Source organism: Denticeps clupeoides, chromosome 2 (genome assembly GCF_900700375.1).
Source record: "Denticeps clupeoides chromosome 2, fDenClu1.1, whole genome shotgun sequence".
NCBI lineage: Eukaryota > Metazoa > Chordata > Actinopteri > Clupeiformes > Denticipitidae > Denticeps > Denticeps clupeoides.
This window is the reverse complement of record NC_041708.1, coordinates 27,453,844-27,694,854: the sequence shown is the minus strand read 5'-3', so window position 1 is coordinate 27,694,854 and position 241,011 is coordinate 27,453,844. Positions and strand designations below refer to the sequence as shown.

General features: G+C 43.2%; 12 protein-coding genes across 28 annotated transcripts; 7 read left to right on the top strand and 5 right to left on the bottom strand.

Moving 5' to 3' along the window:
- The first annotated feature begins 13,642 nt into the window (after nt 1–13,642).
- On the top strand, nt 13,643–58,860 carry epb41l3a (erythrocyte membrane protein band 4.1-like 3a). 8 transcript variants are annotated; one of them, XM_028964627.1, is made up of 27 exons: nt 13,643–13,862; nt 32,623–32,780; nt 33,051–33,242; nt 35,629–35,733; nt 36,075–36,117; nt 36,229–36,304; nt 36,992–37,210; nt 38,457–38,544; nt 39,435–39,479; nt 40,386–40,538; nt 40,643–40,740; nt 41,181–41,356; nt 42,701–42,787; nt 44,723–44,910; nt 45,500–45,547; nt 45,896–45,931; nt 46,067–46,132; nt 48,631–48,819; nt 49,447–49,539; nt 50,427–51,074; nt 52,508–52,624; nt 53,032–53,139; nt 55,100–55,231; nt 56,382–56,480; nt 56,587–56,667; nt 56,767–56,883; nt 57,894–58,860. In XM_028964627.1, the coding sequence occupies exons 2-26, from the start codon at nt 32,634–32,636 to the stop codon at nt 56,875–56,877; spliced, it is 3,345 nt and encodes a 1,114-aa protein (XP_028820460.1). In that variant the 5' UTR covers nt 13,643–13,862; nt 32,623–32,633; the 3' UTR covers nt 56,878–56,883; nt 57,894–58,860. The 8 variants fall into 8 exon arrangements, with proteins under 8 accessions (XP_028820460.1, XP_028820467.1, XP_028820473.1 ...); XM_028964634.1 differs by lacking the exon at nt 46,067–46,132 and having other exon boundaries at nt 50,427–51,077; XM_028964660.1 differs by lacking the exon at nt 50,427–51,074 and having other exon boundaries at nt 13,644–13,862.
- Nucleotides 58,861–61,045: 2,185 nt separating this feature from the next.
- Nucleotides 61,046–64,197, top strand: zbtb14 (zinc finger and BTB domain containing 14). Of its 3 annotated transcripts, none has more exons than XM_028969643.1 (2): nt 61,046–61,185; nt 62,318–64,197. In XM_028969643.1, the coding sequence occupies exon 2, from the start codon at nt 62,332–62,334 to the stop codon at nt 63,652–63,654; it is 1,323 nt and encodes a 440-aa protein (XP_028825476.1). In that variant the 5' UTR covers nt 61,046–61,185; nt 62,318–62,331; the 3' UTR covers nt 63,655–64,197. The 3 variants fall into 3 exon arrangements, with proteins under 3 accessions (XP_028825476.1, XP_028825475.1, XP_028825474.1); XM_028969642.1 differs by lacking the exon at nt 61,046–61,185 and adding an exon at nt 61,279–61,365; XM_028969641.1 differs by lacking the exon at nt 61,046–61,185 and adding an exon at nt 61,372–62,215.
- Nucleotides 64,198–67,697: 3,500 nt separating this feature from the next.
- Nucleotides 67,698–74,985, top strand: top1mt (DNA topoisomerase I mitochondrial). 2 transcript variants are annotated; one of them, XM_028965606.1, is made up of 14 exons: nt 67,698–67,771; nt 70,448–70,563; nt 70,639–70,760; nt 70,852–70,974; nt 71,056–71,243; nt 71,525–71,669; nt 72,132–72,275; nt 72,430–72,612; nt 72,745–72,813; nt 72,900–73,014; nt 73,146–73,273; nt 73,363–73,457; nt 73,546–73,695; nt 74,835–74,985. In XM_028965606.1, the coding sequence occupies exons 3-14, from the start codon at nt 70,695–70,697 to the stop codon at nt 74,935–74,937; spliced, it is 1,509 nt and encodes a 502-aa protein (XP_028821439.1). In that variant the 5' UTR covers nt 67,698–67,771; nt 70,448–70,563; nt 70,639–70,694; the 3' UTR covers nt 74,938–74,985. The 2 variants fall into 2 exon arrangements, with proteins under 2 accessions (XP_028821439.1, XP_028821438.1); XM_028965605.1 differs by lacking the exon at nt 67,698–67,771 and adding an exon at nt 68,024–68,185.
- A 6,515-nt stretch (nt 74,986–81,500) lies between these two features.
- Nucleotides 81,501–88,058, top strand: LOC114769886 (protein APCDD1-like). Its single transcript, XM_028963219.1, has 5 exons — nt 81,501–81,969; nt 82,061–82,172; nt 83,582–84,101; nt 85,489–85,810; nt 86,224–88,058. The coding sequence occupies exons 1-5, from the start codon at nt 81,909–81,911 to the stop codon at nt 86,664–86,666; spliced, it is 1,458 nt and encodes a 485-aa protein (XP_028819052.1). The 5' UTR covers nt 81,501–81,908; the 3' UTR covers nt 86,667–88,058.
- vapa (VAMP (vesicle-associated membrane protein)-associated protein A) lies at nt 87,681–93,537 on the bottom strand. The gene is made up of 6 exons (XM_028963233.1): nt 93,330–93,537; nt 91,531–91,683; nt 91,294–91,397; nt 90,813–90,893; nt 89,533–89,712; nt 87,681–88,639 (listed from the first exon to the last, which is right to left on the bottom strand). The coding sequence occupies exons 1-6, from the start codon at nt 93,385–93,387 to the stop codon at nt 88,475–88,477; spliced, it is 741 nt and encodes a 246-aa protein (XP_028819066.1). The 5' UTR covers nt 93,388–93,537; the 3' UTR covers nt 87,681–88,474.
- On the top strand, nt 92,609–109,510 carry ppp4r1 (protein phosphatase 4, regulatory subunit 1). 4 transcript variants are annotated; one of them, XM_028963199.1, is made up of 20 exons: nt 92,609–94,140; nt 94,372–94,480; nt 94,653–94,697; nt 95,840–95,975; nt 96,368–96,474; nt 97,007–97,149; nt 97,272–97,418; nt 98,457–98,564; nt 98,649–98,714; nt 98,984–99,142; nt 100,941–101,074; nt 101,229–101,938; nt 103,000–103,142; nt 103,639–103,824; nt 104,666–104,827; nt 105,808–105,908; nt 106,022–106,142; nt 106,238–106,366; nt 106,741–106,882; nt 108,543–109,510. In XM_028963199.1, exons 2-20 carry the CDS (start codon nt 94,474–94,476, stop codon nt 108,704–108,706), a joined length of 2,910 nt encoding a protein of 969 aa, XP_028819032.1. In that variant the 5' UTR covers nt 92,609–94,140; nt 94,372–94,473; the 3' UTR covers nt 108,707–109,510. The 4 variants fall into 4 exon arrangements, with proteins under 4 accessions (XP_028819032.1, XP_028819022.1, XP_028819014.1 ...); XM_028963189.1 differs by lacking the exon at nt 92,609–94,140 and adding an exon at nt 103,341–103,433 and having other exon boundaries at nt 95,891–95,975; nt 108,543–109,509; XM_028963181.1 differs by lacking the exon at nt 92,609–94,140 and adding an exon at nt 103,341–103,433 and having other exon boundaries at nt 108,543–109,509.
- Nucleotides 109,511–110,013: 503 nt separating this feature from the next.
- On the bottom strand, nt 110,014–115,176 carry twsg1b (twisted gastrulation BMP signaling modulator 1b). Its single transcript, XM_028960564.1, has 5 exons — nt 114,933–115,176; nt 114,122–114,274; nt 113,192–113,291; nt 112,476–112,739; nt 110,014–111,395 (listed from the first exon to the last, which is right to left on the bottom strand). The coding sequence occupies exons 2-5, from the start codon at nt 114,245–114,247 to the stop codon at nt 111,211–111,213; spliced, it is 675 nt and encodes a 224-aa protein (XP_028816397.1). The 5' UTR covers nt 114,248–114,274; nt 114,933–115,176; the 3' UTR covers nt 110,014–111,210.
- Nucleotides 114,778–120,366, top strand: napga (N-ethylmaleimide-sensitive factor attachment protein, gamma a). Of its 2 annotated transcripts, XM_028960544.1 has the most exons (12): nt 115,628–115,853; nt 116,153–116,220; nt 116,675–116,759; nt 116,942–116,959; nt 117,044–117,074; nt 117,165–117,274; nt 117,673–117,739; nt 117,830–117,900; nt 118,010–118,088; nt 118,187–118,266; nt 118,843–118,972; nt 119,224–120,364. In XM_028960544.1, the coding sequence occupies exons 1-12, from the start codon at nt 115,801–115,803 to the stop codon at nt 119,356–119,358; spliced, it is 927 nt and encodes a 308-aa protein (XP_028816377.1). In that variant the 5' UTR covers nt 115,628–115,800; the 3' UTR covers nt 119,359–120,364. The 2 variants fall into 2 exon arrangements, with proteins under 2 accessions (XP_028816385.1, XP_028816377.1); XM_028960552.1 differs by lacking the exon at nt 115,628–115,853 and adding an exon at nt 114,778–115,110 and having other exon boundaries at nt 116,942–117,074; nt 119,224–120,366.
- A 6-nt stretch (nt 120,367–120,372) lies between these two features.
- piezo2a (piezo-type mechanosensitive ion channel component 2a) lies at nt 120,373–197,358 on the bottom strand. 3 transcript variants are annotated; one of them, XM_028960514.1, is made up of 53 exons: nt 196,773–197,358; nt 185,792–185,887; nt 175,736–175,861; nt 168,357–168,399; nt 159,395–159,560; nt 153,726–153,972; nt 153,301–153,514; nt 148,628–148,796; nt 148,409–148,528; nt 148,284–148,319; nt 148,006–148,126; nt 147,649–147,824; nt 146,804–147,034; nt 146,382–146,496; nt 146,097–146,296; nt 145,801–145,949; nt 145,527–145,700; nt 145,200–145,414; nt 143,522–143,682; nt 142,805–142,981; nt 142,454–142,576; nt 141,367–141,567; nt 140,956–141,160; nt 140,772–140,873; nt 140,504–140,669; nt 139,317–139,560; nt 139,114–139,210; nt 138,780–138,945; nt 138,353–138,442; nt 137,731–137,846; nt 136,827–136,898; nt 136,634–136,737; nt 135,531–135,654; nt 134,887–134,955; nt 134,635–134,801; nt 134,319–134,515; nt 133,319–133,486; nt 132,194–132,550; nt 131,435–131,693; nt 131,072–131,254; nt 130,346–130,595; nt 130,033–130,165; nt 129,468–129,615; nt 129,109–129,323; nt 128,802–128,960; nt 128,559–128,706; nt 125,121–125,309; nt 124,947–125,039; nt 124,672–124,841; nt 121,935–122,051; nt 121,748–121,827; nt 121,433–121,646; nt 120,373–121,341 (listed from the first exon to the last, which is right to left on the bottom strand). In XM_028960514.1, exons 1-53 carry the CDS (start codon nt 196,834–196,836, stop codon nt 121,089–121,091), a joined length of 8,379 nt encoding a protein of 2,792 aa, XP_028816347.1. In that variant the 5' UTR covers nt 196,837–197,358; the 3' UTR covers nt 120,373–121,088. The 3 variants fall into 3 exon arrangements, with proteins under 3 accessions (XP_028816347.1, XP_028816356.1, XP_028816364.1); XM_028960523.1 differs by having other exon boundaries at nt 133,322–133,486; XM_028960531.1 differs by lacking the exons at nt 159,395–159,560; nt 168,357–168,399; nt 175,736–175,861; nt 185,792–185,887; nt 196,773–197,358 and adding an exon at nt 157,253–157,387.
- Nucleotides 197,359–200,577: 3,219 nt separating this feature from the next.
- On the bottom strand, nt 200,578–204,802 carry impa2 (inositol monophosphatase 2). Its single transcript, XM_028967792.1, has 8 exons — nt 204,375–204,802; nt 203,542–203,675; nt 203,201–203,305; nt 202,604–202,649; nt 202,403–202,511; nt 202,207–202,315; nt 201,956–202,107; nt 200,578–201,412 (listed from the first exon to the last, which is right to left on the bottom strand). The coding sequence occupies exons 1-8, from the start codon at nt 204,453–204,455 to the stop codon at nt 201,282–201,284; spliced, it is 867 nt and encodes a 288-aa protein (XP_028823625.1). The 5' UTR covers nt 204,456–204,802; the 3' UTR covers nt 200,578–201,281.
- Nucleotides 204,803–207,010: 2,208 nt separating this feature from the next.
- Nucleotides 207,011–214,276, top strand: mppe1 (metallophosphoesterase 1). Its single transcript, XM_028964376.1, has 9 exons — nt 207,011–207,404; nt 208,285–208,393; nt 209,364–209,467; nt 209,729–209,809; nt 209,896–210,004; nt 210,221–210,298; nt 210,997–211,119; nt 212,037–212,177; nt 213,765–214,276. Exons 1-9 carry the CDS (start codon nt 207,016–207,018, stop codon nt 213,942–213,944), a joined length of 1,314 nt encoding a protein of 437 aa, XP_028820209.1. The 5' UTR covers nt 207,011–207,015; the 3' UTR covers nt 213,945–214,276.
- A 606-nt stretch (nt 214,277–214,882) lies between these two features.
- gnal (guanine nucleotide binding protein (G protein), alpha activating activity polypeptide, olfactory type) lies at nt 214,883–238,646 on the bottom strand. The gene is made up of 12 exons (XM_028964389.1): nt 238,092–238,646; nt 237,869–237,941; nt 237,528–237,582; nt 237,259–237,378; nt 230,963–231,060; nt 218,848–218,902; nt 218,595–218,668; nt 218,065–218,123; nt 217,786–217,906; nt 217,550–217,680; nt 217,096–217,163; nt 214,883–216,965 (listed from the first exon to the last, which is right to left on the bottom strand). Exons 1-12 carry the CDS (start codon nt 238,228–238,230, stop codon nt 216,819–216,821), a joined length of 1,140 nt encoding a protein of 379 aa, XP_028820222.1. The 5' UTR covers nt 238,231–238,646; the 3' UTR covers nt 214,883–216,818.
- Nucleotides 238,647–241,011: the final 2,365 nt, after the last annotated feature.

The following is a 241,011-nucleotide window of genomic DNA, read 5'->3' as shown; positions in this document are numbered from 1 at the left end:
GAAGTTGAAAATCTGAACATACATTTCTCTAGTTGCTGTATTCTTAGCACAGTTTGCACAGATTTTTTATTTTTTTTTTGTTGCATAGATTGCAAAACAAAAAAACTGCTATTAACCTATAAAGACTACCAGTGTAGCTTACTTCCAGTGGACTGGCCTACAGACCTATAAGACATTGTCGGATGGTATTCCTGCATTCCAGACAGTTAAATTCCACTTGAAAGATGGAGGTTCGGGCAAAAAATCCCCAAATTCACATTGGCTGCTAGTGAGCTGCGCATTTTTATCGAGTTTTCTCGAGTTCCTCCGGAACGTGGGCAGGCAAAGACAGCCCAAAGAAGTCTTTGAGAAGAAGTCACCAGACCACCGCCTGGATGGTCCGACCACACAAAAAATGGACTATTGGCTACTAATGAACATCCCAGCCATGGGACAGACAACAGCTTGTTCCATAATCAGCCGTTTAGCAGCAACCCTGCGGTGATTCCTGCTGCAGGCGCGACCTACCTGATGGGGCGGGGCTCCCTCTTCCCATTTCTCTCCTCCTTTTCTTCAGAAAGGGTCTATGTTTCCCTTGTTTTTTTTTTTTTATAAAAAGCCTGTTGAGATGCGCCGTGGCTTCATCGCTATGCAAATGTCCTGCATTCAGGAAACCACATGGGTGGTTTTTATGGGTAATTAATAGGAGCATCTTCAGTGCCCGGACGGAGGAAGGAAGCTGCATGTGTTATGGAGAAACAGCAAGTGCAGGTTTGGCCTGGGGAACAATGGGAAATAAAAATATGGAATCAACATCTCATCTGAGACAGGAGGGTGTAATAACGGATTCTGATTGCATTACGTAATGACAGAGGCTGTTTACATAATGGCACAGAAACACAGTTTTCCCTCTGGTTCCTTTTGTGGTTCTTCATAATAACAGCATGCAGCCCGTACGCAGATCTCTTTTCCTCACAAAAAGAAAACAAAACGGGAGGATTTATGGCAATATATTTCTATAATATCTGGTTGTATTATTCATGCATTTCATATTGGAATGGATCACCTGCGGAAAACTGTGAGTCACGGGGATTAGGGGGAAGGAAGGCGAGAAATCAGAGCCCTTCAGGCTGCTCCGGGTGGAGAGAGTGTGGGATGGATGTTAAATGGCTGCTTTCCATAAATACTCCCAGAGAACAAATCGTCTCTCGGCGCCATCTGCAGGCCACGGGCATGCCTGAAAAGCTGGAGATGCTGTACATGGATGGATCCATAAGCCAGTCTTCAACATATTACATTCTTTACATAAAGGTATTACACATCATAATATTTTCACGTTTTTTGTAATTTGCACAAAAACCAGAACTCCTCACTTGGGTTTTACGGTCATTTCCACCACACAGAATAAAAAAGTATGGAATCAGTGTTTTATGAATACTCGAACTTCCAATTTCATTTCATTGGTGCTCTTTCAATGTTTCAGAACTGAAAAAAATAAAAGTTTGTATTTAGAAAGGAGAAACTGTCTCACCCTCCCATGATGTCGGGGGCAAGAAAAAGGGCAGAGCGGTTCAGCAGACAGTCTCCAGCAGCACCCTGGAACTGTCAGTCAGGCTCCACACGAGTGAACAAACACCATCAGAGCGACTGGCAGAACATTTCAGAAGATGGAAATCATGCATTTAGACTCATATTTGGCCCAGACTGGATTCTGTCTATTTTTATTATTATTTGTTTTTGATGCCTCTGGTTATTCTCTGCACAAAAGAACAAAGCGTTGTGGTTCTTCCACAGACCTAGACTTTGCAAAGCACACAGAAACCAAGCAAGGTGAGACCCATTCACGTCCCCTTTTTTGGGAACACGTTTTACACTAATAATCTGTCCGAAGGACACTTATGAGCCTATTTCTGTGTGCAGCAAAGTCTTCCTAAACGAGCGGTAATTTAAATCATGCCTGTACTGTAATTAAACGCATCAATACCAGTGTTACTATGTATCTATCGACATATCTAAAATGTAATGTACACTAACTATCTGCATTGCAATAAAAAAAGGGAAAAACAATCGAATGTTGATCAGAGGTAAATGTGTCCTGAATTAATTCCCTAAATTATACAAAAATAAATTGCAGCACAGATGGAGAACGTATTGGTAATGCGGTCAAAATCGACACAATGTATAAATCCATGAATGAATATATATATATATATACCTTTAAATCCATACATGAATTAAAGATTCCATCAGGCACGATATCTCAGCTAGAACGCAATGAATACAACAATGAATGCCGTTGCTCACTCCTGAGGATATTCAGCTATTTATTTTTACCTGGTTTGTCATGTGAAGCATGTGCTGACCTTTTTGGCCACTATGTGGCAGGATTGCAACACTTCTAGTGAAACAAAAATATTCCTCTTCTATAAAATAAGCATTTGTCTTACCAAACAATGAGATGCAGCATCTTCTGTGAAACTGTTTTGGTCTGATATCAGGAAAGTTAGATCAAATCTATTTAATTTAGAACTTCTCTTTAAATGTCATACGGTGCTTTAAAAAGAGAAATATGGACAGAAAAAAAAAAACAATGTCATATTTCATAAGTTCACCCTGTTGTATCTGTAAAAAAAATTAAATAAAATTGCATTAGGCAGACTAATCTGCAGCCTGTTTTCAATTTGCTACCCCAACTCCTCCAGCTAATCCAGTTAGGCCCAGGTATCCCTGGAGATTTGTCCCGGTTCATATTTAGCAGGGGTTTTATTTTTCTGGCATCCGTTCTCTCTCCCCTGCTCCCCAAACCTCTCGTACAGGCTCAACAAGATGAGAATTAGATGGGAAAACACACACACACACACACACACACACACACACACAAGTTTAGCTGCATTTTAAAACCAACACTGTAGTTACACTTGTACTGCATTTGGAAAGTGTTCAGGATCTCTCCCTGGAATGGGGTTTTTGTCCAGTTACATGGATCATTAAGGCATTCCCTGACGTCCTGCGGGGCGGGCGGAGCTCACGGGGCCAACGTCTTCAAATTCCCCACAATGCCTTTCGACTGGGTGAGTCGCTGCCATTATTTTTCCCGTGGAGGTTTATTGAGGGTTTTTTAAGGTGAACCAGAAGACCACAAAATCAAATGTTCAATTCCCCACCCCCACGTATCTTCATTTAATTCATCGTGTCCGTAAAGCTCTGGTGAATATTTTGTCCATGAAGTGCACTGGACGGGAATGATTGGATGCTAGTTTCACATCATTATTCTCATTTACAGGGTTTCCTTTCTTTGAAATAGAGAAATTGCAAGTTGAAAGCAAGTCGAACCACACAACAATGGGTGTTCAAAATGAGATTAATATGGAAATAATGAGTGACGCTGTACAGACCCCCAATCCAGAAGTCACGCAAATCAAATCATCTCAGCTCCAAATTACCACCAATCAGAATATTCATTTTGTAATCATCATTTCTGAGGACTTAAACGGTGCAAATAAAACAGTGCAGTGGGAGGAAGAGGCAATGTCACTGTACTCCAGGTGACAGATAATGTAAATGAGACCAGACATCTCACTGGCACATCAAAAGGACAACTGTGTCGGCTGAGCTTTGTTTAGGTGTGTGTGTGTATGTGTGTGTTTCCTATTCATAGCTTTGGTGAAGCAAAGTCTCCAGATCTGACCAAATCTGCTAAGCCACAGGGGAGCCGCCACTCCGCATACCAAATAAAGCCCAACAGCAGGATTTTTTTCCTCTCGTAACTGTGCAAAGAAGCAATGATATACAAGCATCTATTATATATGAAAAACAATGAACTGTTTAGGGATCCAAAAGGCAACTGGCCTTCCAGTTCACTTATTTATACATTTAAAAAAAAATAGATCATTGTCATTGTGATGCACTGCAGCACACCACATGTTGACACAATGAAATGTGTCCTCAGCTTTTAACCAGCACCTTTGGTGAGCAGTGGGCAGCCATGACAGGCACCCAGGGAGCAGTGTGTGGGGACAGTGCTATGGCCGTTCGGGATTTGAACACACGACCTTCCGATTGCGGGTCCGCTTCCTTACCCGCCAGGCAACCACTGCGCCGTCTGGCAGGTTCTGATTCACCCCAGTCTCTCTTATCGATTATTCAACATTGATCAATGATATTACTGTCTATGTTTGCTTGTGTCTGTCACGACTGGGTCACAGCCACTGGAAACTAGGAAAGACCTCCAAAAAAATTATGAAGGGTTAGGGTTGTGTTTGGGGTATGTTACCTTAGAACCTAAAGCAGTGGACACATTTCGTTCTGTGCACCGTGTGCTGTGCTGCAGTGTATTTTCTTTTCGGGGTCTGTGGTGGCCTAGCGGTTAAGGAAGCGCCCCGTAATCAGAAGGATGCTGGTTCCAATCCCGAACCGCCAAGGTGCCACTGAGGTGCCACACACTGCTCCCGGGCGCCTTCACTTCACCTTCTTCTTCTTTCCTTACACGCTGTACCAGTTTCTGCAATAAACGGCTTGTAGCGTGTGTTCTATTCGTCCCACACTGAACTGACTCTGTACGACGATGAAGGGATCGTTACCCTCAGATGTGCATAACGTCCCAGATTAAAACATGCTCGGTTCCCACGTGTTCCGTGAAGATTCAATTGAAAGGCCACCGGGCGATCGCGCGTAACCAGACCAATGGGAGTCGTCCGTCTGCCCCTGGGCGGGGCGGGGGGCGTGGCCTGGCGCACGCCGCGTTCGGTTGTGGCTCTCGGCGCTGCGCCGTCCGGCAGGTGCGGAGTTCCGCTTCGCCCCGCTCTCTCCTGTCGGCTCTCGGACCGGCGGCGCGTAAGACGGAGCCCGCGCAGGTAAAGTTGCTTTAAATGTGAATATCTGTGTACGCGCGCATGGTGTACAGAAGCGATGTCGGGTTGTGTTGTACGCGGGTGTGACGGTCTGGGTAAAACCGACTTGGATGTTGGATATAAAACCTGGATATTCTCTTTTCATCAATAAACTATAAATAAAAATAATTAAAACAAACCCAATAATTTCCTTTTTTGTACTGCTGCTGATAGTTGCTATAAAACACACACACACACACACTTAATGATTTGATGTTATTTATCTATCGATTTATCGCCGACGCGTTTGTGTAACAGCGGTCGGCTGGAGCGTCAACTACGGAGGAGGAGGAGAAGAAGAAAGAAGAGAAAAGGTTCGGTCGGGAGCCGCGGTCTCTGGGCTCTAATGATCCTCCACCCAAACGCGTCGCTTTGTGATATTAATGCGTAATACGTCATGAGTGCATGTTAATGTCCGTGTGGCGCCATGATGTCGGTTTTTTCCCTATAAATAAAGGACGTTGCTGTTTTTCATGTAAGTGTTGTCGGTTACGTAAGCCGCATTAATGCTTTTTCTCTCTCTTCTTGCCCTGGCGCGCCGGCTGTGGTGGACGTGGCACGGGATGTGACCTCCACTGGTGAGTTGAGCCGGGATTATTTGACCTCTGACCTGCGAGCTGGGCCGATCTCTGGCCATCGCGGCCCGTGGTGGATTTGGCAAGCGGGCGTCCTCGCGTAATGATGGGCGCAGCCCGGTCTGGGTGTGAGTGCACGGCGTCTCGGGTACTCGGCCACGGCCTTCGCTTGAAGCCATTTAGACGGAGGAACAGCGGCGGGGGCTTCAGCCAAGGTTGTCTTTGGGACGGACTGTCCTGGCTGGGCTCAAACCGACCTGCACCCTTTTTAAATCTCCTGAAACACCACCGTGCTGGATTAACCACAGTGAAATGTCAGCAGAGCTTTTTTTTTAAATTGCTGTTGCCCTCTTGCCCTGGTTATTTATTTGGTTCCTTGTTTTAAAGGGATGACGTTCTGCCATTTTCCCCCACTGGTCCTAAGTATTTGCCTGCACCATGAGCCCTGTAAAAGTGAAAGAATCGTTATTGATCGGCCGTCCACATCAGACTGGCCTTTCTTCCATCCATTACAAGGATGACTCATGAGAACGGGCCCTTTTTTTGGAGTGCATAAATGACGAACGGATTATGAACCTGAGTGTGGGGTGAGACTGTAAAATCGGCAACAAGGAAGACTGTAAATAATTAACGGGCCGACTGTCCCGTCTGGGATTAAAAAAAGTTTCATAGCACTGTGAAGTAAAGCCACATCACCTGCATTGACATTTATCAGACGCCCTTATCCAGAGCGACTTACAATCAGTAGTGACAGGGACAGTCCCCCCCTGGAGCAATTTAGGGTTAAGTGTCTTGCTCAGGGACACAATGGTAGTAAGTGGGATTTGAACCTGGGTCTTCTGGTTCATAGGCGAGTGTGTTACCCACTAGGCTACTACCACCCTAACCAATATCGCATGTATGTCATTCCATGGTTGCTTGGAGTCATGAAGGGTCAGAAAACACAAGGTCAATTTGCGGCCAACTTGTAACTTAGACAGAGTGGTCAGCATGACCTGAGGGTTGGGGCGTTCCAAAGCCGCCAAGGGTTCTGTCTGTTTCGTTATAATTTACGTCGCCTGGCACCCTTGTGCAGTTTGGCTCTCGACTTCAACAGAGCAGAGCGGCGCGGCTGCTTCTAAACCTGGACCAGGAAGCCGAGTATCGCTTTCCCGGGCTCCAGCCGCGGTGCATGGAGTTATAAACGTATTGACGATTTGGTTCATTCACTGCTGTCCACTGTCTGAGGCCACAAGGCCACTTTCCTTCCTTTTCTCTACACTTAGTCAGCTTTAGTTTACCGTGGCTCAAGAAGAATGATGTGTGTGTGTGTGTGTGTGTGAGTTTTCCTCAACTCCTACCAATTATTGAGGAACAGCTAATATGTGCTAACATCTCTCCGATGATCCTCTCGCGCCGTGCGATTTGTCCTCGTTATTTATTGCTGAACCGGAACCCGAAGAAGGTTCATTAGAGTAATGAGACCAGAGCGAAGCCCTCACAGAAAGACAGGCCATTCATCATGGTGTCAGTGGAAGCAAAGACCGGTGCGGCGCTTGCCGCCAGTAATAATGTTTGACTATAAACTTGTGGCCTTGTAGTGAGCAGGACACAGGTTCTTCATGAAATCTTCAGTCCCTTTATCTGCTCTGCTTTTTTTTTTTTTCTTCGAATAAACGTGGAACTTTGAATCCTTCAGCTCGTCGGGACGCCCAGGGTAGCTTTTCAGCAAGTCCCTACCGGGATTTCACGCTTCATATTCTCTGTGTAGAATTACAGGCCCGCACGTTTTCTTGCCCCATGAATGCAAATTTCAACTTTCAAATGAATGGACTCGCCTTAAGCTACACACGAAAGAGATTCTTCCAGATAGTCCAGATATTTGCCCTCAGGACTGAAGGGAAGGTTTTATTTGCCTTGGTTGTGGAATAGCATGGAAACGGGCTGTTCTGTCGGACGGACATACCAGCTGAAGGCAGACCTGTATTCGCTTTCCAAAGAACACACGAGGGACGTGCTGGAGTACCTTTGTTTCCCACAGCGGATTTGCTTTGGAAGGGGCTGATATTTGCCGGAGCTATTCAGGGCGGAAGCCGATATGGACGAGTGCGAGGTTGTGGCATTCGGAGTATCCTCTGCGAGTCTGAGTCTGACTCGCGTCCTAAACTGCACTTTGTCCTTTGGGGCAGTGGTGGCCTAGCGGTTAAGGAAGCGGCCCCGTAATCAGAAGGTTTCCGGTTCGAATCCCGAGGTGCCACTGAGCAAACCACACACTTGTCCCCGGGCGCCTGTCATGGCTGCCCACTGCTCTCCAAGGGTGCTGGTTAAAAGCAGAGGACACGTTTCCTTGTGTCACCATGTGCTGTGCTATGTATCCCAATGACAATCACTTCACTTTCACTATTTGAAAGGCCCTCAGCTGTGGCGGAAATGGCGCTGGTGGATGCCGGGACATCGCAGCGCTGCAGATTTATTTTAATGTTGGTCGGGAGGCTGGTGTAGAGTCAGTTTTATCAGCTCTGAGACCCGGATTATGTTTAAAAAGTCAGTGAATGTGTAAATGTACATTCATCTGCATTCCCCTGGTTTTCCCAGGTTTTAAATTTGGCCGGATAGCGGAGTGAAACCAGCAAACCATCAGCTCCTACTTAAGAAGAACTTCATCAACAAAAAACTGCCAAAGGGGCATAAATCACTCATTTCTTTTTTATAATGTAAGCTTTGAATTTGATGTTCAAAGGGGAGTTCCTCCCACTCCCTGCGAAAAAAAAGAAAACTGCGGCCTTTCAGGACACCCAAGGCAAGTGAAGGCGGCGATACACTAAATATACATACAGCGATCCGCCGGCAGTGAACAAGTTACACTCATGTGCATATTCCAGAAGAACTTTTGATGCGGAAGAACAGGGCGGTGGAAAATAGATCAAAGAGATGTCGTTTCATTCCTCTTGAGTTTTTGTGCACTGCAATCTGAGGACACGGGAAAAAAAATGCATCAGTGAAATCATTTGTGTAGATGTCTGTGCAATCTATAAAAAGATCGTTCATCTGTCGGCCCTTCTGGGGTTCCACACATCACTTCCATCTTCCGCGTAGTTACCGTATTAATAAAATGTAGTTAGTTCCATGAAGGGCTGCCGGTGGGCCTAATATTTATTATATGAAACATTGATACCAGTTAATTAAGTCTTAATCTGTATGTGCTGTTAAGGAACTAAAACCGGGAAATCCCCTATCTGTGATTTGACAAGACCAGGGTAATTTGGTACCAGGAAGTATTTGGGGTGCCTCTAAGTGGAACCAAGGAAGGTTCGGGTCTCCTGGACTCTGAAGCATCTCTGTAATTTGTGCACTTCTGCATGGTGAGACCTCTGCCGACTCGAGCTGGACTGTACCTCAACTTTTTAGCCCCCTCAGATGCATACATCACTCTTTGCACCCGAGAAGATATTTTAAATGTGAAAATAAAAGCTAACGTGCCATATTTTCTATGCAAATGTAATTTAGCACCTCTTGCTCTAATAAAAATGTATGAAACGTCTTTGTGTTCAGTGGATGCATGCGTTTGTGAAGGGATTAAGCGCAATCACAATTCAGGTAAGACCAGTGTGCCCTTGATAGTGACAAAAAAATAATAGGTCTGGAGTGCCTGCAATCATCCAGTTTCTCGCTGCATGGATGATTCATGGGCTTGTATCATTTTTTTCCCATCCTCAGAGGTGCCTGTCCTCTGCCTGGCTCCTCAACATGAGGGAATAACATCTCCATGTGTAATAACACATATGATCCTGCACAGTCATCCAACATTATACATTGTTATGCGCTGAACCTTTTTGGATCTGTTCATTTTGGGGCATTTGAAGGGCTTAAAAAGATTTGGTCAGTTTTGGTCAGACTGTTCATGTGGCGCCACTGGGTAGGAATCTGGACAAACGATGTGTCACTGGCGTTGGCAGAAGGTCCCTGTATCTGTGACGGCTAAACAACTCACACAACAGCTTGTCTACACAGCAGCACACTGTGTTGTAACTGTTAATGACTTACATTCACGTTGCTTTCCAAGATGTAATATAATGGACCAGAGCCTTGCCTTCTCTGTTATGAGGCATGGACTAAAATGATGCAGATTTGCTTTAATCCTGGCTAAATCACACATTGACATAATTCAGTGCGGGGCAAGGAGGAGCTCTGCTGATGAGAATATGGGTTGTGACGATGTTGCATTACATTGAAACAGGCAAAAAATAATGTGGTAGAACAGTAGCAAAATACAATGCTCTTCAAAAGTTGAATTTGTGAAATTACCGTACCATATCATATTTTCAACCAAACCTCACATTTGAAGTGAAGTGACTGTCATTGTGTTACACAGCAGCACAGCACACGGTGACACAACGAAATGTGTCCTCTGCTTTTATCCATCACCCTGAGTGAGCAGTGGGCAGCCATGACAGGCGCCAGGGGAGCAGTGTATGGGGACGGTGCTTTGCTCAGTAGCACCTCAGTGGCTCCTTGGCAGCTTGGGATTCGAACCGGCAACCTTCCTTAACTGCTAGGCCCCATTCACCTTCAAAACAAAAAAATGTTTTGCTATATTTTTTAGCAAATCAAAGACATAAGTCATGAGCCCAAGCATGAGCAAGATCATTAATATATTTATTAATCGGAATGACGTGATTATATTGGGGTGGTATATTGGCTGCATCTGACTGGTTTGGGGGGTCATGACCCCCCGTAACATTGTGCAAATTACACGCTTGCACTAGGCAGAAACCTGCAGAAATGAACAAATACACAGTACATAACTGCACAGCTGCCGTTACATACCCTCGCGATTCGTTAAATTGCCTGTCAGGATGGCCCCATAAAGTGATTCAGGGCTCGGTTTGTCTGTGCTTTCATTCCATCCTCTTTACGGCCATAATTGTACTACTGACCGGTGCATGTCCCATGCGGTGAGCACAATGCAACAAGGCAGAGAAACAAAATACTCCTGCTGCCATCATTATAGCAGGAACTGCCCACGCCGAAAAACGAAAACACTGGCTAAACTTAAAAAAATGATAAGATAAAAATGTTTGTCCTAAAAGCATGCCATACCGAAGTTTAGACAGTATTGTCCTTTTTCAGTTCACATTGTAAGCAATTCTTTCTCTTTTTTCCCCAGCTCACCTCAGGTTTCGCTGGATTGGTTGATTTACACATTAAAATCCCAAATAAATATTGCATGCACATTGATTTTTATTACAGTGTTGTAATGATCATCCAGCATCAGCTGGCCGTGATTACCGGCAGGCGTGGCCGCGGGGCAGACCCTGCACCAGACAAGGAAAAACTAGACAGTAACAGACATTACAGATTTACAGACACATTTACTGTTCAAATGAAGTAGTGGTGGCCACTGAGCAAAGCACTGTCCCCACACACTGCTCCCCGGGCGCCTGTCATGGCTGCCCACCGCTCAGTAAGGGTGATGGTTAAAATCCGAGGACACATTTCGTTGTGCTTGCTGTGTGACTCAATGACATTCACTTCACTTTCACTAAAATTTGAAAAAAAAAAAAAAGAGTATGTGGTTGTCCATCAAATTAATCATAGCAGTCAATGTTGTTTCAAGTGAATCTACATAAAAGGTGTAGTTTAAAGAAATATATTGGAAATACATGATACATTGCTGGTCCTTGTTAATATTGAATAGTGCACATAAAAAAAGTCAGAACTGTTAAATGTCAAGTCAGTCTGACTGGATTTTAATTAACACCATAATATATCGTACTCTACTGGGCAAAATATTCACAAAACACATCTGTGATTCTAATTGAATCTTCTTCTGAAGATCAGGAAAATATTCTTTATTCTTCCATGCTTGGAACATGGCAACACGTCCTTTGCGTGTTGAAATGCAGTGTTTGCATTTGAAAGGTGCTGCAATTGCAAAGAATTTTACACAGCTATTACACTAAGCCTGTAATGCAATTTAGCTGAAAGATGAGAGACGTCACACGGGATTTACAAAACACCGATCAGAAGGATCTATTAAAACCGGACCCCTTTGTTCAACTGTCACGCCACGGAGCTGCTCCATAATAAGATGTGTGTGGGGTTTTCTTTCGCCGAACAGAAATCCAGCCCCGCTTGAATTCACTTGACCACGGTTTTCCTCGGGTTCTTTAGCGAATTCCAGAGAATACTCGAGTTAAAGTGAGTGCCTTTTAATTGCAGTCTATTGGGGTTGGGCTTTTAACATATTAATTAATGTTAATTTATTTTTCCAATAAGATGTTCAGTGTTGGGCTTTGTGGATATTATGGTGCTGGTAAATTCATGAAGTTTCTGATTAAAGCTTGATTGACCTGTTTGGCAGACAGGGACTAGCGGAGCATTAAATGGATTTGCTCAATCCGACTTCTTTGCCCCCTTTCAACCAGAGATAATTATGCGGCTATGCTAATGAAGGCAGTCTAAAGAGCTGCGAACGAGGGGGGTCCATCAGAGCGACGCTCAAGCTTTGCTTGGCGCATCCCTCCCCCTCGCATCCACGCGAACCCTCCTCGCTCCTGCCGCCTGTTGGTGTTCGTTACACGTCGGTGGAGCAGCCCGGCAGTGTCCCGGTTCAGACTCTTACAGAGCGATCACTTACCGAACGCGGTTTCCTGGAGACTGCGTGGCGGCCCGCCCTCGGTGCTGGCATATGGGCTATTAAGGAAATGGCCGACTGTCACCAGTCGCTGGCTGCTATTGTCATTCAGTGGCCTTTTGCTCGGGAGAATGGAAAACAGCTAAAACCTTCATTAAAAACAGTTCTTTATCATTCTGATTCAGCATCTCGATTTAATTTTTGCAGCATTGTCCTGTACTGTGCCATGTTAAAAATGTGTTGCCCAGCCTTTTTATATTGCTTTTTTTTTTCTTAGGCCTAATTTATTTCTAAACTTCTTCATTTATTTATGTTGAGTGAACCGAATGTAAGTGATATAAATCACGCTCACCACGGTATTTCCCTGCAGCAAAGTTTGTTTGTCCTTTGAATGCTTATCGAATCCATGTAAACGATGGAATTTAGCATCATTTACCAAATTTGTGCCGTACGAAAGGGAATTTGCAGATTTGTGTCTTGCTGATGTTTTTTGGTATTGCCCAGATGTTTGGGGGTCGTATAGATCTGCAGTGTGTGCACATTCTGAGAGACATTCAATTAGAGAAAAACTATGTAGTGGAAAAAAACATGAAGGCTAGTGAGTGTACTGTACACTGAGCACATGACCATAATCACCACTCCTGTAGCCACTGACCAGGCCACTGATGAACTGTATAGTGGGACAGTGCACAGGATCAAATGGGATGCATTCCGTCCCCTTGAAAGTGTTTTTTGAATGTTTTTGTGGACTGTAGGTACAAGAAATGCATTTCTATTAAAGTGGCCAGACAGAGTCTGTATTCAAGGGATTCGAGGGTTCATTGATTGTAGCCCCGGTCCTGGGCATCTGAAACCCTGGTGGCCCTGCAGGTGTGAAGTTGTGTTTGGGGGGGGGTGTCAGGCCTCAGCCAGGAAAGCAGCTCTCGTGCAAGGCTGAGGGAGGAGTTGCACTGGGGGTGGGATTTATTTTGAGACCATCTCACATGAGATTTGCTTGTGACTCTTCGATGGGATAATTGTGCGGGCTGTTGAAACATTTTGATAAACATGACGCACACACATGAACATTCATACGGTACAGGCCAAAATCAGGAAATCAGGACAGAGTTGTGGCATGATCATTATCGCCATGTTTGCCACGAATGCTACAGCTATTAATACCGTCTGGTATTTAGATGTGGAAATTGCATTTTGACTGTTAAATCTTTATTTGTCTGAAATCGGCCACTGGACTGTTGAACAAAGCTGAAGTGAGATAACGGGAAAGCTCGTACATATATTGCATTACGACTAGAAACAACATTTCTACTCTTCTCATGTTACTCAGTCTGGTGTATGTATTGAGATGGATGGATAGATAGATAGATAGATAGATAGATAGATAGATAGATAGATAGATAGATAGATAGATAGATAGATAGATAGATAGATAGAAACAGGTTCGGACCCCACTGAGGGGGGGGGGGGTTCTGTCCCTGGAGATAAACGCTGTAAATATAGATATACCTTTAAAATACACGAAGTTTGTACCTGCTGATGTCATTACGGGCGTTACAAGCGCCAATAACGCGATTGTCGGCTGGATCTGGTGAAGGTTATGAAAGCACGTCCAGGTTCCACGCCGGTGTTTCAAGGTGGTCCCTCCCGCTATTTCCCAGAATGCCGCGCTGCCCCCGTGTCCTGTAGCCAGGGAGCTGGCGGGCTGCGGCAGCGCAGTACGGGGGAGACTTTTACCGGCGTCAGCAGCTGCTGCAGCGGGGGGACCGCAGGACGTCGGCCGGGGCCACGGACGCCGCGCACTCGGCAAGTATCCCGAGTCGGGAGCCGGCGGTGGAAACGACGCGGTCCGCGGTGGGACCGACGTCACCTTCCCGGACGCGGCGGTTCGCGCTATTGGTTTTTTACATTTTTTATTATTAGTATTGTCATTTTTATAATTGTATTTTCCCCGCACGTCTCTCTCGCCGAAAGTTGCGCGGTTATTTGAACGGCGTGACGTTGCGGTCGCCAGGTCGCCCGCGTCCGCGTCAACTTGGCGGGCGCGACGGCCATGACTCGGGAAGTTCGCCGGCTCCTGCAATGCGGTGGGTGTGGCCGCGTCCCCGTGTGATGCTGCGCCTTTTCGGGTCACGCGTCACGCGTGGGGCAGACGTTCCGAACCGTCCCGCCGCTTCGGGCTCCAGGGAGCGAGTGGCTGCTGGTCATTATTTCGGATTTTTGTCATGCACGACCTTTTACTCTGCAGCGTTCGGCCGTCGCTGTGCAGATTTCGGAATGTCGTCTTGAGGGAGGGCGGCCTTGCAAGTCGTCGTCAGGCCATTTTGCATCACAACTTTTTTTTTTTTTTTTTAATTATCATTGTATTGCGCCAGGTTTGCTGCCAAATAAATGGTCTTAAACAGATGCTAGAAGTAATAAAATGGGAAAAGGCTTTATTACTTGATGGGGGGTGGTAGTCTGATGACACCCCAGGATATTCCTCCTGAAATTAGAAGTGTGCTGTGACGGACACGCCCGGAGGGCTGAATTTTGTGGGTCAGCAGCCCGTAGGCAGCGTGTCGCGTGTTCCCTGCCATTTACAGCCACGCGCCGAAGCGGCGAGGCTCCACCCCACCCGAGGGGACGCCATCCTTCACCCGTCGGCCTTTCGGAGCTGGTGCTGTGGTTCTCGCCCGTGTGCCACCACTCGCAGCACCATGGACAGCGCCCTCGTCTCCTCCGTGCATCATTTAGAGGCCGCTAGAAGATGCCAGGGTTTGATTTGTGAGCGTTAACATCTTTACAGAAGATGATTTTTGATTCGAGGGTACTCTCTGTAGGCCCCTGAAGGTCACCCCCCAGACACAGACACATGCTACCGGCACGGCAATGAAATCAGCGTGGTCAGCAGAACGCCACTCACGTTACCGGCCTGAAAGGGAGACCTTTTTCATGATAGTTACGTGCAGTGGGCTATTTGGGGGGGGCGGGGGCTTTATTTTATCTCGGTTTGACCTAGATATCCGGGGCGGCTTGCTTCAAATATCTTTTTCAAATTCAGAGCCTGGTGAACATTACATGGGGTGAGGCATGTATGTATCGTGTCTAGATAATAACATGTATGCTCTGTTAACTTTGAAGTGGATTTAATTTTAGGTTGTGGAGGAGTAATGTTTGCATAATAGTGGGATTTGGTTGAAAATGAATGGATGATTTTGAAAATGAGGAGAGTTTTTACGTATGTCTGCATTCATCACAGGTTTATCACTAATGTATGAAGTCATCAATATTGCAGCTCATGCTTTATTCCTAGTGAAGCACTGAGTGGCAGTGCACACTTGATGATTCCTTTGATGGGAATTCCGTTCATATTGAAGCCCATTGCATTTGGTTGGCAATTATTCTGTCGTTTTCTTCATGCAGAAGTAAAAAAAAAACAATGGCACGATACCAGATTACTTTAATTTTTATTCATGGCCTGGCACAGTTTGGATCATTAGTTATGTACCAGGTCCCTCAGTCTCCAGAAAATATGGTTTACATTGGGGTGTGAACCAAGGCACTTGTGTTGGATGTGAATCCATAATATCCTCCAGGTCAATATGATATTGCATTATTTTGTTAGAGTTGTCCAATTTAAAATGTAGGATTCATAATTTGTTAATAACATGTTATCAATGTGTTGTTCTTAATAACAGGATGCATTTGTATGCCACTGCTTTATGTGTTAATAGATTTAGCCCTTGAACCCACTCACTCAATATCCACAACCGCTGAATCCAGATCATGGGTCTCACCCAGGACGGGGCACCAGCCCAACCCAGACACCCACTCTGTTAAATCAACATGCGTACAAATGTGTTCCAAACTTCTATGGGTATTTAGAACCGAAAATATTCTTATGATGATGATGGTAATAATAGTGGTACTAAACTCTCAAACTTTAACAATGACAAGTCTAAGAAAGTGTAACAAGTAATGTAAATACTTTTAAATCTTTTTAGGAAATACTAAAAAAAAGAGCTCGTTCTTAAATAAAAAGGGGTTAAAAACAATTTTTTAACTAGAATATAAGATGTATGCTATGTTAATAAGAAGCACGTATGTAATATGTATAGAAATAATTATCGCAGGCCGGCCGCTCAGTAGCGTTGTCTGTTGCTATGATTGGCTCCCTCTGTGTTGTTCATCACATCCGACTGCTTTGAATGTTGCTTGATGACTCCCGTCCCGCCTGGACCTCCTGAGTGCACCTACAGCTCTCAGAAGGGGTCAGGAAATGTGTTGTTTCAGGTGGCCGTGCTGTTGCTTTCTTTCTCTCCCTCCTCTGGCAGCACAGTCAATGGGCGCAGTGCTGTGTGCCAGGCGGATATCGAAGCTTTTCTGGTGAAAAAGCCCAGCTGCGTCCGTGCGCTTGGTAAATGGCCACAGCACCACCGGATAGGCCCAGATGCAGACAGTAGTCTGGGTGAACGAGAAGATGCTGTCCAGGAATGATTGTCCCGCCCCATGGTAAAAGACAGATACGGTCGCAGAGTGATATACAGACGTGTCAGAGGGCGGAGTGAAAGATGTGGCAACAGAGCATGCGATGGAGCTTTGTTGCTGCTCTGTGGGGTGTCTGGAGAAGACTGACGCGGTGAGGATTTGGGATATGTTTGTGGCGGAGATCCACGGTCTCCAGCTGTGAGATGGAAGCCACGGCGAGTGGAGTATGTGGGCCATGCACGAATCAGCGTATTACGGACCCAGTCGAGGTCTGCGCACAGCTGTCCTGAGCTGCTTAGCCTCCATTGCAGACGCTCTAATTATAGCTCTGGGCCCACATTTGTGCGTCACTAGCCGTAGAGCAAGCCATTTTTTGCTTCTTCATGCCGACATGCGAAACCTGTGCATCAGCGTCCACTGCAGATAGATGCCATGCATTAATCATACATGACATTTCTCGCTGAACCAGTTTGTCAGTTTATGCTGCACACAAGCTATTGACTCTCTAGCAAAGTGAGAGACATTTAAATGAGATTTGAAAAAGATAAAGATTTCAAATAATGAAATCCCTGTAGGGTTTGGATTTGGTTGGAATCAGAAATTATGCATATAGCAGTGCAAGACTCTTAGCAATGCAATTTAAGAGAAAATTGAAAAACAGGCAAACCATTTTATTGAAATGAAAAATGATTGATTTAAATAAATAAAATAAATAGAGATATAAATCAACAGAATGGTGTGATGAAGATTTATTAAATGTGCTTAAAGATTTTGACACCCTCAGGTCCTGTGGTGGCCTCTCCATATTTCATTGTGCCGTAGGAATAATTAGGATGCCAGTGTCTGGTATGTACTGAAGTGTAATGTCCATTACTTGGAAATTGTGGCAAACAGGTGAAAAAAGACATGGATGTAAATATAACAGGGATATAAATATTTGGACACTACCAGTCAAAAGTTTGGATGACATTTTGAAGAATCCAATAAAAAATATATATTTAGCATTTTTGTAGCAGTAGCAGTGTTTGATGAATCTATATTTTCAGAGCTACCTCTTTTTACCTTCTGAAATTACCTTTTAATTCTTCTGAATTCTTAATTCTTAATTTTATTCTTAATTCAGATATGTAATCTAGAATGTATAAATTGCTATAATAGTCAATTAATGTGGAAATAATTGCAAATCAAAGTGATTTCAAAGTGAAAAAAATAATAGTAGATTAAAAATTGTTTTGCCCAGCCCTAGTGTCCAAACATTTTTCTGGCAGTTGATGTCACCAGGGTGGATTTCCATGAAGCAGGAGAAAAAAAGTGCAGACTTTCACCTTTAATTCAAGCCCCTTAAAAGATATATTGAATGAATTGAAATACAGTCATACCTATTTGTAATACAGTCAAGATGTCTAAAGTAACCGATTGATCGGACTTTGTTGCTGCTTGTTTGGGGTTTGTTGTGTTACTTCAGTAAGTGATCAAAGTTTTTAGATTGGTTTCACAGTGTATTTTTTCAGTCTTTTCCCAGCTGTACTGAAAAGTGCCAAGTGGGTAAGGACACGTGACTGAAAGTTTGCGGGTTCAAGGTGCCACTGAGGCGTGCACCATGTGCTGTGCTGCAGTGTTTCATAATGATAAAACACTATCACCTGGAATATCTGGAATGCAGAATTGTCTTCAATGCCTCTATCAGCCATCAAATCATTAATGGTCATTATTGGCCCAGTTCCACTGGCAGCATATATGTGCACACTAAACCTCTGTCTAACGCCACAGTTCGCAGTTGAGCTGCTGCATTCATGAACTTATATGGCCACCCTCTAGACAGCATTCCTGACTTGCTTACATGCTGTTGAGAGAGGAAAAACTCTGCAGCCATCAGTGCATTCTGTATTTTTTCGAAGTGTACCAAATAGTTGCCATGAATGTATGATTTGTTTCTGGTTAATGAAGACCTCCTGAACTTTGGAAGCGTTTTAGAGGTCACAATGACACAGCAATGCTTGATTGTTGAAGAAATAATGATGATACAGCCCATAGTTGGCAATGAAACAGTCAGTCAGTTGTCCAGAATCGTGTCACTTAGGGCAGTGTTGGGTTTTAGGAGTGTTGAGAAGATGTTGAGTGCTGAATTTGAAGCTCTCTCGCCTAGTCAGACCTATTGCCAGCAATGTGACAGGGCATTGGGATTCTACAGAGAATGTTCATCTTCATCTTAATTTAAAAAAAGAAAAGAAAAAAGGGGGAGCCGTTTTAAATAAATTAATATTTTACCAGCCCCGTCAGCTTTGATCTGTCAGAATTGTTTAACGCTGTCTGGCCCTAAACTCACATACAGGGTCACGACCATTCTTCTTTCATTATGGAAATAGCATCATAAGACTGCAATTATTGCCAAACCTCTTTTGCTTGCTTTGGATATAACTTCATCACACTTTAAAGCTCATTTTTGTAAATGCAACCTTCAGCTGCTTTGGGATTGTGCATGTTGTCTGGAAGACACCTTGGAGATTTTCTCTGATTAAGCTTTCGAAACGGTTTCCTGCTGAGAATGTTCAGTGCAACGGGTCACACAACATAATACTATTTGACATTAGCTTGGCCTCAGAGCAGCTCTTCGTCTAGACTCAAAATCCGAAAGAAAGCCAACAGAAAAGCCATGGGGTTTTAATTCTGAAGGCCATGCTGCAGCACTACTACAGAAACCGTGTCACTTTGCAATCTGAGTCCCAGGCCAAACAGTTTGAAAATAAAATTTTATTTGAAAAATTCTGCTTTTTTGGGTGGACCTTTGGCAAACAATCATGAAGGACAGGTTGCTTTCAACTTTAAAAAGATTTGTCCCTATTAAAAGTTAGCCTATTTAAAATGTAATAGTAGAGTAACTGTTTCAATTACTTTATGAAAGTAATGTAACTAATTACTTTTGTAATTAATTAATGAATTTTTGTAACTGTTAACTATTTCATTTCTTTAACCTGACAGTGTTTACCTTTCATCAGTACTAAACATTGACAACTATCAAATTCCTTTCAATAACATTATTATAATTGATTAATTTAATAAAGACCACAAGGCCTGGCTTCATGCCTTGTTTTTACAAATTTACACAGTTATAAACCACTGCTAAGTCAAATAATTAACATTCAAGAGCATTGAATAATGTGAAGAACTTTATGGCTGGTTGGAGGTCCTATGCCCTTTGTTAACTTCACGGAATACCAACAGCTGCTCACTGTCAATACACACCTGGCAGGTGTGTATTGCATCCGACTATTTTCTCCAACAGACCGCGGTCCTTGCAGTACAGCATTAAGATGATACGGTTGATACTAAATAGCTATAATTAACTTATAATCATTGCTCTATTCAACCTCTTTTCCATCTTGTATTCCAAGCCCACTTCATTGCTTTTTTTCTGTTGGTGGTGCACAAATGTATCTTTGACCATAGTGTTCGCAGAATCTTTATATGCCATTTTAATTACAGACAGGGTTGATGCCATGACCAGTGACATTCAACTACTTCATCACAATTTCAACAGAACTGTGCACTGATTGAGTGACATAACTACCACTCCCATGATTCCCGTTATTAAACATATTTTGTATACAATATTAAAATGTAAGAACATTGTAATCATGAATTTTTCAATAACAAACTGTAATTTAATTACACTTTTTCCTCCAGTAATTGTAACGGATTACAATTTTTGCAATTAATCCACATTACACCAATACATGTATCTCTTTACTCCCCAACCTCATATATAGGGGCAAACAGGTTGACTCAATCGGGTGGTCTGTGGGTATAAAAGTATGAACAAGGCTTGAGGGAATTTTGGGTGGGAGTGGCACCCCAATGGAGCATGGCCAGACACGCCATTTTACTGGTCTGACTGCCCACCATTGCACTTCACTTTGTGTAGATAGTGTATGCAGTGTGATGCTAAATTATGCCAACACTGAAGGAAAGTTAGTAATTAGAGTATACAGTAATTACACTATATATAAACATTTGTTCAATGTATTAGCCAGCCTTTACAGCTAATTATTTTTATGTTATTCCAAAAGGACTAATCTGCTACATAACAGCACATTGGTTAACAGTGGTCACTCAAGCCGTGCTGGACTGTCTGCAGCAAAAATGTTTGTGTGTTACCTAAGGACATCCAAATGTCTCTTAATCCTTCTCCTGCTGTTTCCCCTCTGGCGGTTGTCTGCCTTTCAGATGATAGTTATTGGATTTTTTTCTTGTTTGTTCCTATCACCTTCATCCTCTGCATTGATTCATGTGACCCAGTCGTATGCTTTGGAAAAACGTACGAAAAACGTGTCCCTTAAAAAGTTACCACAAGTTTCTTGGAATGGGGCTGTCAGCTTAAACAAATAATAATGAAAGCATAAAAAAATTGCTCCTGAAAAAAACGGCAGGATTTCCATCACTCTGTTACAAATTGGTGGAACAGCCTGGCATCTGCCACTAGTCCTGTGAGCCAGTCACCACTTGCAGGAAACAGCTAAAATTGACCCAATGTTTTCAAGCCTGCATCACCTCTTGTTTGACTGGCGACCCCTTTTTTTCTCTGTCTTGATGGATGCAGCAGCTCTTTGATGTTCCATTTTGAGCACTTTACCATATCTGCTTCTTTTATAGGTTATGGGAAAAAGTACCTGAGAACAAAGGCAGCCTGCAGTTTGGATGAACATATCATGCCAAATATAAAAATATATTGCATTGAGAATTGTTTTTCTGCTATTTATATATATGTGTGTGTGTGGATCTGTGTGCTGTTGATTGGATGATTAGATGTTTGTGGCAAGATCTTAACTCCTGTCTGTATTTGATGTTGGTGTCCCTTTGAGCTCAGAATCTTTTTTTTGCCCATCAACAAGGTATTTTAAACCTTTGATATGGTTGCTGATACTCAACCTCTATATCTATAACAAGCAGTTTTTATTTATATGCATGGTGTATCTAAAGGAATACATATAACAACAGAACAGGCATGCCATAAGATCAGACAGAATACTGCAAGTGATCGTAATATTACTCTTTACATGAATTCTGTATGTATCTGTGAGGACAGAGACTTGACTTTGTAGATGTTCATGGTACGGTGTTAGACAACCAAAAAGCACTTTTTAGGGCATTTTCTTTGTCGCATTAAGCTTCACTGGTGCCAGGGTATAATTTGGTGAACAGTGTTTATTTTGCATTGATTGAGCTTTTTGGGTGGCTTTTAAAGCTGTTATTTTTAAAGCATCATAATTACATGCCATACGCTTTGGAAATATGCTTTACATGCAGTACACATTGTCACAATATCCTCTGTATTATTCAATGTATGTATTGGCAGTGGGTAAGTCCGTCTGATAAATGCCATAAATGTAAAATGTACGTTTTCAAGGAAAAACATAATTATTATGAATATAATATGGATTGCATTTAGCCTTGATTGCAGCATCACGTTCACTGCTCCATCAGGAGATGAAACAATCAATTCAAGGAAAATGCTGTTAGTCAGTATATTTAGGTGGTCAGATGGTAATGTTTTTGTAACAGACCTGACTAGTTAAAGCAATCTGCCTTCATATGCTTTTTCAGCGTGGAATTTGTATGATGGGTGCATCTTTGTCTTTTCATTGGTTTGATTAGCTTGATGCAGGACATTAACATTGATGGCATTTATCAGACACCCTTATGCAGAGCGACTTACAATCAGTAGTTACAGGGACAGTCCCCCTGGAGACACTTCGTTTAGTCTTGTCTTTGCGTCCAACTGTCATTTTAGTCTTTATTAGTCTAAGTCACGTCCATACTCATTTTAGTCTAGTCAAGTTTTAGACTACTAAAAGTCTGAGCATTTTAGTCATATTTAAGTAGGAATTAACCATGACTATTTTAGTCTAGTTTTAGTCAACAAAAACTGATGACATGTTAGTATAATTTTAGTCAGTATAAATTGTATTTTAGTCTATTTTGTGTAGTGATTCAATTTCATAATTAATAATTAATAATTCACTATTTCATAATTAAAATAAGGTTGTCTTATTATTATATTAGTATATTATTTAAGGCTGCAACAACGAATCCATTAAATCGATAGAAATCGATTACTAAAAGAGTTGGCAATTAATTTCCTAATCGATTCGTTATGTCGTGCGACGCGAAGATGTTTGATTATTAAAAAAAAACTTTATTTGAGCACGGAGCGGAGTGAACACTCTCGGTCTCTCTAGCACACAGATGCTAGCAGAGTTTGGCGCCTCATAGACAGCGCGGAGCAAAAAAAAAAAAAAAAAACGAGCAGAGGTAGAGGACAGATACATGGCGGAGGCAGAGAAATCTGTGCAAAAAATATGCAAAAGCGACATGGCACGGCACGGGAGCACCACGGCAATGATCCCGCACCTGAAACGCAAACATGTTGGAGTGTTTGAGGAGGAAGAAGGGGGTTCAGCAGCAGGGTAAGTCGCTACAGAATCCTACTTTTGTTCCATTTTGAAGTGAGGAATGTAATGTCCCTGGTGCTGGTGTTTAACTCGCCGCAGAGGAGAACTAGACGGGGACTTACAGCGCCACCTACAGGTGTGGAGGGGGGATGAAACAGCATTCGGACTGTTCTCTGCGTCTCCGTGTGGACGACGGAGGGTGGAAGTAGCCTAGTGGGTAACACACTCGCCTATTGTGTCCCTGAGCAAGACACTTAACCCTAAGTTGCTACTGTTTGTCGCTCTGGATAAGGGCGTCTGATAAATGCTGTAAATGTAAATGTTTACCCGTCATCCAGCTTGACAGGCATGACAAGTTAGCGTTAGCGCGTTAATAACAGTAGTAAAGCAGGGGTGCTATAGTTACTTTGCATTAAAAGACTAAAGACATGTTTTTATTCACTAGCCTTTTTTGGACCATACCTTTTTCAATCTGTTGTCATGTATAGCTAACCTGCAAAAAAGCTTTTCTTTCCTAGTAATTTTGTCTCGTTTCCAGTCCAAATATCTAAAAAATCTTAAATCAAGTTTACTAGACAAGAAAAATGGCATGAGAAAATTAAGTGATGCTTAAAACTTCTGTTTGAGATTATATCTCATTAAGATTAGTTTTCTTACCCCATTGGCAGATAATTTTGCTTGTTCTAAGCAAACAATCACTTAATTTTGAGATGTTTTTTTAGAAAACAAGACAATTTCATATGCTATTTCATGTGTCTAGTAAATGTATCTTGATTTAAGATTTTTTAGAGATTTGGACTGAAATCAGGACAAAACTACTAAGTTAGAAAAGCATTTTTTGCAGTGTGTGTGTGTGTCAGTGTGAGAGTTTGTAAGTGTGTGCATCTGCAGTGTAGTGTAGAGAACAAGTTCTGACATTCAAACAAATTTTCTGATTTGTATTGTTCTTTATTTTTTTTAGAAATTATTTATTGTTCTGGCATCTCAGGTGGCACTTTATTTTTGCAGATGTAAAGCATACATGTGTGTTTTTTGTGTTAGTCCATTTTTATTTTATTATTATTATAACAGCTCAAGGAGCAACATGTTTGTGCACTTTCAAAAGATTTGGGTTCTGTTTTTGAATAAAGGGTTGGAAATGAATGCTTTTCTTGTTTTTTGTTGTTTATACGATTCTACGATTAATACAAAAAATAATCAACAGGTTAATCGATTATTAAAATAATCGTTAGTTGCAGCCCTAATGTTATTGTTGTATTCAAAGATTGCTTCGTTATTCTTTCCCAACCACCTGCTAAACCATGACAAATATCCTGAAATCTAATTAATTCAGCAATTGTGTCTTGCCAAAGTTATGTCATCTGTGCGACCAGATGGGAGATACAGGAAACAGAAACTGCAATATAATAACATGATCAAACAAGGAAATAATATAATTTAGTCTTATTCTTATTTGTGAACAATATTACATGATATATTATGTTGTATTGTATTGTGTTACCAGCTCGTCTTCATCATGTCATAAAGGTTTGTTGACAAAGATATCTCATCAGACTTTATGTTAACAAAAACAATACTATTGCCGGCTGTCCATCCTTGAGAACTAAGGGCGTCACTCGCCATTCACTCATCACCCGCACTGAACATTGTTTTTATTCCCCAGTCATTCCAGTAAACACCTGTCAGTCAGTCTACATTGTTTATTCCACCTTGATACTCATAGTCTCATATATGTCCATACATTTTTTTATGATGTTTATTAAACAGACTGTCTAGTCTGTTGTTATTATTATGACATTATCATGATATTATGAAAGTTATTGCCCTCTCTGAATTTTTTCTGCTCTTGAGTAGTTTGTGCTCTCAAGAAGATTAGTCTGTCTTGAGATGAAGGCTTTGTTTTGAGTCTGAACAATGCAGCATGATATCTGAAGCTCATTTTCCAATCTCACAATCAGGTCACAATCAGCTGCTAATCTTTATAATTAGTCAGACGAGCGTGTCAATCTAGGCCCCACTGAGGATCTAAATGAGATGGCTAATTTGCCATCTAAAAGATGGCTAATTTGGTGTGGCTCTATTGAGACAGTGAATCTTTGTAACTGGTATACTCTGGTATATATAACGTCTGTGGTGCTTTGGCTACATTTACCAAATATGTATAGCAGTAGATGTATGAAAGTGTGTTTATAAATGTGTCTAATGAAGTGGCCAAGGAGATGTGTGAAGCATAAGATGTGTGCTTCTGATGAATTGGTCTGTGAATGTAATGATGGACACTGCAGCTCCCCCACTTTCCCGCCCCTCCCTTCATCGAAACATTTGACTTGTAGATGTGCCCTTCAGAGAATACACTCTATCCGAGAACGAACTCTCCTTCTTCAGACTTTGCCGCCGCTTGTTGTTAATTCCGCCTGCGCTGATTTATGAATGAGCTCCACCACTCAAGTGTATTAATGGGCCTGTTTGGAAGCGTGCTGAAGTGCTCCCCTGATGGAGATGCGCTCCTCGAGATGCGCTCCTGATGACTTCCTTCATCTGTGCTGTCGAACTCTGCTTCCAATTCCTTTTTTTCATTTATGTATACATTTATTTTTTTATTTGCCTCCTCCGAATTCCTCTGCTCTGCAGGGAGAAAAGCCTATCAGGCCCAGGATGGCGCTGCCTGCTATTTTTAGCCCTCCTGCAGAAAATGAAAGGCAGAATGCTAATAGGGGAAGGGGAAGCGCAGCTGTTGCCTTCCTGTTTGCGGCATTTGATGTGGCGTCAAAAATGCGATTGAGAGATTGTCTTCGCCGCTCTCGCGCTTTCATCTACTCTTTCACATGTGTGCCCCACTCTCCCGCCCTACACCCTCAGTCCTATTGGATCTAATTATCTTCAAACTTTGGGACTGCTTGTCCACGTCTGCACTGACCCATGTCATCTGTGAGGATTTAATGAGTACAGGAGGGTCTGTACTTGAGGATCAAAACCAAAGTGAGTAAGCACACATTTAAAATGACCTAAAACTGCCGTCTTCAATTTTTCAAAAAATACTCATAAAATGAAGTTTATGGTTTAGCAGTTTTTTTGCCATTGAGCATTCGTCCACGGTCACTGTTAGACAGTCTGCTGTATCGGTAGAGGACAGTGTAGTTGGAAGGTGACCATTCCACCTGTGGCCAAACAACATATGAGGAGATGCTGATTCCCTCCATTTCAGCCCATTACTGACAGGAGCAGCAGTGAAAGAACGTCGCTTCTCCCAAGAAACCAACCAGTAAAGAACATAGGGGCTCTTCAACCAGGTGCAACCTCGCTGTTTAATACAATTTCTTTTCATAATTTCCTACTTTGTTGCCTTTCCAGTCAGGCTTGAGTGCATAAAACTCAAAAATTATTACTCGTGGAGGTTTACAAGTGTAAACAACACAGACAACAGAATGATGCTGTAGTTCAATACTGACGCTGAATTGTTTTGCACCCATACCTGGTTGAATCTCTATTTTTTGTACCATACTGTGTACTGTGCAGATGTAGAAAATGGGTTTACTGTTACTTTCATATTTTTATTTTTTATATGTAAAAACGTCAAATCTTGGCTTTCTGCGGGAGCACGGCACTGCAGTGTGACTGTTAGCGCCGGTGCAGAGTACTTTCTCCTTCTGTCCAGGATGACCACAGGGTCTTGCGTCTCTAAAACGGCATGTGCATCACACATCAGGTTGGCAACCTTTGCTTAGTATTATCTCTCTCATGTTCACTACGCCCTGTGAACAAAGGACTGTTCACCGCAACCGGCTGCCATTTTTATCTCTTACTGTTATCTAAGATCGGCGTAATGCTGCTGAGTCTTCATGGGTCTCCGGCTTACTCGGATTGTAGCTGTCAGATTAGCGCTGTTTGACGCGACAGGCCCGATTGATGGTCTTTACCGAGAGGCTGATCAAATGAATGACATAAAAAGAAACTTTGGAAAGGCAGAATTTAAATAATTATTGTCCACGTGTGTAGTTCAGATGAACTGCATCAATATTCAATGGCTGTTTGTCTCTTGCTACGTAATATTCCTGGGAAAGTCTCCAGCTACTGGATGAATGGATGGAAATGATTAGATCTAGATTACGCCTTTTAATTGTTCAGTTGTCCGTGTTGCTCATTTATGCGCCATCTTGTTTATAACACCCTGGACCATCTTGTACAAAATTATAGCTCAGTTCTGGTTTGATTGACGAATAAAATACTAGTTAGTACCAATCATTCTGCCAAGGTGCAAATCACGGTGGTGCCTGTCAGAAACGGCGCTTGAGAAGCCTTCTCGTTTTGGAGTTTTATGGGAAGGGGCTGACAGATTTCTTATTCCGCGGTACCAAGCAGATAAACGTTTTTGGGGTTTAGATATTTAACAACCTGTATATCACAAAGACGAGTTTCACCAGCATTCGTCCAACCTATTCTGTTCTCGTTCTGTTCTGTTCTCTCTGATTACCAATACATACACATCTAACTTTTTCACTCACTTTTTTATTAAAAATTCTTCTTTACTACCTTTTTAATGTAAAATAAACACAGGCAATAAAGCTGTGTTTAATTATTCATTTCATGTGTTTGCTGAAGTTCTTGTTTGCTCTTTATATTACATTGTTGCGTTGAATCAAGTATGAAATTGAATTACTGTATTAAAACCTTATATGCCACCGTGCGGTGCATCAACTTTGATGAACTATAAAACAGTGATGTTCCGTGATGAAATAGCTTCTGTGCATCTCCATCCGAGGTGTTGTAGAGCATCTCTAGGGGAAAGTGCCTCTGTTACTCGACAGTCTTTGGAATGATTGTGCTCGACTACGTGTTGCTACGATAATAGAAATGCTGGACCTCCTCGTTGAGATGAAGCATTCGTGGAATTGCGCTTGATGAAAGATCCAGTTACGCAGAAGTATGAGTGAGCATGCAGGGCTCACACAAAGGCCATGGGGTTGCTCTCGATTCATCTGCTCGCCACTGATCTTCTTAATGGGCAACACTTGGCAGGAGCAGCCATCATCCCTAATCATGGAACTTACTTCATACCCGAAGGTAACATTTGCCGAGCTCATATCTCGCCATGGTTTCAGTGTCAAGCACTCGGCAGGATACATGGAGGTGACAGGGAGGATTAGAGAGAGCCCTTCCTGACGCAGAGGCCGAGCGTGGGATTTTGTCATGGAATAGGAAACCTCTCCGACGGGAATTTATCGTCCCTGCAGCTGGTTCAGGTCCAGCTACTTATTCTGAGTCGCACTGACTCAGGGCTGTGTTTTAAAATATCTGCATGGCGCTTAACGAAAAACAAATAAACGGCAGTGCTGTGGGCAAATTGTGTGGCAAATACTAATACGATAACCAAAATCCAAGAGTTCAAGATTAACATTTTTTTTTTAAAATCTGCTTCAGAATATGCTATAACGGCAGAATGGAAATACCTGTCATGAAGACATCATGTTGTGATTTTCAAGGTGACAGCACACAGCCAGTAGACGTTTCCTGTTCCCTTTTTTGCCATGCATTTTATCTCAAAGACCTGTGTGCTGCTTCTTATTCCTCTAACCGCCCTGCACATTTTTCCCGACTTTCCCCAAACGGCTTCTTAAACGCACTGTCAGTGTTTAGTTTCTGCCTATGCAGGTTTACTTTCATTCTATGCTTGTATAGTTTTGTCTTCAGGTCACACAGAATGACAGGAGTGAAGCTGCTGAAGCTAATTACACGTAGAATGATCAAATTTCTTGCAATTACAGCTCTGTTACAACCTCATGGTAAATTATTCCATCTATATTATACATCATTGTGTATAAATGAATTATTATATTCTACTCATACTACCCTCTGTTTGGTAAATACTGTACACAGTACTGTAGTATAACTTGTTTCACTTCTCTGACTTTTCCTCATCTATACTTAGAGTTTTCAGCTGAGTAAGACAAGACAAGAAAGAAGAAAAACCTTAGGAAAGGACTTGTCCAATCTGGACAACGTTATTCAGAGCATCTGGTATTTATAAGAAAACAGAGCAATTGACAATGTGCAGTATTCTGCATTTGCAGGAAGCAATCAAAGATGATCCTATCATTAGGGTAGTCAAAAAAACAATGGTCATATTACTGTGTTTCTCAAAATGAATCATTTCAAGTATCTTACGCACACAGCTTTAGCTGTTTCAGTATTTGTTAAATTAAAAAAAAAAGTGTTCGTTTCAGTTTCATGGATTCTGCCTAGTCCTTTTTGCCTAAGACTAGGCTTGATCCAGGAACAGGAAACTGTGAAACATTATTTCAATACATGGTATACTGGGTACAATAAACCAATCTTGAATTTTGAATTGTCATACTGTTGTACTGTTCTGCAGCTGTCATTTCGCAACTGGGGTTGGTAGAAATGGAATCAGTTCTAATATAATATGAAAACCTTTCACTTTGCTTTCCAGCTGGGGTTTTCATTCCACCAGCTTCCTCGGTTTGTGAAAAACACCACAACAGCAATAGGAAACATCCGCTTCTGGCATTCCCTTCTTCACTAGTGCTCAGTTCCCATCATGACACTTGATATTCATAAGAAAGAAGGAGCCCACACATCTTACAGGATTGCACGTGGTAGCCCTTGGCCTCCTGGGTAAATGCCAATTTGGGCCACGGCAGCCATCTCAGAATGTTTAATTCAGTTAAACAAGTGAGTATGTTGTTGAACCGAACCCCTGCATCATTCTTCACATACCATTTTTTATGCATGGTTATCATAGTTAACCGTGGCTCCTTTTAAATCGGGTGAGATCTAACAGCTCAATCTGATCTGGGCAATGGCTGAGATGGATATTGACGATTTTATTGGCCACATGTGGTTTCCATGGAAACCAGGACCCATTAGTTTCCTTTAGCACCTGAGTTGTGGTGGTAACTGCAGGCATGGCTAAGTAATGTGTTGTTTCCAGCCAACCGCGCTGCAGTGTGACCTACATTGTATAAGATTAAAGCTAGCGAAAGGGGCACCAGCTTATGCCCCCTCTGGTCCTATTCAGCTCAGCAAGACGCGGCAAGGAAAAGCTTCAGAAAATGAGAGAATTTTCACTCCCAAATCCATGTCACCTTAGGAATGGCAAAGTTAAAAGTCTTGGATATTTCTCCTGGTCCAGTACAAAAGGCCCAGATTTACCTCTTTTGGCAGGGGAAATAACTACTGTTGTGATTTGCTAAAGACATGCATGATGTGGACAATGTATTTTTGCCTCTGTTCTTATTGCATATGTTGTTAGGGAGAGGACCGTATTTAATGAATTTTGCATATTGTTCTAATTTTTTCATTTTAATTAAAAAAATTGTATGTATTTTTTTTCAAATTTTTCCCTTCATTCCCATTTCCCCATCATTGCCTCTAATTAGAATTTCTATAGTTCTTCTCAAACTATGTCTGTCATGTGTCCCCAGACTTTTTGGGAAGTGTGGGGGCACACTGGAATCTTGTGTCATGGAATCTTTTGCCACCCTACCCCCTGAAAAGCCTCCAGGTTCCTCGCCTCTCACATTTAACACATTTTGGCATATAGTTTGTGATATGTTGATTGTGCATTTTGACAACAAAATTGGAATGTACAAAACTCATTTTGAGAAAGATTTCAGAAAATGGTCAATCCCAGCAACAGCATTGTTTTTCCTCAACACCGTGCCTTTAAGAAGGTGATTTGATCACAGATCAAATCACAGATCAAATCAATTTGCTTTTCATTTTAGAAAACATAAAGGATTTATGCAGAGTTATGAAGACCATGTCATACTCTGCGGGTATCCTATGGGTGCGGCAGAATTTTTGATGCATGCCTGGGCTGCTGTTGGCATGTGGGGTGTAATCCTTGATCCCATTGGCCGAGAGGGTGACTCTGCAGGCCTCAGGCAGCAGTGACATTCAGAACCCAAAATAGTTGACTTTGATTGATGTGTCATCCCAAGCACCCAACCCCAGAATTTTGAAGGGTGTTAAGGCATTTGTTGTATATTTTGTGGGTAAAGTGAAGTGATTGTCACTTGTGATACACAGCAGCAGAGCACATGGTGCACACAGTGAAATTTGTCCTCTGCATTTAACCCATCACCCTGAGTGAGCAGTGGGCAGCCATGAAAGGCACCCAGGGAGCAGTGTGTGGGGACTGTGCTTTGCTCAGTGGCACCTCAGTGGCACCTTGGCAGATCGGGATTCGAACTGGTAACCTTCTGATTACAGGGCCGCTTCCTTAACTGCTAGGCCACCACTGCCACTGGTGGTAATAGCCTAGTGGGTAACACACTCCCCTATGAACCAGAAGACCCAGGTTCAAATCCCACTTACTACCATTGTGTCCATGAGCAAGACACTTAACCCTGATTGTCTCCAGGGGGGGACTGTCCCTGTAACTACTGATTGTAAGTTGCTCTGGATAAGGCCGTCTGATAAATGCCATAAATGTAAATTTGAAGAAATCCTGATGTGTATTTTGATATATTAAATATTAATTTGTTAAACCTGAAAAGAACAATGAGTGAGTAGCATCAGAAGACTCACAGAAGACCAGGTTCTATGAATTGGTGGACTGGTGATTGTAAAATGGCCAAAGCTATGAGTGTGTGAGTGAATGGTGTGCGTGGCTTATGATGGGCTCCGGGAGTTGTGATCCTGCTTACGATTCAGCGGTTATGGATAGTGGATGAGTGAGTGAGATAAATACATGCTTTCTGCCATGTTTATATATAAAACACTGTCAGAGGAGCATAAATATAATAACATGGTTCACATTTCTGTTATTTTGCTAGATGCTAGTAGCAGCAGCTGAAGATTTTGGCAGCAGTGCATTTTCAGCTCACGTGCACTCCGCCGACTGGCAACATCAGTCGAAACACAGAATGCATGCTGGGAAGGGCTATTAGCCAATCCTCACTGTGCATCCTGCCTCCAGTCCAGTCTCTTAGCTGAGTTGTGATGTGTTTGCAGGTTCCCAATTTTATGTTAATTCGGTCAAATTGCTGAATGACTGCATACTTTAGTGTCTGTTACCACAGGGCAACTCATTAGAGCTGTTGCTATACATTAATGTGCTTCATTACTGTTGTAAATGACTATGTAAATATTAGTGCTAATCTCAACTCCTGAATGGTTGGTGCTGAACAGGTTTTACATTAATGCTAAGGAAGATGGGCTCCACTCTCACCGCAACCTTGAGAGCGCATCTCATTTATTAAAATCCCTATGAATGTTGAATTGGTTAAAATGAGCGCAGTGACGTGGTTATATTTAATATATGGCAGTCAAGTAAATGGTTTGAAGCCAAGTGAATCTATTTTCCTCCTGAAGAAGAGTTGGGAGAGAACCTTTTATGTTTTGCAGGGACAAACATATTATTTAATATTTTCAGCCACATTTTGTGTCTTATTAAGATCTTTGTGGGTGCAGGTGTTGTATTTAAATGTATGTAAATATTCTGCTTTATCCTTTATTCTTGAATCGCATTTTAAGCCATTCTTTGACCAGTTTTATTGACCTTGTTATTTCTATATGATATAAATAATAAAGCCATTCATTACTCAGCATGAAATCCACTTAATCATAATTAATATATGACTGTTGTGGAAAGAGGCTGACCAAGTGGATTTCTTTGTCTTCAGTCTGACCTGCCATGACGACAGAGCCGGGCTTAGAGTTGGAGTCGAAGGCGGAGGCCAGTGCTCCGCCTCCTCAGACAGCCCCGCCCACGCAAGCTGGCCAGGAGAGTGACCAGTTTCCTCCCGCCGCAGCTCACAGCACCCCTGTCAGGAAGGAGCAGGTAGCGCGGCTTCTTTCTGCTGTGCTTTTCGATACTAATCTGGCCTTTAATCAGTAATGGAGGTCGTTACAGCCTATTGGATTTTCTTCCCTTGGAATCTCCTCGAGATCCCAGTCCCCATAAATCATGTGCCATATAGCTCATGCGGTTCCCATATTTTGACCCTTATCTTGTCTCATGTCAGAGCAGAAACTGATGTTATATATTGCAGTATGAACAGAGCCGTAAGAGTCAATCCTTCTGTCTCTCTGCCCCTCCGTCCGGGACCAGAACGGAGAGAGGGAGGCGGGAGTCATCCCAGAGGGGAAGGCCGATCAGCAGCAGGGGGAGGAGGACAGAGCCTCGCACAGGTCATCCTCCAGCAAGCTTTCCAGGTCCCCGGGGAAGACGGCGAAGAAGCCCAAGAACATGCAGTGCAAGGTCACTCTGTTAGACGGCTCCGACTACAGCTGCGTAGTGGAGGTAAGGATGCACCTTCATTTACATTCTGCTTCTCTACACATGTCGGCAAAGAACACTATGGGAGACCAAATATATTTTCCTACCATTGAGCACGCTTCCACTAGAACAGGGGTGGGAACCGAGTCATTATGTGAAGCTCGGTGAGTATGAAGGATTGTCTAGTGCAGGGGTCGGCAACCCACGGCTCTGGATGCGGCACTTTCATTCTTACACTGTGGTTCCCTGTGGCTTTGGAACATAAATCATAATTTAAGTGTGTTTTATTTTTATTTATAGTTTTTTTATTGTAGTTCGAAATTTGAAGAGTATTTTGATCTTGTAACATTAAAATGCAATGTGTTTGTAATTTTTTTGTCGCTCGATATATGCAGTGAATGGCCGCCACCTGACCACCCCCACCAGAGCTGTTCATCAATTTGTTGAGCTGTTTTTTGCAATATTCAGTGTTTAATGATTTGCAAATGTTGAAACTGGGTCCAGATGGCTCTTTGAGTGTTAAAGGTTGCCGGCCCCTGGACTAGTGACAGCTCAACCGTCAGCAGTGGCCCTACAGTTGTAGCCCCATCCCTTAAATCACCATGATGTCTTCAAAGAAAGTTTAGCAAAATAAACGTGCCTCCAGTCCTGTCTGTTTTTTCTGATCAACACATTTAACCCAAGGGGACTTAATTAATTTTTTTTTTACGTTTGCATTAACTGCATCAGTTGCTTCAAAATACGTAAATTGTTAAACGAAGCATATAGCGAGGTGGCTTTTCAGATTTTCTCAAGAATTATAGAAAAATGGAAAGTCTCATTTTTCTACCCTCTCATATCAAATAAAATTTGGCCGATTTGTTTAGTGGTGATGAGTTCATTCAGGGGGCGAAGAAAACAACTTTCATCAAGTCCTTATTCCTCTCGCCACGTTTGCCTGATTTCTGATTGCACTTTTGGCTCAGAAAATGGAAGCGGTTGCCTTCCGTTCACGCACTCGACAGTAAATGTCCTTCCGTCCATCGCGCCGCATAAATCTGTCCTGCACGACACATTTACAGGCCAGCTGTCTGGGCAGGACAATGACGAGTTCACAGCGACTGGAAACCAATCTACTTAGTGCAGTTTTAGCCCCTAGCGTGGATTTGACCAGATTAGTCTTTACATCAAGTGGAACGATAATAAAGCGACCGCCATCGCTATTTGTGCATAAACGCTGTGCGTGTGTTGATGTATGTCTTTATATGTGTGTGTGTGTTTGTGTTTTTTTTCGGCACACGCATGCAGATTTAATACTCTGCAGTGATTATTGGTCTGTGCTGACCCAAAGGTCATCCTCTGAATCCGGGGTAAACCAAGCTGTCAAAGCAGCGGCATTGGCTGTGATGTCATGAAGCATCATGGGAAAATGTGAACAGGGAGGCCGAAAATAAGCTTTCAAAATATTCACCCCATTCTCAAGGGCAACGGCGCATCGTAGCCATTCCTTCACTCACCAGGTAGATTTTTAATGAGTGCATCTACAGAGCGGGGAAGCGTTACAAATCCATTGTAGGGTACCGGTTGAAATTAGGATGTAATTAAGTGTGGAAATCTGCCTGTTTTCCCATCAGCCCGGGGCTTTTTTTTTTCCTTGTTATGTTTTTGCCTTGTGTTGCGGCTCCAATAATCTCAAGATTATATTTTTACCTTTTGCTCATTGAAAGTCATAGTGCCATCGGGGCTCTGTGATCATTTTACTAATGAGAGCTAGACGGGGCTTGTATCCAGACTGCTAATTTTCAACCATGGTCTGATTTAAGTTTTGAAAGTTTGGGCTGCATTTTCATGCCGTTATGTAACCCTGTCTCATAAAATGCCTTGAGCGTTTGGTTATCAACGTTATTCACCTTCCAGCCTAGAGAAAGTACCATGATCTTGTTCACTTCTGAGAATCCAGAAGAAGTCATGTGTGCAGCCACGCTGGAAGTGAAGAAGAGAGCTGCATCCTAATTTGGTGATCACTGGCCTGTCAGGCTGCACTTGAGAGTAGTTACTGCTGGACCGGAGGGATGAGAGGCGAGAACAGCACTCCTCCTCTCCAGCTGCCCTCTGACCAGGCTCAGGGGATGGAGAGACCCTTCCGAGGGCTCCCAGCATGTCCAAGGCCTTGCTCACACTCTTCTTCAGCCAGATGTGGTCAAAATAAGCACACATCTTCAGCCTTATCACTGACAAAATCACTTCTGTTGATTTCATTCTAAGGCATAATACACAAGAAGGTACTGGAATATATTGTAAATGTTAGTGTATGGTCATACAGTACTGCAGCGCTTAAACACTGTTATTGCAATAATACCACAGTTAAGCGTTTAATATTTATTCATGGCCTTTGCGACAGTAAAGATAATGCTGAAATGTTCATTCACAGAAACGGGATAAAGGGCATGTGTTATTCGAGAAAGTATGTGAGCACCTCAACCTGCTGGAGAAGGACTACTTTGGCATCACATTCCGAGACATTGAAAATCAAAAGGTACGTCCAGTTCAACTATAGCATCAAAATGAAAACAATCATTTGTGTTACAGATGTTTTGAAAAAGTGACTTCTCAGATATTAATGTGTCTTGGGAGAATCGTAACTTGAATAGGGGTTTAACATAAATAGAAGAATATCTCCTCATGACCTGGCAGGTATAAGGGTCTGAAGAGACTCCAATAAACATTTTATTATAGTAAAAAAGGAACCTGTACATGTACAAAAGGACAAATGGATTGTTTTTTGTAACAATATTGTTTAAACAAATTACATAACAAAGGGAAACAGGGTGGCTTTATACTTTTATACTTCACTGACAGAAACATTGCCATTTGCAGAACTGGCTGGACCCGTCCAAGGAAATGAAGAAACAGATCAGAGGTTGGTCATTGGTCTTTTGTGTCGTTGTATAGTGCCTGCGTGGTCTCTGCCTCGGTGATTCCATCTGTGAAATCGTCCTTGGGTTGTCCTCAACACTTCTTGTTCTTTCAGGAGTGGCGTGGCACTTCTCATTCAATGTCAAGTTCTACCCTCCAGACCCGGCACAATTGTCTGAGGATATCACAAGGTCAGTTCACAGCATGCTATTCATCAGTTTATACACAAAACACTTTGCATTCAACAACATGAACTGTGGTACTTTGGGTTGTAGATGTTCTTTTTCCACCTGTCCTTAGCAATAAGTTCAACAAAGTGTTTTAATTTGATCTGTTTTTTATATACCTGTGTTCTGGGTTTACCATAGTGTTACTAGATGCGTCCCTAAGTACTTGTTGGGTGTGGATTGTAACAAAGCTGAACAGGTACTAATTGGAACAAATGTTGTAACCTTTGGTAATAGAAGAGCCATTAATTCCAAAATTGAAAATGATTTGAGGGGTGAGGACATTTTGTGTGAAATGCTGATCAAAATAAAGCACTTAATCAGCTCTTTCTAGTCGCAAAACATTATGAAATAATTCTTAATAACTTTAAGCATATTAAACTAAACCAAACGACAACACTGAACAAACACAGTTGATGCCAAAAAGGTGCTTATGACTATTTTGGAAATATTTCTTTTTTTTTCTAATGGAAATCAAGAAACCAAATTTGTTCAAAATATTGTAATGTTTTTGTTTTTGCTCTCCTGTAAAATGCTGTACTTTACAAGGGACATGTCTTTATTCACAAAATCTCCCATAGTGATACAGTTGTTTATTGCAGTTGTAGTTCAGATGTTAGAATTCATTCCCCCCCCCCTCTCTTTTGTCAGGTATTATCTGTGTTTACAGCTGAGAGATGATGTGGTGTCAGGGCGCCTGCCTTGTTCCTTCGCCACACACACCCTACTGGCCTCGTACACGGTGCAGTCCGAACTGGGCGACTACGACCTCGACGAGTACGGCACCGACTACGTCAGCGAATTCCGCTTCGCTCCCAACCAAACTAAGGAGATGGAAGAGAAAGTTATTGACCTCCATAAGAACTACAAGTGCGTGTTTATTGTTTGACCTTGGGCATCTTGCACCGGCATTATTATTATCTTATTTTCAGTTCTGATTCCAGTGGGGGTTTTTTTCAGAATTTTTTTCCCACGTACAGATTGGCAGTGGCAGTATGTTGAGAGTATGTTGCATACAGACAACCGTATGTTCTCTTTCATGCAAAATCTGCTGTGTCCTACAGTGTGTCCTACAAAATGAATTTTTAAAAAATTCACTCCAATAAAGAGAAACTGCAGCTCTGATGTTTTTAATATTCTGAACCTTTTCCAGTCATTTTGTGAAAGTAGGGGTGATGGATCAGGTATTTCGGGGTATTTCCCTGTATGTCGACCCTCAGTTGGGAAGCTAGAATGGAAATTAGTTGAAAACACAGGTCACTGTAGAACTGATGCCTTTTTGCCAAAGCCTCAGGTAGCGAGAACACATAATTAAAGCACATAGGTAATAATTTTTGTTCTTTAATAATAGGGTAATAGACTTTTTTACTTCTGAATTGATTGTTATGAGCTTTAACTCCCCCCAAATCCACAGTGTGCAGCTACAGTACATTTATCAATATGTGTTGACTGCACATATTACGTGGCTAATCGTCTTTGGTGCTGGTAAATATAGCTCTACGTGACACCGTTCAATATAGTAAAAATAATAGAATAGAAATAATAGTCATCAATAACACTCATCATCGGTATTAAGCACTGACTTGGGTGTTCGGCCTTTTTTAATACGGAAGACAGTAGTGGATAAAACAACTGCCTATGAACCAGAAGGGTTGAGAAGGAGGTGCAAACCCTCAACGTCAGGAAAACGTATCTCTTTTTTTAATAAATGAAATGAAAATCACCGAAGCAAAACTTGTAGTGCACAGTGGCCCATCAAAGGTAACATGCACACCTCAACACTCTTAAATTGTCCCAATAATCAGGTAATCCCAGTGGCACCTGAGCACCACAAAGTCACAGGTTCAAACCCCACTTACTCCCAATGTGTCCCAGAGCAAGATGCTTAACCCTGAGTGTCTCCATGGGTACTGTCCCTGTAACTGCTGATTGTAAGTTGCTCTGGGTAAAAGCGTCTGATAAATGCTTTAATTGTAAATATAAATGATGAATATCATCTGAGACCAAGCAATTTCTTTATGCTTCTCACAATATGATTTTATAGTGCGGTTCAATGATGCATGAGGACCTTACAGGAACATTATTGTTATTTTTTAATGCATTTTGTTTCCCGCAGAGGTATGACACCAGCTGAGGCTGAATTGCACTTCCTGGAAAACGTAAAGAAGCTGTCCATGTACGGCGTGGACCTTCATCACGCCAAGGTAAAGCAGCAGTGCTGCTTATCTGATGCTTTATCTGGTGCTTAAAGCAGTTTTAAAGCATGGTGTGGTTCTGATACTTGCATGACATTTCTGTCCTTGTTTGTTTAACCTTGAGCAGCCATATTGGTCTTCGGCAAATCACAAGATCTCAGTGCTAACCGAAAATCATCGGCATGCACTATATTTCATTAAAACTCCACAATTGAATCATGAAATTAAGAATCCAACAAGGTCCACTGACCAATGGCTAATTTGTGTTTTGTGTTCAGTGTTGTTTACCGTTATGTTGGTTTCTAAGTTCCTGCTTCTGTCGCTGGTTGCAGTGTCAGCTGTGTTGTACAGTAGATCACTGTCGGCGAGGTGCCTAGAGGCATTACAGTCCGTGTACAAATAAGGCGTAATTACTTTCGCACAGCACACAGAAGCACTGGCTCAATTCCATAGTGTGGATTTATAAAGACGTGGAACAACGCCATAACGAGGATTCGCCAAAGCCTTCATTAGCATAAAATGGCAGGCATCGTGTGTGACACACTGCTCATTGCTGTCTTAGCATTTTGGTTTCTACCATTATATTCAAAGTGTTTATATGCCAAACTTTATATACCTGGGTACCTCAGCAGATATGAAGTTTTTTGTTAAACGTTGTCATAGACCATCTGGATATTGTTTCCATTTTAATTTTTTTACTGGTGCCATCCATCAGAACACTTGTCAGTTAGAGCACAGGGAGCTTAAATCCTAATGAGTTTACCACTGTTCCATAATTGGTCATTGGGCAGTGTCACATGACATGGCAGAGGACATGAGCCAATGACTGGCACATTTTCTTCAGTTTGGTTAGATCAGCATATGTTCTGTTTTTTCCTTTTCTTACTTGATTGGCCTAGTTGGTAGGAAACCTCTTTGAGTGCTTGTCTCCGGCTAAGGAGGAGGTAAGGCTGCATTTGTGTGTCCAGATGTGTCTCTGTGTGTGCTTCCCCTGTCCGATCAAGTCCTTGTGCATGACCATGGTCTGTAGAGCCTGTAGTCTGCAGAACCAGTGTTATTGTGTCTGTCGTAGTCTGCCAGGTTGTTTCTGAACTGAGGATGGGTCCACCATTGCTTTCCTGTACAAGCTTGTGTATTCATTTCAGCTCCATGTCTTTTGTGACTCACCAACGTCATCAGAACCTCTGCAGGAAAGTTGTCCCTTGACGTGATTTTCACCTCTTATGGCTGGGTAGAGTAGACACCTTTAATAATAACCCATTAGGATAACCTACATAACTGTCATCATGTCTTGTATTATGCCCTTAAATGGTTGCCAAAAACACTAACAAATATTAACCAAAGTAATGTGCTCTATGCAGGGATGCACTGAGTTTTGAATTTTGTAAACCTGCTGGATATTTAAGGGGTTTGAGGAATGGAGCTGCGTGAAACGAGAGGTTTGAGAAAATACCCAATTATTAGAAACTTGAAAGGCATTTAAACAACTAATTTATATTATTTTGTGGATAAAAAAAATTATAAAATGGAATAGGCTTCTTTTTAGCAGCAGTGAGAGAGACGGGCATATCTTCAAATGATGCATAATAATAAGACTGAAGGATAGGATTTCTGCATAGAAATATGTCATGGTGCACTTTTTACTTGCACTGGCCATTTGTGCATCGTTCTTTTATCTGACGGGGACCAGTCAGTGTGTCCAGTCGCTGATTCTTCTACTCTAGTTCCATTTAAGTTTTGCCATCATAAATCACGTTGTCTGTCAACCAAAATATCTGAATGATTATTTCATTTCTGGAATTTCCAAAATGCTGGTAACCAATGGTTGTACATGTGCCTTATTTTTCCAGGATTCCGAGGGCGTTGAGATCATGTTGGGAGTCTGTTCCTCTGGTCTCTTGATTTACCGCGATAGATTGCGCATCAATAGGTTTGCGTGGCCTAAGGTCCTCAAGATCTCCTACAAGAGGAACAATTTCTACATCAAAATCCGTCCCGGGGAGGTCAGACTCTATCTTCACACCTGATCACACTATGGTCCTCTTCAGGGTGCTCCTGCATAGAAATCTGGATGAGTTTAAGCATTTGTTTTCTCGTTTTTGTCCAGTTTGAGCAGTTTGAAAGCACAATTGGTTTCAAACTACCCAACCACAGGGCAGCAAAGAGACTGTGGAAGGTTTGTGTGGAGCACCATACCTTTTTCAGGTGAGCATATTTGCCAATACAAGACTTGTCACTTGGAAATTGATAATAACATTTTGACAACACAATTGTTGAATTTGCACTGTGTATGTGTCTGCATGATTTGCTGATCTTCAGTTGGCTTCAGTAGCAGCAGTAACGATGCAAACGGTGTTATTTCAGCAGTAACTTTTTAAATGTTACTCTAATGATGTTGTTTACTGTAATAAAAACACATGGAATCGTATCGAAACTTCACAACTGTTAACTTTGACATTTAAAAAATAAATGATTGTGCTTAACAGTGCTCAGGGAAAATTCACAATTAGGGAAAAAAAAAGAAAACGGGCACTAAGAATTAATACAGAAATAATACACTAAGACCTCATACAGGGATTGGTTGAGACTACTATCCTACTGCATCCCATTGGAGGATTGTTACAGGCACTTTTCATTCCTCACAGATTGGTGTCCCCGGAAACCCCACCAAAGAAGTTCCTGACGCTGGGCTCCAAGTTCCGATACAGCGGCAGGACACAGGCGCAGACGAGGCGAGCCAGCTCACAGATAGTCCGCCCGGCGCCGTTCTTCGAGCGCTCTACCAGCAAACGTTACACCATGTCCCGCAGCCTGGATGGAGGTGTGTGTGAATTTTGCAGGCTTTCCACACCCAAATCCCATGGAATGTAGCGGTACTCTCTGGGTAAAATCCTATAAAGTGATCCCATGATGAATAATAACCATGGTATGTTCGAATTACAGAATATAAGGCTCCTGCAAGTAATGTTCTTACAATGTTGACAAATGGCTATGTAGGTTAAGAGCTCTATAGTAGTAAAATATATAGAACTGATTGTGTAAGAAGAAGCATGGGATCCACACAGAACATCCATGACTCACTTCTCACCAGCGACTGCCTGCTGCCGCTTTCATCCACCAAGGTCACGATAGTGTCGGTTTTCCACAGAAAATCCTCGGCTGCTTGGACCCGATATGTTCGCCACAGACACAGCCGTCAACTCGGATTTCCATTATATTCCTGGCAACCCTGTTTAGCCTTGGCGTTAAACAGGCATTATAAAACTCCTTTACTACGATTCTTTCCCCATGGCTTGTGTGCTGCTCCCGGTGCCATTGTAGCTTCGCTTATTGTCTCATGCCGCCTTTTCATCCTGGTCTCCTTCCACACGGCTTTATCAGCCATTCCCAGACCACTAGTAATGTCCTTTTTTCCAGTTTCTGTGCTAAAAAGAATATGGTTAAAGGCTTGTTATGACTAAGTCCTGTCTTATTTGCCTTATAAAATAACATAAAAATGTGCTGGAATATTTGGTGGGATTTGCAGTGTTTTTTCATCGTTGCATACAGGTGCACGTCGCTGCTTTTTTCCCCACCCCCCATTAATTGCTCCATATCATGTCCTTTTTGTCTTTTCGATGGGGGGGGGGCCTTTCGTTTTGATTATTGGCTTGTGCTGTCACTCTTATTTCCCAGCTGTGTGGTTTGAATGCAAATGCTGCACTTTGCTGGCGGATGCCTTGCTGGAACTTGGCAGGAGCTGGGAGGGTGACGTGGAGGTGTGGCTCTCAACACTTGTTTCCGCACAAGATGCGCAACCTCAAACAGCTCCATCATTAGTATCTAGTATTTAGAGTCGACTCCAGTCATGATCATAGTTGCTCTAATGATTTGTCATCTGCCACCGTCTTTCATGTAGAACCGTTTTTCTTTTCCCTGGAATGGCTGCCATTTGTATACCCCTTTTTATCAATTCATTGATTTTATCTAAGCTCTTAAGACTTTTTGAGTGGTTCTTGCTGCATTTTGTCTTTGTTCTGTCTCAAATACATGATGTCATTATTATCTAATTCCCTTGTGTGCTCCAAACATCTCCATAACAGCTTGGTTCTCTCTCCTGAGAGTGTCTCCATGTTTTCTGTATCTATCTTTGCAGTAGCTTTTTCATTCCTATCAATCTCCCCAGCTCCGCAGCGGAGTACACCAAAACACACAGTGACTGTAGCCCCTGGAATTAAACCATCTGCCAATATAAACGGCACTAAACCAACAGGTACATACACCCCTGTACGCACTGTGTACACTGTGTGCTTCGTAGATCTTCCTTTTATTACTGCTTCATCACATAGCTTGGCTCAGCACCGTTCTCACTTGTTTCTCACACACCGCCACCTTTGATTGGACATCCCTTGGTGGCCATCAGATGTGCTCTGCATGCGCCCTGCTGACTGAGACCTAAGCCTGGCGTGCTGGAGTGTGTGCGTGCGTGTGTGTTTGCTCGGCTGTAGCTGATGTAACAGTGCCCCCGCTGTGGCCCAAATCCATACTGCAATCACGTCCGGCGATTCAATAAATGGAAAGTTGTGTCGGGGCCTCATGTCTGTTGCATACCCCGATAGAGGGTTTTTTTTGCTTCCTTTTGGGATTTACCATAAATTAAGAAAAAGCCTTACAGCCCTTGTATTCCCTGGTTTCATGTAAGGATTAGATTTACTGAACTTACTGTTCAATGGAACAATTGAACAGCAAAATGCCATTGATTTCCATTTGTAATTTTTGGCAAAGCTACCCTATAAAAACTGTTTTGTTCTTGATTTTACCCTGTTTGGTAACCTATGATCCTATCATGATGTTAAATCCTTCAAGTGCAGCTTGAAAGTAAATATCATGCAAAGAATGCATCAGACTAACTTAATAGGTGCAGCTCGTGTTTACCCCTAGGCTACTACCAGGGGTAACACACTCGCCTATGAACCAGAAGACCCAGGTTCAAGTCCCGCTTACTACCATTGTGTCCCTGAGCAAGACACTTAACCCTGAGTTGCTCCGGGGGGGACTGTCCCTGTAACTACTGATTGTAAGTCGCTCTGGATAAGGGCGTCTGATAAATGCTGTAAATTTAAATGTAAATGTTTAGGAGGTCTTGTTTGTGCCTGCCAGCTGTGATGCATACTTACACATGCAAAGTAACAATACAATCACCTTTCAACATTCGCTCTTGTGTTGTAATTATATCTTCAGACTCTAGTAGTCATCTTAAAAAAATTACAATCTTTTGGAAAAGGTCATTTGACATAACTTGGTAATATTATTATAAACCTATGCGTGCCATATTCATTACACGTAAATGTTTTTATTGTTGTTGCTGTTTTATTGCTGATGATATTAATTGATTTTAATCCAGTTTATTAGAATATTACCTGTGATTGCAATGCAGAAATGTCCAACTTGTGTCTTCAATACACAGATGATACTTGATCAGTTCTGACCTGTTGAAGGTTTTAGCCTTTTGAATTTAATTACAAAAGGATTTTCTTATAAATATTCTAATAGTCTGAGATGCACTAGCAATAGCCAAATAGATAGTAGCATATGGCATCAATGGTAACATTACGATCTGATTATGAAACAGTTTTTCCCTTTGGAAATCTCTCTAGATTATTTTATTTTCTAATTAGAGCAAAAATCGAACCAGAGATCTGTTTCATCTGAGAGTTAGTATGCATCCACAGTTTGTCTGAAAACGACTGATGGGGCCAGCCATCAAATATGAAGTGAAATATCTTTCATGTGCCCTCATGAATTTGCCACAATTAATTGTCTGCTTTTAATGCTTAAACAGCCGATGAAGATATTTCAGCACTGCTTGAAAAAAACGCTGCTGGCATTTTAATCACCTGGTTTTGCATTTCCGCTGCACAATGACTGTCTCGATATTGCTTTACTTTCTCTGCTGCAGATCAAGGCTAATATCTGAGTTTTTTTGCGTGAATTTTTGTTTCTGCTCTGACGCTGTTCCTTGACACCCTGTAGATTTGGCAATGAATGCATCAAAGATTCAGTGCCGATAATGACTGCGGACTGGGAGCAATGAGTGAAAAATGAAAACCAGTCTCTGTGTGTGTGTGTGTGTGTGTGTGTGTGTGTGTGTGTGTGTGTGTGTGTGTGTGTGTGTGTGTGTGTGTGTGTGTGTGCGTGCACATGGCAGAGATGGGCACGGCTTTGTACGGAACTGCCAAGGGCATCGCCATGAGTGACCTCATCACCACAGTGACGCCAGAGAAGAAGGCTGAGGAGAAGAAGGCTGAGGAGGGAGTGGAAGAAGAGGAAGAGACGACGAAGGTCACGGAGGTCTCTCAGGCTAGCCCTGTCTCTCCCATTCGGCAGGACACAAGGGTGAGAGTCTCTGTTCCCTGTGCTTTAAAAGAAATACATAATTAAGAGTAGATGAGAAACATGTAATGAGGGGAAGCAGTGTTTTCAGGGCAGCTCAGGGGGAACACTATTCTTTAGCCGCCAAAGCACTTGAGCAGAGCCAGAGCTTTTGTGTGGGTCTGGGAAAGGGGCGGAGAAGCCTTCACACTGAGACTGTCTCTCAGGTGGGCAGGACAGGCTAATGGAGCGTTCTTATCTGAACCCCCTCTGGAGCTGAGGATGCCGTGAGAGTCTGAAGTGCAGCCGCAACTTAATTCCACCGAGAATGTGCTGTACCCCATCTGCAATTTCCTCTGGTTACAAAGAAGGACCGCTTTTGTTTCGATTTCTTGTTGTTGAATTCAGTTTAGGGAACTACATTGTTATGCTCTAGAAATTGCGATTGAATATGAGCTCTTGTAATTGGAACTGCAAATTGGAATTGGAATTGCAAATGGAACTTAAGTACTCATTCTAAGGCTGTAGGTGAAAATGCGGTAACTGACGAACTTTGGTTCTCTTTCTCCTCATGCTTTCCGCTGGATGTTCATTCATTTGCCTTATGTCACAGACCGATTTGTCTGAGACTGTTATTGATGGCGAACTGACAGCTACAGAGGTCTGTATCTGTGGAATTTTTTTTTGTTGTTGTCATGGTTGGTCCTAGTTGATGCGAGGTAGTTTTTTTTATGATAAAGTTATGCATATGTTATTATTTTTGTTGTTGTTTTTGTTACTATTGTTACTATTATTATCAATACTAATGATGCAAGAGTCTAAGCAACATCTGAGAGTTTATTAAAATATTGTTTTACTGAGTACACATAGTTAGATTTTCTCTTTTGGTGTGTTTTTGCTTATCTATGTATGCTGCTTTGGCCTGCTGCTCAGTATTAATGTAGAGCCATGAGATACATGTCAATATGTTACATTAATATTCCCCTCTTTCTACCTCTCATGCTCACAGTCAGACCAGGAGGATGAATCCGAGATAAAGGCACAGGTACGCTCCCTCCGATCGATGCCTGAATTTTACTGATCCTGATACCTGATGCCATGAAACAGGGGATCGTATGGACCGACCGGTGCCTCATACATGATGAAAAATGAAGCAAACATGGATGTGTTCTTTTTTCAGCCCAGTTTCATAAGGCGAATAAGAGGAGAAAATGTGTTTGTTAAGCACAGCAAGCTGATGCTGGAGGTCTGTACGGCGCGCTGGGACACTGCATGGAGACGTTCTGGTTAACAGAAGTCATTGTGAATATTTGTAGCATGGAGGTTTGGGTGAAGCTCTGCTAATGACTGACACCCCTGTAGGGCTGCTGCTTCTTATTCTGTCCCAAAACCCACCCTTTTGCAGTCTTGTGACGTCTCAGGTGCGTGACCTTGTGAAGACCCAGTGAGGGTTTAGGGTGTCCCCTTTGTAATTATGCCTTCCTGCAGAAAGCTCCTTAGTGTCCCATAATGAGCCCTTTACATGGCCATACGCGTGGAAGTGGACCTCCCTGAGGGAGGGAGGTGGCCCCAGTGCCACTGAGATGTAGCATTGATTGTTTCACAGAAAGTGATCTGGGGCAGTCAGAAAATGACAGGGAAAGTGCCGTTCACATGCAGCTGAACTGACAGCGGTCCCCTGCAGCTGCAATTATTCTGCCTAGAGGCCTGTGGCAATGTGTGTTTTTTAACCAGTGTCCCCAGTAACATGGAGTTCGATCTGGCAAACACAGCAGCATGCATTAAAAGCAAGCAAAGATGCCTCTCTGAATAGACACGAGGAGCCCTGCGATGCGAGACTAATGTAATAATGTAAATGCATCATCTGAATCGGCTGTAAAACACCTTCACTGTCCACCTCCATCTTAGTGTAGGGGTTGTCTCTGACTCGGATGAATTCAGGGAAACAAAATGCAGCTTCCTTAATGGCATTGATTTAATTTAATATGTGACATATTTATAAATTAAAAGCAATGGTTGGCACTTAATTTTGACAGCCCTCATATATTGTGTTGTGTTCTGTTATTTCTAGGGGTGTAACTGTACAGGTGTCCCATCATATGTTCCATAACTTGGTTTTTGTGCCCTGGTTCTTCTTCGTTTTTGGTGCCAACGTATTTGAAGTGCCACCGTGGCTCTGTCAAATCCTCTGCTAGCGCTGTTTATTTTTATTTATTTATTTATTTATTTTAACGTCTGTGTGCAACTTGTGTTTCCATCTCACCTCCTGTTACAACCGGGTCAGAGGGCAGAGGCGTGGACAGAGGCACAACTTGCTGGAGGGCTTTCACCCAGTGGTTCAAATCTGACATTCCTGGACCGATTTTTAAAAAAAGGCCATATTGGACCGTGCAGTTTAATATTTTACAGGCTACCATTACACCCCTAGTTATATAGATCCTGTGGCATATATGTCAGTCAGTCGCTTGGTGGATGTTTTTCTGATGACCTCTCAAATGTCTTATTTAGACAACAGTATGAAGGTGGACTTCACCCAGAGAGAATAGAAAAAAAGGTGTGAAGTGCATTTCTGTCGCTTGCCCATTTCAAACCCCCCGGAGCCTCGACAGCCTGCACACCTTGAGCCCCCATTGTCTACACAGACTTGTCAGAAGCCTGCAGGGGTTAGGGTAGGAATTGGGACAGCGCAGAGTGTCTCTAACACTGTCCATTACGCATGATGGCGACTGAAAATGCCAGAGTTATCATGCAGAGTCTGCGGTGGAGAAGAGCAGAAGATACTGGGAGTCTCTGCGGTGATGTAGTAAGAGTGACAATTTAACAGCGTGGGTAATAAGCGGTGAAAACTGCAGCATTGCTTTTTCACAGTGAGCGTGCCGTGTCCTCTCTCAGGACGAAGGTGCCCTTTCGCCCATTTCTCATCCTGAACATGTACAAGAACTCGTATGAAGGCCCATGTGATTTATAGCAGCAGTAAGCCTTATCTATAACAGAGATGCCATGTCTGCACTGACCATGGGGCTGCATCATCTATAATAATGTAATGTAAAGCCTATAGGTATCTTGAGTGTGTGTTTTGGTTGGGGTTGCAACCTCAGTCCTTTTAATGCCCTGTCCACAGGAGGACGCTTTTCTCTGAAACGAGCGTTATCAGAAATGTTGTCATTCGCTGTCCACACGGATATGCGGAAAAGAGAATTTCACTCTGGAACCCGTTTCTGTCTGGACGCAAGTAGAATTTTTCCCGTTTTAGAGAAAAATTCTCATGAGGATGGGGCGTAGATGCCCCTTATAAACATGCCATTTTACATGGTCTCGATCCATACATTTTTTAGCATATAAGATGTTGAACCAGCATCTCTTATATGGAGATATTTTCTTCTCATTCCAATTTTGTCTTGCCCATCTATTTTAGAAGGAATTTGTATCATAATTAAAACAGTTGCTGAAATCTATGGTGCAAATGGCACTGCCTTAAGTCATCAGCATCATGCATCGCTCAGAAACCTCTCAGAAAAGTAATTTCACTGTGGAATATAAAGCAATAAAATTGTTCTCTTTGGAGAATGAGACTGGGCTACTTAGATTTTTAACTGGAGGGGGGTGCTAATCCTAGTTATGCTGCAATGTTGTGTCAATGTGAAACGTAGCAAAAAATAAAAATACCAGTTGTAAGCTTTGCAGACCTTGTCTTTTCAACATTTTATATGTGAAAGGGTAACTCCTGTGCTTTTAACACATCAGGAATTGGAAAATATGCCTGATGACCTGATAAAACACCAGACCAACATCAGCGAACTTAAGAGGACCTTCCTGGAGCAGGGAGCAGAAAAATCTGGCCTTACAGAGTGGGAGAAACGACTGTCATCTTCTCCGCTTCGCTCGCCACGGCTTGACGAAGCCCCCATGATTGAGCCCCTTGTGCCTGAGGAAGTAAGTCAGTGTTTGAATACATTTGTGTGATGAAGCTGTGGCAGTATGGGAAGGAGATTTTAAGTCTTTCCTTTCCTGTATAAGCCTTAGGATGGTATTTGTTATGCAGCATGAAGACAGAAAAATCCAGAGAAGTGGATGAAGTCACAGTGTTCACAGGGATCATGTATCCCTGTATATATGAATGCAAGGGACCATGAAATGGAGAAACCCAAATGAAGTATATAATTAGCCAAAAAAAAACAGAAGAACATAATTCTGATTTTTTTTGTAGAGGGAACTCAGCTGTAAAATATATGGATTAAACATTTTCCCATATTTGTTTTAAAAGGAATAGGAACGTCCTGCTTCATTTGTCATGGGTACAGACTTTATAACATTAATTATGCCTAAATATTGCCTGTAATATAATCTTATATATACTTGTTATATATAGTATTCAAGTAATGAATATGGGACTGCATGCATGAATTTGAAAGCAACGCCTGAAGACTCAGCTCATTATGAAAGAGATGTTTCACAAGAAGTAAAATCAAGCAGAATACATAATTTGATACAGACAGTGCACTGCATCTGCCTTTAAGCCATTTTCTGTATTTTTACCGGAGCTCTTTGTATTTCAAAAAGACCAAAGAGGATACAAAAGCAGAGGACACAGTGGCCGAAGCCGCCGGATCGTCAGAAATAAAGGACACGATGTTGGAAACGAAAACTTCTGTGGTACGTGTCAAATTATCTTCCTCACAGCTGTTAGTGGGGTTTAAAATGTGCACTAGTAGAAAAACATAAGAAACATAAAGCATTAACTCCAAACATTACCCCAGCTGTTACAGGAGAACTTGCAGGAAAAACCTCACGCCGGTTCCTAACATGTCAGCAGCAAAATTAGGTGGTAATAGGAGCAGGCCATGAGTTACATTTCACCTGGCTGTGTGGTTTAAATTGTGTAGAAATCAGAAGTAGGCTGAGTGAGAAAAGTCAGTCATACCTTTACCTTTTTTTTTTAAATGTATGTTTTTTGTCAAGTTTGCGTTTCAGAAATGATTATATACCAACCAAAAATCCAAGCCTCTGATCCTTGATACCGAAAAGTTGTATTTATTTCTTTAAATCCTGAAAACGTTAATTCTATGACATTCCTGAATATTTCTCATCCACTACATTTCATATAGTGCCGGGAAAATATGTCCTTGAATATTATATAAGCGTTAAGCCACCACAGGTCTAGTGCCCCTGCTGGTTGGTTGCAGAATAATTTTAGGACCAGACTTGCACTTGGCTGAAATGCACTGACAGCTGCATCACAGGGTGAGTCCACCAGCACAGTATCCATGTTTTTTAAGAGTCAATTTCTTATTTTCACTTCTTGCGCTGGTAATTCGTCGAGTCTGTGTATAATAATATTTATATTTTTGTCTTTCACATTGTAATTCTCTAGCATTTCTTAAAGCCAAGTGCTAATTTTGATGCTAATGGTAACAGTGACAACATGATGTTTGAGTGAATGTTCATCTTTTTCACACCTAAGACTTCCACTGGCTTTAAGAACAGCTGACTTCTTCTTGAAGAAGTCCTGGCTAACTGCAGTCTTTGTATCTTGTATGTAGGATTCTGATGGGTGGGTAATAGTAAGCAAAGTCCCTCCTAAGGTAGCAGAAAAGAAAAATTTTGTCGAAATAGTGACCGCGACTAACACAGTGGCTGGCGGCGCACTCAGAGAGGACATCAAAACCAACGAGAGTTTCCACACAGAGGTCACAGTCAAAACAGAAGTGGTACGAGAAAAGACCTACACCTTGGGCAAGTCGTATGACACAGTATCTGGGAAGATCGTCACCATGACAACTCACAACAAAGATGGAGACCTGCCATCCCCTTTGTACTCTCTGAAGAAGATCCCTGATCAGACGGCCACTGCCGTGAAGATCATCCCCGTGGACCCCGAGTCCGACGTGTCTGAGCTTACATCCACAGAGGGTAAAGCACCAATGATAACCATCAAGGAAGCCCGGACGCCCTCGCCCTCTGAACCCACCCCAGGCCTAGGGAGGATGGTGGTGTCTGTGACCTCCAACGAGGAGCTACCCGAGTCAAAGCGGGCCGAGCTTGCGCTCTTGCCCGAATCCACGCTGAGGGGCCGATCCTCGCCCCTGCTCAGATCTCCCCTCAGATCACCTGCCAAGTCCCCTGCAGAGCTTCGACTGAGTCCTGGGCCCATGTCCATTTTAACCAAAACCTCTCCCACAGCCAGAGTGGTAGTATGACGACAGCACTAATACCCACAATCCTACGCTAAGATTCCCCATAAGCCACTTCCTCCCCAAGCTACATAGGCCTGGCTTTAAAAATGGCTGCAATACCAAAGCCAGTGCTTTGCTGCAAGACTAAATGTTTTAATGAAAGTCTTGGGTATGCCCTTTCTATATGGTTTGCACTTTTTTTTTCCTGACACAAATACCTCAATGTGGTATTTGGTGTCACTCACGCTTTTTTGATGCAGCATTTAACTCTGTGAGCACCAAGCTCACCTTTATTTTAACCTGAAAATACACACAAAGGCTTCATTTATTTGTTTGCCGGTTCCTTACTGCAAGGTACAGGAATTTTCACATTGGCTTCAAAATGCCTGCCTGGTACTTCCACTTTCAGTTTTTGCTCTCTGATGTGTCTTCTGCTTGATGTTGGAATGATATGGGCCCTATTCATAAGAGGATTCATTCTTAGGTTCTTGGTCTGGCTCTGGAAAGAAATTTTAAAATTCATGCATCACAAGCCATGAACTTTGTACACTCACCTCCAGCCACTTTATGAGAAGTACCTACTCTGTATATCTCCACCTTGTATATTGAAGAGAAGAACCAAAAGGCGTATGTGATATCTCATGCCCAAACATAAATGTACCTTGATCTACCTTTTTTGGCTTTCATGTGATAGCATATGTATTTCCATTTAACAAAAATGTCATGTATGGCCCTGAAGTTTCCCCACTCATATATATAGGCAAAAACCTGTTTGGTTTTAGGTTTTCAGCGTTATTGGTCAATCATTGTATAGGCCAGGCAATACAAACTCCTATAGGATCTTATAATTGTTAACAACTTAAGTTTTTATTTGACAGGGTGAAAGCATAGAAAGTCGAAAGCATAGAAAAACGCATTGTATGAGAAGGTGTGTCCAAACATTTGGCGTGTACTGTATGTTCCCTTATTAGTGGGAGTAGCCACATATTGAGGGATTTATGGGGGGTGGGCATCCGTTATTTCAAAGAGAAACTGTATATTCAGAATTTCTTGGAAACGTGACTTTAATTGATTCAGTGAGTGTTATCAGGATACAGGCTATATCTCTTACACTTTTAAATATGGGGATATTGTAGGTATTTTTAATAATGTGGCTGGCGAGTGTACGTACTTCTGTGCAATGCTGTAAACAGGAAATCTGGGTGAAGGTTTGCTTTGTTTGTGCTTTTTAGCTGTCCAACTTTTGGGACCATTGGAACTCTACCGCTGACTGGTGTCTTGTGTAGTCCACGCTCTTATGAATAACCCATGAATGACCCCGGCTGTCAGAACCTGGTCCTGTCAAAACCTTGTCGTATTCTGTAATTTGTGTTCATATATGTCTATGTGTGTGTCCTTGACCAACCTCTGCACTGGTGTGTTGACTGTTCATCTCTCTTGTCTGCTAGCCTAAGCCCACGTTTGACGAGATGTCTCCAGAGCTCACCGCTCTCTTACAGTCGGCCCGAGAGATCGGCACCAGGGGAAGGGCAGCCTCCTCTGCGCATAGTCAGGCCTTTGTGAAGGTGGCCACTCATTCCATTTAAATAATATAGCTTTGACAGACCGGTGCCTGCTCAAGTGCATGCGTTGCTGCTTGCACTTCTTCAGGTCCCCATGTTCTTTGGTGTGGTAGAGTTGCTTTTGCTTTTGTCTTTGTCAGACATCTGTTGTCACCATCGTTCATCTTTACTGTCTTTTCTCTGGCCGTTAACGGATGACAGATTCATGGGGAGTCATCATTTTTGTTGTTAGACGGCCTTGTGTTTTTCTTTTGTTTAACAATGTGAACACATCACCTGCATATCTGATGCAACCTCCGTGTTCTGGAGGTTTATTTATGCTGAACATTGTCACCTTACCTATCTTTTGTCTTGGCGATGCTGAAGCTGCAGAGCCCTGATTTGGGAGTGTGTTTATGTGTCTCTTGCAGCTGTCAGACAGTCCTGAAAAGACAATGTCAAAGGAGTCACCGAACCCAGAAGTGGACGAGTCAGAAGATAAGACCCAGGAGCAGGCACCACAAGAGAAGCCAGTACAGGTAGAGACTGATTCTCAGTCTGAGCAGCCAGAGGAACTTGAGGAACCCGAGTCCGACAATGAATCCGAGTCCAGCGGTGCCACTAGTGATTCTGCGAGCGTGGCCTCAGCCAACTTCAATGGCCCGCTGTCCCCTACGGCGGCCACTGCAGCCCCAGCAGTGTCCACTGACAGCGAGTCAGGGGGTGAGAGCTTCTCAATGTCCAGCGATGACGAACCCGGGTCTGGGGACCAGTCACCCAATATGGCCCCCTCTTCTCCCATGAAGGTGGCAGAGCAGAACGAGGGCATCAATATGGAGGTAGAAAGTGATAAGCTTCTCAAGGAGGCAACCCCCAAATCACCCCCTGCCCTGCCCTGCCCTGCCCTGCCCTACAGGCCACCCAGTTGGATCCTTTTTCCCCACAAGTGTTGTTCCTCAGTTCCTCAAGTGATCTGTGGATGTTTGTGTATGGCTGTGCAGACTTTGTCCTGATGTTCTTCCCTCTGTCCTCCTGCAGAGTGGTTTGTATGTAACACATACTTGATGTAACACATACAGGGCTGCAAATCACTATACAGAAACCTATACACTGTGGAGTGTATTCTAAATTATTCAAGTTTATTTACTGTTCAGTCAGATCTGGAGGCCAGTACAATAACTGTTTAAGGTTTCGACACACCGACTCTGTGGAAGCTGTGAAGACTATGGCAAGTGCTATCTAAAGAAAAAGAAAGTATTTCATGAATCTTCAGAGTCGCTTCTCTTTACATTCATGACTGCTTTGCATATCATTTTAAACATGTTTGACACAGATCTCTTTCAGGACTGCTGGGAAAATCCATCCCCATTGTCTAATATTAGGTGGTTGAGAAAAATGCTGTCATTGCAGCCAAAGCTCATTGCTTTAAATAGCTTAAAATAGCAAAGATATCTGCTTGGTTTATAACTTTGTTTACTTAACTTGCAACAACTTAAAACATGTTTTATATTCTACATTCTCTCGATGAGCTTCAAGAGTTCGTCACCTGAAATGGTTTTCCAACAGTCTTGAAGGAGTTCCCAGAGGTGTTTAGCACTTGTTGGCCCCTTTGCCTTCACTCTGCGGTCCAGCTCACCCCAAACCATCTCGACTGGGTTCAGGTCCGGTGACTGTGGAGGCCAGGTCTCCACTTTTTGTTAAGTACATAACTCCACATGTGTTCATTCATAGTTTTGATGCCTTCAGTGAGAATCTACCAATGTAAATGGTCATGAAAATAAAGAAATCACATTGAATGACAAGGTGTGTCCAAACTTTTGGCCTGTACTGTATGTGGCAATTTTTGCTGCACTAATATTTACTCTAAATGAATTTGATTGTCATTTTTGTGTTTTTGCACCAATTTTTGGCTGTTTCCATGCGAGAGCTATGCAAAAAAAATCAATTTAAAAAGAATTAGCTGTTTGTTTGTTTTGATTGTAGTATTGTAGTGGGCAGCCTCGCAGTTAGATCATCAGTTCAACATTTTTTCACACCAACGCTGCCAGCTGAATTATGCACCGATCTGTGTGTCTTCCCGCAAAAGTGTCAGTCAACAGAAACATGTTTCTCACTGGATTACACACAGATGCAGAAGCAGATGCAGTCCAAGCTGTGCAGCTATTTAGATTAATCATTTTGGAATGAATTGGAAAGATATTGTTATCATTTGGTGTTTCCATCTGAAAGGAACAGTTACCTAATGAAAAGGGTGAAATTGTCAATAATTTAAATACTTTGTCTATTTGTAGATCTATTGCTGGGTTTTTGACATAACTGTACTATAATAAAAAAACCTTGAAGTCAGGTATTTGTTGAATTGGTTTGAAATGTTGCATTAGTTTTCTTGTACCTGCAAGGTGTGGCGTACTGCAATAGAATATGATGCAACTGATTAAAGAAAAACAGAACCCCCCCCTCCACCGCCCTCTGATCCCATCCCTCTGTCTCCTTCCTTAGCTTTCCTCCGTGCTGCACACCGAGGTCAAGACCTTCAGCAGCCTGCTAGCGGAGGATACGGAGAAGCCGATGGTTCAGGAAGTGCCCGTCATCCACACGGAAATGAAGACCACCACATTCGAGTCGCTGCAGGTACTGGTGTCATGAACAGTCAGTGGGCACAGTGCATGCATTTTAATGAGTGGTGCTTGGGGAGTGTGCGGCACGGCATTAACCCTCCAGTCACCAGATGAACAATGTTACGAATCGATGCATCCTGCTAAACAGCCACTTATAATATTGTTTTTAATACCAAACATAGCACCTGTACATCTAATTCATGACTTACTCCACATAACTCCACTATCAATGAGCCATGACAAGTCATGTGATTTTATCAAGGACAGAGAAGGATAGAGAAGGACATCGGTGGCTTGATTGGATTATTGCATTGATGCATTTATTATTGGAAAGTGAAAGTGAAGTGATTGTCATTGTGAAACACTGCAGCACAGCACACGGTGACACAACAAAATGTGTCCTCTCCTTTTAACTATCAACCTTGTTGAGCAGTGGGCACTGACAGACGCCCGGGGAGCAGTGTGTGGGGACGGCGCTTTGCTCAGTGGCACCTCAGTGGCACCTTGGCAGCTCGGGATTTGAATCAGCAACCTTCTGATTACGGGGCCGCTTTCTTACATTTACATTTACATTTACATTTACGGCATTTGGCAGACGCCCTTATCCAGAGAGACTTACAACGTGCTTTACCATCGATGAAGAGATCAATTCCGGTTCACTAGGACCCCAACTATGAATACATCTTTTTATTCACTCTGTTGTAGATTCTGTACACAAGTTCGACAACAAGAAAGTTACAATTTAATCTAAATATTCTTTAAAGAGGAAGGTCTTGAGCTGCCGTTTGAAGGTGCTCAGTGACTGAGCTGTTCTGACCTCGAGGGGAAGTTCATTCCACCACCAAGGGGCCAAGACGGAGAAGAGTCTAGATGAATGTTTTCCTTTTACCTTCAGAGATGGAGGGACCAGGCGAGCAGTAAACTCTAGGCCACCACTGCCCCATGGACTCCATCCAATAGCTAATCAACTAAATTTAATTATCATCACTAATTACTCTTATGCCAAGAAATAATATCTGACTAGTAACATTAGGTACATTAACATGTGATCAATGGTACCCTGAATGGGACTCGACCTATCAGATTTTGGAACCAGAACTAATCTGTGTATATGAATTATTCAACCATGCTAAACTAATAACTTGATTCTCCTCACGTGACAGGGAGACATGGACAGTGACGCAGACCCTGGAATTCTAATGAGCGCCCAGACCATCACGTCGGAAACGACGAGTACCACCACAACCACGCATATCACCAAGGTTGGACCAAATCCTTGCTTTTCAATGAAAGAGGGAAGCTGCGTGGGGGGTGCGGAAGGCGTTTATGCGCCTGAACGTATTTTCCATTTCTTTGCTTATTTAATAGACTGTGAGAGGAGGCATCTCAGAGACCAGGATTGAGAAGAGAATCGTAATCTCAGGGGATGCAGACATCGACCATGACGAGGTGAGAGACGCAGGCTTCCTCTTCCTCTCGATATAAACACGCTCCCAGACACACAGTGAGATGTCCACCTTTCTGACTCTCGTGCTCCCTTTGAGATAGGCCCTGGCTCAGGCTATTAAGGAAGCCAAAGAGCAGCATCCCGACATGTCAGTGACCAAAGTAGTGGTCCATAAAGAGACTGAGATAACGCCCGTGGAGGGGGAAGAGTGACCGCAGGTAAGGGGACGGCAGAGACGCCAAAGGCACAGCTCCGTCTGGCCTGCTGGTTGCCTGTTGGTCCTCCCCCGCTAGACTCTGTTCACCACCACGTTGCTAACCTGGGGGGACCGCTTTGAGCTTCCACTTCCTAACCTTTGCATCTGTGTAGCATAACCCACTTCAGACTTCCTGTCAAACCTCCAGGGCTTTCTCCATCACTCCGTTACATGCATCTCAAAGCCTTGATGCTAATCCTCAGCTTTCTTTTGCAGTTTTCATTCTTCATTCACAATAAGACAATAAGGGAGTTGTTGTTGTTTCGTAATTATTTAAGCGTTCCTCTAATACGATGAACATAGAGCCAACAATACTCAGATTCTGTGAAATGGATACAGTGCACTCTGCTGGACAATGGTGGTAATTCGTCGGGTGGGTATTTTAAATCGCTGTTCAGAGTACCTTGATCGATAAAAGTCCGATATATGAAGGAGTTCAAAGTTAAAGCCACCATTCTTAGAGGTAATGCGGCTAGCTTATTCCTTATTGTCACAAATGCCTTCATGAAAGCATGTTTACATATGCCTGGCTGTTGGCTGCTCTTTTGTTATGTTGTTGCATGCAGCCTTTTATGGTTTCATCTATGATGACTATTAATACTACTACTAATAATAATAATGTTTTTTTTAATGAGCATTTCGTGCAAAATCGGTTCATTGTGATGGTTTCCCACTATGAGAAGTCACTTTTGATGTGTAGTGCACTGAAGACTTGGGGTAATAAGGACATCTCAGTCATATACATTCATGTTGTTGTCACACATAGTTCCTTACTATTTACACTGAAAACATGATTTTGCACAGTATGCTCTTTTAATTGGGTGTATTGCTGGTGTAGTTTCACGAATAAATCAGTACAGTCAGTCTGAAGCGATTAAAACATTTTGATTGCATTTTAAATACAATTTGATGTGTACATGTGAGGTATTGTATTGTGCAGTCATTCACAAGACACTTTTTTATGTGTTGCAGGATTAAGACATCACACGTAGAACTTGTATTTCACTCCTTACGGGACTGAGGACGCTTGAGGGAAGCCGATCTTGCCAACTCCACCAGAAAGGAATGGATATTACTTCATCCAAGCACTGCTGGACTAACCACACCCTCACACCACACCCTCACACCAACTCAAGCTTACAGACCCATGAGGCAGTCCAGTCCATCATTGGATCATGTATATTGCATGAAAAAGGGAACAATTCTTCATTTTTGTATTTAAAAAATACAATACTGTGTACATTTTACTCTACCTGCGCACTCAGCCAAACAGAAGAAGAATGTATGTGGTTAAACAATTTAAAAAGTATTAATGGCATAGACGGCAAAATTGTATTTATTAGACTCATGTGCACTCCAAGTGAAACAAATAGGCTTTACCTGTATGAGCACACAATATTTAATCATGCAATAGATGTGCCATTCATTATGTCATGCTCTGCATCACTCATTATTACAGTATGATATATTATTTTCTATTTTGCCCAAATTGAATATTACATTAAAAATGTGAATATAATGCATATTTCAGCTTTTGTAATAATTTAACTTTGTTGAATTTTTTTTTTGTGTCTTCCAATTAACAGTAAGTTCTTTTTTCCTTCTTTGGTTTGCCCTCATTTTATGTTGGTGTTTATGAGAAGGCTACGCTGACTGACTGATGGACTGCTGCTTGTGTAAATGGCCAAGAATCAAATTTGTGTTACGGTTGTATGTGTCCTTTTTGTCCCATTATTAAATCCATCCTAGAAACCAATCCAGCCCACTGTGGCCAACTCAAGCCTTAAACCGTACAGACTGGATAGCAAAACCCTCGGCCCAAACTGTGTGTGTCTGTGTCCTTGTTCCTCTGGTCACCTGGAACGTCCAGCCATCTGCTGCTGATCATCCATGTTGAATGTGTTTCCCACAAAAAAACTCCAATAAAACAATAAATATATATTTGTCACGTTGTGCTTCTTTATGTTTAGATATAATGCACAAGATTTAGGAGTTGAATATTCTAATGTATAATAATCTTGTGAATAACAGAATGTATGTTACATTATATGTGGCTTATTGGGATTTAGCTTCATGAATTAGATAGATTGAAATATCTAGAAGTAGAAAGCACTAGAAAAGCTGTGTAGGGGGCAGAGGATAAATAAACTGCTGACTTCCGAAGCTAAGGAGAAATGAAGAAGGTAAAAAGCTTGAAGAGACAGTTGGACCTGGTCTTGGGGGCAGTGGAGGTTGAGCGGTTAAGGAAGCGGCCCCGTGATCAGAAGGTTGCCGGTTCGAATCCTGATCCACTGACGTGCCACCCATCTGTCATGGCTGCCCACTGCTCACCAAGGGTGATGTTAAAAGCAGATAACACGTTTCGTTGTGTCACCGTGTGCTGTGCTGCAGTGTCTCACAATGACAATCACTTTCACTTCACTATAGAGCTAATGTAACCCTGTAACAATGTTTGCATTTGCAACAGCATTAATGCTTAAAAGTAATTTGCAACCATGCGTACGTCCGAGTTAGACATTAAGTATGATTTAATAAAACAGGCTGCTAAAATAACAATGTTCAACAGCGCTGTTGCATGTTTGTGCAAATGGTAATTTTGTGCAGAGAAACGAGTTGAAGTGTCCGAGGTGATGTGAACAGGACTCATTTAGGCGGATTACAGCGGGAGAATTTCCTTCTGCGATCTAATATTGCGCTGAGTTTAAAAAAATAAATAAAATAACGTGGTTTATTAGAGTTTATTAGAGTCCGAGTTTATTATAGCGACGCAGTCACTATTCGTTTTTGTTTTGTTGGTTTTTGTTATCAATCGGACGCGAGCAAATTGTCCCCGCATAATTCACTATTCTCCTGGTTCTTTGTTCGTTCGCGCTATTCGTGCGTGTGTTTCCGTTCTGAAAAAGTAGTGCGATAACCGCGCTCCTGGTTTCGGCGCGTCCACGAGCGCTCCCGTTTCCCGCTCGCGACACCGGTTTCGCGCCCCGGACCCGCGCCCGCCCGCCCGCTCGCTCCCGAGGCCCGCGCCCGGCGCCATTCCGATCCACCGCCGTTTGCGTAAGGGCGGCCGGGTGTTCTGACTTTTTTTGCTACCTGCCAAGAAATGCTTCTGAGCGCTACGGCGCATGCGCACGTCCACATTGCGCCGCAAATCTCCAAACGCAGAACGTTTTTGCCACTCTCGCTTGTATGTTAATATGTTAGTTTTAACGTGGTTTATCATAAACATTATTTGTTATATTTGTGTTTATTTCTTGCATTAGACACATCGAGGTTATTATACTGTTTACGTTCTTACGCATTTCGAATTCTGTACGTATGGGTGGAAATTCTACCATTAAACTTCGGTGTAAACGTGTATTTCATTTGCTTGATGGGACTACTTTAAACTGTGGGTTTTGCTTTAGTTAGAGTAGAGTAGAGTTACATGTTGTTTAACCTAGAATTAAATTTGTTCGATACAAAAGCATTACAACATCTTTTGAGATGTCTGGCCTGCGTGTCCACGTATTACGAGTCGAGAAAGTTGTTTTTGTTGGTGAAAGAACGTCATTATTCCACTTATACTACTACGACTGGATTGGATTGTTTTCGAGTTTGCAGCGATTCGATGTCTGGCGATTTGTGAACTGTTAATGCAATACAATACAATTCTATTCAGTATCAGCCTGCATGATCAATATTTTCTTTGGGGGTGGCTGCAAACAAATTTTTACAATAAAAAAGTGTCAAAAGCACATTCTGCACAAGAAAGGCTAAAAACTACAGGAAGCCGTTTCTGGCAGCAAGAAATTACGTGTAAAAATCTGCTACTCCACTAAAAACTAGAGGAAGCAGTTTCTGGCAGCATAAAAGTACGCGCAAAGGTCTGTCAGCCCCTCTAAAGTACAGGAAAGTTATTTTTATAGCATAAATTATTATACAGACGTCCATTCGGGAGCACGGGTAGGAATTTTTGGCAGCGTAGCAAACACCGACAGACGCAACCGAATATTTCCGCTGCGGCAGCAAAATCTGGCAGAACACCGGCCCGTCGCGGCAGGCGAGCCCGTCCGCGTCGCCGGCGCCAGCGGCGTACGGGCGCGCGCAGGCGCGCGCAGGCGCGCGCCCGCCCGCTCGCACTCTGCGGCTCCGTGCTGGCGCAGCGCGTCCTCTCCGTCCGCGCTCGTCCTCACGCGAACGTAAACACAAAAGTGTGTCTCCCTTTCCACTGACTGTGTGACATTTCACCGAGACTTTCTTAGTGGACCAAAATAGCGTAATTTAGGTAAGAGGCGCATTTTCGGCGCGCCGCGGCGCCTCCATAAATTATTGCATAATGTTTGGCCGGGATGGCCGCGCGCGCTCGGGAGTGCTCACGGCCGCTCGCCTCGGCGCGCCGCCGGCCCCGCGGAGACGTGCATCCGTCCGCGCGGCCATGGAGGAGGGACGCCCGCGCTCCAGCAATGTAATCCTCGCCCGTGCAGCCCGCGCCCCGGCGCGTCCTCCGCGACGCGCGCCCCCGTCGCCCCCCGAGCCGGCGCGGCGCGGCGCGACCGGCGGAATCGGGACTTTTAACGTGGACCCGTGGCGCGGTTTCGAGTCCGCTAGCGTGCTTTTTGGCTAGCCTCGCTAGCCGCTGTGGCTAACTTGTGCGCGGTAGCGTCGGGCTTGTTTTAATTCGCTCGGCCCGGGCGGCGTGATTCTTCTCCACACTCGTAGTTCGCGTTCATGTATCGCCGAAGTCTCCGTTCGTTTTCTTTTTAACGTCACTTGCGAACGTCACTTTCGTTACTGTTAGCCTCACTGCTAACCGTTCTGGTTGCCTAGGTGTGGGCGCTTAGCATAACAAACAGTCGGCGACGTTAGCACACCTGCTGGGTTTTTTTGGCTGCTTTGAGCCTAAATACACCGCCCGCTGCTGTGTGTTTTGCGAATAAAAAGCGACAAATTGTGTCGCATCGGTTTAGGTCACTTTTGCTTCGAATTTGACTGCCCCGGTGCGAGGAAATGCTCCCCGCGGGTGGCTAACACGATTAGCATGCTAGCTAGCCTGTCTTTAATTGAAGAATTCCCACACGTTGCAAACTCGCCGAATCGGTCGATCGATATGAAGCGAGGACTGTGTGTGTTCTTGGCGTTTTTTTTGTCTCGCCGTATTAGCCGTCTGGTCGTGCACTCGCTCTGGGAAAGGTTTCGTGCGTCGAGCTGTCAGCCTAATAAAAGTACCGCGCTCTCAAGGTTCCACATGGAATTGTGTTCTTTAGGACATGAGCTCTTTAACTTCTCGTGCTCGAGGATGTGCGTTGTTATTAACTGTGTGTTCCAGTGTAAAGTTAACGCGATCTCCAGTTTTTTTATGTTAATATATTAATTGATTTGAGTTTTTTTTGTTGTTGACTGCTCTGTCTCTGTTGCAGGTGTCCTCTTCAACATGTCAGAGACCTTGAAGTATGTTGACGATGATCACAAAACCATTTTCCTGAAGATCCTGAACGAGCAGCGGTTGGAGGGTGAACACTGTGACATTGCTGTGGTGGTCGAAGATGTTAAATTCCGGGCACACCGCTGCGTCTTAGCCGCTTGCAGCAATTACTTTAAGAAACTTTTCAAGAAGCATGAGGTTGACAGCTCGTCGGTGATCGAGATCGACTTTCTGCGCTCCGACATTTTTGAAGAGGTGCTGAATTATATGTACACAGCTAAGATATCTGTGAAGAAAAAAGATGTGAATTTAATGATGTCATCAGGACAGATTCTTGGCATCCGTTTTTTGGATAAGCTTTGTACGCAGAAACGGGACATGTCTTCAGACGACAAGGGGGACCACAGAAATAACAAATATTCATATGACATTGTTAAAATTGGAATTCCTGCAGAGGATGCGCCGCTTCAACCGGACAATGACGTGCAGGTACTAGGGGATCAAGACGACCCTTCCTCTGATGACATTGAGGAGACCAGTGCTAATCACGAACTCGATAAATCTCCAAACAGTGCTTTGAGGGTGCAGGAGGCCATCCTCAAGGAGCTAGCAAACGAAGAGGTCAATAAGGTGGGGTGCTACGACCAGGAGGTGGAGCCCATGGATTCTGAGCCCAAGGACCTGGCAGCTCCCCAAACGCTGAGTTTTGCGGACAGTATGGGGGAAGTGAAGGACGAGCAGCCACCGGGCTGGACGACGGCAGCGGCTGATATGAAGTTTGAGTACCTGCTGTATGGTCACAGGGAACAGCTCGCCTGCCAGGTGTGCGGAAAGACCTTCATCGATGAGAATCGCCTGAGGAAGCACGAGAAGCTCCATTCCGCCGACCGGCCGTTTATTTGCGAGATCTGCACTAAAGCCTTCACTACCCAGGCCCATCTGAAGGAGCATCTGAAAATCCACACGGGCTTCAGGCCGTACCGGTGCGAGGTGTGCGGGAAGTCCTTCATGCGCGCGCCAGATCTGAAGAAGCACGAGCGAGTGCACAGCAACGAGCGACCCTTTGGCTGCCAAATGTGTGAGAAGGCCTTCAAACACAAATCGCACCTGAAGGACCACGAACGACGGCACAGGGGCGAGAAGCCCTTCGTCTGCGGCTCGTGCACCAAGGCGTTCGCTAAGGCGTCGGACTTGAAAAGACACGAAAACAACATGCACAGCGAGCAGAAGCAGCTCCCCGGCAGCACGATGCAGAGCGAGACTGAGCAGCTGCAGGCTGCCGCCATGGCGGCCGAGGCCGAGCAGCAACTGGAGTCCATAGCTTGTTCATAGCACACTGCGTAGCTCACTTCGTGAGCCCCAGTGGAACCTGACTATTGCATATTTTTTAAATTAACATTTGTTTTTGGAGTTGTGTTTAGCTATTTTTTATTTTTTTTTTTAAATATATACATATATAAATATATATATTTAGTTTCAGAACTAACGTGGTTGTGTTCTAATAATTTTAGACATTCTTGCCTCATTGATGGATTGTTTCATGATTTGAACGTTTTATTGATTGTAAATTCTGTAAAATGAATAGACCCCTGCCCCGCCCCCCCTGTACAGTTCATACCAAATGAGTCTGGTGTATTTATGACAGCCAAATGGACATTGTGCTCGGCCTTATCTCGGTTGTCCTGCTCTTGTACAACACCGGTTTTTATTATGAGCTGGTAATTGAAAATATTATTTGTAAAAGGAATAAATGAAATTTAAAATGTGCAGATAGACGGCTGTGATGGTAGTTCTGCCATCGGTTTCTCACGTTTCCTCTAATTCATATGTTTATCACATGATATTTTGTTGTAATAAATGTACCTTTTTGGGTAACTTTTGTATTGTATCTTTTCATATCTATTTCATGGAAACTGGTAACAGCAGGACCTGTTCATATTAGTTTCACTGCAGCAGCGTTTCGTCTCAAAATAAATATTATGTACAATAAGGCCCTGTTTCTGTATTAAGTAATGTTTTTCCATTTTTGATGTATCAATTAGTTTAGGGTTAAAAAAAGGTAACATGATACAGTTGAATTGCTGTAAGGGATGTACCGATCCATTTATTTCCAATAATAATAACTGGTGTTTGGATATCGGCCTATCATGCACTTCAATCCAATGCTAGAATTTAATAATAAACTGTCTTACTGTGGAGATCTGTTAAGGAAACACCACGGTTTTCACGGCAGACATGGCAAGTGGCAGTGCAAATACCTTCATACTGATGACACTGTGATGTGGCAGTGGTGGCCTAGCGGGTGAGGAAATTGCGTTGTGTACTGAACTAAAAAAGAAGATCCAAAAATTGTAACTTTTACATTTACAGCATTTACCAGACGCCCTTATCCAGAGCGACTTACAATCAGTAGTTACAGGGACAGTCCCCCCCTGGAGTAGTTTTAGGGTTATTTGTCTTGCTCAGGGACACAATAGTAGTAAGTGGGATTTGAACCTGGGTATTCTGGTTCATAGGCGAGTGTGTTACCCACTAGGCCCAATTTTTGGTGATTGTTGCCATCACACCTGTTTTTTTATATGGCGTGCAACACTACATCATGATTGAGCCGGAATGGACAAAAGTTCAGCCATCATCTTCTTTGCCAGTGCCGATTTATGATTCATCGCTTGATTTCACAATCATCCATTAATCCATGTCCATGATAGTGTCCCCTTAGTCCACTTTAACTTCTTCTGTTTAAGTTTGTGTATTTGGGCTTTTCCTGTGCAGTCCTATTTACTATATGTTTCCTTTAATAAACCTTTTTGGTTTTTAGGGATAAATCAGTTGACAGCTCTCTTGTAAGGCCCATGAATTCCTTTTAATTAGCAAAGTCCAGAAGCTCATTAATGTCAGTGTGGACCCTTTCAACCAGCAACCAGCAATTTTAGACTTTGTTTTAGCAATTTTAGCATTGGTTTTGGAAATTGAGTAACTCCATAATAGAAAATAATATCACTTGATTTGTTTTCAATACTAAGATATTCGGCCAGGCTTTTGCAAATAAGCTCGAAATGGAAAATTAATGTAATACGCATGCAGTGGATGCGAGTCTCACAGAAGGCAGGCAACTGCTTTAGGGCTTTAAAAAAAACGACATTATACATGAACGTTTCATGTAGGTTTTATGAACGTTTCATGTGCGCGTTTCGGCCTGGTCGAGCTGCGCATGCGCAGACGGCGCCGCCTGGAACTTGTGAAAAGTCCCAGGTGCGCAGCGCGCGTCTTCAGGCGGCGGCCGATTACCTGCTCACAGGTAATAAGAACGGTACGAAGCACGGGCAAGTGCAGTTTTTTTTTATCAAAAAGAGACGCATTTGTTGGCTTTCTTTACAACATCGTAACGGTTCAGGGTCAATATGGAATGTAGAACGAGGCTTAATCTCAGTGGTTGTGTATCCTTAAATTGGTTAATTGAACAACCCTCCGAATTAACTTTGGAATCCTGAACTGATTAATGTTTAAATTCGGTCGGTTTTTTAACAAATGTTTAAGGTTGCATGAGAGTGTGTAATCTTTAGGTCTGGTTGTGTAATGGGAGGTTCTCCACTCTGAGCATTCACATGCATTCACATGGAGCAATTCGGGGCTACTGCCTACTACCGCCCCTCTGTGCAGGGTTGTAGGGAAGGTCCAGGGCGATGACGCTGGAGGGCCATGGAAGATGCCCCGAAGCCCGAACCCCGGAGAGGAAGAGGGCTGCTCCAGAGGCCGGGAGAGCCGGGGGTCCTGCGGACAGGTGCCGTGTCCCGTCTCGAAACTGTGGCTTTAGTTTCTACTTGTTTGTGTTGGGGGATGTTCTTTCACCGCTTTTTTATTTTATTTTTTTATTCAGGAAGAAAGCGAAATGGGACGAGGGGAAAACAGAGAGCTCACAGAAGAACGGAAAGCACAGTCGGTCATCCGATAAGGTAATCTCGTATGCCTGACCTGCCCGTTCCGGTATGCCACCGAGGGCGTGTACTTGTGTATGTTCTCCCTTTCACATCAGGACTGCCGCTTGAAACGTTCCGGCAAACCTCTGCAGGAGTCCAAAATCACAAGGTGCTGATTTATTACAGTGTTTCAGTAGAATCAGTGGGTGCTTCTGATTAAAAATATAATGCCCATGACTGTGTTTTAAGCTCTGAAAAAGAAAGGAACGATGTAAAATCAGAAGGGGCTAGTGAGACGGTAAGAAGAACTTCACTTCATTGATTGTAACATGGAAGCACGTTGTAAGTAAAATGCACCTCTGGTGCATTAGAGAGACAAAAAACACAATTTTCACAATAGGGGACTGAAGCTTCAGGGTCTTTCAAATGGACCGGTAGCATCATAATGGACACGTAATGTACACCGTGACACTGGACTACATTCTGCACTTCTCCACCTCTACAGCTGTAGGACTTTTTCTCTTATTGGACAAACCATCACAAACCCTGCACTGACACCATTTGCAGGCCCACTCTACCCTGGAAGGGGTTCCCTCTGTATCACTCCTTCCCAAGGTTTCTTCCTTTCTTTTTTCTCTTTCCTAGAGTTTTTCCTTGTGTGCAGAAGGGTCAAGTGTGGGGGGTGTCAACTGTAGGGCCTGTCAAAGCCCATTGAGACATACTGCATGTGATTTTGGGCTATTTAAGAAATACATGTTGTTGACCAGCTCTTATTGTACATGTCATTTCTTCTCCAGGCAAAACCAGCAGATGGCAGGAAAAGGCAAGTCTCTCCACCCACACTAAACTCGTAGCAGCTCTGCGTGGCTTTACAAGCAGGGACGATGACCAGTTCGACATGCGTTTGCACTCCCGCTGACATGTGGCCGTTGGTGTGCTGCTCTGCCTTGCAGGCCCGATCATTCCAAAGAGTCGACGGAGAGGAGCGACCGGCACAAGGTCCCCCGCTGTTCACGGCATCTGCTGGCAAGGTTGTGGTATTATGTGACGTGTTATGTGACTAGACGTGTGTTCACCGCAGTCTAAACGTACAAAGGACCAGCATAACTGGAGTGAGAAGAAGGGGAAGGAGAAGACCGCCAGACACCCTGACCTCCAAAAGAAGAGGTGAAATGATTCGTTTTCACCAACAGCATTTGGAGGAAAAACCAAATGCTGTTAACCTCAAAACTGCTCTTATTTCTCCTCAGCCATAAGGGAAGCACCGACACAAAAGACGCACACGAGTCGTCTGACGTTAAAAGCAGCATAAAGCAGGTGAAATCTGACCCCATTGTGGGCAGCACATGTGCACGCAGCCATTCGAACCGCGGCGTGTTGGAATCTTCTGGTCTCCAGGAGGAGGGGAAGGACGGCCACGGCGGCAGAACCGGGAGGGAGGGAGGAGGGGGCGCGGAGAAAAGGAAGAGCCGGAGAGGGGGAGACCACAAGCGGCCGAGTAAAGATGAGGAAGACGCCAGTAAGTGGAAATGGTGAGCGGCGTCGTTTATTACTATTATTTATTTATTTATTTATTTATTTTACAACGTTCTACATCAGTGCCACAAAGCCGAACACGCGTCTGAATTATAGTTTCATAAAGTCCTTTTTTTTTATGTTTTTTTTTTTTTTTTCCCCCGATGTAACTTTGTTACGGGACGTATTGCGCGCATCCGTTTTTCCAGAAGTGCGTGTGGACGCGGCGTCGGGGGCGCGCCTGGCGGCACCATTTGTTTCCGGGGGGAAGAAATTGACTGTAACACGATTACGGGCCGCGGCGGCGGCGGCGGCGGCGGGGGGATGAGCCGCTACCGGCGCGCCTTCGCCCGCGTCGCCTCCGCTTGCGTGAAGCCGAACCGAAGAGTCGCGGTTCAGGCTCGTAAGAGTGACGTTGTCAGAACCTCAAGGTCAGTTTCACGTCTGCTGGCGACAAAAAAAACAAGCTTTACATGTCGTCGGCGTCGGTACGAACCGGTGAAAACGAATCCTCGGGTTTGTCTCACACACACAACTCTGTAAACCAAATAAAATTATCGCCACTTTCCCTTTTTAATGTTCATTTGCGTTTTGCGCTCTCGGATACAACGTTACTGTTGGGTTCCCGCGGATCCTTAATAAGCCTTAAATGGAATTATCCAGAGCGACCTACAGTCAGTAGTTACAGGAACAGTCCCCCCCCCCACCCCCCCAGTTTTAGGGTTAAGTGTCTTGCTCAGGGACACAATGGAAGTAAGTGGGATTTGAACCTGGGTCTTCTGGTTCACATGTTGGGGGCAGTGGTGGCCTGGCGGTTGAGGAAGTGGCCGGTAATCAGAAGGTTGCCGTTTCGAATCCCGAGCCGCCAAGGTGCCACTGACCAAAGTACCATCCCCCTGGCTGCCCACTGCTCACTAAGGGTCATGGTTAAATGCAGAGGACACATTTCACTGTGTGCACCATGTGCTGTGTATCACAATGACAATCACTTCACTTTATTATTATTATTACCCACTTGGCTACTACCAAACCACGTAAGTACGGCATTAAACGTCATTAAAAACTACTAGTAATCTTTAAATAACTATTTGCGGAGTGATCTGACTGTATATCCGACATGCCTCACGTTAGGAGCTGTTGATCCAGGCAGGTTTTGCCGGTTCTGATTGGGCTTGAGTTTTCGCAGTAAATGGGCCATCAGCAGTGTTGCCAGATTCTAAATTGTATATCATTCCAGCAGCTTAAAATCATCACGTTTTGAGAAATTATTGTACACATGCGATCTCCATTTTGACGTTGCTCAATAAAACCTGCCGCAATAACACACATTATCATAGACTGTGTATATTATAGTTCGTAATGCAACTTTTACCTACACCGAACAGCCCAGAGTATCTTGCAACAGCGACAGAAAGCTTTACGGTTAGTGTTGGCTACAGGCCTTAACCACACGGTGAAGGTGGGGTCTTTATGCCATTCATTTTTCTAAGTCTGCCACGCAAATCCACACTTAAACCACTCATCGTTGTTTACTTTGTGCAACACTACATGTTGCATCGTGCATTGACTGGCTGTAAAGGCATGTGGGACGACAAGCCAGGATTTTTTGTGCATCCAGATGAAAACAGAGATCTGTACGTTGTAATGCTAATTAAATAATTTTCATAAAATAGAGAGGTGAAATTATCATACATTATGGCATTTTTGGAATTATTTATCGTAAAGAGGGTAAAATTATGGAACAAATACTATAATTATTGTCCATGTGGCAACACTGCTGATCCGCAAACACAAACTATGTCCTTTAGTCAATGGCTACTAATCAATACCTGGTTTACTTTGGAGTACTATAATTTCGACCAACTGACCTTTCTTGGTATGGCTGTAGTATCTTAGTCTCAGTGTGCTATACATGCAATAGGTGGGCAGACAAGTGACTAGTTAAAAACAGGGATGGATTACTGAACACGCCAACCAGGCGTGTAATACTGTGTAAATAGTATAATAGTTATTTTTAGGATCTTTTTAAATATTTTCCCAGTTTTTGTATGAAAATTTTTTTTTTTTTTTTGTGACCTAGCAATATGGCAGTGATTTTCAAATTTCGCAATGTGCACCAAATATTTGGCCCTCCAGGAGTCGCACTTATTACCTATATTAAAATATAAGAGCGTGGTTTATGTAGGACTGTATTTTATTCCCAGTATTACCATTTTTTAAAATTACTGATTAGTCAGCACACAGCCACTTTTACTATCATCCGTTTTACTTTGCCGTATTTAAGCAAACAGCGGCTGGGAATATTGACCGTTTTTGTATTTTTTTTTTCTAATGTTATACCACTAGAGGGAGCCTGAATACCACGCGTGTACCACAGTTTTAGAACTAAGGGCCGTTTTTACATAAGCGATGGTATTGGTTATTGTCACTAATCATTATGCGCATCAGTGGAGGATTGTTTCTTAATTGTGTGGTCAAAACATGACATTGAGTTACTAAACTGAAGTATTTTAGAAATTAGTGAAAGTGAAGTGATATGTTTTTCTCATTGTGACCAAATTACATGTTATTGATATAACTGTAATTTATGCTAACAAATAATTTTCATTACAATTTAAGAAATGTTGGATTAAGTACAATACAATTCTCTAAATTACTGTCTAATATACTGAATCATGAAAATGATTTATCAGGTGGGAAGAAGGGAAGTCCAGTGACGGACAGAAATGGACTACTCTTGAGCACAACGGCCCCCTCTTTCCACCAGAATACGAGCCGTTACCCAATAATGTTGTTTTCTATTACAGTGGTGAGTAAACTTGCGAAATCATGCATACATGCATGTGTCTAGTCAAGCTTTGAGAAATGAGATGCTTTCTTTCAGGGGAGGCTTTCAAGCTTGGCTTGGCTTCGGAGGAGATTGCGACTTTCTATGCTAAGATGCTGGATCATGAGTATACCACAAAAGAGGTCTTTCAGAAAAACTTCTTTAATGACTGGAGAGAGGTGACGCTTCACGGTTATTTAGCTGCATTTAAAACGTATGTTTACTCGCTAAATAAATAAATGTCTTTGGTTCTGTTGCATATCTGTTTAGGAAATGACCGAAGATGAGAGGAAGGTGATAAAAAAACTCTCAAAGTGTAATTTTAGCGAGCTTCATGCGTACTTTGTGAACAAGGCAGAAGAAAAGAAGAACATGACAAAAGAAGAGAAACAGGTAAATGTGTGCTGAATCTTCAAGTGACCATTTGTTAAGATGACTTAAAAAAAAAAAAAAAAAAAAAAACTGCGTTTTTAGGCTCTGAAGGAAGACAACGCCAAGCTCACTGAGCAGTACGGATTCTGTTTCTTGGATGGTCACCGGGAGAAGATCGGCAACTTCCGCGTGGAGCCGCCAGGCCTCTTTCGCGGCCGAGGGGAGCATCCCAAAATGGGCAAACTGAAGAAGAGGATCCAGCCAGAAGACATCACCATCAACTGCAGCAAGTGAGGGTTCATCCCACGCCACGCCCTAACAAAGAACTCCTCTTGGGACTGAAGAATGCGCGTCAATTATTTTCGTGGCGCCGATTATAAACCGGCGCTCATGTTTAAAATATACATGCGAGTACAGCAGCTTTTGGAAATCGCCCCAGGCACAGAAAATATTTTCAGCCGCAGAATTTGCATCATTTAACAGCACGCATACGAAAAGCACACCTCACAGGGTGTTTGGCATGACGAACACGCTGTAAAGATTAACATGCTACTGTCTCCTTTCACTTCAGAGGCTCACGGATCCCAGGGCCTCCCCAGGGCCACAAGTGGAGGAAAGTGCAGCATGACAACACGGTGACATGGCTCGCCTCCTGGGTGGAGAACATTCAGGGTCACCCTAAATACATAATGCTGAATCCCAGCTCCAAGCTGAAGGCAAGAAACGTCTCGCCCCATTTGGGTCTGTGTGGCAGTGCTAGAGATTTTAAGGTTGCGTGTCTTGTATACAGTATTTAAATTAGCTTAGCTCCATCGTTGCATAGATGTTCAAACATTTAATAATTGAAACCTTGGAAAGCATGACTACTGATGTTTTTTTTTTTCTCAATTTTACAACAAACCGAAAAAACAATATGCCCACCTCGATTTGATGTTTTGTAATCCGAAATATTTTTATTGATCAATGAAACAATGGTGTGAACAGTTACAGAACAGGCATATCATCCACATACACTCAACTGTTATTTAAAATTTTAAACAATCCCCCTCAAAAAAAGTGATTTGCCGTGTGTAATGTTTGAACCTGGTATTGAAAATGTGTGGTTTTTTTTTTTTTTTTTTTTTTTTTGGTGGTGAATTTGGAACTGATCATTTTTATTCTTTCACGTCTCTGTGCAGGGGGAAAAGGACTGGCAGAAATATGAAACGGCCCGAAACCTCAAGCTCCGCGTTGACTCGATCAGGAGACAGTACCAGTCGGACTGGAGCTCCCATGAGATGAGGAACAGGCAAAGAGGTGTTGCTCTCTACTTCATAGACAAGGTACATTTTTATTTTTTTCCTTCATCTACTGACTCACCCTATCGGTGTCACTGCCTCTGGCCGGTCTGAAATTGAGGTCTTTTATTTATTTATTTATTACTGTCCTCCTGTTAAAATTCCTATTTCCCTGACATTGTGTACGTGTGCCCCTCAGTTGGCCCTGCGAGCGGGGAATGAAAAGGAAGACGATACCGCAGACACCGTGGGCTGCTGCTCCCTGCGGGTGGAGCACATCACCCTGCACAAGGAGCTCGACGGCAAGGAGTGGGTGGTGGAGTTTGACTTCCTGGGGAAGGATTCCATCCGCTACTACAACAAAGTACCTGTGGAGAAGCGTGTTAGTAATTTTCAGAATTTTCCCTTCCATCACAAATATATTTATAACCGGCTCTCTCTCACTGCTTTTTTCTGATTGGCTGGAAGCTGTGCATCAAAAGCATGTAATGAAAATAATCTTTTTTCCTTTCAGGTTTTCAAAAACTTGAAACTCTTCATGGAAAACAAGGATCCTGATGATGATTTGTTTGATCGAATAAATGTGAGTATGGTTTAGTTTTAGGACATCGAATATAATAATGGTAACCATGTTTGACTTGGAATTTGTCATTTCTTTTTAAACACAAGACCACATACTTAAATAAAAACTTGAATGAGTCCATGGCTGGGCTGACCGCCAAGGTTTTCAGAACCTTCAATGCTTCCACCACTCTTCAGGACCAACTCAACATAATGACCAAAGGTTAGTTCGCACTTAGACCAGCTCTGACTCATCTCAGATGACAGTGTCTTATTGAGCAATACTATACATCACTGTGAATGATGTACTGCACTGTTTTCTGCTGAGGCTCTTAATTACTTCTCTGTCTGCAGAGGACATGACTGTGGAGGAGAAGATCTTGGCCTACAATAGAGCCAACAGGGCTGTGGCGATTCTCTGCAACCACCAGAGGGCAGCACCAAAGACCTTTGAGAAATCAATGCAGCTCCTGCAAGAGAAGGTGCTTCCACATGAGTGTTTACGAGTACCTTGTAGTTTGAGCTTAAATAGCAACCATGCTGGTACATAAGGAAGGGACTTTTCTTTCAGATTAAAAAGAAGAAAGAGCAAATAGAGTTGGCCAAAAGGGAGCTGAAAGAAGCTAAGAACGCACACAGAGAGCGCCCGTCTGACAAGTCCAAAAAGTTAATAACTTTTGATTCTTTTTAGCTTTAAATCCAAGGCTGGATCACATATCTGTGTCACTGTTTTGGCTCTCTTCTTTTTCCTCAGCCTGGTGGCGAAGAAGGAGAAGGTTCTGAAGAGGCTGCAGGAGCAGCTGAAGAAGCTCCAGCTGCAGATGACCGACAAGGAGGAAAACAAGGTCATTGCCTTGGGAACCTCCAAACTCAACTACCTCGATCCTCGGATCACTGTGGCCTGGTAATGAGAGACATTCTTTCTAGTTCACTTAATCCACCGATCACAGATCGAGCTTAATTATTTTGTAATAATTAATAAGACTTTTTTGCCTTAATTAATAAGCTAGACATGTAATTTATTTATTTTTTTTAGTCCTAGCATTTCCTGTTTCTCTCTCTGATTTAAAGAAACCTGTCAATCGGGGCTCAGGCTTAAAGCAGTCAAAACTGCTGCAGATCAGAAAACGAGCGCAGCACTGACAACGTGATGACATTTCCTAGCTGTAGCTCATCAACGCGCCTGCCTGCCACCGCGGGTGATCAGCCTGTCCAGAATCCTAGAAAGATAAATGTTTTCACTCAGTGTTTTGTCATCATGGTGCCATTTTGGCTGCAGATTGCACCCATGTTGTACTTACTGTTGTGTTTTTTTTTTTTGTTTTTTTTTTAATGTTATTTTAAAAAAATATACAGAATGCCACTGCTTTTGTCCCACTGTGCCAAATTATCCAGTAAAATGGTGTGCTTAACGAGAGAGAGACAGAGAGTGCTGGTGGGTTCCAGACAAATTAATGTTAAAAAAAAAAAATCTTAATGTTCACCTCTTTCTTCAGTACATTAATTGCCACTGCTGCTAAGGCCACTGTAGAATACTTCTAATGCTGCAAAAACATGACCTGCATAAAACAAGCAGTCGCAACAGCCAACCAAGAAAAAGCTATTCAGTGACATCATGTGGTGGTTCTCTCTACGGACGGAGAACAGCACAAGTGGTCCATGAATAATTTATGTTAACTTGTCATTTGAAAGCAGCACATTGCCAATATTGCTCTTTGCAGTATTTCTGCTGTATTCACCCTCCCTGCCACTGCACCCCGCATTGTCCACCAAAACCATATTTCACCCACAAAGTAGAATTCAGAACCACCCAGTTGAGCTGGAGATCGCCCAATCTGTCATCTGGACAGCATAGAAATTGTTAGGGAATATAATTTGATATTATCCTTTAATCATTTATATCTGTTTAACCAGATATCCCTTTTAACTCTAATTCTTTAACCAGCATATAATCATATTTCATATATGATTATATACTTCATTTAAAATGGCTATTTTTTGTTTAATTTGCATTTATTTACATTGCATTTTCTTCTGTGACAGGTGTAAAAAGCACAAGGTTCCAATTGAGAAGATCTACAACAAAACTCAGAGGGATAAGTTTGCGTGGGCCATTGATATGACTGATGAAGATTTTGAGTTCTAACAAAACCTGTAACGGGCACGCTGCTGGTGCCTTTATTTAGGTTTTTTTTTTTTTTTTTTGTTTTTTTTGTGCACATGATTTCTTCCTCTTCCTTTTTGATAATTGCAATGTTTGACTCTGCAATAATAATAATAATAATGTCTAATGTTTGTATTTAATTGTGATATCAAACACCTGAAAAACTAGCATAATAAACAGGCCTCTTCACACACGGTGACATCATCCACACGAGTCCATATATTACTGTTCATCATACATAATGCAGAACACGCCGCAGGCACTGGGAATGGGGCTGGATTTCTCTGGGATTAGGTCGCTTTTTTAGGGAGCTTGGTAAGGTTCGGCGTTCATTTCTGGGTAGTTGCATCTGGGAATGATAATGCTGTTTGGATGCAGTTCTGAAGAATCCTGCAAAGCCACAGCATCTTGGTGTCTCCATAGCTTGGGGATCGCAGTCAGCATTAGCAGATGCTCATGATCTGGCTTTTTTTTCCATCAGCATATTTTTATATGCTGATGGAAATTCTAATTATAACATGGCTTTTTGAATCTGTAGTCAATTTTGAAGTGGTCCTATCAAACTAATTTTTACATATGTGCCAAATGAGCTGTATTCACAGACATGACGTTATTTCATATCCTCAGACCTGAACTTACATCAGAAATCTGGTATTGGTACTGTAGTGAGGTTGAGGTGTGTTAATGTTCTGGTGTTTTTCATCCCCAAAATGCCCAATCATTTAGTTATGTAGTTGCCAACCTGCCACCAGAAGCAGTAAAAGCTGAAAAGGGGCGGGGGGAAATTATTGTGCACCAGTGCTTTGAATTCGGGAAGTTGTGTCTGCAAATTCTGGGCCTCCCCCCCTCCCAATATTCTGTTCAATTCATAAATATTTCCCCTTGCTTGAGTCTAAATGTTCTGCGGTTTGTGCTCTACACAGTGCCACATCAAAGCCTGGAGCTGCCTCATGAAGAGAAAGAAGGAAATCTGGGACAAAGTCTCCCACCCTGCGGTGTAATGGCACACATGTGGCAAGTAGCACTTAGTTCTTTAGCGACGCAGCATTTAAAAAATTTTTTTGCTAAAGTAACTGCCCTCAATCTGTAAACGCTGAGTTGTTTCGCCCTGCCCATTCATGGCCTATTAAGTTTTGCCAAAATGTCTGATCTTTACGGTGCTCCTTCGCACAAAAACGTTGCAGGCCATGGTGGCCTTTTCTGTTACTACCTAAGATCTGAGTTGCTTTGTGCTTATTCTCATGGGTCCAGATAAGCCGCTGGTCCGATCTTTGCGTTCCTGCTGTCTGTTAGGATGGCCTGATCCTAATCAGCAGTCTCGGCCGTGCCGCAGTCTTATTCTGGGATTTTACTCCGTGTTTGCCGATGGGATTAGCGCTGGGGTTATGCTGTTACGACAGGCTTAAGTGAATCGGGGGAAGCACGAAAATAAAATAACTAAAAATACATCACGAGATCATCTTTGCCTTGGATGCGTTTCAAGTCTAAGCGAACATGTTTGTCCAAGCAGGGAAACTGTAGAATGAACTTATAATAATAAAAAAAAAAGTTAGCGCTTCTTTTTTATTTTTTTTTATTACATTTTTTGCCCTCTAGCTTTGTATTTGAAGACATTCTTCACGTCTTGTTGTGAAGAAGGCAGCCAGAACTCGTTCTTTGATCCCTCTTACTACCACTGCTGATTTGCTCTCAGACCTGGTAGGGAACTTGGCTTTGCTATTGTGTGAAGCCTGATGCTGCAGGCCTTTTAACTCCTCTCCCACACATACGCTTGAAGACAGGCAAACAGGCATCTACTGACCGGTTGTACCAGGTAGAAATCAATGCGAAGTTCGTCACAAGCTGCCAGAGAAGTTTGGGTGCATTTGGCTGCAGTGCTGCAGTCAACACGAGGGATGGATCTTCGTGAGGTGCAATAAAAAAAAAAAAATTCCTCCATGATGCTGTGATCAGACGGTGAATTCTCATCATATTCCTGCTCATCAGCTAAGGGTGGAGTGAACCTGACAAAGATAAACTAACTTCCCTTTTTTGTTACTATGCAATTAAAAAGTAATTACAATTGCTTTACGTGAATCCTGAGGACTCATTTAACATTATGCTTTCGGCACATTCAAAGAAAACACTGAAAGTCCCAATCCCATTCCTACCAGCAGCCATTCAGTGACGCTCCTGTAGCATCTCAATCCTGGAAGATAACCCTGCCATGAGTTAAGAGGACAAACTGACCTCATCACAATAAGAATAGCAGCATTACATTCATTTGCACTGAGCTCATTCATTTATTAAGCTTTTTCCCCACCAGTCCCTCCACCGCCTATATGTTTTATGACCCCAAACTTTTTGTTTAAAGGTCAGCTGGACTGTTCTTCATGTTTCATCATAAAAACCTGAAACAAACGTTCCAAGTTGGTTCCCGAGCACTTCAGACAGCACCAAAGCCAGAGAATGACATTCCACTCTCGGTTCTGAGGCCCTGCTGATGTCTTCCACCGTAACATGTGTTCGCCACATTTCCAACAGACGTCTGAGCTGTTCTCAGTCTTGCCAGAGAGGGGAACATCAAGCTTGCCTCCTGTTTTCTGCTGTTGGCTGACTGAATAAACATTTCACGAACACAGAACTCTATTTCCCAACTGATCAATAAACCATTGATTCCACTCTCAGAAACATGCAATAATGCCAAACAACTTACTACACCGGTTAATACACACTAATAATATAAAACCCACCACTTATCAAGGGCTCAAAAGTCAAACCTGGATAAAACAGGACAGTTAAGTCCAAAGCAGTGAGTTTGGTGAGATTTGGCTGAGATGATCATCTAATCAGCAGTGCAGCAGCAGTGTGCCGAAGGCGAGTTCGGGTTCAGCAAATAGCGAACGGGGACCGACTGCCAAAGACACAGAAAGCACTTTCAGTTTTCTTATGTGCTGTATACATGTATTTTTGGTGGAAACCACAGCCTTTATGTGGTTTCGATGGCCCATGCTAAACTGGCCTCCTTTGATACATTCATTACATTCGCTCACAGTTTGTGTCAGCACCTTGTTCTTTATAGCCAGGCGAGCCCATAACTCCTGACCGCTGCATATTTCACGATGCTGCTGATGTGTACCCGCAGTATTTATTGAAATACAAGCAGATTACCCTGGACAGGTATGCTTTGTAGTGTCAGGATTATGAATGTTTGAAACCCCCTCCCCTTTTCTACCGGTATTAAGTTGGCCATATTTTCTAAAGTTTTCTCTGCAAAGCAATCCCTCACGTGACGCCATTTAAAGTCTCCTTAATGGAATCCCAATTGTCCTTTTTCTTCCGAAAGGCTCCATGTGAGGTGGAGGTCAGACTTAGTCCTCTCAGTGTGACGGGGGGGGGGGTGACCCCTGACTCAAGCTTTCTGTCGCCCGGCGGTGACAAAGGGCGGCAAAATTCCAGGCCTCTAGTGAGTGTTCCAGACTTGTACTATTCACAGGAGGAGTGCTGGCTGCTCTTTTCATCTCCTTTTCTTCTATTTTCATCAGTACCTTTGTGGTCATTTTTTTTTTCTCCACCCTGCTTCTTCACTTAATGAAATCTGAGAGTTTAAATAACTCAGATATTGAGCCAGTGGCTGTTGCAAAGTGCACGAATTGAAGGCTGCGTGATGTAAATATTTAGAGGGAGACATTGCAGAGAACCTTCACTGATGCCTGTTTAAATATCAAATTCATTAACGTTCTGATCTCCTCTCCACCAAACCAAGAACACTGGCCAGATTCACCGTCAGCACATATCGCCGCCCAACCCCCTTGTCCAAAGCAGCACTTTACGCACTCTGGTGTTTATTCCTGCCCTCTCCCCAAACAACACTTTCCCTCTTCAGTCACTCTTCAAAGGGGGACCTCGCCGGCCCAGCGGGTTCTCCATTCAGAATCACGAAATGCCCTCGGCGAGTATATATTTTCGGGACGGGGGGGGGGGGCGGCTGGTCAAATATGTAGAGGCTCCCTGGTGGCTTGGCAGGAGAGCAGACGCCCAGAGAGCACACACACACACACACACACACACACACACACACGAAGCCATCTCTGAGCCCCGACCACCGCCAACACCACGGCCTCCACAAACCGGCCCAGCAAGGTCCCAGCTTGACCTCTGCACCGCTGTTCCGACCTATGGAGCCAGGCCGCATGCATTATCAGTCGTGGTATCTCTGCTGCCCTAATTTGCCGTCTTGCTTCAGACTCCGGCGCAGTCACTGTCAAGAAGCGCGCTCCGTGCAGCGGATAAATGATTTCATTTGTAACACCGGGTGCAGATAATATACCGAGCCGCAGATTCTCCCTCCCATTTCAGGCGGCGGGTGTCGGATGATATCCGGACCGACATCGCTGCAAAAGTTATGAATCTGCCGCAGACTGATGTGAGTTACAGCCGGGCGCTGATAGATATTCTCTTCACACTCGAACCGTGAGTCATATTTATATTTCGCGCAAATAACTTCTGATCCTTTGGGTTTGTTTGAGAGGAGGAGGAAAATGCAAGCGGAGAGCGGCACATTATGAAATTTTCCAATTATGGAATTCTCCACTTTCTGTGGATTCAGTGGGTATGAATAATGGAGAAGAATATCGCATTAAACATGCAAGTAAGCAACTGAATTATGCATGGGGGGGGGGCTACAAAATATATTGGACACTTTTCGCTTTTTATTGATACAGCCTGCGATCCGAATCGATTGTTATTCTGGCCACTGTCACATTGTTCTGCACTTTTATGTTGGGTGAGATTTAGAGCAAATCTGAGATTTAAAGCAAATGAACTTCAATCCATCCGTATTTACCCTCTTTATTATGTATATAAAAAGGGGCCGAAGCCTATTGCTGGGCTGGGAATCTGTCTGCAGGCCCGAGGCCATTCTGCGTTCTCTGACTGAAGAAAAGCTCAACGCCGCCCCAGCTTCTCAGGATGGAAGGCAGGTCCTGCTGCCACCACCCACCACCCCCTTCCGCACTCTGGCAAGAGCTTCATCTCCCCTCCTCACGCGCTCCACAAGACTAGTTGGCCTTAACGAGCGGCCGGGATATCCCAGTTACATCAGTTTTAATTTCGTATTCATGCAGCAGCCTGATTGTGCATGGACACCGTGACTTCATTTCTGCAAGTTTAATACTCCATAAAAAGTTGATTTCTCTACAGTCTTGCCAGACTTCTATATTTTAGGGGGCAGAAATGTTTCATGTTCAGGCATACGCACACCCAGGATTCAGTACTGCAGGCCTCACAGACCTCAAAAAACAACACTGCCCCCCCCCCCAAAAGAAAAACTACAAGTCATATTTGTATTGTTGTTGCATGCAGATTACTGCTGAGGTGTAAGAATCGGTATCCACGGTCTGTGAAAATGAAGCAAAATACCTCTAGCAAACATCAGAGTAAAATATAGCTGCCAACTCATTGTTGGAATTAAAAAAAATGTATTGCTCTACATGGTGGGCCATTTATATGGATACACCTTAATAAAATGGGAATGGTTGGAGATATTAACGTCCTGTTTTGTGGCACATTAGTATATGTGAGGGGGCAAACTTTTCAAGATGGGGGGTGACTATAGTGGCCATTTTGAAGTCGGCCATTGGATCCAACTTTTGTTTTTTCAATAGGAAGAGGGTCATGTGACACATCAAATTTATTGGTAATTTCACAAGAAAAACAATGGTGTGCTTTTAACGTAACTTTATTCTTTCATGAGTTATTTACAAGTTTCTGACCAACCATTCCCATTTTATTAAGGTGTATCCATATAAACTGCCCACCCTATATATTCATGTTGTATTTAAAATATCTATATTGAGTTACTACGTACTACAGTAACTTTTAGTTATTTTAAACCTTTATCTGTGCATTATATATAAGAAATTAGAAAAATATGTGGTTCATTGGTAATGTCATGGTAGGTGTGTTTTTTTTTTTTTTTTTTTTTTCCCCACCTAATCCGCCCTCCACGCCTGACGTCCCAGGCGGTAACGTCACTCTGTACAAAGTTGCGCTAGATCCACAGCACTACAATACTACAGTACTAGATAGCACTACGGTACTTCAATACTACAGTATTACAATACTTCAGTACTTCAGTACTAGAGCACTACAGGGGCAGTGGTGGCCTAGCGGTTAAGGAAGGGGCCTCGTAATCAGAAGGTTGCCGGTTCGAATCCTGAGCCGCAGAGGTGCCACTGAGCAAAGTGCCGTCCCCACACGCTGCTCTCCGGGCGCCTGTCATGGCTGCCCACTACTCACTCAGGGTGATGGTTAAAAGCAGAGGACACATTTCCTTGTGTGCATCGTGTGCTGTGCTGCTGTGTATCACAAGTGACAATCACTTCACTTTATCTTTTTAGTACTACAGCACTACAGTCCTATAATACTACAGTGTCATATCTTAACAGCTTCTCTTTCTTTCTGAAATTTGAAAAATATGCGGTTCATTGGTAATGTCGTGGTTGGTATGTGTAAAGGTCACCTAATCCGCCCTCCACGCCTGACGTCCCAGGCGGTGACGTCACTCCGTACAAAGTTGCGCTCCCGCGTCTGCGGGCGTGCGTGTAGTGGATGGAGATGCGTGATGCGGAGTTCACGTCGTGACAGCGTCCCTCCGTCCCTCCTCCCCTCCGGTGCGCGTTATAAAGGAGCGCGGCGGCGGCGGCGGCGGCGGCGAAACACCGAAGAGACGGAGACCAGTGGTCGCGTCGAGCCCTCTGATCAGAAAACGGAAACTTTACTTTTTATTTTTTTATGAAACCCCCCAAAACCCGGTCAAGTGGGGAGAAATGCGTTTACGCGCGACAGTAATCTTCAGGATCCATTAAAGGAGGTTTTCGCGTTCAGAGAATACAGCGCAATGACTGGAGTTACTTGCGAAGTGTGAAGGAAATAAAGCGTTTTTTCCCCGGACTGACCTTGGAGTGATAAAGATGATGATTATATATCTACTCGTAGCGCTGAGCGTCCCGCTGGCGGCTCCGTTTAACGCCGGTAAGTGATCGTGCTTCTAAATGCTCCGCGTTTTGATTAACTTTTGGACAGAAAGTATGAACGGATTTGAGGACTTGCTCTCTCCGTGCAGGCTCCGCTGCAGGATCATCGCAGTGTCACCGCATGTTGAAGCTCCTCCACGGTGGCGCTCAGGTCACAGTTCACATGCCACCCAACGTCGCTGGACGCTGGGTGTCCACCAGGTAACACTACAGTACTACAGCAATATAGTACTGGAGTACTGCATTACTACAGTACTAGAGCACTACAGTACTATAGTTCTACAATATTACACTATACAGTACGACAATACTGCAGTACTAGAGCACCAGTGTGCTACAATACTACAGTGATACAGTACTAGAAAACTGCAGTACTACAATACTACAGCAATGTAGTACTGGAGTACTGCATCACTACAGTACTAGAGCACTAGAACACTACAGTACTATAGTTCTACAATATTACACTATACAGTACTACAATACTACAGCAATATAGTACTGGAGTACTGCATTACTACAGTACTAGAGCACTAGAACACTACAGTACTATAGTTCTACAATATTACACTATACAGTACGACAATACTGCAGTACTAGAGCATCAGTGTGCTACAATACTACAGTGATACAGTACTAGAAAACTGCAGTACTACAATACTACAGCAATGTAGTACTGGAGTACTGCATTACTACAGTACTAGAGCACTAGAACACTACAGTACTATAGTTCTACAATATTACACTATACAGTACGACAATACTGCAGTACTAGAGCACCAGTGTGCTACAATACTACAGTGATACAGTACTAGAAAACTGCAGTACTACAATACTACAGCAATGTAGTACTGGAGTACTGCATTACTACAGTACTAGAGCACTAGAACACTACAGTACTATAATTCTACAATATTACACTATACAGTACTACAATACTGCAGTACTAGAGCACCAGTGTACTACAATACTACAGTGATACAGTACTAGAAAACTGCAGTACTACAATACTACAGCAATGTAGTACTGGAGTACTGCATTACTACAGTACTAGAGCACTACAGTACTATAGTTCTACAATACTACAGCAATACAGTACTACAATACTGCAGTACTAGAGCAACAGAGTACTAGAATACTACAATACTACAGTGATACAGTACTAGAAAACTGCAGTACTACAATACTACAGCAATATAGTACTGGAGTACTGCATTACTACAGTACTAGAGCACTACAGTATTATGGCACTACAAGACTACAGCACTACGATACTACAGAACGCTTAAAATAATTTCACTCCCTCCTCCTCCTACTACTGCGACTACTACTACTATCAACTCATAGTTACTCCACACACACACACACACACACACACACACACACACACACACACATATATAGATATAGTCTGGCCACTTAAATACACCGAGCAAATTGTAGGATGTCCCTTAAAAAGCATTAAACAAAGAATACTATTTGTCTGCACTATTGATTCGATGCTAACTGCACTTCATTGGTTTGCTACCTGTATTCATGGCAATGACAGTAATGTTGAGTCTTAACGAGTTTTATGACTCTATCGCGCTCTCTGTTTCATGTTCCGGTAGCTGTGAGGTCAGGCCCGGCCCGGAATTCCTCACCAGGTCCTACCAATTCTACCACAACCACTCATTCAGCGCGCTCCAGTTCTATTACCAGGACAACCACTGCACCAAGCCGGCGTACTCCCTACTCGTCCAGGGCGGCGTGCACCTGCGCCAAACCTCCTGGGTCGTCCGCGGGGGGACGGAGGCGGAATACCAGCTGCACAGCGTCCTGCTGGTGTGTCACAGCGCCAGCGCGGCCAGGAACCTCGCCGGCCGCCTCGGCCGCGGCTGCGGGCCGGCCGGGGCGCCGGAGCCCGGCGTGAGCTACGAGCTGTGGAGCGGGGACCAGGGGCGCGGCTGCACCCGCGCGCTGGACTTCACCATGCAGGAGCTGTTGCTTCTGCGAGTGGAGGGGCGCCATCGCCATGGAGACCCTGGCAGCCACACAAAGGAGCTCTTCCTGGGGGACGTTCACACAGAGCGCGCCCAGAGGAGGCTTCACAGGCCTGCCAGCTACCAGCCACCTCTGCAGAGCGCCAAGGTCAGCAGATCAGGCTCGTGGGGTTTAAAGGCTACGTTTGTTCTAGATAAGGAAGGCACCCCTCAAAAAGTACTTTTCATTGATCGACTGAAGACACACGTGGCCAAATCAACGGAACAGCGTTCGCAGAAGTTAGCCGCGATGAATTTTGATGGTCAGTGTTGTAAACCTGGAAGTCTGAGCCTAAAGGTCTTGGCTACGATGCTTTAATTTGTTTCAGTTCGCGTGGCACGTGGAGGAAGAGTCTTCTTTTCCACCAATTAGCCCCCCGTAACGAGAGCTCGTGCCGCGCCCCTTCCAGCCGCGCGCTCGTCCGCGGTTTACGGTAACGGTTTTGGTAGTTGGGGAGCGTGCCCGCAGCACTGATCCGCCGATATCCTCGCCACTCTTCAAAGGGAATGGCAAATGGCGCGGCTGAATCGCAGCTTGGATTCTGTGCATGCCTCGGGCTCCATCAGAGGGCTCGGTTAAATCCGCAGCCAGACCGGAGAGCTGCAAGACGGCCTTTTCTGAAGGGTTTCTTTTTTTTTTTTTTTTTTTGCTCTTCGCGCCTTTCATGTGTTCTCGCGCTCCTCATCCATGTGTTTGCAGGCAGTCATTTTGATGCCCATAATAAAACAAAAAAAACCAACAAAAAAAACACAGCTACATGAAATATGTAATGCCATGGTAATGAGTTCGAGCGCAGACTGAATTATTTATGATGTGTGACTCAAGCAAGCAATGGCAAATCACGGCCTGTCAACAGCTCCCTATTAATTTCTTTTTCCTCGCTGCCAATTACACTGAAATGTGTGTGTGTGTGTGTGTGTGTGTGTGTGTGTGTGTACCTTTCCCACCCATCCTTACCAGGACGGGATTGATTACCCGTGCATTAAACTCAGCTCTCAGCTTTTAATTAAATTTGAAAGAGTTAATGAAGAAGCGGTTTTAACAATGAAACGCATTCTGGCGTTTTCCAGGGCCGTTACTTGCTTGATTCGCTTAAGTTGTTGGTCTTAAATGGAAGAGCCATTCGTCGTCGGGTCAGAACCTTCCCAGCATTAACAGCTCGGCGCCGGGGTCGGTCAAGCCGTCGATTACAACAGTTCTGTCCTTTCCTTTCCTTAAGTGTCTTTCGTGGGGTTTGGTAATTGCAGCGGAGCCGCGTTACCAAATTCACAACGCCGTTGAACAGGTATTGAGTCATTTCAGAGGGGATAACGTTGTCCTTCGAGAAATAAGGTGCCCGAGAGTGGCTTTAACCTGATGAAAGACTCCTGTATTGATTGCTGCGCTCCGCTTAACTCCCAACAAATTAAAGTCCTCCCTTTTAAGTCCGCGTTTGAAGCGCCTACCCCCGTACCTGCCAGCCGAGCTTAACCGCCCCCCCCCCCCCTCTCCCCAGAGTCACGACGCCGCCTGCGCTGCCTGCCGAATCATCTCGCAGTCAGACCTGCTCCACCCCCCCGTCCTGCTGTCCAGCGCCGACCTTCCCGTACGCGCGCAGGGCCACTGGGTGAGTCAGCGCTGCGAGGTCCGGCCCGGCGTCCTCTTCCTCACGCGCCACTTCGTCTTCCACGACGACAACTACACCTGGGAGGGCCACTATCGCCATTACGCCGACCCGGTCTGCAGGCACCCCACCTTCAGCATTCACGCTAAAGGCCACTACAGGCAAGGGCCGCCCTCCTCCAGGGTGATGGGCGGAACCGACTTTGTCTTCACGGGTAAGGAGTCACTTGTTCCTAATAAAGGAATCACGGCTGCCCATTCCACACTGCGACTGGCATCTCAACAAGTTCCCCGTCATGCACTTCTCAATATACCAGTATTACAGTTTTGTTTGTGTGAACATTTCATTTGAAAGGGATTTGGCCCAGCATAGCTCAACCGCAAGAGCATTATTACAGATAAACCACACTCCCCGTCTCGTATGGACGCCTGTTGCATCAAATAAAAATAGCGGTTTCTAAGCTGAAACCGAGGCAGAATGCAATTTAAAGTTCGTTTAAGTACCACATCAGATGCAGTCGGCCTATCACAGTGCACTGTAGTAGAATGAAAGATTCTTTTAACTTTAAAAAGAAGATTTTTATGTGGCTGTGACTGATGATTATTACTGCGATAACTTTTCTTTTAGTAACCCACATGAAGGTGACCCCTATGGACCTGGCAACCACCTCCCTCCTGAATGTGTTCAGCGGAGACGAATGTGGCACAGAAGGTTCTTGGCGCATGGGTGTGGAACAGGACGTGACCCCCACCTCTGGATGCGCTGCCCTGGGCATCCGACTTCCCCACACCGAGCACGAGCTCTTCCGGACGGAGAGTGACGTGTCCGGGAGAAGGATGCTCTTCAATGGTCAACGTCCCACCAATGGCTCTAGCCCCGACCAGGCCCACAAACGAGCCACGTCGTACCAGCCGCCGCTGCTTCACTGCTCCCCCGGCAGCCAGGGGGCGCTCAACGCTGGGAGAGAAGGCGACCAACACTACCGGCTGGGCAATGGCTTCGCCGAACGCAACTTTGCCGACATGCTTCACCTTCTGATTGGTGGTTTTATCACATTAACCCTGTTCTAGGCTGCAGTTGGGCAGAAATTGGCAGATCGAAGGAGAATATTTTGAGGACATTGCTTTACCCCACCAAAGAAAGTATTCTGCGTATACTCAAACATGTCAACATGTACAGAAAACAACATGATGTAAAAAAAAACTAACACTATGGTGTTATCGCTACAGAAACGTAGCAATTCGAAAATATCAAAGCTTTCCAGAGCCACGCGAGGGATCGTAATTAATGGGACCCCCATGGACCAGGTCCTCCGTCCCGGGTGGAACCAAGGGGAACGCACATCTTCATATGCACGGAGGGGGCATGTCTCATCACTGACTGACCGACTGAAGCGCTTCGAACCGTCACAGGCGGAAATGTAGCATTAAAGCAGTGCGGGCCACCCCTCGTCCATCATATTCTTATGCTGCGCTGCCGGAGGTTTGAATCCCAGCTGCGCCGCTTTCAGCGCGCTCTGGCTTGAGTGCGTCGAGAGAGAATGATTGGCTTGGCAGGGATAAGCCGGCCCGGGTGAATTCCCCATCATCGCTATAGCAACTCCTGCTGTCGGCCAGGGCGCATGTGGCATCAGCGAATCATCTGACGCACGGCTACTCGTTTGTAGTAGAAGTGTAGGCCGTGGCGCTTGGTGTCATCCCAGATTGACTCATGTGGTCGCGCCATGTTTGGGGAGAGAATGAATGTGTGGGACCAGTTGCCAGTAAGAGGTTTTAAAAAAGGGAAGATGCAATTTTGTGGGTATTGTTATCAGATCTAGGAACACCAGTACAGAAATGACCCGTTTTCATATATGATGTGTTCATTACATAACATGTAACGTGAAATACTTCCAAGGTGGATAACGGCTGAATTTGCCAAGGTTAAATCAGTAGAATTTTATCTGCATAAAAGGATTTGCGCCTCATTTATCCAGGGGAGGGGGGTTTGGTGGTTCAGTTCCAAAAAACAAGTTTCTAGTACACTGGACACAGATTTTTTTTGGCATATTATTAATAATAATAATGTAAATACAAACCAACAGCAAGCTTGTTAAAGATACTTTATTTTCAGATTTTACATTAAATACCATGAAACAGGACTGTATTAATGCAGACCTTAATTTAGCCAAGAATTTCTTCACAATGGATTTACATCTTGGTTGCAAAGAAAAATCTTGACAGGAACTGAATGAAAGTTTTATCATTTGGTTTGGTTTGTTAAAAAGAAAGACAGGGGGCACCTACTTTCCCCAGAAGCTCCTAACATTCGTCAGACAAAAAAAAAAAAAAAGAACTATCTCTGAAACCAGACGAACTTGAACAGAGCTTTTAAATGTGGAGCCACTCAGCAATGAGAACTATGCTTGGGACTCTGTTGTATTTCATAAAAGGAATAAAATAACATGTACAGGACACTTGAAACATTCTCTTCAACTTTCATTAAAACCACAGCAAGGAAGAAACAACCCATTCCATTTTATTTCAGGAATCTTCATCAAGGTCTCTACAAGGTCTCTCCCAGGCTTGCGTGCCATCAACGCATTTAACAATTTTATTCTCCTCCCCGATCCTTAAAAAAAAAAAAAAGAAAGAAAGAAAGAGAACTGTGAGAACTGTTTAACGGAGACAAAGGGAACACTTTATTCTCACTGCCAGGTATAAGACTGTACGTGTGTTTGTGTTTATGAACCAAGTGAAAACTGCAAAAAGGCAAGGCCTGGTGATGATTCTGCACACGGGCGCGGCTGCACCAGGCCGCGCTACCACAGATGACAGCGGGTCGAACGAGCACACGCTGGGGAGAACGGGGGCGGGGAGCCGGGTCGGCGCGTCGCCAGTTAACCTAAGACGAACTTCCCTAGGAAGAATCCGATGAAGATGGCTGCGACGACCACAAGTAGCGAGGGAAGTGAACTGGCACCGTGTTCTTTGCTCATCATGGCGCCCGTGTTTGACACCATGTTGTCGGACCGGTGGCTGTGTCTCATTCTCACGCCGTCGTCCTGGGAGAAAGGAGGGGAGAGAACGGAATCAGTTCTGTGCGGGTTCTCATGCGTCTGCTCCGTTCCCAAATTCAGGTGACCACAAAAGGAAACGTGACCTTCACCGACCGAGCTGGCCAGCAGCAGCAGGGCAGTGATCGTTGCCTTAGCAACCATTCCAAAACATTTTAAATAAAAAGAAACCAAAAAAAAAAAAAAAACACTAAAACTGCTGGATCAAAATTTACACCATGTTATATAGATTGTATATCACGCTAGGAATATGTTTTTTTTAATGCGTTTTTCAAACCTAAATTAAAATGCAAGATTATATACACTTAACTTAAAGGGGCAAAGCAAATTATTTGCAGGGGCTTTGGCAAAGACGTTTACCTGCTCAGTATAAAATGCTGACCTTGGGTAGATTCTACACTAGTTAATCGATCCGAATCGGCACTGCTATAGAGTACAAAGAAATAAATACAAATGGCTGCGTACAAACAGAAACACAAGGTCATGAAAAATACTGTATACAAAAAAAAAAAAAAAAAAAAGTCCAAGCTCCACATGCAGCGTTTGGTTGCTCGCATGCCGTGTGACCCTAACTGGGCCGACGTTGTAATGAACACATTCAGACAGGAGCGCCCCGAGGAACAGGGTTGGTCTCATCAGTAATCCCGACTGGTAATTGAGCAAATTAGACCGTCGATACAGGTCCGTTACTCAGGTCTGGAGTTCAGTACAGGGACTGAAAAAGTTATACTGCTGCTATATTTTCATATTTTGTGCTTCACATTGCCTCCACAAAACACCACTCTCTGGAGTCAAATCAAGCATTTTTGGCTCCATGCAAATCTGTGGTCCCTAAAAGTGCAAACATGACAATGTAATAAAAATTGATTTTTGATTTGTACCTTGAGCTGCCTGTTCTCCTCCTGAAGTCTGATGACTTCTGTCTGCAGCCGTTTGCACTCCTCCATCAGCTTCTTCATCTCCGTGTCATCCAGGGCCTGGCTGCCGAACTTGCCCGCCGACATGCCATCGGCTTTGGGTGCATTAAGTACTGGTGCAGATTTGTTGACGTCGACATCGTTCTACAAGCCAACGATATGAGACTTAATGAGCGGCCAGTCACATAATGTGCCAGACACCCAAACAATTATTTCTTTTTTTCTCAAATGGCTGGACAATGTATGAGGAGGTCTGAGGTATTTATATATATATATTTTTTTTAATACCCTGGAGAGGTCTGTATGGAAGTCAGTTTTCACCATCAAATGTTGAGATACTACACAAGTATTATTTATTTTGGTTCCATATCCCACAACCCTGATTATGGTGGAAAGGAGCTTCCGTCCTACTGCCAATTAACTATTTTATACATTGAAACCTATTCAAATTTGCCTCCTGCAGGCCACAAACCTGACACTCGCTGCCTTTCACTGAAATACGCTCTGACTTTTGCCCTGGAAAGTCACTGAGTTCTTTAGGGATGACCCCTTTCCCGCTGACCAAGGGGGTGAAGTACTCGCAGAAGGCCAGAGCACTAAGAGGCCTAGCAAACTTGGGGGAGGTTTGAGAAGTGGAGAACTCGGCAGATCTGCTGCGGAGCTCCTGGATATGGCCACACCCAGCAGGGATGAAGGGAGGGAGAAAAGTGCACAAGCAATATGCATGATAAGCAGGATTCAGAAACCACAGCATTCAATGCAAACAGATGAACTCTGAATTGTAACAGGGTTCTTACCCCTTCAGCATGAAATAAATCCGCGCTTTTGTTTTGTGCATTTTTAGGGTCTATAAGAACCACGTGTAACTATTCACAGTCACAAGGCATGACGAGTAAATGAGATGAGGAGATGCAATGTTAGTCTCAATGACAATCGAAAAGCCTACAGAAATGACTGTACCTAGGCGAATGCAGGGAAAGGATGAACCTACAATAACAAGACAAGAAGAGAGAAAGCCTTGTAGGATCTACAAAAGCATGAGGAACGCTGTGAAGAACACAACACATTGCCTCACAGAAGAGCCTAGATTATTTATAAAAAAAAAACAAACACACACAGCAGGATTAAATACAGTGCAGTCCATTGAGAAAGCTTGCTTTTAGCGACTGTGCCAAAGCAAGGGCATGCACTAGGAAAAAAAAAATATATTAAAAAAAAAAATCTAACTGCCACACTGCACTCACCACTTTATCATTTTCAGAAAGCAGCTCAAACACACAGCGGAGTTTGGAATCCATGAGGTCATCAGGTTTCGCCTCTTTCCACTGTTTTCAAGCAAGAACACAAACTTGTCAGCTTTTTTGGAGACAGCACAACATCAACTAACAAAGCACTGTTTCCAAATTCTTTATAATGTGACTGCTTTTCATTAAAAAAGTAAATACTTTTTTAGCCATTTCCAAGACTGACTGCAGATAATACGACCATGTACCATATAACACAAATCTTAATTAAAAAATGTATAGATTTTGTGATGACTGGGTAACATCTATGAACATGGGACATATTCTGCCCTCTACTGGCAAAATCAAGTCAGCAGCTTAATATTATATATTTACACATATACACACACACACACACAAAACGCTACAGTTAAAATCCAGTTAATGCATCATGAACCCATATTTAATAAAGAAAAAAAATATATCTTGAAAAGACTCTTACCATTCCCTCCAAGTCTGTGATGTTGGAAGGAGCAAAAATGCTCTGGACCATAAATTTGTGTTTACTTTTTTCATTTGGATCGTAGTCAAAAGGCTGCAGCATTACTGTGGAGGACAGGGAACATATTCACTTGCAAAAATCGGATCGACGCTGATGATGGAAGCAGAAGGAACATCCATGGACCGTTTTAACGTTTGGTTGTGCTTGCAAGTCACGCATACTGTCCCAAATCCTCACCTGAGACTGTAACTGTGGCCCCGGGGTCAATGACAGCACTGTTGGGTCGTACACAATACCGGCGCGGTGCCGTAGTCTTCACTTTGAAACATATTTTCTTGTCTGAGGGATTCTTTAGTTTGAGATTTGTGGTTACAACATCTGTGAAAGGGCCTACAATAGGAGACAAGGAGAAATGAACACAATTATGAGATAAGAACACATCGGTTTACAGTTCAGTTGCAGCTAAATCAGAAATGCTGACACATGACACTGAAACCTAATCTACTATTGCAACACTAAACCAAACATTTCATGACAATCAAGTAAGCACCGTATATGACAATTAATATTTAATTATGGTTGAAATGGGGCTGAGGTGGCCTAGCAGTTAAGGAAGCGGTCCCGTAATCAGAAGGTTGTCGGTTTTAATCCTGATCCGTCAAGGTGCCACTGAGCAAAGCACTGTCCCCACACACTGCTCCCCGGGCGCCTGTCATGGCTGCCCACTGCTCACTCAGGGTGATGGGATAAATGCAGAGGACAAATTTCAATGTGTGCACCGTGTGCTGTGAATCACATGTGACAATCACTTCACTTTATTTATATATATATACACACACACACACATACATACATACATACACACACATCTGGACAGTGCAATAGGAGGAAAGCTGGACATTCGTCCCTGTTTTATGTGAACAAATCCAGGTAACTAAGTTCTAAGCAGCTGTGAACCTAAAACCTATTCTGGTGAATATGACACACATATACGCTAGTGATCGGCTGTAGATGATATAATCTGACTCAGATGAGTAGTGGTGTAACTATTTCCTGAAATCTGAACGAAATCCGGCACCAGAGCCTGGAAGGTACGCGACTGCGCATATCGCAAACATTAAATAAATTTCTCTCGTCAACCTGGTCGTTACACGGACCGTAACAACGCATGGGCGTACATTGATTAACGCATATTAACTAATGCTATCGTCTGTCGATATAGACAGATAGATCCCGACTTTACGCTGTCACCATTTGGGTTACTTCCGTTCAGGTAAATGTTTATTAGCCAGCTAGCTTAGCCACGTAGCAAGCTGCTACCTACTAGCATCCGGCGCGGCGTCTATTTGCATTCAGCGCAACTTTATAACAGAGTAACGATCAGCCGGTGATCAGTAGGATCAACTCGTGGCTTTATTATCTTGGCCCTTTGCGTCAACTAAAGTGAAGTATGAAACACACTCTTGAGGTGCACTGCGTTCGCAACTCGAGTCAGATCCCCGTCTGACAAGATCGACAAAACCCTCTTGTCAGTCTTGTTGTTAAAGAACGGGGTCCGGAAAGCGAAGAGGAGGAAAGCCGTCGCGGAATAGTGATAAAGGAGTCATCTCGAACAGGTCCTGTTTTTTACTACCCCTGGGTAGCGCGTCGTGCTAGCCTAGCATGCTAAGTTAGCCAGGTGAGCGGTTAGCCGGACGTCTGACAGGCCGGATCGTCTCCGTAACGCGTCGGGCCGTATAAAAGCCGAAACGTGCTGCCTTCTGACAGCCGCGACGAATAAAAAAAAAAAATCCACTTCGGCCAAAACGACCGGAGTTTCCGGGCCTGCGTTTGAACGCCGCGGAGAAGCCCGCAGAGACCCGTGGTTCCTCTCGAATGAAACCGGCACAAGGTAGAGGCCTTCGAATCCCCGCTCCTTCTAGAAATAATGGCGGCGAGCGCGGCGTCGGGGCCGTAACGTTGATCCTCCCCGGTGCCCGGCTTTAATCCGAAGCCGAGAGCTTCTAACAAGTGGCAGGCGAGTGTGCGCGTCCTACCTTTGAACTTGAGATCGCTCGGCGGATCGAGGATTAAGACTTGCTCCAGTTTGGACATGTCTGGTGTGAGCTACGCTACGGTGCCGAGGGACGGGAACAAATGTGTTAAAACGCTAAATAAAAATGTCCTGACTCCACACCGTCGGACCCACTGCCGTCCGTGAACGAGCACAGTAGTCGTGTGTCATCTGATAGCGAACGGACGAGTCTTTAGGGAATGGATCATTTTTGGAGATCAAACCGATTCTTTTTAACGAACAAATCGTTTCCGTAAAAACTACTTTTCATAAATATCTGAATTATCTGAAGACGTTTATTCTGTTTGTTTTGTTCTTTTTTCGCTGTAAAATGTGTTCTGTTCTGTTGTGAACACACAGAGCCACACGATCGTCAAGTACTTTAACAATGTGTTAAATGGCTCTTTACCAGTCTTCTTTTTTTTTCTTGCCGATGGATCTGTTTTTAATACATAATATCCAGCCCCTTGGCTCGAGTAAAAAGGCCTTTTAACTTGAATTCAGACAAATGATCCGGATCTCTGCGAAGAGCCGGATGCCGGATCTTCAGTTCCACGCGTCATGATTCGGCGCTCGAATGGCAAGCAGGAACAGTCGCGAGTTTATGGCGAACGCCTACAGGATGAATTGAAATGCACATTAGGAATGAGTCGGCTTGCGGAATATTTAACAAAGCGCGCCTTCGTTCTAAACTGGTGTGCATTGCTGTGACGTCTCAGTAATACGGTGTGAATTACGATACGATTACTTTTACAGCTACTGAATTGTAACGCGCATGAAACACCTAAGTGCAGGTACAGAACACAGCAGAGCACAACCACGAGGAACCGACCATGCAAATGTGTTGTCTTTTTTTTTTCTTTAATTTAATCTAATCCTTGTGTAATTTGCGCGTAGTAGTTTCCCGGACCTTGAATAATTACAACAATTAATATGTTTTTTTTTTTTTTATTAATTCATGTATTAATTTTTACTGTCAGTAGCGGTATATTTCATGCCGTCCATTTGTGCATTCTGGCCTGTAGGCGGCGTAGTTATTTCCAGCCCGCCGGTCGGCAACTCTTCTTTTCCTCCCTCCGCTGTTTTCTCCCCCGTGCTGATCACTTTAAATGTAGGACCAGGACAAGATGGCGGGTGGGTAGACTTTTTTATTTACACGAGTCCGAGGGACGCGGGCGCAGAGCGTGGCCTTTCGCCGGCTTCGCTGGTGCTCGTTTTTTTTTACCTCAAAAGTCCGCGCCGCGGCGACTGATGACGATTCCCCCCCTTTCTCTCCTTCCCCCTTTTCTTTATTTTAAATTTGCAGATTTGTCTTTGCTCCAGGAGGACTCCCAGGAGGAGATAGACGGATGTAAGTTTGCCCGCCGCGGCTGGCGGTTCGAGCGCATCTCCGAACGTCATACTAGCGGGTTTTATTTTTTTATTTCTTGCACGAAGCGCGGTTCGCGTGTCCGGCGCCGCAAGTTCGGCTTCTCCCCCCGCGGACCGGCGCCCTTCCTCGGACGCGTTCCCGAGCTCCGCCGCCCGAACTTTCCTGCCGATTCGTCCACGTTCCGCGGAGTTCCGTCCCACGCGGCGGGACGTGGCTCTTTTTTTTTTGTGGTTTTTGTGCAATTCGAGATTTGAAGAAATCTGTGCTCGCCAGCTCCTCAATCCCCGGTTAGATTGAGTTAGTTGATGCTAGTAGGTTGGGTGTTGGGTGCAGGTTGCTTTGGCACGAAGTAGCTTAAAAGCCTGAAGTTTAAAGTATTCCGCTTTTAACTTGGTCAGCCCTACCTGATGATGATGATAATAATAATAATAATGGTTATTTGCGAAGGTTCTCAGTCATCCAGGTCATGGTCATCTCAAAAAGTGCTTTTTTTAGAAAATTATTAATGGATGTAAACAGTGTTTGAGAAAACAAGGTGGAATTACATTTTACAGCAGCATTTATCAGACGCCCTTATCCAGAGCGACTTACAATCAGTAGTTACAGGGACAGTCCCCCCCTGGAGACACTCAGGGTTAAGTGTCTTGCTCAGGGACACAATGGTAGTAAGTGGGATTTGAACCTGGGTCTCCTGGTTTATAGGCGAGTGTGTTACCCGCTAGGCTACTACCACCCCTAATTGGATGAGTCAGTCAAGATGGAATCCCAAACCTACCGAAGAACATTTAATGCCTGAAAACCTTTTTCCATTTTAACTTGCGTGCTCATTCCGCTCCGAGTGTCCAACCTCCAACAAAATGCTCCCGAACTCCCAGGTTGTAGCGGCTGCTAGTCATGCATTTCCTCGGTTTCGGGGTTGTAGTGTTGCATACTTATTTTATTTGTTGTTGTACTGCATGAGTCATGGACGATTGTTTAAGCGTTAACACCTAGAAGATTCGTGACTCACTTTGGACCTGTTGTGACTGTGGCCGCGACTCGCACGCTCATTCACCACTGCCAGGGCCTGCTTGGGGACGTGGGTGTCTGCTCATGCCGTATGTCTCCAATGTTTCTAATAGTTGGTGTGGATGACTACAGCTCAGAGTCTGACGCCATTATTCTACCTTCAGCCTTGGACTTCGTATCGCAGGATGAGATGCTGACGCCTCTGGGAAGACTGGATAAATACGTTTCGAGTGAAAACATTTTTAACAGGTACCCCCCCCCCCCCCCCCACCATCTCCTCGCTTCACACCATGGGTTGGGTTTTTTATTTTTATTTTCCCTTCCCCCCCCCCCCCCCCCCCCCCCCCCCCCCATCAGCGACGCTCGAATACCTGCATTTCATTGGGCCAGTGGTGGCCTAGCGGTTAAGGAAGCGGCCCCGTAATCAGAAGGTTGCCGGATCAAATCCCGATCCGCCAAGGTGCCTCCGATCAAAGCACCATCCCCACACTCACCAAGGGTGATGGTTAAAAGCAGAGGACACATTTTGTTGTCACTGTGTGCTGTGCTGCAGTGTTTCATAATGACGATCACTTTCACTTCAAGCGTGTTTCTGTTGAGAATGTTATCGACTAACGGAAACGGCACAATTTACATCGCAGACAGATGGTTGCTAGAAGTTTGTTGGACACGCTGAAAGCGGTCAGCGAAGACGAGAGGGACTGTGTTGCGGTCTTGGAGCGAGTGAGCAGGCTCGCGGATGACTCAGGTAAGGTGCCATCTGTGCTCGGCGCTTCATTATTCCCGGCCACACTCGAAATCGCTTTGTTGCTGCTTGCGGGTGGAAGTTCGGACTCTTTGCTGAGCTCTATTTCTATCACAGAAACTCTGTTTCTTTCTCTCTATCCCTCTGAAAGGCCAGAGCTGGCTTCCACCTCAGGCCCCTCTAAGCGTCCGTCCTTGGGCGACTGCTTTCTGGAAGGTTGTAATGCGATGCTTAATTGGGCTCATGAATACATTACAAGTATGCCCTTTAGGCTAGATATAGTTTTGAACCGGAAATCAGCAAGGAAATAGTATGACCAGACAATTTGCCTTATTGCATCATGTCATCTTTTTTTCTTTTCTCCCCCACATGCGCTTCTGGCCATTAACATTTCAACATGTGGTTTTGTAGTTGTGAAACCTGACTCTTCCTTGTCCTTCTGTGGCCGTTCTTTCATTTCTAGTTCCTTTTTATTTAATTTATTTCTTATTTTTTTTATATATAAATAATTGTGAAACGAACCCTTTTCTTTCAGAGCCTACAGTTAGAGCGGAACTGATGGAACAAGTTCCTCACATTGCCATTTTCTGCCAAGTGAACCGGCCTTCCATTCCGTTTGCCTTTTCAAAGTACCTGCTACCGATTGTAGTGCGATACCTCGCAGATCCGAATAATCAGGTAAGAGTGCGAAGTGCCTGTCGTGGGAGGGAGGTGCAAGTCATCGTCTTTGTATAGAAGTCATTAACATGGTCTAAATGCATCATCATGGTCACGTGCTAAACCTGCCCTCCCCCTCCCAGGTTCGAAAGACTAGTCAGGCGGCGCTTCTCATGTTGCTGGAGAAGGAGTTGATTGAGAGAGTGGACATCGAGAGCCTGGTCTGCCCCGTACTAGTCGACCTCACGGCGCCGGACAGCAACGATGATGTTAAGACTGAGGCCATGGCGGTGAGGGGAGGGGGTGTCTTTCCTCTTCCATTCCATACCTTTATCAAATTTATTACACACTATATGAGCTGATGTCGGGTTAACTGTGTTGCTGAGGGTTAGTGCTGCACGATTTGGGGAAAAAGACATATTGCGATATGCGATTGCGATATGATAAAGGACACTTGCTTGTATATCAATGAAAAGTCGCACACAAATTACTAATAGTGAAATGTTTAATTTCAAAGTGAAACATACAAACTACTTATAACAACCTGAAATGCCCAGTGCTTTCAAAATACAATATTCTACCAAATTAAATAATCACAAAAATCTCTTTTACATTACTGTCGAACGACAAACCCTGGTAAGGCTAAACAACTGTTTTGATTATATTTGGCCATTATAAAATCCCGTATTATAGTTCTTACGTTTAACCAAAACGTTGTTTGGAGGCTGACTTGAACACAGGAATGCATAGCTTCGCTAGCTTAGCTAAGGTTGAGACTTATAAAACGGGATTTTATAATAACCAAATATATTCAAAACAATTGTACAGCCTTACCTATGAAATGTAGCCCCCCCGGGATCTGATTTGGAGCGTACAGCGGTTTGTACAGCCCCAAGCAGCACAAGAGTGAGGCATTTTTATGCACTTCTCTCCATAGACATGTATATGCGTCACTCCACAGCACAGCAATATGGCGGCGACGTTGACGTATGATGCAGCGCGTCATGCGGCGTCTACCCATATGTCTCCGAATCGAAAGTCATGTGACCAAACACGTCACATCCGACCGAAGTGAGACTTCAGTCAGCTCGCAAACTTTGAGAGAATGGATCAGATATGTTGCCGATCCAATCCATGTACTAATCATTTAAATCGCAGCTTTTTGCGTTCATGTAATCGCACAGACTGACATTGCGATTACGATTGTGATTAGATTAATCGTGCAGCACTACTGAAGGTGTAGCAGAATTTGTACAATTGAGGCCTTCCACTTGGGCCCGCAACTCTTCCTCTCGTGGGTTTCTCAACATGCCTTTCGCTTTGTGCAGATCATCTGTAATATGGCGCCAATGGTGGGCAAAGACATCACAGAGCGGCTCTTCCTCCCAAGGTTCTGCGAGATGTGCTGCGACTGCAGGATGTTCCACGTGCGCAAGGTTTGTGCGCTTCAGGACGTTATGTAGTCGCGGGCTTCATTTTGTCTTGTTTGTTTCTTGATCCTTTTTTTATTTTTTTGCCAGGTCTGCGCTGCAAATTTTGGGGATATGTGTTCTGTTGTTGGTGGGGAGGCTACTGAGGAGCTGTTGGTATGTGTCCGTGCATGGATAAGTTTTTTTTTTTTTTTTTTTTTTTTAAATTTCTTCACTTGCATGCGATCACAATGGTTAGGCAGTTCGTGTCATGAGGTCATGTCTGAGCACTGTACTGGGGTGTGTGTGTGTGTGTGTGTGTGTGTTGCTATCTATTCTGCGGGTACGCTTTAGATGAAGGCCTGTGTTGTGTAAGCCGTGTCGGGCCTTCCAGCCTCTCACTCTCTTCCCCCATCTTGTTTTTCCCGTGCGCTCTTCCTGTCCAGCTGCCGCGTTTTTTCCAGCTCTGCTCCGATAACGTGTGGGGGGTGCGGAAAGCCTGCGCCGAGTGCTTCATGACCGTTTCCTCCGCAACATCGCAGGAAGTGCGGCGGACCAAACTCGCCACGCTGTTCATCAGCCTCATAAGCGACCCCTCCCGATGGGTGAGACTTTCATGCATCGCTTTCAAAAGAATTCACGTGAATTCAAAAGGAATTTGCCTAAAAAAAAATAGTTGATAAGATTTATTCAACACATGAATGTATGTTTTATCCTAGCTAAAGTCATTTTGAGAGACGTATAGTGTACCAAAAGGTGGCTTTTTCTTTAAAGGTCCCCAATCATGAAAATTTCACTTTGTGAGATTGTTTAACATTAATACGAGTTCCCCTAGCCCGTGTATGGTCCTGCAGTGGCTATAAATGGCGATATGTACAGTACAGGCTAAAAGTTTGGACACCTTCTCATTCAATGTGTTTTCTTTATTTTCATGACCATTTACATTGGTAGATTCTCACTGAAGGCATCAAAACTATGAACACATGTGGAGTTATGTACTTAACAAAAAAAGGTGAAATAACTGAAAACATGTTTTATATTCTAGTTTCTTTGCTCTGATTACTGCTTTACACACTCTTGGCGTTCTCTCAATGAGCTTCAAGAGGTCGTCACCTGAAATGGTTTTCCAACAGTCTTGAAGGAGTTCCCAGAGGTGTTTAGCACTTGTTGGCCCCTTTGCCTTCACTCTGTGGTCCAGCTCACCCCAAACCATCTCGACTGGGTTCAGGTCCGGTGACTGTGGAGGTCAGGTCTCCACTTTTTGTTAAGTACGTAACTCCACATGTGGTCATTCATAGTTTGGTAGATTCTCACTGAAGGCATCAATGTACATGGTCATGAAAATAAAGAAAACACATTAAATGAGAAGGTGTGTCAACTTTTGGCCTGTGCTGTATAAAGCGGTTATTGGTTATTCTGCAATCTCTGTTCAGAGATTGTCTGACCTGGAATTTGTCTCCTTATGTCATCATAAGGGGAAAGGTTACATCCCGTTTCTCATGCTTTGTCCTCCCATAGAATTTCCTACTCCACAGACCTTCATGGCTTGAGAACATGCGACGCGTTGCAGTTGCTCGGTGATTACATTTCTGTCTGGGGGAAAAACGCAGACACTACTTCCTGCCTGCGCCAAACAGGAAATATTCATGACGTCATTTCCTGCGAATGCCTGCTTACTACTGCTCTCCTCCTCGTCCCGCCTCCCTCCTCCTCATTAGCATTTAAAGCTACACACACAGAAATGGCACATCCAGAGGAAATCTCGTTGTGAGACTGGTTAAAAGTGCCTGTAATTCTGCACCAAGGCTGAATTTCAGAAATAGACTTCAGAGACTGTATTAGGGGACCAATAAGTCCGTTATAAAAGCAAAAAAGCGCTCGTCCATCTAGTCCAAATGTAATTAAAATTAATTGAAATTGATTACATACATGATTAAAATTAAGGTTCTGTAATTTCAAAAATGGGCAAAGACAGATTAGTTGTAATACAGGTTTTTTTTGTGCAGTTTTCCAGACCTTGAAAAGTCAGGAATTGTGTGAAAGACGGGGAAATAAAGCCACTAGCTGTAGTGAAGTGATATCCAATCAAAGCCCCTGTTGGGCCGGAAATAAATCTGCTGTTGTGGATGTCGTGTCTATCCTGCATTCATTCGATTTATTGGTTTATTCAATTAAAATATGTATGCAGTGCACATTGTGCTGAAATGCGAAGGTGGCAAAATAGTTCAGCAACTTCACTGCTGTCCGGGAATACCTTGGCTGCATTCGTGTGGGGGGGGGGATAAAACGTGATTTTTTTTTTTTTTTTTTTTTTTTTGGGCCCCAAGGTTGAGTGGCGTGCCTCGCGTGTCCTGGCAGGCCCTGCCTGCATCTGCTAATGATTCCTTGTTCTGCTCTTGTCAGGTGAGGCAGGCTGCCTTCCAGTCCCTTGGGCAGTTTATCTCCACCTTCGCCAGCCCCTCCAGCAGCGCGGGCCAGTATTTCAAAGAGGGTGGGGACGAGGGAGACCGGAGCACGAAAGACAGACTGAATAATAGGTACGGCCTGACCCATTAGTTGCATGGTTCCTAGATAACTATGTTTTGGAGAAATGTGCATGTCTGTTTTTCTGCCATTTCATTGTTTTGATTGCACCAAATTATATTCGAAGTTCAATGTTGAATTCTGTAATGATTTGTTCTCTTTGTGTAGTTTTGGGGACATTTCAGAGAACTCGAATCTTGCCGAGCCCTCCATCAGAGTATCTTCAGAGGACTGGCGAGAGGACCACCTTGAATGTCAGAACCAGAAAGAGAATGTGACCTCCCCAGAACAGGACTCTAGTTCCCAGAACCGCCTCTGCCATCAGGAGAACAGTCGGGGTGATGTTCTGGGCTTCTGCCGGACCCAGGATTGCAGCGTGGATGTTGGTGAGGAAGGAGGTGGCGAGCAAGCAGCCGAGGAATTGGCTAGCGATTGTTGTGACAGTGATGCCAGTTCAAAGTGCCTCATCGGTGAAGCACAGCCCCCATATGACCTGTTAGATCCTGACATGGGTCCCTCAGAAGAGCAGCTTCTGAGTTCACGCGATCCCCCCACAAATGAGCACAGCAATTCTACGCAGGGCCTTGTGGTGCAGGACCTGCATGAGGAGAGTGCCTCCACCGTGGAGCCTACTGAACAGTCAGACTCCCCGAGACAGAACATTCCAGAACAGGAACTGTACAATTCTTTTCACTACTGGAGGACGCCCATCCCCGAGATTGATCTGGACATGGAGCTGCTGGAGAAGGAGCGCCGTAGCGATTCACCCAGCCTCGGGCCCTCTGGTCGATGCGGAGCTACCCCAGCCCTGGGCAGGAAGCAACTGGAGGAGCTCATTGAGAACCTTGAGCCGCACATTGATGACCCAGATGTAAAGGGTAGGCCATCTCTCTTACATAGCAGAAGAGCAGCTGTTTGCACAAATGGAGCCCTAAATTAGAGGCTGTACTGTTGAGTGCAGCAGAAATGTTCTGCTGTGTCAGTTTCCTTACTGCTGCAGTTAGGGTTCGAACGCGACTGACCTCATGACACTTGACCTCATATTTCTAAAACATGCTCTTATTAACATGCATTAAAGAATAGTTACTTCAGCACGTTATAATAAGAAAAAATATAGAACTGTTGTATTGATCACCACGAATGTAAATGGCTGGTATTTCTCTCCGGTCACCTTTTGTTAGTTAGTGGCCAGGAATAGAAATTTAGTCATACAAAGAAGCCCGAGATGGTACGAACAGATTAGTTTGAGCCTGAAGTCAACCCCACAGAGAACAAAGTTCTGTTCGTACTTTATTTATTTATTGATTTATTGATTTATTTTCTTTCTTTTGATACCTTTTAAAATGACATGAAGGTGCTTTGAGCGCTGTGCGTTGGGGCTGGTTAACGTTGTTCTATTTAAACATCTCTCCTCAAAGACAGCGGGCCTTTTTCTTTCATTTTCTGGTTAAAAAAAAAAAAAAAAAAAAAGCGTGTTATTAGCCTTGTGAGACTCCTGTCTTCTGACAATCTGGGCAAGGCACTATGGGCCATAAAGTATTTGGTATTTGAACAAGAATGACACAGACAGTGTGTAATATATATGTAAGTTGCAGCTCACGCAGTCAGGCGGGGGCCATCTAGTAGAGCTAATGTGAAGATCTCTTTAATTGTCTACATATTTTTAATTGTATCTGAAAAATGGGGATTTTATTAATCTTGATAAAAAATTCTGATCATAAATGAATGAACAATGAAGCGGTCCCAGGCGTAGAAGCTACTTGACCTGTGGCAGATAACAAAACATCACTGCTCTGCTGTGCTATATTGCCTATACCAGGTGATTATTTCAGAAAATTACGACTTTTGCCCATGAAAGGAAAGAATTTGCTTTAGTATTTTAACACGTTTGTGCATGTTCATGTCCTTATTCATTTTTATCTGTTTATATTTTGAGCAGCACAAGTAGATGTTCTTACTGCTGCCCTCAGAGCCACAACACTAGACCCACATCTGGAGGAGAAGTTTCTACTGTCCAGTCGCATGCAGGTCTCCCATGATAACCCATTTGGTGTATCCCTGATGGAATCCAGTGAGTTAGAGGTGAGTAGGCAGGCGTCCGTCCATCATCGGTGGAAGCTAAGCAAAGTTATTCAGGGGCCAAATTAGAAAAGGATGTGTGTGCATATGTATTTCTCTATATATGGCATATACTATTAGTTTAAATAACTCACACTTCTTGCCTGGCTCTTTGCTCACAATGGGGGAAAAAAAAAAGTGTGAAAAATGTGTGTCCGTCAGAGTCGAGAAGCAACCCTCCACATCAGCCATGGTGGTGACTCTGAGCTGAGTGACTGCAGCAGTCTGGAGGAGGAGAAGAAATCCAAACAGCAGGTTATTTAATGCCTGGCAGTAAACAGCAGTTTTTCTTGTTTTCATCTAGATATGGATCTTTCACTATCTATGCTATTTTTTAGGGGATAGATTAAACCGATCAATCTTTGAAATTCTTGAAATAATTGGTAGTTATAAATAATTTTGTATTCCAGAGGGCTTTAGTGCTATGAACTGGTGTACTAAAGGCCTTTTCCTCTTTCAGGATGTGGTGCCTCAAGCTCTTCTGGATCAGTATTTATCCATGACCGACCCTTCTCGTGCCCAGACGGTGGACATGGAGATTGCCAAACATTGTGCCTACAGCCTCCCAGGTGTTGCCCTGACCTTGGGCAGACAGAACTGGCACTGTCTGCGGGACACTTATGAGACACTTGCTGCTGATATGCAGGTGCTAAGACGCTTGATCCTTGTACACTGTTGCTCTTACTGTTGTGTGTTGTGGAACACTTGGCGCAGTGTGGGGGCAAAATTAAATATGTATACTATTTAAAGGTCCAATGACATTTGGTCCCCTAATACTGCCTCTGTCTCTGAAGTGTCTTTCTGGTGCAGAATTACAGCCACTTTTAACCAGTCTCACAATTAGATTTCCCCAGGACTCACTGTTTCGGTGTCTGTAGCTTTAGATGCTAATGAGGAGAGCGGCCTATTCCGTTGAACAGAACTTTTCATGTCATGGGACCTTTTAATGTTCAGATTTTCAGGTGCCGATCCTGAGCAAATATTAGTCACTACTAAGAGGTCCTCATAAATCCTGATGCTGTCTGCTTCCTTGTCAACTAGGTGTGTGGAGGTTCACGTATGGGCTGGTTGCACAATGACAGGACTGGAGGCTTGGCTGAGTGTTTCTGGTTTTGTACTGAAGTAGCCTCTTAAGCTCAGTGTGTGTGTCCTTCATCTCCTGGGTCTCTCCATATGCACTCAATCCCTTTCCAATCCCCCTCATTAGCCCTTAGAAGGAGACCTGTCTCCATTGAAAATGAACTAGAACCAGTTCTAGCCTCTTGCTCCCTTTAGCAGTTTACCATTTATGGGCGCTGAATATAGTCCATTGTGCTGGCTAGGTGTGTCTTGGTGTCTACAGAACCTGGTTGTGTCGTAATGTGTGGTTTGGGTAGATTTAGACCAAGGCTTAAGGTAGGAGTTTCCTGCTAGTACTCTGTTTGCGAGTCTGTTAAAAGTTAGGCAGCTCCATCTTTTGTTCACGGTCTTCCTCAATCCTTCTGTAGTGGAAGGTGAGGCGGACGCTGGCCTTCTCCATCCATGAGCTGGCTCTCATCTTGGGAGATCAGTTGACTGCTGCAGACCTGGTGCCCATCTTTAACAGCTTCATGAAAGACTTGGATGAGGTGCGGATAGGAGTGCTGAAGCACCTCTATGACTTCCTCAAGGTGAGTTTGTCAGACACGTGAGTCTACCTTATTAAATCAGCTTTAAAGGCCAGAGGTATGCACATACACACAGTTGCCCTGTCAGTCCCTTTAGGATTTTGGAAAGTTGTCATCGCAAAATTTGACTTCATGCATTCAGACTGAAGGGAAGAGAATTGTATTAAATTGTTATTCAGTTGTTATGTGATTAATGTACACATGCTTCTATTTGTATCAACGTACGTATGAACACTCAGATCAGGCGGCCAATTGTATGACAAATCATATCATGTTTCACTGCATTATATGCCAAAAAAAACACTGGCATAAGTTGCTTTTAGGTATTAGCTAATACATTCAAATTATGCCACTTACTATTATATATTATATGCCATGTTAATATTGTATAAGAACTTTGACTTAATACAAGAACAAAAAACTATTCTTTTGAGAACACTTGCAACAGACTGAGTCAGGGTGATTCGCCTTGGCTGGTCGTGCATGTCTGCAACTCTCTGTGAGTGCTTTATGATAGAAAAAGGGTTTTCAATTGAATACTTTCGTTTGTGTTCCACCGCAATGTTGCATGTGGTACAAAATAATTTAACCCCATTTTGTGCATAGCACTTGGAAACTGTTGTGCATGATCCTAGTGGAAATATTTGAGGGTAAATGAGCAGTATTCCTTTCACACGTTTGCAATAATCAGTAACACGGAAGTGAAACTATTTACGTTTTTTTTTTTAGTGATTGGTCAAAATTACAAAAAAAGTTGTGGCGATTCGCCTAAAGTGCAAAGCGCAAATAATTTGTATTAATTGTTGCGATCGCAAAATCGCAGATTCCTGGTTGGACTGATACTCCCACAGTGGTGTATCTGACCTACTTGGTAGTAAGCGCTGTAAAATGTCAACTCCAATGTCCATTGAATTTCCTGTTTTCACTCATACGGGTGAACACAAATTAGGCACAGGTCATGACTTGTGTTTTCTTTCTCTCAGCTGCTACATCAAGAAACCCGTCGCAAATACCTCTATCAGCTTCAGGAATTCCTAGTGACAGACAACAGCCGAAACTGGCGCTTCAGATCCGAACTAGCTGAGTATGTTTTTTATTTATTTATTTTTAATAATTGTCTGCCTTACAAAACAATGAAAGCCCATCGAGCGAGGCAGATTTGTTGAAAAGGTCTGACGTGGAGCCCTCCCCTCACAGGCAGCTGGTGCTGTTGTTGGAGCTGTATAGTGGACAGGACGTATATGACTACCTGAGACCTGTGGCCTTTAAGCTGTGCACAGACAAAGTGTCTTCTGTACGATGGACGTCTTACAGACTGGTATGATGTAATACCTGTATGATAATCATTTGTGGATCAGATTGTTGTTGCTAGCTGAATATTGAGGAGGTGTGTGTGTGTGGTGTGTTTTGCAGCTGAGTGAGATGATCAGGAAGCTGTCGACTTGTCCCGCGCTGCTGGTAGATTTTCTAGTGGAGCTGGTGGATAAATTCTGCCACTGTCCGAAGTGGTCTGGACGACAAGCCTTTGCCTTTGTGTGTCAGGTGAGAATGTATTACAGCTTTTATTTATTTTTTTAATTTTTTTTTTTCTTCCGCAGAAATGCACTGTTTGTCATGATGAGCTATGGAACACATTCTTGTTCAGATTCACTCTTTGTATTTGGAGCTTTTGAAACTTCATTTGGACTCGTGCTTAAGAAACCAAGCTGTACAGTTTCTCAGGAGTATAGCTCTGAATAGAGACTCTGGGAGGCTCAGTGTGTGGCACTTGACTGGGCAGAGTTGCTTATGTCACATCACTGGGGGTCTCAATGCTGCCTTTTGTGTGGGGGGTACAATGAGACCTCACTTCAGCACGCAAGGCAATGGATTGAATGTCTGACTTGCTTTCTCACTCGCCCCATTTTCTCTCTCAGCTGGTGATAGAGGATGTCTGCTTGTCTCTGGAACACTTCTCAGAGCACCTGCTGGCCCCACTGCTCCAACTGGCATCAGACCCAGTGCCCAATGTAAGGGCGCTGCTGGCCAAGACCATCCGACAGAGCTTGCTGGAAAGAGGTGAGACCCCAGTTAAATACACTGAGAACTCAGTGTTATTATAATATCTCATTATTATTTTCATTATATTATTCTATTTACACATTCTGATTTTCATTTCCCGTATGAAAAGATTGGAGAATTGGTTTAATAAAATGAGTGTGCACACTCCTTTACCCTGGGAGGGTAATACTAATCAGTCAAGATTTACCTTGTCCAATTCATACTTGTCCAGTTTATTGCAGGCCTAGCCTGGTACAGGGTGGTAGTGGCCTAGTGAGCAAGACACTATATGAACCAGAAGACCATAAAGACCCAGGTTCAATCCCCACTTTTCTATGGGTCTCAATGCTGCCTTTTGTGTGGGGGGTACAATGAGACTTCACTTCAGCACGCGAGGCAATGGATTGAATGTCTGACTTGCTTTCTCACTCAACCCATTTTCAACTTTTGTTGTCTTAACCCTGAGTGTCTCCAGGGGGACTGTCCTTGTAACTACTGGTTGTAAGTCGCTCTGGATAAGGTTACCTGATAAATGCCATAAATGTAGAGTTTGTAAACATTTGTCAATATTTTCTGGAATTTTGGGAGCTGGAAACTAGCTACTGTACTAAGCAACACAAAAAAACATTAGCATTAATTGCAGGTGAGTCTAGCATCATTCTGGGAAAAAGAAAAAATATATATACATATATATCCATGCTAATGAGTGGTGGACAGTGCTCACATGGCAAATCTGAGGTGTGCATTGTGATTATGTGTTGTGTAGCGGTGTGTTGGCTTTTTTTTTTTTTTGCTCTCTGGCCCTTTGCTGGCACACTCTAATGTTCTCTGTTCTCTTTACTACTTGCATTGCTAATTTTATTTGGTTTCAGAACTGCAATTCTAATAGGGACCCGTACATATAGGTTGCTTTTTGTGCATCTGAACCCACTGAAATTGTCATTTAACATTTCGGGCGTCTGGAGGGTGGTAGTAGCCTAGTGTGTAACACACTCGCCTATGAACCAGGAGACCAGGTTCAAATCCCATTGTGTCCCTGAGCAAGACACTTAACCCCAAGTTGCTCCAGGGGGGGACTGTCCCTGTAACTACTGATTGTAAGTCGCTCTGGATAAGGGTGTCTGATAAATGCTGTAAATGTAAACATTTCTGACTGCACCGGTCCACACCAGATCAAATGCTGCTTGCATTTGTGCACCAAAATCTGGGTTGTGGAATTTTGCCTCAATAGTCATAATTATGGCTAACCTTATGGCAGGAGAAGGATATTATTAGTGACCGTTTCTGAGCAGCCGTTATTTTGCCCTGTGACTTATTTAACAGTGGGGTGTGTGCAGCGACTCATGCATAACTGATTTAGGTGTAGAACTTCCAGCATTCTTTCCCATGCACCGTACCATTTCCAGAACTTTGGGCCACAACAAACCATGGGTCTGCCATATGGGTCAGGCATGGTGCTCAAGTATGTGTGTGTGTGTGTGCGCGCGCATATACATGATATGTTTGGTTAGTGTTGTGTGCTCCATTTATGCAAAATAATTTACATTTTTAAATATTTAAAAAAACATATATTTTTTTAAATATTGCTGTCCCATCTGCTCAGGATTTTTCCCAAAAAACATCCACCATACAAAGCTTAGTAGTAAAAAAACTAACTTTTGCATTCTTTCTTTTACAGAATATTTCTTGCACTCTGCAAACTCTCATCAGGAAGCTCTGGAGCAGACGCTGGTAGCCTTGCAGATGGACTTGGACAAAGACGTCAAGTATTTTGCTAGCGTGCATCCTGGGAGCACACGGATCAATGAGGACGCAATGAGCACCACGTCCTCCACTTACTGAGGGCACGCATGTTTCCTTTCCCAGTCACAAACACTTGCTCTCTTTCACCCCTTTCTCACACACTCATCCCCTTGACCTTGGTGTAGGTCGGGGATTGGGAAGTGTGTGGACCTGCTATGAAATAAAGACTACAGAAATTATGCACAAGAGGACTGGCTTCATCCAACTCCTCGTATGCTCCTCATATCAACTCACTACAACTTTTGGTGCATTTAATTTAATTTTTAATTTTTTTTGCCATAGAAGCCTTAAATGAGTCTTCCTTAAAGATAATACTTGAATGTTTGGGGCAATTAAGATGTCTACAACAAAGGATGAAAACAAGATGGGATGTTAGGTTCTTGGACCATTTCTCCCCTGGTTGTCATCATGGTTGTCTTCTCTTTCTGTCAGTAGGACCTAATTCTAGCCGAGTGCCAGTATATCACAGCTTTATGGAACCACAATAGCAAGGTAAAGATTGTAGTGCACATGTTTAATTTTTTTTTTTTTTTTTGATACTGTAAATGACACTTCATGTGCTGCGTAATTTGTGTCTGCGCCGCAAGGGCTCTGGTGTACGTGGTTTTTAACTCTTGTGCAGCACATTGTTGTACCTATGAACAAGGGCATTCCCTGGAATGCAGGGATCCTATCATTAAAGTGAATTTAAAGAAATATATTTTTATGGACATAACTGGCTGTTGTGAGGTGGTGTTGAACAGCGAGGCCAGCGCAGTCACCTGTTTTTAACTGAAGAATAAAATACGGCGATACATCCTATTCACAAGCTTTGGCCCTTGCTTTGTTTCCCTTGTCTTCTCACTTGTGTACATATCTTTATCATGGATAGTATTTGTGATTTTTTTTTTTTTTTTTTGGTTCTCTTTACTTGTGCAAAATAAAAAATTAAATGCATTTATCTTTCTCTGTTTGGTATACCCTGGGCAGCTGCTCTTTTCAAAACTTCCATGATTGCCAGCTATAAGTCTTTATAATATGATAATGGAATTGATGACAGTCCTATAATATCAATCCAATCACCAAAACTATAAACTGTGGCAGCCACCAGACCACACAGGGTTAAATGGTCCGCCATTTTGCCAAGATGAGATGGTCATGTGACTGCTCATGTCTCTGTGGCAGAGAATGGGCTCTTTGTAGTTCTGCTGGATTCTTTCAGAAGAGGACACCGCAGTACCCTTACTACCAGCCAGCTGGGTGCTACCCTGGTGTGTCTGACCCAGAATCAGTCCACTGTGGAGGCGGGTGGGCTCCGCTTCCTCCTCTCCCTTCAGGACGCACATTATTACAGACTGAATGCAACACCGGTTTGGTGGTGTTTTATTGGCCAAAATTCTTCTCTACTGAGTGCAAAACAAAAATAATATTCAATATACACTGGATGTTTAATGTACCAAGAAGATTTCAGAGACCTTTCTGCTTTAAAAAAAACAACTCATAGTTTAAAGGAACAGTTCAGTAGTTTAATATCTACCTGAATATATGTTGAATTTCATAAATTTGCAATGAGAGCAAAACAAATCATTGTGAAATTAAACAGTGCAATTGGCACTATGTAGCAGCATTCAAACTTTTTTGCATTTCTGCAAAAGTCCTATATTCACACATGCAGGATTTCTTTTCTTTATGAAGGCACTGAATTTAACCATTTAATCAGGTAGATCTTGAAAACGTCTGAACTGTTCCTTTATGACAAGCATCAGTTAAAGCATAATACTCACAGACAGTCAAATAACTTATGAACTGGACTACAAAACCTTAGAGAATTACCAACCAATTAAATAGGAACCGATTAATAAGACTGATGCATGTGCGAAGCAGTGGATTCCAGCAGGGAGCAGGCGGCCTGAATCCGGCTCCGTTCCTCCCCAGCAGCCACTGCAGTGTAACTGAAACCAAATGTTCCTGGCTTTTAATAAGCAGCGCTGAGATGCAAATCAAAAAGCATGAAAAAAAAAAGAAAAAAAGAACGGGGGGTAACAGCAGCAGAAATCTCAGGCCATCATCTTTTAATGGGCTGCCGCAAATGACAGAATTACGACCAAACCCTGTCTGCAAAATGCCGGCTCATCCGCGTTACCAAATAATAAAGCCTTTAAGACGGAAGTCATGACGTGACACATTTAACACGGGCTGATCTAAAAACAAGCATAAGCAACAATACATCCAGCAACCTCTGTACCATTTTTTTCCTTCCTTTGCATAACATGTATTGTTGTATATAGCTATGCATCTACATTCATGGCAGGTTAAAAATCCATATATACCTTTTTTTTTTGCCTAGAAACCAATAAAACGTAGTGTAAAAGATCTACATAAAGAGCAGAAAGAAATAATAATAATTGTAAGGGCTTGTGTTTTCCATGTACAATATCGAAGCAAAGGGCACCCCACCGATGCAACCCTTGTCCCGCGGTCCGGACATGGCGCCCCCTCGTGGCACCGGTGAGCACGACAGACGTCGCTGTCTCCAAACGTCCTGCTCCTCCTCCTCTCCCCAATCAGAAGAGGCAGTTCATGCAGCGGACGGTCTTGCTGCCGTAGTCCACGCACTCCGGGCCGATGCACTCGCAGCAGGCGTTGTGGAACCAGCGGTACTTGGATCCTCCCATGGACTCGCAGTACTGCTTGCACTGGCGGATCGACACGCAGTCGTCGAAGTACACCACGGTGCACATGTTACTGTCTGTGTGGGAGGGGAGAGCAAGGTTTAACGATCACACCTTTATTAGGCAAGAGACTACAAACCTTCCTAATCTGCAAGGTTTTATCATTATCAATACTGGGAAATTTGGAAATGTGCACAGATGGTGTGCAACAGTAATGCACTCAGGCAGTTTTAAACGCTTTAATCCAACTAAAACTAAACTATTTCAGATTTGAAACTAAATGACTTAATTAAATGTATATACGATGTATATTGGTTCAATTTCATAGAGCCTTTCAAAAGCATTGTGAATCCTTTTCTGAAAATAAGTAAAACAGTAACAGAAAACACTATGAATAAATATTACATGTATATATTTTTTTAATTACATATTTTACAAAAGAAATGATCCTTTTCCACAATTTCTTTGCAGTAGTTGGTCAGTGTTCACAGTTTTTTGATAAGTATTAATTGATGCATCCAGTTCGTTTGTGGCAGAAAAATGATCCAAATCGGCGTCTTTACAGGCCCAGCAAAACTGGCTTGAGATCTGCTGCATTTGCATACATGCCGACGGTCTTTCATCTGCGTTACCAAAACTGCACTTCTCAACATTTTTAAAATGAACATTTCATCCATATTTTATAAGGCTATTTTGTATTTTCGGAGTATTTTTTGAAAGCAGACCCCCTGCTGGAAGGCTGGTTAATGAGGGGGTCTCCGTCACCAGGAGAAACAGATCTGGGTCACAGGTTCACTGAAGATGACGGAAGGGGGAAACGAGTCCGCTTCCCTACCAATTAGAATCATTCCATCAGCGCGGCGGAGCAGGCGCAGTTGAAAGGCTGGGAGCGACACCGCCGTAATTCTCCCAGTTCCTCCCAGGGGAACATGAAGAATGCATCTATTACAGGCTTCAACTCAGCAGCCAGGCGGTGTTGCGAGGGACATGCTCACATTCGCGCGCCAGGTTTCGTTTCCACTGGCTTCCACCAGAGATGGATTATGAATAATATGAAAAAAGCACGAGCTGCTTGATAAACCCGCTATCAGCTCCATAACATTTAAATCTCATATGGAAGTAAAAAAAAAAAAAAAGAGAGAGAGAGAGAAAAATACCTTGGGCATTATCGTAGCTGGCATGGATGCTGTTTCCAGGCACTGAATAGTTCTGGTGCTGATCCTCCATGGTCTCCAGGAAAGACACCAGGTTTTCATGATACGACAGCTCCTCAGCAACGGGGAAGGAGACCACCATCATGTTGATGGGCGCCTCTCCCTCGGTGAGGGCGCGGAACAGGGACGGGATTGGCCGGTAGAGCTCCTCCACCGTGCTCTTGGACGTGGCCGGCGTGTCGCTGTAGTTCTTGGGGTTGCACATTCCTACAGGATCACACGCGCCGAAGTCAGTCGGGGAATCTGGCATATTTGATACGGCCTCTGGCCAGGCACGCATCAGACGTTCTTTCAAACGTCTGGCTGGAAATAAAAGGCTTTTTCGACTTGCACTGGCACGCTGCTCGCTTCGCTGTCGCTCTGCTTTCTTCTCTAAGCAGCTTCTTTCAGAATTGTCGGTAAAAAAAATTTAGCAATGCATTCAAGTCATTTAAAACCAAAACCGTACCGTAATATTGTAGATTATTGCTCACAGTGCAATCATGGCTCCATCTATTTTAGATCTTGACCATTGTCTAGTACCAAAACTCTTGGAAAGAGTCCTGGCACATCTAAAACATACAAGGGAATTTAACCAAAGTTTGGGACAAACTCGACGACCGAGCTGTCTTTTCTGTTGCATTGGACAAAATGGTGAATGCGTCGGTGACGAGACTCACCCACACAGTCGCAACACTCCTCCCACAGGGTGCCCAGGCAGAGCATGCACTCCTTACAGCACGAGCAGTTGCCATCTGAGGGTCTGCACTGACACAGCTCCTGCATTTCAAAAGAGCACCAGAGACATCAGCGGGGCTGCCGGCGACAGGCAAAAAAAAAAAAAAAAAAGTATGTAAAATAGTGAACACGCAGGGAGTTAGAATGTCATGCCACGCCCACATCAGAACCCCACCACATTAACACTGCCAAACTGCTTCAGCAAAAAAAAAAGAAAAAAAAAAAGAAAAGACGGACAATGTGTCAAATAAAACCATGAAACATGACTCCCAAGTGCCGTCCACATGCTAGTTATAAACAAGTGCAGATAAAAACCACACGGCCCCCGATTTAGAAGCCATTAAAGTGGATGGGGACGCTGTGGCTTTTAGGCACGGGCGCGCGGGCCGACCTCAGGCTGCCTCCGCTGCTCGGGCGCAGCAGTTGGGAGGCGGGTGCAGAGGTCAAATTCCAGATGTGCGCAGGGATGGAGAATTTACTCCGCGGCGCGAGAAAAGCGGAAGAGCACAAGTGCCACAAACATTGCAAAAAATAATAATAAAAAAAAAAAAAAAAAAAAGCTAAAAAAACTATTTTAAATTGTGCATTACGGCAGCACAACCTACCACCCAACTGAGATGGAAACTAATTTTGTGGTTAATACACCGACACACTCAGCCACTGTCCTTGTGTCTGGGTGTGACGTACGTGCCAGCTGGTAACTGCTGGTATTAATGGGGTGGAACATGGTGCACCACAAATCATGAAATAAAATAATCCAATAATTATAACGTGTAATGAAATGTAAAGAAAAGGAGTGCGGGCAGCAGCAGCGTTGGTGGGACGGGGACAGACGTCACCTCGTTTGCCGTGAAAACGAACGGTCGGGTCACCTGGATGAGGCACTTGCTGACGTCGCTGGCGCACAGCGCCTTGTTGCAGGCGACGCCGAGGGACAGTCGGGACAGGAGGACGAGCAGGCCGGCCAGGAGGGACATGTGCGCCCCGGCGGACTTCATTCCGGCGCAGATCGGCCACACCTTCACCTACGGAGACGAAACGAGGGGACAGAAGAAAAAAAAACAAAACATCAACGAACGAGGAGATAAAAGCGAGGTGCCAACGCGCCTGCGTCCTCGGATCTAGGGGGGGGGGCGACTGGCCAAGATCGGGGTGCAATCAACACGCAGGTCGTAAAAAGTGACAAGACTTTAAAAGGTCGTGGTGTGGCCCGTTTCTTGTTATGCTAAAACCAGAGGCGACATCAAAAGGTCTTTATTTCCTTTGAGAGTTAAACGTGCCCGGAACACGTTCTCTGAAAGTAAAGAAAAACTTTTTTTTTTACATTTACATGTTATGCATACACAAGAAAGTATAGAAGAACTTTCTACAGAGAGAGTGAGAGAGAGACGTAGCATTGCATGGACACTTAATTTTATTAATGCGTTCCTCATGTCCGCACATCAGCTCCCTTCCGCCGAAGCAAAAGCAAAAGGTCGAGAGATCCGTTTTCACAAAACACCGAATCACGCGTCCAAAATCGAACCCGTGCACCTTCCGCCAACTTTCTTTTACAATCGCGCCATTTATATGTACGTGTGAATAAAAAAAGAAGAAGAAGAAGAAGGACGCGGCGAGCCTCGCCGACACCCGTCTAAACAGAATAAGACGGGCAGAGACGCGCGGTTCGGATCGGATCGGTACCTGCGGAGTAAAAAGCCTTTCTTCCGTCGCTGGGAGAAGGGGCGCGCCGCGGTCCCGCTGCCTTCATCCAACTTTGGGGAATGAAGCCATGTTCCGAGTCGACGGCGCGACTCCTGCCCTCCAGACAAAGCGGGGAGAAGGACGGCGCCTTAAAGACGCAGAGACCATAAAAGTACAGGTGAGAACACGAGTCCTCGGCCCAGGCCCGGTCGGAGCGGCCGCTGCGCGGGGACCGGAACGGGGACTCTGGCGGAGAGCCGGGAGAGAGAGAGAGAGAGAGAGAGAGAGAGAGAGAGAAAAACGTTCAAAGAACGTTCGAACGACGTTCGCGTCGGTCGAGTCTGAAATGCCAGGGGACAGCGTGCGAAGAAATCAAACCGATCAATAAATAATTGTCCTATTATGAAATACACATATTAAGTTCATTTCGATAATAAACTGATAAAACGAATCAAATGCACAGCACCGCGTAAACTTAGTACGCAACTATTGTCACTTTTTCCGCGCCATCCTGATTTAGGTAAGGCGCCTAAGCATACATGTCATAAATATTTTCCACAAACCAGACAGTCGGTATATTTTTAACAATTTAAATGTATATTGATAGTATTTGTGTTACTTTTAAAAACTCCGGAAAACAATGTTTTTGCAACCACAATCTGAACCCCCGCTGATGTAAGAAACGCGAAACTCGGGGACACGTCGGCTTCCGTATCCCTCGACTTCTGTCGACGTCGGCGACTGTGTTGTTATACTAAGCGCCGATGAGCTAGCTGGACCGTAGAAGACAGCAGACAGAAAAAATTGACATTATTGTATGCGTCGCGATTGCACATTTCATGAGTAGTCACAGGGTTGACTCGAGAAAATGGCAGCGAAAATAAACGAGGCTCACGAACACATTGCCAAGGCGGAAAAATAGTAAGTCGCATACGGCTCGCCCGTGTATCTTTGTTAATGTACACGGGACATTGTGGCAGTCTTTGTACATAATTAAAATGGGCATGTGCCGACAAAAAACCTACCACTATCCACCTGGAAGCCGTTTAAACCTGAAGTAACATGCTAGCTAGACAGCTAATAGCGAGTTGTTTTTTTCTGATATTGTCTAGTATCATGTCGCGCATTAATACGCAAAACATCCATCCAGTCTCTTACACTGTTGGTCAGCTGCTTGCATGAATAATGTGTGTGCTTTTCTTTTTTTCTCGGCGTTACAGCCTGAAGACGGGTTTCCTGAAGTGGAAGCCAGATTATGACAGCGCTGCGTCAGAATACGCCAAAGCAGGTCTCAATATTGCAGATTATATTTTATTATTTATTGCAGTCTGTCATTCACAGCCACAACCGAACCAAACTCAAACACAAACACATTGGCATTATTCTGCGTATTGGATGATGCAAAAAAAAAAAAATGAAGATGATTAGCCCAGAGCCCTGGTACACCACTAGAGGGAGCCCAGCAATCTAAAATAAATGTTCATATTTTCAAGATATTTTTTCTGCTTAACACATTAACTGGGGCGGCAGTGGCCCAGCGGGTAAGGAAACGGCCCCGTAGTCAGAAGGGGCGCCGAGGTGCCACCGGGCAATGCACCATCCCCACACACTGCTCCCCAGGCGCCTGTCATGGCTGCCCGCCGCTCACCAAGTGCGATGGGTCTTGTTGTGTCTTTGCTGGGTTTCACAATGGCAAAAACTTCACTTTCAAGTGTGTGCTAACCTTGTTTTTTGCACATCAGCTGTAGCCTTCAAAAATGCCAAGCAGCTTGAAGAGGCCAAGGAGGCGTATCTGCAGGAGGCCGAGGCGCATACCAACAACAGGACGTATCCTTACATTTCTACACCATGCCGGAACAGTGATGCTGCTAATTCACTACAGCTACAAACATTAATTGCGTTGCTAAAAGATGTGCTGGATATTGGAAATGACTGTTTATTGCACAATAACTGTACCCCTAATGGCTGAAACAGAACCTTCTAAATTATCCTTAATTTTTTGGCTGCAGTCTATTCCATGCAGCAAAGTAAGTGTTTCTAAATTAATACGCCCGTGGAGAATTGCACATGTTCTTTTCATCGTGTCAAAACCAGACATTTTGTTTTCTTAGGGCACTTGAACAAGCAGGAATGATGTTAAAGGCGAGTCACATTTACAGAAGGTTTTTCATGTTGCAATTGTCTCGGAAGGCTCCGGTGTGTTTATAGTGCAGCTGCCGTTGTTCCTGACAGGACATGCAGAGGCTGCCGGAGGCGATTCAGTACATCGAGAAAGCGAGCTTGATGTACGTTGAGAATGGCACGCCAGACACTGCAGCCATGGCCCTAGACAGAGCAGGAAAGTAAGTAACGAGTCAGCAAAATGACTTTAGTCTTTATTTGTTTAATGAATTTGGTTTATTTCCATTTTCGGCATTTGGCAGATTCTTTCATCCAGAGCAGCTTGCATATTAAGATGTCTACCATTGTAACGCCTCATTTCGTTCACTAGGACCCGATCTGCAAATACCATCAGTTTAATAACTCTGAACCCAGCCTAGTTTAATCCAAATATTTCCTAAAAAGGAAAGGTTTTCAGTTTTTTTGTAGATTTTTAGTGAATGAGTTGTTCAAACCTCTAGTGGAAGTTCATTCCCTCACCTAGGAGCCAATATTTATTCATAATTCCCTTTTTAATATTCTTTTACTTTTGATTAAGGATATAAGGCCTGATTATAAAGATCTTGTGTCTCATTTTAAGGTTAATTGAGCCATTGGATTTAGCGAAAGCAGTGGACCTCTACCAGAAAGCTGCATCTGTGTTTGAGGTAACTGTGTTTCAGTCAAATCAAATGTGGTTCTTGTAACATTAACAGGCCTTGGTTGTCTCTTAGTAAAATGTTTGTTTGACCGTTGAGAATGAAGAACGCCTTCGCCAGGCCGCAGAGCTCCTGGGCAAAGCCTCGAGGCTCCTGGTTAGACAACGCAAGTACGGAATACACGTTTACCTTGTAATTCTCATGAAGACAAGTCCTGGCTCTGTTCATGGGCATGTTCATGACAGAATATCTATATGTTTAAATGATTATCTTTGTCAGGTTCAACGAGGCTGCTGTATCTCTGGTGAAGGAGAAAAACATGTATAAAGAAATAGAAAATTACCCAACTTGTTTTAAGGTGCGCACAGCTTCACACAGTCTAACACTTGACATTTATGTTTTATGAATTCATCCTTACGGTCTATTGTAAGCCGTGTGTTTTCCCTCTCTGTACAGAAAACAATTGCGCAAGTCCTTGTCCATCTGCACAGAGGCGATTACGTTGCGGCTGATAAGTGTGTGCGTGAAAGCTACAGGTACAAATTTACATCTGAGGGGCTCACATGTCTGTGGTATTTCCTGTTCTACACCTCTTGTTAGATTAGCGTCTTTGTGTCACTGGCTGCGCTGTTGACATTTTGTTGCAGGGCCGTGAATATTCCTGCCTGAAGCAAATTGGCAGTTGAAGAGATTTAAATGTCATTCCGGATGTCATATCATTGCCGTTCTTCTCCATTTTTTTTCTGGTACGCCTGTCCTAGGAAGCAGTAACCGTTTTTCCTCCCCCAATTTTTATGCAGTACTAAGCGTCGTAAAAAATAAGGCGTTGTGGTGAATTGAATGCCGTTACCTTTAAAGTAAAGTTACGTATCACTATTATTACTATTACTTAACCTTTGCTACACATGTAAATTAATGTCGGCTTGGTCTTTTTATATTAAAACTCGATAATACAGACTAGTTTTTTTTTTTTTTTGGCGCCGTTTGTGGCCCACTGGATTGATGCCAACTCTGGCATTTGCATTTGTCTCATTATCTTCGTGCCTCTGCCGTTTGTTCACTGCACTTCATATTCCTGTGTGCTCTTGTTTGGTACTCCCTACTTCCACTAGTATACCTGGCTTCAGTGGGAGTGAAGACTGTGTTGCTATGGAGCAGTTACTACAGGGCTATGATGAACAGGATGAGGACCAGGTTTACCGTGTCTGTAACTCGCCGTTACTCAAATACATGGATAATGATGTAAGTCCCTTTTTCTCCACAGTGCTGTTCTTTAGAGATTAACCGCCAAGGACTTGTAACTCGATGTTGATATAGAGGTTTGGAATATATTAGACAGAGAACATTGGCATCTTTCATACCCATTTTTCTCATAGTTCCACCATTTGTTTGATTTGTTTCTTTGATCAGCACATTAATTCTATGATTCATTTGATTCACATTTCATATGTTTAGGCGGTTTTGGGAGAAACATTTTCTTTTCTCTGTTGCAGTATGCCAAGTTAGCCCTCAGTTTGAAAGTGCCTGGCGGTGGTAAGAAGAAGTCTCCCGCAGCCGCTGGTGAAGGTGGGCCGAGTGCAACGGTGTCTGTAGAGGAGGAGGATGAGTATGCTGGCGGATTGTGTTAGCCACCTCACCTGTGCCCTACCTGAGTCGTGAGGCCTTTTGTCCACTAGGGGGCACCGTTCCTTCATCTCACTGACTGGGCACTTCAGATTGCCTTACTGCGCCTTCTAACCAAAGGAGAAATCACCAGGAACGTCAGTGTACTAAGACTAGCATGAGTATATAAAGTGTAATTCTGTTTTAATTTAGTGAATATTTTGTTTCGTTGCTGTAAAAAAAAAAAAAAAGTCTGAATCTCTTCAGACTTACTGCAGTGTGAATTTTTTTTTAAGGGACCAGATATGAATTTTTGGTATGTATGGAGAATTATAGACATACTATCAAAGTAAAAAAAAACAAAAACAAACCTTGAATGAAATGCAGATGTGCCTGTTCTGGCTGCTCAACAGGTTATAAAGGCGTCTAGGCCTTTCTCCGATAAACGTTATGCCTTGAATATGTTCTTTACCAAATTCCTCTCAACAACTCGGAGTAGTGAACTTTTGTAAAACTGCATCTGTAAAACTGGCCTCTGAAGTGCTCTGTGTTTATTCTACATGCATTCGGACATATCAGTTCAGAACTTTTCTTCATAACCTGATTGTCTCAATAAATGTCACTTACCTGGCATGTCTGTATATTTAGTGTAATCCACTGCTATACTCTATGGATGTTGTTTTATATTTAAGTACAGCATGGATCTGTCCTCATATGCAACATCATAAATGGACTTATCTCAATGGATTTTTTTTTTTATTGTAATGCAGCACACAAATAAATAGCCTTTGACCAACTTCATAAGGGTTGTTGTTCATATCATCTGCTCAAGTTAATAACTAACTGTAAATGCATTTGTATACAGTGGCAGTATACAAATCTTATGTATTAAATTTTTTTTTGCTTGATTTATTTTTATTCATTGAAGTGTACAGTGCAGTGCATGTGGAAAATCAGCTGAAGTTCTGTAAATATTTGATGTGAATTAAATGAAGTGCATTTTGAAATCCAACAATAAATTAAAATACATTGTGTGTGTGTTTTTTTTTTTTTTGTTTGTTTTATAGGTGTTCAAATAAAAAGAATAAAGAGGTTTGACGTAAAAAGTACAAAAAGGCCATTTTCCAACATGTGCTTTATGCTTACGTCAGTGAACCACAATTACACCACATGCCCCCCCTCCCTCACACACAGGTCACTTTACAGTGGGTGGGGACACACGTCCTCCTTCTATTAGCATTGTCCTGTTGAGATGATATTCATTTCCTGAGAACAGTAACGTTTTAACTCTGCACAAAGAGAATTAGGCCAAGATGAATCAGTCACAGTCTCTTTTCAACCTTTTTCTTCTTTTAAAGTATCCAAGCACTTCCATATTTAGGGAAAAAAGGCTCTCTTTCAAAAGTGGCTAGTGTCTTTCAGTCACTGCTCTTTCCTCCATTCAAGTGTACAGCCAGCTACCAGGACAGTACATATTGCACAACCCAAGGTTCACGTATCTCCATGATACAGGGTAGACTCTGGCAGCAGGAAAGAGGGCGATCATGTGTCGCATCTCAGCGCCAGTTGGCGTGTAGTGTCAGGTTGTACGAAAGTCGTGTATGTCTCATGTCCATGTCACATTTTTCAAAGGGTCATAGCAGGTCCTCCAATGGGACATCACAGTCCTGTAGAGAGTACAGGCAGTGTAGTTGTTCTTCTACACCTTTGTGCCATTTGGTTCCTCAGACTGGAGTTGCAGAAAGTGGGAAGCCTCTCACTTTGTCTTCTCCCGGGTCCATTTGATCATGGTCTCAGGTGAGCGGTAGAGGAAGATGAGTTTGGCGTACAGGTCTTCCTCCAGCTCCAGCTCACCTGTCTCCCGGACCAGGAAAATGTCGGTGCAGAGCTTGAGGATGCGGTCCACGCAGGGCAGCTCTTCAAACATGATGGAGTGTGAGATGCCACTGAAGAACTCACGAACAAACTTCCCGATCACTAGCACCACCGAGGCATACAGGCCCATGATGCTGATGAGAAATAAAATAAAAAAACATGGCAGCAAATTAGCCACACAATCTGTTTTAGTACGTCAAAAAATGTCATCTTAATCACACTCACCCATATCCTGCCAAGAAACCAAGGCTGGGAGGACTGACTTTATCACTGAAGACATAGAGCTGCAGACCCGCCTGGCTCTGCTTCTCCTCTCCTGCTCCACCCCTCATCTGGATCTTCCCTTCAGATGGCTGGTCCACGATCCACCACTCCTGAATCTCGCCTGTGTTGTTGTGGGACCTCTCTAGGGCCAGCAGGATGTCCTTGAAGCCATCCTCTACAATTAAAGTAAAGTAGTAAAGTACAAGTACAAGTAAAGTATTATAGACAAAATATATATTGGACATGTGATCAGCATGAAGTTACTCAGTGCTTTACCTTTATAAAGCTGCTCAATAGGTTTAGCGTTTGAATCACTCGGGGCACGAATGAAGCATGGGAAGACTTGTTTTATAACCCTTGAGGAAGGAAGACCCGTCAAACCCAATTAACATATCCATCACACATGAACAATTTCTGCTTGTTTTTTTCTGGGTGAATACTGAGTACATTTTTGTGCACTTACACATGTTTGCTTCTCGTCCCATTTAACAAGTCAATCAGCTCCTGCCTTGTTGTCAGATCCAGTGAAGTCACATGTTTGTCCATCGCAATTTCTGCCTTGGCTCCTAGACTCAGATTCCTGAATAAAAGCCAAAAAACCTACTAAAACCTTACTAAGCATTAACTAACAGAATGTTAATTTTTCACCTGATGTATTAAAATTAGACAATATGTGTAGTCTTCTTATTCTTCTTCCTCCTTCAGCTTCTCCTGTTGGAGGAGCAGGTCTGGTTGGTAGACATTTACATTCACAACATTTGGCAGACGCCCTTATCCAGAGCGATGTACTTTCGATGTGTACGAGTGATGTGCTTTCATGTTACCATCAATTAAGTAATCAGTTCTGGTTCACTAGGACCCCAACTATGAATACCAATCATTTGATTTGCTCAGTTGCAGTTTTTCTTACATAAGTTAGCCAGAGTATTGTCTAAAGATGAAAGTTTTAAGCTGCCGTTTGAAAAGACTGTGCTGTTCTGACCTTGAGGGGAAGTTCATTCCACCACTTAGGGGCCATGACAGAGAAAAGTCTAGACGTGCTGTGTTGTGTATATGTATGCTTGGGTTGATGGCCAGACGTTTCAGTAGTACTTGTACTATTGACATAGTATATTAAAACAGCAATTAAGGGTCCTCCTCCTCCTCCTCATCATCAGATGAGGTGAAGAATCTGCTGGAATGAATGTTAGTTCGGTTTTGGTGGGAGTTTTAGATGATGGGCTGCCATCCAAGATGAGATGTCAGTTAGACATGCAGAGATCCTGGAGGAAGCATGTACTTATGAGAAAATGAGATGAGGAAGATGAGTTGTGTGTCATCAGCATAGCAATGGTACGATAACCCATGTGAGGAAATAAGCCAGAAGGGCTGTTTCTGTAGAATGACCTGCTCTGAAGACAGACTGGTTGGGAAGTTTTGAGACAGATTAAGTGATAGCTGATTGTAGACATAGCACTCAAGGACTTTAGAAAGAAATGAGAGAAGAGACACTTGCCGGTAGTTGTTGACGTCTGCAGGATCAGCAGTAGGTTTCTTTAGAATGGGAAGAACCCTGGCTGTTTTAAAGGCAGTTGGCACATGACAGATCTAACTGAACCATTCGTTATGTGAGAAATGAAGGGGATAAGACCAGGAGAGATGGTTTTGGAGCATTGTGGAGGAGACTGGATCCAGTGGACAGGTGGTGGAATTGCCTGTTGATATGATATGGATTATTATAATCTGATGTAAGATTTGAAAATTGTTCTACAGTAGTTGGAGAGTATTCAGAGGGTAGAGTAGGGGTTGTAGTGGTGGAGAATGTCTGTCAGATTTGCTCAGTCTTTCCTGTGAAAAAGTTGGTCTAATCTTCAGCAGTTAGGGAAGATTGGTAGTAGCGGGTGGTAGTAGCCTAGTTGGTAAGACACTCGCCTGTGAACCAGAAGACCCAGGTTCAAATCCCACTTACTACCATTGTGTCCCTGAGCAAGACACTTAACCCTAAGTTGCTCCAGGGGGGGACTGTCCCTGTAACTACTGATTGTAAGTCGCTCTGGATAAGGGAATCTGATAAATGCCGTAAATGAAAAGATGGGGCAGGGGGAGTAGGAGAGTTCAGTAGAGATGAGAATATGTTGTGGACTTTGAGGGTTGTGGTCTGAGGCTTCTAGTTTACTCTGTATAACAGAGAGCTAGGGAGCAGAGGGAGAAGTCATTTTGGGTGTGGAAGATAGAAAACAGAGATGATCCATAAAAAGGGATAGTGAGGAGAGGAGATAGTTAGTGGCTGTTTCCAGTAGGAAAAAAGTAGATTGAGTCAGAGGTTGGAAGATGTGAAAGAGTGCAGGAAGATACAGGTGAAGGTGGCACAGAGTAAAGATTATGTCGAATGAAGGATGGTTGGTGGTCAGTCTTGGCAAGCATTTTATGCTGAATGCACAACCCTCCACATTTACCCAGGCTTGGGACCGGAAATACACTGTCACATGCATACCCAGTGGCTAGGATTAGACAACATTCATATTAAATTTGTAAAATTTACATCACGCAGGACCTGTCATGGTCCTGTCACATCAACACCGTGGTGAAAAAGGCCCGGCAGCGTCTCTACCACCTCTGACGCCTGAGAGACTTTAGACTGCCCTCCAAGGTGCTCAGGAACTTCTACTCCTGCACCATAGAGAGCATACTGATGGGAATAATCTCAACCTGGTTTGGGAACAGCACCATGCAGGACAGGCAAACCCTACAGAGGGTGGTTCGATCGGCCAGGAAGATCGTGACGGACCTCAGCCACCCTAACAATGGACTGTTCTCTCTGCTGCGATCAGGGAAGCGCTTCCGCTCCCTGAAGTCCAACAAAGAGAGAATAAGGAGGAGCTTCTTCCTGCAGGCTATTCGAGCTCTTAACAATATCAACAATAACAACAATTCATAGAGCTCCATCACACTCCAGCACTTTCACTTTCAATCACTTCTGGTCTCAATCCCCCCAGAAATCCTGGCACAAACCTTTAACTCATTTTACCTTGCACAAATCTTTTTTTATATACTTTGACTTCACCCATTTGCACACCTTCACCCTACCTGTTACACACACACACACACGCACACACACACACACACACACACACACACACACACACACATATAGTTTATTTATTTAAAAAAAGGAAAAATGAGTAGCAACATCTTCCTGTCAGCTGTGGTGAGAGTATTACCTTTGGATGGTCCAGGACATGGTGACCAGGAAGGGTGCATCTTTGCTTAGCACTTCCATCAGGTTCTTCCTGCTGGGGGGACTGATTGTCCACAGCGAGTTGGAGCTGCCCTCCAGCTCTGCCACAGTGATGTCCTCTTTGGTGTAGGCCTCCAAAAACTGCATGGCACTCTGAGGGTCATAAACACACTGTTGAATTTTACATATCAAATCACTGAAAATTCCAGCTAATTAAATGTTCTCTGCTAATATCTGTTACATGTGAAATTTACTTACTGGAATATAAGTGTATGAGTTCACAAAATCCAGGAACTCCACCTCAGTGATATCTTTCAGTTGATTCTGTTGGGCACTCATGGTAAAGATCGGCTGTAAAATAGCAAAAACTAATTTTTTCCCATTGTAATTGTGGAAATGGCAAGATCTGGCATTTAGAACTAAATGCAAAACCTGAAAGCCCCCAAGGGTGATGGTGACAGACACATCCAGGGGCTTGTTGACCACTCCGGCTACAGACTTGACCAGAGACATAAACAACAGGGGGAACCAGACGATGCAAATGAGCAGCATGACGATCATTCCTCCCATTCCATACTTCACAACTTTCTTTTTCTTCTGTCCTCTTGGCTGGGGATACCTCTGACAAGGATACAGGGAGAAATATATCTTCAACTTGATTCATGAGTATAAAATAACACCAAATGCTAATTATTTGTATGCTGGAGTACTTTGTCTGTAATTTACAGTGCATAAAAAGTGCATAAAAATGACATACAGTGCATAAAAACACATTTCGTTTCCATGTCTAAAACAGGTGCTGTATCATTATTTGTTTGGTGTTATTTTGGATGATCAATTACGTTCATGTTAGTATCAGACTTATTTTATTATAAAAATATTTGCATTCTGAATGTATCATCATTATATTTACTAATATTTATATACAGTACAGGCCAAAAGTTTGGACACACCAATTCATTCAATGTGTTTTCTTTATTTTCATGACCATTTACATTGGTAGATTCTCACTGAAGGCATCAAAACTATGAATGTACTCCATGGTTTGGGGTGAGCTATGTGGAGTTATGTACGAGATGGTTTGGGGTGAGCTGGACCGCAGAGTGAAGGCAAATGGGCCAACAAGTGCTAAACACCTCTGGGAACTCCTTCAAGACTGTTGGAAAAGCATTTCAGGTGACGACCTCTTGAAGCTCCTCGAGAGAATGCCAAGAGTGTGTAAAGCAGTAATCAGAGCAAAGGGTGGCTATTTTGAAGAAACTATAATATAAAACATGTTTTCATTTATTTCACCTTTTTTTTGTTAAGTACATAACTCCACATGTGTTCATTCACAGTCTTGATGCCTTCAGTGAAAATCCAATGTAAATGGTCATGAAAATAAAGAAAACACATTGAATGAGAAGGTGTGTCCAAACATTTGACCTGTACTGTATATGAGTAAATATATATTTATACATGTTCATAATATTTATACATTATAATATTGCAGCATGGTCTATTCCCATGTGCCCCTAAATTTCCCCAAGCTGTACACCTAGAATGCATTTAGATTACATTTAGGGTCACCTTTTTCTGAGTTTGTATTTGTATTGTATTACTTAAACAAGTAAAATGAAGCTATGACAGGCGCCCGGGGAGCAGTGTGTGGGGTCGGCACTTTGATTAGTGGCACCTCAGTGGCACCTTGGCGGATCGGGATTCGAACCGGCAATCTTCTGATTACGGGGCTGCTTTCTGCCACCACTGCCCCGTAAAAGTAGCACCTGATGTTATAAATCCTATCCTTAAAATTATTAACTTACCAAGTTCGTTCAAGGTAGCAGTCATTAGACCCCTGATTAAAAAGCCTGTCTTGATCGCAGTCAGCTTTCGAATTATAGACCAATATCCAACCTTTCATTTCTATCGAAAATTTTAGAAAAAGTCGTAGTCCAGCAGCTGAGCTCCACAGTAACAATATCCATGAAGTATATCAATTGGGATTTAGACCTGATCAGGGCCGCATCTCACTGCTTGTCCTACTTGACCTGAGTGCAGTGTTTGACACTATTGATCACGCTATTCTCCTTGACAGGTTAGAGAATGTTGTCGGGATTAAGAGAATAGCCCTTGTATGATTCAGATCATATCTGACCAATCAGTATCAGTTTGTGGACATCAATGGTGATTTGTCTTCACATAGTAAAGTAGAGTTTGGTATTCCACAAGGGTCTGACCGAGGACCATTGCTATTTTCCTTATACATGTCAGCTTTAGGTGACATAATTCGCAAACATGGTATTAGCATTCATTGCTACGCTGACGACACACAGTTGTATTTATAAGCAATGCCAGACGAGAGGCTGCAGCTGAACAGAATAGAGAATAGAGAAGGACATTAGACAGTGGATGCTCACCATCTTTCTTCTGTAAAACCCTGATAATACAGAAACTGTTGTACTTGGGCCTCAAGCAGTCAGACGTAAGCTGTCTGACTACATCATAAATCTGAATTCTATCTCAAGTACTGAAGTAAAGGAACTAGGTGTCCTCATTGATGCAGGTCTCTCATTCGATTCGCATGTAGATAATATCACTAGGATAGCATTCTTTCACCTTAGAAATATTGCAAAAATAAGAAACATCATCTCAATGCACAATGCAGAAAAGTTGGTCCATGCCTTTATTACATCAAGGTTAGATTACTGCAACGCATTACTGTCTGGATGCTCTAGTAGGTGCATGAGTAAACTCCAGCTAGTTCAGAATGCTGCAGCCAGAGTTCTAACTAGAACTAGGAGTTCTAACTGGAACTATTTGACCACATCACCCCAGTCTTACAATCACTGCACTGGCTACCCATCAAATTTAGGACTACATATAAAGCTATAAAGTTCGCCCTGCATTACCTGAGTAAAAGTTATTTATGACCAGCCACGCCCCCTGTGATCAATGGGTGCAGGGTCACTACTGGTTCCCAAAACACAGAAGGTCACAGTTGTGGAAGGGCTTACCAGTCAGTGTTCGGGACTCAGACTCAGTCTCAGTGTTTAAATCTAAACTAAAAACACATCTGTTATTTCTGGCCTTCTGTCAAAGTCCCAGACACAGTGACAATAATTAAGTTCACTTTATCACACAGTCACCCTGTTAAGCACAGACAGTGTTAAATTCACCCTAGTTAGGCGGTCCTAGTTAGGGTACCAGGCGACTGTTGCACAAATATACCACTATAGCCTCATATTTCAGTATCGGTCGAACAGTGCCACCGTCTGCCACTGATTCTGTTTGTTCTCTCCGAGGCACGGAATCAAGCGCACAGACTACTGGCAGACTCCAGTGAAGAGACCAGCAGATAAATCCTGGTTCCTGACAACTGCTAAACGACGACTCAGCATAAAACAAACAGGAGGGTCACCACAGCCACCACCACCGTTACAACTACAGCTTCAGGGATTTTCAAATGGACCAGTAGCATCATAATGGAGACGTAATGTACACCATGACACTAGACAACACTTTGGACTTCTCCACCTCTACAACTGTAGGACTTTTTCTCTTATTGGACAAACCATCACAAACCCTGCACTGACACTATTTGCAGGCCCACTCTACCCTGGAAGGGGGTCCCTCTCTGTATCACTCCTTCCATATGTTTCTTCCTTTCTTTTTTCTCTCTCCTAGAGTTTTTTTGTGTGGAGTTTTTCCTTGTGTGCAGAAGGGTCAAGTGTGGGGGGTGTCAACTGTAGGGCCTGTCAAAGCCCATTGAGACATACTGTATGTTATTTGGGGCAATATAAGAAATAATTTTGTTGTTGTTATTTTTGGTGGGTGGGAATTATCACCAGGAGCACAGGGAAAAGTTCAGAATAAAATGAGTGGACCTACCTTCTCAGACTCCCGCCAACATTTAAGCACAAAAATGTGTGCATAGATATCCTCCACGCAGATCCAGCTGGACAGGCTGAGAGTGGTGTCTGTCCATACCCAGTCCATCACGGCACGGAGCTCTGTCAGGAACGGGACCAATCGAAACCTAACAAAAATCCACAAACACCCAACCCTTACAGATTCTTCGTTCCGTACCACTTTTGTGAAAGTACAGGGACCATCATGGCTGTGCAAACTCACCCTTGAAAGAGGAAGAGGTTGACATAATTGTAGCTCTTGGTGAGGAAGTTGCCTAGCACTCGGGTTGGGTAGCCACAGCGTATCTGGTAGGCTGAGAGGCCAAAGTAGATGCACTTCACAAAATACCAGAGTTGGGCCACCGTATTCAGACTGAAGCGTCTGTGGATTGTCACACACATTTAAAACCTTTTTCAATGAAATGCACAAATTGCTCCATATATTTTTGGCTATTGGTTTTGTGGCAATGGTTTCAGTAAATGTAAAGTGTTTTCATTGATTAGATTTGTGTTAATGAAGCTTTTAGTACCTGTCGGTAACCCCTGGGAGAATGAAGAACATCCAGAAATGGATTCCGAACACCAGTATCACCTGGAAAATGACCTTTCCCATTACTGTCTTTCTGAGGTACAAGGCACGATCCACCACCATGGTGCCAAACTGGATCAGCACCATAACCAAAAAAGCCTCAGGAACCTGGTCCTCTGACAGGGAGGAAGTGATATCAGCTGCTGCAGAATGTTTCTGTGTGGTGAATTAAAAAAAAAATTATAACAACTGATAACATTTGACAAAAAATGTTGATTTACTTTAATGAATTTGTTTCAGGTTGTAATAGCTATTTTTATAATGGTTGTAATATTATTTTTATAATGTTGCTATACAGACCCCAAAAGCCCAGAATCCAAAGACGATGATGATGAAGTCGACGGTGTCAGCCAGGAACATCAGCACATAGACATCAGTCACTGCGCTGTATTCTGGATGGATGAGATTGAAGAAGAACTGACGGATTGGGATGTAGATGTCAAGAGTGCTGTAGGAAAAAAATCAAATGTGAATCAACATATATCTCCCTCTTGAATTATTACTGAAATTCTTAGATACAAAAAAAATGAATCTGATATTCTCATTTATTTATTAAATTACATCTTATGATCAATATTTGCTACAGTTTGAAATTTTATACATGCTGAGGTGGTACCCATTAGGCAATTACTAATTTTAATACCCTGTTTGGATGAACAAAACAAAACTAAACGAATACATAATATACTGGTATGAAATTAAACTAATGAAATGAAATGAAACTGTTCAATCCATTTGGAAATATAATTCACACATTGAGATGGAATACTGTGTTTAACAGGCACCAACCACAGTCATGGCAAATGAGCAGAATTTGCCAGACGTAGTCCAGGTTCTAATGGACAGTGATTACTGCGTGACTCACGTCTTCACAGTGAACCTCTTGGCCTTAATGAGCTGCTCCCTGAGCTTCTCCAGAATGAGCTCCTTCCGGCTCTTTTGCTGGACACTCAGTGAGCTGCTTCGCTGGCAAGTACTGCCCTTGGTGCCAGTGCTGCCTGCAAACACCCCAACCAACGGCCAGAAAGACAGACAGACTGACAGTTAGAGGAAAATATGGACAGGTGTATTGACAGAATAAAAAAAGCTCATTACAAAATATCTGGGACCAGTATATGGCTCCATCTAGAGGTATTGCATGTTTTTCCCAGACTATGAGTGAAGATGTGACCTCTCACCTGCTCTAGACATTGTTGACCGATGTGAGATATGGGAGCCTCCACTGGAACTCTGCCGGCGTATGGATGTTCTTGTGTGTACCCTGGAGTGTGCATACTGGCGTGGGAAATGAACATGTGTAGACTCTGGAGACGCGGCCTGGGCGGTGGGTCTGTCTGACCGTAAGTGCTCCTCACTGTCCGAGTTGCTGTGGCGACGAGTGTCTTTTCCCCCGGTGCGGGGCTGTTCTTCATCCCACAGGCCATGGCACTGAAGACAGAGAACAAATACACTGAGCTTTACAGGGACAGATAACCAACCATCATCCATTAAAGCAATTTCATTGTCAATGCTCAGCTTGATCCAACATAGACCAACTACAGGGCTATTACTGTGAAAAAATTGTCCCGTGCTTAAGAATAGCTTAAGAATACCTGGGGAGATTTACATTTACAGCATTTACCAGACGCCCTTATCCAGAGCGACTTACAATCAGTAGTTACAGGGACAGTCCCCCCCTGGAGCAACTTAGGGATAAGTTGCTCAGGGACACAATGGTAGTAAGCGGGATTTGAACCTGGGTCTTCTGGTTCATAGGCAAGTGTGTTAGCCCCCCCCCCCCCCCCCCACACACACACACACACACACACACACACACGCACACAATATCTGAGCCTTGGAGACCACGTCGCTACTGCATAGTTCCAGGTTATATGTTATAGTTTCATTGATATACTTCTTTTCACCTTTAGGATTGAACGGTGGAAGAAGAGTGCAAGTAGCTGCACCAGATCGTAGTGGACGTAACCTTCCTTCTTCTCAACACCTATGATGTTTGGTGGGTGGAAAGGCTTTCCTTTGTCCACCTCTATGTTCTGGTTGAATGGAAAGAAGCCGAACTGGAAGAAATACTTAATCACAATAGTAACCTGGAAACAAGGCACAGAGAGAAACAAAGAGAACCTAAGTGAATTATTCAATTAATTACTGTATTAGACCTCAGTGTAGACCATGCCAATCTTATTTTCACATATGCTGCAGTGCCGGTACATCCGCATAATGAAGTGTGGGTGTTGTTATATGTCTGTGTAATGCACAGTGGCTTGTACCTCGGTGTAGACGATGGCTGTCATCCAGAATCGCTTGCTGGGACGTGGCACAGACAGCATGGCCCACAGGAAGATGAGGATGGGCAGCACCAGCGTTGCCACGGAGGCAGAGATCATGTGATTGAGGATGATGACCAGGTAGCAGACCATTTCTGAGTGGGCCACCAGCATATTGTAGAGCGCGTAGCACAGCTGAAGCAGCTGGGGCTGGGAGCTGTAGAAACGTTCCGACTCTTCCAGCTCCTCGTCGTAGAACATCCTAGGTGAAGAAGGACAATTTCCACATGAATCCTAATCAATCTCTTTACTATTTACTCTAAATACATTTACACCAAGAGCTAAAAGTGCCATATCCAGGCCAATACATTTTCATTGAATATTGGCACTTTATCTACTATATTTAGTATACTATAGCTGTATTACTGCATCGTAGGAATGTCATTGTGAAGATTTACCATATAAAATAAATCAAAAACCTCACCCCTTTAAAATGATTTTATTTGAAGATAATAGTGATACACTATTACTATTATGTACACTACACTATTACTAACTACACTAACCATACAACTATGTGTTAGAAAAGTTCATGCGTATTTTGGTCCATTTTCTGAAGATTTCTTTCCGGAAACACTTTTTTCCTATGCACAAGTTAAAACACCAAAACACAACATCTCTAGTACTGTAGCAGTTTAATAGTAATAGTAGTTGTGATATTTTAATGCTATAGCTATATTGTATAAGAGGTGAGCAGCTGACCTGTTGCGAAGCAGCTCACTGGCAGTCAGCTCATGACTCAGGAAGGCGTACGTGCTGTCGGCCGCATAGTCTGACCTGTTGTCTGGCACCATAAACTTCAGCTCCTTCTCGTCAGAACGCCTCAACGGCTCACACACGGAGTCTAAGCCAGTGGCCCTGCTGTAGGATGGCGGGATGTCTGCGCCATCCCAGTTAGCAGCCTGTGATGTCTCACCTTCCTCCAGGTATAAGTGAATACTTGAAGTTTCTAGAGCTCCTCTAGAGGTGGGCCATGCCTGTGCTGTGTGATCTCTTCCACCTTGCTCATCCTCTGCTTCTTCTATAGTGTCACTGGTGCCCTGGTGGGAGTACTGGGCACTGCACATAGGGAAGAAAAACATTGAAACACTGGCACAAAAAGTCAATCTGTAGATACTTTTCTAAAAATGCTCACTGACTTAATAATTTTTTAAATGATTATGAACATCCATTTTGAATTAAGATCTATAACTATATTTTATAGTATAGATAAAAAGTAGGCATTCATTAAATGAATTGATAAACTGGCAAATCAGGAAGCACCATTAGAGGGCGCTCTCAGCTTTCAGGTGATTAATGGAACTGGACCAGTAAAGTAAGTAAAGTGAAGTGATTGTCACATGTGATACACAGCAACACAGCACACAGTGCACACAGTGAAATTTGTCCTCTGCATTTAACCCATCACCCTGAGTGAGCAGTGGGCAGCCATGTCCGGCGCCCGGGGAGCAGTGTGTGGGGACGGTGCTTTGCTCAGTGGCACCTCAGTGGTACCTTGGCGGATCGGGATTCGAACCAGCAACCTTCTGATTACGGGGCCGCTTCCTTAACCGCTAGGCCACCACTGCACCATGCAAGGCCAATAGATTTTGCATCGCCCACTTGGGGTCTCAGAAAGTTACATTGCTAGACTGACTAATAAGAAAAAAATGCATTCAAAAATGTATGTCAGTACTACTGCTGTGGTTTTATGTCTGTACACAATACACCAACCAATATATTACAGAAAAATAAGATTATAATGTATTGCATGCTAAAATGTAGAGAAACCACTAGGTCTCATGACAGAAAACAGAATATTATTTAACGAAACAGAGTGAAAAACACCACCTGGAGTTTCTGCTGCTGGAGCTGTCTGTTGAGGATGACAGGTCCAGTCCTGACATCTTGCAGAGCTTCGGCCTAAGACGCTCACTGGTCTTGAGCACGCTCTCCTGTCCATCAGACAGATCCAGTGTGGTCTGACAGTAGACCAGGGTGGATTCTGTGAAGGCACTGCAGCAAAAGACGTCCATTCAGCTGAGCACCAAATAACACAGTGGCAGAAAAAAAATCAACAGATGTAACTCAACAATAATTTAATTGATCACGACTGTAATGTTAAATACATAAACATGAGTGTGTACACATTTCCCAGGAGCTTCCATAATGTCATAATTGAGAAGGAAACACTACACAGAAACGATTCCCACTCCACAGTTTGACTGTACTTAAATAGATGCTGACAGTTAAAATTGTGGGTTAATCTTTCAAATATTGTCTCCATTCCAGCATTACCACCTGTACATTTAAGCTAAATCTTAAAAGCTATAGCTTCTTGCTGCTATTGACAAAATTATTTAGCAGTTGCCTTGGAGGATAAACCCTCTTGAGAAAAAAGTGACTTATGTTGTCTGTCAGTATCGGAAAGCTGCCGTCAATACAAAAGGATTTATTCAGTCTCTTACGGAGAACGTTTACTGCCTCAAATGTAATTTAGTCCAAGATTCTGCTTTGAATGAAACAGGATCAGTGTCCATTTTCAGAGTGCACGCTCTTCCCCAAGGGCTTAAATAAATATCCAGGAAACAGTGAAACATGTCAGCATCAAGTCTGCTGAGAACAAGGTAACTTTGATTAAAAAGTGACATATGCTTAGTTACCAGTGTCTGAGCCTGTTTCTGGTGGATTCTTATATAATCTAATGGATTTTATCTAATCAGACATTTACAGAGCAGCATGTAAATCAAACAGATTTATTAAATATCCTACCCCCCTCCCGGTTAATGAAATGCATTAATGACGCACTGTAACAAAACACTGGGAGTTTGTAGAGATGCTAGAGTACCTGGACAGGCTGTCTCTGGACACTGTGGACTCCTGACACTCCAGGCCAAAGTCGGAGCGGTGCAGGTCTGAGGGCGGGATGCTGGACACTGGGCTGGACATCTCCATGGGCCGATCCAAGCCCGACTCTGTGGATTCGGGCCGGCACATCTGCTTCTGGTAGTAAATGTGGATGCTCTCTCTTGAGGGAATGTTTCCCTGTGGGGGTCGAAGATCCTGTTAGAGCTAATTGAATCGTTTAGACAACGCAGTGATGGACAGTATGGTTTATGTGTCAAGTTCAAACCAAGTGTGATATGTAATATTGATATGATTACCCTTTTGACCTCCTGTGTGAGCATGCAGCGCTCAATGCGCAACACCGTGGAGATATCAATATGCTCCTGGCACATGGAGTTCAGCCAGGCAGTGAAACTGTCCAGTACAGCCAAGAAGAGCACCCACGAAAACTTGACAATGTTAAAGACTCGCTTCAGTATGTTATCTGTAGGGGAGATAACTCAATTATTTATTGGCATGCATTGAAAAAAAGTAAAAATACTGATACTAAATTAATGGCAATATCTAACCAGGACCATCAGATCGCTCCTCTTCCACAACGTCTTCCTCGCGATTCCCTACTTCTATGGCAACATGGACTGTCAGGGGAAAATACATACAATGATTTCCAGGATTATTTCGATTATATTATAAAATATTTAGCACATCTCCTGCCATTTGAAGTATTGATTGCTGTTTTTGTTCATTTTATTTTACTGCCTTTGTTTTGTTCGGTGCTTCTATTTCTGGGGGTGAAGTCTAGCTGTCAAATGAGATAATGTCAAATGCAAAAAAAGGCATTTCAAATAAATAAATAAAAAAGACCCTTTTGGGGAAACCTGGCCAACCACATCGTCACTCGGTTTGGACCTGCAGCAAACCCTAAACAGTTTTTTGTTCTTTCTTCTCAACTTCCCAGAAGAGGGCACACACACAAAATGCTCATTCACATCTTTTGCACGCTCAGGGGTCTGCAGGGCTGGGAAGAAACATGCCGTGACACAAAAAGAGGCATGCCAGGGGCCGAGCTAGAGAGACGAGAGCAAATATTGCCGACAGGCAGAGCGACCCAGTGGAGCGGCGCTAAATCAAACCTTCGCTTGGCCAGGAAGGAGAAACCGACAGACTCAGGCAGGATTACGGGTCTGGTTTGAATGAAGTGCTTTGCCGTTACCTTCCTGCGGGTCCTTCCTGCTGGCTTTGCGGCCCTCGGTGTACCTCTTCCAGAAGTGGCGCCGCTCTTTGTTGCGCTCCTTCATGGCAGTCTTGGAGTCAGTGATCCAGGCGTGGTAGACAAACTGAAGGGCAGAGAACCATGAGAAATCAGCTTAAGACACCAAAGGGGATCTCACAACAAGTCATGGCTCAGTTTTTCTGGGTTTTTTTAAAGCCTATTTGGCAAGGAAATCATTTAACATGTAACATCCAATTACCTATAAATAATATTTGCAATATGTATTTGCAATTTATAACAATACTAAAACGTGATATCTACAAATGAAGATATCTTCAGAATAGATAGCCACATGTAGACACCAATAAAGAGGATTCATCAAAGCAAGAACACCGGAAAGCCACAGAACACAAAGAAACTGACTGAGTGTGTGTTTCATCCACTGAAATGCAACGCAACGCCCATATTTACAGTGGAGTAAAACACAACCTCTCACTCTCCACTGAGACACAGACCCCTCCCAAAAAGGATCCCTGGAAGAGAAGGCAGAAGACATGCACATCCACAGCGCTGGCTGCAAAGTACACTGCATTTCCATGGTTTGTGCCGGCAGCCATTTTGGCTCCAAATTGAGCTTCAAGGGGGCTTTTTTTGAGCCACTTGCAGAGCAAATAGGAGTGTATGGTAAATGCAGTGTGCACAGGGACACAGTGGAGATCACACTCAGCATACAGAGGGGTAGGGCAGTAGGCCTGTAGTTGAAGTACCTTGACAGCTCTGATTACATACTGTAGTATAGTTTTGGGCAGCTTAATGATAGACTTTGGTAAAGCCAGCAAAGCAGAGGTAAATTTTCGGATTGCTCTCTATAAGGGAGGACAAAGTGAGGGGGGTTAGTAGGACACCACATGTCCAGCAGCATGCTGTACCCATACAGCCTTCCACAATCTTCAGCGCTGGATGTTAGTGGCTAGCGCTTGAACAAAAAGAACGTTGTTAAGAGTAGTCAAAATCATTTTTGAGCAGATATAAATTAACAAACTGTACAATAAATGCGTTAAAATGTTTCTACAGACTACAAATGGACAAAAAAGTACAATTACCTGAAATGCAGATTTTTTAGGCAACTCCTCCTCTTTCTTATCCTCTTCTTCCTCTTCTTCCTCACTGTCCGTTTCAAAGAGGTAATAGTTTCCGCTTCTCACCACTAGTGAAATAATGCAGTAAACACAAGGTTTTCAGAATGACCCCACTCGTAACATGACAGCACGTAGCAAACCAGTGTGAGGTACGTACTGGACGCGTGATCCACCCATGGCCTCCACCACTTCTTTCTCTCACCATCGGACTTCTCCTTGGCTTCTCCCGCTGTGCAAAATTTTATACAGGAATTATAAACACCTCCCTTACATAATGCATTTCAAGCACTTACATGCAGAGTACATTGGACTCTCACTGGGTCTATTTCAAATGTCACATTAAGACATTATAGCAGTTTTCAGATGATTTTATGAGGGAGGATGGTGATCTGATGGAATGATAAGTACTAGGAATGGAACCTCGCTGACTGAGTTTTATTATAACAAAATTTTGATTCACAAAAGCAAAGAGATGAACACAGATAACAGTAGGGGAAAAAAATCAAACGAATCATCCTATTTGGCAGATGTCTTAACATTTTCCTGGCATAATTTTGGTAGCCTCCTCTTCCTATGCGAGTAAACATAATGTCAGTCAGAGAGAATGAACTGTGAAATGGCGCTGACCTCAACATCCAGCATGGAAATTCTTGGAAATGCATACAACAGAATGCTATGCTATGACATTCCAATCATTAAGCCAAACTGGAAATAAGGAAATGAAACCGCATCTGAAATACGTTAACAGTCCTTAAGAGTCTGTCAGTTTGTGGGCTTATTTTTATCAGATGTTCAGGAAGCATGTTTCTTATGTTTTGTGTGCTGTGTTATGCCAAATAAATAAAAAATAAATCTTCACAGATTCAGGTTTACATTTGACCATCTAATTGAACAAATTAACAGTTTTATAATGATCTGATGTACTGAATCATCTGTGCTTTTTGAGCAAACACATTTCTTTTTTAATGGAATTTTTAAGAGATATCAATGTAAATGCAGAATTTACACAAGCAGGAACACACTACTGTCTGCCCAAAAAGCACACTGGGCCATACCCTCACCTTCCTCCTCATCCTCCTTGGCCCCTGTGTGGCCCTCGCCGGCCTCCTGAGCCAGACTCAGCATTCTCTCTTTTCCCCTCTTGAACTTCTGCTGACGACTCTTGATGCGATCCATCCTGGTTAGTCACGTAACAAGTAGCAAGTGGAGAGAAAGGACACTCTGTTTACAGACAATTGGCCCTCTGTGCAGCTTTACTTAGGCCTGTCCAGCACTGGTCTCTTCAGTTCTGTCTGGCCAGCCAACTGTGAAACCTCCCTTTGACACAATTACGATAATTGCATGCGGCGGCAATCGGGGAGCATGTTTTGCTTCGTGCTGGGACATGCGTTGAGGTACTCAGACAGGCGTCAGGTAGAGAAGACAGGCAATGAGGAGGTGCTGAATGATCCTCTTTGTAGCAAGCTAAGATAACACTGTCCTGCAGGAGGTGCGTAGAATAACTGCTCATCTCAACCTTCAATGCATAGGACATTTTCAAAATTTTCGGAAATATTGGAAGTATGCAAAGATGCCACACGCTATATGCTTTTCGTGCCCAGGCGCCAAAGAAGTCAAGTCAGTGCTGTAAGTGCAATGTGCAAACGGTAATGATTTTGGAAAAATGTGGGAACAACATCTTACTGTCTCTTCAGCAAGTCCATGGACTTCTTCTCTTCCTCAATCCTGGCTTTCACTGCCTTGACTATGGTGGCCTGGAACAGCTCAGCCCCTCTGCAGATGAAATCAGTGGTCAGGTTAGAAAATATTTTGCTAAAGCTTCCTATGAACACCCCCTTCTTCATACATTACTAGAACTTTATGATTCACTATATGTGCTGTAAATTTCAATGGAATGTACTTTTTTGCAGTGTACATTTATAGGCCACATATATAATGCTACACAAAATGTTATGATATTTACCATTCTATCAAAAGGCATACCTTGTGTGGGTATTTGTGATAGCATTGTTGATGTCATTTTTTAAATAAAGAAAACTTGATTTTGTAGGGTAAAAGTACTAGCTTTGGATATCTAGATGTTCAATTGTTCATCAGATGGTGTGACTACCTGGAGGCCAGTATCTGTGATGAGCGGATATCAGCAACCACGTGCAGGAAGTAGTAGCTCATAAACACCCGTCGTTGCAGCAGCAAGAAAGCAAAGCAGATGCTGTCCCAGATGATGCCTGCCTCGTCACTGGGCAACTCACATTGCTTGTTTGCCTGCTGCTCCGCTAGAGGGGTTTACACATGGTGATATTTTAGTGAGAGATCTTCTCAAGTGATTAAAAACAGTCCAGGCTCTGCAGTGAGGATCAGAATCGAATTATGTGCTTATGTTCTACAGCCAGACAAGCACAGACAGAGGAGAAACGTAAAGAGGGTCCAGATTGAGTACTTACGACGTGAATAGCCCTTTATGGTGCATGCCAAACTGAACAACTGTATCAACCAGCAGTGGTTGGCCACGAGAGCTTTTATATATCCACAGGCAGCTATCTAAAATAAGACAAGAAAGCACAATAAATCAACAGAAAAAGACTCCAAAGGTACTCTGGCCTAAAGTACATGACTTTGCTGTGTTAGGTGTTTCCTTGCTACTTACTGAAAGAATGTTCTTCATGGTGATCACAAACACATTGTAAGCAATCAGGAAGTCCCAGTAGTGCAGGATGCTTTTGATTGGTTTGAGCAGCAGGTCACCCCCGAAGAGCAGGAAGTAGAAACAGGCCACCAGGTAGCCCATGCAAAAAATGCTGATTCGTGTGGTGCCTGTGATGAAGATGATGGTGAGGACGAACCAGAAGAGGTAGCTGAACACAATCACCTTGAGCATGTCCAGGTAAGACCTGAAGGACAGAGGGAACAACAGGCAACACTGGATATAAAAGCAGATTCATTCTTATTCAGGAATGAGTCGGAAAAACAGACCAAAGCGTGACTCATCTCTGACACACAAGCCATAAGCATCACAAAAGCTGGTGGTCAAAACTATTCAAACACAGACAAAAAACGATGAAGCAGCGCAGCAGGCTCTGCCTCTTCCTTTGGGACTTTGCCATACTTCCCTTTGTCCATGTAAACACTTCTGGTTTATCATGTGCAACCACTGTTTTTACTGGCCAACACACAGACTCTTCCCACAATGACAGCTTGGACATTCAGGCTGAATATGACTCATGCGTTCGGAGGGTTCAGAAATTCGCTGTCGACTCTTATGGCGCCACTGATGTTGAAAAAGCAAATTTTCTTGACTTTAGAGCAATATTCAGTTACATGAAAACAATGTCAATAGCAAAAAAGGTGGCTATGGTTGGGGTAAGACAGTAATTTTGGCGTCAGCGAGTTATCTGACACCACCACAGTCTGACAGGAGGAAAATGTTGAACAAATGTCTCTTTATGGCTGAGGATAACTGATAACTCAATGCAGAAATGGGTAGTGTTATAAATTGGAATAAGTTGGTCTGAAACTACTGCTTACCAAAGATACAGCTATAGAAAAAATAACATAAAAAAGAAAGAAAAAAGATATTTTTACTCAATTGATGGGATTGTGTCTGTGTATCTTTATAAACTACTGATCACATTTGATGAGTAGTTTATTAAAGTGAAGTGACTGTCATTTTGAAGCAAGCACAACGCATGGTGCACACAATGAAATGCGTCCTCTGCATTTAACCCATCACCCTGATGGTTAGACATGAAAGGCATGTGGTGAGTGGTGTGTGTGTGGGGAGCTCAATAACACATATATAACCTCTATAACAAAGGCTCTTGGGACAAGGGTTACCTGCAGTGGATGAAGTCAGGGACCGGGTTGTGCTGGCTGAAGGAGGCGGCGTCCAGGTCCTGGCAGATCTCCACATTGTCTCCAGCAGCGAGACACACTGCTTCCACCTTCTCTTCATCAAATACAAGCCTTTGCAGTGATGCGCAAAGCAGGAGCATGAAGTCATCTATCGGAAAGGATAAGAGAGGTTGACACATCTTCTGCACAGTAACTAGTTTATTCTGCAAACTGTCCTTAAACATGAAATGAAAACGCAGGTACTACTCACATAGGAGAAAGAGAGGATTGGGCCTGGTGTGGAAGTCTGGGAAATAGAGCCATTTAATGACGTTAGAGTCCATTCTGGAGGAAGGAACTCTCCATGGGTAGTCTGAAACAGGACAACAAGATTGCAAGGTGAACAACACGCAAAAAATGATCCACCTAAGTAGTATGAAAGTGCCTGTACATACCTGTGCAGCCAGCGGGTGGTATTCCAATGCACATCAGATACTGGAAGGTGAGCATACAGGTCAGGAAGCAGCAGTACTTGGGCCAGATCTGGCCGATCGCTGTCCTCCTGCGCTGGTACATCACGGCGATGAGGCCAAAGGCATGCAGCATGGCGTAGAAGTCCATTCGCTGGCCAATCACGTTCACTGCTAACAGGAAACATGTCTGTGGCAAAGGAATAAACCGGGTCAGAAATTATGTGGGAAAATCATTGACATTTTGCACTTTTACAGTTTTTATACTCAAAACAAAGCAGGATGAAAATTTTGAAAATATTTAGTGATTTTTATGCAAATGTATAGAACTGCACTGTTCACTAGTGTGTTCTGAATGGCACTGTTTATTGATGAGAATATCTAGAGTGATAATACCTCCAGCCCAAACTTGTAGAAGAAGTAGTTGATGAAGTACTTGGCACAGTTGAAGATGCCGTCATCAAGGTGTTGCCGGGTGAGGTCATGAAAAATGGCCCTGGTGACAGGAGCTGTGAGATTGTTTCTCATCCTGTAAAAATCCTGGTGTCTGTAAATGGTGACCTCAAACGCCAAGAGGGCCAACATCAGCAAGTTGTTCTGGAGAGATTTTATGGAAATCAACAGATAAATGTACAAAATGTCATTCTGAATGTTGTGGTCATTGTTAACGCATGCATGTGGTTGAGTTTGTCTGAGCGTGCATCATCCCACCACACTGCTCCCCGGTCTGCCCACTGTCTATTAAGGGTGATGGTTAAATGCAGATGACAAATTTCATTGTGCTGTGTGCTGTGCTGTAGTGTTTCACAATGGCAATCACTTCACTTTCATTTTATGGTCTTTAATTTGCTGTCTATTCAGACCTTCATTGATGTTTTGCATGCATATTAGTCTTTTTATGTGTGTCTTTGTTTGTGTGTATGCTTTTGTCTTAGTTTTTTTGTATGGTGTAATCTTTGTGAACATGAGTATGTTGTCTTTGCATGATTCATGTATATTGTATAGGTATGGTATATATGTATAGGTTTATTGTGCTCATGATTTGACTATGATTATCATGTTAGCGATTCAATTCAATTTCTATATCTCAATGCATCACGATGTATCCCATCAATCTTTCTAAATTACTTCACGTTATCTTTTCAAGCATGGCAGAGAAATAAGAGTTAAGGCCTTGTTCACACAAATGTCTGAACTAGGTGTTCGTGTCATCAGGTGAGTGTAGAATGAAGGCCGACCGCTTTTCAGCTCACTGGAGAAAATGTAAGTGTCCATTAAATTCCATTTATCCATTAATGAGTTTCTGCACAAATCCCACCAAACATTAAACAGCCATGAGTGTTAAACAGCCACGGGGGTTAAACAGCGTCCAGTGTATGCCAGTTACATGTTAATCAAATGTAGCTATAAAGCGCATAGCTAGTGTCCTAGTGTCCATGTGCATGTTGTCTTTGTGGTCTTTTGTGTGGATGCCACCACTCACCCTCAGATTCTCCAGCACAGGAGACAATTTCTTCAGGCCCACCCAGTTGGCTGGGTCCACTGGGCCACTGTAGAGGAGTGAGCGGGCCATCTCCGTCCTCTCTGTGTCTGTGTAGTTCTGTGGCTAGAGAGACAAAAAGAGAGAGAGAGAGAGAGAGGCAGAGAGATTAAGGTATAAAATTGAAGGATAAAAAATGAAGGAGAACTTGGGAGAAAAGAGGAAATGACGTCTGGTTTTGCTGTCAAAAATACACAAGCCTCACAACAGAAGGTATAAATGTCTTCCCATTTATTTTCATATGCACAAGAGAATATGAGCCGCTGCTGACAGACATTTGGCCTCCCTTCTCACCATGGTGCAGTTTTTGGAGTAGGTGGTGGGCTGGATTGAGTTGAGCTGGTACAGCATTTTGCAGACAATGACAACACAGGTCCAGACGGTGCACACGCTGGAGGCCAGTGGGCGAAACTGGCTGTACGGGAGGGCGAAGGCCCAACTTACCAGGAAGACGTAATTAAAAAAGGAAACCTGGAAATCAGACAAATGACCACAGTTTAAAACAGAATTTCCATTTCCAGAAGTACTCAGTTCTTCTCGACCATTGAAATTTTTTTCTTTAACATTAGTGAAAGTGAAGTGATTGTCATTGTGAAACATGGCAGCACAGCACATGGTGCACACAACAAAACGTGTCCTCTGCATTTAACCCATCACCCTAGTGAGCAGTGGGCAGCCATGAAAGGCGCCCGGGGAGCAGTGTGTGGGGACAGTGCTTCGCAACCACAATTCCTTACTTGCAGTTTTATTCATAATAAAAGAAACATGCATTGTCTTTAAGGGAGACTCACCAATCACCACAAAGTTGCAGCGCAACTAGAAATGGCATTTATGAATTTAAAATGGAGCTCAAACAATAATAGGTTAAATCAAATGATAAAATAATTTTACAAGGAACAGCTGCTTGAGACAATAACCTTAAGAAATCAAAACACTTCATTCCTGGCTGAGCTACACCAACTAAACCCTGTACCTTACTTCCCAGCATGCCACAGTGGCCGACTGGCTCACCTCTTTGACTGAGACCCAGATGATGTAAGAGGAGACTATTTTGATGATGTGCAGCTCCAAAAGCCACCAAACGAAGAGCTGCAGCTGCTCCATGTACTCCAGGAACTTGAGGAAGAGCACCGTCAGCCGCTCCACCACAAGGTGCCACTTATTCCTCAGATCTGATAAATTCAAAGAGTCCCATTAGTATTTAAAAAGCACTTACTCTTCTACTGCATCTGGTGCAACTGCACTGATGGTTGCTGTTTAACTTGTCCAACTAGACATAAGCACTGGGTACTGAAGCAGGGTTTAATGCACTTTTCTTTACTAAAGTTCCTGATTTCAGTAGTAACAATATGCAACAATAACTCTGTTATTGCTAAAGAAAGAGGAGCAGGCACAGAGAGGCACAGAGAGCTTCTCAAAAGCTATTCATCAAAACATGACTTTTGGCACGGGTGCTTCACTGACCCTTTTCAGGGTTGCTATAACCACAGCTGGGAAAGCGCAAAACATTTAGACACCGTCCTTCAGATTAAAAGATAAGAAGAAAAAATCCTCAAAAACAACGACAGCCACAGACATTTTGTGACACTTTGTTGAGTCTTTCCTTTGTGAGATTTATGAATCAATGCTACAAGGATTCAAACTGAAGGGACGTAACAGTTTAAGCACATCCTTATGGTGCCAAATACCAGAGGACACGTCGGACAGAATTCATAATGAAAAACCTTGCATTTTGCAGGTTAACAATTTTGAACAAAAAAAAAAAATCTGAAAAAGCTGCAAGCTGGTATTGCAATGAATTCCACGATTTAAAGAAACCACAGACAATAGAACCAAGTGGCAACAGCGCCACAAACTCTGTTTGCTCATCAAACATGTCTAGACACATTTTATTTTCAGCTGTTTACTCGTCCGCTCTGTGAAAGCCAGTAAAAGCAGAGTACAGTGGCATTATTTCAGTTGATGGAGACTTTCTTTCACTGGCAGATATTAATTTGTCTCCAGGCCCATGAATGGTTCCATTTATCTAATAGAGCATAATTTCATTTAAGAAAAATCCACACTGCGATTTGAAACTGGTCGTAATCTGATTTCAAACTCTCTCCAACCGATCAAAACCATTTAATGAATTTAAGCATGCTTTCCAGGTTGCTGCAAAAAAACAATGTCAGGTTGGTTTACATTCAGCGTGCATATTCTTTTTCATCGTGATGCTCTAGAATTGTTAATATCAAAACTGTTCTTGGGCCAGAAGACCCTATCCATGCCTAATCACCATCGAAAAATAAAACTCCCATGGTGACGATGCAAATATTTCAGAAATACTGTATTGTTTGTGTGATAACCACACATTTTGAATCCATAACCTATTTTCCATGTTGTATTCAAGGCTGCAACAGTACATTCCTGACCATGGGCTTTATTGGTGTTGTGATCTTGAGGTCAAGGGGTCGGAGCAATGTACTATTAGCCTAGTAGCGATAGTAACCTAGGTAGTAGCCTAGTGGGCAACACACTTGCAAATGAAACAGAAGACCCAGGTTCAAACCCCACATAATACCATTGTGTCCCTGACCAAAACACTTAACCCTGAGTGTCTCCAGGGGGACTGTCCCTGTAAGTACTAACTGTAAGTCACTCTGGATTAGGGCGTCTGATAAATGCTGTAATTGTACAAATGTAAATGTACCTGACTGTGGGGCAGCCTCTGGGGCAAAATGGCATGATATGTCCTCGCCTTTTTCTGGCAACTGGAACACCTCTTCCTTTTCTGCCTTTATCTCAACACATTCCTGCTCTTCATCCAGGTCCGCCTTTAGGTCCCTCTCATGTTCTTTGGTGGAGGAGTTGAGTGTGGGTTTCATCATAGAGATGTCTGCCAAACTGCCATCCAGGTGTACCAGCCTATGAAAGTGAGAACATTTGTGTCAAGCCTTAAAAGGCAATAGTTGTGACAATGGCAACGCGTTTTAGGACAACCCATTTGAACAGGTTTCTCAGAAACTTTAAAAAGGACCTGGAGATGGTGCTCTTCTGTTTGTCTGCAACTGCCTTGATGTCGGTGAGCTGGAGGAAGCGCTCGTGAAAGTAGTGCAAATGAAGGATGCAGACCAGCAGGAAGGAGCTTGGGATGAAGATGCGAGAGAAGAGTGCAGGCACAGAGAACTTCTCCAGACCAAGGTCTGCCAGTCTACAAGAGGAAAACAATTCAAATTCATGCAAGAAGCGTGAACACACACACACAAACACACACACACACACACACACACAAGGACCTGCGTTAGACCTACTTCTCTGTGCTGAGGCCTGTCATGTTGGACCACACATGTATGGAAGACTCAAACTGGAATGTGTAGACCAGGATTAGAACCAACATGGTGTACACCACCACTGACATCCAGAAGTACTTCAGGATCCTTCTCCACCACTCATAGTGCACCTGAAAAGGGTCGTTATATTCAGTGGTGACCATGTGTAGGAACATAACAACTAACTATAACAAAGTGGTTCAACAGTTACAGATTTTGAGTCTGGGCTTCCAAGATCAGACTCAATTAGCAGGCTACATCTGGAAAAATTAAAGTACCTGATAGAGAGCCGCACAGAAGAGGAACATCATCATGTAGATGATCTTATACATGACAATGCGTCCCTCGAAGCTGACAAAGAAGAACATGCCACCACAGATATAGATCCAGTACTTGTTGAGCATGGCCATGATTGTGCGGCCCAACACATCCATCATCTCCCGCTGGCCTTCAGCCTCCCCTTCCTGCTCCTCCTTCTCTGTAGGAATAAATAAGCCCCAAGTTCAACATGGCCTCCGCTGCAGAACAACTGATGTCACAAGGGATTTGTGTCTAGGGCTCACCCTTATTAGTGTCCTCTACCCTAATATCAGACAGGGACGTCTCATCCCGTTGTCTTTCTCTTCTCTCTGTCAGAGACTGTCGCAGCAACAGCCAGAAACTCAGCAGGCACAAGATCTTCATAGAAACAATAAAACAAACATGATGACAAAATTACATTAAGTTCTGCGAGACAGATATAATAGTGCATACAAAGTATAGTCAATTAATCATTGAGACATTAGATAATTTCCCTTCATAATTTACATTAGAAAAGTAAACCTACATATATGGTAATTTCTAATAAAGTGAAATATTGGTTTCATTCTGATTCTCATGGTCTGTGAGCACTCAAAAAGCATTCACAATAGAAAACTGATAATACTGATATCGTGATATATTACATTTTGAACAGTACCCATCCAGGGATTCAACATTGCCGTACCTTAGAGCCCAGTTCCCTAAAAGGCACATCTTTCTTTAGGAAAAGCCCAGGCACCTGGTCCATGACCTCAAAACTCCAGATATACTGCAGGATGATGAGCAGGTTGCCGTAGAACACCATGAATGGCGAGGTGAGCATGGCGTACTTGCGCCGGTCTCGCACCATCCACAGCGTGCACGACCAGATGAGGAAGACAAAGGTCAACCAGCTCACATAGGTGATGCTCCAAGCCTGGCCAGGAATGGAGGATTTTAGAGAGAGAGAGAGAGATTTGTCGTTCAGATCGCTACTTCCCCCTTCTTTCCCCTGTAGGGGTTCACTTGTCCAGACTACTGTTCACTTGACTTATTTCCCTTTAATGAAAACCGGAGGGTCTCCCTTGCACAGACTAAGCCTCCCTGTACTCTTTGGGGGTGAGAAACATCCTGAGTATGAATCAAGCTGACAGTAAAGCCCGAAAGGAGGGCTCAGATGATTCAGTGTGTACACTGGACCCTAATTTGTAACACCACGGTCATTATTAAGTAACTGAATCCTTCAGCCTGAGTTTTTAACAGATCACATCGGACAGAGAATGTTTATACAACACTTGTAACTGTGTGACAATATATTAAATATTTATCAGGCAAAAGGTGCTTTTCTTAAACATTGTTCAGCAGGGGTTTCAGGTTCAGCTCACAATGGCTTAGACATAATCGTTTCCATGACCATGGACAGGATGACAGATTTCTGCTGTATGGCAGCGGGGGTTTGTGCGTCACCGGGCAGCACACAATACCCAGAAGCTACCTGTCACTACTAATGTGGCATTGTGCAGCGGGAGCAGGGGCATCTGTATAACTCACCATCATCGCGATGAGTGCGCAGATGTAGCTCTGCTTCATGAAAAAACTAAAGGCCTTAACCACAGCATTCACTCTGCAGGGCCCCTGCTCCCCCCTTCCTGCCGCCTCCGGCGAATTAGCTTCCGAGAACTCGCCTGGCGTCCCATCGATCTCAAACACGCTGGCATCCTTTATCCCTGTCAGAGGACAGAGGCGGGTATAGTTAGCACAGTGCAGCAACAGGGTATGAATACTGCTAGGGCCATTCAGGGATGAAGGTCAAATCTGTTTTCTGAATGGTCGCAAAGCTCCCCAGAGTCATGGCTCCACCACAACAACTTGGTTTCTGGGTGGTTTCAGGGAGACGGGAATCCTCACCCGCATCCAAAAAGGACTGCTCAGCTCTCTGCTGGTAAAGGTCCAGACTTGTGGACCCATTTTCAAGAGAAACAGGTGACCTGAGCTCCAGTGGACCTCCATTGGAGGTCACAATCAAAACCTACAGTAGATATCAAAACAAAATATATAACTACTACAGCGCATTTCACAAATTCTCAGGATTTTACATCTACGGGTTACTCTGACACGTCACATGTATACACCAGCTTAACTGTCGTGTGAGTAAATTCTTTATAGACAGAACTTATGTCACTAACCTCTGGTGTGCCATAGTTGTCTTGAGTAGTGAGAACCTGCAAAATCAGACAAAAATTTACACTTAACTGTACTTTATTCCAACCTAAAGGTGATAATGAAGTGGACAGTAGACAGGTGGCTGTACATTTTTCTCCTCTGTGCGAAATTGTGTTATCCTCCACAGCTCTCTCTTTAACTCTGCTGCACTGAAGCCATCAGTGCTCACAGGCCCCGCCCCTTCAGCGCCGTCCTCCTTTTTAGTCTCCTATTGTATGACAATCCACACTTCAGAAACAATCATTATTTAAGTAGAATCTTTTTTATTATGTGGCTTTTGTTTAAGCTTTTTCGGTTTGGCACCAACCATGTCCACAGAATCCTGTAGCCACAGCCGGATGAGAGTTGCCAGTGTGTAATACAAAACCAAAAGCATGATGGGATTGACAAAGTGATGCCACTCCAGCTGTGGGTTGACATTAAACATCCAAGTGTGGGAGCAGTTACTCAGAACAACCGGAGAGATTCCAAACAAGCTACAGAGAAAGTGAGAGAGAAAGAGAGAGAGAGAGAGAGAGAGAGAAAGGTTTAGAGTCCATCTTTAAATTAGCAACATATTAAAAAATACTTAATTCCATAAATATTTTTGTAAGGTGTGTTGGGGGTGCAAGATTTAAATATAATTTAAATATAAGCAGTCTTCAGTGCTGATCCGGTATTAATCAAGTGGAGGATATGTACTCATATCCTAGCTTGAACAGATAAATCCATCCCTCTCAAGCATACAAGTTTTTTTTTTTTTGTACCGCCATGCCCGAGTCTTGGCAGATGGCTAAAAGTACACATAAAACATCCTGAGGTAATATTTCAACAAAGGAGAAATTTGATATTTCACACAGCTGTAGTAAGAGCCCCACTGCATAGAACACATTGGAACTTCTTCTATGCCTGCTCCACTGCACATGGGTTGTTAGATATTAAAAGCGTGATTCATAAATAATCTTATTTTCTAGATGATTTTATTAAGTATGACCTTCATTATCAGCTAATTGTCCTTCAAGACAGTAATTGGTAATAATTGTTCGGTCTGCAACCATGCTTCTGCTGCCATGACTGTTTAAGCGGGAGTTTATTGTCTGGCTGAACTGTTATTGTTGGAAACATTTCCTGGCCCCAGCTTCAACTCTTTAAAGTGTTTAAATTCTTGGGGGGAAATTTCTGAATTCTGCTGTGCAGAATATATTAAATCTTCTGTCTGACTGCATTATTATCAACAATATTGTTTTAATTTGCACTAAGACTATTGGCATTTGGTCTTTGTTTTTGCTTTTTGGTGGTAGTCTGAGGAGAAAAACAACACCAGATGCCCCTTTAACTGGGCTTAAAAAGAAAGCAAAGTGATGCCAAAATGCACAACACCGAGAAACTCCACTGCTCAGCTTTCAGTTTCAATCAAATATCTTAAACTGAGCAAAATGATTCAGACTTGGCTTCTCACCTCTTGCTGCTGATACAGCAGAAATCAAATAACCAGTAGAGCAAGTTAGCAGGGCATGTGTGTGCCTAAATAGATTTTGGAGAGCAAGTCCATTTAAAACCACTGTAAATCAAACCAAAAGTAAGATAGGCAAAGTCTAGGCAAAGACAAGGTGAACATATTCTGGTTCTCGGTTTTCAAATTATTTATCATATGAGGCAATTCACCTGGCCTGAATTGCCTCACAGGACCATGGGAGGATATTAGGCTACTATCTGATGCAAAAACACAAAGTTATGATTAGGCTTAGTTTTCCATGACATACAAGGAATCACCAGTAGATAAAACTGTCTATAAATGTGCATCCGAGTTGGTGAGCAAGGTAGTTTATTACAAAAGACCAACATGTCCCCTTTTGGTTTCCAAAATATATTATTTCAGACAATTACAAAAAGAGAACTTTCAAAACTGCACAACTGCATTGTATATGATTTTCTAATATATCAGTATGTTCAAGTGAGACAGATCATAGTGTCTCTCTGACACACTCTGAGGGAACCCACATAAAACTGCTGCCATTTGCTTCTAATCTCAGCGTTTTTAAATGAGCCTTTTCTTCTCCAGAATAACCATGGCATTCAGTCCAAATTGAAAAGCACACATACTTAGGCTTTTGCTAGGGTGTAATCACAACTGTGTCTTTACCACAAATTGTAAATTACAAAGCTGGTCCTGATTGTTTCTGTTTTGTGTGCAATTGTCATGAGCCTTTGTATAAGGACGTCCATGAAGAAGCCCTGCTCTCAGCCATTAGTGGTGGACTGAACCAGAATTTGGAGACATTCTCGGATTTATCTGTCACACAAAACCGTTAACCCTGCGAAACAAAACCAGTCTCAATGCTCTACTAACGATCCTTTTTCATACGATAGGCCTTTATCTGTTGTGGCAATTTGTTTCTACAAGCAAAAGTTGTTCATAAAGCTGCCTCCATGTTTTGTGTGAGTGAGTGCAGGGCAAGACATCAGTTCAATTGCAATTTTTTAAATGGTATCATAGGGAAACAGGATCTTATGACAAGCACTGGAAGGGCAACATAAGTAACAGAGAATTAGCATTAAGCTAATGTCAAAACAACTGCCTCAAACAAAAGTAAAAAAATATGAACAAAAGACACAATAAAAAAGTACTTAGCTCTTAGCTGCTTAGTTTTTAATGCGGTTTAACTATTTGAATGACTGTTGAGCAGTTTTATTGTGAAATTGAAGCGATTGTCATTGTGAAACACTGATGCACAGCACACGGTGACACAACGAAATGTGTCCTCGGTATTTAACCGTCACCCCCTTGGTGAGCAGTGGGCAGATTGTTTCTTACCCGCTAGGCCACCACTGCCCCAGAAAATATGGAGCGCTTCACGGATTAACCTAGCCAACACGATCGAATAAAATCGAATTAGGTCGGTCGAACGATCGAAATGTGATGTTATCGTCACATTTTTTTTCCCTCTCACATCCATTACATTTCCAAAAGCATTGCTGTCCACCATCCACATACAGGTACATGGTATCAGCTTTTGCGCTTTGTTGTCAGTAACAGATTGGGTTGGTGTCATTTGAAGTGTAGCGACCACAGTGGGGCAATTAGTCCTGTATCCGGCTCTCGGGGATCATTATGGAACAATATTACACTTTACAGCTTCTCACCGGCTGTCGCCATTGGTTGTAGCGCTTAGCCACTGGGTTTCTTTAAAAGACTCGGATCGCGAGCTAATTTGGATGAATTGCGCCTACTTTACTTGCGTGTTTTTTCTTTTGTTTTTTAAGACAGCTTTGATTTTTTCTCTCTCTCTCTCTCTGCTCTCCAGCCGCATGGTGATTCGTGTAGAGTTCCTTGAAACCAGCTGTGCAATTTCAGCTACAGCCAAGAGCGGCCCTGTGGTAATGGGAACCACCTGGCCGTGTGGAGCTGCTGGTGATACTTCTCCTTCCGAGCAGGTCTGGCTCAGACTGCCCTCATCTGGGGAACAGGGTCCCTGTGCCTGGGTGGTTTGGGGGTGGGAGATCGGTTGCTGACACAATACCTTTTGTGGCAGCTCACAAAAAAAAAAAAGTCAAGTTTTATGAACTGTCTGATTGTTTGGACAATCCTGATATGCAGCTACTAAAGACAAAGGGACAGAAACAATAGCTTCATCCGTGGTAAGGGCGTTCTGTGACTAACCAGATGAATCCCAGATGGAACACTTCACATGTCGAACGGTACAGGTTTCAGAACAATACTTTTGTATTGTATACAATTGCATTTTGGGACAGTTAACCCCTTAACATCTCCGAAACCTGACCCACATTTCATGTATTTATTTGATGTAAAATGATAAAATGACACCATGGCCTTTTCATCATTACAAAATCTGACAAACAAAATGTTTTTGGAACGGATCCAAACAGCTGATGCTCATGAGATTTCCTATAGGTGCAGAGTATTGTCAAACTGACGAGTAAGTAAAGGTTGAATAGTCTGCGCCCATTCCTGTTTATTCAAAATCACATCCGAACTGTCTAAACAGCCCGACATTGTGAACCTTAAATATGCTTGTGTTTGGGGTAGAGGTCTTCTAGCTTTCATGCAGCCTTCCAAATAAACCTTAGCAGTTTCGACAGGGCAGATAAAGCGTGAGACAAATGAAATATAACACGCTGAGGTGCCCTGACCAGATGTCAAACATGTTGTTGTGTGTTGTCTGGAGCAGGGCAGAAGAAACAGATGTTTTATGTTGCTTTTAATCTTGCGGCGCTACATCTACTGACAGCTCACTGCAGAAAGGAATGCCTTCGCCCTTTAACTCCGCACCAACGCCGATGTTGTTGATCAAAAACAAGAACACGAGAGATCCCAATTGAAGCTTATAGTCACCTGAAACGTGACCTCACGCCTATCAGTCCTTACCAGAGAACACCGTAATCGCACCTCTAAATATGTGGTGTGTCTGCAAGAATCCTTGCAGGTTCGAATCCCGATCCACTACTGAGGTGCCACTGAGCAAAGCACCTTCCCCACACGCTGCACTACTCACTCAGGGTGATGGGTTAAATGCAGAGGACAAATTTCACTGTGTGCACTGTGTGCTGTGCTGCTGTGTATCATGTGTGTCAATCACTTCACTTTTCCCTTCATAAATGAAATATGTATTTACGTAAGTATCTAACAAAATGTACTAGCCAAAATGTTCTTCAACCTTAGTGCGTTTTCAGTATGCATTTAGTGGTATGCAAAGAACAGCCCAAAGCAGCAGGACAGCGGGGTAGAATGTAAAATTATATTTCAGCAGTCATAAAACAGGCAGTAATGAACTATAAACTCTGCTTTGTACACAAAGGCATATTTTAAACCTTATTAAATCATCCCCTTTGGGTACAGTATGTCAAATAAAAAATCAGCTGGTCCTGGGGCTCCAATTCTACCAATGTTTTCAAAATGTCACATTTTATTCTTCACGTGACTGTCCCATTAGAGGGTGGTTTTGACTGAGTTAAACCCCACCATAGGGTTTGGTCTCTAACCTGGCATATCTGTCTCCAGGGTGGATGGCCTCCTGGAAGAACTGAAACTGGTAGAGGTAGAGCACAACCAGGTGTCCGGCACTGAAGATGGCCATAAGCACACAGAGGCAGCTGAAGACCAGCGGGTCAAGTGCCCGGCAGAAGGACCACCACGTGCACAGGCCCAGGAACGTGAAGAAGTACACGGTGGATGTGAGGGAGGGCAACATTATCCCTGGATGAAGAGACAGATAGTATGTGTAAGCCATGAATAGTGTGTTATCACACCCACTTTAATAATGTCTGGTCAGCAGTGGTCCTTTAATTAGAATGCAGTAGTAGGTGGAAACAGCCAATAACCTACCTATGAGGTACATAACACATAATAAACATATTTTTGCTGTTGTGAGGGGCCATTAAAAACATATGCTGGAGGTGACCTTTACCTGTAAGGCCCAGTAATATTGTTACAACTACTATCCCTGCAGTGCTAATGAGATTCCCAATGATCTCCTTGAGTTTGGACGCCACGTTGGCGACCTGCCGCAGGATCTTTAGCCTGGTGCTCTCCTCCAGCTCCTCGGCTCCAGGCAGATTGCACGCCTCTTCTACATCAAACTCCTCCTCGAACACAAGGTCGTCCTCCACCTCCAGCTTCTGCTCCAGCTTCTCATCCTCCTCATCTTCTTGCTCCTATAGTTTAGGGAACATTTTAAAACAAGCTCAAGATGAAAACACCAAAACTCTCTAAGACATTTGTACAGAATTCTTTTTGTACTGAATTTGTACTGAAGCAGGATTGGTTGATTTTGATTTTATACATTAGCAAGGTGATAGATGAGTTCGTTGATCTCTAGGCTACTGTTGTATTATATTTGCAAACTTCATTCAGATATTACATTTTGAATGCAGAAGCCACAACACAAGAACTCACAACACCATGTGTCGCTGCAATCAGTGCAGTTGGCAATAATAAAGAGTTTAAAAAATAACAGCAAAACTAGAGAGCTTAACATTCTTAAAGTTGCTGAGGATGTGGAGCACCACGGCAGACGCAGCGGAATGTAAATTAAATTAAAGCTGGCACGCCGGGCCGGCATATCTAATTCCAAATTGTTCCTCAAATGTTTTTCAAAAGCTGCCTGAACTGCATCGTCTTACTGCAAGGTGGTCCTATCACCCTATTGGTGTGCTGCAGTTGTAGACATGGGGTCACAGGTCAAATGCAGTAGATCAGATATCCGTCCAAAACCAGAATTTACAGTTGTATTAAATTCTAGATTAAGAGTCTGCTGATGGCTCCAGACCAGGGACGGGCAAACTACCCACCATCCTAATGGTCCAGGTTGCAACAGAACGGTGCAAAAAGACACAATTTTTTATTGCCATATCGTTATAGCACTTAAAACCTTTAGCAACTTTCACTAGGTGGCACATACGTATGATGTGATGTTCATTCCTCCTAGATATAAAGAAACAGATCAAAACACGCACACTTCAGATACACAAAATGCACATATCTAAAACATTTTATTCCAGTGTGATAATGAAGTACAAAAGGATGATTACTTGGGTGCACTGTACTTTCTGTGTTAATGATTGTGTAAATATGAACACTGTGATGCCTTTTTATGTTTATGTCTGACATGTATGCATCTAGTGCTGGCCCAGCCCATCTGTCAAATGTGGGCCCTGAGCTAAAATGTTTGCCCACCCCTGCTCCAGACCCTGAAATGTGGCATAACTGTACTGATGATTTGTTAAAAAACATTTTAAATTTTATAAAAGATTAAAAATACAGGCAGGAAAATTTGCATGAACCAAAGCTATTCTGAAACGATTACTTTAAATGTAATTATTTTCTTCTTACTATTTGGTATAATCAGTTTGACAATTTCTGAATATCAGCATGGCTAAATAAAAGCCCCAACATCTCTCAACACCAAATGGCAATGAGCAAAAGGATTCGCTGAGCCAAGGGCAAATTTTACATTTGGCAGTGGTTTATACAGATTAGAATGGTAAAATATACAGTTTATAAAAGTGAATTACCAATGCTGAGAGAAATGTATTCACCGAGTCATTCTACACAGAGCTGAGTGAAGAAAGTGTAAAAACCAGTTATTACGCTGCACTACTAGAAAGATAATAAGACATGGCTAGCTTTATGCCACATCTGATGATCTCAGCCTGAAAGTCGTTAGCTTTATTTCCTCAAAATGTCACCCGTGAGGGGTCTGTGCTGCCGTATCTAAAATGTCTGCCAGGAAGATCAAACAGCGCTGTTATTGCTGGAGCGCTCTGCCAGCTCAAGGTTGTTGCGGTGGGAAGCTTTTGGTCAGATTCACTCAAGCGCCGTTTAAACAGCTACATCCTCTGCACACCCCTGCTCCCGAGTAAAACCTGCGCCGGGGCCCGATCAGTTGTTTATTTGAAGGGGCCCCGGCATTCAGAACGAAACCTCCGGAGTGTTTGCATCGGCCACGATCTGGCTTATCATACGGCCGTGGTGAATGAAGACTGTGTGCTCTGCGCCACTATTTATCTTGAGCTTGAGTTGAACAAACACACTTTTCTGGCAGCACTTGAATGAAAATACATTTGAGGAATTTGCTGCATGTCTGTGTCTATGAGCCGACTGAATAAAGTTGTGTGTTCGTGGATGGTGTCAGTCCACTGGGGTTTCGGGTGGAGTCAAGAAAGGACACGTTCAGTTAAAAGATGTGTGATCGCCGGGTACCTAAATCATATCAGTGTTGCCATATTGGAAAAATGCATCGTTTTCTTGTACTTTTAATTTGATTTTATAGATAAAATGTACACTCAAAATTCACCCAAAAAATATGAATGAAATTTATTTAACAATATATCTAATCATTCAATATATCTAATCAACATCATTATTATGTTCAAATAAAATAATTTTCTATATTAAAATACATAAAAGTTTGGTATGCAAAAAGGTGTTTCTTTCAAAAAAGAGTCATGCCAGCCTTTAATTGCTTGGCACAGTCCGCCTGAAGACGAATGGCTCTAATGAAATGTTCTAAGCACGCTCTGCTGTCCATGGTGCTGAATAATTCAAATACTGTATATATTAGCTTGATTTCACTCTTGACATACCACAGGAGAAGAGAAGAAAGCTTTGTGCTGGGTGAACATTTAGGTAAGGGGTGTTAATATCCAGTTCTGGAGAACTGCAGTTAAACCTCTGGCAACACATTCAAAAAAATGTACCGTGGCCCTGCAGGAACACCCAGAGTCTGTGGAAGCCATTTCATTTAAATATAATAATACAATTGGAGGTTCATCTGTGCACAGTGCATGCTGGGATCATGAACACGTCAACGTTATATAAGTTTAACTTAATTTGTCAGAATGTTGATATTTATACTGTAAATATACACAGGTTCACACACAAGCACATGCACACATACTTGAAAATGTGGTTTTAATTATTTCCTGAATCATGGGACATTGGGGGGGGGGGTTCATTCCAACTCATTACCACCCGTAAGCAGCCTGCACATTTGGAGTGAACACCTCCCCAGATTGTTTTTATTAGGAGACTTTTTGCCGAAATGGATAAAAACGAGGCTGTGAAGTGTGCATTAGTGTGTAGACAGAGAGAGAGGCCGACAGAATGACAGAGCAGTAAGAATGTAACTTTAGCACCTCTGCCACCGAAAACACAACACCCACTAATGCACTCCAGATGTGCAGCCCCCCCACCCACTACTGCCACACAGGCACCCACCCTCACACAGGAATGCAAACGCATTGTTAATAGGAGCTAAACCCGAAAAGATTAGGAAGTGGCGGAGCAGTGCACACTGTGCGTGCTGCGGCAACCCAAATATTGAGGTAAGATTAATGTTGCATGGCTGAAAACCTTCCCAGGTTTGCACAGGCAAGTATTCATTGGCTGGCCCGTGCGATCACATATATGCTGAAAAAACTGGAGGCTATTCACCGTTAAAGTCATGCACCGCCCTCTGACAGCATGATGATTTAAATGTGGAGTCCTGCCAAATGAGTAGCGTGGTGATTAGAAGAAACAGCTCACTGTGATTTGGAAAGCCGACCTGTGCCAACATGAAAATGAATTATCGAGGATTTAAAAAAAAAAAAAAAAAATATATATATATATATATATATACACACACACACACACACACACACACACACACACACACACACACACACACACACACATATTTATATATATAGTATATACACACACACAGACACACACACTTATATACATGCTTATTTAGGGAAATAGGCAAGTTATTGTTTGGCCTTTCCTGTTCCATGCTAACAGTCTATCCATCTGTTGACTCCACCTGTCAACTTCTTTGAAGTGTGCAGGAGAGTGAGTCACGGGCACCACATACATCACACTGGTGCCAAACATGCCATTTGTGCACTTAAATGCTGCCTTCATTGCAAAACAAGATGTGGCCACAGCAACTGTCAGACCAAAACTGATTATACGCCAAACGGCAGCCAGGTCAAACACTACGTATAGGGCTTGGGATGAGAAGTCAGGGGTGGTTGGGTGGTGTGCAGATGTGCAGCCCAAGCCCAACCACCCACCATCCTATTTTCCCAATCAATTCTTAATAAGAATTGTTTATTAAAATGTTATTTTACATACTAGGGGCAGTGGTGGCCTAGTGGATAAGGAAGTGGCCCCGTAATCAGAAGGTTGCTGGTTCAAATCCCGATCTGCCAAGGTACCACTGAGGTGCCACTGAGCAAAGCACCGTTCCCACACACTGCTCCCCGGGCGCCTGTCATGGCTGCCCACTGCTCACACAGGGTGATGGGTTAAATGCAGAGGACAAATTTCACTGTGTGCACTGTGTGCTGTGCTGCTGTGTATCACGTGTGACAATCACTTCACTTTTTTTTATTATCAATGAATTGTGATAAAATTAAATTATGTTTTGTGAAAAACCCTTATAAAACAGAATTAAATGACTTTTAATTAAAGTCACACATTTAGACATTGTCTGTTTCACACCTGACTCAGCTAAAAACACTGGGCCACACAAGCAGCAGGTTCAAAGGTCACACGGGGTATCTCTCAGCACCAGATCTGGCAACGTTTTGTCAATTGGTTCTGACCGAATCCCCTAATTTTTCCGTTTTTAATTGTGGCAACCAAGAAGAACAGATCATTTCTTTAAAAAAAAAACTTCTTTTGTCCAATAAAGTTATTATTATTATTTTTTTTATAACAGTCTCTTTTTAAATGGCTCTTTCCTTGCAGAAATGCAATCTGTACCATAATTATAGGCACAGGGTAATGCAAGAGATACAAATGCATAATCAAAAGTAACTAGTACCTCAATAAAATTAAGGTCCAATGCTGACTTTTAAGTGAAATCAATAGCTTCAACATATTGTCTTTCTAACATTTCTTAACCTCTTTAGGGTGGATTTATGTTTTGAGTATTATAAGTGAATTATAAGATCAATGCAATCAATTGTAATCTGAACTCTAGACTCCAGCCTATCATGTTATCCCAAGATACGTTATTTCTTGTGAAGCTGTCATAGCTTTGAGATAATAAATACTTTGAACCTGCATAATGACAGGAGTTCATCATTTTTTTTGTAACTGTGGTTAGATCACACATTCTGCCGAGAACACAAGGCCTTTGGAGAACAGGCCATCAATCCATCAGTGTGCTCCCTTATCACCGCCTCAGTTTTTACAGCATTCACTTCACCTCAGCCAGCTTTATCTCACGTCTGGACTGTATTCCCAGACTAGAAGGGGAAAAAAGCAACAAAGGAACAATGATGATTTGATCCAGTAGGAGATGCTCTCTGTTTGAACAGTAAAGCACAGTAGTCCTGATACAAAAATATCATGGCCCTATGATGTATAACATGTACTCATCTATGAAATAAGGTACAGTGCCTGCCTCCTGCTGTGAGTTCTGGACACTGTTTTGCACATCAGCTTTCCAGACAGGAGGAACAAATAATGTCCTTCTGCATTACCACTGGACTGGCACTGGTGTTCTGAGCACCAGACTGCTGTTGAATTGTCTGCAGGCAGGCGTGCTGCTAAGTGATAGGTGTCAGTTAATGCTCCTACCTGCTTGTCAGTCTCTGCAAAGTCGTTGTTGTGCTGCTGTGATGAGTCTTTAATAGCTGGTTTCTCCAGGCTGCGGCATAGGAGCCACGTGACCAGACTGGCAACAAACATGCCGATGTCCGGGATGAACACTCGGATGCCGTTCCCGGCATCAGCACCTCGAACGCTGCAGAAAGTAGAAATATAATTAACAAAAGCAAAAAGACAAGCAAGGTATGATTCATCAAATCATATCAAGTTTTTTGCAATTAATATGTTTATGGATTTTAAAGGATCATAACAACATTTAGATGTACAAATTCTATATATAGGGCCCCCTTTGGAGCATGTTCACTAATGTCATATCAAGTATGTTTTCAGGATTTACAGAAATAAAAAGCTATAAACAAGAAAAAACTGGATCCGTGTCATGGAGAAGAGAAACTAAATACCCACAAAGCCCTTTTAAGTGGTGTGTAATTATTTCTGGCACCCAGAAATTTTACTTAATTTGTGTTTTCATAAAGGAAGAGCTTTGTGGTGATTGACAGACAATTTAAACCCCCTGGTGTCAATACATGTAGCATAAGTTACATGTAGCATAAGCAGGTGGTAGTAGCCTAGTGGTTAACACACTTGTCTATGGACCAGAAGACCCAGGTTCAAATCCCACTTACTACCATTGTGTCCCTGAGCAAGACACTTAACCCTAAGTTGCTCCAGGGTGATTGTCCCTGTAACTACTGATTGTAAGTCGCGTCTGATAAATGCTGTAAATTTAAATGTAAATAAGTGTTGCCAAATTCATGATTTATTCACCCAAAAACGATCCAAAACAACGCACAAAAACCAAAAAAATACATGGTAAGTACTTAACAGCTGTGACACCTTAAAACAAAAAATTTGGTTTCATAATATCTATTATAAACAAGTAATTGCCCAATCTGGCAACACTGGCTAGTATCATGTATTCCCTTTTAAATTTTTTTTGCTTGTTATATTTCTTATATGGCAATAATATGTATAATAATACATAGCCACTAATATTTCAGTAATATTTCTCATTTATAACATCAGGCTCCTTTGTCCTCTTAATGTGACAGTACTGGGGGTCAGATGGGGTAACAGGCGCAGAAGCGGGACATTATAAGTTAAGGATATTTACTAAACACAAATTAACATGGTTCAAGGGCCAAAAAGAACAGACAGAAACACAAACAAACCCGAAGGCGTGTGACTATCTCGGCAGGAACTGAAACACAAATGCAGTTGCGCGGCTAGGCGGCTGCTACCCTCTCTTATGGAGCCCTGTGATTGACAAGGGCTCCCTTATCAGGAGCCTCGGCACAGGCTGGGAGCGCCCTACCCCTGGGCATCACATGTGCACAACTTTATGGCACGTCAAGCCAGTCCAGTACACGTACAATACACATTATATTACAAAAATGTGGTCACAACAAATCAAAACTTAAAACTGGAAAAGGGTTGCCATGAATTGGCCTTTCATGTCGAGGAGCTTTTTGCACAACAATGGAGTGAGAAGCGTGTTAAGGGAAGAATGCACAAAAACACTTCACAATAATGCTCCGTGATTCCCGGTGTCCTTGAAAGTGCTAGAGCGTCTGGTTCTCATTTCCTTGCTCCACTGAGCTTTGGCCCTTTTAGAGGCCAACCAGTCCCTCGCCCCAGCAGCATTTCTAACCCGCCCTGCCAGTGTTTTAAAACGTCCCATTGTAGAGCAGATCTGCAGCGCTTTCATGCTTGTCTGGTTCACGGTGACACTTCCCAGCAGTGCCTCATTTTCAGACCTTTAAAGCTTTATGGACTAGAGGTGAAGTTACACCGATGCTAGAGTTAAGCCGAACTCATGTCTAAAAATACCGGGTCATAGGAGAGCTGACAGGAATGAACCAGGTCACCGTAAACCTTATTCCATTCTGTCACAGACGAGGTAAAGTAAGTGGTGGAAAAACACTTCAAATGGCCTAAATAATCTAAGATCATGTCTGTGTGAACAGGAACAGTAGGGGGTTATGGGTAGGATGGCCATAAATAAAAGTTCTGTCCACATTGGTTGCACTCTGGCCTGAACAGGGCCACCAGAAGAACGTAGATAACATGCAGTCCAGGGGTACCAGTGCGTTGACCTGCAGCTTGCCCCTGCACCCAGCTGAGTTCAGGTCAACGCCAATATTACATTTTTTGATTATTTTGACTGCAGAAAGCTGCGGCTGCGTTAAATCCTCCTGAAATGTTTGCATGCACACACAGTGCACAAACCCGCGCTTTGAAAGGCGAAGCTGCGACGGCGAGTTGGGACGCAGATGCTTTGAAGGCAGCAATATTCGCTGCGTAAAATTTAATAAGCGGCAGACGCCGCTGGTAGGGAAACACTTGCAAGCTCGTGGTGATTGGCTCTCCTTGCACAAGTAGTTGGTGTAATGAAGCCTCGCCTGTGTCCAAACAGTTTGCACTATTGCCTCAAAGACGCTTTCATCTCAGCAAGCTCATAAATAGAAAACTGCGAGCTGGCAAAACAAGCGCACCACAGATGGGACTGATTTTCAGAGTAGATAGGCCACTCGGATGGGCTGCGTTGTTTTTTTTTTTTTCTCACTAATTTGTTATTTAATGTATAACCTTACAGTTAATTTACATTAACCCTAGCCAGTAAACCAGGGCTGTACAGACGAATTCCTGGGGTACATTTTTCATGCATGCAACACAGCAAGGCACAAAATAAATAAATAAATGAACAAACATATACATATATTTATATATGTGTGTGTGTACATATATATACACACACACACACACACACACACACACTGCTTAGATTAATGTTTTTTTGCTTAATTTAATGTTTTTCTTTGAGTTGATGTGGATCATGTGCATGTGACTTATTTATGACTATTTATATGATTTTATAATGGTAGATTTTAATGCTTGATTGTGAAGTAAAACTGCAGTAAATCTGCAGTTTTGGATTGGGGGAGGCTACCAGTTAAATTAAAATATGTAAACCATACATTAATTTTAAAATTGACATTTCAGCCACGTTATTCACGTTATTTCCACAAATACAAAACTGTGACGGGGTTTACTGGCTAATGAACCCTAAAGGCTAATAACCTCGGCATGTGAGACGTGAGCGTCGGTAGGCGCAGTGTTTACGGTGCACTGGTGTGGGTGAAATTACTGTAAAGCCTTTGAACTGATACATGTGCCAAAGATGACGGCCACTTGGCTCCAGAGCGCAGCGGGGGACCAGAAGTTCCTGCTCTTTATTTAGTGGGCGTAAGAGCGGCCTGTGTCTGTGAGTGGCAAGATCCCAACACGCAAACACAAGAAAACACAGTCGGCTTAGCATTTTATATGGCTATTGTGGGACTTTTGATGAAACCAAAATCATTATATTTCAACTGTACACTCAGACTAAAGTTGATCCATTAAAAAATTAAACGGGGAACTGTTTAAGAGGGGGGAGCCAAACAGAACATAATCAGCCACAAAAGATTCCAATTGCAACTAAATTAGCATTTTTCTTCTGCTCTGTTTTCAAACTGAAGGATGTGAAATGTGGGTTAATTGCATTGTTGCATTCACATTTCCACCAGTCTATGGACATAAAGTTTATGTTAATTAAGCACCTCCACTCACCAATAGCTGTGAAGTACACAGAGCAAGGAAACCCATTATAGAAACGGACAAACCTCTGTTTCTGTACATGAGTGGGTAGCGATAAATTCCTAACAAAAAGCTTGTCATCAGGACATCTGCTTTCTAGATAATCAAATCTTATCTCCTTAAATAGCCTCTTAATGAGGATGGTCTGCAAAAATCTTTATAGGGCAATACAGCAAATGTAAAAGGATGAATTTTGTGGATGCAAAAAAATAATAATCAAATTTTTTGGGAAACAAACTCACTGCCAAATCAAATCTACTGTAGATTAAAATTCTACTCTACCTTAGTTTTGTGACTCAATTGGCAGCCATTCAATTTTGTCTGAAAATGTCACATGTAACATTTGAGAAATCATGTTTTAAATTCACGGTACTGGCAGTCATTTACCTGTTGTACAAATGATTACTTTTTAAATTAAAGCAGCACTTCATATTCAACACATCTATGCTCTTTACGATTTGCCGTTTATGCTCCTGGGCTCCCTCTACAGTTATATTTAAATCACTTTCACACCACACTTCACCACCATCTTGAGCAGATGTACATGTGCATGACTGAGAACGAGGACTGATTGTGGAATTAAAAGAAAACAATAATGCACATGTGTTTGAGAAAGGTGTGCAATGTATCATGGGTAGCGGAATCCTGGAAGTTATGAGAAAGCACATTCCTGCTGACTTCAGGTAAAATTGATTATCACCATTTGCAAATCCCAATATGTTGAATGGCCCAGAGCGTGAGAAGATACATCATCTATGATGTTCATATTTCACTGCCTTCGTTCTGATAAAATCACGCTGTCCTAAGCATGGCATCGGTGAGATGAAAATGAAGACAGGCGAGGTGAAACCAGAGTATCTAGTCGGACCACACACAGCAGCCAATCGAGGCTTTATTCAGAGAACTTCAGCACAGAGTGTGTCTCACCAAGGCGGTTTTGGAGATCAGAAGGACATTTAAGAATGCTACAGAGCACACAGTCAGTAAGTTTTTGTTTTCGAATTCTGCCATAAATGGATGCCTACTTTGCTGGCAGATGTTTGGTATTATGCCTGAGAGCCAGAACCCCTTTTTTTTACAAATGTGCTGAAAACGATGAGTCAAACTGCAGAAATACTAACACTAACACTTGGAACGAGTGCCGAGGATCCAGACGTCGACTGATATCTGTTCGGGATTAAATAACAATGGTTCCAGTCTAATTGAATTCATGGAAATGATTTCAATCAAATCACAGGATGAATTAACAAACAGAAAATTCAGGAAGGAGCAGAGACTCGTTCCTTCCCAGTGCAAAACCACAGCAAACAGGAATATTCACATGTTAACAGACACATCACACAAGTGAACAGGTAAAAGTCATCTCTCAACATAATGATAGTTTAGTGATAGCAGAGTGATTAAATAAAAGAAATTCCAGAGTAAGGTGGATATCTATTAGATGTGATATTTTACCACATTTAATACAGAATTAAATTAATATAGTATAGTATATTTCTATATGTATGTAATACATTTTTGAAAACAATTTTGACAACATATGTGAGGGTCTGAGGACTATATTTATTTGGATTTTGTAGTTATAAGCATGCATACATCAAACAACTAGAAAAAAAATGGTAGCTAACAAAAAACAACAAAATTAATGAAAAATAAAATAAAAAATATAAACAATTAAATAAAAAAAATATTGTAGCTGTTTTTGTGCACATCTCCTGTATTTAGGTAGATATTTTCCACTACCTCACTCACTCATCTCCATCTCAATCTCAACAACCTCCAGAAACATCCTCCAAATACAGTAGAATTCAGAAGACTTCTTTCTCACAATGTAGGTCAGTTTCTCTAGAACCAGACTTGATGTTATATTATTTAACCAAAGGTCAAAAGAGGGGCCAACGACATTCTTCCAACATAGCGCAATGCAATGTTTGGCCTGCAGAAAGCACAGGTCTACCATTTTTCTTTCAGTACGAGATAAAGTGCATTCATCTGGGTAGATGCCTAAAATACATATTTTAGGATATGTAGGCACCTGGCAAGATGTGACTTCCACAAACAGTGGTAGGAGGATTATTATTACTATTTGGATCAGTGACCTATATACAGCACAGACTGTACTGTAGGTTGTTGGGTAGGCACGCTTTTTAAATGCAATCTCTTGTGCATGGGCAATTCAGGCTCAGCGGGTGATGGGAAGGACGCTGGTGCCAGCTGTGTGAGTTTCTGCGCAAACAAATCAGCCACTTCCCTTTTTAATCGCCAGCAAAGATGTCCTTACCGCAAGCATCCCCAGGACATCGCAGACAGCGATTGCAGCCTAACTGTTTGGACAGTAAACAGAAAAGGGTCCAGAATCACAGGGCAGCTCAGGAAAGACAGGCAGCGTCCAAATCCAACGATCCTCCCCACCCGCCAAGACAAACACGGAGCACAGAGGTACGATTCAAGCCTCACCCAGCCCAGCCTGTCAACCAGAGCATGACGAGTTCTCCCCTGTGTTTTAATAACCCCAGTTTAATCAGATTACAGAAAAACATTAATGATTCATTTTGCGTAGCGCCAATTTAGGTCCAAATCGGTACATGGACGCTCTGCTGTGGTAAGTCTTAACGGCAGTATAGCATTTATAGCTATGCATAATTGCAATTTTTTAAATATTTTACAGCAAATAATATATTACAGTATACAGTACACAGAACATACGTAAACAAAAAAAAAAAGATCTTATTTTTAGGCTGATTGAACGGCACTGCGAAACAATGGATGAATGGGGATGAGTAAAAATAGGTTTGGCGATATGGGATTAAATGACTGGATAATGTACCAGTCATTTTTTAACAATACAGGGAAAGGCTGCACTGATAAAGTGGACAATGAATCATGCTATAGAAATGCCATAAATGTAGAAAAAAACATTTTTTTCTTTCTCATGGAACAAGCCACTAGCTTGGAGGGCTTTTTTTTCTTGTTGTAGCTTTTTATGTGCATTTCCCATGTACTGTACCGAGCACCCCACTAGCAGGTCCTTAGGGAGTGTGTAAGCATGTTCTTTACATTTCCACTGTAAAATAAGAACAACTGGCCGAGAAGCATTTATGAAAAAAAAGAACAATAAAAACCACGGAGGAGAAAAAAAAAAAACTATTTACTGTGTAACTTGCATAACGGACTTACAGGTTTGCCAAAACTAATCTTCCAGCAGAAGCTCCAGAACAAATTAAGCTCTCATTTCATGTGAGGGTCAGGTATTACCTCAACAGAGCGCAACAGACCTTTATTCTGCCCTTGGATGAGTATAAGTTTTGCAGATGAAGACGATCAGGGGAATGGCAGCGTTATACTCAATTATTGATTAAAAACATATTTTTATACAAACAAACATATTGAAGCCACTGAAATATAATGGCCGAATCTGTTATATAATCAGGAAAATGTTTGAATGAAGCAGTTCAGCATTGATCAGCATTGATCAGCTAAAAAAAGCATTAGAATTGATCCTGATTGCCCGTCATCAGGGACACAAAGAGTGTTTACCGGAAGAGGAGCTAAACAGACAGCAATGAAGTGTTCCTCCGGTGACCTCTCTTCTTCCTCACCGTGCGTCATTGGGCGCGAGAAGCTCTCCAGAGTCGCGTGTAAGTGCAGGACATCACTCAGTGAGCGCTGCAGGCGCTCCCGCCCCCGACTCCCTCACCTGCCCACCAGACTCCAGCGCTCGGCAGGAGGCGCCGGGCCTGCGGCTGAGGGAGTGCAGCCCCCCGGCCTGAGAGAGACGGGACTCCTGTCTGCTGACTAATGTGCCCGGTGCACGGATGACAGATGCACGCACACACGTGATTAGACAGACAGCCTCGCACAACAGACGTCAACCACAATGAATGAGCCGACTTCCTGACAGTCACTGCAGAGTAGGACATACATGACAAATGTTACATAGCATTTAACATCAAAATAAAAAAAAGGAGTGTTTTATAAAGGAGCCAGATCATCTCCCTGACACTCGCCATCAGTCTCTTTACCACGCTTGTCTCTGTCACAGTTTTAAATATGTAATGCATCAAGCAGAAACACTACTTTTCCAGAACAAAAAATGTAGTTAACAGCAAATTCAGGACAAATTTCTCTTAAACCAGCAGCAGCTCAGAGAAGCTCTTCATAAAATAACACACAATTTAGTCCAAACTCACATGTGACACAACAAACCGTGTCCTCTGCTTGTAACCATCAGCCTTTGTGAGCAGTGGGCAGCCATGACAGGAGCAGTGTGTGGGGACGGTGCTTTTATCTGTGGCACCTCAGTGGCACCTTGGCGCCTCAGGATTTGAACCGGCAACCTTCTGATTACTGGGCCGCTAGGCCCCCACTGCACCACATGCACAGCCTACCAACTTGAACAGGGTGTGGTTAGAGGCCAACCTTCTGGAATATGTTACATGGTAACCTTGATATTAAAAAAGCAAACATCCTCTACACAACACAACAGAAAGGCACAAGACCATCTTTGTTGCAAGATGGGATTCATAAAAACAGTCTGCAATAACACACAAGCCATTGCCTGACAAACATGGTGTACAAATGACAAAAGGCTAATGTAGTCCCACTGTGTCTGTCACCATTATATTCATCAAAACACTTCTGTCTGCACCCAGTACAAATGTGTGGAAAGACTACGTGCAGTGCTTCTCTGGAACCCATTTCCAACATACACTCTTGACCGTGGACAGGCGTAGGTTTAAAATGATATATGCCTACAGGGTAATATGCAGCCACAAATTCAGCGGGAATTCGTAAAAAGATACTTGAACGTTGCTTTAGCTAATATGTTGCTAACATGTTGCTAACCAAAGGCATCCATCCAACCCTCTACACCCACTTGTCCAGATCAAGGTTGTGAAGGTTATAACAGATGCAGGTAAAAAATGACAATCGAACAGGGTACAAGCCCGCCGTAATAGTTTATATTGATAATTGTTATGAATAAATGCCATTGCTGCCAATAAAACAATCAGCTCATGGCTGTAGCCCTAGTTACTGAAATTACATGTTTGTGAGCCCCAAATTCAGGTAATTCTTCAAAATTCTAGCGGGTGCGGAACTTTCTGAGCAGAATGATCACCATCTGTGTTATAATTTGGCAGCTAAACAGGCTCAGCTGTTCCTTGTGTGTGATTTTTATCCTCTCTGGATACTCAACACATTGACTCACTTAGAAATTCACTCCATTAATCTGACTAACACTACATCAGCTCTTAAACAAGCGCATGCAGTGTCTGCAGTGGAAGGAAACCCTTACCTCTCGAAGCCCAGCTGCCGCAGCGATTTCTCCCACGAGGAACCTGCACAAGAGGTTAGATGGTTGAGACGTTTTTGCAAATAGGAGGTGAACATGATGCACAACAAAAATGCTTGGTTCTGCTCTGGTGCTTCTCATTTTTCACTTATGATGCGATTTTTTTTTTTCTTTTTTACTTTAATTACTAAACCATTCTTGCCTGGAAGAATTCGTCCAACCACATCCTGGAAAACAACACACTTGGATGTGCCTGATGTGTTCACTTTGTCCTTGCACCTCATAGGAAATATAACCTAGGCCCCGTCCGCATGTGTCAAGGTTAACCGCGAACACGTAGAGGCAGCGTGGTGCTCTACAGCTTCCTGTTAAAGAAAGAAAGGCGCATGGCGTCTCATGTACGCATTTTTGTACAGATGCACTTCCAGCGTGTGTTTAAGCAATGAAAAAAGCTGTCCGCCCAAACATTAATTCAATTGCTCTTCAGACATGTCGATGCTCTGCGAGGTGCCGTCGCGGTGTTTAGAGGAACACTTCCAGGCATTCTGTGGACCTATAGGATTTATGAGTGGCTAATTTCAACTTTGTTTCTCTGCCAAGACTCGTGGACTCGTGTAAGCAAATAACAAATTCTGTACATACACCAATCGCTATTAGTTCATGGACTCCATGCCTATTTAGGACCACCATACCATAACGGTGAAAGAGGGGCATTGCTCTCTTCAGACAAACCAGCTTTTATGGTCATGGCACACTGAAATAGAGAATGCACACCAGGGTGGTCCTTGTATGTTTGCATTTTTTCTTCTTCCCATTATTCCATTTTTATACTCCTATGGTAGAAACATAAGTCATGTTTTGGGAAAAAAATTAATCTAAGTGAAATCAAGCATGGCACTGGGACGGTCTTGGCAGTGTTATGCCTAGGCATTTACTATAAATTATGAAAAGCCCATTGTTACAAATATGAAAACTGGTATTTTGTAATCTTTACATAAAGACACAGGGTGCTATTTTCAAGCTGGTGCAGAGTGCAGTGTTTATTCGCTGAGCATGGGGCTTAAGCATACATCTTTCAACCCTAATGGCTCCATTTTAGCTCCATTTGTTTTAATTAATGTAGTTTGTTTCTATATATTCACTGTAAACATGATCTATGCTGATTAATTATTATGAATCTAAAGAATGATCGAGTTCTTTGTTCCCCCGCTTTTTTTTTTAAAAGCAAATTTCCCCCCTTGGTTCATAATGACTCTTGCAGCAGGTCAATCCGTTTGTACCAAACATTCTGGGTATCTGGGTATAGCCCTTATCTCTCACCTCTTCCCTTCAACAACACAGCCATTTCCTAGCATTGAAAGCAACCAGCGTCTTCAGAGAATCACAGAAAAATATGTTTGAAAGGAGGCAAGACCAGATCAAACAAACATGGTGAATGCATTTCCTCTTTGCTTGAGTGAAGACGTGGCCAGAGTTAATAAGTTAGCTAGACGTGGACGTGAAGAAGGTGAAAGCGTGCGGAACTACACAAGCGCAGCTGCACTTTAGAAGGTGTTAACAAACGACAAAAGAACGCAGAGTGGATGTTAACTGTAGCAAGAACAGATTTTTGGACGTTTGCATTAGAGACCGGTATTGGTTGGACTCAGGGGTGAAAATCCCTCACCATTGGGGACATTAGACAGTAAAATTTTCAGGAGTAATTCCCGAGGGGGGGGGACATTAAAAAAAAGTTTGTTTCATGTGGTGCTGACACTCTCTTAAATGTCTCATACAATATGAAATACATTTCTCTCATCACGCTGGCTAAGCAAACAATATACGTGGTCAATGTGAAACATGCCAGACTTCGCACAAAGCTGAACTGTAGCTTCACATGTCCTGTGCTTGTGTGGTGATCAATAACCAGTTTTAATGCATTAAAAACTATATACATGCCGCTCTGCTCTGCAACTCGCAGCGCTCTCTGGGTGCGAGCAGCAGTAACCCCTCCCATCGGAGAAACAGATCATCACGGAATCACGGAGGATTATGTGGATTTCACTTTTCATAACTCTCACAGTGCGTTTTTAAGTAGCACAACTTGTATTGTGCGTTCAACAAACATGAATATATTGTTCAAATAAAAAATATTTTGTGTTTTATGGGGTTTTCTCCCACGGGATTTTTGCCTATGGTTGGACTGAGAGCATGTAATGGTTGCAGGGGGTGGGAGAAGATTAGAATAGCAAGGGTTAGCACATTTAACCATCACGCTTCTGTTCCATTACATCATTTTCATAAAATGGGAGGAGCCCATGGTAATGACTGACAGCTCTTACACACCTTACTTCCGCTTTCTGGAAGAATGAATTTAAATATGTTACACAAGCAGTGTTGCCAGATGCTCTTTTTCATTTGCTTGTGATACTCAGTTAAAGACATCGCAGGACCAAACCTTCACACAGGATCCAAATGATCCAAGTAAATGTTGAACTTTTAGCCACAGGTCTTTGATGTCATGATTTTTCTCAGATACTTTACAAAGAAGGAACTGGATGCTCAGTCAACCAGTTGAAAAAAGAACCTGAGATATTCTTGCCAATAAGATATCCATTAGAGGAATGAAAACCAAATAAAAAGTCACATTCTCATGTTATTATCTTAATGATGCCCATTAAAAAACGGAACAGAAGTTTTTATGCTCAGGGCCCATAGTGGTTTGTGATGACAGAGGAGGAGAAGGTAGGTAGAGAAACTCTTTTAACATCCTGTATACATAACATCAAGCTTTTAACACAGAGCCATCATCCCCCAAATCCTCTTTTAAAGCAGACACCGCCGTGCTGGCCATGACTTCACCAGACCAGCCCCACTTTCATTTCCCGCCTCTCTGGATCCAGGTGTGGCGGTGTGACCCAGTCATGAGGTCATAGCGCAGCGTCACGCGGGCGCAAAGAGACGCAGCTGTGGGTTAAGGACACGGCCTCGAGAGCAGGCACACAAATACAATGAGGAGCAGGAAGCCGGGGAGGGAGACAGGAAACACAGTCCTACAAACAGAGAGGGGGAGATGGCCAAAATACAAATTCTGCTGTTTCCTTACTGCACTGAGGGAACAGCAGAACTGGAACAATCTCAGGTCTTATTCCCGAGCAATATACAGTTAACACCACACACACACAAAAAAAAATGTATTAAGAAAGATTTATAAATATATCTGAAGTTATTTGGTAATTAAAAATTTAATTGTTTAAGATGACAGAAATATAATTATTCATTATCATAGTTCCCAAACAGCAAGCAATTTGCCATTAAATTTAACACCTGAGGCCAAACTTGAGGAAAATGAAAAAGCTGTGGTTGATAGCGGATATAGAGCATTCCGACCTTATTTTGATCACAAAAGCATAGAGACACTGAGCCCTCATGCTAGCGGAGGGGGGAAATAAGGCATTCGAGGATACACCGTAAACAAACGGACATTCAACGCAGCTGTACTTTGAATTATAACACGTGCCACGCGTTCCCAGTCCCTGATGGTAAATATACGGAGGGTTCGCATTCCTCACATTCCCGCATATTGTCTGCATGTAACGCTGCTGATGCCGGTGTTTTTCAGAACATTCACTGGTTTACTGATATCTTTTGGAGTCGTTTTCATGACCTCGTCATTTTCCGATGTCTGTGTGCAGGCCTGCCCTCATTTCCCTGATGCTATACTCAGAAGGCAGGTGAGTCTGTTTTAAAGCTTCCAGAGAGTAGAGAGTAGGGAAGCAATCCCTGCAAAAGTGTTTAAAATGAAATTGAATATGTACCCCTTCACTCCTGCTTTTATATAACACAGCGGATCTAAACAGGCTTTTAAATGGCCTGTTTCCCGTCGATCGCTGATGCTCCTACAGTAAGTAAAATGTGGGACACAGTGCAACATATTTTTAGAAGGATTTGGGCAGCACATCCTGTTGGAAGATGATCTTTATCGCTGGCCTTGTTATTGATTGTACAACTAAACTAATGCTGCAGGCCCCATTTCATAGCTGTTAGAAGAAAGTGACACAAAAAGCCTGGGTGTCTGTGGAGCACATGCAGTTTACTTTCTAATGAGGAAAACCTAAGCTGACCCTATGATGACTATTTTAACTTTTGTGTCAAATGTTGGTGTCCAACCTTAGTAGTACCCGTTCTACACAAAACTTGCTCAAATATGTGAAGTGCATCAATACAGCCTATAAAACGATTACAATATCCTAGAACATATGCACAACCTCCTGCAAATAAAAATCAAAAAGGGTGTTTTCCCCTCGCTGCAGGGGGCTGCGCAGATGCCAGTGTGGAGAACAATGGCTCATTAATCTACACAAGGGAAGAGTGGGAGGAAGACTGACAGCTCATAGGTGGGTTCACCCATCAGTGCTCACTCACATTCCCTGAGGACCGACTGGATTTCTTTAACAAAGCTACAGTAAATGCTTTGTTGTTGCTATGTAGGAATTTAAGAGTGAACAGTGAAAAAAAGACAGCAATGCCCTTTCTGTTCATTAACTAATAACAGTGATTAGAAAGAAATAAAATTATTTAGGCAATGGTGGCAATCAAGATGATTCGTGCAGTGCAATTTTTTAACATGAAATAATTTTATGTGTTTTTGACTATTTGACTATTTTATTAAATGTGAATTCAAATTTATTTCTACTTATGCATAAGTAGAACTGCTGAGTGTGTTACCCACTAGGCCACTGCCAGACCCCGTGCTGAAGTCCAGCATTTTATAAAGGTGAATTTTGTTCACGTTCAAGATCAGTGCTGCACCGTTCTATCAGTGGTAGTGGCTGTTATTATTTGGAGCGAACAGTTTGACTTCTGAATGCTTCCCCAGCGTTTGCACAAACCACTTGAGCGCCTGGTGAATCTAGAAAACAGAGGAAACGGTGTTGAATGTTGGAAAATCAGATATCCTTCATGGATTGACAGACTGCTTCTTGTTTACACACCAAATAACGCAATGGGAGGGGTGGCTGGATTCAAACCTGGTCCATGTTTTTACTGAGCAGAATTTGTAATTTAGTTTTATGGAAACGCATATGCCTATGCTTTACATTTACTGCACTTGGCAGTATGGACGTGCACAATATAATTGTATAAGCTGCCCCTCACTGTAATATGAAACCATTTGCTAATAAGCAGTACACAGCGTGCTGACTTGATAAGGAGGACTATATACATTACACTCTGCTATAACCCAATAGAATGCCAGGTTAAAAAAGCCCGGGGGAGTAATATAGCAAATATCCTGAGTTACGGGGGGTGTATTATAACAAACAAGCTGTGCGTAGCACCAGTTCGAAAATGTACATTTACAGCATTTATCAGACGCCCCTTTCCAGAGCGACTTACAATCAGTAGTCACAGGGACCGTTTTTGACTGTTTTGACTTTGAATTATATATATTTTCTTCAATTTTGAAGGTAACACAAGCAATAGAATTCCAGGGAAGCCAGCAACACAGGTCAAGCAGGAAGAGGCCATCGGGCTCACAAGAGTCACTGCAAGTCTTCTTGTGTGACACATCGCAAACAAACAGGCCCTTACATCTGCCCTACACGTGCTCTAACTGCCCCGCTGTGCCCCACACCACGCACCAGTGACATGACCTCTGACCGATCAAAGGGGGACATGCTGATATCTCACCGAGGCACTGGGCCTCACATCTTCATCTTACATCTTAAAGACTGAAGGGCCAGAGGTACCGAGGACCTGCAGCTGCCTGCTGTGTTCTCCTGAGGTGAATGCAGTTGGAACTCAAATGGCCTGAAACTAAAGAGCTGCATTTACATTTCCCTTAAGGTCTTGTGCCAGCATCAGGCAGAGGAAAAAAAACTTAAAGGAATAATCAGAAAAGTCCCAGTGCTTTCAATGTACAGGGTGGGCCATTTATATGGATACACCTTAATAAAATGGGAAAGGTTGGTGACATTGAACACATTTTATAAGTGGTCAGAAACTTGTAAATAACTCATGAAAGAATAAAGTTTCATTAAAACCAAGCACACCATTGTTTTTCATGTGAAATTGTGATGTGTCACATCACCCTCTTCCTATTGAAAAAACAAAAGTTGGATCCAAGATGGCCAAATTCAAAATGGCCACTATGGTCACCACCCATCTTGAAAAGTTTGCCCCCTCACATTAACTAATGTGCCACAAACAGGACATTAATATCACCAACCATTCCCATATTAAGGTGTATCCATATAAATGTACATGTACAGCAGATCAGTCCATAATCCAGCTCCATTAAGTAGACTGCTGTGCATGAAATTGCTTTAATGAAAATTATTTTATTTCCTCTTACAAGAAGCACCAAAATAGACCGACTTACCCATGTCTCCTTTCAGAGTATTTCACCAAAAAAGGACGGGAGTCCAGTCCACTGACATCCTGTTTAGAATATTTAGTATTTAGGACTTTTCTTACACTCTCAGAAAAAAGGATATGTCTCTGAAGCTAGGACCATCATTTAAAAGCCATGATTGTGTCACGGTTGTCATTATTTTTCTCTCCAGGACAGCCTAAAATTGCACACTGTGCATTAGTTCTGTTGCGCCCAGGAGTTATTTAGTCCCTATGAGCTCCAGAACAGACTGTAAGTGACTTTGAACGAAGAAAAAAACAGAAAAAGAAGAAGTCCATATTAAATATTACAGTGCACATAAATTCTGATGTGAATTTATTAATGCCATTCATTTCCAACGCTCCTTGTTGGCGGCACTGCTGCAAAACTATTGCCATGAGAAGGGTAGTTAACACAAGTTTTATACAGTAGGGCATTGCGTGTTCTGTGCTTAATTTACAGCTCGGTTCAAAATGTTGGGGAGGAACCAGAGGAACAATCAGCCGCATGGCTCTCAGAAGAAAAAGCCAATCGCCGCCAGAGGACCCTGTCGTCATTTGCACGTTTTATGATTGGGAATAGGCGGCCAGGCCTCTGACTTCTGCCTTTGAATGCAGTTCTGTCAGGAATGTGGGCTTTTTTGTTCATTATATGTTTATCCCCATCTTGAGTGCAGATGTTGTGGCTTATTGCTACTTGGAGACCGGCGAGTGCTGTGTGCCAGCTGTGCGCAGGCCCGAGTCCGGGACTGAGCCTGGTCATGTTCTCGGGTTGTGCGCAAGCCCCGTTGTGTCATGGGGTAAGACGATACAGATATACGGTGTGACCTCGGGTCACCCTCAGGTGCCAGTCAGACTTTGTTGTATTTACATTAGGCGGGCACACAGTTGAGCTCGCCAAGGTTCGGCTGACACCCAGCAGTCGGCGTGGTCCGAACGTGCTTATGGCACCTGCCATTCGCAACATGAGACAAAAGACCTCTGTTGCACCTGATGAACACGATACTCACAGTTGAAGTTGGGCTCGATGTTGTCTCCAGCTAGCAGACTGTTGATGGTAATTTGGTAAATGATGTGCAGCAGCAGAAATGTCATGCTGGTGACGCACAGGGATTTTAGCAAGCGCCCAGTGTGGCCTGGAGAAGAAACAACAGAAATCAGGGAATGCATAAAACATTCCTGCAAATGTACTGCAAATGAGACAACATAGTTAAATACACATTGATATAACTGTATACTTTATATAACAATATAGAAGCACCAAAATATTCCTAATGAGCTAATGTGGCTGTGGCTTTTATTCAAACTCAGGAGAAAAGTTCAGTTATGTCAACACCTGTAAGGTGCAAGACATAATAACATAATACATAAATCTACTATCCTAAAACAACATGCATGGTGTTACATATCAGATACTCAGTATTACTCGCAAAGCAGTCAGGTTTTTAATCGGTGTGTGTGTGCTGCACTCTGACCGTAGCCTACTAACCCTTAAAAACACGTCATGAACCTGCCGATTATTGGCCCTATTGGCTTACCGTAGTGGAGGCGGAAGGGGAGGGTGTGCCACAGTGGCCTCATAGGAAGTTTACAAATCATTATATTTATTACTGATGCTACATAATAGGCTTTGCTATGCAGGTAAATTCATGTGGTCTTGTTTTTTTCCTATTAAGACACATTAATACAAACAAGATTTAAGACACTTATTTTCTTCCTTCGTTTATGGCGCCCCCTGGATGGATGGCGCCCTTAGCAGCTGCCTATATTGCCTATGTCACAAGCCAGCCCTACGGTCACCTGCTATGATGCTATAATTTAATTTGCACGCCCATTATTCACACGTGCCCTCTCGCTCGCAGTATGTCTATTACCTGTGCATTCATTGATGAAATAGCATATGAATAGCACATGAAGAAGGGGGATGATTTTGACTGTTCTTATTTCAGGGGGGGAGGCAACTCGAGTGGCCTGTCCAGGCCTGTCATTAAACATTTAAAATGTTTAATGCGTAAAAAATAAATCAACGCGATTAGCGTTTCTGTGTTTTGTTTACTGTATGCTTAGGGGTGCATGTCCAGTCAATGTTTAAGGGGAGGGCGTGTCTACCATGCAGGTCACTTTCCCACACTTGTAACAATTTTACAATATTATTGTTTCCGTCTCAAGAATTACTTGTCATTACATGCCCCAAAGATACATCATTTTTTATTTAAGGGATATACAGAATACTTTAAAATGGCACCACTGAAAAAATTTTGGAAAGAAAACTTTTTCTTTCATTGAAAATACCAATCATCCCATGTGAAAATCTTGTAAATACAATTTACAGTTAAAGTCTAGATGAGGTTGATCCTTTAAATGTTGCTTTCTCCACCAGAAAGTGAACAAAATGACCTAGGTTCAGTCTCCACGCTATGCCCAGTGACCCTGAATGGGCTCTGGCACCTGCAGCCCAGATGTGGATTAAGTGGTTATGGAAAGAGAGTCAGTGTGAGTGAGGGTTAGGGCAAGTTAACACAAATTTATGATAACTTATTATATTTAATGATAGTATTACATTTTATCTGAAATTAATGGACTAGAATAATAAAAGGTGTGCTGATCCATCCCAGTGCATCACTCCATCAAGAAGAGTACTGCTGATTCGGATCATTCTGGGAAAAGGAACTGTCAGCCTCACTGATACAGAACAGGCCAATGCTGCTCTAAGCACCGGGTTAAGGAGCACTTCCATTTATCTTGTCCTGTGACTTACAGTAGCTTGCAAATAGGGCTGTTGGCTACGGTGACAGATTGCAACTTGCAATTTGTATAAATATATGAACACACACACTACCAGTCAAAGTTTGGACTCACCTACTCAGGACTATGAACAGGACTATGAAATATCACAAGTGCAGTATGTAATAAACATATGCTGTTATGCTGTGATGGCAGCATTTGACACTCTTGGCTTCTCTCCACCACCTTAAGTTAGACAATGGGGAGGGTCTCCAACAGTCCTGAAGGTTTATGCTGCACAATTTCTTATCATGTTGATGAGCATCTTATGAAGAGGTTTTGGATAATGACAAAAGTGAACAACGCAGTCATGAAGATAAAGAAAAGCGAATCTAATAAAATATGGAATCAGATTTGTGCCAAAACTTTCCTCATACCAAACACAAAGACGTTGAAATGTAAAATAAGAGGTTGGAATTTTGACAACGTATGTTTTTGATTGCATCTCGCTCTTTTTCGTTTTTGTTTGTGGGACTTTCAATTTTGCTCGTTTTTTTTTTTAAGTTTCCCTGCTGGCTTTTCAGTCATTCCACCCCGTTACGTTTACACTGCCTGAGGATTGCACATTTGGTTGCACTTATGGCACAGATCTCTCGTGTGGGCGGGACTTTAACTCATTGTCCAACAGGTATTTGAGTGACAACTCCATTCCTCTGAACTAGCTATGGAATGTTGATCAACACATTATCAACACCATTAACCAATTGTAAGTATTGATCAAATATGCTTATTATGCTGTGGTTCATATGTGATCGATAATTGAAAAATGGATGTTTAGTCTCTGTAACCACGTACCAGGTGTGTTCAAACTTTTGACTGGTAGTGTATATATACACAAACACACCACACTGTTCAAAATGTCCTTGTTTTTCCATGAACAACAAGCAAAAAAACATGGACAAAGTCTGAAATAATGATGTAGTTGAACCCAGTTCTGTGGATGCACTTTATACTGTACTAATGTGACTCTAGCCAGCTTTATTGCATCTCTAATCAATGCAACTGTTATTAGCTATATCAGCATAGTTCAAAGGTTTTTCTTATAATGAATGAAGCTTTAAAAGTGACACATTTGGGTTAATGAACACAGCACCATTGGAACTCAAGACTGTCTGTTCCTCTCTACATGTAGGCAGATATTCATAAGCAATTTCCTTCGGGATTAATAAAGTTTTCTGATTCGGATTATTCCATCACTAACAGCCTTGTAGCAACCTAGTCATTTACAACATGAACAATGGAGTTTTGACTTATTTGGTGTCTATTTAAATGCAACAAACTATACATCCATTTAAAAAAGGAAATTTCTAAATGACCCTAAACTTTTGGACAGTTGTCTAGAATTTCTAGAATTAGAAATGAAGGCTCTATTTTTAATTTCTTGCATTAAATACATATGCATGTGACAGCCTATCACTGTGAGTCGTGGTTTTGAAAAATGTCTCTGACTCCCAGGTTAAATATTTTATTATTTATTAAAGGGTGTAATACATTTGTGCCTATTACTTCAATCACCAGTCAGAGCCATACAAGCATGGTTAAAAGAGATATAAATGCCGTACTAGCATTTCTCAGTAGGTGACAGTCAAGCACTAAAATGTACTCTTTTAAGTTAATTTACTACAAAAGTGCAAAGCTGACACTATAAGAACGTAAATAAAGAATACACATGAACAACAACAGATGAGCCATTTTCAATAGGTGATTTCTTTGATGATTATTGGGGGCATAAAGGGGTGCATGCAGTCATGCCATGCACTGAAACTATTACAAGTACCAGGAAATTTTTAAAAGCACCGCTGAGGATAAGCCCATCTGTGGCAGAAAGACGATACTGGCACAGGAAGCTGGAACGCAGACCAGATGTGTTTTGTGATTTCTTCGAGCACAAAGACGTTGTGTAGGCATGCACACAGCAGTTTGTGATTTGGGGCAGCTTCCTCTGTCCACTGACAGTTACTGTGCAGATTCGGTGACTACAGACCTTCTGCGTAATCACATAGCCTGATGCCTTGCCAGGGCGTCAACGCGCTAAACTCCCAGCACCGTTATCCAAATCGTGAAATTTTCGTCATCTTTAATCGCCTCTCAGAGGAGGTTGAGCTTTGCTGATCGGGTTGCAATTTGACTTCTGTTTGGGGTCATACATTTAAATATTAAATATATGAAAGAGAGAAAGTAGGAGGGAAAAGACACGAGGCCTTGTTTTCTGAAGACAAAACAGTAGCGCTTAATATTGCACTGTCAATCACACTGCAGCATAATAAGATCAGTCCCTGCTGCCATCAGCATGGAGCGCAAATCTGATCTGAAGTTCAATACTTGAAGGGCGACATTAGTGGGAGATAAAGAGATTAGCCAGATGACAATGCACTTCCCTTAAAGGCTCCCCTTCATGTAAATTGATGTAATTGATTCACATCAATTCATTCAATGACATTTGCTACTTTCTGCATGTTTTGATCAATCAATTGCATAATTTGGTCAGTGGTGACAAGAATGTAGTTGTAAGGTGCCTTAAGTCAGACTGCTCAGCCTCAGCCTCTACCAATGAACATGTTTTCCTTCTTCATCCTGGCATGACATCAGAAACATCCACCCATCACTATTAAATTAAAGTTACTGTAACCTAGATGAAATTACATAGGCCCTCCCCTAATCACAATTGTAGTCAGAATTTACGAAACCCACTTACGAGTGTAAAAAATGGAAAGTCCAGCAGGAGAAACGGAAGAGATAAGATGCTCTGCCACACAGGATGGGAGAGTGAAAGTTCCTTCTTTTGTAATTCAGTTTATTGGAACATCAAAGCTCATCCTCTGAGTGTCATAAGTAATGACACTCAAACTAAAAGCGGTGGGTGGGTAGTTAGTTCATCCTCTCCAAGATACTGATACCTAACAAGCAAACCTTTATTGTTTTAATATGTTTATTTCTGCAAATTCCAAAGCCGTTCTTGAGGTGACATTCGGAAACACTCCCCACACAATATGTTTTATATAGCGCGCTGGGGAAATCTGACCCTTAATCTTGAAACAGGAGAATAACTAGACTAGTTTATACGTATAACAAGGATCTGTTCAAATAAAATACATGATGGTATCCATCCAAGAAAGGCTTGACTTAATATTTGCAAAGAGGTCGAACGGAATAGCAACTCGGAGAAACAACCGGAGGGACTCTGCGATGTAAAATAGGTTCTGTCTAGACGGCAGATGCAGTTTCCTGCCTCAGCGAAGCGGCATGAAGTAGAACACGCTCATTAATTGCACTCGACTAATGCATTACCGTTTCCTTCTCTAAACAGTCCCGGTGTCAACCACACTACACCGCATTAGAGGAACCTATTAATTTTACTACTGCTGCAATTTATGGCACAGTTTTGCACCGGTGGCAGCATTAACTGCCGCCAAACGCAGACCACCACACCCAGAGAAGGTGAGCAGAAATCAGAGGCTCCGAATAAACACTGATTTTACTCAATGTGGAATAACTGTGTTCATTCGCATCCAGCTCGGTGAGTCACAAGTTCAGCAGAGCATCCCGAAATCATGCCAACATGGCTGCGGCGAGAGTTATATATTTTGCAACAGGTTTGAGCTGTCAAAGAAAATCAGCATGCAGCGAGCCTTTAATTACATTTTATGATGTGACTCAGGACGAAAGCATCCAGAGCGTCGAATTCGGGGACTCTCCGGGTGCGTGTGAGTGTGTGAGCCTGTGCAGCTCTGTGTTTGTGTTTATGTGTGGGCATCTGTGAAGCCTGTGACTCACAGAAGGCAGAAGGCGTATCCTGGACCGGCACAGACGCTGCGTTGTACATTCGACGGGCCAGAAATGGGCTTGGGGGGTCACATAAAAAAAAAAAAAAAACCTCATGTGGACAGAGAGCAGGTGCCTCCATGCCTGGCCTTTGTCAGGACTGTTTTTTTCTTGAAGCAAGATGTTTAAAATGATGCCGTGAGCATGAAAGGAAGGAACACAGACAGGTCATCTGTCCTCTCTGCCCCGAAGCTTGACAGTTGGCGTTCATAATAATGCCAAAAGAAAGTGTGACGTGTTCAGGTAGACAAGTTTTATAAACATACACTTAAGGATGGTGAATCATCTTCCACATGACTTCCTCAGGAAGAGCTGCAAGGCTGGGCTTTGGGAAGCAGTGGGCCAGGGTCCCTCGCTGACGACCTCTCCATTGAGCTCCGTTTCCTCAGGAAGCCGTCTTGTCTCCAGTGTCCCCTTCTCTGTACAGGTCGGGTGTGTGTTTTTTTTATGAGAGCTGCTGATAGCTTTCCTTTATCCTACTGTACCACCACTTTTCCTCTGGATCCGGGGACAGATGCTGCTCCCTAAGGTGTGTTCAGGTTTCACTGGAGGGTTTAGAGATTACGTGGGTGCTCCCAGTCTATCCCGCTCAAACAGTAGTTAGAATAGAATTTGTCATTTTGTGTTATATTTGCAATTATCTTGCAGAAGATGTCCCTTTAAGATATTCCTTCATTCTTGCATACATATTGAGAAACAAAAATGTGGTGGTTGAAGAATAGTATATTACCATCTTTTAAACCGACATGTAACATCTGGCTGTGGTGTGCAGCTCTCCTTATGAGAGTTGGGTGCTAGCAAAACAAACAGAGCCATGTGGAGGGAATCAAAGTCATTTTAATACCTGGAGCAATGTATAGAGTTAATATGGTCTCGTTTTGGCATGAGCCAATACGGAATAGAAATTTAACTGTATTTATTAGGAAAAAACAAGGTCACCAAACAGGTCCTCGAGCAGAAAAGGATGTATTTTGCAAATGTGTCAATTACTAAAGCAGTGTATAATCAAAATATACAGAATTAGCAGCGTGTTTCCATGCAGTTGATAATGCACGAGGGCACATTGCAACACATCACAACAGAACAGAGCAGGTCTCCAGGTATCAGGCAATTTCACAAAATTTCATGAAATGATGAGCACACACCCTCCAACTGCAGATTCTGAAATGCAATGCACCCACAGGTCTAGCACCACTGCTGGCTGGCTGCAGAACTGTCTTCTGTACATACCCATTGGTATGGATGGGTATGTATATGAATGGCTGTCACTCAAATACATGCTAGCTAATGAGTCGACGCCCCACCCAGACAAGAGAATTGTGCCAGAAGTCCAACTGAATCCTCAGGCAACTTAAAGGGAAACCGGAGCAGCAAAACTATAAAAACAAGTAGCATAGTCTTCAAGCGTAAATGAAAGAGCGAGATGTTGTATTTTTGTTTGATATTAGGAGATTTTGGTTTCAAAAATCTGGCACAAATCTGATTCCATACATGTGTTTCAATGACAAAATTTTCACTTTTCCCATCTAATGGTTGGTTTTTACTAAGCTGACATCTGGTCACTTTGAGTTTGTTAGAAAGTTTGGTTTCACTTGGAAATTAAACCCTTGATGGAGGAGTTATTTCTGCATCATGGAGTTATTTTGACAAAAAAGACTGGAAGGCACTCTAGCCAAGGTGCTTTTTGCAGGGATCAGACATGATGTCACCATGTCGAATGAGGTGATGAATTGTGCCATAAATTCTTGCCATGTCAGGAGACTGACAACACTATAAGTCCAACCCCCTGTAATCATTGTTCACGTCCTTGCGTGTCTTCGTGGAAGAGGGTCAATAAATTTTCAGTCGGGACTCTGATTCCACATTGCCAGTCTTACAATTAACTTAAAGACACGTAGTTCTACAATTAAACTGTGTAAAAATTGGCTTAAACTTTGAAATCTGAATTAGGCATCATTCAAGTATGCAGAATACGTTTAACCTGTTAATCCCTTTGCCCCTTTTTTCAATACTCAAAATTAAACACATTTCTCCCCAATTGCATGGTCTATTAGTATAATTTTTTGTTCAAAATTATAATGCCCCTGATATTAATCTACAGTTTAGGAATCAGCACATATGTCAACTGGTTCAGAGAAAATAAAGAAACTGAAGAAAATCCCACAGCATCCCATCGGCACCTGGCAGAGAGGTGGAGGTAGGTATTGATATCCAGAATATCCAGCACCTCCTCAATCAACAGAAATAGATCGATTTGAATGGTTCACACATTTTTTGAGTCGTCTGAGCCAATAGAATCGAAGGACACGGAAATAGTGTCATCAACACCATTCACCAACCACAAGGCATGACTCAGCGTATGTGTGCACATGAAGGCTGAATTATAGTAATGGTTTTGTGCTTTTCGGTGCGCTCTTGCCACCCAGAAGGTATGCAATTTTCAGACTGCTTATAGGGCTGCCAGTTATGTTGAGTGCTTATGTCAAATTTATTCACTGTTGGAAATGGTTTTGGTTATGTTTGTTTGTGTACATTTACATTTAAGGCATTTGGCAGACGCCCTTATCCAGAGCGGCTTACAACGTGCTTTCAAGTTACCATCAATGAAGTGATCAGTTCTGGTTCATTAGGACCCCCAACTATGAATACAATCTTTTTATTCACTCTTGTTGTAGATTCTGTACATATATTAGACAATAAGAATGTTACAAGTTAATCTAAATATTCTTTAAAGAGGAAGGTCTTGAGCTGCCATTAGAAAATACTCAGTGACTGAGCTGTTATGACCTCAAGGGAAACTTCATTCCACCACCGAAGGGCCAAGACTGAGAAGAGTTTAGATGATGTGTGTTTTGTTTAAGTAGTTAGAATTTTTGTGTACCTTTAGTCAAGATTGTCCATGTTAAGACTATAAGCAATATGTATGAATGGTTTCAATGTGTATGTCTATGGTTGTTACGGGGCAGGGGCCTTGACTTTGGTTAACTCTTGCTAATTTAATGCTATAATCTATACTCTATAATCTATAACTCTTGTATTTGGCATGAATGCTGTGCTGGTAAATAGAAACTGGATCCACTTCGTCTGGTCCATCTTTTGTGGACAACGGTGCAGTTCATCACACAGGGACGTGCCGCCTGTCTGAGGCAACCACTGAGCCTGCTCTTCATTACCACTCAATAGGCCCTTATTGCTTCCTCAGGCCTGAGACTCCACAGGCAGACAGACAAGACCGAAAAAAAAATTTGGCCAGCGAGTTGATGCTTGCAGAAAAATAAAATATATATATATATAAGTGAAAAGAAAAAAAGCAACACCCCTCGGGTGTGCTGTTACAGATTCTCAACACGCTGTCATTCATCTGTTTAAATAAACAGTCAGACGTGCAGATCGGCTCCACCTACGTGAAGTGGAAGTAGGTTAGGGTGGATGCAGCAACTGCAGAGCACATGCAGGAAAAGATACTTATAAATATGTAAGAAATAACATTTGAAAATGTCAACTATTTCCAATGAATTGTCTCTTTTTGAATTGCTTTTAGGTTGGAATAATGCCCATGTTAAAGAGATTTTTTTAAGCCCTAAGAACAGATGCAAATGCAAAAGAAAGAAATGCTGTTTTCCAGATGACACAGGGAAAGGTTACACTACTGACCAATGGGAATGTAGCATGCTGCAGGCAAACAAACTGAAACCTGATTTTAAACAAATGCCTCATCTCATTCCCTTGAACCCGCTTCGGAAAAATACAAGCAAGAACAGCCATCGTGGTGTGTTGATGCAAGATATGCATTAGAGGCCCAAAGTCCCAGGGACTCACTGACATGCGGGGGAGTGTGGAAGTGAGGAAACCCTGTGGCACTCCTCCTCCCCCCGATATCACCGCTTTGTGCACACATAATTTTTTTTTTTATGCCGACAAGAACTGATCTGCATTAAAGACTATAAAGTGTATGAAGGGTCCGTTGTCTTTGTTGAATTGTTTGAATAAAGCTGATACCAGCAAAATCTTACTTAACTGGGAGCCTAAACCATAAGAAATCTGCACCATTGTCGTGGCTTCAACTTGTGGTCCAAACTGTGAGGGAGTTTACTGGAAACAAGTCGCCCTGACTGGGGTCAGCTGTTTCCTCTCCAGTACAAACATCTCTTGAAACGTATCGCACCATCAGCTGAATGCCCATGTGGCTTTAGTTTTTTTTTTTACGAACATCAGAAAGGATTACGATTTATGCAGGGCACATGAATCTAGATTTCCCTATGAACACTGCATCTTGTGTAAGCAGGTAATTCAGTTTTTTCTTTTTTTTATTTTTGGCAATTAAAACCTTCTGAAATCGGTAATATAGATGAAATGGGTGTCTGGCCTCTTTGATGGGTTAAAATGGGGATTGCCAATTTCTGTTGGTGGTTGTTTTGGTCACTTTGCAGTAACAACAGTGTATCAACAGTTGCTCTTACCTTGCATTGTTGTCTTTGTGGGCTCAGCAAAAAGTGGGATGAGCAGGAGGTATATGAGGTAGACAAGCGACAGGCAGTTGTACCGGAACAGACATGCTGCAAAGGATGGAAGGGGACACAAGCATTAAAATAGGTGAAACCTCTGAGACGTTACTCAACAGAATAAATCAAGCATGACGAATGCCCTTTGTTACACAGAGAACAGCTGTCTGTGGAAATGAAAGGGCTCAGGCACCAATAAAGATCTCCTGCAAAACAGAGAGAAAGGGACAAATGCACAGGAACATAGAACACTTGTACAGAAGGGTGTACTTTGTGATGGACTGGTGCAGACAGAAATCGCCCAGTATTACCCAGTAGGACTCGATTTCCATCTGTCTGATAACCAGAGAATTAGACACTTCGCTACCATTGTCTCAATATTTGACTTGTTGACTTGTTTCCCCAAATATGTCTGAAACGCATTTTGGTCTAGACAACCATACAATACTGGTAGATGGTGCTGAACAAGTGCATTAATGAGTTTTCAAAAAAGGAGGTAAATATTCCACGTTGGGCACATTTGGCCACATTTTTGAGCTCCTGCTAAGTACACATGATAAGTGTAGGGCTTGACATCCTCAGGCTCAAGATTTAGATGAAACAGTAAAGAAACAATTTGTAATAATATTTGTACATATTAATTTTTAATCATTTTTATGGGTGTGGGATTAAATAAAAATTAGGAAGTAGCCTGTGCGACCATATAAAAAAATCATTACGAATCATATTCTGGGTGAAAGAAATCAAGTTTTTCTTTCCTGGTTTATCTGTTTATTTATGAAAATCATAACAATGCCTGGTCCAGATGCTCTTATGAAATGTCAGACAGCAGCTGGTCACATGACTGTTACAATAAACACAGTCATAAAACTGAATGATATTGAAATACTTGCGTCAGAGTTCTAATATTTTGAGATATTCTCATTCTTTGGGTTGGAATCAACCTTTTAACAAAGCAGTGCTGTTAACACACATTTGCCACTTGTGACCTGGTGACCCATGTTAAATGAGCTTTTAGTTCACATTCATGAGTGACATCACACGACAGACACTTCAGGGTGATATGTTGTTGTAAGATTTCAATCACACTCAAGAAGAGAGGCTAACATGGTGGAGCAGCATTAGGAGGTTGTGTTTATACATGCAGAAAAATGGCTGCCATACAGTAAAGCTGCAGCCACACACACACACACACACACACACACACACACAACTGCAGAAAAATCACGTGCACATCAGAAAGTATGAATCAAAACCTTTTGAAAATAATTGTTTGTGGTCCAGCTGTCATCAGTGTGACATCATGGGATCACATGAGGCCCATGGGTACTGTACATATGGGCACCACCATGCATGTACTGTTCAAGTAATTTTCCAGTCAGTCAAAATATTCCTATTGTTAAAAATAGGACTAAGGATCTGTATCTATGCAACCAAATACCTGTAAGCATATGATGACTGATGACTGAAAATAAAAAAAGGTTTGTTGCACATCTGTAAGTTTTTATATATAAAATGACAACTGGCAAATGTGTTCCGACACTCCAATCAAAAGATGAAAGAACCAATAACAGAGTACGGACATGAAAGGGGAGCCTTAATGCTGGAAAGAACCGGAAAGCAGCTAAAGAGATCATCCCGCCTGTCAGACACAAACAATACCACCAGGTGTGTGTATACTGTATGTGTGTGCGCATCTTCCTCAGACTGAGTTCTTCTTCATTATTTATTTAATAATGAATACCCTCGTGTGGTCTGTATATTGCTATTAGAATTTAAAGATTCCTCGACTTTGGCTCATTTTCTGCAAAGAACATACAGCAGACACACATTACCAACAACTTCATACTGTACACTGCCCCCTCCAGTGGACCTGCAGAAATATGAACACTGCAAAATCTATTTCTTTTTACCCACTTTCTTCTTCAGTCAGTGTTGATTGAGGTCATGCACAGGTCATGCACAGGGCCAACTTTAACAGTTGGTGAGTAGTTGGTGGTGATGAGTGTTGCTCTCATTTCCCTTTTAGCTACCGGTAATGAAGACTGAAGAGTTCTGATTTTTAGCCCCAACTGTTTCCTCTTTAAGTGTACCTCAGCCTTGTACTAATAAAAATACTGAAATGAAAAAAGATTTTCACAAAAGCGTCAGTGTTTGCAGTGACAAATTGCACAATACTAATTGTGAGACCTATCTCTTTTTTCTGCTCGTTTTATTTGAGGCCAAACTTCTGGTCTCTTCTAAAATGTGCGAATGAAACGCAGCTATATAAAGCTATATAAAAGAAGCTATATAAACAGTATACGTATGGAACAATAAAATAAACAAATTTTAAAGTTGACAACAATATAGACTGATGCAATTGCTGTCTTTACAATCCACTTACAGGTTAATAGAATAGTAGGAAAATGTAACAATGGCAAAATACTATACAATATATATGTGTTGCATTAGGTTCTCAAAGTTAAATAAATAACTCAAATAAATAAATGTGGCGTGTCTGCATTGTTGACTAGCTGAGCGATGAGACAGAGTTATTCTTTGGCTGCTTGGAGCTGCAGATAAGGCACCTATTAACACATACATCCCAGATGCTGAACTATTGCTTGCTGCTGAACTGAGTTGGGGTTAAAACAGCAGCTTCAAAAGATAATTTTTTAAAACTTTTTTACCTCACTAGAGACATGAGCATTGAATTCATAGGTATTGAATTTTTGAGCAGTAGGATCGTCATTGGCTCCAGGTATGTCAGCCCAGGCCCATGCAGTAGGTCAAAAACTTCTGTCTCCAATTCGATTCTTTTGATATCTGTGTAAAGAACGTGGCTGGCGCGTTCGAATTTGAAAGAATTCCACCAGAATTATGAGAAACAGCCAAAAGTTCCACCCTGATCGGGTTTTATCAGTGAAACTGACCAATGAAAAATGTTATCAATTGAGGTATTTTTAAGAGCTTATTAGGCTCAGTATTAAAAAAGTCAAGTGAAGATGATTAATCCATGCGATGTTGAGTGAACACAGCTGAACATGTCACAGCTGAGTGTCAAAGAACCTCTCAAAGCAGGTCAGCTTTGGTCAAAGACATATTATATCAAAAACAGAAAACAGGAATGATCTTTCCTGTTCTCATTCGGTCTTATTAGATTTACTAGCAATTCTAACACTAGCTGTTTTGGCAGGGATATAACATGAACTTGCAAACCAAATAAACAGGCAGAAAGTCTGTTATTCAAATTTCTGCGGCAAAATCTGCACTGCTGATGAAAACGCGGGACGTTGTAGTGGGTTTTCAGACCGGCCGTGGCAGGTATGTGGCAAGCTATGAGCCGCAACACCTGCGAACAAAGCAAACATTTGTAATCCTGAACCCCTCCTTTCACATCAAGGTATAGAATAGAGCATGAGCAACGCTGTTGGTGGCGGGCGGTAATTTCGGGCCATGTACTGACACTTTGGACTGACACGTAAGGCAGCACCCGTTCATACTTACACAAGCGTTTATTCTGAACACAAACAAACGTTTAATAACAATTCATTACATCCCATTTTGGGATGACATTTGTGGAGTTGTAGTAGAATGTGAGCATGAGAATTTCAGTCAGGAATTAGGTGGTAAAGCATAATCTGCTAGTTAATTAATCACACACATCCATAATACAGTAGTTTGCTTCGGCTCATTGGCAAGGTTGCTGCCGTTTGAAAGTACTCAGTGACTGAGCTGTTCTGACCTCGAGGGGAAGTTCATTCCACCACAGAGGGGCCAAGACGGAGAAGAGTCTAGATGAGCGTCTTCCTTTTACCTTTAGCGATGGGGGGACCAGGCGAGCAGTACTGGAGGCTCGGAGTATACGAGGTGCAGTGCGAGGTGTAATAAGGGCTGTGAGGTAGAATGGTGCTACTCCATGTTTGGCTTTGTAGGCCAGCATCAGTATTTTGAACCTGATGCGTGCAGCTACTGGGAGCCAGTGGAGGGAACGTAGCAGAGGGGTGGTGTGGGAGAATTTGGGAAGGTTGAAGATCAGTAGAGGTTGGATGGTACTTAGAGGTAGACCAGCTAGAAGGGACTTGCAGTAGTCCAGTCGTGAGATAAATTAATTAATCCAATTAATTTAATAGGTTTCTGCTATGCCATTATCTCTTACAGCAAGTTGGAAAGCCTGGTATGGTGTACACAAGCTTAATACATCATATTGATATGAAATCTTATTTTTGCCTAGTTGGGAATTACAGAAACCCTCAGGTTATCAATAGCAACAGCAATCTGTTTTACTTTTTCCAGTTTGGGGTAACCATCAAGCTTCAGCTTTTTTCTTAAGCATGTGCAGTAATGGGCGTCAAATTCAACTTTGAAAAAAAATTATCATAAAAAATTTCATCAGGTGAACAATTGCTTTGGCTTTCCAGCTCAGGTTTCAGGTTCGGTTTCAGTTCCATAAATCTTAACATGTACCCGACTTGTACCCATTCAGCAGTCAACTGGACTAAAACGCATCCACAGCAATTTGTTTTGGCTGCTCCACCTGAAATGTGTGTGTTCAAATTTGAATATTTCTTTTTAGAATTAGTGTCTTCTATTTGCTTAGCTGTTGGAACAGAGTGTTCAAGAATTCCTGGCACAAACGTAATTGCCAAACCAAATACTATTGATGTTGACATTGAAACAACACCAACCCTGACAAATATATATTCAACCCCTGTGCAAAAAAAAAAAATATCACTGGGGCTAAATATTAATGTTCAGTATCAATGTGCCAGTTCATCAATGCCGTGGAATTTATGGGAGGTTGAGAGAACAAACCTCAGGCAGAAAATAGGCCAAGTATAGACAGAGGTCTGGCACACACACACACACACACACACACACACACACACACAAACAGAACTCATCCAAGCTCATCCTAACTCAAGTAAAGGTATAATTTTCTATTTATGAGCATCTGAACGTCTGCCACAATGAACACAACACATAACACATTATACTTTGTGAAGCATTAAAAATTAATTGTCAATACATGTTGAGCCAGTTTTGTTGTCATGTCTGGACTTAATAGACCAGACTTCTGTCAGATGTTCTTCATAGAAGGCCTTAATAAAAGTTAGAGTGACCAGATTCAGGTTTTCGGGACATTTTAGCAAGAACATCTGTCCTGAATTATATCTAAGATGTTGTGTGTTGCCTGATATTTTTTTTAATGGAAATGGGACATATGAAACATTTTACCTGCATTTCTGTTTCAAATTTGTCTTAAATTGTGTGACTCAAAATATTTGAATGGGACAACTGAATGAGTCATTCCGGGATGAGTCAAAGGAGAAGTCCTGAATCATTTGAATTTTGAAGAAAAAAAATTGCCTTAAAAAACAATTGGATGAAAAACATTTACAGAGAGCAGAGGAAGTTCACGCATTCAAGCCATTTGCATCTAAAAAGTACATCAAATTTCTTTGGCAAAAGGGTGGTAGTAGCCTAGTGGGTAACACATTCGCCTATGAACCAGAAGACCCAGGTTCAAATCCCACTTACTACCACTGTGTCCCTGAGCAAGACACTTAACCCTAAGTTGGTCCAGGGTGGACTGTCCCTGTAACTACTGACTGTAAGTCTCTCTGGATAAGGGCATCTGATAAATGCCATAAATGTAAAAGAACACACACACACAGAAAGGCTTGAGGTGTGCATGTGCTTTATCTGCACCATTCTGCATCACCACTTCGCCAGTTGACCTTCACAGTCCACTCATCAGTTAACATGGCCTACAAACAAACAAACACACCAGGTATACAGCTGCCATTGTCGGTCGGGCGCTCGCTGACAGCCGGTCTGGCAAAAAGCGAAAAAAAAAAGCAGCGGCTGGGGCAGCAGGCCACCAACACCTGGTTTCAAAAAAGCACGTAATTTCCCTGCAGCTCAACGCATCAAGATGCTTTCAGGAATTCCAAATTTTCTGGTCTGTTACCAAGACCCCAACATTTTGCCCATTCTGCTTCACGTGTGCAGCAGTGTAGGGCGAGCTGGTGAAAAAACGCGAGGTGTGATATACAGCTGGCCATTTTCTGGTAGTCTCTCTTTAATTGCGCGAATAAGAGGGAAAAAAAGGATGACGGCGTGCTTATGGGACTCGGCACAAAAGGTCCTTTCAGGTGGCTGAATATATTTCAGTGGCCTGAGCCATCAGATTACAGACAGGATACGGTTAAGATAAAACTGGATGAATGGTGTGACTATGAGGGAGCAGTGCAGAGAAACACCCGTGGGTCAAGGCATGATCAAAATTCACATTTGTCTAAGTAAACATAATTTTTTACGGTCATCTTCACATACACAAACATGATGTACGTCTGCATAATTTTTAAACGAGCATCATAAATATGATATAGATGTGGAATTTGACACCTTTTGGACCTTAAATATACAGCCTGAGCGTTTTCCTACCAATTATAAATATAATTTCCAAGACTAGATATTTAGATATGTGTGTCATTTTCAGCTTTTTTTTATTGAACTCTAAATCACAGAGACACGTGACAACACAAGAAACTGTGTCATTTAAAAGTGAGGAGGTTCGGGACCTTTTCACTTCTGATGTTCGTCTTTATTCAGCCGTATGAATCATGCCTGCTCTGAGTCAGACGTTTTCAATGAGACTTTGTCTCACCAAGCTCCCCCACGCCCCGCGGATTTCTGACTGTTGTCCATAACCCAGTGTCGCCCTCACTGAGACAAAAAGCCTTCAGGGTTCACTTAATACCATGACATCTGATGGAAAGCCTGTCTGTAGAACAGTGGTTTTTAAACTTTTCACATTTCTTCTCTGAAAATAGCTGGCTCTCCAAATACCGGCATTATGACCAACATAAAAAGAAAAAAGTGAGGGTATTAACTGTACTACATTGAGGATATTAAGAATAATAACTAAACTAACTCAGACCCACAGCAGCTGTGAAAAATATCTATTAGAAGGAGCCTGTGTTATGCTTACCACAGTTTAAGAGCCTAGAGAACTGCTTTGAACAAATAACATACATACATATAACAGAAAAAGTCACGCTTATAATAAAGGGTTCTAAACATTAATATATTAAAACAATACTTACATTCTCTAACACTGAGAAAATACACCTAAGAAATTATTAAGCAATGGATAACTATTAGGGAGGTCAAAATGAATGCTTTAAATGTTTTTTAAACATTTAGCACATTCAAATAAATTAACCCTGTAAACACTATAAATTATTTATTCACTTGAGAGTCAGCATGCCTGTCATGCAGGGAACACAGGAGCAACAACAACCATTGTTCTGTTTTGTTATTTGCCAGATGTGTGATAAATTACATTTTTTGTTTTTTATTGATTGACAGCCCTAATTAACAGAAATTGACAGAGCTAATACTGACAGATATAGCAATAGCTTACCAATGGAATTAGCCAACAGCTGATTTTTAACTGCAGGGACCCTCTTAAACAGAAGAATGTGGATTCATCGAACTTTAACCCTGAGTATTCTCAATTTCTGCCATTAGAGGAAAGCTGAGACCCAAACGATCCATCTGCTTCCCTATAAAAAGGATCTATTTCTGAGTATCCCAACCTTATTTAATTGTCTAAATCTGTACCATGGTGTATTCACAATAATTGCTTCTTGTGTTATTCATTGTCGTGTCTTGTCAAGCTCCTCTCCAACTTTTAATTAGCCCAGCGTCACCAACACATCGCTATGCCACCATTTCCCTAAAAGAAAATTTGGGAATCCAGCTGTGAAAACCTTAAGATTATTTAAATAATTGTTTTTTACAGAATAATTAAGCACGGTCAAATAATCCAACACAAACTGTTCCACCAATTGCAAATATTTGCTTGACTTCCGGAATCGAGAGTGTTCTACGATAAGGTCAGGCAGCTTTAAGTGGCTTGACCTTTCCACTTCAAGGAGTTTTCTATATAAAGTTTATAGGATCTGTATACATCCTGCGGCCGAGCAAACAAAATATTTCTCCCAAGTGAAAACAGCCATAAAATGCTTAAGTGAAAACAAAGCAAGGCCTATGTCACTCCCACACGACATGGACGATCATGCAGCGCAGAGCACTGCTTAAAGCAGCCCATCATAAGGTCTTAATAATGTTCGAGCTTCATGAGAAGCAATGAACACAATAGTGCATTTCACCTTGAGGGGAAATAAATTGTGGTAATAAACATACATGAAATTAAAACTGATCTAAGGCCTTTCAACTAAATACATTTTCTGGAAAGTCACTTCATACAGAACACTTGCATGCAATCACACTCAACATCAACAAGATTGCCAAAGCACTTGACCAGCCTTTAAGTGACCAAAGTGTAACGATGGGCCTGGATGAGTTCTGTTTAAGTAGCTGGTCATGACTTCTAGATGAAATGAACTGATCAAGGGGTGAGATGGAAGTAGGTCCTCAGTGCGCTGAAAATGCACTCTGCAGCAACCAAAAATCAGACACACAGACAACTGACATTGTCCTTCTTAAAGAAAGAGAACTATTAAGAAATAAACACTTGAGAATTCAAATGAACATGGGTGTGAGTAGGACGCTTTGGATGTTTAGGCCCAGGCTACCTCTGCAAACATGGATAAATCGTGGCTCACTTGCTACAGCTGGTGAATGTAAAATTGATAGATTTTGAGTCCAGAGCTTCTTGAATTTCTTAACATTTACAGATTAGAACATGGCGCACAAAACAACAAGCACGGTAACTAGAGACGTTCCCACCATTACATTTAGCTTTTTCAGGGCTTTGGAACAACACTTGCTGAACAAAGTTTGATTGGTCATTGTCTGGCATTCATGGAACATCTGTAATTCATAACCATTCAAAGGATTTGGGTCATTTTTGTCATGGTTTTATTTTCCCTGAAAACAACTGTTTAAGTCCATTAAAATAGTCCAGACATTGTTCGAGTTATAAATAAATGGAATATCTGCATAAACGTAAAGACGCCTATTATCAACAACAATGAGTCTTGAGTTCCAATGGAGTACTGTGTTCACTAATGCAAGTTTGTCACTTATTAGATTATATTATTAGATTATTATTACATTATTACTACAGTTGAAAACCGATGCACCTATTACAGGAGCAATAAAATCTGTTTAAGTATCTGGTGCAACAGCAACATTGTTATTACTGCAATATTAACTTTCTTATTAATTTTAAATAGCTTTTTTCTTAAATGTTTTCCCCCATGGAAATCAAGAAAATCTTTTGAATTGTAGCTTATAAACTACTGTTTCAGCACTATTAGCACTATTTTGTATCATGGATGTTTTTTTGGGGGTAAAATAATACAAAACTGGCAACACACTAGATATTCTGAGTCGAGATGCTCTACTAATTTCACTGGATCTGTAGCTGTATATTTGAAATCGTCTGGCAGATGTTTTTCCCCAAGATGAGCAGCTGAGTAGCACTGAGTACAGCCCTCAGCGCTGAGACCAGGAAGACTGTTTGGGTCTCATCAAAGTGCTGCGTGTTGTTCTTGGTCTCAGGGTCTCTCAAATACCTTCAGGCGAGCTCTAACATCTGATGCCATTTTCTTCAACAGTCACGCTCCCATAAAGCCGCACTCGCTATCGGTCCAAAGTTATACTTAACTCATGAGCAGCGGTTCCCACTGCCTCTTCTTTTCATGACGATTCCGCGAACATTCAGCCAAATTTTCCCACTGTGGTCAGGGGGTTGTGGATATCCCTCCCGGCACATAATAAAAAGTCTGAATTGTAAAAACTTTTTTTACTCTAATTAATGTCTCGCAAATAGTTTCTTTTTTCTTTTGTATCCATATTTTATTGCCATTCAGGATACAGTTAAAATCGAAACACAGAACACCAGCTTTTATTCAGTGGTCAAGAGATCAACCAAATAGACCCTTTTTCATTGTTCGTATTTCTGGCGACAGTATTCGGGTCACTAGCCATACATGATTAAAATTGAATTGAAAAGTTTAGCATTATATAAGTGAGAAAACAAAGGGGCCACCAAACAAATGTTCCTTGTCACTCGAGTTCGGTGCTCTGGTCAGTTTAACTGCCGCCTGTTTATCCTGGTTGTGAAAACAGAGCGGGCCAATCCCAGAGCAGTCCCCAATTACCAAATCCATGGCAATCAAATAAACGGGACCCCATTCAGGGCACATTTCGCCATTTCCAGAGGAGCTCTATGTAGCTCTGGCCAGCAATAAAAAAAAATGCACACTTTTACCCACTGCTGTCTGAATGTGGGAGACAGATGGACAACATTTAGCCATTTGTGGACGTCTGGGACCCTCGGCCGGAGTGCAACATGATCTGGGCTGCATTTGTGATGGAGCGGCCCAGAAAACCCTTGGGGTTTAACAGCTTTGTGCACGGGGGTGGGGGGGTATGACATTCGGAGGACTCTTAACGGTCTGGGAAGCGACACACGACACACGCACAGCCAGTCTGGCGGACACACCCTGGGTTAGAACCAAATTTCACAAGAGGAATGTAGTTACATTACAAAATCTACTAAAGTCGCTTTGAGTTAAAGTGGAAAAAATTGTGTTTTGTTGACCTTTTACAAATTAAGGTTCATAGAGCAATACAACGTGCCTGTTCTTTTAATTAAAATAAGTAAAAGTAAATCCTTGCCAGAAGAAAAATGGGAACTTTTGTATTTATATATGAATAATACTATGAATAAAAACACAATTTACATACGTGCTTGGAAATTCCACCAAAACAACTAAATTCAGATCTAGTTTCTCGATATAAGGGGTAAGTTAAATGGTTAGGAATTTTAAGATTATAGAAGCCTTTTGCATTCCTCAAGCATGCCAGAATAACGTTCATAAATAATATCTTCGTGCAATCAGTGTCCTCCAGCGTGCAATGTTATCGATATGATTGGCTGGCTGCTTGCTCTGCCAGGAAGGTGAGAGCTTACCTGCAGCAAGGCAAACCGGGAGCAGCAGCCTGAAGCTCAGTCCACACACCACCTCAGAGGCCATGGCTGAAAGATGCTCAGTGTCCAGCGCTCATGACGGGCCAAGTCCAGCCTGCGGAGAGCTCATGGTCCCCCAGCCGGGCTCCGCGGCACCAGTCCACGATCCATGTCTTCTTTTTCCCCAAACATCTGCTGCGCGCTCCTGCTTCCTCCTCGGTGCAATTCCCGAATTGCAAATATATATATATATATATATATATTTTTTTTTTTTTTTTAAATAAAACGCAAACAGCTGAGAAATTGTTTTCCAGAAAGTGTCACTTCCCTTGGAGGATGGATGTCATGATCACAAAACAGTGATCACAACTTTTTTTTTTTTTTTTTGGGTTTCCCAGTAAACTCTCTTGCTAAAGCACGCTGAAAGTTCAACAAGTTGCGAACAACTCAATCTTTTTTTTTTTTTTTAGAAAGAATAAAAAGTCCTCTCACTGGCTGCTGCCGCGCAAGCCCGCAAGACGTAAACAAAAGTCACAGTAAAAGTTCCCCGCGGAACCCACGTCCCGCCTCGCGCACGTTTTCGCCTCTGGCACAGCTGTATTTCACCCCCTCCGACCCGGTCCCACGTCTCTCCTCCTCAATGAAACGCGTGGTGGACCACCCCGTAACTGACAGGCGGGTCCGCCATTCGGGAGTCGGCCCCCGGGCCCGGCCACGCGGGTTGCCAGGTTGGAGTCCGCCAACCGGCCGAGGGCTTCGGACGTTCCACCACGGGCACACGTGCCTGGTGCTTCTTGGATTTTTACTCCCACATCGGACATTTGGTTTCAGGTGAGTTCTAAGACGCATCGTGTTGTCTGCGAACAAGACGACCAAAAAGCCATAGGTTCAAACCCCACCATGCTTTACTTTACTTTACTTTACTTTACTTTATTTAGCAGACGCTTTTATCCAAAGCGACTTACAAGAGGAAGACACCAGCAATTCTCGTTCGATTTCTATAGAATATTGAGTTTACAAACTAAGAGCCCTGATAAGGCCTAACTTGTCAGCAAAGAGCATGCTCAGAGATTGTTAAGTGCTAGACGAAGAAAAATTATAATGTATATATACATTTTTGTATTGTTTTGTGCAATGTGTACGCATGTGCGTGTGTAAGTGTTAGATTTGTCTGTAATACTTTTTGAAGTATTGCAGTATTTTGCTTGTGTACATACATACAGTACAGGCCAAAAGTGTGGACACACCTTCTCATTCAATGTGTTTTCTTTATTTTCATGACCATTTACGTTGGTAGATTCTCACTGAAGGCATCAAAATGAATGAACACATGTGGAGTTATGTACTTAACAAAAAAAGGTGAAATAACTGAAAACATGTTTTATATTCTAGTTTCTTCAAAATAGCCGCCCTTTGCTCTGATTACTGCTTTACACACTCTTGGCATTCTCTCGATGAGCTTCAAGAGGTCGTCACCTGAAATGGTTTTCCAGCAGTCTTGAAGGAGTTCCCAGAGGTGTTTAGCACTTGTTGGCCCCTTTGCCTTCACTCTGTAGTCCAGCTCACCCCAAACCATCTCGATTGGGTTCAGGTCCGGTGACTGTGGAGGTCAGGTCTCCACTTTTTGTTAAGTACATAACTCCACATGTGGTCCTTCATAGTTTTGATGCCTTCAGTGAGAATCAACCAATTAAATGAAAATAAAGAAAACACATTGAATGAGGTGTGTCCAAGCTTTTGGCCTGTACTGTACATTAGTAATTTTCTTTCTTTTACGATTGCATACGATGGTCGGGGGTCTCTGTGAAACAGTATTTCAATACACAGTATACTGTTTATACTATTGTACTGACAATAAATCTCTCTTAAATCCTGAATTGCTTAGTACCATTGTGTCCCTGAGCAAGACACTTAACCCTGAGTGTCTCTAGGGGGACTGTCCCTGTAACTACTGGTTTTAAGTCACTTTGAATAAGGGTGTCTGATAAATGCTGTAAAATGTAAATGTAATTTCACATCATCTATAATATTGACTCTGTGCTCAAATTCATAAATTACTTTAAGATACATCTAGTTAGGCCTTCTCTGGCTTGTATAATGGACTGCTATTATGTTAATTTCTAAGCAAATATAACCTTTATTTATTGCCCTGGTGGATTTTTTTTTTACTGTGTGTTGTTTACTGTGCAGTAAGTGCTATGAATAAATTGCATTATTTATGTTCTTTTTGGGGTTCTAATTTGGTAGTGAGCACAAAAATATTAGCTATATTTTATAACTGAGACTAAAACAATCTATGTTATCCAAAAGCTGCAGCACTGTAGTGTTGGTGGGGTAACACACTCACCTATGAACCAGCAGACCCAGGTTCAAATCCCACTTACTACCATTGTGTCCCTGAGTAAGACACTTAACCCTAAGTTGCTCCAGGGGGGGACTGTCCCTGTCTGATAAATGCTGTAAAGCACTTCATTGTAAAAATATATTGGTTTTTGGGGCATGCTATGTGTTTGACAGCATTTAGTTGAGGCTAAAATATGAAAAGTCAGTCTTTCTAGAAGCAGCATTACACGACAGAGCATGTAGCATTTATTCGGAGTGACGTTTATTATTTTAAACTATTATAGGTATTAAATTAACAATTGAGTCCCACGCGAACCTACCTTGGGGTGAAACTCCTTAATGGAGTATAATGAGCGGATTTGGCAACACAGTGAATACGGGGTACGGGGTGGGAGGCTGAAGGAGGGGGGTCTCTAACCTACACGGGGCAGGACTCCGGTCGCTCCTCCCCGAGGGCTCCGCGGGCGTGGCGGCCGCATTCCAGGCCCTCCTCTGGGGTCAGGTAACTCAAAGCCCCGCCGGCCGGAGCCAACAGCAATAAGAGCGCGAAGCGGAGGGGAAACGCGCAGGAAAAGCTAAATCCGTCGCGGGGCCGATTCTGACCATCAAAGTGCGGAGAATAATAGGGTTGTAACGCGAGAGCAAAAAAAAAAAAAGTAAACTTAGCGATAAAAAAAAACTAAAATCTCGCTGAGACTTTAGTGAGATAAACGCTGAGAAATAGACAAAAAAAAACTGCTACCAAAAAGCAATAATAAAACTGTATGGTTGCGCAATGCTTCTTATTGTGTGATGAACAGCGCCATCTACCGACAAAATGCGGAGGAGGTTCATATTTCATAGGCAAAAACAATATTAAACAATAACATATTTCACATATGATTTCACACTTATTTCATTTCTCTGAACATCTTAAAAATATATAATTCAATAAAAAATTCTGTGGCAATAGTGCATCTGGGGTCTTTCATTCGAACTCACACAAGGATTGATACACTTCAAGCAAAATGTTATACAACCACACAAAATATCATTACAGCACAATTTAAAGAAAATAAAGAGTAAAATTTATTCTAATTTACTTATCATAGCATTGATAATTATTAACATAGAACTCGATCATTTATTGTAAATTGATTAAGGTAAGCATAAACATTTGATCGTCCATCAGAATTTGGTTTCATGTTGTGTTACATATTAATTTTTGTGGAAGTCGTTTCAGAGCACCTTCGCATCCTCCTGGAGGAACACCTGCCAGTAAGATTTCTAACCCACATGGCTTCCTGCCACACTCATTCATGGCAGGACCAGGGTTGGGAAACACTGTCACAAATGTTGCACATGTTCACTGTTATTCCTAATTACTGTAATACCAGTTATATGATTATTAGAATACAATTTATGATTATTAAGATTAATGTGGAGTGAAGAGTAAACAGTAATCAAATAAAAACAGAGGCAGAGGTGAGCATGCAGTTCCTTTATTGTTGGACCAATATTGTTGGTTCTTATTGACCACCATTAGAAGACCTACATAATGAAGTCTATTACCATCACTGTCACAGTGAAAATCTGTAGGTTTAGACAGTAGGCATTAAAATGTAAAGTGCACCAAAATCCAACACTATAAACTATGTGTGTGACGTGTCTCCAATGGTGGATAGATTTAAAACCACAGTGTACAGCTGGTGGGTACAGTAGGATTATATTAAGTGTACAATAAAGGCTACTGTATACTGGCCATACAAACCAAGTTTTGTTCCTTATTTCAACATTTTAACTCAGTCTTTAACTGGTTGTAGTGATTAGTCCTGGAGCAGCCACAAATGTCAAACACCAACCCCCCTGGTGCCCTAAAAAAGGATTTTTCTGAAGCATCCATTTTAGTCACAACAAAGCAATTGTACCACATAACACTTGTAAATCCCTCTATAATATAGTTAAAACACTTTAGACATGTCTAAAATGCTGGCATCTATAATATATCTAAAGCATTCTGTTCACTCTAGTGCCTGTGCAGGGGACCGTAACACGCAGCAACATGAAAGTGAGGTGATGTTGGTGCAAAAAGCAGTCTTGTACACAAGGACACCGCAGACTGTATGTGGCAGGATTGTGGGACCTGAGGTAAATGCCAGGATGCTGGAGGTCCAAGGGTCACGTGTCTGATCAGGGTCGAGTGCCCTGGTCGTGGTCGTCCCGCTCGTAACTGATGGGCTGCAGTTGCCGTGCGACGTACTCGGCCATCTCCCTGGAGCCCGCGGCCACGACCCTTCGGGACATGAGGTCGAGGGGAGCGCCTTTTAACAGAAATGCTCAAAATTAGTCTGTACAACTTTCCAAAACGTCGGATAAGGTAACAATTTTCGTTCAGGCAGCGGCGGGGCGCGCCTCTTTTCGAGGAGGCTGATAGCTCGGCTGGTCTCACAGGACCCCTTGTTGTCTCCCCTGAGTGCCACTGACTGTGCTGAGAGCTGGGGCTCATGACCACATGATCATGACCTCACAGCCCTTTTCAACAGAGGCTCTTTGTGTAGAGACATTACAGGCAGGCAGGCGCACACACACACACATTCCTCTGACAAAGCCACTTTGCCTTCTTTTTACTCATATCAAATGAAAATGAAGCCTACAAATTGCATTCGTGGTGGTTTACAACAAGACAAGAAGTCATTCTCTCCCCACAGGGCTTTAGTTTACTATGCAAAGCGTGATTAGATACTCAAATATTTTTATTAGTTATTTAATCTTTTATAACAAGCAATACAAGTAAATATGAAGACGTTTTGTTTACAGCCTAAAACAACATGACGCACGGGAAGGGAAGGTGTCTTGAGACTCACCCGTGGTGTCAATCACACAGCCCCCCGCCTCCCGTATGATGACTGCGGCAGCAGCAATGTCCCAGCAGTGCAGGCCAAACTGGTAGTAGGCCTCAGCCGCCCCCGTAGCTATATGACAGAGTGCCAGCGTGGAGCTGCCGATGATCCTGACTCTGCGGGAGCAGAGGACTTTTTTTTTTCTTAAACCAGCGCACACCACGAGGCCCTAGTTACTCAATGCGTAATTTGTTCACTAGTACGGTATGAAATACCCATGAACTGGCGCGCTCAGCAGCTTTTTCATGTTCCCCAAGAATATGTCCAGTGTGGCTGGATCCCGTTTAGCGCCAATTTCTGTCAAAATGAGGGCCTTAGATATGTCTAAAATAAAAACAAGGTCAACTTGTTATACATTCTTTATTAAATATTTTAATGACGATGAATGATCAACTTTGCATGTGTACTGACCCTTCTCCTTGGATACTTGAAGACGAACGCCATTGCAAAATGCGCCATGGCCTCTCCTTGCAGTGTACAGTGTGCCATCGAAGCAGTGGTAAATGACGCCAAATTCAAGCTAAACACATGAAAAACAACCTACATCACTTGTAAACTTTCTAACGTGAAAAAATACAAAAGACCTTTTGAAGCCAAGTCGGATTGAAGTACCTCCTTTTTCACTGCAAATCCAATGCTAACTGCCACCATAGGGAAACTGCACGAGAGAAATAGTAAAAATTCAGTAGCACAATTCAGCCAACAAGTGGGACTGGGCAAGATGTCGTAAGCATGTCATCATCAATTATACTTATACTGTTAATGATCACACAGTGTATATAAAACGTTTATTAAAAACATTTTTAAGTGCTATATTTTTAATGATGCATAAAAAACGAGACCACAACAATAATGTCTAATGTGATTTATAATCTGTGCAAAATAAAAAAAATTACCCTTTCTCCTGACCGATATCTTTCCACAATGAGCTCTGCTTTGTAAGCCTTGTGTGAGGGAAATCCCACTAGTACAGCGAAACCTTTGGGTTTAATCACAGTCACTTTAACTGATGGAAGGTGTGAAGCCTGAATGCTGAAATTGTTTTTCCGTTCAACTGTACGCGTTACAGCTCACACTAAACGCAAAAGTTATTAAATGATTTATTGTGGTCTCATCCTTTTGCATCACAAAAACCATTTTATCACTCTTTTCATATCCACAGTGTATGGCATACATATCCTTATATGTGACAATATTGCTGATCCATACCTGTGCACAAAGTTACACGTTCCATCAATGGGGTCTATGATCCAGGTAGGACTGTCTGTCAGGATGCATTCTTCCCCTTCAGCAGACGACTCTTCCCCAATAAACCTGTTCAAAAATAAATAAACTGTGTCCAGCAGCAACATACACTTAGCGCTGCTTTACTTCTGTCACCTGGACGTTTCATTTTAAAAATCAATGCAATCAATATTCTGTAGAATCTGGAAGAGTCACATAATACTCCATGTGTCACAGAACAAGAACACAAACATGATTAACCTACAGGCACTTACACGTTCTACTGGTAACCAGTGCTTTTCACTGTGGACCACACATGCACCTACCTGTGCGACGGGAACTTCTCCCTGAGGGTGGAGATGATGAGATCTTCCACCTGCTGGTCGGCCTCGGTCACCAGGTCTGTCGGCGTGCTCTTGGAGCTCACGCGCTTCTCCTGTTTCACCGCCTCCTGCACGACCTGCAGCAAGTAGGGCAGAAAGTGCCAAATCATCCCAAAAGGCAGCAAAGTCAGTTTTACCAGACTTCTGGAAAATTTTTCATTTTTCATGGTTCTGTTTAAAAAGCTTCATATAAGTTAAATATTTAGGGCATAAAATCAGAAACCAAGAGAAGGTGATTGTCATTGTGAAACACTGAACACAGCACACGGTGACACAACGAAATGTGCCCTCTGCTTGTAACCATCACCCTTGGTGAGCAGTGGGCAGCCATGACAGGCACCTCAGTTCGGGATTCGAAGCGGCAACCTTCTAATTACGGGTCTGCTTCCTCACCCGCTAGGCCACCACTGTCCCATGCCCCCATTTAGGGATTTCGCAGGGGTCAGCACAGTGCAATGGCCGAGCCTCGCCCTGGGTGAACTGCCTTCTTGATCCCGGTATCTCCATGGCACAACAAAGGATTTATACAGTCAAACAAATGACCTTTATCCTATAATAACCTGTTTATCAGCGGTAAAGGGGAAACCTGTTCCAAGCTCACCTCAATTTAGGGCAAATTTAGGCCATTAAATCACCGTTTTATTATAAACTGCAGCCTTATGGCCTACTTACTATTTTGAACATTTTGCAGACATTAAGGGTAAAGAAGAGGGGCGAAGACGGGAGAGGGGGAGGGGCCTGGCGAGCGGGACCGTTATTCACGCGCACGGCCGTACCTGTCCCGCCCGACGCGCCATCCGCACCGCGACGTCCATGCAGTCCGCCCAGCACCGGTCATCCTCCCCAGCGGAGCTCATGGCGGCTTCAGCGAGGCAGGGGGACGCGACGGGACGCCAGCATGCCGCGGTCACTGCGGCGCGGCCTACGCGAGGTGACCTTCAGCGGGCAACGTTCACGCGGTGTACGTGTGGTCAGAACCCCCCGAAAATGTCGCATAACTAAAGCTGGCTACGGTGTATCGCGGCACTTCTTCGAAGAGGAAGGATTAAAATGGAACTAAGTAGACAAATCGAGCGTCTTGCTGAATGTCGCTTCTAAAACGTCGCCGGACGGGTGGTTACGGGCGAGCGCGGAGCACCATCGGGATCTCTGGAAGTGCGAAGTCCGGGACGGGAACGCCGGAATCGAACCCGCTCTCCGCGGCGGAGACGGACGGACAGACGGGGCGGGGCTAGGAAGGTGTCACGTGGTCCCCGCGGGCCAATCACGCCTTGTTTACGTTTTACACACCACGCATGAGACTGTCCGCCTTTAATCTCCGTCCCATCCTTGAACAAGAATTATGCAATATTATTTATTCATGTGTATACTTATTCTGCTTTTCAACAAAAAGACTACCAGACTAGATGTATTCACGCTAGATGTTAAATAAAAAAATGGCAGCATTTTACATTAAAACAAATTATTACAAATAAATAAGCATGAGCCAACCACTAGAGATGCACATACCAGTGTATTTCTATGGGCTGGTCCCAAGTGAGGTGGGGTAAATGAGAAGGGTAAGATCAGGACGGGCATGTCACTTTATTAGATATGAATCGGTCAAGGCCTGGATTAAGGCACGGAGGTGAATCATGAGGAGAGGAGCAAGGGCAGGAAACACTGGCAGCATGACTGTGTGTGCAGGAGACCAGGTGGAAGGGAAGCTGGGTCAGGTTTATAGGTGGTTGGAGATGGAAAGGATGATGATGATGGTTATAAGTGCATATGTGCCACAGCTGGGGTGTGAGATTGATGACAAAGATGAAGACGTGTAGGTGATGAGGAGACGATGGGTAGGTATGGTATAAAAGAGAGAAATGCAGGAGGTCAGATGGTGGTAGCTTTTGTCCAAAAAGGAATGTGGGCATATTTTAAGAAGAGGAAAACTGGAACAGAAGAAGAGTGAAGTGGAGGAAAGCATACAAAGATCAGGATCAGAAGAATGAGGCCAAAGAAAACCCAGTGGTGGAATGAGGACATTAGCTGATGAAAGTAGACAAGAGTAGAAGGATAGGACCCATCAAGTGAAGGTTCGAATCCCGAATCCTGAGCAATCCCTGGGTGCCTGTCATGGCTGCCCACTGCTCACCAAAGACAGTCACTTCACTTCAGCACTACAGAGACATGAAAGTGTGAAAGAAGTAAAGACGTGATCGCAGGCAGAGTTAAAGATGCAGACACGAGCAAAGGAACCGTTTTGGACTCTTATATGTTCGATTGTTGTTCACAGGTCAGGGCTGCTGATGGCTTCATATTTTTGGGTGATGGCTGCAGTGGTGTCAGAAAGTACTCAGACCGCCTGCACTTTTTCAATCTTGTTATGTTGCAACCTGGTGCTACCAACATTGGGGCAGTGGTGGTCTAGCGGTTAAGGAAGCGGCCCCGTAACCAGAAGGTTGCCGGTTCAAATCCCGATCCACCAAGGTGCCACTGAGGTGCCACTGAGCAAAGCACCGTCCCCACACACTGCTCCCCGGGCGCCTGTCATGGCTGCCCACTGCTCACCAATGGTGATGGGTTAAATGCAGAGGACAAATTTCACTGTGTGCACCGTGTGCGGTGCTGCTGTGTATCACAATGACAATCACTTCACTTTCACTGTAATCAAAAGGTTGCCGAATTTGCCGAAAAGGTTTGAATCCCAATCCGCCAAGTTGATTATGCCAGGATTAGGATGAAGTTAAGCATACGGAAACAGAACATTTACATAAGTAAAATTTGACAAATATATATTTTATGTATATACTGACATTTTTTATTTTTACAGCTCACATTCACAGTTTTTCTTTTCTACGACTATTTGCTTATATTATACAGTCGAAAAGTTGTCTGTGTTTTTTTTTATTTTTTTGCTTCTCTTTACTTTACTTGGCAAATGCTAAAGGACTAATAAAAGATCAGTTTATCCAATAATCTTCTCTTAATAGTTTTCTGTTTAGATTTCCATGCGTTCATAACTGAGAATGGATGACAGGGCAGGAAAGGTCATCTGCATCTACACAATGATAAACTGGGGTACAGTAGGAGTCGTGGCAGTACCCCTCTGGGCTGTTTTGGTAAAACAAAAATACATAAATCCATCCTATTTATATATCCACATGTGTTCATTCATAGTTTTGAGGCCTTCAGTGAGAATCTGTAAATGGTCATGAAAATAAAGAAAACACATCGGATGAGAAGGTGTGTCCAGGCTTTTGGCCTGAACTGTAAATGTGGTTTAAATCATCCTGACATCCTTTTACCTGCGTGCCACCCTCATATCAGGGACTTCTTATCAGAAGACGGGGTTCTTTATGGGAAGGCGCCGGTCCGAACTGAGCCGCATGGACCCCCCCCCCCCCCCCACGCAGCGTCCCGTTCCCGCATCCGGTCTGGATGGACGTGCGCGTGTGCGTGGGTAAAGCCGGAGCGGCCGGTTCGGTCGGATGCGTGTATTTCTTTTTGGAGGGGGCGGGAGGACGCGGAGCTCCATCACCCGGCTGCCGAGCCCGTGGCGTCGCGTCGCGGCGCCAGGACACGGACATGCACGCTCCCCGCGGGAGGTGCGGGCTGGGCTTCGCCGCCTCGCTGGCCGTGTCCGTGTGCGCCGTGGTCCTGTTTTGCGAGTGTCTGATTTATTACACCGCCGTGCTGCGATGCTCGTGGCCGGAGTTGCGGGAGGAGGAGGAGGAGGAGGAAGAGGCGCCGCCGCTCCGTGCTTTGTTCCTGTCGGACACGCATCTCCTGGGGGCGATCAGGGGACACTGGTTCGACAAATTACGACGGTAAATTATTCCCACGCGTGCCCAAATGCAAAGGCATTTATTTACCATTTATGGCGTGTGATGAGTGCTTTACATATTCCACGAGGGCAGAGGAAATAATACATGCTGATAAATGCTGCAAATGTAAAGGAAATCTGCAGAATCTGGGAATATCAGGGCTTAGGGGGCTTACATCAATATCGGTGAATGTGGTTATGAAATCGCCCAACCTGGCTGAGCGTGCATGGGGCTGCAATCAGATTAATTTTTTTTTGTCAGTGCTTAAAATAGTTCCTCTGCTGTCACTCCACGTAGAACCAGTCTGACTGGTCCGGTGGGATTCAGGGGAAAGAGAACCTCCGTAGTCAGTCATTGTAAGAGAATAGACCGGCCTGTTAATGTGTGAAACTGATGATGAGCAGCATAATGTTTATCACATTTACGGCATTTATCAGACGCCCTTATCCAGAGTGACTTACAATCAGTAGTTACAGGGACAGTCCCCCCCTGGAGACACTCGCTCAGGGGTCAGTGGGGTTTGAACCTGGGTCTTCTGGTTCATATGCGCTGGTGGCCTAGCATTTAAAGACATGGCCCTGTTATCAGAAGGTACCACTGAGGTCCTCTTGATCAAGGCACCATCCCCGCACACTGCTCCCCGGGCGCCTGGGTGATGGTTAAAAGCAGAGGACACATTTCAGTGATCACAATGGCAATCACTTCGCTTTTCACTTTCATATGCGAGTGTGTTACTACCATCCTATATTACATATATAAACATACATAAATGTTTCGTACATGTAGTTCAAGTGCATAAGGGTTGTAAGATGTAATATAAATAATTGGCACTTCTAGCAAGCGTAGAAGTAAGAAGTTTAAAATGTGCGTTATTCCCTCGCAGGGAGTGGCAGATGGAGAGAGCTTTTCAGACGGCGCTGTGGGCCCTGAAACCCGAGGTGGTCTTCATACTGGGGGACGTCTTCGACGAGGGAAAATGGAGCTCCACCGAGGTAGCGACATCTGGGCCGCCCCGCACATCTGGACCTTTTTTTGGACATTTTAACTCCGGGAAGCTTTAATCCGTTTTTTTTTTTTCCGCAACATTACATATAACAACAAATCAGTGTCTGTCTTACCGAAGTCTGCTTCTCTGCAAGGACTATAAATATGATATAAATACGATCCCAGATCTTCACAGACTCACTTCAAAACATGTGCTGCCATAGACTTCCTGTGGTTAAAACACACACACACACACACACACACACACATACAGACAGACAGACACACACACACACACAGACAGACCATAGTAAGTGCATGGTGGGTTTTTTATTTTTAGATAACTGTTAAGGGCACTTTTACATAATTGAGAAGAGGATATCATATCTGCTGTACTTTACTTTGCTTGTTTTACTTGTTGTGCAAGATTCTTAATTTGTTACATAATGTGCTGTACATAAAGTGATTGTCATTGTGATACACAGCAGCACAGCACACGGTGCACACAGTGAAATGTGTTCTCTGCATTTAACCATCACCCTTGGTGAGCAGTGGGCAGCCATGACAGGCTCCCAGGGAGCAGTGTGTGGGGACAGTGCTTCGCTCAGTGGCACCTCGGCGGATCGGGATTCGAACCGGCAACCTTCTGATTATGGGGCCAATTCCTTAACTGCTAGGCCACCACTGCCATCTCTACATGTACGTGCGCCCAACTGAGTGGAATAAAGTCTCTGTCGGGAGGTGTCGGTTGCGGAGTCAGAGCTGAGGTAGAGAGCGGTTTCCGTTAACAGTGGGCCAGTGGCGGCCAAGCGGGTACGGAAGGTTGCCGGTTCGAATCCCAATCTGCCAAGGTGCCAACGAGTACCGTCCCCACACACTGCTCCCCGCTCACAAAATGGTGATGGGATAAATACAAAAAACAATAACTTTCATTGACATCCGCAGTGATGAATGGCTGCTTCTTTGCTCCTTCCTCAGGACTGGAACTACGACGTGGGCCGCTTCAGGCGGATGTTCCGCCATCCCAGCAGCACAGAGCTGGTGGTCGTTGTTGGGAACCATGACATAGGCTTCCATGATGAGTATGTCAAGAGCTGGAATAAAAAGAAGCATTTGAATGAACAGCAGTGGATTTGTGTGAAGCACATCAAATTGTAGCTATGTTGGGAACGTTTATACTGTGATGTCCATACTTAATATCCAAAGCTTAGTGTCCTTTGAGGGAAATAGGTTTTTAAAAAGCCTAGATTCAGCCGTATTGCTTCAGCCGCTGCCCCCTGATTGGTATTTTGGCATTCACTTGAGCCATTTTAGATGTCCCCTGTCTCACCTGTGCATTTCAGGATGACATGGCACAAACTGCAGCGCTTTGAGAAGGTCTTCAATGCCACGTCTGCCAGGATCCTGTCCAGAAGAGGAGTGAAGTAAGTCTGCTTCGGCCGTGTCGCGGCCTTGGGTAAGGAAGACGTACCTCAATGGGTCCTTATCACGCGTCGTGCTTCCTGCGCAGCTTCTTGTTGGTGAACAGTGTGGCCTTGCATGGGGACCGCTGTCCCATCTGCCAGAGCGTGGAGAACGAGTTGCACAGGCTGTCGCACGCCCTCAACTGCTCGGCGCAGGTAATAATGCTCCTCCTGTGTATCCGTTCATGTCTATATCGCGTTAACAAGGTTCTGGGATGGGGGAGGGTGTGGCACTTGAGCTCTATTGAGGCTGGTGGTGTTCGCAACCAGACGCGGGGTCAGATTGTCCACTCTCAGTGCCTGTCCCCAAGTGTTGCAGCGGTTGCATGTCGCGTTTCGACTCTCCTGTTAAGCAGGTTCTCAATTGTTCAGGGCCGCCGTTTGGAAGGCATGAAACAGCGTTGCCAGGATACTGAGCTGTTTCCCGCTGCAGCTCCCATCATACTACAGGTAGAGTATTGTTTTGTGCGCATATGTGTCCGTTCACCATCCATTAGTGCAGATCTACAACAAAGAATAACTAGATATACGCATCCGAGCACTCGTTTTTCATGTTACAATCTGCCGCTGGTAATGAAGGGACGCATTTTGAATCACTGTGCACAGACATTTCTGGTTTAACCGGTTCAAACACTGTCCTCTGCGGACGGATCAAATGAACCCTAAATATACAAAGGTTGGCGAGGATCAGGTATTTTCTGAATAGACCTGCCATTGTTCATGTATTCATGGGACATACACTGGACTTTAAATAGTCTATTGTTTTGTGATAGGCAGTTTAGTGTTTATGGATTTCCATTCCAGTGGACATTAATACACATGGAATACCCATACAAGGGGTGTGTGTGTGTGTGTGTGTGTGTGTATGTATATATGTGATTTATCTATTACATTTTTAAAACAAAAAGCATTTACAGGCATTAATTTGAAATTATTAAACATTAACAAAGGTAACATTACGAAAGTGTCCCTTCTCCCAACCCCACACACAGACAAAAATTCAGAAGGTGGAAACATCAGTAATAACACATAGACCACAATATAAATAAATGAAAAACGACACATTTCGTATGATGAACGGATGGCATAGCAATTTTCTGCAATTGCTCTCTCTTGTTGCATCACTGCTGACTTATTTGTCACGTTAGCATTATCCTTTGTACCGCCCGAGTGACGCTGACTGCTCAGGGCAGGACGCGGCGCCCCCAGAGGACCGCCATCAGCTCTTCCATGAGCGCTACGACGTGCTGTCACAGGAGGTGTCCCAGAGGGTGAGTAGCGCCCGCAAACGTTTTACTGTCTTGTGCGGTTTTAAACAAGCAGCCTGGCTGCTCGACTGTGTTCTTGGCCTTCATCAGTAGCCAGTTTCTGACCACAGGACTGGTGTTGGTGGACCACTCTTTACTCAGGAATGATTATTGTATTAAAAAAAAATTAAATAAAATCTAAAAGTCACTTTTGTGCATATACGGCAAGATTGAACCTTACACTGGATGATAATGTTACAACATTCCAGTTAACGTAGATGAACAGGTTTCAGTTCAGTGTTCATTTAGTCAGTACTTGGCCAGTTGGGGGGTAGTGTGTGGTCAGCATGTGTTTAATATATGATAGATATTCTGTGTTCAGGAAAACATTTATTGTTGTTGGAATATAATGCCCAATTCTTTATATTTAAAGGTGCCCTGACATGAAAATTTCTCTTTGTGAGATTATTTAACATTATTATGAGTTCCTCTAGCCTATCTATGGTCATGCAGTGGATAGAAATGTCGGTATGTATAGAAAGTGCTTTGGTCATTCTGCTTCACCGTTCAGAGAGTGGCAGCTCAGACGGTTTGATCTGGAATTCAGGCCGTTATGTTGTCACAAGGGGATTTATTGGTCTGCGCCAAATATTGTGGTTGGTGAATGGTGTTTATGATGCCATTTCCACAAAACTTCTATAGCCGTCTCTCCTCCTCATTATCATTTAGAGCTACAGACGTCCTGGCTAAATCTCATTGTGGTACTGGAATTTGTGCACCAAATTTCTGAAACAGACTTCAGGTACAGTATTAGGGGACCAATAAGACGGATATAAAAGAAAAAAAAATGTACATGTCAGGAGACCTTTAAAACACAGATGCATTGTTTTTGTATCAGACATGACAAAAGCACTAATAGTAAAATGTCCCACTGTCTGCAGCTCTTGTGGTGGTTCAAGCCCCGGCTCATCCTCAGTGGCCACACCCACAGCGCTTGTCACATCCTCCATGACTCCAAGTACCCAGAGATTAGTGTTCCCTCCTTCAGCTGGAGAAACCGCAATAACCCCAGTTTCATCATGGTAAATGCACCGCGCTGCTGATGGCCTTCAGAGGAAACAAGACTTTAATAAGTTTCACTTTTTAAAAGAAATGCTCTGTGCAGAACACAGGAAGAGTGGCACATCAAGGGGCCATTAATGTCAAGATTCATTTGATAGAATTTTTTGTTTAAGTGGGTGCAGGTTTTGTCCAGTAGGTGTGTGTGTGCATGCCCTGCAGTGGGCCACAGACCCAGACCTGGGTGAGTCCCTACCTTGTGCCCAGTGACCCGGCATAGGCTCTAACACCCATGACTTTAGTGCAGGTTAAGCGGTGATTGAGTGTTGCCAGATTGGTAAAAGTAACAGTCCGTTTGAGTTTGGTTTGGGTGTTATCTTTATTAATTGCACATTCAATTAGAATAGACAAATTAATATACACTGCTCAAAAAATAAAGGGAACACAAAAGTAAGACATCCTAGATCTGAATTACATATTCTTATTAAATACTTTGTTCTTTACAGTTGAATGTGCTGACAACAAAATCACACAAATTATCAATGGAAATTTATCAACCCGTGGAGATCTGGTTTTGGAATCAGTACGTGCTGATCCAACTTTGATGTAATATTCTAAAAACAAGTCAAAATGAGGCTCAGTAGTGTGTGGCCTCCATGTGTCTGTATGACCCCCCTACAACGTCTGGACATGGTCCTGATGAGGTGGTGGATGGTCTCCTGAGGGATCTGCTCCCAGACCTGGACTAAAGCATCCTCTAACTCCTATACAGTCTCTGGTGCAATATGATGTTGGTGGATGGAGAGATGTGCTCAATTGCTGACTCACTCCAGCCACATAAAGTCTAGCATTGTCTTGCATTAGGAGGAACCCAGGGCCAACCACACCAGCACAAAGGGTCTGAAGATCTCATCTTGGCACCTAATGGCAGTCAGGCTACCTCTGACGAGCACATGGATGGCTGTGCAGCCCCCTAAAGAAATGCCACCCCACACCATTACTAACCCACTGCCTCCTGATGTACTGGCCATGCTCTGGACACTACGCTGACAGACACAGCAAACCTCCTTGCCACAAGCTTGCCATCCTGGATGAGCTGCACAACCTGAGCCACTTGTGTGGGTTGCAGACTCCGTATTATACTACCACTAGAGTGAAAGCACCACCATCATTAAAAAGTGACCAAAACATCAGACTGAAAGCACAGGAACTGAGAAGTGTTCTGTGGTCACCACCTACAGAACCACGCCTTTATTGGGGATGTCTTGCTAATTGCCTATAATTTCCACTGTTGTCTTTTCCATTTGCACAATTGATTGTGAAATTGATTGTCAATCAGTGTTGCTTCTTAAGTGGACAGTTTGATTTCACAGAAGTGAGATTGACTTGGAGTTACATTGTCTTGTTAAAAGTGTTCCCTTTATTTTCTGAGCAGTGTATTTGCTATTGAAATAATATTAAGAATCTAGCCTATCACCAAAATCTTCTAATAAAAAATGTGGTCTATCAAATGTATTTGGAATCCCAACAATAAAAGTAGCTTGTCGCTGCAGTTTTTGGTGTCTACAAGAATATGTTGATCTTTTGTTCTGTCTCTACCCCTGATGTAGGGCACGTTCAACTCCACTGACTTCCTCCTCTCAAAATGCTTCTTGCCCGAGGAGAGCAGCGTGATTGCCGTGTACTGTGGCAGCGCCTTCGCCATCCTCCTCATCGCACTCGGACACTTCCATCTCTTCCGGGGAACAATCAGCTTCAGTGGCCTGATGGGAAAGCACAAGTCCATGTGACCTCAGACCTCCAGTTCACAGCTGAACTGAGCTGCACCGAAGAACCTTTGGGGATGTTCACAATCTTGCACTGGAACAGGGTTTTATGTAATCTTTAAATATTTATTCATAGTATATAAAAATTTTATTTAAGCTTTACATTCAAAATGTCCCATAGGAACATTCCTCTTCCCATGTTCTCGTGATGTTTGTTTAGCCAGCTGAAATTCTGCAACCCCTGGTGAATTTTTGTTCATTAAATGAACGTCAGAAATTGTATTGTTCATAGTTTTGGTGATACCTACTGACAAATTGACTTTTAATTATATAAATAAATGTAAAGATGTAAATTATATCCACTTTTACGTCATGTTCTTAGTGGACAAAGATATATATGTTCAGCATGGCAAATTAATTTTTTGGATTGGTAAGTTGTTTTTGATATTTCTAAATATTTTAGCAATAATAAGACTGAATTCCCATTGGCTGCATTTCAGAACAAGGATATTGCACTGCAACACCATGTTGTTGGGTTGCAAATGCTCACTTTCAACCCAAGGCAGCAGGAGCCGACTTGACATAAAGCCACTGCAGCACTATTGTTGCCTAGCCACAATACTCATATATAAAGCTGTCAGTGTATTCTTAACTTCTCTTTAGGGTTCTCCTTAAAAAAAAAAAAAAAAAAAAAAAAAAATCTCTCTCTCTCTCTCTGTAATCCTCTATCAAACAGGCTTATTCTTGAAAGCTTGGACTATGGATATGTTTTTCATGGAAACAAATGATTAATGCATATCTTTCTTTGGACAATTTTAAAACTCAACTAATCAATTAAATGAAAACAGATAAATTTTAGCTGCAGCCCTAATTTCAGATGTTACAGTAATTTCCAGATTTAAAATAAAGACCAAAGCCCCATCACACATTCTTTCACACTTTAAGTGTAGACCAGACACGTGTTTCCTAATGTGCCTCTTTATTAAAATAAAAATTAAAAAAAATATTTTTCCAAATCCTCAAAGGCCAGACACAAAAGTTTTTTTTTTTTATCACTTTCTCTCAGAATAGACTTGCACAAGAAAAGCTGCTGATCTGTGTAAAGAAAAGCTATCTATCAGTGCTCACATGTCCACAATGCCTGTGCAACTGTGAAGGTCTCTCCACGACCAAGGAATCACTAGTTTCTCATTTCTTCGTTTTTGTCCTATATATGCTCATGTGTATGCCAGTGTATGCATACAACCTTGCTAGACATTCATAAATATGTATACGCATAGGCACACACATTACTATGTATAATTGTACATATATATTTATAGAATATAGTTCATCTTTATAAATGTATATGTACACATATAAAAAAATGCAGATGTACAACTCATGTATATATACACAATGCGTGGGTATATGGGTGTATATATGTACACATGCATGCAGTCACGCACACATATAAACACACATCTACAGACACGCGCATGTGTATGTCTCATACACACACTTTACATCTAAAAAGATGCTTCCTAATAAAACAACACCAGGTTGCGATTTGGACACTGCAAAAGATTTCCAAAGTTTTAAAGCTGAGAATAGGAAACAAAAGTGAACGTTTGGAGAACAGAGAAGGACAAATAATAAGTCATGTCAATGCAACATCTGGTCATCACTGTAGGTAAGTGGTTCATTTTGCATATTGTTTACAGGACTCCCCCCATTTTTCTGCTTTTTTTATACTAAAGAACATCCTCTCAGAAAAACAGGAAAACAATTCTTAATTTCTAAAGAGAAAATTCCCATCGGCAGCCTTCACTACGGACGGGGGTTGACATCAAGCTGTACAGCGCAGTCAAAAAATAATAATAAACATACATTGGAGCTCATTTTACAGGTACAGCCGTAATCAAGGCACAAAGATCTTCTACAATTGTTTTTTTTTTCCTTCCTCTTCTTCATCTTATTCCTCTCGCCTCTCAATAAAGGTGTACAAAATAACATGACATTTTGCAGTCTGCGCAAGGTGAACCCATCCTGCGTATTTTTTAAGATAGTAAAATGAAACCCAAAAAATATATTATATATTTATTTATATATTTATATAGGGCTGCGGCCCACTCGGACGCCTTGTGAGTGGGCAGGTCCGTGTGGAAGCTTCCTTACTCTCTAGACAGCAAGCAGCTCCTGCTGACCGGTCTGGGATTCACAAGGACTCCGTCCCAGCATCCCTCTGTCCACCCACAAGCCCCCATCATCTAGTCTACTTTTCTACCCAAGAGGCAACCCCAAATCTCTACCTAGACCTCCAACTGTATGCTCAAAAAATTAAATAGTGACAAATAACGAGTAATAAATATTGTGGTGCTACATCGTGTGAACTTCACCCATCAACATGGAGTCACCTGATGCAAAGTGCATTAAAAAATTTCTCCCATGAGCAGAAACGCCCTCACAAGCTTTTGCGACCCAAAAGGACAAGTTTCAGACCAGCAACCTGCACTGAAGCTCATCAGGTAAACCACGCCCACCAGCACAGCCACCTGTTCACACAGAGTCAGCTGGTCCACATCCAACCACATGAAAATGGGAAAAAAGCCCGAAAGCAAATCCAGAACGTAGCTAAAGGCTTAGTGGAATGACCTGAAAACAAGGCATTAAGAATAATAATAATAATAAAATTAAAAAAAAAAAACACACACTCACATGAACACATTCTCACGAGATCCTAACCTTCCATTAAAAAAAAGAACAGTGGGCCATAAATTAAAGAACAACAACAACAAAAAAAAAGGCAAAACAGACAACATTGTCACGTGTCAGTAGTTCTGAAAGTCCCCTGAATGGGCCTGTGTTTTGGGATTGGAACGGAGCTCTGATTGGACGTGCACAGGGTGAAGCAGCCAATCACAATAGTTCGTATTGGCGCAGATGCATCCTCTGGATAATGTCTCGACAGTCGTTGAAGACCCGGCGGATGTTTTCTGTGTCCACGGCGCAGGTGAAGTGGGGGTAGCAGTAGTGCTTGTCATTGCCGCTTGCGGTGCTGATCCTCTGCATTGCAGAAACAAAAGGTTCCGGAAATTAATGTTATATTAACCGCTATATAGGAAATAGCAATAATAAAAGGTCTAGAATATTTTGCATCGCATTCAAAAATGATTTTCAAAAATGCACTACGTACAAGGAACTCATCTCGGATGAAAAACTTGGCCCTAGTCACTTTCGGATCTTCTCCAGGGTCACCAGCAGCTTCATTTTAAAAAAGAAAAGGGGAGAAACACTTCAGCTCATGTTTCTAAGATCAATGTTTTACTACGTACATATCATTTTAACTAGTTAATTTCTTTAATCCAGCACTAATGTTATTTTAAATATTACTTTTGCCTGTATGCTTTTGGGGTTTTCTTTTAAATTGGATTCAACTCTCTTGTAGACGATATTGTTGTGCAGCTGTCAAACTATTGTTCCCTCTGCCGTATCATCTTCATCTTCACTGCAGGGACAGTATTATCATGATTATGTGGGGTTACCAGCTCAGTCTGAGACTATGAACTAGAGATGCCCAGGTTGTCTTGATGTGCCTAACCTGAACTTCAGCAAAACCGATTTAAGCGGGAGCGTGCAGGTGAGTTTACCATCTGGAGGAGGTGTGTAGCGGGTGTATTCAGGAAAGTAGTCTTCAAGTTTGGATTTCCCTGCCAGGATCTTCTCAGCCAGCATGTCCTGCTTGTTCAGGAACAGGATGACCGAAATGGTTCGTAAAAACCTACAGAGAGAGGATCATTCAGAGGACAGCATTTTAACATCTACACTCCACTTCAAGATCTATTCTTAACACGGTGAACTGAAGAGATTAGACGGGAGCAAAAACCTGTTATTCCAGATGCTCCGGAACAGATCCAGAGATTCACGAAGCCGATTGGTGCTGTTGTCTTCCCTTATGACCATGTTGTAACTGCTGCTCGCGGCCACAAAGATGATAGCTGTTACATCTGTATAGAGTACAAAATTACACTTACAATTTGTTTTTTTAAATCACAGACCACGCCCATCTGCATTGTCTGTACTGCTGTGTTCTCTACTGATGGTGGAATTCAGAAAAAAATGTCATGATTCATTAGCCACTGTTATATCATGTTATATTGCTCACCATTAAAGCACTGAATCCATTTCCGTCTCTCATCTCTCTGACCACCGACGTCGAACATACTGACGAAGAGAAAACATTTACATTTAGATTTACAGCATTTATCAGACGCCCTTATCCAGAGCGACTTACAATCAGTAGTTACAGGGACAGTCTCCCTGGAGCAACTTATGGTTAAGTGTCTTGCTCAGGGACACAATGGTAGTAAGTCGGATTCGAACCCGGGTCTTCTGGTTCTTAGGTTCTTACCCACTAGGCTACTACCACCCAAATCTTCACATTTACATTCAGCCCAGTCTGCCTTTCCTCGCAAGACCAGACAAGGATATTACAGCCTATTATTATTAATTTTAATTACATCCATTTACACCCAAAACTAAAAAAAAACTGTATGGTTTGGTGAAAATGAGAAGCTGACCGCAAACAGGTAAAAAATCTTCACATCTAATAAAATAGTGGGTTGTTATTCAACTATTACAGTTTATTAGCAAATGTTACATTTACGGTGATATTTGGGGGCAACAAATACTTACTGAAAATTCACTTTGTCTACTTGAAATCGTGTTTCAAAAATCCCTGAAGTCAAAACTCTGCACCGGAGCAAGTCCTGCAGGTGAGAACAACGGATAATTCTAAATAGAAAAAATATAACAGGTCAACGTGTACGGGTTTTGTTGCTCTTAGGCTAATCTAAATCTAAAGGTCCCATTCAGCCTATCCTGGTTCCTGGTCTAGTCAGACATGACTAGACATGAAGTGAACGTGAACTACAATGGGACAACATACCTGATCTGTTGGTGTGTAATCATGCTGGCTTACTGGGTCAATTCTGTCCAGAAAGCTGTTGGGTGAAAAAAAAAAAAAAAAGCAAAGGATAAAAAAGATGAGAGGAGAGAGAGAAAGAAAGAAAAGAATCACCTCCGGAAACGAAACTTCAATGACACGGGTGACACTGCACAGTATCACAAGACACAGTTTTAGGCAAAGCCCTGACCCTCTTCTAACCATGTGCAGCACTCGACCTCGGAGGCTGTTATCAGGACCACAGTCTAGAGTTCATACATTTCCTTGGTTGTACTGTGACAGAAGACACAGACATCTACACCCAACTATATTAAAGGCGGGAGTTGTACTTTCTGCTGTACTCTCAAATCCGAGAACAATCCTTGCATTTGGATCGACTGCAATGCGTGTCATAGGAATAAGTTAACTAAAACACTTCTTCTCCAGTTTGCGGTTAGTGGACATTTGCACAATACCCGGATAAAACAGAATTCACAAGGATGATGCACAGACAAACATCTCGCCTGCTTACTTCTCAATGGAAGACATTGTTTCCATTCATTCATTTATATGACAGTCTAAAAAACAGAGACATACATTCAGACAGTGAGGGCTCCCATATGCGGCTGGTGAGGTTTTCTGTTCAACCAACATGTGAAAAAAATTAAGATTTTATTGCAGGACTGGAAATTCTAAGGCAAGGGAATGCAATGATGGGGGGGGGGGGCTCTTTTTGTTTTCCTTTAAGTAAATAGAGTAGCCAGAGGCAGGCAGTCAGAAGACACACAACCCTTGAAGAAGTAGGGCTGCAGGGGACAGAAAAAAAAAAACCCGAAATAAATAAAAGCCAAGGCCCATGCAGTTGCACCTTTTTAACAGGGGAGGGCGCTCACACACAAACACAAACGCCACACGGCCCAGGCCCCATTTTGCTGTCCACATGAGATTTTACATGGTGAGGTATCATATTAATGCGCAGTTCAGGAATCTCGTTGACCTAAATTACTTTGGCTAAAATAAAAACTTGCTTAGATGTAACACAAAGCGGTTGCTGACCATCTTCACTTTTAATAACTAGACTGGTCCATATCACCTGACCGTCACCGTTTGTTGGTCGGCTAAAATCTTGTGAATAGTGAATATTAGTGAATAGAGCTGCGACTATTCGCTAATAAAAACCAACATGCATCCCTGTTTGCGCAGTGTTTCAAAGCGGTTTTGTTTTCTTAATGAGAACCAAAAAAAAGTGTACAATCAATCAATCAACACGTCGCCATAAAACTCACCATAAACAAGCGCCTCATCGCTATAGAAACACAAACATCGCACTGGTGAGCCGCACTAAACGGACTAAAGTTCAGACTGCTTCACAGACATTGCAACACAGTGGGGCAGAGGGATCTCTGCCTCGGATCACCATTCCATCGGCGGGACGAGGCCCACTTCCATCCCACCGCTCAGCGACCCAGTACCGATGACCTTCATCAAACTCTAGGCCCTTTTTAATTGGCTGACAGGGAAAAAAAAACAACACGTCGGTCAATACTTTTCGACTTTTGTAATGTAGAGAAGCCTAAACCAGGGTTCCGCTGGGGTCGCCATATTGTTACGAAGTATTTCTAGAACGTTTGAACGAAAAATCAGTGCTGGTAAAAGCAGAAAGGACCTAGTCAGTGGGTGTGTCAGTTATAATTACACTAGATGTCTAACATAATTACAGTAAATGTCTAACCAAATAAAAAAAATATAACATTGGTCAAAACAACATCAATTCAGGTTATCAGTAATATTTGTATTATTTTTTAAGGAGCAGCATTACTAGGAGTCTAACTTGTTTTCAGTTTAGACCGAAAATATCTTCAAATAACATTTGAAATGTCAACAATTCATCTATTTTAATATTAATACATCAAATTAGGGTACATTTGTAGTCCAGTCTTCTTTTAACAGTGTGAATTCCAGGCCTGTTTATTTTTTACCTCACAGAAATAAATGATTTATAACATTTTACCTGTATGGCATTTATCAGACACCCTGGTCCAATGCGTCTCACAATCAGTTTGTGGGGTTTGAATATGTGACTTTGTAGTGTTCTGGTTCGTAGGCGAATGTGTTTCCCGGTAGACTACATCCACCCTGTAACAATTTGTAACAAAGATCCATACATATATAACAATTTATTATAGGTAATAAGCTTGCTTAACAGTCTCTACCAATATGCTGATATGAGGAAAGAACTTTGCACAAACGTTCAACCTACAGGCTACATTCACAGGAAACGTTATCCACCTAATTATGTGCCTGTTTTCGTGGTCAAATTCCCACTTCCTGGAAAACTTACTCAAAGAGTAAAATTAGTTAAAATGGCCAACCCTACACCTGTGTGACCAAAAGAGTATCAAATCAACACCATGAATACTTACCAGAGGTCAACGTTCTAACCGAATATGACTCTTAAATAACACATTATTTACTCAGTAAATTAATAATTCGGCTGTAGCAATATCTGCATTGACAAAGTCATTGTTTAGTCATGAAATCCAACACTATAAAACAATATAAAACATATAAAAAGAATACTGATATCAACCAGGAACAACCAGGGAAAATTATCATGAGTGAAAGCTGCACACAATGATGCTGTCAAGGTTTCATCCAGTATCTAGAAAACCTGACATCATCGAGGTTCTCAAAATGCATTCAATTGATGGACCCAATTCATAGAGCTGACCTGGGACCAGTTTTACCTTCATCTTAAAAATGCACCGGGTCACTGAAGATTTCTGAAAGGTTCACAGTGTAATTAGAATGCAACTCAGCATGCTTCCTTCAGTGTGCAATCACAACTAGCGACTCCACATAAAATGAACAAATCACTAGATACCAACAGACATTTCTTGTCCAAAAGGTTAAAATCCAGACCAAGATTTTGACTACTGTGATCATACATCATTGCATTGTCTCTAGAAAGTGGGGCTACAACAAGTCTAACACACCTGTAGGCTGGTTGCGGTAGTTTTTTTTGTATTTCCTTAAAATGGAAGTTGCAGTTGTACGTTGCACAACAGTCAGTGGTCCTGATGGACCAGAAAAGTTCACCTCTGAACCGTCACTGCTACAGGAGACAAAGTACAATGTTTCACTGGCCTTCCCATCAAAGCAAAGCATTAAAATAATATGCACACAAGTGCACAGTGAAAGATGCAAGAACACACACAGGTGGACCTGAACTTAGTGGTCTCAGTTGTAAAGCTGCAAAGTCCTCAGAGGGACTCAACCCTCATCTTAACCACGATAAACGATATGGGGGGAAAAAAAGTCCACGTGAGAAAAATGGAGACCAACGCGGTACTCCTCTCCCCGCTTCATTCTATCGCTCCCTCTCAAATACAGAGTTTACGCGAGGGAAGACGGGGACATTTCGCATCCTGACAGAAACATTAAACAGATGAAGACAGGCACCTCAAAACCCTGAGACTTGGGAGTGGAGTTTAAAATAACCTCAGGAATGGAGAGCCTCCACGCAACCAGACCCAGCTGGCCTGGCCAGCATAAACACATGCGCTATACCTGCCCAAGATGGACTCTGCCAAGCCTCGGCACCGGCTGGAAGCTGAGCTGTGGAAAAGGCCGATGTTTACAAGAAGACAGTGAGGAACTGCTCACTGTCCTGGGTGATATTTCTGGCCCGAGCATCATCTGTCTTACATAAACATGCTAAAAATGGATTTTTCCTTAAGGAGGGTGCGCTATTTCTAGACAGCACTGAGTTCTGTGTTAATTATCATTTGTGTATTAATAACAGCCATTTTTGACAGAGCACGAACCTAAATTCCGATTAATCATAGTCACTATTCCTCTGTATCTTTAAATATCATGTTTCGGTCACCATAAATAAAATGCATCCCGTGCCAAACTGCAGAGCGACTTCCTGTACTCATCCCAAGCATTCCTTTTCATTATGTAATCATGAAATGTATTTTATTTTGGCTTGACACAAAAAAACAGGCGAATTTTTGTCACTTTGCATCAATGTATAAATGCAATTTATCAATGCACGATGCAAATGAAGCATTGTTCACAGTACGAATGATTCACAGAAATGATAGATTCGCAGATAAAAAGTCATTTTTCAAATGACTGAAGAAATTTGATCAATGAAGACCTACCATTAAATGTCTGTTGCCTGGAGGCCTTGTTGACCCCTGCCTAGTGATGCTGCTGCAGCCAGGTGCAAGTTAAGATGGAGCAGCGATCATCAGAATATGCAAGTATTTGCAATGTCTACGTTCAAATTAAAAGATATAAATACAATAGTTATATAATTATATATATATATATGCAGTATTGTACTGTATTGCGTTCACTGCAAAGTTCAGCCATTCTGCTCAAATATTCAATCCCCTTGTAAAGAGTGGGACATCTGGGAACATCTGAAATTTAATTGAAACATGTGACCTTACTGCTATCCTCGTATGTCATTTGTATGCTCCTGACATTACAGTAAAAGCCGGTGAAATGTACAGGAAGCACACAGGCTGCTCTCAGCTGGCTCTGAGCCCTGGGAAGGAGCTCCAGCAAACCCTTTGGCAGCTGCCATGCCAACCATTGGATAATGTATGGCCGCATGGTCTCGGGGCCAGGTCTCACAGGATGGGAGCAGCCCTGCGGACAGGCCACTGCCTCCTTCAGCCGCCAGATTCAGAGAGCCCAGGCCGTGGTGTGTGTTATTCCTCCACTGTCCTGCGGGTGGAGGACATCCTCCCCTCAGAAAGAGAACCGGAGGGTTTGGCGGCCATGCCTGTTTCAGGCTACGGCTAGATTCCCATGGTAACCCCATCGATGGTGCTCCTCCTCTTCCTCTTCTCAGCTCCCCCGCCACACAAATGGAGGCATCCGGTCACACAAAACACACACACTCATGCACAAGCTCACCAATCAGCACCGCTCGCGCAAAAAAACTGTGCCATTGGGAACTGAACATAAATCGAGGCCTCATATGATCAAAGTGAAACAGACGAGGGTAAAGCTGAAACTTTGTCACCCGCGTGACACCCGACCCTGTCGTCCGGAGCCTCCCTGGCCCCGCCCTTACTTGCTCATCCTAGAAGTGACCAGGCAGGTCACACCCTGCTCGTCTTCCTCACTCACACTTCCCAGCATGCAGCCTGTCATCTTCCTACCGGCTCTGCTATTAGCCTATTGGATAACCCACTCACCTACGAGCCAGAAGGCCACAAAGTCACAGGTTCAAACCGCACCAACTACCGTCGTGTCCCTGAGCAAGACACTTAAGCCTGAGTGTCTCCAGGGGGACTGTCCCTGTGACTACTGATTGTAAGTCGTACTTTAAATGCCATAAATGTAAATGTCTGGATGTGTGGGGGGGGATTCAAAACACGTGAAGTAAAGTAGAACCTGCACAGGTCTGGACACGCACTGCCTGTGGTGCACGTTTACCTGCTGTTTACTGTGGGGATGCACCCATGGTGACCTGCGTCAGTTGTATTTTAATGTGCTCCGCTTTGCGGTAAGATGTTAGTCACAGACAGATTCCACGTCTCTCGACCGATCCAACCAATCACAGGAGTGCATTGCTGAGATGTTTCGACCAACATACTAATGAAAAACAAATATTTTGCACTTTGCTGCAGCTTTATGACCAGATCTATTTTCAGCTTGTCAACACTGTACAACATATTAGTGAGCTCATCACTTTGAGCACATTACTGCATAATTAATTGTATTTTAATAACCAGACGAGTTACAGTCCCGATTGTTGCCGACCTCAGAGTGAACGAGAGAGCAGAGAAGGAGTTTTTCCGTTACTACGGGTCCGGCGTGACTGCAGTGTGAGGTTTTACTACGTGCTGCTCAGCATCGCTGCCCTCTCCCTGGACGCGGCGCGCGTTACGCAAGCGGCGCGCGGGGAGCGCGAGCGCTCATGCAGACGCGGCGGCGGCGACGTCAGGCAGCTGTGACAGACGCGGGGAGCGCGAGCTTCTGGGAAATGTATGACGGATCCGAGCAGAGGAGCGCGGCGTACCCGTTTTCCTGCCTGCTGCCGGCGGCCCCTCACCAGGGACAGACTGATGTACATGGGAACTGTCAAACGTGTGTGTGTGTCTGCAAGAGAGAGAGACAGACACACACACAACCAGTGCAGTAGAACTTGGTTCCGGGAGCCTGAGCTGAAATGCACTGTTGGTCTTTCTCTCATTCGTTATTTTCCACCCTCTCTCTCTCCCTCTCTCTCTCTCTGACCTTCCTTTGTGTACAGCTCATTGCTGGGATACTCCCTTTGATTGGGTCTGCATCACGTGACCCGCAGCCGGTTTGTGCTCTGCAGCACCGGGGCTAAAAATAGCTCCAGCTTGCCCCAGCTCCACAGCTAGTTTACATAAGCGGGGAGGAGGAGGGGGTACACAGCGAGAGACCCTGCAGTGAGAGGGAGAGGGAAATCGCCGGACGGAACGGCGGCGGCGGCGGCGCGGCGCAGGCTGGCTGCAGCACCACAGCGCCTCTCCAGCTGTTACTGCAGCCCCCCCCCCACCACACACACACACACACACACACACACACACACACAGAGGATGTTCTGATACAGCCGGATTCCCTCTTTTTCCTCCCCAATGTTCAGTGCTGCGACACAGTTTTTCCAGCAGATGTCTGCAGAGCGAGGCACCTCTAGGTCAGGCTTTTTTTTTTTTTTAGCATACAGGACGGGAATTTTACCAAGGAAAATATCCTTTCCACACGGGGAAGCATTCAGCACTTCACCACCAAAACACAGAAACGTAGATTACTGGGGTTGAACCCGTTTCGCCATTTTGTCCCCAGCCGACCTGATATCTGTCATTCCTCTCATCGGAATATAACGTCTCACCTATAACACAGGACAGGCAAAATTCTGTTGGTTTTTAAAACACCAATATGTGTTTAAATATACTGTAAAAAAAATATACTGTAAAAAAAAAAAAAGATTGTCGCAGCACACGGTGCACACAGTGAAATTTGTCATCTGCATTTAACCCATCACCCTGAGTGAACAGTGGGCAGCCATGACAGGCGCCCGGGGAGCAGTGTGTGGGGACGGTGCTTTGCTCAGTGGCACCTCAGTGTTAGCTTGGCGGATTGGGATTTGAACCGGCAACCTTCTGGTTACGGGGCCGCTTCCTTAACCGCTAGGCCACCACTGCTCCAGAGCATCGCCTCCCCATCGGGGAATCGATCCCCGGACTCCCGCGTGACAGGCGGAGATACTGACCACTGTACTAACGATAGTATAGTATGACGATAGATAGTATGCCATTATGATGCACTATTCTTTTAAACAAGTGATTGGAAGAATGTGCCAATCACATTTGGCCAAAAAAATCTTCCTGATTTCAAAATCTTCCAAAGTTCCACACGCGCGGAAGAGTTTCAGACTGAACCTGACAAAAATCTCATTGCTGGGCAAGAACACATCCTTCAAGGGAATTACCAGCCAAACAGCACTACTATAATTGAAATTAAACTCCCAAAATGATCTAATCCTTTTTCGAATATAGATTTTCTATTTAATATAAGTCCACCTGTATGTGAACAGACCAATGTTGGTCAGTCATGCAAAATCTGGCATATGAAATTAGGGTAAATTACAGTTAATGCAAATAACCAGTAACGCGTGCAAACCTTTTAGGCCCTAGCACGATACTAAGAATATTAAAACTGCGCGTATTATGCAATCTAATGATGGAGTGTCTATACTCAAACCACAAAATCATTATTGTGATACACGCTGGTGGTAAATCTTCATCAGCCGAGCTGCCGATGTGCCTTGCGTTAAAAAAAAAAAAAAAAAAAACATGGAACAGTAAGTCCCATTAAGCCACAACGTTATTTCGAAAGCTCCAGCATGGGTCTGTTGTTTTGCTGACTTTACCTGCAGTGAGCCCCGTTTTTGGGTCACACCAGTGGCTTTGTGTTAAAAATAGATTTTGTTGTTTACCACTTGCCATTTTTGCACTTGGTTAACAGGCGAGGCGGAGGCGGCACGAGTAGCCGGCTAATTCGCTTAGGCTCATTTCGACGGTGGGCTTGTGCAGTGTATCCCGAGAATACAACAAGCGCGCACAGCGCTGACATAAGGCCAATTAATAAATCGCAGAAGGCCACAGCCATCTAAACATAAGTAATCAGCAGCGAATCAGATGCCGGACACAGCATCTGCGGAGAGCGGGGCCATGGCAGAAAAACAATTACATGGGGAAATGAATCTTTAGAAAATGTGACAAAGATCATGTGACGGACATGCTGATCAGCTGCACCACCAACCGGATGCATGCTCCACTGAGCTTTTAATGGACCACAAGTCCCATAATGCCTTGCTTTACGGTTCTCCAAATTGAGGGATTCAGGAATGCACCCTGAATTCTGAACTCCTACTCTATGTCACCAACCCAAGTGCCTGGCCTGGCCACCAAGTGCCTGGCCTGAGCATGAACGTAGCACAGTCGTAGTACTTATCAGTTTATTACTCGTTTGTTTCCATTCCATCAGGCGTACACAGAGCAGTGTGCAGGAGCTGCCTGTCATCACGTTGCTACGTTTTTGCATGTGCAAAATACCACACATTGCGTTGCTCTGAGCAGGTACTGCTAACAATAGCTGTTTGAGGTTTCCGGCTTGTTGCATGGGGGACGCATTCAACGCTCATGCATGACTCATTCCCATTCCGACTTCCACGGAAAATGGAACGCAGCAAGAAATAAGGCATCGATGTGCACAGAAAATAAAGGATGACATTTATCACTGTCAATCAGTGGGTCGCACATGCGCAAATAACACAAATAAAAAATTCAATCTATTGAGTACAAATAGAAATAATTGATAGCTCTCTTGGCCTGTTAAGATTTTTTTATTAGAATATCATGGATCTATCTGAAAGTTGAGTCATGGCAACTGGACTTTCTTTCTTTAATGTAGAAAAGTTTCATTCTGCATTCACAGAACTTAGAACTTGTCAATCTGAGGGAAGGTGGCTTGTGCCCACAAATTTATCCATTTTATGACACACAACTTATCTCCAACCTATTTTGCTGCCCTCTCATCCATCCACAGGAAAATCAGGCCCAATTCACACGTCCACCAGGTTGGCCACATTTAACGACCCGCTTAATGGGGGCAGGAGGAGCTGCCAGGGCGGGGCTGTCACATCCACCCACCCCCTCCCCCTGCCTTTGTTTCACTTGACGAGCCTATTCAAGGCAGGAGCGAGGTGAAACCAACCTGGAGGATAAATTTGCGGGCACAAGCCAACCTCCCTCAGATTGACAAAGTTCTGTGGATGCAGAATGAAACGTCTCTACCTTAAAGAAAGAGCGTCCATATGCCATGACTCAACTTTCAGACAAATTCACCTGGATGACTGAGAATCATCACAGACATTATGGATCTACTATTTTTTTTTTCTCATTCCTTTCTTAATTTTGCTGGGCCGGAGGTAACATTCCGAAAAATTCCAGGATATTCCTCAAGCTCCTGGGAGATTTGCTTAGGGTAACTAAGTCACCGCATAAGGAATTAAACGGGTAAAACTGGTTCGCGTGAGCCTCAACCGACATCCTGCACATTGCATAACCTCGACATATTAATAACAGCGGCCAGCACCCTGATAACTGTCGCCGGCTGGTAACGGTAACGCGTTAGTTGTGCCGTATACCGCGGTTTGGCCAGCAGGGAGCATCTGGGTGGTGAGACAGAGTGCAACACACAGACGCAGGCCTCACTTCTAGCAACAGGCTCGCCTTTGTAGTCACTGAGTGCTGGGCTGGGCTCTTATCAACAGTATCTGCCGCTTCCTATTGTGGACGAGCAGGAAATGCGCAACAGTTCGCTTGTACACACACACACACACACACACACACACACGGGAGACTGTTGGGTTGTTTTACTGAGTAGCATGAACATGGGCACTGGATGCCTCTGACCACACAGATCCTCAACATTGTGTGTTTACCCCAGACACGCACGATGCTCATGCAAAAGCTGCTGAATGATGCTGAAGATAGGGAAATGTTTGCATTTGGTGACATGCTGCAGAGTGGGTGGCCCTTTATAAAAAGGCCGTTCTGAAAGGTCCCCGGTGAAACGGCCATTGGCTAAAAACCCCACACTGCCACTTCTAGACCAACGGATGATGGCAACGTCAGGCCTGCTTGACCCACATCAAATTCTGCTGATCATGTGTTATTAAACACAGTGATATTATATCATATTAAATGTGCTGTCTGTGATGGGCAACAAAGAGCCCCATTGTGGCCGAATCAAAACTGCGAAGGAATCATCACCCACGAAAAAACGAAATGGGAAAACAAATATGCCCAGAAGTGATCAGTCCGGTCCATACACTTTTTCAACCACACGCACATACATTAGTCGACATGTTCCAATGGCCTGGAACGGGTGGCCAAATATAGCCAAAATCAAATCAATCAATTCAGATGCAGACACACGTTACTACAGCAGAGGATTGCGGAAAGAAAGAGAACTGGAGCACAGGACAGTCCAAATTATAAAGGACTATTAAGCCATGGCTAAGAAACAGGAAAATGCAGACTTATTGGCATTAGCTCCGTCGCACAGTGTTCACGCAGCAAACTAGACCTAGCATAATAATACCTATCAATAATGCATTCATACTGACATCCAAACAAATATAACACACACACCGGGGGGAAAAAACACTACAAAATAATCAAATAAGCAAATACAAACATTAATACTAATAATGAACCAGAAAATGTTCATTTTAAGGAGGTTCGCCTATGAACCAGAAGACCAAAGTCACAGGTTCAAACCCCACTTACTACCATTGTGTCCCTGAGCAAGACACTTAACCCTGAGTGTCTCCGGGGGGGGGACTGTCCCTGTTACTACTGACTGCAAGTTGCTCTCGATATGGGCATCTGATAAATGGCATAAATGTAAATGTATTGATAAGATCGGTATCGTCTTGACAAATTTACTTATGACTTAACAAATAATATGTTGATCAACAATCTAAAAAATATTGTGAAATTTAATGAGGGACATTTATCAAGCTCATCACAAATGAGAACAAGGAAGTTTGGTTTAAAGCCATATCTGTTTAAAGGTTGTGTAATCTGTACTCGGCCTCAAAGGCCCTAAATGAAAAGACTGTTTGGCCAGATAGAGATTCAGCAAAACTCAACTCCGGTGATGCGGTTCTCCGGGACCGCGGTGGCAAAAAGGAAATAAATTCCCGCCAAACCCCATGCACCTCCTTGCCCCCCTGCACCCGCAGCTGCGCCCAGGTCACCTTCCTGCCAGCCAGCAGCCGGGTGTCAGCTTGTCGTTGGGTATGTCAACACCAGATACTGTCAATGGAAATGAGATAGCCCGCTAGCAGTCGAACACGGGTCCGCGGGCGCTGCCGTGGCATCGTGGGTCACTGGCGCGACAGGGCATGGCAACAGTTTAGATTACGGGCGTGCGGCTCGTGCCTGTCTCGCGGTCGGAGCGCCGCGGCTAACGGGTTGGCCCTGGCTGGCTTCCTGCAACGGTGCGCTGTTCCCTTCACTAGTGAAAATGTTTTAATGTCTCATGATTTATTCATGGTTCCCGTATCGCCAACGTTTCCTGCAGCTGCATGGGCACCACAAGTTTGTGCAAAACCAGACGTTGCCCGCTGTGTTCCAGAGGGTGATGCCGAGTCCACAAAGTGTGAAGACCTGTAAACCTTCAACTAGCACCGCATCCTTTATTAACTCTCTTAACTCCACATTAACCCTAAAAGGCCCAGTAATAAGTGAATTTAAATACATGAATGAAAAGAAACATGTACAGCAGTACAAGAATCTCCATGGGCACAGGATCTGTTGCACTTAAAGTGGTAACTGTAAGTGTCTCTGGGGCACTACCAGCACGGATGAACAGAGCAAGCAGAACTTTACACCTCAGTTCTCTCGTTTCTGAGAGGTTAAAACGCGAGCTCCATGCGGCCGGCCTGAAATGTCGCGGCGCGGAAGAGGCACAGCCGCATGAGGAACCAGCCAGGGGAAGTGGGCTAGAGAAACACAGGAAGGGATGCCAGTGTAAGACGGCTACTCACTACTGTGCACAGTCGATGAGCTGGTATTCGTTGGAACGTTCGAAACACGCCTTCACACCTTCATCTTCCCACAGGTGCTTGGCGTGGTCAAAGAACTCCTGCGGGGGGAGAGAAACATCGGAAATAAAGACAAATGCACAGTCACCTTTTTCTTTTGCTCTCAGAATGGTCTGAGAAAAATGAGCTAATACACCCAGTCACACATGAAAAGTGCATTTAAATTAAATAAGGTTCTGTCTCACACACACACACACACACACACACACTGCATGAAAAGTGTGTCACTGCTCTCCCACTCAAAACTAGAGCAGGTGAAATACCCTTTATCACATGACCTGAAATCAGCTACAACCAGGTCCTCTTTTTAAACTTCTTTTTACCCCTAATACGAGGTCATTATTTTTTAACATTAATTTTTTCCCACACAAGTTACACGGGCATGTCAAATATCGGATATGTACCCACAGTAAATTAGTCAATCAATGCACCACCGGCACAACCTTAACCTTAAAAAAGCAATGCATTTTAAAAAAATCTACACCCTACGTTTACATCATGATGCAAACAAAATGAAGACACGAGTAACCTTTTAGGTACGGCTATTTTTATCATTATTATATATGCATTTTGCACAGGAAACATGCTGCATCCACTCACAGCCCGGAGTCAGAAGAATCCCCCTTATTCAAATGTAAAGTACAACACGGCGATGAAAATTCATAAGGGACCAATGAAAACGGAGACTCGCTTGTCTCCGTCTCTCTGATCCTTTCTCTGCGTGAATGTTCACTCAAATAAGAACAAAAAAATCAATTAAATCACGAAGCGGGCGAGAGTCCCTCCTTTATGCTGACGGCTGCCATTTTGCGGTGGACTCGGGGCGAATATTTGCCACCCCCAACTTCTGCTTGGTTTGAATGCCAGGTAAATTACAGGGTGGTGAGGTGAGAGGTCACACTGATATGGCGTTTCGAACGGAGGACTCCCGCGGCTCGAAATCACACACTCTGAGCGGCGACCGCGCAGGGCTGTTCGGATGGGAGGGGCAAGAGAACGAGAAGGAGAAGAAGAGAGGCGGAGAGGAGTCTTCTCCGAAGGAGAGTTGTTTTTCCTCCCCGACCCGTCCCCGGAGAGTAAAGTCTGTCGTTCGGTAATTAGTCCCCCAGTGGGGTCATCACATAATAACCACAATACAAGCAAAACAAATTGTGACAGAAAGACAAAAACAACCTCCCCGGTGCAAAACAAGCCACAGCACTTCCTGACTTCGGCTCGCCAAAGAACCACGGCTTCCATTCCGTACGAAAGTATTACGAACTACTAATTATTTACAATGGACAGCCCTCGCGGATTAGTTCAGGTTTATTATGAGCCCGCCACTTCCTCTTGGTTAACCCTGCTGCGCGGGGCATTCTTTAGTTCATGCAAAGCACCAGCGCTTCCTGGTCGAAAACGATGAACTCGCTGTTCGTGCCGGAAGCCGTGGAAGAGAGAGGACGACCTCACAGACCTGCCCGCATAGGCGCGTCCCAATAAGCGCCATTAAAAATGCTCACCGGTTTATTACACCTGCGCAGTGTTCATTCGCTTCGCGGAAATGTGCGATTTGAGATGCAAGGAGTTTGTCTGGCTGGACATGGACTTTTGAGGTCTTACCGGGTCAGCATCAGAATCCACCACTCGCTGCATTAAGGGTCAGGCCTCCGTATCACTCATCTCATAAAACATGTAGAATACACGAGTTTAACTCAAAACAAGAAAAGGCCAGTACTATTAGAACGGTTCAAACCTACAGGTCAGCTGAATACATAAATAAGCCTCATGTAACCTTGATCTAACGTCTGTTTAATCTCAGAATTTTGGACCGTAGAGCCTCGAGTGAAGCCACCCAGCATAACCATAACTCGCATGCAAGGTGCAAGGATTAAATAAACACAATAAAGCGGTTAAGGAACGGCCCCGTAATCAGAAGGTTGCCCACTGCTCACTCAGGGTGATGGGTTAAATGCAGAGGACAAATTTCACTGTGTGCACCGTGTGCTGTGCTGCTGTGTATCACATGTGACAATCACTTCACTTTAACTTTAAGCTGCCTAATTTTACACTGCCTGTTTAGCTAGCGAGCTAACTTCCTTGCATATTTTTGAAATATCGTGTGACCAGGCCGGTCCTCTTATACTTTAGGAAAAGGCAAACAATTGAACTAATCGCTGACCTCAAAACAAAAAAAATGCATGCAACATAGTTAATAATAAGCATTGCTACCTGTGTTATAAGCAGCAATAAATGAAAACAACAGAGATTTCATCATATAGAGTGAAACTGACCCCCTCGCAGTGCGTTATCTTGCAGTATTCATGGCTGTGGGTGAAATGTGCGGTGCGGTATCAGTTCAGGACCAGGACGGCAGTGGGGGGCCGAAATGCATTTGAATATTCACTAGTCCGCTGCCTACAGTTTTAAGTAAGTAAGACGCTGCCACAGTATTAAGGAAATATTCCATCTGGCTGATAAATGATCAGCCAAGTCAGGGGCGCTGACATTTCGGCACCCTTTGCATAAGGGTGCCGTCGCGGGACCGTCAAAGATTAACCCTGATACGTTCAGCCTGGCGGGGCGCTGTCTGCTCATCCGCACGGTAACAGCTGACCGCTGAGGCCTGAGATCGTGTCGTATAGTTTAATAAAGGGGGGTTAATGATTGATGGTACACGCTGTCTGGAAGAGTAAAACGCCTGTCTAACACCGGATGGGCAGCCGCATCACCAAACCAACATCAACATCTCGAATTCGCTGCCAATTTTCCAATCAGTTGCCTCCGCCGGCAAAGCTTCCGGATGAAAAGCAGGGGGAAAAGGAAAAAGTGGAGATCAGTTTTTCCGACAAGTCCGACAGAAGGTGCAGCAGGGGCAGCTCTTCAGGCCTCTCGGCGGGGTCCCCAGCGGAGGGGACGCGGTGCGACTGATATCGCGCCCGGGGAGCCCAACGCGACACAAAAACAAGAAAACAGTCCGTAACGACCATTAGCGCCCTTTCATCAGCCGGGCCTCGCTCTACCTGAGCTTTCATTAGCGCCGGGGTGATGGCAAAAGAGTCATTAGGAGTCGGTTAAACACAGCTACCTGGGCGTCCCCGGGGCCCCGCTAATGACAACCGCAGCTGCTCTGGGCGTCCCCTCCCATTCCTCCGCACTGTCACCAGCGTCCCCCTGGGCCGCGCGCGCGCATGCACGCACGCCCGGACCCCGCCCAGAGCAGCCAAGTGAACTACGTGGAGACGGGCTTACGCCGAACGAGAAAAAGAAAAAAATGCAGGTGTGAATTGCTGACTACGGTCACCGTGGCAGAAAAAAAAAAAAAAAAAAACTACCCAGCCCCGAAATGGATGTGATAAGCGGCCTTTCAGGAACACTAGGCGGGCCGAGAGATGCCGACCCTTGGCCTCTGAGGTAACCCGTCGGCCACGTCGCACGATGATGAATGCAACAGGTGTCAGAACACGGAGTGTCACCGCGGGCCCAGATACCTAACACACACACGCGCCGAATACCGAGGTTGAGGACCAATTAGCATCCTAAAATTCGCTAACTTTGAGACTTTGCCAGTTCGACCTACGCGATGCACTTTTATTTGGAACCTGATGAACAGACGGTATTTTCCTCATCCTTATGGATGATTTGGAACTATTTCCAAGTTCAAGAACTGTCGAAAGTGGAACCATCTTCATGAGGCATCAGACGGTCGTCGTCAAATCTTCTTCGGTTCTGTGATTAGCGCCAGAAGAAACACCTAAGGTACCATGTAATCAACCGCGTACAAAGGTTTCGCTCCGTGGAGTTAAAAAACGTCAAACATTAATAGAAGGAGTGCGTGCTGGCCCGTGTCCTTTTGCACCCTGAAACCTCTCACATCTTTTGCTTAACTTTACACTGACTTGACACCGTTCGTCTTTTCAGGCCGTCGAACAATGGCACCTCAATTACCTCAATGGTAAACTACCAAATGAATGACTAAAATTCCTCGGTCGGGACCCAGACGAAGATGTACAAAAGGCCCTCATCTCATGGTGTTACATAGACCATATGTCCATATTGCCACAAGAAGAAGATGGTTATTGAGGTTAGGTTAGCTGTGTGTGTGTGTGTGTGTGTGTGTGTGTGAGTGTGAGTGAAGCTGGAGACACTCCTCAGGGCAGGAGCTCAGGGAGAGTCTCGTGACCCATTGAGAATGAACACAGTGTGTAGTTGACTGCCCTACGGACAGACCGAGACGGAGAGGGGTGTCCTTCTCTTGGCTCCTTAACCATTCCCTCACCACGGATGTCCGTGCATAAAATAACCGGAACGGCGACATACTTCTTCTGAACAAGCTCTGCTCTTCCAACATAAATAATGTTCCAAATGCAAAAAATACTTAAATCTCAGAATATCTCAATGGAATGTGTTGCTTGGTGCATTTGGACAATTTTAGATTTCCGGCCATTTCAGTTTTAATATATATATATTTTTTTTATAAACCACTATAACTAAACCAGCAAAATACAAACGGAAATGTGCGGATCAGCCGGATCACAGCCGTGATCCACAGTATGAATGAAAAGATTCTACTTCACAGACACGGAGTCTGGGCCAATCAGTGTTTATTCACTAGTCGCACTTGTGCAAAGACACTCTTAAGGAATGATCAGTGGCGAAATTACGGCAGGTCGAGGTGCTCGTCGGGCCGCTGGATTAGAAGCACGTCTGGATGGAGACGTACAGGTTTGTGATTCTGGCCTAATTAAGAAATGAAGGTTGTTGTTATTACTTTGTCCAACTGGGAGGACAAAACACGTGTGACTTGCTGGCCTGAAATGTTCATCCACCAAAAAAAAGCAAAGCGCCATTACGTAATTAGCTCAATTTATGGCGCTCGCGCCAACAGTGTCCAAAATGACATTTCATTACTCAAAAGTAATGTTCTATTTATAACTCAACAATCCTCATGGTAGTATTATATTTATTGATATACTTTATTATTACTTATATACACTTCACATTACTTATGCACTTTATTTATCACAATATTGTTTTTTAGATTCGTTGTTGGTTAAATGGAATAACTGCCCAACCAATCATAAGACTGCTTGGTTCTCAATGGCCTTGGAGTTTAAGGCCTAGTAACTGATGGAAACAAAGGCTTTTCATCCCAGCAGACATACAGTAGGCCGAGTTTCCAAGTGACGATGGGACCTCGCCGGTGCGTCACCGGAATTAGATTGCGTTAGGTAACAAAAGCATGACAGACACACGCAAAATGAACAAACAAAGTCGAACACAAATATTCAACAGAGTGACCCCCACTCTCAACTCTTCCAACTAGCCTGTAGCACCGGTTACACAGTGCGGGCTATTTTTGCACAAAAAGAGGCGACTGTTAATGTTCTTTCGTAACACTGTGGTGCTAACAGCCCTCGCCTTGTCTGGCTATCTCTGACCCTCCCGACGCTGGCTGCGTCGCGCTATTTTCTCCGCTGCAAAATAGAAAGTCTTTGATTCAAACACCTCAGCACGCACTGCACGAAACATCCAAAATCAATTACTCAGAGCCTTTCTAGGAACCCCGCTCACCCCACTAAAAACTCGACTTATGTGGCATCCAAAAAGACGTGGCGAAATCTCCCAGCATGTGTTCCAGTGTTACAGCATTTACCAGACGCCCTTATCCAGAGCGACTTTCAATCAGTAGTTACAGGGACCGTCCCCCCCTGGAGCAACTTAGGGTTAAGTGTCTTGCTCAGGGACACAATGGTAGTAAGTGGGATTTGAACCTGGGATTTGAATTTTCAGGCTCATCCTTATCCGACACGACATAGAAGCAACGTTACAACAGCCATCGAAGGAGCCCATATGTGTATCAGACGTGCCACAAATGCTGCACCGCGTCCCCAAGTCTGGAAAAGGCGATATCGCCTACTGGATGGCGGACAGACGCCTGCCATGCCCTGCCTGCGACTGTAAATACACCGCAGCGTACATCGGTGGCGGACGTGTGTCAAGTTTCCATCGCCTCGTACCCAGATTAGCAACACACGGCGCTCTGATGTCGGTGGAAGCGCAGTTGTATCTTAAAAGGCGAAGCGCTGCCGGGGTCACATGGTGCACAAGGTAGACCCGAGGCTGTTCTTTTGTTTTTTAATTTTATTTTACGCTTTTAGGCTGTTATGGGGCAGAAAGTATCCACATAAACGGTGCACAGCAAGAGACATGCAGACAGACCGACGAACGTCTGGGTGGGCGGGCGGGCGGGTAGGCCTTACCTCCGTGTAGTCGAAGTCGGAGAGTGGGGCTATGCTCTTGATGTACTCGGCCCGCGGCTGGTTCTCCGGGTTGGCCAGAGGAACGGGGGGAATTAAAGTGCTCATCGCCGAAACTATCGTCTAGGAAGCGGATGGAACAAACACTGACATCAATCGGGGGTGAATACGGGATAAACTTGTGGATAAGCCAATCTAATCAGAAAAATGGGATTGCCGGATGGGCCGTCGCGCCGGGCGCGAGCATAAACAAAGCGTGCGCCAAAACGTACCACTATGGCGTCTTTGACGTTTTTTCGAATGTCCAAGATTTTTTGCTTCTTCTCTCTGAAACGAAAGGAAAGGTTAGCCGTGACATTTTAACCTCATCACTGTGCGCTTCTGTCATACACCTATCGATGGTGCATGACATAAAGCAGGAACGCCTGACGTTTTATTTCTAATGCCGCTGTTGTTCTTATTTGTATTTTTTACGGCGAGCTACAAGGTGACGTCTTTATCTCGCCGACAGCTGCTGAAATCGGGTTGGACGCGGCAGCGTTGTCGCCATGCTGCTGCTGCTGGGCCTCGGACCGCCACCAGGCCCCGCGGAGGCGACACGGCGGCCACTTACTCCGCGTTGAAGCCGTTGACGTGCAGGATCCGCATCTGCTTGACGATCGTGCTCTTCCCGGATTCTCCGGCACCTTAATAAAAATAAGAATAAAAAAAAAAAAAAAAACAAATAAATAAACCTCGCGACAGCGATGAAATCCGGCCGCCCGAGAAGCTGTCACCACTGCCTATGTGGGCTGGAGGTGGGGGTGTCGCCGGAGCCCGGTCCTCTGCCGTCTTACCCAGCAGAAGTAGCCGATGCGTGGCTTTGTACGCCTGCCGCTCCTTCTGCAGCTGCTTCTCGATCTTCTTGTTGGCCTCGCGCTGCGCCTTCTCGTCGATGCGCTGGTCCTCGGTCTTGCTGTTCCCCAAACACCCCATCTTCCGTCGGCCCTCGCGCAGCACGAACGCGTCGAGGAAACGGCGAGGTCCGATCCGCGCTCCCGGTCTAACAGGCGACGAAAGCAGGGGCGACCGATCCGTGCGCCACTTTCCCCGTCGCGTTCGAAGGGGGGGTTTAAAAAGGGGAAAAAAAGGAAAGGAAACGTTCTTCTTCAGCCCCTTTACATATATATAAATATATATATATATATATATATAAAGGCCCGACGCAGAAAATATTCAGTCCAATCCAATAAATATGTGCATCATAAATAGGGTAAAAAGACACATGGAGGGTATAAATAAGGGGCTGTAGCTGGACGCCCGCCCGCCAGCCAGTCCTCTCTCGCCGCCGCCGCCGCCGCTGCTGCTGCTGCTTCCCCGTCTTCTATTTTTCTGCCGAGATCGCCGCTCGCGTCCGTGTGGCTCCGGCCCGACAGCGCCCCCAGCGGCGGCGGCAGGAAGTGGCGCTCCTCGCCGCCGGCCCCAGACCCGGCGCCCCCCGGCCCCCCGCACACGATGCACGATGTTCATCCGCGTTAAACGTTCTACCGTTACATCTGAATGTTGTGCAATATTTCACGATATCACACACACACAATACTGTACGACAATAACCAATGAATGCGAAGAAAACCTCACCTTGAAATTTGTACCCTAAATATAAGTAGTAAGGGTGGTAGTAGCCTAGTGTGTAACACACTCGCCTATCCCGCTTACTACCATTGTGTCCCTGAGCAAGACACTTAACCCTAAGTTGCTCCAGGGGGAAATTGTCCCTGTAACTACTGATTGTAAGTCGCTCTGGATAAGGGCGTCTGATAAATGCCGTAAATGTAAGTAAACTCGGCAGAATTTCTCTTTTGCATAGGATATTTATTATACGGAGCAAGCCTTGGGACAATTAGCAATTTAGGAAAATGGAAGCTACTATTTTGGTTATTGTACGTCTTATTTATTTTCGACCGGCCAGTGGATAAAAATTCACATTCGATTTCGCAACACTTTAGAACGAGAGTCCAAAGTAGTCAAGGACTTTTTTTTATATATAGTCATTATAACAGCCTGTTTGAGCAATCTCCTCTAAGAATAGAAACTATTGCCCCAACAAATATGACAAGAGACGCGTTGTGCAACGCTGTTCTCAGAATCCGCAACCGATAAAGCATCGAAAAAGAAACGCCTTTCTAATATTAGCCTGTGATGAAAGTGGGAACGGTGCAGGTTGTGTGCGTGTGCATGTGCATGTGCATGACATAAGAAAATACCGGCCACCGGGCCTACCTCAGACCCTTCACCGAGCAAGCGCGTTGCAAATACAGCGGACTTTAAACAAATGAGGCCCCGAGTTTGCATACCAGCGGTGACAGCAGATCAGGCTCCTGCGTAGAGAAGCGACGTGTTGTTACCTGTAATAGCGGGACAACTGCACGAGTGTAGGTGTCCATGCTACCCAATGTATACTGCACAAACACTCCAATGCATACGTTTACGCTCAGGAGTATTGCAGGCCATTTTGGTAAACGGTAAATGCAATGAATTACTCTCAGGTTACAAGTTGCATGTTGCAAAATAACGTAACATGTACACCTAAAGTTCTGCTTTCACTATAAACATTCAAATGGGATGACATAGGTGGCAAATATTTTTATTATGTCTACAAGACGAGAGTCAATGCAATCATTATGGCACGGTACAGCGGCCCTGAGGGGAGCGACATCATCCTTGGGACAGTGGAAAGATTTTCCGGTGCAGAATACGGAAACTGCATGCAAAGTTGACCTTACTGGGTCAGACAGCAGGATTATGGCTCCTGTGAATGCAAATGACCCCGGCACTTTTGGTGGCAACTCCAAACTGTGCTTTTAGGGTGGAGTAAATCCAGCAGGTGGGGAGGGTCTTTGAGGGTGATGTGTATAATGTGCGCCCTCTTCTGGCCAAAACCTTGTATTGAAATTATTTTTTTGGGTGGGCCATTTACTTCATGAGAGTTAGATCAAAATTAGTTTTCTTTACGTTTTTTAAAACATCCACACAATTTATGAGCTCTGAAGAATGTTGCAAGTGTTTGTTTTTAATATGATTTAATCTTGGGTCAGTGGTGGCCTAGCGGGTGAGGAAGCTGCCACGTAATCAGAGGGTTTGAATCTCGAACTGCCAAGGTGTCACTGAGGTGCCACTGAGCAAATCACCGTCCCCACACACCGCTCCCTGGGCGCCTGTCATGGCTGCCAACTGCTCACTAAGGGTGATGGTTAAAAGCAGAGGACACATTTTGTTGTGTCACCGTGTGCTGTGCTGCAGTGTTTCACAATGACAATCACTTCACTTTCACTTCCTTATGATGTGAAGGCAGATCATTGAAGATTAAAAGGTCACTGATAAAAGTTACTTCCGTTTGTTCTTGAGCATCACCTGTTGGAAGGCAAAAGCTGGAATTGTCAAAGCGTCAGGACTTCGGTGTCAAATAAATAATCTCTCACAAACTTGGCCCCGTGCCGTGTGATCCTTTATAACACATTCCTGCTGTGTAATACTCATATTTTTGTTTTGGTTTGCATGAACTTTTACCCCACAGGCTGGTTTCGGGCCAGTTTCCACAGGATGGGATGGACAAATTTAGAAATCAATGAGAGCCGTAACAGCAAAACAGTTGAGAGTTTTGTGTATGCGAGCGTGTGCCAAGAATGGGGCAACGTGCGGCGAACCGCTGCTTAAATAACAAAGGGCAGCGAGACGAAAAATATCAGTGGAAGTCATTACATTGAGTTTGGCAAGCTG

What these genes read in the sequence shown, in the direction of transcription:
- impa2 (XM_028967792.1), bottom strand. Translation starts at nt 204,455, where the DNA reads ATGAGCTCCGCTGGGGAGGATGACCGGTGCTGGGCGGACTGCATGGAC. An exon ending in GAGAAGTTCCCGTCGCACAG is followed by an intron (nt 203,306 to 203,541) that starts GTAGGTGCATGT and finishes ATTTTTGAACAG; the next exon opens with GTTTATTGGGGAAGAGTCGT. An exon ending in CTGAGCGCGCCAGTTCATGG is followed by an intron (nt 202,108 to 202,206) that starts GTATTTCATACC and finishes CTGCTCCCGCAG; the next exon opens with AGTCAGGATCATCGGCAGCT.
- zbtb14 (XM_028969641.1), top strand. Translation starts at nt 61,939, where the DNA reads ATGCTAGCTAGCCTGTCTTTAATTGAAGAATTCCCACACGTTGCAAAC. An exon ending in GATGTGCGTTGTTATTAACT is followed by an intron (nt 62,216 to 62,317) that starts GTGTGTTCCAGT and finishes TCTCTGTTGCAG; the next exon opens with GTGTCCTCTTCAACATGTCA.
- top1mt (XM_028965605.1), top strand. Translation starts at nt 68,079, where the DNA reads ATGAGCCGCTACCGGCGCGCCTTCGCCCGCGTCGCCTCCGCTTGCGTG. An exon ending in ATCCCAGCTCCAAGCTGAAG is followed by an intron (nt 71,670 to 72,131) that starts GCAAGAAACGTC and finishes GTCTCTGTGCAG; the next exon opens with GGGGAAAAGGACTGGCAGAA. An exon ending in CTCTCTACTTCATAGACAAG is followed by an intron (nt 72,276 to 72,429) that starts GTACATTTTTAT and finishes TGTGCCCCTCAG; the next exon opens with TTGGCCCTGCGAGCGGGGAA.
- napga (XM_028960544.1), top strand. Translation starts at nt 115,801, where the DNA reads ATGGCAGCGAAAATAAACGAGGCTCACGAACACATTGCCAAGGCGGAA. An exon ending in CTCCTGGTTAGACAACGCAA is followed by an intron (nt 117,901 to 118,009) that starts GTACGGAATACA and finishes TATCTTTGTCAG; the next exon opens with GTTCAACGAGGCTGCTGTAT. An exon ending in TGTGTGCGTGAAAGCTACAG is followed by an intron (nt 118,267 to 118,842) that starts GTACAAATTTAC and finishes TACTTCCACTAG; the next exon opens with TATACCTGGCTTCAGTGGGA.
- LOC114769886 (XM_028963219.1), top strand. Translation starts at nt 81,909, where the DNA reads ATGATGATTATATATCTACTCGTAGCGCTGAGCGTCCCGCTGGCGGCT. An exon ending in GGACGCTGGGTGTCCACCAG is followed by an intron (nt 82,173 to 83,581) that starts GTAACACTACAG and finishes ATGTTCCGGTAG; the next exon opens with CTGTGAGGTCAGGCCCGGCC. An exon ending in CACCTCTGCAGAGCGCCAAG is followed by an intron (nt 84,102 to 85,488) that starts GTCAGCAGATCA and finishes CCCTCTCCCCAG; the next exon opens with AGTCACGACGCCGCCTGCGC.
- mppe1 (XM_028964376.1), top strand. Translation starts at nt 207,016, where the DNA reads ATGGACGTGCGCGTGTGCGTGGGTAAAGCCGGAGCGGCCGGTTCGGTC. An exon ending in CAGCTCCCATCATACTACAG is followed by an intron (nt 210,299 to 210,996) that starts GTAGAGTATTGT and finishes TTGTCACGTTAG; the next exon opens with CATTATCCTTTGTACCGCCC. An exon ending in ATAACCCCAGTTTCATCATG is followed by an intron (nt 212,178 to 213,764) that starts GTAAATGCACCG and finishes CCCCTGATGTAG; the next exon opens with GGCACGTTCAACTCCACTGA.
- vapa (XM_028963233.1), bottom strand. Translation starts at nt 93,387, where the DNA reads ATGTCCAAACTGGAGCAAGTCTTAATCCTCGATCCGCCGAGCGATCTC. An exon ending in GAGCGATCTCAAGTTCAAAG is followed by an intron (nt 91,684 to 93,329) that starts GTAGGACGCGCA and finishes CTCCTATTGTAG; the next exon opens with GCCCTTTCACAGATGTTGTA. An exon ending in TCACAGACTTGGAGGGAATG is followed by an intron (nt 90,894 to 91,293) that starts GTAAGAGTCTTT and finishes GCTTGAAAACAG; the next exon opens with TGGAAAGAGGCGAAACCTGA.
- gnal (XM_028964389.1), bottom strand. Translation starts at nt 238,230, where the DNA reads ATGGGGTGTTTGGGGAACAGCAAGACCGAGGACCAGCGCATCGACGAG. An exon ending in CCGACTTCGACTACACGGAG is followed by an intron (nt 231,061 to 237,258) that starts GTAAGGCCTACC and finishes CTCCCCCCGCAG; the next exon opens with GAGTTCTTTGACCACGCCAA. An exon ending in CTACACACCTCCTCCAGATG is followed by an intron (nt 217,164 to 217,549) that starts GTAAACTCACCT and finishes TTTAAAATGAAG; the next exon opens with CTGCTGGTGACCCTGGAGAA.
- ppp4r1 (XM_028963181.1), top strand. An exon ending in AGGCTACTGAGGAGCTGTTG is followed by an intron (nt 98,715 to 98,983) that starts GTATGTGTCCGT and finishes CTTCCTGTCCAG; the next exon opens with CTGCCGCGTTTTTTCCAGCT. An exon ending in TTCAGATCCGAACTAGCTGA is followed by an intron (nt 105,909 to 106,021) that starts GTATGTTTTTTA and finishes CTCCCCTCACAG; the next exon opens with GCAGCTGGTGCTGTTGTTGG.
- piezo2a (XM_028960514.1), bottom strand. Translation starts at nt 196,836, where the DNA reads ATGGCCTCTGAGGTGGTGTGTGGACTGAGCTTCAGGCTGCTGCTCCCG. An exon ending in CAGGAAGGACCCGCAGGAAG is followed by an intron (nt 134,956 to 135,530) that starts GTAACGGCAAAG and finishes TTCCCCTGACAG; the next exon opens with TCCATGTTGCCATAGAAGTA. An exon ending in TTGGATTCTGGGCTTTTGGG is followed by an intron (nt 129,324 to 129,467) that starts GTCTGTATAGCA and finishes TTCACCACACAG; the next exon opens with AAACATTCTGCAGCAGCTGA.
- epb41l3a (XM_028964627.1), top strand. Translation starts at nt 32,634, where the DNA reads ATGACGACAGAGCCGGGCTTAGAGTTGGAGTCGAAGGCGGAGGCCAGT. An exon ending in ACTACAGCTGCGTAGTGGAG is followed by an intron (nt 33,243 to 35,628) that starts GTAAGGATGCAC and finishes GTTCATTCACAG; the next exon opens with AAACGGGATAAAGGGCATGT. An exon ending in TGGACCTTCATCACGCCAAG is followed by an intron (nt 38,545 to 39,434) that starts GTAAAGCAGCAG and finishes TGATTGGCCTAG; the next exon opens with TTGGTAGGAAACCTCTTTGA.
- twsg1b (XM_028960564.1), bottom strand. Translation starts at nt 114,247, where the DNA reads ATGAAGTCCGCCGGGGCGCACATGTCCCTCCTGGCCGGCCTGCTCGTC. An exon ending in GGAGTGTTGCGACTGTGTGG is followed by an intron (nt 112,740 to 113,191) that starts GTGAGTCTCGTC and finishes GTGATCCTGTAG; the next exon opens with GAATGTGCAACCCCAAGAAC. An exon ending in CAGCTACGATAATGCCCAAG is followed by an intron (nt 111,396 to 112,475) that starts GTATTTTTCTCT and finishes CCTCCCACACAG; the next exon opens with ACAGTAACATGTGCACCGTG.